The sequence below is a fragment of the Centroberyx gerrardi genome, chromosome 4 (genome assembly GCF_048128805.1).
Source record: "Centroberyx gerrardi isolate f3 chromosome 4, fCenGer3.hap1.cur.20231027, whole genome shotgun sequence".
Classification (NCBI taxonomy): Eukaryota; Metazoa; Chordata; class Actinopteri; order Beryciformes; family Berycidae; genus Centroberyx; species Centroberyx gerrardi.
The window spans coordinates 26200044-26454478 of NC_136000.1; the positions used below are offsets into that span (position 1 = coordinate 26200044).

At 41.4% G+C, this 254435-nt stretch overlaps 10 protein-coding genes, 2 long non-coding RNA genes and 1 pseudogene across 13 annotated transcripts; 6 read left to right on the plus strand and 7 right to left on the minus strand.

Moving 5' to 3' along the window:
* Window positions 1-3218: 3218 nt before the first annotated feature.
* On the minus strand, window positions 3219-29323 carry LOC139930256 (cytochrome P450 2F2-like). Its single transcript, XM_078282890.1, has 11 exons — window positions 29162-29323; window positions 16104-16266; window positions 15297-15449; window positions 15045-15205; window positions 9960-10028; window positions 8093-8197; window positions 7515-7653; window positions 6264-6349; window positions 5707-5808; window positions 5234-5375; window positions 3219-3406 (listed from the first exon to the last, which is right to left on the minus strand). Exons 1-11 carry the CDS (start codon window positions 29321-29323, stop codon window positions 3219-3221), a joined length of 1470 nt encoding a protein of 489 aa, XP_078139016.1.
* A 1070-nt stretch (window positions 29324-30393) lies between these two features.
* LOC139917514 (uncharacterized) lies at window positions 30394-37764 on the plus strand. The gene is made up of 4 exons (XR_011784920.1): window positions 30394-30456; window positions 37105-37159; window positions 37362-37480; window positions 37666-37764. It is a non-coding gene; the product is annotated as an uncharacterized LOC139917514 (long non-coding RNA).
* Window positions 37765-43861: 6097 nt separating this feature from the next.
* Window positions 43862-65015, minus strand: LOC139917515 (cytochrome P450 2F2-like). The gene is made up of 11 exons (XM_078283262.1): window positions 64854-65015; window positions 52777-52939; window positions 51970-52122; window positions 51718-51878; window positions 50903-50971; window positions 49222-49326; window positions 48727-48865; window positions 46744-46829; window positions 46040-46141; window positions 45567-45708; window positions 43862-44049 (listed from the first exon to the last, which is right to left on the minus strand). Exons 1-11 carry the CDS (start codon window positions 65013-65015, stop codon window positions 43862-43864), a joined length of 1470 nt encoding a protein of 489 aa, XP_078139388.1.
* Window positions 65016-70338: 5323 nt separating this feature from the next.
* On the plus strand, window positions 70339-80419 carry psme3ip1 (proteasome activator subunit 3 interacting protein 1). The gene is made up of 8 exons (XM_078283263.1): window positions 70339-70403; window positions 72036-72090; window positions 72319-72450; window positions 72602-72700; window positions 73712-73833; window positions 77529-77668; window positions 78415-78500; window positions 79627-80419. Exons 3-8 carry the CDS (start codon window positions 72324-72326, stop codon window positions 79902-79904), a joined length of 852 nt encoding a protein of 283 aa, XP_078139389.1. The 5' UTR covers window positions 70339-70403; window positions 72036-72090; window positions 72319-72323; the 3' UTR covers window positions 79905-80419.
* LOC139910540 (uncharacterized) lies at window positions 74679-77346 on the plus strand. Its single transcript, XR_011784576.1, has 3 exons — window positions 74679-74839; window positions 75828-75864; window positions 77280-77346. It is a non-coding gene; the product is annotated as an uncharacterized LOC139910540 (long non-coding RNA).
* Window positions 80420-84167: 3748 nt separating the features above from the next.
* Window positions 84168-141679, minus strand: cpne2 (copine II). Its single transcript, XM_071897863.2, has 16 exons — window positions 141537-141679; window positions 136796-136996; window positions 129116-129295; window positions 128176-128250; window positions 127718-127789; window positions 126956-127039; window positions 126731-126820; window positions 126020-126118; window positions 123587-123673; window positions 122288-122347; window positions 109998-110131; window positions 108400-108454; window positions 107312-107363; window positions 104660-104793; window positions 89409-89645; window positions 84168-85439 (listed from the first exon to the last, which is right to left on the minus strand). The coding sequence occupies exons 2-16, from the start codon at window positions 136970-136972 to the stop codon at window positions 85332-85334; spliced, it is 1644 nt and encodes a 547-aa protein (XP_071753964.1). The 5' UTR covers window positions 136973-136996; window positions 141537-141679; the 3' UTR covers window positions 84168-85331.
* A 1447-nt stretch (window positions 141680-143126) lies between these two features.
* Window positions 143127-179535, minus strand: nlrc5 (NLR family, CARD domain containing 5). 2 transcript variants are annotated; one of them, XM_078283044.1, is made up of 56 exons: window positions 179481-179535; window positions 177776-178125; window positions 177301-177372; window positions 175035-175124; window positions 173352-173537; window positions 172048-172202; window positions 171682-171813; window positions 171098-171419; window positions 170199-170619; window positions 169554-169716; window positions 169043-169173; window positions 168274-168505; window positions 167886-168124; window positions 167289-167372; window positions 166576-166659; window positions 166118-166201; window positions 165862-165951; window positions 165321-165371; window positions 165133-165162; window positions 164738-164821; window positions 164177-164260; window positions 163736-163825; window positions 163181-163261; window positions 162803-162886; window positions 161625-161708; window positions 160941-161030; window positions 160618-160665; window positions 160484-160513; window positions 160206-160289; window positions 160035-160118; window positions 158987-159076; window positions 158677-158736; window positions 157290-157373; window positions 157054-157137; window positions 156688-156777; window positions 156368-156433; window positions 154777-154860; window positions 153987-154067; window positions 153543-153629; window positions 153294-153353; window positions 152994-153041; window positions 152305-152388; window positions 151926-152009; window positions 151761-151844; window positions 151217-151300; window positions 150884-150967; window positions 150640-150723; window positions 149972-150070; window positions 149757-149840; window positions 148850-148933; window positions 148351-148434; window positions 148130-148213; window positions 147887-147964; window positions 146850-146933; window positions 146308-146391; window positions 143127-146126 (listed from the first exon to the last, which is right to left on the minus strand). In XM_078283044.1, the coding sequence occupies exons 2-56, from the start codon at window positions 178107-178109 to the stop codon at window positions 146045-146047; spliced, it is 5844 nt and encodes a 1947-aa protein (XP_078139170.1). In that variant the 5' UTR covers window positions 178110-178125; window positions 179481-179535; the 3' UTR covers window positions 143127-146044. The 2 variants fall into 2 exon arrangements, with proteins under 2 accessions (XP_078139170.1, XP_071753912.2); XM_071897811.2 differs by lacking the exon at window positions 177301-177372.
* Window positions 179536-185560: 6025 nt separating this feature from the next.
* Window positions 185561-191420, plus strand: LOC139910521 (myosin heavy chain, fast skeletal muscle-like; annotated as a pseudogene).
* Window positions 191421-197499: 6079 nt separating this feature from the next.
* Window positions 197500-199596, plus strand: LOC139910533 (nuclear factor 7, ovary-like). The gene has a single exon (XM_071897846.2). It carries the CDS (start codon window positions 197617-197619, stop codon window positions 199042-199044), a length of 1428 nt encoding a protein of 475 aa, XP_071753947.2. The 5' UTR covers window positions 197500-197616; the 3' UTR covers window positions 199045-199596.
* A 4276-nt stretch (window positions 199597-203872) lies between these two features.
* On the plus strand, window positions 203873-207369 carry LOC144538557 (nuclear factor 7, ovary-like). Its single transcript, XM_078283122.1, has one exon. The coding sequence runs from the start codon at window positions 203968-203970 to the stop codon at window positions 205393-205395; it is 1428 nt and encodes a 475-aa protein (XP_078139248.1). The 5' UTR covers window positions 203873-203967; the 3' UTR covers window positions 205396-207369.
* Window positions 207370-208168: 799 nt separating this feature from the next.
* Window positions 208169-217730, minus strand: syt19 (synaptotagmin XIX). The gene is made up of 9 exons (XM_071897847.2): window positions 217496-217730; window positions 215699-215919; window positions 215528-215601; window positions 214643-214762; window positions 213796-213981; window positions 213137-213286; window positions 212452-212571; window positions 211473-211584; window positions 208169-209889 (listed from the first exon to the last, which is right to left on the minus strand). Exons 2-9 carry the CDS (start codon window positions 215886-215888, stop codon window positions 209582-209584), a joined length of 1260 nt encoding a protein of 419 aa, XP_071753948.2. The 5' UTR covers window positions 215889-215919; window positions 217496-217730; the 3' UTR covers window positions 208169-209581.
* Window positions 217731-224186: 6456 nt separating this feature from the next.
* Window positions 224187-229653, minus strand: LOC139910553 (C-signal). Its single transcript, XM_071897866.2, has 6 exons — window positions 229451-229653; window positions 229136-229187; window positions 228451-228638; window positions 226963-227124; window positions 226518-226628; window positions 224187-225755 (listed from the first exon to the last, which is right to left on the minus strand). The coding sequence occupies exons 1-6, from the start codon at window positions 229601-229603 to the stop codon at window positions 225642-225644; spliced, it is 780 nt and encodes a 259-aa protein (XP_071753967.1). The 5' UTR covers window positions 229604-229653; the 3' UTR covers window positions 224187-225641.
* A 7192-nt stretch (window positions 229654-236845) lies between these two features.
* Window positions 236846-253302, minus strand: calb2a (calbindin 2a). The gene is made up of 11 exons (XM_071897828.2): window positions 253124-253302; window positions 247928-248004; window positions 247732-247821; window positions 247223-247303; window positions 244165-244221; window positions 242794-242871; window positions 241627-241682; window positions 241429-241468; window positions 241119-241172; window positions 238651-238722; window positions 236846-237708 (listed from the first exon to the last, which is right to left on the minus strand). The coding sequence occupies exons 1-11, from the start codon at window positions 253215-253217 to the stop codon at window positions 237592-237594; spliced, it is 816 nt and encodes a 271-aa protein (XP_071753929.1). The 5' UTR covers window positions 253218-253302; the 3' UTR covers window positions 236846-237591.
* Window positions 253303-254435: the final 1133 nt, after the last annotated feature.

The following is a 254435-nucleotide window of genomic DNA, read 5'->3' on the forward strand; positions in this document are numbered from 1 at the left end:
TCTGACACCGAAGCTCCGATGCTTGATTCAAACTCGAAAGTCCGTTCAACTGGACTATTGCTTCGGAGCTTGCTTTGTTAAGGAAAATGTCACATGAATGATGACGTCCAAAAGCTGCTTCATTCCCTCAGCGAATCACATGACTGCTCCGGTTTTTGACAGGTTTGAAATGTATGGCGGCGTTTCCTATATAATGAACTCTAAGAATGAACAAGTTGTGGGTTGTAGTAGTAGGTGCGTGCATAGTCGTCATTGTGGAGAGTGGATTAGATTGCGTTTATTTCTGTATTTACTGTAGATGGAGCCAGAAAAAAAGAGGAGTGTGGGAATTGATATCCCCTAACAAGGTTAGTCCTACATATTTCTGCCTACCAGCTGTTTACTGCCGCCGATACAAAAAAATACTGTGAATGATTAGCCTTACGGTAAAATATACTCTTAATAGATGTGAGATATCTACAATACATGTAATTACATATAGGACCTTGAGATTATTTATCTTCCTAATTTTTGCAGGTCCAGTGCTTGCTGTGGTCCCAGCAGTTGGCGTACAACAATAACACGTCTTCAATGCTGAGGCATTACAGAGCTAAGCATGAATGGATAACACCAACAGTCAAGGTAGGCCCTATACTTTATCATGGAATATATGGAATACTGAACTCATGGCCTACCTTAAGTGTACTTAAACCCACTATAGTGACAAGACATCAAACGTTATTGAACAGTTTGTTTGTAAAAATAGAGTTATGTGCTTTTTTATATGACTATATTATATGACTCATAGGCCTACTTTCTTTAATTTCAATTAAATCTAACATGATTTTATCTTTTGCCTAGTAAACCGAAAAAAAGAGCTGGATGAGGCATTTGTGGATATGATAGTGAAAGATTCCCAGCCTTTTTCTATTGTGGATGACCATGGATTCAGAGATTTTGTGGCAAAGCTTGACCCCACATACACTCTACCATCAAGGCAGGCTCTGAAGACCATGGTGGAGAAAAAATATGAAGAGCATTAAACGAAAGGCCAAGGCAGAAGTGCAGAGGGTGGAGGGTGTGAGCCTAACCTCGGATATGTGGATCTCCATTAATATGGATTGGTCATTGAAGTGGCCATTTCCCAAAGTCCACACAGCTGAGAATATTGATGAAACTAAGAGGTCCCTCATTGAGGAGTGGGGTATTGAAGGCAAGGTAAGATGCCTAGTTACACATGCAGAATCAAACATGATTGCTGCCAACAATTTAATACTTCAGCATGTTGTTTGCCTAGCACAAGCCCTTTAAAAAATCCACTTGTAAAAAAAATCCACTGATCTAACTTCTGGCCTTGAAGACATTAGAACAAAGGCAAGAAAGTTGGTTACCTATTTCAAGACCAGCACTACAGCAAAGGAAAGGCTGAGGCAAATGCAGGAGCAAAATAGACCACCCTGTAATGAAACTCATCCTGGAGGTTTGTATATTTATGATTCTGCAGTGCTTATATAAAGAGAGGCAGCCAGTGGGGGCAGCTCTCACTACATTCAGATGTGAACAGATGTGGCTCCTCTGACCTCTGAAAATTATGAAACCATTGCAGAGTGTTTAAGAGTGGTTGCTCCATTCCAAGTGGCCATTGAGGAACTTTCCAAGGAGAAGAGCGTCTCTGGTTCAAAGGTCATTCCTCTAATCAAAATGCTACACTACAAAGTAAATGAAATACTGCCACAGATCACCAACAACAGAGCAACACAGCTGGGGCAGAACCTGTCTAGAATCCTTAATGACAAATTTTCAGGTCTTGAGTCCATGAGTGTGTTGACACTTGCAATGTTGCTGGATCCAAGATTTAAAACTCTTGGCTTTCACAACCAAATACAGGCCCAAGCAGCAATCCGCTGACTAACATCAGAATGCACAGCACTGATCAGAGACACACCACAGGACACATCTACAGACATCTACAGACCATCCCTCCACATCTCAACAGACACCCAGCCAATCAGCTCGGCCTGACCCAGCATCAAAAAACCTTCAAACTGCATCCTCCACAGGTATTTGTTTGTTATAAATTGTTCATTCATGATATACAGCCCAAAGTGAGTAAAAGGAGGAAACAAATTTAAGTATTTATTTATATTTTTCCATTTATATTTCTATTCATTTTATTACATACATTTGTGATTATTGACACAGGAATCCCTCCATACTCTGTCTCCAGATTTCCTCACTTGGCGGTAGGGCTGCAAGATTCTGGATAAAATGAGAATCTCGATTTTCTTGCTTAGAATTGAGAAATCACGATTCTCTCTCACGATTTTTAAGCAAAACAATTTTTAATATAATTTTTTACTGCACTCTTTTGCCTGATACAGACAGAAACAACAAAAATTACACAGAAATTTAAATTTAATTAACGGAATAAACTTCTCCAATCTCCAGCTGGTTTATTCCGCCATACATTTCATTCTGCGCACACAGCAGCACAGTGCAGCATTAAGTATAGCCTTAGTTACAGGAGTCTTTGGGAAATTACCTGGCTTCCTGAATCTTTTTTTTTTTTTCGGGTTGTGGATCGGTTTCGGGTCGATGTTTTATGTGTATGAAAATGGATCAGGCGGGTTCGGATATGTGTATGTGTCGGATTGGGTGGTCGCGGGTTGAAAAAAACCTGACCAGCGCATCACTAATGTAAACAGTAACCTGATAACTCCTAATCTGCTGCCCTACAAACGTTAACGGTAGGTAGCATCATTACCTTGTGGTATTTAAGTAACGTTAGTGGAATTAGTTTAATTGATAATCGTGTGGGAATGCATTGAATTGAATTGAGCTCAACACACGCGCTGTCGGCCTGTCAAAGATATGAGCTTGTTTTTTAACAGACAAAACAGCTTAATTCAAACGCTTGATGAATCCAACACTTATAAAAACAATTAACTTACATCTCTCTTCTTCTTTTATTTAGAACACAACCTTTGAACAAGTGTTTTCCCGTGTGTGTCTACTGTTTTCCATTATGTCTCTCTCTGGAGTTGTTTTCCTTTCTGCCCGTTCTGCATTTGTGCGCATTTTGTCACGTGGTGAAACGGTGTTGTCACTTGTTAGGAGCGCTTCATTTGATGCAACAGATGTCCCTGATGAACATGCGACAGAATCGTTGTCATTTAGAAATGAGATCGCATAGAGGTATGAATCGAGATCGCGATTTTAATACGATTAATCGTGCAGCCCTACTTGGCGGCCCTGATTTGGACCTTCATGCGGTACGGTTTGGGGGTCAGAGTGACCCCAAAGACCGGAGTGTAGTCTGGCTGTCCTGCGTCCTCTGGCCAGGTGAACTGGAACCTCCTCAGCAGAGTCACCAAGATGAGGAAGAGCTCCATACGAGCCAGGCCCTCTCCAAGACACATACGGGGACCTGGGAAGTAAGACAAACAACAAATTTAACTACAACTATTTGGCTAGACCCTCCCCCAAACACCTAGATAACCAGAGAGTCCTTTTGTAGGAACACCTGGGGCATACAGGTAACCGGCAAGTCCAATATTGAAAATGTTGAAAATTTGAAACATGGTGGCAGTGTGGACCAGTGGTGAGAGAAACTGTCCTATAACTGAATTGTCACAGGTTACAGGCGCTGTGTCCATCAAATGTCTTGTCAAAGTGTCCTGGACCTAGAACTCAGGATCATTGGTCTAACAACAGATTTTTGGATGGCACATGCAGTACTGCCATATGACTATACACTCACCGAGCACTTTATTAGGAACACGGTGTTCCTAATAAAGTACTCAGTACTAATACTGGGTAGGTATCAGCTAGCAAAGTGACATGCGACTCCAGGTTGGACGTGTTGTGCATTCTGAGATGCTTTTCTGATCACCACAGTTGTAAAGAGGTTATCTGAGTTACTGAAGCCTTTCTGTCAGCTCCAACCAGTCTGGCCATTCTCCTCCTCTCATCAACAAGGTGTTTCCGTCCGCAGAACTGCCGCTCACTGGATGTTTTTTGTTTTTCGCACCATTCTGTGTAAACTCTAGAGACTGTTGTGCGTGAAAATCCCAGGAGATCAGCAGTTTCAGAAATACTCAAACCAGCCCGCCTGGCACCAACAACCATGCCACGGTCAAAGTCACTGAGATCACATTTTTTCCCCATTCTGATGTTTGATGTGAACATGAACTGAAGCTGCTGACCTGTATCTGCATGATCTTAAGCATTGCACTGCTGCCACATGATTGGCTGACTGGATAATTGCATGAGTAAGCAGGTGTACAGGTGTTCCTAATAAAGTGCTCCGTGAGCACTCACCGAGCACTTTATTAGGAACACCTGTACACCTGCTTACTCTGAGCACTTTATTAGGAACACCGTGCTCCTAATAAAGTGCTCAGTGAGTGTAGATGTCAACCACAGAAACTCACCTTACCTAACCTTTGGGGAATCTATCCCCTATTGACTGCAGTTCAGTAGCCTAGCAAGCTAATGATGAGGTGTAGCAAGAGGGGAAAAGTCCCTATGCTTTGAAATGACCTTGCTGAGGCGATCAGGCGTTAGTGGTAGTAATATCTTATCTCTGCAATGTTCCTACATTGTTCAAAGATAACTCCTAATAAAACATAACTCCTAATCCCTATACTCCTAATCTCTTGTAGGTACAGGCGTGGTGTACAGAGATAAAGGACTGGACCCAAATGACTTCCTGGCCATTCAGAGATCTTCAGAGATCACAGGCTAATGGTGTCTAGGCCTTCATCATCTGGTCCTAGGCTTTGAAAAACCCTGCCTGAGGAGCTTGGGCAGGCAAAATCTGTGTTATCTTAAAACGCACTCTTATTTGAAGTATTATTCAAATGTATTTGTACGTATTTTATTAAGCCGACGTGTTTAATTCTCATGTAATTGTATGCTGAAATTTATGTCTTGCATTTTTATTGTTTCTTATTGGCTTTTACTTATTATTGTTATATTGTTTGTAAAGCACTTTGTAATAGTCAAAATAATAATAGTATATAATATTTATCCTTAGTTATCATTACTGTATTACAATTCTTTGACAAGTCATCATGGTAGAGTGGGGAAAACTCTTTAAAATCTAGGGAGGGATTTAAAATAATACAGAAAATGTTGCTTGTAACCTCTATGTTTACATTCTCTTAGTGAGTTCTTTCTGAAAGAGCTGCTGTTTGCTGAACTGAAAACACAGCGGGAAACAGCTTTGTGCCTGAGGATCCTGCTCTCGTACCTGCAGAGAAAGGCATGAAGGCCTCTGGCTTCACAAATTCTCCCTGGTCGTTGAGGAAGTTTTCAGGGTTGAAGTCGTGGGGATACTTCCACTGTCCCTCCTCATACAGCACTGAGGTCAGGTTAGGGATGATCATTGTACCCTGAGGACAAAATGGGATGAACAAGGGAGGGACATAGAGGGAGGCAGAAACAATATTCAGAAATGGAGAACTATATAATCTTATTTTTACCTCACTTTCTTTGCAAATAAACTATTTTGCTACATCTGATACTAACTGACTAAACACATAAAATGCCTGTCATGAATGTGATGCATTATTGGATAGACAACTGTGTTTTACATCTTAACTTTCCCTTCCTTATGGCATTTACTTTTCCAAATGTAGCCGTACAGTAAGGTTTCTTCCCAAAACACACTACTGTATTGTATAATGCCAAAACGCTCTATAACACCAGTCAGTCACCCCTTACCCTGGGTATGGAGTATCCCATGAGCTCTGTGTCTTTAGTGGTGCAGTGGAAGACACTGAGAGGAACAGTGTTGGCTATCCTCTGGACCTCATGGATCATAGCCTGCATGGACAGAGATAGCCATTAGGCATCATGTTCTTATACTTTTTCAGCCTGGGACACAAAGTCGCTCACCCAGGAACCCAGACACATTAAAGCACACAGATAACAATTTTATGTTCCCAAGCTCTTCCTAAGTGCCTCTAATATAAAGTAGACTACATAAAATAATGTGACTCCAATGGGTTACTAGTCTAAAATGGGGTTGATTTGGTTCAATTAACGTACATACAGAAAAGTGTAATAGGATGTGCAGTATTTCCACATCTAGTGATAACCCTTTTTCATGAAAAGTAGGCTACCCTAAATAGAACCCCAGCATGGATTGATTCTCTCATATGCCATTTAATGGTTGTTTATAGTGTTTGTGTAATGCTCTACCCACTGTGCTACACAGAAGCACGTGCACATGAAATATCAAAATGAAACTATTCTGAGAAATCTATCTAATAATGTACCTGCATGTAGGGCATGTTGTGTCGGTCTTCAAAACTGGCCGGATCCTTCCCGTCCAACACCTGGTCTATCTCCTGCTGACAACGCTCTGAAAGAAGGAAAGAAAGAAAGAAAGAGAGAAAGAAAGGATGTTGATTTTTAACATCAGATGTTGCAGTCCACAAATAAGATTTTAAACTGTAACATGAAGAAGGCACTTGTTAGAGCCATTTCTAGCAAGCTCTTATAATTTCCTATTGTTTTCAATTATTTCCATGTAAATAGATTGGCGGCACCTAGTGGTAGTTTTTGTTGCTAAACCAAGCTTACGGCATCACCTGACCTCACATCTCAGGAGCCCCTTAATTAAGGCAGGTGTGCTGAAATTGGTGGACTGTGGAGGCCACGGAGATACAGTCTTCAACCGCCACGTGTTTTGGTTATTTTGTTTGGTTTAATCTTAGTTCTGTTTGGTGAATTCGTTTATTCCCCACTGGTTTTGATTTATTTAAAAAAGGCCTGTTTATTTTGGGGAACATTTGTTTGGGGTTTTGGTTTCGTTTATGACACGACAGTCAGCCAAAGCAGTTTATAGCCTAACCCAACAATTCTTAGTAGCCTACCCATTCAAACCCCTGGACCACCCGAACCATCGTGGATCATCAAACTGTGAGTAAACTAACAGTTAATCAAAATACAGCGCGTTGATCATGTCATGGCATCTGTGGGCGGCTAAACATGTTCCCATCTAGCGTAGAAGCCGCAATAGCACTGACAAGACAGGACAAGAGAAGTGAGAGTCGGTAAAAGCTAAACCCATATAGAGATGGAAAGATGATGGAATGACATGTCACACAATAGAACAATAGATAGAATCATAGAAAGATAGGTAGAACCATAGAATGATAGATAGCACAATAGATAAAATCCTAGAATAATACAGCGATAAATAGAACAGTTGAACAATATATATAACACCAGACAGAACAGGTAAAATTGTAGAATGATAGAATGAAAGACAAAATGACAGAACAATAGATAGTGAAAAAACAATGCAACAAATGATACAAAAAGGGATAAAACAAACAGAACAAATGATTTATAGAACAATAGAACAAATATTAGATAGTACAATAGATGAGATAGATAGATAGATAGAACTACTGAACAAATGACAGAATGAACCAACGACAGAACAATAGCACAATATATATTTATATATATAACGATAGATAGATACATACGTACATACATACGTATGTACACACACTTACCCTGTATGTGCGGGTGGGTCATAAGGTAGAGGAAGCCAGTGAGCAGGGTGTTGGAGGTGGTGTCGGTCCCAGCAAAGTGAAGATCCAGAACATACGTGATCAGTTGATCCTCGGAAAAGGAAGAGCCGTCGTCTCCTCTCTGGAAAGAGCAGAGAGATCTTCCTCTGTGTTTTTTATAGTTTATGGAATCTATAGAGTTTTCTATAAAGGCCTGGGAAATATGCTCTGTTTTTAAAGTGTATGTATCTAGTGCTGAAACGATGACTCGGTTAATCGATCAACAAGAGATTAAGAGATTATAATTTGGATAATCGATCAATCATTTTAGTCATTTATCCAGTAAAACTACCAAAATTTGCTAGTTACAGCTTGACAAATTTGCTTTTCTTCATTTCATATTGTTATAAAATGAATACTGGTCAGACTAAATAAGTAATTTGAATTGTGGGCTCTAGTAACTTGTGATGGGTATTTGTCATTTTTAGACTAAATGATTAATCAATTCATCAAAAAAAGAATCAATAGATTAATCGGTAATGAAAATAATCGTTAGTTGCAGCCCTAATTGTTTCACACACCTTATCCAGTTCGTCCAGATAGCAGTCTATGAAGTCTCGTGGTTTTCCAGGGACTCTGGTTTTCTTATGCTCACTTACCAGACGAGTCGAAAGTTTCTGGCAAACCTGAGAAAAAAATACGGTAAATACACAGTGTTCACAGTAGCAACACACCAATTATATATATTACAGAGATTTGTTTTTTCTTTTGACTTCAAATGCATATGTGTAGCGGGCTAAGTGTGTGAGGTCAGAGAGAAAAATTCCAATGTCCCTGCTTAAAATGGCCAAAAATTAATCTTAAAGGTTGACTTTTTGGGGCTTTTTCTTGGATACCACCAATATTGAATGTTTTCAACAGTTTATCCATTTTTTCCATGAACATTTACTACTTAATATTTCAAAAATGCAAACTGCATCCTCAAAAGGTGTACTATTTTTAAAGCTACACTAAGCGATTCTTTGACCACTAGAGGGTGACAGAAACCGCAGCACATTTTGTAAACACACACAGCAAAACTACTGGGCGAAGGAAGCCCTTAAAGAGTAACTAAACCCCACCAAAATCTGTGGTGAAGCCTGACACCTAATGGTGAAAAGTAGGGTACTGCACTGACCATCTGCTATTGGCTGGTGTTTGTGCCAGGTGATGTCACCTTCCATGCCATCACCTGGCACAAAGACCAGCCAATAGCAGATGGCCTGTTCAGTACCCTACTTTTCACCTTTAGCTGTCAGGCTTCACCAAAGATTTGGGTTTGAGGTTTAGTTACTCTTTAAGGACAAACCGTGCATAAAGGCTAATGGCTAAAATAAACGTACCTACAGAGAAATATCTCCGGTTACCAGTCTCGCTTTGCCAGATTTCTCTCCCGCTGAAGGTTACATGTCCCACGATGACACGTGAAGAGGTAGGTAGCAAGTTTACTAGTTGAACAAGTTTACTCGCTCGCAATTCTGCCATTACCAGAATTTTTTTCAGGAGTGGGAGGGGGAGAGCGCCGCTTTCAAACAGCAAGGGAGGAGACAAGCTAGTTTTAAAAAAAGGAAAAGCTACGACTCGGGCCGAACCTGACAACAAGCTTTAGAAAAGAGGTGAAAACAGCAACACAGCTGGCCCGCGTGTGTTTATTTGTTTAAATCATTACGTCTCACGGAAATCTCCACATAGCACACGTTCAATCAAATTCAGTAGCATTCCTTATGAATTTAATAATATTCCATAATTCGTTTTAAATTTATTTAAAGGCATACTGAGCAGGATTTTCCCCCTTGAAATAGCATAAACTCATGTAAAAATGATCCTACTCAATCATTACTTATGGCCCACTGGTAGTGTGTGACAGTGTGTGTGTCTGCAGAGACTCTGCCTTCTGCCTGGATTTTCTTATTTCTGAATGTTTGGGACGTTTCTGAGCGTCAGTCTTTTGGCAGTGGGTGTGTCCGGCTGCAACGAAAAACCATTGCTGAATCATTTTATATCTAAAAGCCACACTGGCTGCGGTAGCCGTCCAAACTCTAATATAGAGTAACTGGTCAGAGCTAGTGTGTGTCGTGAGCTGGCAGCTAGCTACCGTTGTTAGCGTAGCTTCGTTGTAGTAGAAAAGCTGATAGCTAAGCTAACCAGCACCTACCTGTCCAAAAGAAAACAGGCCAACTCCGCGTCGCTCTTCATCCCCATCCTCTCCTGCTTGGCGTTTCACCTTGCTGTAGTTTTTTTTTTTACCGTTTTTTACCGTTTTTTACCATACTGGCAACCGGGGGGATTTCAACACTTTGTGTTGAAATCCTACTCAGTATGCCTTTAAACAATCATTTTCCTGGGTCATTATATGTCCACAACTGGTAAAATTAAAGTCCTCACGTTCCCCAGGTCCAGTGAACATACCTCCACATTCTCAAAGGCCTTCATGAAGGGCAGCGGCAAGTGGCGGATCATGGGAATAGAGTCATACAGCTGTAGGGAAAGATAAACCATTATTTCAGTTTAACCCCACTTCCTGGCAGGAAAAACACTGAGCAGGCGAATTGGCCCCCAATTTATCACTTGAATGGGAAGAGGTGAGAGAGATGACTACTGCTAATTTCTGTCTTCAACAACTGAGGTTGATATGGGCCAGATTCTTCCCAAGTTGAAAGTGTTATTCATATTTTGAGCTAAAATTATGTTTTTTCATTAACAGTTTTTTTTAAGGTCTGTACAAGAGTTGCTGTTGCTTTGGAAACAGTTGGTGGTGTGGGGCAGGCTTGTCTGTCCTTTTCACACAGGATGTTTAACAACTCTTTTTTTTTTTTTTACAAATAGTCAACTATATTTGGATATACCATACTAATTTATCTTTGCTCTGCACTTGTTATAGGCTATAATTAGGGCTGTGCAAAAAAATCGATACAGCTGAGTATTGCAATATTTTTTTCCACGATACTGTATCAATTTTCCAGCCCCTCGTGTCGATACATTAAAAAAAAAAAATTCATGTTTTAAATGGTTTAAAATGTCCTTAAATTTCCCTCAAATCCCTTTGAATTAAATAGTTTTGACTCAATTTGTCCGCTGAGTTATCAATATAATGTGATGTACATATTAGACTACCCAGGTGCAGGGCAGGAATGAACGTATACCACGGCCAAACGGCCAGTGCCGTGGATGCCCCGGAGTGTGGCCGTAATGCCCCTTCTAAAATTAACTATCCACGCGGCCAGGTTGGCATGCCCTGTTTTGAACTGGCCGTTGTGCCCTTAAAACAGGGTTCCTACACATTTTCCATTTCAAAATTCCATACTTTTCCAGACTCAAATTTCCAGACTTTTCAGTAGATTTTTTTTAGACCATATTTGACATCTGAGTACAAATAGCTAGATGTTAATTATGTAAATAAATGGTTTTAAAATCCAACTGTTAACATGTATGTTACACAGTGTTTCCCACAGAATTTGAATGTATTTGTGGTGGTAGGTGGGTTGGCAACGGGGGGGGGGGGGGGGGGGGGGGGGGCTAATATCAATAAAGGATCCCATGGAGCCTGGATGGCTGAAAAATTATCTAATGTAGGCCTCCTCCATTTTAAATAGTTCCATTTGTCAAACAAATAACTAACCTGTAGATATCTAAAGTACTTTGTGTCAAAGATAACAGAACTTAAAAATATAAACAGTGCTACACTGTTCTGTTTGTTGTTGCTTTTGTCTACAAGGTGAAGAATAGAAATGAGACTCCTTTTACAGATAAATCTGCTTTTCTGCGCCTCTGCCCTGCTGCATCTCTCTGTGCTGTCAGTCTCTCCTGTATCTTTACATCGTTACATTACAGCCTTTGACATTATTGTAGCGATACCAGTGAGACATTTGCAGAAAGCCCACAACCTTTCTGTTGTCTTCTTGAATCAACACCAAATGGCCTATCACAACAAGTGGCCATAAAGGTGTCGAATGGACACAGTCCATGGCTCAAGGAGTTGAGTCTATGCCAGCCAGAGATGTCTCCACAGGACAGCTCAGGAAATTAACGTCAGGATACCAACCCGGTGAAGAGCTTTGAAACTCACACATTCCACAATTAACGACCTTTATCTTTCAGCCATCAGGAGGAGAAGGACTCAAGAACTCAGGAATACTAATGAACTATACAATCACACATCCATACTTCTCACACATCTGAATATAGGGAATCACCCTCCTTTCTTCATTTGGAGTACCAGACTGTTCTGGTTAATCAGAAGGGACAGTCACCATTGGGTGAGAACGGGAATACACACCGTGTCAATACGAAGGAACCAATGACTGCTGTTGACACTATCCAGAGTCTCATCACTACCCCCTCTCTAAATCAGGACAGTCATAAATCTCTTCCCTTTTCACATTCCTTTAAAACCTACTTTCAACTATATTTTCCCAATGTCTTTAATGGATCTATTTTGTAGTTTGAAGTATACTAGATGTGTTGACTATAGGCCCATATATATGGTGAAGATGTTCAATAGCTAAAGTTACATGCACAGACCATGATGCATTAAATGATTGAAGTGTATCAGATATTCATCCAGAGACACGCTCCTATTTTCATGGTCCTACACTGCCACCTTGTGGTCATTTATAGCGACGACAGGTCCGTATAAAATGTCAGTGCGTCCAAATGTCTTAAATGTTTAAATTGTCTTTCTCATATTGATCACGAAGTTAGAGACCCAAGTCACATATACGAGTTAACTTGATGAAGACTTTATAGCCACAGATTGTACCAGGAAGGTATTTGATGTCCTTATATTGATGTGCTAGCTATATAAGTCTGAATGTAAGTTGACAGGTTTTTATTATTTCAATCAATTGACAACAGTAATTGGTGGAGATGTAAAATACCGACATATTATTTTAAAAGGAATCTTTATTAAGATCACTTAGTAATAGATCCCAAAATAAAATAGACTAGAGGAATGATTCCTCTTGCATTCCTTTCCCCCCTCCCTCTCAGTTCGGGGTGAAATCTTCTCAAACAAATTAATTAGTAAACAGAAAAAGAGCGCGAAGCGTGATTTGCATGGCAAACCACGCCTGAGAATTCAAAGAGCTATAAAATGTTCTTATCTGGGTTTTCAGACAGTTCAACATTCCGCCCTCACCAAGAAACCTGCTGAAGCCAAGACCAACAATTTAGCTACAATTCGACCTTAGCTGAAACTTAAGAGTTTGAACCTGGAGTTAGAGACGTCTTCTCCAGATGAACTTAAGAATCGCGTACAAGAAGTTTGAACCTCGCCTCTAATAGTCAAGAAGTTATCAACGCTCGGCCAAGCGAAGATCATTTTCGAAGCTATTTAGGAACGAGATAATTTAGTTTTATAACAGTTAGAAGAGCTAGAAACGTCAACTCTTCCAAGACCAGCAGTCAAACACTGATGCAACGTCGCCGCAGTGTTCCACATCCAGAGAGGCCTGTTGTCTACAGCTGTGAAAAGCCGGTAGCGCTGCTTGCCTCGACGTGACGATAACACATCAGAGACCAGCTGTTCCACCAGCGTCTGCCGTTGCCAGGTAACCGGCCAAGCCGAGCCCGTCTCTCCGAGCTCAGCGGGACCAGACAACCCGACCGGCAGGACTTCTCAACTGAACAAAGTAGGCTCTGATTATCCACGTCTTTACTGCTGAGAGTTGATGCAACAGCTTAGATTCAAATTACTTAAATAGATCAGGAAAAGTTAGGCTTTTATAGTTTAGTCGCCCCGTAGCTTTCCGCCTCGTTTCTCTGGTTGATTGATCCATACATACCTCCATTTACTGCTGCCAATTCTTCTTCCCACATTTCATTATCATTTCCCTTTCATTCTTAATTTGTTTCATTGCATTTCATGTCTATTTTTAGTCTATAGTTTCCGTGCTTCATTCTGGTGATCAATATACGTGCATTATATTGCTTATCTCATTGAATTTGTTATGCTTGTATAGTTAAATAAATATTCCCATTTATTACAGAGAAGTTGTTATGTGTTTCCTTACTTGCAGAGTAAAGTAATCCCTGTATTGAAAAGATTTCACGATCTTTAGACTGATGACTGATTAGTATAAGTAAAGGTCCTTCATCTACGAAGGTGGTGCCCCCTACGAGTGTAAATTGATGTTTTTATCAAAGTTTCATATTTTCATGCCTTTACTAAATTCTAGATTTGATAATTGCGACTCTACACGCTACATTATTATCTACTCTGTTTTACTGCTCAGCAGCTCCTCTGGTCCAGACTGTCCTGCTCCTCCTCAGGACCAGTCCTTTTCCTTCTTTGAAAATATTTTTTAATATTAATCTGGATTGAGGGAGCAAACATTCAGAGTCAGAGTTAAAAAGTTAATATTAACGTTATCAGTCCACTCAGTGGATACTGACTAGCAGCTAGGCTATACAGCGTGCTAATCTCGGAAACTCAGCTGTATTCCGAGTAACGTTAACTGGTAGTTCTTCTTTTTGGGAATTCAGTCGGCCGTATTCTTGGCATGGAAAAAAAATATCCCTCATGCGTGTGCAGTGGGAGGCGAACAGACGGGTCCAGTGAGAGAGCGAATGAGCGCGCGAGAGAGAGAGACAGAGACCGAGCGACAGAGAGAGAGAGAGAGGGGGAGCAACAGAGAGAGCAAGAGAGAGAGAGAGCGAGAGACAGAGAAAGAGAGAGCGAGACAGAAAGAGAGAGAGCGAGAGACAGAGAAAGAGAGAGAGCGAGAGACAGAAAGAGAGAGAGAGAGAGTAATTAATTTTTCTATTAGGATATTTATTTTGTTGAGGAAAAAGAAATGAAAAAAGGATTTTAATAACCATTGGTTTTGGCCTTGGTGCCCTACATTTTGGCCGCGATGTCCCAATAAATTTGTATTTATCAAAGGCCAAAGTGGCCTTGCCATAAAAATGAAAAAAAAAAATTAATTCCAGGCCTGCAGGTGGTACACAGCAAGTTGTATTTTCAGCTCTATTTTTAAATTTTCAGTAAATTATGTAAGTATTGCAATGTATCGCAATATGTATCGTATCGCAATATATCGTGATACAGTCGTATCGTGACCCATGTATCGTGATACGTATCGTATCGTGAGGTCCTTGCCAATACCCAGCCTTAGCTATAATATAGGCTAATTGTTTTACTTCAAAAATATTGTTCAAAAATAATATGTTGTGATTGATAATGCTATACCTCCTGATTAATTCATATCATACTTTCACTTTGATGGTGCTTAAAAGTAAAGTCTTGCTGGTTTTGACCTTCAGCACATCATCTTTCCATATTGCTTGTTGATAAGAAAGACAAACATGCACAGGTATTAAGACTATTTAGGCAATATATTATAAAACGTGATCAATTTTAAACAGTGGCATTTGTCCCTTCATGTGTGAAGGGATGTGTACAGTACATTCATTCTTACTTACATTCACAACAGGAGCCATATTCTTGACATTTGTGAGCTAAAGTTATTCCTTTACGAACATGCTGTGACTCACCATAGCCCAGGGCCCATTGGCTATCTTGGCATTCTCTGTGAAGAGGTGAACTATCAGCTTGATGAACTCGTCATCGTAGTCGTAGCGCGTACCGAACAGAACCTGGCAGATGATGTTAGAGGCCGCGTTATGGAACAAAACCTGAGGACTCAAAGTTTTACCTGTAAAAGAGACACAACGCGGCACAACTCAACTCACTGCAGCAATGCAACAGAGAGGGCCCAGGAACGAGCAGACCCATAGGTGGCATACCAACACTCTTTTCCAGCGGTTCCATGATGTGTTGTATCTCTCCCAGAATCCTCTCCTCCATGGACTGCTTCCCCAGACCAAAGTTCCTCAGGGTCATCAGAGCAAAGCGACGGTGCTCCCTCCAGCCGGGGCCGTAGTCTGCCAGAATCACTCCTATAATCGGTGTGGTGACACAGAGAGTATATCAGCATATGGATTTGCCATCACTCCCAAATTGTTACCATCATCCAACATAGCGTTGTCTCTAAATATATCATTGTCAAATGGAGGATTTTCTTGTAAGTATTTAACCTGAGAAGAACCAAAGTGGATTCAATGAAAGCATTGAGCAGATCACTGAGACAGAAAGACAATTCAAGACATGATGATGAATTCCAGGTGAGCTTTGTTCAGTCATGGTCCAAATTATACACATAACCCTTCAAAAAGGAAAATCTGAAACTGAAAAAATACAAAACTAAAAATATTGTAATGTGTTAACAAAAGCATGGCCTTTTTCCTCCTTAACAGATGTACATTTGACAATATAGTGAATGTATATTGTCCTCCCCTGTTGTTAGGATGGTGAGCCTACACAGAACATCATTCTGGAATGTCTCTGTCCATACGTATACAGACGTCTTCTCTCTGTTTAGGAGGAAGATCAGACTGTGCTGCTGTTAACACATTACATTAAATTTAGTTTCTATAGGTAGAGATGCAGAGTTTTAGAATGTTTTTTTCCCAAATGAGCTAGTTTGGTCAGAACTTGTTCTTATCTCCATCTTCCATCCTCTGTCACCACAGAACACCACATCGCTGTCTCACCTTTCCCCTTGGTGACGTCATTGACCATGAGGTCTTGTGGTCGTCCGGCGAAGTCCGCAGCCTTGGTCAGCATAGCCTCCTTCATGGCCTGCAGCCCGTTGACGATGACCGCCGGTCTGGGACCGATGAACAGACTGTAGACGTTGCCATAGCAGTTCCTCAGCTGGGGAAGATCAAGATAAGAAGCCCTTCAAATTTGAAATCATAGTGCTGACCAAGACACAATAGCACAGCTTTCAGATTTTCTTAGAAAGTCAAATTTTGAAAATATTGAAAAACTATTTTAGAATGAACACTCTGTCATGAGCAAATCTGGATGCTGTTTGATTGAGTTGAAAGGGAATTGGCCTCAGCCCTCATCTACAGTGCTTGTCTATGGACGAAGGTGGAAATATGCTTTTTGGAACTTGCTGAGTTCATCATAACTCAAAATGCAGGTGTGCTTAATGCCACTCTTGTCAAACATTGCAGATGCAATTGTTTAAGGCTTTAAAGACAAATAAAATGAGCTCAGAATGACTTTTTTCATGCAAATAAATCACTGCATATACAAAGCCAGTAGTAAGGCAAGAGTTTTTCCAAAATTATTGCTTCTTTAAATAAGCCACACACTGACACACACACTGGCAGACTAGCCCCTCCTGAGACCTTTAAGCTTAAATAATCTCTCCTGGGGTGATTCTTCTTTACTGGTAGAGGTTTGGTTGTCGTGGGAGACCTGGGTGAGAGACTTTATATCAGGCTTGTCATACACACACAAGCACACACACGGCACACTCAAAATGGCAAAAAAAAAGTTGATGCTGAAGGCAGGCAACTTGAAAGTGAGAGGTGTTTTTTTTCCCTCGTATTATTTTCTCTCAGTTTTTCCTTCAAATTATTGAACAAAAACATTTGTACAAGCTTATCTAGAACCGTATATTTACCCATTTGAAAGTACTTAACCTACTGCTAAATACACATCAATTATCATATGCTTATGTTACAGGTACCAGCGTCGGCACCAGAATAACAGTTATAAAGCTGTAAAATAGTGGAAAGAAATAATGAGGCAGGAAGACGTGGCTTTACTTCACGGTACCCTCTGTTGTATTTATTAAACACAGCAAGTGCAATTTCGGTCTCTCACTTGTATCATTGTGTATCCAATGTCTCTTTTTTTCCTTTTCTTTGTATAGAAAAATATCATTTTTATATTCTTAAAAACATCTTCACAACAAAATATCAGGAATAACATAAAATACATCCTCAGGTCATGTAATTTAAACTCAGATTTAAGTGCATCAGAATGTCATTTTGTTACACAATGAAAACCTTCAATCTAAAATTATATTCAGTACATCCAAGTTACAAGTTACATTAATACTGTTCAGATTACAAGCTAACTTCCATTCCTTTACTTAACATTTACTTTCTTGTGGTAATAACACATCTAGAAAGACATTCACAACATTTGAGACAACTACTTCGTAGCAAAGCGGGAACAAACGGCTAACCGGTGCTAGCATGGGCTAGCTAAAGGTACCATACACTAAACATCCTAAAAGAACCTAACTACACATCTGTAAACACCAAAAAAAGAGTGTTGTGCCTACAGATCCGTCCAACAACAAGCACTTTAACTGCCCAGTCTACAAGCACTTTCACCCCCCCCCCCCCCCCCCCCGCCCTCCCATGCGCAATCCAGTAGTAGCATACTATCTGTTGGAAACACCTGTAGCTTATACAGGATTTACACTGACAGGCTACAGCCTATGATCACAACCTTAAGGACAATATCAACACCTGTAGATATCTTCTGTCATACAGGATTTACACCACATGATTGCAACAATACTTTCCTGGGCCAGCGGCAACAATATCAACGCCAACAATATCAATCATTAGCCTACAGTGTGTAGCTCAATGGCATACGCAAGCACATACTGCCCCACCTCCACCAATACAGTTATATGATTCAGATTCTTCCATCAATCACACACACACACACACACACACACACACACACACACACAGCGATCGATTCATACTGCTCTGCGTATAGACCTATAGCAAATAATAATATATGTAACCTGTACTTCCTATCATACAGGATTTTCACCATATCACACATCCGCATAGAATCTGGCATAGAAACACAATGATACAATAGCCTAATGTTTTCCAAAAACAACCAATGTCAACTACTTGTATAAACACAACACCTTGGAGACAAGAATATATACCTTAAATTAGGATAGTCCATAATGTGTGAATAATATGAGAGAAAGCCTACCTTATGCGATGGTCTTCTTTCTGGCCTTTCTCCTCGAAAACTCCTCCACCACATCATTAAAGTCCAGGTCTCTGATGAGTTCCGCCTCTACTGCCAGTATTGATAGAGAGTTCAAGCCTCGTTGACTCATCCTTGTTCTCAGTTCATTTTTAATCCTCGCCATGTGGGAAAATGAGCGCTCCCCTTCGCAGTTTGTCACCGGCAAAGTGAGAAACATCCTCAAGGCTACATACACGTTAGGGAATGCGGATTGCAGGCCAAGTTCCAACATGGTGTTCAGCATCTTTGATGGCGACTTGTCTTGTTCACACATGAATGATCTGAACTGTATAAACTCGTTGGCAAAGCCGCTGTTTAAGTCTGATGGATATGCACTGAGTAGTGCATTGGCATGTTTTGTGATCTCACTGTTGCTCGTTGTTTCTGGCATGAATAAAACCCCAAATATATCCGTCAAGTCCTTGTAGGCAGACAGGCGATGATCGAGACAGCTCACCAGTTTGTCTATGATTACATAAAACGTCTCAATTTGAAATTTCTTCCTCCCATCACGTAGGTTGCTCGAATCTTCTGTAGGCCTACTCCCTTCATCTGCAAAGGTTTTTCGTTTTCTGCTTCGTTGTAGGTCACACTTGTAGGTGTGGAACACACCTGTTACGTTCAGAGCTGCTTTTTCATATATCTCAAATTGGTCATGTTGTGTGGAAACAAAAGCACCCAAGGACTCGAGAAGACTCACCGCTGTTAAAATGTTGATGTCACTTTTTTGTAACATTGGGCTTGTGGCTTGAAATCTGTCAAGGATTGTATCCCAGAAATGGGCCATAAATGCAGTTTCTAGATACTCCAATTTAGCGCACAGCGCTCCTGCTTCATGTCTGGTGTCCCTTTTTTCATCATCTGAGCTGGCTATATTTGCAAGTGCCTCCTTTATCTTTGTGTAGTTTTTCCATAGAGCTTTGGTGGCATCTGCTCGACAGCTCCATTGTGTACCTGAGAGAGATTTCAGTGTCAAACTTATTCTGTCCGTTTTGCGGAAAACTTTCCCCCATCGGTTTGTAGAGGAGGAACAAAAGGTATACAGTGACGGTAACATGTCAAAGTAATTTCCAACCTCTGGGCTGCTGGCCTCTATGGTTTTGACTCCAACTAAATTCAGGGAGTGAGCTGCGCAGGGTACATAATGTATTAAGGGATTTCTCTTCTCGATGCGCTTGAAGTCCATTATACTTTCCAGACATATTACTGGCGTTGTCATATGACTGGCCTCTGCAATTTGACAGCTCCATGCCTAAGCTGTCAACCATGGCAACAACGCATTCTGCCAAACTTTCGCCCATGTGGCTTTCAATTGGCTCAAAAGCAAGAAAACGTTCAACAACTTTCCCTTCCTTGTTGACAAATGTGAAAATGAAAGTAAGTTGATCGACGTGGGACAAGTCTGGGGTTGAGTCGACAACTACAGAGAAGTATTTTGCTTCCCGAATTTCATCCGCAACAGTCTGCCTCTCCCATGACATCAATAAATTCTTCACAAGTTGTCGATGACAAATAAGACACATTGCCCCGGCCTTTCTGACCAAACTTTTCGATATGTCCAGCTTTGAATGCTGGTGTACATAAGTCTGGCCTAAGTCTTCTGTCAGAAAAACTGCGGCAATCCAAGAGTTCAGTCAACAATCTTTAATAATGTCCCACAGGAGTAAAGGCAGATGTGTACATTGAATCCTGTATCCAGTATGAATAAACAGCCACTTATCATTTGTGAAGTTGTGGTTATAGTTTCATTTACGCACAACTTATAAAAATCACCGACGACCTGTTTAGCACACATTCACTCTGCCTTTCTTAGGAACACCGGCTGAGCTTGCGCAGTGCGCATGTCGAGTGACGTAACAGTCCTGTGGGTCCATTTGATGATCATGCCTAGACTGCCCTAGGGCAAGTCAGAGCAGGTAAATTTGCACAGCCACCCCCAAATTCACCAAGTGAATTCGTAATAACACAAATGTCCCTGCTGCACAATGGGAGCGGCTTCTCAGTCCTCTGGCATTTTAGGAAGTGTGATGAGCTTGGCCACAGGACGAATATATGTAGTCCCTTTTATATTCACCTCAGCTGTGCGTATCTTGCCATCGTCACTGGGGATGACTTTGGTTACCCGTCCGACTGGCCAAAGCGCCCTCGGCAGCTGCGGGTCGACGATCATGACCACTTGGTCTGTGGTGAGGTCCGGGGTAGAGGTGTGCCATTTCCAACGAAGCTGAAGGTTAGGGAGGTAGTTCTGAGTAAACCGGACCCAGAAATGGTCAGTCATTACTTGGCTGTGTTTCCAGCGACGACGTCCTAGCAGGTCACTGGTGGCGTACACCGCTTGTGGCAAGGATGCATCCCGCCGTCCCATGAGCAGGAGATTTGGCGTAATAGGGTCGGGGTCAGCAATGTCAGACGTAACATAGCCGAGGGGCTTTGAGTTGAGGATCCCCTCAACTTCTACTAGCACTGTCATCAGAACCTCTTCTGGGACTGTTTGGTCTTTCAGGACCACTTGCAGGGAAGCTTTAACTGATTTTATCTCCCTTTCCCATGTACCACCGAAGTGTGGGGCGAGTGGTGGATTGAATTTGAAGTTGATGCTCTGTTCAGCAAGCTGTTCCTTCAAATATGGCTCGAGTGCAGCGAAGGCTTCTTGCAGCTCTCGTTCTCCTCCCCGGAAATTAGTGCCTCGGTCGCAAAGGATTTCATATGGTTTCCCTCTTCTCGCCACAAAGCGTCGCAGAGTGAGCAAAAAGGAATCTGTGTCCATGCTGCACAAAAGGTCCAAATGCACGCACCTGGTGGTGAGGCATTTAAATATTATGCCCCACCTTTTCTCATGTCGGCGGCCTATTTTTATAGTGTATGGGCCAAAGCAGTCCACTCCGGTGGACCAATATGGTGGTTGGTTGATGCGTAGCCATGCGGCTTGTAGGTCTGCCATCTGGGGAATGACTGGTTTGCTGCGCCATTTACGACACTCTACACAGTCATGTTGATGTTTTTTGACCACTTGCCGTCCACGAAGTATCCAATATGTCCTTCTTATCTCTGCAAATACACGGTCCGGACCTGCATGTAGCAGACGGTTATCGTAGTCCTGTACCAACAGCTTTGTGACTGGGTGGTCTGGTGCCAGAACTATGGGGTGTATTGCATCCTCCTTCAAATTTTCTGCCTTTCGGAGCCGGCCTCCAACCCTGATCAATCCTACAGCATTGTCATACACAGGGGAGAGTGACAGCAAATGACTTTTAAGGCTGAGAGGATTACCTGACTGTAGTGCGGCCACCTCTGCAGGGAAACTCTCCTGCTGTGATCTCTTCAGGAGGGCAACCTCTGTCTCTAGCCGGCTAGAGGCAGCCATGGGTGGAGCAGCCGCTCCGTGTAGGGACTGGTATGTGGCGTGTACCAGTTCAGGCCATGATTTAAACTGGGTTAGATCTGGAACCATGGGGCCAGTCACTGAGATGTTACGCAGAAGGTGGCGTTGCGGGTCTCCTCGGTTGGTATGGAACTCACTGCGGGGTTAGCTGGCCAGTCGGCTGGAGGCTGGTGAAGGAATGTTGGGCCACATGTCCAGCGGTTAGGCTTAGCTAGATCCAGTAAAGATTTCCCCCGGGTGATATCGTCGGCAGGGTTCTCTTCAGAGGGGACGTATCTCCAGAGCTCCTGAATCTCTGCTATTCGCGTCCCTACAAACACCTTGTACTGCTGGGATTCTGACTGGATCCAATGGAGGACAGTGGTTGAATCTTTCCACAGGATTGTTTGCCGTATTGGCAAGGTCAGTTCAGTTTGCAGGACCTTGGCTAACTGTGCTCCTGCTAGGGCAGCACACAGCTCTAGGCGGGGTATCGAGAGTTGTTTTTTCGGTGCTACATGAGACCTTGCCATCACAAATGACACTTGAATTCTGCCTTTGTCATCCTCAACCATCAAGTAGGCAACAGAGCCATAAGCTCTCTCTGAGGCGTCAGAGAAGATGTGTAGGTCGACAGGGGTGCTGGCCGGAACATCGGAAATGTAACACCGTGGTAGGATGATTTTCTGTAATTGTGGCAACTCCCTTTCCCATGCTTGCCACACGGGGAGGAGCTCGTCAGCAATTGGCTCATCCCATCCTCTCTCCTTTTTCCAGAGTGCTTGAACCAGGACCTTGGTTCGCGTTGTAAAGGGTATAATGTAGCCGAGTGGGTCGTATTGGCTCGCCAGTACTCAGTACACGTACCTCAAGGTGGGTTCAGTTGATGGAATGGCATGATGCTTGTATCCCAGTGTGTCGGGGCTGCAGCACCACAGGAGACCGAGTGTGGGTCTGTCTTGTTAGCTGTCAGCCATAACTCACGTCCTGCCGACTTGGCTTCTGTTGGTATGTGGGAGATAACCACAGGCACTTTGCTGGCCCACTGTCTTATTTCAAAGCCCCCACTGGCGAGGAGTGCTCTCATCTTGTCAATGAGATGACTGGCCTGATCCTGAGACTGCAGAGACTGGAGGCAGTTATCCACATAAAATGCTTGCTGCACAGAGGTAACTACCTCTTCGTTACCTTCGCTGTGGTCTTTTACATGGCGCTGCAGTGCGTATGTAGCGCAGCATGGGCTACAGGTGGTCCCGAAGGGCAGTACACGCCACTCATAGACATCTGGGCTGCGCTCTTTCTCCCCGTCACGCCACAGGAAGCGGAGCAGCGGCTGGTCCTCGGGGAGGAGGCACACCTGATGGCCACGGCATATTCCCTGAACCTCAGCAGCACTCCAAGCAGTGATGACCCCAGGGTAGGCCCAGGAAGCAGGTTGTTGTTAAGGGAAGCTTGCTGGTAGTTAAATGAGCAGTTGAAGACGATTCTGGCTTTACTGTTATGATATACAATGTGGTGGGGGATAAACCACGACTCCTTTGAGTTGCTCACCTCATTAGCGCTGATCTTCACCACATATCCAGCCTTCTCCAACTTGTGGATCTCCTCATTGTACACTGCAGATTGCTCGGGGTTGTTAGAGAGACGGCACTCCATAGCTCTGAGGACTGCCATCACAGCAGTGGGGGGTGCATGTAGAATGGGTGCATTCCGTTTATGCAGGAGCGGAGTGGCGTAGCGGGACACGCCGTCAACTGTGACACGGACAGTCTTTTGCTCCAGTTGTTCTATGGCTGCTTTGTCCTCACCAGAGCGGATCACCTCCTTGCTATTTCTGAAGGGTAGTGTATCGAGCTGCCAAAGTCTCTCGACGTGTTGATGCAGCTCTTCTGAGGGGGAGAGGAATGATGAATGAAGACAGTTGCTCTCACCTGATAAATGCTGGAGAAAGCTGGCTGGTCCCTGCATGGTCCATCCCAGTGCTGTGCACACAGCTACAGGGCCACAGATTGGACCGGTATGCACCAGGTGTGTAGGTATTATCAGGTGAGTGTTATCTGACCCGATGAGGAGCATGGGCTTGACTTTGTTAAAGGACTGCAGTGGGATGTCCCTCAGGTGTTTGTATCTTTGTTTCAGGTATTCAGCTGCACATGACTGCTCTGCCAGATTCAGTTCTGCTGCTGTAAAGGCATGATAGATGTCATGTTTCGGCCCTTTTTTTGTCATAGCCGACACTTTAAATGATACAGTAGCTCCCTTCAGCTGCACTATTTCTTGTCTAATTGTCCTCAGAGCTAGGACCTCTTCCTTCCCCACAAGGCCAAGGTAATGTACGGCAGCTTGTAGTATGATTGTTCTTTCAGAGCCGTCATCCAGAACAGCATACGTGTCCAGCGTCTTTTTCCCATTCTGAAGACGAACTGGGACAACCTTTAGCATTACTCTCCCTGAATGGCTAGCTTGGTCTATGAAAACCATGCTGGAGGAAGTACTTACTGTTAGGATGGCGAGTGGGTAGAAGAGGAAGGCACAGGCCGAGGCAGGCTTCAATATCACCACGTGGGATTTATTGTGGAGAAACCAGGAGTATTTACAAGATGAGTTGTAAAAAAAACACAAAAATGAAAAGGTAGGCCAATGCCGGTAGGCCTCCCAGTATGGCTGAAACACTGCAGTGAGACACAGACTGCAATGAAAATGCGAGAATCTAACAATCAAAACCAAAACACAGTAACACTTAACTAACATCTCTTAGTGGCGCCAAGATGTAATCTATGGTAAAGAAATGAAAGTTAATGCAGGTAATGTTTGGCGGTGTATGTTAATATAGGGCATCGGGCATCCCCGTGACACTTACAGTCAGGATTTTCTCTGTAAGGGCCACCTCATGCAGTATAAGCAGGTGTTGTTCCCCACAGGTAGCACAGGGCTTCTTTAAAGTGCAGTTCTCAGGCTGGTGTCCTCTCCCACACCTCCAGCATCTTTTCTTCTCCTTTATCCAGCTGGCCCTTGCATTGCTAGTGAGCTTAGCGAAGTCAGCACAGGCGCTGAGGTAATGCTCCTGATTGTTACAGTAAGGACAGAAGGGTTTAAAACAGTCACGCTTCTTCGGTTGTGATGGGGTGCTAGGGCCAGGTGATGGATTAGAGTGCTGGGCTCCCTGCTGGTTACCGAGTAAAATAGTAGCAGTTTTGACTCTTTGCTGTTTAACTGCTTTGCGCTCCTTACTGTCGGCATGTGCAGGTTCTGGTGGGCATGTCCCTGTTATCCGACGAGACACCTGTAGTGTCTGGACTTTCCTCTCAAGCCACTCAGCTAGATCTGGAAGAGTGTATGTCCTGTCACTGCCACTCTGGATGATTCCCCTGTTGAAGCAGTGTTCAGCGAATGCATCTCTGAAGTTAGCAGGTAGTTTGGTGAGTAATGTGTCAACATGGGACCCACACCTCAGCTCTGATGATGAGGGGCCATCCATCATATTTAACATGCCCACCAGAGTTCCAACTGATGCTGCAAAGTCCTCAAAACCTTGATAATCCCCAGCCTTCACTGCCGGAGCATTCAAAATGGCCTTGAGTTCTCCCTGCACCAGCTGTCTGGGCTGACCATATCTTTGAATGAGGGCTTGCATGGCACTTGTGTATGGAGTCAGACTGTTGACATACCGCTTAGCTACTTGAAGTGCAGAGGGGAATCTGAGATGGTCAAGGAGGACTTGATACTTGTAATCCTCAGTTAAATGTTTGTGAGGACCAAGCACACTGTCCAGGCCCTTCTTGAGCATAAGAAAGTCACTTTCTCTCCCTGAGCTGAATACGGTTAATTTAGGCTTGGGGATGCCAAATGATGCAGCAATTGCCATCTCCATCATACTGGGCATATTGGAGTTATCTGGAGGCCAGGCGGGTGCGGGAAGCTGCACAGGGTAGGAGTATTGTACAGGAGGTGGTGCAAGATATTGAACAGGTGGGTATGGCTGTGGAGCAGACTGCCAATACCTGGGAAATGCACTATATGGCTGTTCTGATTGGGCAGGCGCAGGCTGCGTCAGTGAAGCAGGAGCCGCAGAAGCCACAGGCTGTATCAGCGAAGCAGGAGGCGCAGGCTGTGTCGGTGAAGCAGGAGGCGCAGGCTGTGCTTGAGGGCGAGACACCGGATGAGCTAGTTGGAGTGACGCAAGCTGAGCTTGAAGATGAGAGGGGGGATCCCTTGCTCCCACGCTGGGGCTCGGACACTGGGTGGGGGAAACCAGTTCTAAATGAGGGAGGCCACTGTAATGAGGCTGATATGCAGCATATTGGTATGAGTGATATGAGGGGTGAGAAAAGGCACTTTGTGGATATGAAGTTAATCTGGCATTGTCCATTTCCACTTCAAGCTCTTTCATCTGCTGGCTTATTGTCCGCCAGCGTGCCTCCAGGCGCTGCCATCTATCATCTGGACTCTCAACTAGCTGATGAGTCTTTTGAGGACATCTCTCCAGTATTGTCTTGCTCCTTCCATTTGTTTTGGCAAAGATGAGTCAATGGTCGCGGTGCCCTTGCATCTCTGATGTAAAGATAGCATGCAGCTCCTATGCTCATCACTCCTCTCGTGATCCCCAATGCGTTCAGAGTGTTTCCAGTCGCTAAATCCTTGTACAAACTGATGATGCTTATTTGAGAAAAGCTTACATGGAAAACAATAGATATTTCCATTTGATGGAGAGTACATGACCCATTCTCTCGACACTGTCTGTCCATTTGGTAAACGACAAGAAAGCGAGTCAATGTTGAAGCAACTACTCTTACCGCCAATGGTCCTATCCCTGGCAGAGGCTGGATAGTTGGATCTGCGGTTTTGAAAAGCCGCTGCACCCCTTTCGATGAGGATAGATTTCACGATATCGCTGGTCGTGTCTCCCCATAAAGCTGGATCTGTAACATTGTTGAACCAGTTCTCCTGCATTGGTGATCCATGCTTAGGTCCTGGTTGCGGTTTGTCAGGTTCAAGTTGAGGTGGGGCTGCTAAACTGGTACCCGCCACCGGGTCTCTGCCATCCGCTTCGGTGTTGGGCTGGGCCTCCGTGTCGGTGTAGCAGGGCTGAAGTGGAGATTCGGGTGGGGCAGTTGAACAGGTGGCTGTTGCAGGGCTGTGGTTCTCTGCCTTAGTGTCATGCTGATGCTCAGGTCCTCTTGGATGCTGGTCTGGTTCAAGTTGAGGTGGGACAGCTGAATTAGTAGTGGCTGCAGGGTTACTGTCCTCCTCTTCGCTACCAATGTTAGCATCGTCCTCGCCAGGCTCTTTGCTAGCGAGCCGACTTTTGAAAAAAGTCGAGATAGTCGGTATGTTTTTCCGAAGTACAATGTCTCTGCTATCCTTTTCTTTTTTAGCCTTTCGCTTTGCTGCTCCACTGCTCCACCGTTTTTTATCCATGTTTGTTAGTTAGCAGCTAACTTTAACGTCGTCTGTTCTGTCTTAGCTAAGATTCCCACGGTCACGTTTCACCTCTCGTCATCGTCATCATGATACAGACACAGCCAGCAAACCAATCATAATATTTTTTTTTATTTGCAAATAAAGTAACTCTGCATTCATTGGTTCGTATTTCAACACACACACACTCAATTAATTTATTTGATTTGATTAAAAAAAAAACAAAGACAGGATGAGGCCACAGTTGGTGGGGTTTTGGAGGCCCCTAGAGGTCGGAGGCCCCCGGGCACCGGCCCAATGGGCCTGGTGGATAATCCGTGGCTGATTGGCATTGTTTTCACAACAAATGACATGTTTTCAAAGCACCAGAACGAAGCAGTTCATTAGACACAGTAGATTCATAGCTGCTCTTCGTCCTTTTGACCACCAGGTGCCACTAACGAGCACTGTGTTGAAAAGCTTCGAGTAGTGAACCCTTTTTCGATACAATTGAAAGGAAAGCCTCATTGCTTCAGAAAGCTTCGTTTTGCCATCACTGTACAAACAACCACAAAACTTGGTGCATAATATGCACCAAGTTTTGTGGTTGTTTGTACATTACTAACCTGTAAAATAGTAGAAAGAAACAATGAGGCAGGGAGACGTGGCTTTACTTCACGGTACCCTCTGTTGTATTGAGGGGAAGCCGTAGGCAGCGCGCACACACCAGTAACAGACAGTGGAACCACCATAGAGATATAACACCACAGTCTCGCTCTGCCCCCTACTGTTCGAAAGTTAGCATATCAAGTGTATTAACTCTGCAGATAATGAGAATATGCCTAAAGAATGTGACATACCTTCTAAATAGACAATTAAACAATTCAATATCAAATACCTCAATAGTGAGGAAAAAAAATACATTCACACATTTGTGACTACACATTAGTGGGTGTCACACTTAGAACGGTATATTTACCTATTCTAAAGTACTTAAAGAGTAACTAAACCCCACCTAAATCTGTGGTGAAGCCTGACACCTAATGGTGAAAACTAGGGTACTGAACAGGTGATCTGCTATTGGCTGGTCTCTGTGCCCTGTGATGTCACCCTCTATAGAGTACAACAGGTGGTGACATCACCTGGCACAAAGACCAGCCAATAGGATAAGGCCAGTTAAGTACCCTAGTTTTCACCATTAGGTGTCAGGCTTTACCAAAAAATTGGGTTTGGGGTTTAGTTACTCTTTAACTATTGCTAGATATACATCAATTATCATATAGGCTACTTACCTGTTATACGCACCTATGGTTAGGCTATATTCAGTTACTGCAATATATTTACCTGTGACCTCTACTTTGCGCAATATATTGATTTAATATGATATGCTACTGATTATAATACACTTGCCTGATCTACAGCTAATTACATTACATATATTGGATGTTGTATGGTCAGAAAAATAGTGTGTCTGTGTGTGTGTGTGTGTGTGTGCGTTTTGACAGCCATCACCCATAGCAGCCTATAGCTTGTACAGCCAAAGTTCATAACAGATCAACTCTATACAGACAGAGAGAAATCTGTAACATAATCACAGTCAAACAAACCTTAAGGCCTTGATAAACTTTCAGGGTGGGAAACTAACTTTCACAAGCCCATAGTCTATGTCAGACTATGAGTGCACTGCCACCAGAATACTAGGAACGACTATAGCACTCATTAATCATTAATTGCTTATTCTGTTGAAGTATTTCAACAGGTTTCAGTATCCTAGTCTCTACAACAGACTGGCAACATGCCAAATACCTACAACCTGTAGCCAATAGTACTGCAGTTAGCCTATAAAAAATAACCAATAGATCTCTTCAAAAGATTTCAGCACTAATAATAATAATAATTACTTCCATAGTATAACTATTTCTGCATTTTACTGACATTCCTGTTCAGAGCACATGCATTAAATGCAACAAGGAGAATTTTTCTTACCCTCTCAAAGTCCTTCAAGGGATTCCCTAGGCTGAGGCTGAACAGATTCCCAAATATGGGGAGGGGAGTGGGTCCGGGCGGGAAGTTCTTCGGCCTCTGGGTCTTGAGACGGAAGAAGAAGAAGCAAACACAGAGCCATAGCAGGATGAAGGAAGCTAACATGGTGGAGTGGACTAGCCTGGACCTTGGACCCTAGCTATCTGACTGGCAGTAAAGTGTTATGGAACTCTGCTCCCAAGCCTCATGGTGTTCTCTCCATCCATGCTCCACCCCCTTTCTCTGCTTTTTCAAAGACGAATCAGCAGTCCAGTCACCTTTAGGCGACTATTGTTCATGCAGACAGTTTGAAAGCGGAGTGGGAGTGAGATTCCGGGCGGCATAAGAGGGAAAGGGTGGTGGCCTTGACCACTTGCACCACTATTTGAGCACGCTAGGTCCGTGCGACGCTTATCAGTTCAATATTCATAAAAGTAAATACAACATTGTGTATTAGTCCGTGTTGCTGTCTGTGGGACAGAGGTATTGTGCAAAATCTTTTTCCAAATGATTTATAGGCTACTGGCCGATTGCGTCGATGGATTTACTCCAAACACCGACTTGACAGCGGACTGACTGACTGACATTGTTCTCTGAAGCAAGGGCAAGAGTCAAATGATAGTAGGACAGACTCGGTTAGGCTGACATGGTTGAGGTTAGGGTCAGCATGTTTTATTAAATTGCAAGACATACGCTAAAGAGAGACAAGCAGTTAAGTGAATTAGCCGAGTGGTTTTCTCTTTTCCTTTTAAAACTCTGTTAAGCCGACACGATAAGCAAGTGGTGCAGAAGAAGATTCTTACATTTTTCCATTCAATAGGCTCCAATGTAGGCTATATGCGGAAGAGGATTAGGGCCACGTGAAAAATGTATTTGAGTTCTGAGATTCATCTCAGAATACTGACGTTAATCTCAGAATTCTGAGATTAATCTCTGAACTCAAAATTTTCAGATGTGGTGAGAAGTGAAAATTCTGAGTTTAAAGTCAGAATTCTGAGTTTAAAGTCAGAATTCTGACTATTTTTTTCCTCAATAAATTTTTCACATATGGCCCTAATCCTCTTCTGTAGATATAAATGTTTTCAGCCGGTGGGTGACAGCGCTAAAGCTTCAGATCGTCTGCCGGAATTAAGAGAAGAAGAAGAAGCAGCAGGTCGGTTGGAACCAAGGAGGTTTTATAGGCGCTGACGAATTGCGGCAAACCGTATTTACAGTGACACGAAACTTCATTGGTTGGGATAACGAGCTAGCCGAGCTTGGTAAATTTCTCTTCAATTCTGATACTGAAATGATTCAAAATGATTTTAAATAGCCCTATGCTAAAAATCAAGTCTACTCACGTGCATAGTTAATTGTGCAGGACAACAGGACACGATATTCGGCAACTGACAGTGGTGACAATTTGTTAGCTTGGACGCTAAGCTAACATTAGCCGGTCAGTATAGCAACATAAGGCTGTGATGCGTCGTTTTACCGTTTGACCACCTAACGTTAACACACAGCAGTGGTGCTCGTAGCCATTTATTGATAAGCTGTTCTGTTGTCAGCTAGTGTATCCTCCATCTGCAGTGACTAATCTGCCGAAGGGTTTTCCGTAGTGATGGCAAAACGAAGCTTTCTGAAGCAATGAGGCTTTCCTTTCAATTGTAACGAAAAAGAGTTCACTACTCGAAGATTTTCAACACAGTGATTGTTACACCTGGTGGTCAAAAGGATGAAGAGCAGCTATGAATCTACTGTCTCTAATGAACTGCTTCGTTCTGGTGCTTTGAAAACATGTTATTTGTTGTGAAAACAATGCCAATACCTAGTAACGCTAATCATGCCGTTTGGGTGTATTACTTAACATAATAATAATAATCATAATAGATTAATAAATGAATAGCATCATCTTATAGGCTAATTCTACAATAGCCTACATCTGGTATTTGTAGTGAACCTGCTGACTGAAACAGGCTTATTCATATTTAGCCTTAATTGTCCTTTACCTATTATTTCATAGGCAAGGCTCATGTAGGCTTCATATATGAATTCTAAATCAAGAAATAAGTGCTTGGTAGTGCTTATGAATTGGTCAGTGAAAGTGCTTGTAGACTGGGCAGTTAAAGTGCTTGTGAACTGGGCAGTGAACATTTTATTAAATGGATGTGGAGTGGAGGTGCTTGTGCAACTGAACAGGGGTCATCACTGGAATTAAAGGTTTTTATTTAGGAAGAGGATTTGTTCCACAGTGCGAGGGCTGAGTTGATTTCTTTTTTTGCTGACAATTTCTCCTGCCTTTGAGAATATCCGTTCACATGGGACTGAGGAGGCAGGAGTCCTTAAGAACTCCAATGCAAGGCGATACAGATGGGGATAGACAGCCTTCTGCATTGACCAGAATCGCAGTGGATCCTCAGACAGTGGAATTATAGGATCACTCAGGTACCATTGAACCTCGACAGTGGCATCTGCGGTAACATTTTTGACCCGTCTGGTTTCCACAACATGGCTGTCCAACAGATCCAGAGTTTTCCATAAGCGCCAGCTGTCGGCCAGATGACCGGACATTAAAACATTTCCAGCTGACTACTTTCTTACTGTTTCAAGTCACGTCAACGTCACTTTTTAGATCTTGGTCGTTTTTAACTATATCTTTTAACCGGATGAAGAATTTTAGTCATCGGACGTCTGGATCTTAAGTTATCAGAGAAACAAGCTGAGCAATTCTTCTTGTTGCATTTAATGCATGTGCTCTGAACAGGAATGTCAGTAAAATGCAGAAATAGTTATACTATGGAAGTAATTATTATTATTATTAGTGCTGAAATCTTTTGAAGAGATCTATTGGTTATTTTTTATAGGCTAACTGCAGTACTATTGGCTACAGGTTGTAGGTATTTGGCATGTTGCCAGTCTGTTGTAGAGACTAGGATACTGAAACCTGTTGAAATACTTCAACAGAATAAGCAATTAATGATTAATGAGTGCTATAGTCGTTCCTAGTATTCTGGTGGCAGTGCACTCATAGTCTGACATAGACTATGGGCTTGTGAAAGTTAGTTTCCCACCCTGAAAGTTTATCAAGGCCTTAAGGTTTGTTTGACTGTGATTATGTTACAGATTTCTCTCTGTCTGTATAGAGTTGATCTGTTATGAACTTTGGCTGTACAAGCTATAGGCTGCTATGGGTGATGGCTGTCAAAACGCACACACACACACACACACACAGACACACTATTTTTCTGACCATACAACATCCAATATATGTAATGTAATTAGCTGTAGATCAGGCAAGTGTATTATAATCAGTAGCATATCATATTAAATCAATATATTGCGCAAAGTAGAGGTCACAGGTAAATATATTGCAGTAACTGAATATAGCCTAACCATAGGTGCGTATAACAGGTAAGTAGCCTATATGATAATTGATGTATATCTAGCAATAGTTAAAGAGTAACTAAACCCCAAACCCAATTTTTTGGTAAAGCCTGACACCTAATGGTGAAAACTAGGGTACTTAACTGGCCTTATCCTATTGGCTGGTCTTTGTGCCAGGTGATGTCACCACCTGTTGTACTCTATAGAGGGTGACATCACAGGGCACAGAGACCAGCCAATAGCAGATCACCTGTTCAGTACCCTAGTTTTCACCATTAGGTGTCAGGCTTCACCACAGATTTAGGTGGGGTTTAGTTACTCTTTAAGTACTTTAGAATAGGTAAATATACCGTTCTAAGTGTGACACCCACTAATGTGTAGTCACAAATGTGTGAATGTATTTTTTTTCCTCACTATTGAGGTATTTGATATTGAATTGTTTAATTGTCTATTTAGAAGGTATGTCACATTCTTTAGGCATATTCTCATTATCTGCAGAGTTAATACACTTGATATGCTAACTTTCGAACAGTAGGGGGCAGAGCGAGACTGTGGTGTTATATCTCTATGGTGGTTCCACTAAAAATAAAACGGCAATGGTGGTTATTTAACAATGAAGACAGCAACTCCCATGATCCCACGCTACTTCTCGACGTCATCAAACTCCGTCTTTTGTTATTGTTTTGATTGAGAGACCCCTAGCGGCAGAAAATTACATATTGTGCGTTGAAACCTCCAAAATCGGTAAAGCCCATGTATTTTTATTTCACCTGTCAGGCTCTCAGATATGTCCCGTTGCTTGTGAGATTATATTGACTGGAAAGTCCTCCTTTTTCTGAACGAAACGAGGTATAGCACTCCAAGGTTTAATATACATTTGACTGACAAAACAGGCGTTCTAATGCTTGTGAATGAATGAATGCTTGTGATTCAATAGCGCGGGAAAATCGCCTCGGACCATTTGGAAATACACTCGTAATTATCCATGCACTGTGTAGTCTATAATTTAGCCTAATCTATGAAAATGTCAAGGAAAGAAAACACCCCTCATTATATTGCTAAGTATCAGATCAACCAAGCCCTAAAAGATCTGGCTATGGATGATGATGATGATGATGATGATGATGATGATGATGATGATGATGATGATGATGATGAGGAAGTAGATGAGGAAGATGACTAAAGGCTGAAGAAAATTTAAAAGAAACAGATGCTTTTTTGAAACTTTATTTTCCATTTTATTGTATTTTTATGTTTATACAGCAGGCCATCTTGCTGTGAAATGTAAATGCAAGTTAGCAAAATGTAAATGCAATGCAGTTTGTTACCATCTTTACTTTAAATAAAAATAAAAAGAATACAGCCCTAAAAATGTGTGATAGACAACTTTAGCGCACGTTGTTCAGTAGCAGCAGCAGCAGCCCCCAGCAGTGGATGGGGTGTTTTGGGCTGTCTCTGACCTTATGATGGAGGCACATTCTGCTGTGAGCCGTTTCACAGCAGCCTGTGCATTAGACTGGCTGTAGAAGCCCACCGTTTTGTATCTTGGGTCAAGCAGTGTGGCCAGTGTCATTACACTCATCATCTCAATGGATGACAACCGCTCAGTGAGCAACCTCAAGAGGTTGCTGCACAACTGCAGTGCTTTGTCATCCTCAATTAGAGATTGCTTGCTGCTCACAGCATGTCTCAGCATGCGGATGAGAGGAATGACCTTTGACCCCGATACTCTCTTCTCCTCAGACAGTTCAGTGGTTGCTTCGTTGAAATGAGACAGCACTCCCAGACACTCATTAATGGAGTGGTACTCTTTGGAGGTCAAAGGTGTGAGGTCTGTCCTCAAAGTGACCAATGCAGCACCAACTGGCTCTCTTTGGTTAAATAACCGCTGCAGCATGGCATAGGTGCTGTTCCACCGGGTGTCCACCTCTTACATCGCTTTGAGAGTAGGTCTACCCATCTGTTGCTGCATTTGGGAAAACCCACTCCCAGTAATACAGTTGATAGTTCATCCTTTTCATTTATAAAATGACATGTCACTACTAAGTATGCATCCATATGTATGGATGTCCACATGTCGGATATAAGACTGACTGCTGTAGCCTTCTGCACTTCTTCCTTTGCCTTCTGTTTTGCCTCCTTGACTTTTTCTTCCACCATGCCTTTCAATGCTTTTCTAGATGGAAGAATGTAGGTTGGGTCTAAGATACCTACAAGCTCCTTAAATCCAGCATCATCCACAATGGTGAAGGGCTGTGAATCCTTCACAATCATGTTCACCAAGGCCTCATCAATCATTTGTTTTCTGGTCCCTTCAACACAAGAAAAGCATATGAATACAACACATAGCCTAATACAGACTAATACATATAATATAACATGTTTATACATACAGTTTAATTTGTTCCACTGTTTTTATGAAGATACTTTGATAATATCAAGAATGCTATCAGCTACACACCACCAAGAGAGAAAGAAAGAGAGATAAATAGGCAACTTGTAAACCAATGAATGAATGACAGTTGTACTACCTTGGCTGCTTGCGACTATAGGTCGACTTCCTGAAGGGACATTCTCATGCTTAGCACGAAAATGCCTCAGCATTGACAAGGTGTTGTTATTGTAAGCCAACTGCTGAGAGCAGACCAAGGGGGTCATCCCTATGTTCCCTCAGCCCTATGTGTTTAGGCAAGGAGCTTGTATGGTTGAGGTTAGGGGTTCCAGGGCAGATGAGGTGGTTGGGTTGAGGCATGAGGTCACTGAGGTTAAGGTTCGAGCAAGCTTGCGGTCAAGGCTGTCAGAAGGTAAATTGGGATAGGGTTGAGGGAACATAGGGCTGAGGGAACATAGACATGCTCCCAGACCAAGCACTCGACCTACAGGATAGGCAAATAGGATGTAGGTTAGGCTGGACTTTTACACATTATTAATATAATATTTTTTTCCATACACAACCTACCTTACTTGTTGATATCAACTGAAAATGTTCCCAAACTGCAGAACGCCCTCTTTTCCTTGCTGGTTCCATCTCTACCAAAAATCTCAATTATCAAACACTCTCTATCTCACAACAACCGACACCACAAACTCCTTCAACTACCCACGATGTCCACGCCGGAGATTCACTTCCTTTGAATCAGGTACCAAAGCGGTCACGTGGTTGTGTGCCGAATGAAGCTTTGGACGTCATTGACCACGTGTTTATGGCAAACGAATCAAGCCTCGATACACTGCTTCTAAGTACACTGCGTTGTTATTTTTGACACATGCGCCGGAGCTTCGGTATCAAGGGGAACATCACTAGTTTTCCGGCTAACGTTAGCTTTCAATGTGGATGCTTTGCTGACAGACAGGCCCGATGCAAATGAAGAGTTTAATATTACGGATGCACAGAGTGGTTCTCTGACTCGATTGTCATTACATTTTGGTTCAGTTGTGGTATTAAAACGATTTTCCTGAACTGTCGTTGATGACGGGAGGCTCGTTTAATACGGCGTACTGCAGTTTGTCAGTGCCTTGTGATAGTTTAACATGACCACAGGAGAGCCATAACCTTAGATATTAAGTTCATTTTTCTTCACCTTTTAAAACGAGCAGTGTTTAAAAAGACTGAAAAGCCTACTTAACAGAGCTTACTAAAGCCCCACAGAAGTGTCTCATCAGTTCAAGAAACCCTAAGGTATGGCGAAGTTACTTAACATCTTGTAAACAGCCGTGAATATAACAGATAAAAGGTAATGTAACAGATGATAACCAGCTTTTGGGCTCCTATCCCAACCATAATGGGCTTATAATAACAGTAGTAAGAAATAACAACTGAGGTGATGTAAACAAAGTTCATGAGACACTAGTGTGAAGCATAACATAACATTTGTCTATTGAAATGGAAATTTAAAGTGCCTATAAAGAAAAATACTGAAATACAACAATGTTAACTAGCCTACAGGATATATGAATGAAATAGTCAAGAGGCAAAATAATCTTTTTATTTAGGGAAGTATAAATAGACATATCAGGCCTATTTTGCCACAACCATATTCTACTGGACATATGTGTTGTAAAGGCCTACGTTGTAAATTGGAATGTGCCACAGGCTACCATCCAGCTATTTTCCAGTGGTTGTTGAAAATGTCTGTTTTGCACTGGTCACATCCCAGTTTTCACTTCTCTTCCTGCAAGAATCCAACAATCTATAGTTTTGATTCATTTTGTGATGAAATATCTATCCAATCTGACATACCAGCATCAATAATACGTTTTTTAACAAATCTGTCTGTAATTGTTTAGTGCTCTAATGGCGCTATTCTGACGTTTGATTGGTTAGAATAGGGCAGATGAACAGAGAGGGTTGTTCATTGCTGGCGCTTCAGCTGCACAAAGATAGATATTTGTGGTCACATCAGTGCTCCTACATTAAATTGCCTGACTGCATGTTGCACATTTAGGTTGCATTTGTGACTACAGAGGCTGCCCTTTAGTTCCCTGTCCATGACTTGTTGGCATGTTCATGTTTAAAGTTTGCTATCTGTGCATTTATTCAACAGATGCGTCGTCCATGAGTTGGAGTCTTAGGTGGTCTTGATTGGTAAACACACACAGGTAGGTATGGCTATGTATAAGTAGTCTATAGCAATGGTTTGTCAAAGTTTTGCTCTGCAACCCAGCTCATTAACACATATATTACTTCTCTTGTAATGTGGCGGCCCAGCAGAAAAAGGCTGTGACCAATCTTGAATAAAAAGCATAATTTTTTTTGACCGATCATCAGAAGGGTGTGTGTGTGTGTGTGTGTGTGTGCCAGTGGTGATGTCAGGGGGAGGGGCAGCGGGTGTGGACCTGAGCAGGAGGCAGAGCTTGATGAGAAGAGGAAGAAGAGACAGGAGGAATGGGAGAAAGTTAGGAAACCAGACGACCCGGAGGGTAAGAACACACACACACACACACACACACACACACACACACATCCAGAAGACAGGACACAATGCATGCTATGCACCAATCGTCTAATAAATATATATCTGTGTTGACATGTTGGTGTGTGTGTGTGTGTGTGTGTGTGTGTGTGTGTGTGTGTGTGTGTGTGTGTGTGTGTGCGTGCTCCTCAGAGGCCCCAGAGGAGGACTATGACCCTCGTTCTCTCTTTGAGCAACTGCAGGAGCAGAAAGACAAGAAACAGGAGGAGTATGAGGAGCAATTCAAATTCAGTGGGTCTCTCTCTGGTTTTTATGTCTCTGTGTGTTCGCAGCTCTCTTTCTTTCTCAGTCTTTGTCTTTTGAGATGACCATCTTTAGGATTTTATCCCCGCCAGTTGTGACCCCTCTCAAGTTCTTAACACTTCTGCTGTGCTGCCCTACCAAGGCAAAGAGCAGTCGCTTTGTTTTGTGTGTTATAAAAATACTGTGAATGATTAGCCTTACGGTAAAATGTACTGTTAATAGATGTGAGATATCTACAATACATGTACATATAGGACCTTGAGATTATTTAAATTCCTAATTTTTACAGGTCCAGTGCTTGCTGTGGTTCCAGCAGTTGGCGTACAACAATAACACGTCTTCAATGCTGAGGCATTACAGAGCTAAGCATGAATGGATAACACCAACAGTCAAGGTAGGCCCTATACTTTATCATGGAATATATGGAATACTGAACTCATGGCCTACCTTAACACTCAAACTACCAGAATTCTATAACTACTAGAATGGCCATAGCGGTCATTCTGACCGTTCATACATTATTTGCATATAATTTCAATAATCAATATACAATCTAAGAATAAGTGGATCTGTAATGTTAGGATAGGTAATAATAAACATCAGGACACAAAATTTAAATTCTATTGAATGTGAAAATGTATTAGTTAATCGACAACCACAGAACCTGCTATTGTAATAACAGATACAAATTCGAATTAGATCAATATTCTATTATTTTCTTTGTAAAATAAAAACAAGTTCATTCATCCTTGAAACAATAACTTATAAAAACATCACCAATATGCATTTCAATGCATAGTAAAAACCTTTATGGACACGTATGAAACGCATATACCCCAAAATGGCCAAAACAGTCAATCTGACGGTCACAGGAAAAGAATATGAAAATTCGCGAAACTGCGGGAAAATGAACTGATTTAGAAAGCAATATTTGTTTTAGTGAGTAAAAATATCATACTGTAAAATTATAATGAAAATATCATGCTGTAAAATCATAATGAAAGTATTAGTATCTAAGTGGGCTCACTTGAACAAGGCATCGGGTTGTTTTGGGAGCAAACACCGTGCATCAATTTCACTGACGCTTGTGGATCAATTACTCACAGTCAACACAGGTAATCTCCACCTTCCATGTGCAGCTCCCACACACTACCTTGTGACATTTGTCACAAGTGTCCTTTGTTTTGTTTTTCTTGCAGTTTCTCCGCACTTGGCACTGCCTTCTCCTCTCCATCTGCTGCTGCTCCTGCCTGGATCCTGGCTCTCGCACCATCAGGTGTGTGGCTTTTGCTCTCATGTGGTCGGAGCGAACTTCATTTGCGAGTTGCATTATGAAGTTCCTCCGTGACATCCTCTCATTGATGCATTTCTTGAACAGGATGGAAGCATTTATCGCAGCCAGGTCAAGGATATTAAAACACCGCCACTGGCCATCTACGTGTGGGTGCTTTCACTGAGTATTTCCTCGTCATTTGATCTAGCACATCTACTCCGACCTTGGTTCTGTTGTAGTATGTGATTGTCTCTGGTTTAGACTTTTGGCCACTTCTGATGGCAACAGCTGTGTGGACAGTGCTGAGAATGCAGATGTTTCTCCTTGCATTGCATTGATACACTGTTAAGCAGTGTCACTTTTCAGAACCTTTGTGGTGAACAGCGCCCTTTGCTCCTTTACGCATGGAGGGAGCTCTCATCTGCTCTTATTTACTGTGCCAACCAGGCTGGTTTTCTTGGCCTGTAGTGCCTTGGCCAGTTCGAGGGAAGTCAAAAAGTTGTCAGTGGTGATGTTCCTCCCCTTCCCCGGTAAGGCTCAACCATTTTCAACACCATGCTGTCTCCTAGTCGCTGACCTGGCCTCCGTGTCTTGTCTTTGCCCAGATATGGTGCACCGTTCACCATATATTTGGTATCGATGTCAGCAGCGAGCCAGAACTTTATACCGAATTTATTGGGTTTGCTTGCTATATACTGGATGAAGCTGCACCTTGCTTTTGTCGGGAAGAGCTGCTCATCAACAGTTATGTCGGCACCGGGCTTGTAGCAAGCGATGCTGTTCTGGACAAATTTCTCCCAAACCTCGGTCACCAGGGCAAACTCTTGTAGGCGTGTGCGTCTGGTCTCCCTTTTGTCGAAACGCAGGAATCGCATGATTTCCTGGAATCTGTTTCGGGACATGGTCTCCTTGAAAAATGCATAGCCCCAGTCGGCCGACCAAAAGCTCACCAAGTCCATGCTTTTTCCACCTTGCGTGCCACGAATGGAGATTAGAGCAATGAAGGCCTTTAGCTCACCGACTGTCATATCCCATGAGCTGTCCTCCTTGACTCTGTGTGCCTCAGCAACGGTGCAGTCCCTGATGTGCTGCAACATACCATCATCAACCAAACACAGAAAAGCAGTGAGGGCATCTTCAATGTTGCGCTTGACATGCGCTGTGGGGCCTGCAGCTTCTGTCATGCCATTTTGACTTTGTCGCCTTCCTCTATTTTCACCCCACTGTATAACCGTTTCATGCCTCTCTGCTGAAGGTGGATTTAGTGAGACAGCTCCTTCATCCAGTGGCGGGCTGAGTGCTCTTGTGGTTGGCACAGCAGGCACAGCTGATGATTTGGGATTTTGCACTGTCGCCAAAAAATTATAGCCTAATTAGTTTGTTTTATTTCATGAAATATCAATCTTATCAGGGCTAATATTAGCCTATGTATATGTATATGTATATGTATATGAATCAGCCTAACATACCTGGAACATTAGCAGATGGAATGACAGCAGATGCAGAATTGGAAGTGTCCAGCCGGCTTTTTTTTACAAGGGGGAATTATCTCTGAATCACTCTCAGAGCCAGTGTCAGATGAACTTTCAAGAGATCAGGAGACATCACTATCCGAACCTGCTCCGCCATCAGACTCACCCTCACCAAGGCTCTGAAGCAAGGCTAAAGCCTCTGTGGCATTCATTCTCCTTCTTGCTGACATTTCGTTCTGATATTCTATTTCTGTTCAATTTCATCTGATCCTAATTTACTCTATTCTGCCCTTTTCAGTGCTATTGTTTATTTGATTCAAACGTATTGTCTTCAATTATTTCAATTTGGTTTTAGGCTGGAAAGCTTTCTATCCTCCTTGGTTTTAGCTATGCAATAGTAAAAAAAACCAACTAGAATAAATAGTTGCTAGGCAACGGTGACGCAGATCTTCAAGAGCGGGAAAAAGTAGCAAACACTGAAATTATACACCGTCTATAATGCATACGGTCAATATGACCGTTATGGCCATTCAAGGTAGAAATACTCAGAACTCTTTTGTGTTTTGTAATTTTAATAAAATAACAATGTTAGAATAAAATATACACACATTTAGGAAAAGTCAGGGTCCTATAGTTACATGGGTTTTATTTCAACAAAGTTATTACATTGCAAAATTTTTAAACGGTCAAAATGACTGCCTTGGTAGTTCTAGTGTTAAGTGTACTTGAACCCACTATAGTGACAAGACATCAAAAGTTAGTGAACAGTTTGTTTATAAAAAATATAGTTATGTGTTTTTTTTTATATGACTATATTATATGACTCATAGGCCTACTTCATTTCAATGAAGTCTAAAATGAATTTACTATCTTTTTCCTAGTAAACCAGAAGAAAGAGCAGGATGAAGCACTTGTGGATATGATAGTGAAGGATTCCCAGCCTTTCTCTGTTGGCCGTGGTGACCATGGATTCAGAGATTTTGTGGCAAAGCTTGACCCCACATACACTCTACCATCAAGGCAGGCTCTGAAGACCATGGTGGAGAAAAAATATGAAGAGCATTAAACGAAAGGCCAAGGCAGAAATGCAGAGGGTGGAGGGTGTGAGCCTAACCTCGGATATGTGGATCTCCATTAATATGGATTGGTCATTGAAGTGGCCATTTCCCAAAGTCCACACAGCTGAGAATATCGATGAAACTAAGAGGTCCCTCATTGAGGAGTGGGGTATTGAAGGCAAGGTAAAACGCCTATTTACAGATGCAGAATCAAACATGATTGCTGCCAACAATTTAATACTTCAGCATGTTGTTTGCCTAGCACAAGTCCTTAAAAAAATCCACTTGTAAAAAAAATCCACTGATCTAACTTCTGGCCTTGAAGACATTAGAACAAAGGCAAGAAAGTTGGTTACCTATTTCAAGACCAGCACTACAGCAAAGGAAAGGCTGAGGCAAATGCAGGAGCAAAATAGACCACCCTGTAATGAAACTCATCCTGGAGGTTTGTATATTTATGATTCTGCAGTGCTTATATAAAGAGAGGCAGCCAGTGGGGGCAGCTCTCACTACACTCAGATGTGAACAGATGTGGCTCCTCTGACCTCTGAAAATTATGAAACCATTGCAGAGTGTTTAAGAGTGGTTGCTCCATTCCAAGTGGCCATTGAGGAACTTTCCAAGGAGAAGAGCGTCTCTGGTTCAAAGGTCATTCCTCTAATCAAAATGCTACGCTACAAAGTAAATGAAATACTGCCACAGATCACCAACAACAGAGCAACACAGCTGGGGCAGAACCTGTCTAGAATCCTTAATGACAAATTTTCAGGTCTTGAGTCCATGAGTGTGTTGACACTTGCAATGTTGCTGGATCCAAGATTTAAAACTCTTGGCTTTCACAACCAAATACAGGCCCAAGCAGCAATCTGCTGACTAACATCAGAGTGCACAGCACTGATCAGAGACACACCACAGGACACATCTACAGACATCTACAGACCATCCCTCCACATCTCAACAGACACCCAGCCAATCAGCTCGGCCTGACCCAGCATAAAAAAACCTTTAAACTGCATCCTCCACAGGTATTTGTTTGTTATAAATTGTTCATTCATGATATACAGCCCAAAGTGAGTAAAAGGAGGAAACAAATTTAAGTATTTATTTATCTTTTTCCATTTATATTTCTATTCATTTTATTACATACATTTGTGATTATTGACACAGGAATCCCTCCATACTCTGTCTCCAGATTTCCTCACTTGGCGGTAGGGCTGCAAGATTCTGGATAAAATGAGAATCTCGATTTTCTTGCTTAGAATTGAGATCATGATTCTCTCTCACGATTTTTAAGCAAAACAATTTTTAATATATTTTTTTACTGCACTCTTTTGCCTGATACAGACAGAAACAACAAAAAATATGATAATGCCTGTAATGGGACTGTCACATCAACTTTGCGGGTCAAATGGGCTTCAGACAGTACACACACACAATGTAATTATAGACTAAATTCCAATGAAATTTTAATTTAATTAACGATATAAACTTCTCCAATCTCCAGCTGGTTTATTCCGCCATACATTTCATTCTGCGCACACAGCAGCACAGTGCAGCATTAAGTATAGCCTTAGTTACAGGAGTCTTTGGGAAATTACCTGGCTTCCTGAATCCTGAATTTTTTTTTTCGGGTTGCAGATCGGTTTCGGGTCATTGTTTTATGTGTATGAAAATGGGTCGGGTGGGTTCGGATATGTGTATGTGTCGGATCGGGTGGTCGCGGGTTGAAAAAAACCTGACCGGCGCATCACTACTGTAAACAGTAACCTGATAATTCCTAATCTGCTGCCCTACAAACGTTAACGGTAGGTAGCATCATTACCTTGTGGTATTTAAGTAGTTTAATTGATAATCGTGTGGCAATGCATTGAATTGAATTGAGCTCAACACACGCGCTGTCGGCCTGTCAAAGATATGAGCTTGTTTTTTAACAGACAAAACAGCTTAATTCAAACGCTTGATGAATCCAACACTTATAAAAACAATTAACTTACATCTCTCTTCTTCTTTTATTTAGAACACAACCTTTGAACAAGTGTTTTCCCGTGTGTGTCTACTGTTTTCCATTATGTCTCTCTCTGGAGTTGTTTTCCTTTCTGCCCGTTCTGCATTTGTGCGCATTTTGTCACGTGGTGAAACGGTGTTGTCACTTGTTAGGAGCGCTTCATTTGATGCAACAGATGTCCCTGATGAACATGCGACAGAATCGTTGTCATTTAGAAATGAGATCGCATAGAGGTATGAATCGAGATCGCGATTTTAATACGATTAATCGTGCAGCCCTACTTGGCGGCCCTGATTTGGACCTTCATGCGGTAAGGTTTGGGGGTCAGAGTGACCCCAAAGACCGGAGTGTAGTCTGGCTGTCCTGCGTCCTCTGGCCAGGTGAACTGGAACCTCCTCAGCAGAGTCACCAAGATGAGGAAGAGCTCCATACGAGCCAGGCCCTCTCCAAGACACATACGGGGACCTGGGAAGTAAGACAAACAACAAATTTAACTACAACTATTTGGCTAGACCCTCCCCCAAACACCTAGATAACCAGAGAGTCCTTTGGTAGGAACACCTGGGGCATACAGGTAACTGGCAAGTCCAATATTGAAAATGTTGAAAATTTGAAACATGGTGGCAGTGTGGACCAGTGGTGAGAGAAACTGTCCCATAACTGAATTGTCACAGGTTACAGGCGCTGTGTCCATCAAATGTCTTGTCAAAGTGTCCTGGACCTAGAACTCAGGATCATTGGTCTAACAACAGATTTTTGGATGGCACATGCAGTACTGCCATATGACTATATATCTCTTTTGCATTCCTATGCTCTGGACTAATCTATGCCTCAGCTTGCACAATTTGTGATCTGCACATATTTCTGTACATTCTATGCATGAGTCAGTACATATGCTCAGTATGTTCTCCTGCTGTTATTTTGCAAATCCTGTATACATGCTGTTATTCATATATTTCATTCAGACTTTTCTTTCATAAATTTCTTAACACATTCTAGTGTTGTAATGATTGATTGTTTTACGTTTAATACCCCGCTGTATCCTTCTTTATATTCTATTTTTCTGTGTTGCCTCCTATTCCTGTTTGCTGGTGCAACAATCCCAACTTTCACAAGGGATCATATAGGTGTCAACCACAGAAACTCATCTTACCTAACCTTTGGGGAATCTATCCCCTATTGACTGCAGTTCAGTAGCCTAGCAAGCTAATGATGAGGTGTAGCAAGAGGGGAAAAGTGTCCATTAGGGCCCCTATGCTTTGAAATGACCTTCCTGAGGGGATCAGGTGTTAGTGGTGGTAATATCTTATCTCTGCAATGTTCCTACATTGTTCAAAGATAATCAAAGATAACTACATAACTTGTAATCCCTATACTCCTAATCTCTTGAAGGTACAGGCGTGGTGTACAGAGATAAAGGACTGGACCCAAATGACTTCCTGGCCATTCAGAGATCTTCAGAGATCACAGGCTAATGGTGTCTAGGCCTTCATCATCTGGTCCTAGGCTTTGAAAAACCCTGCCTGAGGAGCTTGGGCAGGCAAAATCTGTGTTATCTTAAAACGCACTCTTATTTGAAGTATTATTCAAATGTATTTGTACGTATTTTATTAAGCCGACGTGTTTAATTCTCATGTAATTGTATGCTGAAATTTATGTCTTGCATTTTTATTGTTTCTTATTGGCTTTTACTTATTATTGTTATATTGTTTGTAAAGCACTTTGTAATAGTCAAAATAATAATAGTATATAATATTTATCCTTAGTTATCATTACTGTATTACAATTCTTTGACAAGTCATCATGGTAGAGTGGGGAAAACTCTTTAAAATCTAGGGAGGGATTTAAAATAATACAGAAAATGTTGCTTGTAACCTCTATGTTTACATTCTCTTAGTGAGTTCTTTCTGAAAGAGCTGCTGTTTGCTGAACTGAAAACACAGCGGGAAACAGCTTTGTGCCTGAGGATCCTGCTCTCGTACCTGCAGAGAAAGGCATGAAGGCCTCTGGCTTCACAAATTCTCCCTGGTCGTTGAGGAAGTTTTCAGGGTTGAAGTCGTGGGGATACTTCCACTGTCCCTCCTCATACAGCACTGAGGTCAGGTTAGGGATGATCATTGTACCCTGAGGACAAAATGGGATGAACAAGGGAGGGACATAGAGGGAGGCAGAAACAATATTCAGAAATGGAGAACTATATAATCTTATTTTTACCTCACTTCCTTTGCAAATAAACTATTTTGCTACATCTGATACTAACTGACTAAACACATAAAATGGCTGTCATGAATGTGATGCATTATTGGATAGACAACTGTGTTTTACATCTTAACTTTCCCTTCCTTATGGCATTTACTTTTCCAAATGTAGCCGTACAGTAAGGTTTCTTCCCAAAACACACTACTGTATTGTATAATGCCAAAACGCTCTATAACACCAGTCAGTCACCCCTTACCCTGGGTATGGAGTATCCCATGAGCTCTGTGTCTTTAGTGGTGCAGTGGAAGACACTGAGAGGAACAGTGTTGGCTATCCTCTGGACCTCATGGATCATAGCCTGCATGGACAGAGATAGCCATTAGACATCATGTTCTTATGCTTTTTCAGCCTGGGACACAAAGTCGCTCACCCAGGAACCCAGACACATAAAAGCACACAGATATACTTGTTATATGGGAACCCACCAGCAATATGCTCACAACCAAAAGTGATTTCTTGAAAGTAGGCAAGAAAGACTGGTCACAAAGGTTTGGTCACCAGCAGTTACTACAATGAATCCCCAAATTAGAAAGTGGTATCAAACCTATTAGCAATTTTATGTTCCCAAGCTCTTCCTAAGTGCCTCTAATATAAAGTAGACTACATAAAATAATGTGACTCCAATGGGTTACTAGTCTAAAATGGGGTTGATTTGGTTCAATTAGTGTACATACAGAAAAGTGTAATAGGATGTGCAGTATTTCCACATCTAGTGATAACCCTTTTTCATGAAAAGTAGGCTACCCTAAATAGAACCCCAGCATGGATTGATTCTCTCATATGCCATTTAATGGTTGTTTATAGAGTTTGTGTAATGCTCTACCCATTGTGCTACACAGAAGCACGTGCACATGAAATATCAAAATGAAACTATTCTGAGAAATCTATCTAATAATGTACCTGCATGTAGGGCATGTTGTGTCGGTCTTCAAAACTGGGCTGATCCTTCCCGTCCAACACCTGGTCTATCTCCTGCTGACAACGCTCTGAAAGAAAGAAAGAAAGAAAGAAAGAGAGAAAGAGAGGATGTTGATTTTTAACATCAGATGTTGCAGTCCACAAATAAGATTTTAAACTAACATGAAGAAGGCACTGACAAGACAGGACAAGAGAAGTGAGAGTCTGTGAAAGCTAAACCCATATAGAGATGGAAAGATGATGGAATGACATGTCACACGATAGAACGATAGATAGAATCATAGAAAGATAGGTAGAGCCATAGAATGATAGATAGCACAACAGATAAAATCCTAGAACAATAGAGCAATAGATAGAACAGTTGAACAATATATATAACACCAGACAGAACAGGTAAAATTGTAGAATGATAGAATGAAAGACAAAATGACAGAACAATAGATAGTGAAAAAACAATGCAACAAATGATACAAAAATGGATAAAACAAACAGAACAAATGATTTATAGAACAATAGAACAAATATTAGATAGTACAATAGATGAGATAGATAGATAGATAGATAGATAGATAGAACTACTGAACAAATGACAGAATGAACCAACGACAGAACAACAGCACAATATATATATATATATATGTATATATACAGTATATATATTGTGCTATTGTTCTGTGCTATTGTATAGTTTGATTTCGACCTTCGAAATCACAAGCAAGTTCACGATTCTCAGAGTATTTTTTTTCTCTCCACCCCTGCCTACTTGCACGTGTCTGAAGAAAAAAAACAAAACACTTCAATGACGACACAGCGTAGCTGCTCGAGAGCGCCCGTTCTATATGTCACTACAGCGCCCAAGAGCGCCCATCATTTCTAAATCGTTTAAAATGTACCAAAAACTGAAAATCAAGTTATCAGCTTTGTTTTATATATACTTCAAGTTGTCATCGATGAACTGGAACTGGAAAATACTGTATATCTGGTGACACTGAGACGTTTGATTTTCCCCGGGTTTAGTCGTCCTCCACCGGTAACGTTAGATCTAAAAATGGCTTCGCTGGCTAAGCGTCACGCTTTTAAAACCTTCTGGAAGCTGTCAGATTGTGCTGTGAGACAGAACCTGACCCGCCGTATGTAGTGGAAAGTTACGAAGACATTGTGAGTTGAAGTCTTTTGATCGAAATCGCTTGTTCTTGCTTGATAAAACAAGACACAAGATCACCTTCACTAAACAGCGGGACCTACCTGCTCTCACCGCCGGAGACGGACACTGTTTTCCAGGAGGCAGTGCGCCGAAGAGTCGGTAGGAGGACTGGCCGGGTCGCAGCGACTTTTATCCATATAAGTTTGCCCACTTTTTCCATATTTGTTTGGCAACTATTATTGTCTGATCTTATTACTGTGTGGGCTGAAGTGCTGAAGGTTTTGTATGTATTTTGAAAGCTTATCGTTAGCCAAGATAGGAAGGATCTGTTTTGTTGTCATACTGTGAATGACACTGAAGTAAGGAGACGCCCTGAATCGCCTTGCCATGTATTTGGTACCAAGTTAAAGGGAAAGTTGTGTTTTTTTAAATGGAAAAACTTTGAAAAAGAATTGACCATATGGCCTTAGTGTGGTACATTCCAAAAAAAAAAAAATATGGCAGTTATATCACACTTTCAAACCATCTTTTTAAAGAAGAATTTGAAAATGTAAATGACAGTTGTCAGGGCATAAAACCAATGATCTGTTGATCTTTACAAATCAAGACTCAATAGTCTAACAATGGCATAGCCGTCAGTGCTGAAAAAAAAAAACTGTTTAAATCGAATCGAATCGTGACCTTAAAATCGAAAGTCAAATCAAATCGTGGATTTGGAGAATCGTGACACCCCTAATATATATATATATATATATATATATATATATATATATATAATGACAGATACATACGTACATACATACGAACGTACACACACTTACCCTGTATGTGCGGGTGGGTCATAAGGTAGAGGAAGCCAGTGAGCAGGGTGTTGGAGGTGGTGTCGGTCCCAGCAAAGTGAAGATCCAGAACATACGTGATCAGTTGATCCTCAGAAAAGGAAGAGCCGTCGTCTCCTCTCTGGAAAGAGCAGAGAGATCTTCCTCTGTGTTTTCTATAGTTTATGGAATCTATAGAGTTTTCTATAAAGGCCTGGGAAATATGCTCTGTTTTTAAAGTGTATGTATCTAGTGCTGAAACGATGACTCGGTTAATCGATCGACAAGAGATAAAGAGATTATAATTTGGATAATTTTTAACCATTTTTTTTATTTATCCAGTAAAACTACCAAAATTTGCTGGTTACAGCTTTGCTAAGATTTGCATGCTTTTCTTCATTTCATATTGTTATAAAATGAATACTGGTCAGACTAAATAAGTAATTTGAATTGAAAATGAAAATAATCGTTAGTTGCAGCCCTAATTGCTTCACACACCTTATCCAGTTCGTCCAGATAGCAGTCTATGAAGTCTCGTGGTTTTCCAGGGACTCTGGTTTTCTTATGCTCACTTACCAGACGAGTTGAAAGTTTCTGGCAAACCTGAGAAAAAAATACGGTAAATACACAGTGTTTACAGTAGCAACACACCAATTATATATATTACAGAGATTTGTTTTTTCTTTTGACTTCAAATGCATATGTGTAGCGGGCTAAGTGTGTGAGGTCAGAGAGAAAAATTCCAATGTCCCTGCTTAAAATGGCCAAAAATTAATCTTAAAGGTTGACTTTTTGGGGCTTTTTCTTGGATACCACCAATATTGAATGTTTTCAACAGTTTATCCATTTTTTCCATGAACATTTACTACTTAATATTTCAAAAATGCAAACTGCATCCTCAAAAGGTGTACTATTTTTAAAGCTACACTAAGCGATTCTTTGACCACTAGAGGGTGACAGAAACCGCAGCACATTTTGTAAACACACACAGCAAAACTACTGGGCGAAGGAAGCCCTTAAAGAGTAACTAAACCCCACCAAAATCTGTGGTGAAGCCTGACACCTAATGGTGAAAAGTAGGGTACTGCACTGACCATCTGCTATTGGCTGGTGTTTGTGCCAGGTGATGTCACCTTCCATGCCATCACCTGGCACAAAGACCAGCCAATAGCAGATGGCCTGTTCAGTACCCTACTTTTCACCTTTAGCTGTCAGGCTTCACCAAAGATTTGGGTTTGAGGTTTAGTTACTCTTTAAGGACAAACCGTGCATAAAGGCTAATGGCTAAAATAAACGTACCTACAGAGAAATATCTCCGGTTACCAGTCTCGCTTTGCCAGATTTCTCTCCCGCTGAAGGTTACATGTCCCACGATGACACGTGAAGAGGTAGGTAGCAAGTTTACTAGTTGAACAAGTTTACTCGCTCGCAATTCTGCCATTACCAGAATTTCTTTCAGGAGTGGGAGGGGGAGAGCGCCGCTTTCAAACAGCGAGGGAGGAGACAAGCTAGTTTTAAAAAAAGGAAAAGCTACGACTCGGGCCGAACCTGACAACAAGCTTTAGAAAAGAGGTGAAAACAGCAACACATCTGGCCCGCGTGTGTGGCTATTTGTTTATATCATTACGTCTCACGGAAATCTCCACATAGCACACGTTCAATCAAATTCAGTAGCATTCCTTATGAATTTAATAATATTCCATAATAATTCGTTTTAAATTCATTTAAAGGCATACTGAGCAGGATTTTCCCCCTTGAAATAGCATAAACTCATGTAAAAATGATCCTACTCAATCATTACTTATGGCCCACTGGTAGTGTGTGACAGTGTGTGTGTCTGCAGAGAGCCGGCCTTCTGCCTGGATTTTCTTATTTCTGAATGTTTGGGACGTTTCTGGGCATCAGTCTTTTGGCAGTGGGTGTGTCCGGCTGCAACGAAAAACCATTGCTGAATCATTTTATATCTAAAAGCCACACCGGCTGCGGTAGCCGTCCAAACTCTAATATAGAGTAACTGCTCAGAGCTATAAGCGGAGTAGGGGTCAACAAGTTGTGTTTACAAGCCACAACCAGCAAAATCCTACTCAGTATGTCTTTAAACAATCATTTTCCTGGGTCATTATATGTCCACACGTGGTAAAATTAAAGTCCTCACGTTCCCCAGGCCCAGTGAACATACCTCCACGTTCTTAAAGGCCTTCATGAAGGGCAGCGGCAAGTGACGGATCATGGGAATAGAGTCATACAGCTGTAGGGAAAGATAAACCATTATTTCAGAATTGGCCCCCAATTTATCACTTGAATGGAAAGAGGTGAGAGAGATGACTACTGCTAATTTCTGTCTTCAACAACTGAGGTTGATATGGGCCAGATTCTGCCCAAGCTGAAAGTGTTATTCATATTTTGAGCTAAAATTATGTTTTTTCATTAACAGTTTTTTTTAAGGTCTGTACAAGAGTTGCTGTTGCTTTGGAAACAGTTGGTGGTGTGGGGCAGGCTTGTCTGTCCTTTTCACACAGGATGTTTAACAACTCTTTTTTTTTTTTTTTACAAATAGTCAACTATATTTGGATATACCATACTAATTTATCTTTGCTCTGCACTGTTGTTATAGGCTATAATATAGGCTAATTGTTTTACTTCAGAAATATTGTTCAAAAATAATATGTTGTGATTGATAATGCTATACCTCCTGATTAATTCATATCATACTTTCACTTTGATAGTGCTTAAAAGTAAAGTCTTGCTGGTTTTGACCTTCAGCACATCATCTTTCCATACTGCTTGTTGATAAGAAAGACAAACATGCACAGGTATTAAGACTATTTAGGCAATATATTATAAAACGTGATCAATTTTAAACAGTGGCATTTGTCCCTTCATGTGTGAAGGGATGTGTACAGTACATTCATTCTTACTTACATTCACAACAGGAGCCATATTCTTGACATTTGTGAGCTAAAGTTATTCCTTTACGAACATGCTGTGACTCACCATAGCCCAGGGTCCATTGGCTATCTTGGCATTCTCTGTGAAGAGGTGAACTATCAGCTTGATGAACTCGTCATCGTAGTCGTAGCGCGTACCGAACAGAACCTGGCAGATGATGTTAGAGGCCGCGTTATGGAACAAAACCTGAGGACTCAAAGTTTTACCTGTAAAAGAGACACAACGCGGCACAACTCAACTCACTGCAGCAATGCAACAGAGAGGGCCCAGGAACGAGCAGACCCATAGGTGGCATACCAACACTCTTTTCCAGCGGTTCCATGATGTGTTGTATCTCTCCCAGAATCCTCTCCTCCATGGACTGCTTCCCCAGACCAAAGTTCCTCAGGGTCATCAGAGCAAAGCGACGGTGCTCCCTCCAGCCGGGGCCGTAGTCTGCCAGAATCACTCCTATAATCGGTGTGGTGACACAGAGGGCATATCGGCATATGGATTTGCCATCACTCCCAAATTGTTACCATCATCCAACATAGCGTTGTCTCTAAATATATCATTGTCAAATGGAGGATTTTCTTGTAAGTATTTAACCTGAGAAGAACCAAAGTGGATTCAATGAAAGCATTGAGCAGATCACTGAGACAGAAAGACAATTCAAGACATGATGATGAATTGCAGGTGAGCTTTGTTCAGTCATGGTCCAAATTATACACATAACCCTTCAAAAAGGAAAATCTGAAACTGAAAAAATACAAAACTAAAAATATTGTAATGTGTTAACAAAAGCATGGCCTTTTTCCTCCTTAACAGATGTACATTTGACAATATAGTGAATGTATATTGTCCTCCCCTGTTGTTAGGATGGTGAGCCTACACAGAACATCATTCTGGAATGTCTCTGTCCATACGTATACAGACGTCTTCTCTCTGTTTAGGAGGAAGATCAGACTGTGCTGCTGTTAACACATTACATTAAATTTAGTTTCTATAGGTAGAGATGCAGAGTTTTAGAATGTTTTTTTCCCAAATGAGCTAGTTTGGTCAGAACTTGTTCTTATCTCCATCTTCCATCCTCTGTCACCACAGAACACCACATCGCTGTCTCACCTTTCCCCTTGGTGATGTCATTGACCAAGAGCTCTTGTGGTCGTCCGGCGAAGTCCGCAGCCTTGGTCAGCATAGCCTCCTTCATGGCCTGCAGCCCGTTGACGATGACCGCCGGTCTTGGACCGATGAACAGACTGTAGACGTTGCCATAGCAGTTCCTCAGCTGGGGAAGATCAAGATAAGAAGCCCCTCAAATTTGAAATCATAGTGCTGACCAAGACACAATACCACAGCTTTCAGATTTTCTTAGAAAGTCAAATTTGGAAAATATTGAAAAACTATTTTAGAATGAACGCTCTGTCATGAGCAAATCTGGATGCTGTTTGATTGAGTTGAAAGGGAATTGGCCTCAGCCCTCTTCTACAGTGCTTGTCTATGGACGAAGGTGGAAATATGCTTTTTGGAACTTTCTGAGCTCATCATAACTCAAAATGCAGGTGCGCTTAATGCCACTCTTGTCAAACATTGCAGATGCAATTGTTTAAGGCTTTAAAGACAAATAAAATCAGCTCAGAATGACTTTTTTCATGCTAATATATCACTACATATACAAAGCCAGTAGTAAGGCAAGAGTTTTTCCAAGATTATTGCTTCTTTAAATAAGCCACACACTGACACACACACTGGCAGACTAGCCCCTCCTGAGACCTTTAAGCTTAAATAATCTCTCCTGGGGTGATTCTTCTTTACTGGTAGAGGTTTGGTTGTCGTGGGAGACCTGCATGAGAGACTTTATATCAGGCTTGTCATACACACACAAGCACACACATGGCACACTCAAAATGGCAAAAAAAAGTTGATGCTGAAGGCAGGCAACTTGAAGAGAGGTGGGAGTTTTTTTTTCCTCGTATTATTTTCTTCTCATTTTGTTTTGCGCAATTTTCTTTTCATTCATATGAACTTTTTTTCTGAGATCTCAGTTTTTCCTTCCAATTATTGATCCTTTTACATCTTGTGGGCCCAACTATAACAAAAACATTTGTACAAGCTTATCTAGAACCGTATATTTACCCATTTGAAAGTACTTAACCTACTGCTAAATACACATCAATTATCATATGCTTATGTTACAGGTACCAGCGTCGGCACCAGAATAACAGTTATAAAGCTGTAAAATAGTGGAAAGAAATAATGAGGCAGGAAGACGTGGCTTTACTTCACGGTACCCTCTGTTGTATTTATTAAACACAGCAAGTGCAATTTCGGTCTCTCACTTGTATCATTGTGTATTCAATGTCTCTTTTTTTCCTTTTCTTTGTATAGAAAAATATCATTTTTATATTCTTAAAAACATCTTCACAACAAAATATCAGGAATAACATAAAATACATCCTCAGGTCATGTAATTTAAACTCAGATTGCAATTTAAGTGCATCAGAATGTCATTTTGTTACACAATGAAAACCTTCAATCTAAAATTATATTCAGTACATCCTAAATTACATTAATACTGTTCAGATTACAAGCTAACTTCCATTTCTTTACTTAAGATTTACTTTCTTGTGGTAATAACACATCTAGAAAGACCTTCACAACATTTGAGACAACTACTTCGTAGCAAAGCGGGAACAAACGGCTAACCGGTGCTAGCATGGGCTAGCTAAAGGTACCATACACTAAACATCCTAAAAGAACCTAACTACACATCTGTAAACACCAAAAAAAGAGTGATGTGCCTACAGATCCGTCCAATAAATGTAGTATGAGCAGATACAGGGCCAGTTTAAACCAAAAACAAGATGTGGGGGGTTACGTTGTTAAGCTAGTCTTAGCAGCTAAACAAAATGGCAACGCCGTCACCTTTACACGGCAGCAGTGGATTTCTAAGATTATTCATAAAATCATATACTTCGGTCAGACCTACTATTTACACGAATCAAATAAACATTTATCGTCACCCAAATATATGCACTAGTGATGTTCCCCTTGATACCGAGGCTCCGGCGCATGTGTCAAAAATAACAACGTAGTGTACTTAGAAGCAGTGTATCGAGGCTTGATTCGTTTGCCATAAACACGTGATCAATGACGTCCAAAGCTTCATTCGGCACACAACCACGTGACCGCTTTGGTACCCGATTCAAAGGAAGTGAATCTCCGGCGTGGACATCGTGGGTAGTTGAAGGTGTTAAAAAGGCCGTCTGTTCCTTTAAGACTGTGGGGACTGAGTGCCTCCGTCTCGCACGAAGAACAACAAGGAAGTAGACCGGCTCACGAACAGTATGGGGAGTCGCGAGTCACCAAGAACTGTTAGTTAAATAGTTTAAATACCGCAGTTTAGCGTTCATTATCATTTAGTTACGGTGTGATTTGTGCGTCCATGAAAACCGTGAGTAGTTTCCTGTGTTTCCTTGGCGTTAACCGTGTAGTTCTGTAACTAAGCGTTAAGAGAATGTAATCTGTATGTTAGCCGGTTTACCGTTTGAAGTGGTAATTGTAAGATGGCATAAATATTGTTGCATTAGGCATATTCATATAAGATGTTTACACAGTCTATAGATCGCCTTTCTGTTAGAGAGCGGTGTATTACTGTAAGATAATTAAGCTGTGTATTAAGATGTGTAACGTTTATGTGGTTTGGGGAGATTGACCTACTTTTGCCACTGGCGCATGCGCACTAAAGCCCATGTGCCTTACACGTGAAGGTGCATGCTTTAGCCTCGTGGACAGTAACCGGACAGCATGCACCTAGGTAGAGAGTAGCCGGTATATCTGTAGGTTACCCTAAGACAGTACTAACCGTAGCCCAGCATATGTTCATGTTATTCTAGGTTTTATTCTAGGTTTATTATAGATAGTAGAGAGGATGTATATTTGATATTTAGCGTATTATCTGTATACTTAATGCTATATTTTGTATTCTGTTTATGTTTACAGAAACCACAAGTTTCACTACCACAGGTTTAACTACCATAAGTTAATTATCCTACAAGCATAAATAAAAAACCCTTTACTGCAAAAAGGCCTGGTTATTGGAACCCCTCTTCTACGACAATCCCAGAGTTCTAACCGGACTCTCCGCAGTGATTTGGACTGTCCCATCACCACAAAGTTCATTATTTTTCAGAAGGAGTTTGTGGTGTCGGTCGTTGTGAGATAGAGAGTGTTTGATCATTGAGATTTTTGGCAGAGATGGAACCAGCAAGGAAAAGAGGGCGTTCTGCAGTTCGGGAACATTTTCAGTTGATATCAACAAATAAGGTAGGTTGTGTATGGAGAAAATATTATATTAATAATGTGTAAAAGTCCAGCCTAACCTACATCCTATTTGCCTATCCTGTATTTGACTCCGGTTTTTCGTTGCTCTCAATGTACTTACACAGAATAAATATACAGCTAAAAATGAGGACAACAAGATGAACAGAGGTAAACCTAAACATTTAACTACTATGTACAAATATGCATATATATAAAAAAGTGTGTGTGTGTGTGTATATATATATATATATATATATATATATATATATATATACACACATTATGTAAACAACCCTAGGACAATGGTGCAGAGTGCAAAGATGCTGGAATAAATGTGGAGTTGTTGGTGTAACAGGTTACATTATATACATGAGTTATTACACATTACATACTTTATACACACATTATATACACAATCAGATATTGTACAGATGATGATGATGATGATGGGGTAGGAGGAGCAGGAGGAAATCCCTGGTCTGGGCCTTTCACTCCTGCTTTTTTTTTTTTTTTTGGGGGGGGGGGGGGTAATTATATACATGAGGTGGGTGTTACAGGTTTATTGCACAGGGATAGTTTCTGCCACTGTATGACTGATTTAAGTGTTCATCAGGGTGATGGCCTGTGGGAAGAAACTGTTCTTGTGTCTGGTTGTTTTGGCGTACAGTGTTCTGTAGCACCTACCAGAGGGGAGAAGTTGGAACAGGTTGTGTCCAGGGTGTGATGGTGTCTGCAGTGATCTTTCCTGCCCGTTTCCTGACTCCGGAGATGTATAAGTCCTGAATGGAGGGCAGGTTGGCACCAATGATTTTTTTCTGCAGTCCTGACTGTCCTTTGTAGTCTGTTCCTGTCCTTTTTGGTGGCCGATCCAAACCAGACTGATGGATGTGCAGAGAACAGACTGGATTATTGCAGAGTAGAACTGGATCAGCAGCTCCTGAGGCAGGTTGAACTTCCTGAGCTGGCGTAGGAAGTACATCCTCTGCTGGGCCTTTAGTGGGCCTATAGTCGCCTATTTCTCTCTCTTTCTTTCTCTCTTGGTGGTGTGTAGCTGATAGCATTCTTGATATTATCAAAAACAGTGGAACAAATTAAACTGTATGTATAAACATGTTATATGTATTAGTCTGTATTAGGCTATGTGTTGTATTCATATGCTTTTCTTGTGTTGAAGGGACCAGAAAACAAATGATTGATGAGGCCTTGGTGAACATGATTGTGAAGGATTCACAGCCCTTCACCATTGTGGATGATGCTGGATTTAAGGAGCTTGTAGGTATCTTAGACCCAACCTACATTCTTCCATCTAGAAAAGCACTGAAAAGCATGGTGGAAGAAAAAGTCAAGGAGGCAAAAGAGAAGGCAAAGGAACAAGTGCAGAAGGCTACAGCAGTCAGTCTTACATCCGACATGTGGACATCCATACATATGGATGCATACTTAGTAGTGACATGTCATTTTATAAATGAAAAGGATGAACTATCAACTGTATTACTGGGAGTTGGATAATTCTCCAAATCTCATTCTGCGGAAAACATAGCTGAAGTGAAGACAGCTCTGATGGAGGGATGGGGCATTCAAAACAAGGTAAGATGCCTTGTAACTGATGCGGCACCTAATATGATAGCATGTGCCAGCATCTTAAAAATGAGACACACAACCTGCATTGCACATGCACTGAATTTGGTTGTGAAGAAAGCAATAGATCAGACACCTGGGCTGGAGGATATTAGATCCAAGGCTAGAAAGATAGTTAGCTACTTGCGATCAAGTACAACTGCCAAGGAAAGGCTTTCCCAAATGCAGCAACAGATGGGTAGACCTACTCTCAAAGCGATGTAAGAGGTGGAGACCCGGTGGAACAGCACCTATGCCATGCTGCAGCGGTTATTTAACCAAAGAGAGCCAGTTGGTGCTGCATTGGTCACTTTGAGGACAGACCTCACACCTTTGACCTCCGAAGAGTACCACTCCATTAATGAGTGTCTGGGAGTGCTGTCTCATTTCAACGAAGCAACCACTGAACTGTCTGAGGAGAAGAGAGTATCGGGGTCAAAGGTCATTCCTCTCATCCGCATGGTGAGACATGCTGTGAGCAGCAAGCAATCTCTAATTGAGGATGACAAAGCACTGCAGTTGTGCAGCAACCTCTTGAGGTTGCTCACTGAGCGGTTGTCATCCATTGAGATGATGAGCGTAATGACACTGGCCACACTGCTTGACCCAAGATACAAAACGGTGGGCTTCTACAGCCAGTCTAATGCACAGGCTGCTGTGAAACGGCTCACAGCAGAATGTGCCTCCATCATAAGGTCAGAGACAGCCCAAAACACCCCATCCACTTCCTCTCACATCCACCCGCTACAGCCAGAGCCAGCAGGAACTTCAGCCGGTCCTGCAACTCACTCACGTATTGTTTATGTTTTGTTGTATGATCGTTTTGTTTGTATTGACTTAAATTTGACATGGAAAATGCTTGGCACATTCATTCAATGGCAGTTATTTAGTTTGGTCATTCTTTCAGGTGAGGGTCTTTGGGATCTGTTGGACAGCCATGTGGTGGAAACCAGACGGGTCAAAAATGTTACCGCAGATGCCACTGTCGAGGTTCAACGGTACCTGAGTGATCCTATAATTCCACGGTCTGAGGATCCACTGCGATTCTGGTCAATGCAGAAGGCTGTCTATCCCCATCTGTATCGCCTTGCATTGGAGTTCTTAAGCATTCCTGCCTCCTCAGTCCCGTGTGAGCGGATATTCTCAAAGGCAAGAGAAATTGTCAGCAAAAAAAGAAATCAACTCAGCCCTCGCGCTGTGGAACAAATCCTCTTCCTAAATAAAAACCTTTAATTCCAGTGATGACCCCTGTTCAGTTGCACAAGCACCTCCACTCCACATCCATTTAATAAAATGTTCACTGCCCAGTTCACAAGCACTTTAACTGCCCAGTCTACAAGCACTTTCACCCCCCCCCCCCCCCCCTCACACGCGCAATCCAGTAGTAGCGTACTATCTGTTGGAAACACCTGTAGCGTATACAGGATTTACAGTTACTGACAGGCTACAGCCTATGATCACAACCTTAAGGACAGTATCAACACCTGTAGATATCTTCTATCGTACAGGATTTACACCACATGATTGCAACAATACTTTCCTGGCCCAGCGGCAACAATATCAATCATTAGCCTACAGTGTGTAGCTCAATGGCATACGCAAGCACATACTGCCCCACCTCCACCAATACAGTTCTATGATTCAGATTCAGACACACACACACACAGCGATCAATTCATACTGCTCTGCGTATAGACCTATAGCAAATAATAATATATGTAACCTGTACTTCCTATCATACAGGATTTCCACCATATCACACATCCTGGCATAGAGACGCAATGATACAATAGCCTAATGTTTTCCAAAAACAACCAATGTCAACGACTTGTATAAACACAACACCTTGGAGACAAGAATATATACCTTAAATTAGGATAGTCCATAATGTGTGAATAATATGAGAGAAAGCCTACCTTATGCGATGGTCTTCTTTCTGGCCTTTCTCCTCGAAAACTCCTCCACCACATCATTAAAGTCCAGGTCTCTGACGAGTTCCGCCTCTACTGCCAGTATTGATAGAGAGTTCAAGCCTCGTTGACTCATCCTTGTTCTCAGTTCATTTTTAATCCTCGCCATGTGGGAAAACGAGCGCTCCCCTTCGCAGTTTGTCACCGGCAAAGTGAGAAACATCCTCAAGGCTACATACACGTTAGGGAATGCGGATTGCAGGCCAAGTTCCAACATGGTGTTCAGCATCTTTGATGGCGACTTGTCTTGTTCACACATGAATGATCTGAACTGTATAAACTCGTTGGCAAAGCCGCTGTTTAAGTCTGATGGATATGCACTGAGTAGTGCATTGGCATGTTTTGTGATCTCACTGTTGCTCGTTGTTTCTGGCATGAATAAAACCCCAAATATATCCGTCAAGTCCTTGTAGGCAGACAGGTGATGATCGAGACAGCCAGTTTGTCTATGATTACATAAACCGTTTCAATTTGAAATTTCTTCCTCCCATCACGTAGGTTGCTCAGATCTTCTGTAGGCCTACTCCCTTCATCTGCAAAGGTTTTTCGTTTTCTGCTTCGTTGTAGGTCACACTTGTAGGTGTGGAACACACCTGTTACGTTCAGAGCTGCTTTTTCATATATCTCAAATTGGTCATGTTGTGTGGAAACAAAAGCACCCAAGGACTCGAGAAGACTCACCGCTGTTAAAATGTTGATGTCACTTTTTTGTAACATTGGGCTTGTGGCTTGAAATCTGTCATTGTCATTGTATCCCAGAAATGGGCCATAAATGCAGTTTCTAGATACTCCAATTTAGCGCACAGCGCTCCTGCTTCATGTCTGGTGTCCCTTTTGTCATCATCTGAGCTGGCTATATTTGCAAGTGCCTCCTTTATCTTTGTGTAGTTTTTCCATAGAGCTTTGGTGGCATCTGCTCGACAGCTCCATCGTGTACCTGAGAGAGATTTCAGTGTCAAACTTATTCCGTCCGTTTTGCGGAAAACTTTCCCCCATCGGTTTGTAGAGGAGGAACAAAAGGTATACAGTGACGGTAACATGTCAAAGTAATTTCCAACCTCTGGGCTGCTGGCCTCTATGGTTTTGACTCCAACTAAATTCAGGGAGTGAGCTGTGCAGGGTACATAATGTATTAAGGGATTTCTCTTCTTCAGATGCGCTTGAAGTCCATTATACTTTCCAGACATATTACTGGCGTTGTCATATGACTGGCCTCTGCAATTTGACAGCTCCAAGCCTAAGCTGTCAACCATGGCAACAACGCATTCTGCCAAACTTTCGCCCATGTGGCTTTCAATTGGCTCAAAAGCAAGAAAACGTTCAACAACTTTCCCTTCCTTGTTGACAAATGTGAAAATGAAAGTAAGTTGATCGACATGGGACAGGTCTGGGGTTGAGTTGACAACTACAGAGAAGTATTTTGCTTCCCGAATTTCATCCGCAACAGTCTGCCTAGTTTTCTCTCCCATGACATCAATAAATTCTTCACAAGTTGTCGATAACAAATAAGACACATTGCCCCGGCCTTTCTGACCAAACTTTTCGATATGTCCAGCTGGGTCGAACTGAGCTATCAGTTCTATAATCCTGAGGAAATTTCCATTCAGAGGTGACCCCAGCAGTTCATTATCACCTCTAAAGGCGAGTCCTCTCTCCCAGAGAAACTTGATAATCGCCACGACTCTTTTGAGGACATCTCTCCAGTATTGTCTTGCTCCTTCCATTTGTTTTAGCAAAGATGAGTCAATGGTCGCGGTGCCCTTGCATCTCTGATGTAAAGATAGCATGCAGCTCCTATGCTCATCACTCCTCTCATGATCCCCAATGCGTTCCGAGTGTTTCCAGTTGCTAAATCCTTATACAAACTGATGATGCTTATTTGAGAAAAGCTTACATGGAAAACAATAGATATTTCTATTTGATGGAGAGTACATGACCCATTCTCTCGACACTGTCTGTCCATTTGGTAAACGACAAGGAAGCGAGTCAATGTTGAAGCAACTACTCTTACCGCCAATGGTCCTATCCCTGGCAGAGGTTGGATAGTTGGATCTGCGGTTTTGAAAAGCCGCTGCACCCCTTTCGATGAGGATAGATTTCACGATATTGCTGGTCGTGTCTCCCCATAAAGCTGGATCTGTAACATTGTTGAACCAGTCCTCCTGCATTGGTGATCCATGCTTAGGTCCTGGTTGCGGTTTGTCAGGTTCAAGTTGAGGTGGGGCTGCTAAACTGGTACCCGCCACCGGGTCTCTGCCATCCGCTTCGGTGTCGGGCTGGGCCTCCGCGTCGGTGTAGCAGGGCTGAAGTGGAGATGGGGGTGGGGCAGTTGAACAGGTGGCTGTTGCAGGGCTGTGGTTCTCTGCCTTAGTGTCATGCTGATGCTCAGGTCCTCTTGGATGCTGGTCTGGTTCAAGTTGAGGTGGGACAGCTGAATTAGTAGTGGCTGCAGGGTTACTGTCCTCCTCTTCGCTATCAATGTTAGCATCGTCCTCGCCAAGCTCTTTGCTAGCGAGCCCACTTTTGAAAAAAGTCGAGATAGTCGGTATGTTTTTCCGAAGTACAATGTCTCTGCTATCCTTTTCTTTTTTAGCCTTTCGCTTTGCTGCTCCACTGCTCCACCGTTTTTTATCCATGTTTGTTAGTTAGCAGCTAACTTTAACGTTGTCTATTCTGTCTTAGCTAAGATTCCCACGGTCACGTTTCACCTCTCGTCATCGTCATCATCATCATGATACAGACACAGCCAGCAAACCAATCATAATATTTTTTTTTATTTGCAAATAAAGTAACTCTGCATTCATTGGTTTGTATTTCAACACACACACACTCAATTAATTTATTTGATTTGATAAAAAAAAACTAAAAACAAAGACAGGATGAGGCCACAGTTGGTGGGGTTTTGGAGGCCCCTAGAGGTCGGAGGCCCCCGGGCACCGGCCCAATGGGCCCGGTGGATAATCCGTGGCTGATTGGCATTGTTTTCACAACAAATGACATGTTTTCAAAGCACCAGAACGAAGCAGTTCATTAGACACAGTAGATTCATAGCTGCTCTTCGTCCTTTTGACCACCAGGTGCCACTAACGAGCACTGTGTTGAAAAGCTTCGAGTAGTGAACCTTTTTTCGATACAATTGAAAGGAAAGCCTCATTGCTTCAGAAAGCTTCGTTTTGCCATCACTAATATGCACCAAGTTTTGTGGTTGTTTGTACATTACTAACCTGTAAAATAGTAGAAAGAAATAATGAGGCAGGGAGACGTGGCTTTACTTCACGGTACCCTCTGTTGTATTGAGGGGAAGCCGTAGGCAGCGCGCACACACCAGTAACAGACAGTGGAACCACCATAGAGATATAACACCACAGTCTCGCTCTGCCCCCTACTGTTCGAAAGTTAGCATAGCAAGTGTATTAACTGCAGATAATGAGAATATGCCTAAAGAATGTGACATACCTTCTAAATAGACAATTAAATAATTCAATATCAAATACCTCACTAGTGAGGAAAAAAATACATTCACACATTTGTGACTACACATTAGTGGGTGTCACACTTAGAACGGTATAATTACCTATTCTAAAGTACTTAACTATTGCTAGATACACATCAATTATCATATAGGCTACTTACCTGTTATACGCACCTATGGTTAGGCTATATGCAGTTACTGCAATATATTTACCTGTGACCTCTACTTTGCGCAATATATTGATTTAATATGATATGCTACTGATTATAATACACTTGCCTGATCTACAGCTAATTACATTGCATATATTGGATGTTGTATGGTCAGAAAAATAGTGTGCGTGTGTGTGTGTGTGTGTGTGTGTGTGTGTGTGCGTTTTGACAGCCATCACCCATAGCAGCCTATAGCTTGTACAGCCAAAGTTCATAACAGATCAACTCTACAGACGGAGAGAAATCTGTTACATAATCACAGTCAAACAAACCTTAAGGCCTTGATAAACTTTCAGGGTGGGAAACTAACTTTCACAAGCCCATAGTCTATGTCAGACTATGAGTGCACTGCCACCAGAATACTAGGAACGACTATAGCACTCATTAATCATTAATTGCTTAATCTATTAAAGTATTTCAACAGGTTTCTATGGTGGCCCTGAGGGTCAAAACACAACATTTCACAAAACACAACAATATTTCAGAAAACACAACGGCATTTCACAAAACAAATGAACATTTCACAAAACACAACATTTCACAAAACAAATGAACATTTCACAAAACACAACATTTCACAAAAAAAATTTACATTTCACAAAACACAACAACATTTCACAAAACAAATTAACATTTCACAAAACAAATAAACATTTCACAAAACACAACAACATTTCACAAAACACAACGGCAAAAGAGAAAACAATTCAACATTTCACAGAAAACGGAAAAGGTAGGTCCTTTCTTTGTTGTTACTGATTGGATGTATTCGTTGTCACTCAAGGTAACAGGAAGTGGGACCAGAGCAATGGCTCTGAGAGATGCCTTCCGCTGGTTCAAATGAACAGAAAATAACACTTCCGGTTTGGGCGTTTAGTCTTCAAAATAAAAGCGCGATATTTTAAACATGTATAAATACTGTTTTAAACCAATTACTTTGTATTTAATCATGAAATTCAATAAGTGAACACGCATATTAATGTTTGATGTCAAAATAATAATGAAAAATGCTATATGTGCCATTTTTAACTATAAATGCTGCATGTATTACATTTTTTGATATTTCTGACTGGACACTGTACAGTTTAGAGTAACTGCACAAGTTCTATGTCAAAACACTCCTGCAGACACCTGTACTTTCACTACACACCAACATTTAGGCCCAAGCTGTTAAAGAAAAGTCATGACAGGCCCTCAAAGCCAGCCATACTGTAATAATGTGACATTTATAGAATAAAGTGGACACTGTGTGTTTTGTGAAATGTTAATTTGTTAATTTGTTTTGTGAAATGTTGTGTTTTGTGAAATGTTCATTTGTTTTGTGAAATGTTCATTTGTTTTGTGAAATGTTGTTGTGTTTTGACCCTCAGGGCCACCGTAGATTTCAGTATCCTAGTCTCTACAACAGACTGGCAACATGCCAAATACCTACAACCTGTAGCCAATAGTACTGCAGTTAGCCTATAAAAAATAACCAATAGATCTCTTCAAAAGATTTCAGCACTAATAATAATAATAATTACTTCCATAGTATAACTATTTCTGCATTTTACTGACATTCCTGTTCAGAGCACATGCATTAAAAGCAACAAGGAGAATTTTTCTTACCCTCTCAAAGTCCTTCAAGGGATTCCCTAGGCTGAGGCTGAACAGATTCCCAAATATGGGGAGGGGAGCGGGTCCGGGCGGGAAGTTCTTTGGCCTCTGGGTCTTGAGACGGAAGAAGAAGAAGCAAACACAGAGCCATAGCAGGATGAAGGAAGCTAACATGGTGGAGTGGACTAGCCTGGACCAGGGACCCTAGCTATCTGACTGGCAGTAAAGTGTTATGGAACTCTGCTCCCAAGCCTCATGGTGTTCTCTCCAGCCATGCTCCACCCCCTCTCTCTGCTTTTTCAAAGACGAATCAGCAGTCCAGTCACCTATAGGTGACTATTGTTCATGCAGACAGTTTGAAAGCGGAGTGGGAGTGAGATTCCGGGCGGCATAAGAGGGAAAGGGTGGTGGCCTTGACCACTTGCACCACTATTTGAGCACGCTAGGTCCGTGCGACGCTTATCAGTTCAATATTCATAAAAGTAAATACAACATTGTGTATTAGTCCATGTTGCTCTCTGTGGGACAGAGGTATTGTGCAAAATCTTTTTCCAAATGATTTATAGGCTACTGGCCGATTGTGTCGATGGATTTACTCCAAACACCGACTTGACAGCGGACTGACTGACTGACATTGTTCTCTGAAGCAAGGGCAAGAGTCAAATGATAGTAGGACAGACTCGGTTAGGCTGACATGGTTGAGGTTAGGGTCAGCATGTTTTATTAAATTGCAAGAAATACGCTAAAGAGAGACAAGCAGTTAAGTGAATTAGCCGAGTGGTTTTCTCTTTTCCTTTTAAAACTCTGTTAAGCCGACATGATAAGCAAGTGGTGCAGAAGAAGATTCTTACTCTTATTCTTATTGAAGATTGAAGATTCTTATTCTTTTCCATTCAATAGGCTCCAATGTAGGCTATATGCGGAAGAGGATTAAATTTTGAGTTCTGAGATTAATCTCAGAATACTGACGTTAATCTCAGAATTCTGAGATTAATCTCTGTACTCAAAATTTTCAGATGTGGTGAGAAGTGAAAAATTCTGAGTTTAAAGTGAAAATTCTGAGTTTAAAGTCAGAATTCTGACAATTTTTTCCTCAATAAATTTTTCACATATGGCCCTAATCCTCTTCTGTAGATATAAATGATGTAACCCAAGGAGGTTCTATATTAACTGGAGGATGAACGGGAAAATGGCCGCCCATTCATTTGAACGTAAGCTGCTCACCCAGCGCATACGCCAAAAAAGTTTTTTTCTTCCTAGTTTACTTCCATGATGTCCCACGGTCCATGCGCAGAGGTGTCTGCTTACGTATTCCCGCCAGGAGTAGCACGCCCACGAGCGAGCTAGCGAGCCCAGTCGCGCTCTCGTCATCAAGTGAGCAGGTCGGGAGCGAGCAGCTGCAGCTGGGAGTGTGGAACGGATAGTTTGGTGGGGGAGGGGCGAGCAGAGCAGAGAGAAGGAATCTCCTAAAATTAAATCTAAAACTTTTTAGATGTCAACTTTTGATTACTCACCAGTCAATATTATAATATTAAATATTAGAATATTATAATATCAATACATATTTATTGTAAATGTATTATATAATTATATTATATTAATACATATTAGTAAGTATTCAGCCAATAGTTGCTAGAAGTCATTTGCTTGCAACTCTAATTTCCACGTCACTATTCCATTGTGAGAAGTTGTCTTAAGTTTGTATTAAAGATAAAGATGTCATCACTTTTGTTATTAGGCAGGTTTCCCCAAGCATATCTGCTCATTCAATCTTATAATGTTTACATTTCTCCCAAGCTTGACTGAAGCCGCACAGCATAGACCAACTTCATGAGTATGCATGTTGTGTTGCCTGATGTTCACACAGTCCTACCTGTAGCTGTCTGCTGGATACAGCCTGCAGAACCAATGGACTAAAGTACACAAGATCAAACCCATGTCATGCTTGATGAATTTGACTTTACATTCTGACATTTAAATGCAGCTTCAGTTCCTTGCTATTTCTATTTGAGTTACTTAGAAGAACCAGGTAATGAAAATCATGAGTTGGCCCTGTATCCTTGCCCTGTAGCATTTACAGCACTTTGCTGTGGTAGTTGACAAGATGTCATCATACAGTCAAGAGTTTATCAGTAGTCTGTCAAAGCTAAGTCAACCTGGCTCACTTCCCTACACAGCAGCCACACACTTCTGTTTAGAAACACAGTGCAACTCTGACTGGCAGCTAGACTCACAGTCACTACCATGCAGGCAGGTTAACCATACAGCACCATACAATACTGTCATGAAACTGAATTAGAAATCGCGTACAGGGCAAGTTATTTAAAATTGTTTATTTAAAAAAATTAAAAGAACATGAAGTTAATTCACAACGAAATACAAAAGTGATGAATAGCATGACTAGTTGAGTTCGCCAGACAGACCTGTGGAATACATGTGAAGTAGGCTAAAAACAAGGCTAATATAGTTAGCTTGCTGTCTACATCTCCATACGGTGGCCCTGAGGGTCAAAACACCACGACATTTCACAAAACACAACGACATTTCACAAAACACAACGACACTTCACAAAACACCACGACATTTCCCAAAACACAACGACATTTCACAAAACACAACGACACTTCACAAAACACCACGACATTTCACAAAACACAACGACATTTCACAAAACACAACGACATTTCACAAAACGCAACATTTCACAAAACACAACGACATTTCACAAAACGCAACATTTCACAAAACACGACATTTCACAAAACAAAACGACATTTCACAAAACAAATTAACATTTCACAAAACATAACATTTCACAAAACACAACAAAATTTCAGAAAGCACAACGACATTTCACAAAACAAATTAACATTTCACAAAACACAACATTTCACAAAACACAACGACATTTCCCAAAACACAACGACATTTCACAAAACACGACATTTCCCAAAACACAACATTTCACAAAACACAACGACATTTCCCAAAACACGACATTTCACAAAACACGACATTTCACAAAACACAACGACATTTCACAAAACGCAACATTTCACAAAACACAACATTTCACAAAACACAACATTTCACAAAACACAACATTTCACAAAACACAACAAAATTTCAGAAAACACAACGACATTTCACAAAACAAATTAACATTTCACAAAACACAACAACATTTCACAAAACACGACATTTCCCAAAACACGACATTTCACAAAACACAACATTTCACAAAACACAACATTTCACAAAACACAACATTTCACAAAACACAACATTTCACAAAACACAACGACATTTCCTAAAACACAACGACATTTCCCAAAACACAACGACATTTCCCAAAACACGACATTTCCCAAAACACAACGACATTTCCCAAAACACAACATTTCACAAAACACAACATTTCACAAAACACAACGACATTTCCCAAAACACAACGACATTTCACAAAACACGACATTTCACAAAACACAACGACATTTCACAAAACGCAACATTTCACAAAACACGACATTTCACAAAACACGACATTTCACAAAACACAACATTTCACAAAACACGACATTTCACAAAACACAACAAAATTTCAGAAAACACGACATTTCACAAAACAAATTAACATTTCACAAAACACAACATTTCACAAAACAAATTAACATTTCACAAAACACAACAACATTTCACAAAACAAATTAACATTTCACAAAACACAACAACATTTCACAAAACAAATTAACATTTCACAAAACACAACATTTCACAAAACACAACAACATTTCACACACATTTTCAATACAGTTTTCAATTTTACTGGTTTCAATGGCAGGTGTGACTGAAAAAAAGAAATGGGACAAATTAGATATATTATTACATAAATAATAAATACACAGCTTGGACCTAAATGATAGTGTGTAGAGAAAGTACAGGTCTACCGGAGTGTTTTGACATAGAACTTGTGCAGTTACAATGAAAGATAAACTGTACAGTGTCCAACTTAGTCAGAAAATGTCACAGTTTTACAGTATGGCTGACTTTGAGGGCCTGTCATGACTTTTCTAAAACAGCTTGGACCTAAATGATAGTGTGTAGAGAAAGTACAGGTCTGTTAGAATGTTTTGACATAGAACTTGTGCAGTTACAATGAAAGGTAAACTGTACAGTGTCCACTTTATTCTACAAATGTCACATTATTACAGTATGGCTGACTTTGAGGGCCTGTCATGACTTTTCTTTAACAGCTTGGGCCTAAATGTTGGTGTGTAGTGAAAGTACACATCTGCAGGAGTGTTTTGACATAGAACTTGTGCAGTTACTCTAAACTGTACAGTGTCCAGTCAGAAATATCAAAAAGTGTAATACATGCAGGCTAAACGCCGGAAGCGTTATTTTCTGTTAATTTGAACCAGCGGAAGGCATCTCTCAGAGCCATTGCTCTGGTCCCACTTCCTGTTACCTTGAGTGACAACGACTACATCCAATCAGTAACAACAAAGAAAGGACCTACCTTTTCCGTTTTCTGTAAAATGTTGAAATGTTTTCTCTTTTGCCGTTGTGTTTTGTGAAATGTTGTTGTGTTTTGTGAAATGTTAATTTGTTTTGTGAAATGTTAATTTGTTTTGTGAAATGTTGTGTTTTGTGAAATGTTGTTGTGTTTTGTGAAATGTTAATTTGTTTTGTGAAATGTTCATTTGTTTTGTGAAAGGTTGTGTTTTGTGAAATGTTGTTGTGTTTTGTGAAATGTTAATTTGTTTTGTGAAATGTTGTGTTTTGTGAAATGTTGTGGTGTTTTGACCCTCAGGGCCACCATAGAAAACACACCTAATCCCAAACTTCCGTTTTCGGTCATCAGTTCTTATCTGTACATATTAAATACCGGTGGGCTACTCATGTAAAAAATTTCATATTTTAATAAAAGCGAAGCTGGACTGTACGAACACAGCTGACAGACGGAGCAGCAGAGGAAGCAGGAGGCTCGTTCCCGATGCAGAGCTCAGAGGCGCGTGCTTTACTCGTACCCTGAGGTGACGTCACACACAAAAAACAGTGTTTTATACGGCTCTGAGTGATTTTTAAAAAAAATCGGCTTTCATGGTTAAAAAAAACATAATTGAAAGAATGTTTTAAGGTCTTGTGTGGTGTTGTAGGTATCTTCTTAACAGTTTTAGAGGGCTGTCTTTTACAATGGCCGTCTATGGGAAAAAAGCTTTTTGGGCCACAGGTGAATTTTAGGCTGCAGTACCACTGTTGGCCACCATGTCAAATTGGCAGCAAGGCTGAGACCTGACGCCTGGGGGCTGATGTAACCTAATCCATTTTTTTCAGCCGGTGGGTGACAGCGCTAAAATAAAGCTAATATAAAGCTTCAGATCGTCTAGTCTGCCGGAAATTAAAGAGAAGAAGAAGCAGCAGCAGGTCGGTCAGAACCAAGGACCGGTCGGAACCAAGGAGGTTTTATAGGCGGAACTGTTGTCGCTGACGAATTGCGGCGAACCGTATTTACAGTGACACGAAACTTCATTGGTTGGGATAACGAGCTAGCAGAGCTTGGTAAGTTTCTCTTCAATTCTGGCACTGAAATGATTCAAAATTATTTGAAATAGCCCTATGCTAAAAATCAAGTCTACTCGCATGCATAGTTAATTGTACACCTGAAAGTATGACTTTTACAACAGGACACGATATTCGGCAACTGACAGTGGTGACAATTTGTTAGCTTGGACGCTAAGCTAACATTAGCCGGTCAGTATAGCAACATAAGGCTGTGATGCGCCGTTTTACCGTTTGACCACCTAACGTTAACACACAGCAGTGGTGCTCGTATCTCGCAGTTGCAGAGGTGGCCATGTAGCCATTTATTGATAAGCTGTTCTGTTGTCAGCTAGTGTATCCTCCATCTGCAGTGACTAATCTGCCGAAGGGTTTTCCGGCTAACGTTAGCTATCAATGTGGATGCTTTGCTGACAGACAGGCCCGATGCAAATGAAGAGCTTAATATTACGGATGCACAGAGCGGTTCTCTGACTCGATTGTCATCACATTTCGGTTCAGTTGTGGTATTAAAACGATTTTCCTGAACTGTCGTTGATCACGGGAGGCTCGTTTAATACGGCGTACTGCAGTTTGTCAGTGCCTTGTTATAGTTTAACATGACCACAAGGGAGAGCCATAACCTTAGAGATTAAGTTCATTTTTCTTCACCTTTTAAAACGAGCAGTGTTTAAAAAGACTGAAAAGCCTACTTAACAGAGCTTACTAAAGCCCCACAGAAGTGTCTCATCAGTTCAAGAAACCCTGAGGTATGGCGAAGTTACTTAACATCTTGTAAACAGCCGTGAATATAACAGATAAAAGGTAATGTAACAGATGATAACCAGCTTTTGGGCTCCTATCCCAAACATAATGGGCTTATAATAACAGTAATAAGAAATAACAACTGAGGTGATGTAAACAAAGTGCATGAGACAATAGTGTGAAGCATAACATAACATTTGTCTATTGAAATTGAAATTTTAAATCACATTCTGAAAGTGCTTATAAAGGAAAATACTGAAATACAACAATGTTAACTAACCTACAGGCTATATGAATGAAATGGTCAAGAGGCAAAACAGTCTTTCTCTCCAGGGAAGCATAATAGACATATCAGGCTTCTTTTGCCACAACCATACCTTTTACCACTGGACATATGTGTAGTAAAGGCCTAAACTGTAAATTGGAATGTGCCACAGGCTACCATCCAGCTATTTTCCAGTGGTTGTTGAAAATGTCTGTTTTGCACTGGTCACATCCCAGTTTTCACTTCTCTTCCTGCAAGAATCCAACAATCTATAGTTTTGATTCATTTTGTGATGAAATATCTATCCAATCTGACATACCAGCATCAATAATACGTTTTTTAACAAATCTGTCTGTAATTGTTTAGTGCTCTAATGGCGCTATTCTGACGTTTGATTGGTTAGAATAGGGCAGATGAACAGAGAGGGTTGTTCATTGCTGGCGCTTCAGCTGCACAAAGATAGATATTTGTGGTCACATCAGTGCTCCTACATTAAATTGCCTGACTGCATGTTGCACATTTAGGTTGCATTTGTGACTACAGAGGCTGCCCTTTAGTTCCCTGTCCATGACTTGTTGGCATGTTCATGTTTAAAGTTTGCTATCTGTGCATTTATTCAACAGATGCGTCGTCCATGAGTTGGAGTCTTAGGTGGTCTTGATTGGTAAACACACACAGGTAGGTATGGCTATGTATAAGTAGTCTATAGCAATGGTTTGTCAAAGTTTTGCTCTGCAACCCAGCTCATTAACACATATATTACTTCTCTTGTAATGTGGCGGCCCAGCAGAAAAAGGCTGTGACCAATCTTGAATAAAAAGCATAATTTTTTTTGACCAATCATCAGAAGGGTGTGTGTGTGTGTGCGTGTGTGTGTGTGTGTGTGTGTGTGTGTGTGTGTGCCAGTGGTGATGTCAGGGGGAGGGGCAGCGGGTGTGGACCTGAGCAGGAAGTTTGTGTCGGAGGCAGAGCTTGATGAGAAGAGGAAGAAGAGACAGGAGGAATGGGAGAAAGTTAGGAAACCAGACGACCCGGAGGGTAAGAACACACACACACACACAAATCCAGAAGATAGGACACAGGACATGCATGCTATGCACCAGTCGTCTAATAAATATATATCTGTGTTGACATGTTGGTGTGTGTGTGTGTGTGTGTGTGTGTGTGTGTGTGTGTGTGTGCTCCTCAGAGGCCCCAGAGGAGGACTATGACCCTCGTTCTCTCTTTGAGCGACTGCAGGAGCAGAAAGACAAGAAACAGGAGGAGTATGAGGAGCAATTCAAATTCAGTGGGTCTCTCTCTGGTTTTTATGTCTCTGTGTGTTCGCAGCTCTCTTTCTTTCTCAGTCTTTGTCTTTTGAGATGACCATCTTTAGGATTTTATCCCCGCCAGTTGTGACCCCTCTCAAGTTCTTAACACTTCTGCTGTGCTGCCCTACCAAGGCAAAGAGCAGTCGCTTTGTTTTGTGTGTTATAAAGGTCGTTCATTTATATCAAATCCTCATCATGACCTTCATGATGAGGATTTGATATAAACAAAAGCAATGCCCATAAATGCCATTGAATAATGAATTATGAATGAATGAATTTCCTGAGTTATTCTCGGTTTCAGAACTCAAGCAGTTACCCCTCCTCGTCTTTGTAGGGTATCATGCATGACAAAACTTTCAAATCTGGTAACAGCTATATCCTAACGTTTTTGAGAATCAAACATTCTTTCCTATGATTGACTGTTCCATTGTATTTTGCAAGCCCATTGATTTCACACTCTGTGACTAATCACTTTAGATTTGTATTTGTTTTACAGATCATTTAGGAACATTCCTTTATTAACACATTCATTGCATTTGCATTCATCCCTGTACTACATTTACATCAACATAGTTAGTTTGGAGTATTTTGTTATCGCCTAATGTAACCTAATAGATAACATAAAAGAAAAGCCGAATGGAACCTAATAGAAAGCCAGCAAAAAGGATAATAAGTTGCAACCATCAATTCTATTCACACTGTACAAATGCTACATTTTAATTATCCAAAGAATATTATTTGATTGTTGTTGCTATGCATCCATAGGCTTTTATTTGTTTAGCCAGGCCCATAGCCGGCATGTTTCTGATTTCTTCTCTTCTCGTTTGGCAATGCTACTCATCCATGAATGTATACAACATTCATATTTTCTCTTTAGATGAAGGTCGCTCATGTAGGGATTTAAAACAGACTTTTATGGCTCGTTGTCTAAAGAATGCAATCAACTCTACTACCGTGTGTTGAGAGCATGTTTGTTTCCATGGCGACAGAGAACATGGTGAAAGGATTGGACGAGGATGAGTCCCACTTCCTGGATGAGGTCTCCCGGCAACAGAGCCTGGTGGAGAAGCAGCGCAGGGACGAGGAGAAGCAGGAACTGTTGGAATACAGAATATCCTTTATCCACGTGTTGTTTATATAAAAACGGACCTCCTCGTTTTGATTTGCCAGTGGTTCTGTAGCATGGCTTGCCAAAATCATCTTATAATCTTGCAGCTCCACTGTGCTGTCCAGGATGGCAGAAGATAACTAGTTTTGCAGAAAAAAAACAGAAGCACTCACAACTGATGGAAAAATGGAAGTTCACAAGTAACAAATTTTAACACAGATATAAACGAGGAAATGGTGTGCCATTTCACTGTGACTGCTAAAGCAATATTCACTAAAAAAACACTGTGTCATACTAAATACTGAAACACAAATACTGAAACTGCTCAATCTTTCCATTGCAGAACAATAAGTGGATCGAAGAGCTTATTTGTCAAAAAGACCATGCATATCCCATTAACGATAAACCCTAAAAAAATCTAACGTTAACCCGAAAACCTTGCCTAAACCTAATCCCTACATCCAATATTATCTTAATTCTAAATGAATCCATAAACTGGCCATAAGTCAGCTTTTTACTCCCCTGTAGCACAAAATTACCTTAATATACCTGCAAGGGGTTGATAGGGTTGTTGATCAATACCAATGATTCAAAAATGACTGGCGGCTAAGCCAGAGACCTGTCAATGTTGATGCAGTTTCTACTGGTCGCTGATAGTAGGTGATAGAGGTCAACAGACTACTTAATGCACCTCTAATATGTCAGGCGTCCTCGAAGGGAACCAGAATGATGTCCTTGCAAGATAGAGCATATATTTTTTTTTAAATTCATGTGGAAAGTGTAGATATTCCGTCAGTAGGTTTGGACCTGTCCAATAAGTGTGGGTCTGCTGGGTTATAATGGGATCAAAGAGCAGAGAGGATAGGACTGAAGTACTGCTCTCTTTACTTTACTCATTACCAAGCGACTTGTCTCCGTCTCTCCTTCTCAACTTTAGAAGAGGGTTATGATGGATTATCTGTGCATTTGTGCAAGAAGCCTAAGACTCCTTTTAGTCTAAGATTGGCAGGTAAGGAGAAACAGATGTAGCAGCACAGCGTGAACTGGATTTTGAACCTGTCCAGGTGTGAATACTTGTTAGACTTATTAGCAGAAAAAGTTCCATGATGCCCTTTTGTCAACATTTTACTAATGAATTTGGCCTTTCAGAAGAGTACGAATGCATAGAGTATTAGAATCATTAAAAATGCAGTATTCATTGCTGTAGTTTACACACTGTAAGAAGTTGCTATATTTATTTATCAAGAGTCCTTCTAAAGGAGGTATTGTGGTGCTGTGCAGAATCCCTGGCCTGCTATTAAAATGCCATTCAGTTCAAACAGAGCAAATTGTAAGCATTGACGTCCTTTTCCCCAAATGATATAATTATTAATTTACTGATATCTTTTCCAGTGTTTAAAAATGTTATTTTGAATGAACCATGTCCACACCCATTGCAATTCATATCACAATTGCAATTTGTGGCCATTAAATCACAATATGATGTATTGTTACAATTTTGCAGCAATATAGCGCAGTTTCACCGTAATTTTCCCAATAACCCCCTTGCTGCTTGGCTTAGCTTTTTCAGGTAATTTTGTGTACTTGATGCTAACTTCAATAGTTTAGGAACACACATGGGAATCTCTTAGTTCATGCTATGCTAATGTATGATAAGCAGCTTTATGTGTGTTGGCAGAGGCAGACACCTCTCCGCCTTAGTCAAGCTCCTGCTGGGACCGCACCATGCATACATTACACACACACACTGGGCGTCCTCTATATGTGCCCATCATTATGTACAATATACAACACTATGCTGGGCACAAATTGAACTTTCTATAAACATGAAAAGTAGCTCTCTCTAACTCCTGCATGCACATAAACTCAGTTAAAGATAATGTATGTTGTGCACCTTTAGATGATGTACAACAGCAAGTATGTGGTGTTTCTATCAAATTTTGCTCCATATTGGTTTTGTCCTTGTCAGTTGTGCCTCAAGCTCTGCTACATTACAGCACATGGTGACATGGTCAGCATAGCAGAGGAAAATAGGTATATGCATTCATACACACTCGTTAGCAAAAGTGAATGTACACACTGCATTTCTGTGTCTTTGTGGTCTCTTTTCCTCTGTCTGTCTTTCTGTGGCTTGCTCTATATACGCACCACTATACTCACTGTCTCCGTTTGAATATCTTTTTCTGTCTCTCTTCCTCTGCATTAGAGTTTCCAACTATCCCTTAGCTGTAATATGGAATTGTCCTGTAATGATAAGAAAAATGTTCCATTCCTTAATGTATTTGCTTTGGTAGATTGTTCTGTTGTTTTTCAATCTTACACACCGAAAGTACAAAATATTAGTTGCAGCACAATCCACATCTCAGTTGTCTCAAAGCTTATAAGCTTTATCTCCTCCTTTGTGATCAGCAGAGATTTAATAAGGGGAATCAATAAGGGATAATGTTTTTTTTCTGCATGCGCCTTATCAGTGTAGTAACATTTTGTATGTGCAGTTTTAAGAATTAAGAAGTCATGTTCTTCTTGCTGTCGGGTGAAAACCTTGTAACTCCAGTTTTGGTGATTTTTATGTTTTACTCCATTTGAAGATTGTATGCTCTTCTATATGTTGCGAAAATACAAATCTTGGGTTTATGAAAACCTTTCAAAACCTATTACATAAACTTAAAGTCATTGTGGTCAAGCGGAGAGCTGACATTTTGGTCACCTGACAGCAGCAACTCTCTCCCAAAGCCATCAGGAATATATACATATATGTATGAATTCTTAAAATTCTGTTATTCTACCTAAAGTGTAAGTGCTTGACCATATGAAATTCTTACCACCATTATGTCCACCATCTACACTATTAGTGTCTATTATTTTCCATTGTTGAAGTTCGCAGCCATCTGTTTAGTTTTTACTTGTGTCCCTCTCTATCTTTGTCTCTGCTGACAGACAGGTCTCTGTCAGACAGGTTCGTCTGCAGATGGAGGAGAGAATGGGTTGTCGTGGAAACTGTATCGTAGGCTGGTAGCTACGGCGACGGTTTGAAGCACTCATTTGCCGCTGTGAACATAAAGCACATGCACGCATACACACAGTCACACACCTTACTTATCGCAGTGAAAACTCAGGACGGATCGCCTTTACATCGGGTACATCGTCCTACCGCTCATCTGGCCTAGTTCATGTCTCCCGAGTCCTGATCTCTATCGCTGTCTCCTCACTTTATTTGCTCTGTCTTTTTTGTCTCTCCCTCTCTTAGTCCCTGCCTCTCTCACTCTCTCTACTACATCTCTGCCCTATTTCATGTCTCCTGAGCTCTTTCAAACTCTTGTCCTTGTTTTTGGGTCTCTCTATCTCTGTCACGGTCCTCTCTCTCTCTCTCTCTCTCTCTGTCCCTCTCTCTCTCAGTCTGTCTCTCTGGGGTTTTTCTTAGCTTTGTGGAACTGTGTCACTTTTTCCAGGACAGTGATGGAGCGAATTCGTAGCTCCCCCTGAAGGGAGTCGAGACTGTAAACTGTAGAATGGACCGAAGTTTCTCAAAGTCTGGTCCCCGGACCTTCACGGGATACTGATGGGCAAACCTCGGCTGATTTAGTTTTCTTTTACATGCGTTAGGTTTTATAAACTGTGTTTGTTGTCTACCTGCCCCCGAGCCTCCGTCTTTGTTGCCTCTCCATTATGTTTTACTCTCCTTAACCCTGTGCTGTCACAGCGCTCTAGTGAAGCGGGCAGCCACCGAGAGCCGCCGAGAGCCTGAAAAGAAGGCGGGGCCTAAACCACTAGGGGCGGAGCAACGGACCAGCCACCTGTCTCAGGCTCATCTACTGGCTGGAGCTGTCAAGAGACGCAGGTACGCACACATACACACAGCCTTGTAAGTAAATACTGTATTTGAACCCACTCATCAGATCTGTAAACAAAGGATTCAAGTAGTTTTTCCAGTGTCTGGAAACTTGTGTGTCCTTAAAACAAGTTAGCAGTGCCATGGTGCAATATCTAGCCTGCTCTTGTCTTTGGTAGGTCTGCTAATCCACACACACACACGCACACACACAGAGAGAGAGAACTTGTTTGGAAGTCTTGTGCTAGGCAAAATTGAAAGTACTTTGCCTGACATCGGAGATTTCTTTTTCATTTAGATGGCAGAGTTTCCCGTATATTGATTATACTTGGGAAGCCTATCCTTGTTTTATATTGTCTTTGGGTGCTGTGATGCACTAAGCTTGCATTCAAACCTGGTGTATCTCATTGGCATAGTTTAGAAAAAAACGAATTCTGTCAAGAAAAATCTGCAAAATCCTCTGTTGCACAGTAAGTGATGCGTTTTATGTTTATGGAAGCAACAACAGCAGTTTGTTTGGGATAAATATAAGAAAGTAGAAAAAATATAAGAAGTCGCTATCTGCATTAAGTGTGATTATTTATTACATTATGTTCCGTCAGTGCAATGACCGCTTATCACCCAAAGTTATCTCCCCCCTCTGTTCTCTCATCCAGTTCCTCCCAGCTGTCAGACAACGGCAAGAAGCAGAAGGTGGAGACTTAAAAACCTCTCAGTCGGCACACTAATGTAACCTCTGCGATTCTCTCCTGCAGCTTGTCCCAGTCGTCCGACAGCAGCAAAAAACAGAAGGTGGAGATGACGGCGACGACAGCGACAGGCAACGGAGACAGACACACAGGTGGGCTGCAGCCCGGGGCCTAGCGGGAGAAACACGTCCGACGCGGACAGAAATGTAGATGCGTCTTCCTGGAATCGGCGAGTGACAGACTTATCAGGCCAGAAAAAAGACAGACTCATAGCTCGCTGCTCAACTGAATGATGGATGGCCGGAACATGCGCTTTATTCCGCACTTTCTTCAGCACTCGAAGCTGGAATTGCCTTTTTAATAGGAAATGGTGACCCCCTTCTCAAAGTGAAAGTCTCTTTGATGTAGCTTCAGTGGAACAAAGCTTATTCACATTTAAGCAATTCTGTCTCAGTGTCTTTCGTTTTGATAAGTTGATAAAAGTGGCGGTTTTCAAAGTTTTTTTTTTTCTTGCTACACACATTTCTCGAAACGCACCGACTGATTTCGCCGACCCGGCTTTTGGGTAAAAGTGAAATTGACCCTGATTCAAGATTACTCATCTGCTAGTCTGCAGCATTTTATTCAGTCCACCTGCTGTGGCAACATAACAGGCCCTGTTAAGCCAGTGGTGGCAACCCATGTGCCATGCAGTGCCATGCAGCGCCAAGAGTCTGCAGGTTTCCTCTCCAACCAATCACTACACCAGCTGATTTCACTGATTAGTTCCTCCTCTCTGGTTGAAGGCCTGCTGGCCAGTGAAATCACCTGGGCCACGTTCAAACCTTGCACCGTAGCGTTTGCTCCCAACAGTGTGAGGTTCGTTTGATCCTATGTTGTCCTATATGGTTTGATCCAGTTCGGGATGATTCTGCATTTTCATTGGCTGCATACAAAGGCCTGTCACGTGGCTGTGCAATTGGCTTGGAGAATTATTCGAGAACAACCTATAACAAACGCTTCGCAACAGGACGTTCGACATTCTACATGTTTGGGCTATTGAACGCACCCCTGCTGTAGTCTTTGGTTCGGCCCTTCATCGCACATGGCTGCCCATGGCTGTGTTAAGCTTTTGTTGAAACTAGTCTGTTGAAGCCAATGGGACAACGATTATCTGCTCAAACCTGGCTGTACTCTCTCTCATTGTGTTTTGATGCCAACCTGCTCTTTTTAATTCCAGTTCTGAGAATATTCATGCTGCTGCCCACCGCCGCAGTAACCGTGTATTGTGCTGTTCAGAACAGGAGCGAGGAGCAGCAGCAGCAGGAGGAGGAGGAGGAGCGGGGGGAGCTGAAGAACAGCGAACGCTCTCCGGCCTGACGGCGAAGAGCCCCTCCGCTCCCCTGGGCGCCGGTCAGGGCGTGCTGCACCTCCCGTCCGCGGCGGTGTGCGTCGGCGTCCTACCGGGACTCGGGGCGTACTCCGGCAGCAGCGACTCCGAGAGCAGCTCGGACAGCGAAGGTAGCGTGGACGCAATCATCTCGCCGTACCCCCGGCACGGCAGGGCCTACAGATAGACACACACACACACACACATACACACACACACACACACACACAGGTACCCGAAGTATCTTGGCTGAGAAGGCTATACATCCACATAATTATATACAGATATATACACACACACACACACACACACACACACACACACACACACACGTGACAGAGACATACATGCAGGCCACACATACACAGTTCATATCATATTGTATTTTACAGATACATCAGTACTGACACATACACTGGCAGACACACACTCACCTCACACGCACACCTTTAGCAATCTTTACTGTATTCCTGTTGTTTTCACAGCTGTGAGTTTTACTGTTGCTCTTTGTCACTAGACAAAAATTCAGCCTAGAAATATATATATATATATATTCCTAATAAATAGTAAACATTTGAACCGATATCTACGACTAAATCCCGTCAGATGAACTAAAATCTGTGTATCTATTTGTGGTTTTGGTATTGTGGCACTCAAACATGACGCCTCCACCCTTCCTCCCCCCCCCCCCCCCCCCCCCCCCCCCCCCCTCCTCCAATCGCATCTCACACAGTTTAAGCCGAGCAACCAATCCCGCCCAGCCTCTACCCCGACGACATCCCGCCCCCCCTGCCCCCCCACAACCCAAGCCACAGCGACTGCACGCTGTGCTATTGGCTGAGGGAACAGTGATTGACAGCTGTGGAGCAAGGAAGGAGACTGCTTAGACTGTGTCACATGATTCACACCTTTAGCTATCAGCAGCAGAGGAGAGAAAGCCGGGGCAGGACGAGCCTCTCTCTTTTGGCTCAGACCAAGCGTCTGAGCGATTTGAGGGAAGAGTCATTGAGTGGTAAAAAAAAAAAAAAAAAATGTTTTTATTTGTGTTATGTCGTGTGTGTGTTTTTTTTTTTTCTTCTTTAGTGCTTTGTTTAAATGTCCCACAGATCGATGATCTGTGGAAAGAGTGCTGGACTGTTTTACAACAGACTGCTGCTGTCTCTACTACTGCTGGTGGTTTGAGCTGTCGCTTGTCGGTCAGATTCTGAGGAGAGATGAATAAAGAGCTTTCCCTTTTACCTGGGTCTGTTTACTCTGTGTGTGTGTGTGTGTGTGTGAGGGAGAGGGAGTTAGTGTATTTGAGTGACTGATGGTGTTTGTGGTCAGATGAACATTTACATTCGGGTGCTTTTCCTGATGAACAAAACATGAGATTAGATTTGTAAGCCTTTTGTAGCATAGTTCTGACTTTTGCATGTCCTAAATGGGGACCAGTCAGACCCTATGTGGTTTTCCTCATTTTAGACGGCCATGAGAAGACCACATCTGTACCACGAGTTAAAAATCACATTCACACACCGTGTCATCCAGCCCATGATGTTTGGTAATTTCGGCCGGTGAGGAATGATTTCTGTTTAGACAACCATAAAAAGATCTGATCTAACTAAAGTACAGGTACTGGCACTTTACCTGAGTATTTCCATGTTGTGAGACTTAATACTTTTACTGCACTACATTTCAGACGGAAATATTGTACTTTTTCCTCCACTAGATTTATCTGACGGCTGGAGTTACTAGTTACTTTGCAGAATAAGGTTTTACATGCAAAACATACGATAAGCTCATAAATTATGTTGCGTTGTGTGTTGAGTATAAACTCCCCAACAGTATATGGAGCAGTTAGACCGACAACATTAAAATACTTCTTACAGGTTAATGCTTCAATAATGTAATACTCTGAAAGGGACCGTTCAAAATGAGTACTTGTACTTTTGATACTTAAGTACATTTTACTGCTTACTGCTTTTAATACTTATATGGTTTTAGTAAAGTAAACTTTTGAATGCCAGACTTTTACTGTAAATTAAGTATTTTTCCATTATGGTATTGCTACTTTTACTGAAGTAAAGATTTTAGTACTTTTTCCACCACTGGTTAAAAATCAGATATTTTCTACCTGTGTAAACCTAGCCAATGTCACCCTTTGCTATGATCAATAGGTATACTAGGTACAAGTTACAAGCAATTGCTGAACTATATGCTCTAATCTATGTGTAATGTACAGTAATGATTAGAGATTTTTTTTTTTTTAATTTAGCTGTTATACTGAAGTCTGGGTCAGGTGTTTGGAGACAAAGTTTATCCCCATGTTGTGCCCAGGTCTGTCGGACTGATTTAAGTAGCTAGGTCTGTGACGTTTTTAAGTCAGGATAGCACCAGGCTCCCAAGGGTCCTCATTATGACTGAGATCTGCCACCGGCCTTGACTCACTGAGGCGGGGAACATTATCCTTCTTGGCAGCAGAACGATGATCTGCTGTGTGCTCATGGTCAAGGAGCGGCTGAACATGTGTTTGAACACTGGGGGGAGATGGCCAGAGTCAATCCATCAGTCAATTACTTTGTAGAAACAAAGGTCAGTAATGAGCTTCAGTGGGTTTACACTGCAGTTCATCTCTGCTAGAAGCAACCTGGAAAATTTGAAATATGCAAATGAACATTTTCAGTTATACTCTCTTTATTTTATGTGTGTTGCTTGCCCTCCACCACTTCAGTCAAATTAATCAAAAGCAGAATAGCACAGGGAAACAATAAAACAGTAAAAAAAACCATTATACAAATGTTTTAATAGGTGGTTTGAAAGATAATGTTGAATTGGGCTGTCCTCCAGTTTCTAAGGGGTTAAAAGATGTGAGATGTAGCGAGGAGCCAGACCTAGATGAGCCATAAATTTCAGCAGTAAAAATTGGGCTAAAACAAAACTAATTTAGGTAATTGGATCCTGGGATGTGTGTTCAGCCTCATCAATAACCTGGCGGGAGAACTGTGCGCCAGCCTGACTGGGACAGGAACACAGGAAAAATGTGTAAAAGTCTCTCAGCGTCATTAAACAACAGAAGCAGTCTCATTTTTGTAATGTTCCTAAATTGATAAAATGTCTCTGAAGCAGCAGTCAAAGAAATGCCTTTGTAGACGCAGGTGTGATGTTCACAGCAGAAGATAAAGAGTGTGGTGAGATGTGTTCAGGGTCGGTAACAAGGACCTCACTGTCTGAAGGCAGTTGAAGGAAATCTTAGTACATTTAGTCACTGACATCATACTGCCAGCTAACTGAGGTTTATTGGTTAAACTGACGGATACAGATGAATATCGTCGGTATGGCAGTCAGAGGAGTTGCTATGGCGACGGACAACAAGGCCAAGGGGGAACATGCATAAAGAAAATATCATCCCAAGATTCGAGCCCTGAGGCACACCACACATAATCAATGAATCGAAACAAACGATCGCTAGTAGAAGACAGAGTTTGAGAAAGGTGAGATGAACCAGTCTGGTGATTATAAAAACATGTTAAAGGTAAACAGTCGTGTCGAAGGCTGCTGTGGGTCAAACAGCAACAACACACAGCGCTTGTTAGAATCTGCATGCACTGATGGCTCATTCATAAACCTGAAACATGCTGCAGTACAGTAGTGTGATGTGGAAGAAAACTGGATGGAAATTTTTCACAAATTTTACTTCTCTGCCATTTGTAGGGGTTGCTTAGATACCATATTCTCCAAAATCTTTGAAATAGGTCTAGTTATTAAGGACTGATTTATCAAGGTAAAGTTTTTTTTTATTCAGGAGATTGTTAACATTATGTTTTTTTTTACTACTAGCTTCATCTTTGTTCTGATATGATTGGTCTTCTCAACAGAAAAGGTCAGAAAGGTCAGAAACAGCAATAGAAGAGAGAACACCACCAGCAGGGGAAGTCAGTAGTAAGTACATATGGATAATAAAGATATGGTAAATAAAGATATTTAATTTTGTGATTATAGGAAGTAACTGCTACAGCTGGAAGTAATGGACATGAAGCTGGGTGGTTTTCCACCTTCGTTAAGCTCTACATTTCCTTTTAAGGCTGAATGTTTTCATCTATGCCTATGATGAATATGGGTTTTATACAGAAAATCTGAAACCCCATGTAACCCAGATTATGTTCATATTTCCATTTAAAACCAATCAATAGAGGACACTGATGTACCTGCACCTCCAGTTTGAGTCCAGGTTCCAATTAGTTTTCTCTTTATTAATTTTAAAACCAGCCATGAAAAACAATCAGCGCTGGCTCACATAGGGTTAAAACATTTTTTTTGCTCTGTGTGTGTATGTCCCTCTCTCTCTCTCTCTCTCTCTCTCTCTCTCTCTCTCTCTCACACACACACACACACACACACACATACACACACATCACTACATTTTCCAGTTTATTAACCTGAGTATAGACATAGACACAACTTTAGAAAATTCATAGCAACATGTTTAATACAAAGATACACAACAATACACGTCGTAGTACAACTAAGTACACAATTTAGCACTGCATAAAAGGTACATTAAAAACATGTCATAAACATTGGCTTGTCAGAACATAAGTAACATCATATAAATATACATTCGATATATGCATGTCAGAAACTCCTCTTCCGATTCCGTTCCACTTTAGGAAACTCTTAACGCAACCACACATCAACACTTCTTTTCCAGTCCGCAGAATCTCATCGTTCCATATTTACAAAATCAGATAGATACATATGTGTGTATAAATAAATAAATACAAATCATGCATTTGTGATCGTCAGCATCATTTTGTAAACAGTGAGTAGATATTGGCGACATGCAGGGTGAACCGAGGTCTTAAGCAGAGTCACTGACATACAAGGATTTTGCAAAGCTACCAGAATCGGCCCCCGCACTTCGCAGCCGCTTCAATGGCGGAGTACGTATCCCACATCTATCCTGTGTTAGTGCTGGAGCTGCCACCGTTAGCCTATTGCTCCTCTGATTTTTCTCATCTAGAATCAAAACCTCTCAAGATGACTTGGAGATCAAAATCGTGGTTTTAAAATGAAACATTCCTCTTCCATCCTCTGAGAAAACACCCTTCATCTGATCCGGCGTCTTTAAAGGATCCGTATGACAAAGTGCATTTCGACCACTGATATATTTCAACTTAGGAGTGACTTTACACCGAGGAGTTGTATGTATCACATGGTATCAATCACATAACACACACATGCATGAAGCAAGAATTCTAGCTCCTGATAAATCAAGTTTTCATACTCTGGAAAAAAGGCTGATATTATTTTTTTTTTCCTGCATATTGATGAAATCATTTGGACACCTGCCATCGCTGTAGACATGCAAGGTCCTTTACATATTATTAGCATATTTCTCACCGAAGAAACGGATGGAATCACACTGGAGAGCGGACCAAACATTACTCATTTTCAAATATAATGCTGGGGACGTCTTCAACTTTTGGATTTTCTGTCCACGAATCATTTTTGTTCACATTTGTTCACAGCTGATGTAGACTCTCTCGTCGTGTATTGTTTGCCGTATATGAGAAGAGAGGTTTCGTTGGAGATATTGTACAGCATATGGGCTCCGGTGTGAGCGAGGGGCCTCTCACTCGGGTGCCGGCTTGTTGGGCGACAGATTCCGCTGTTTAAAGTACTGGGTGACCTGCTGAGGCAGCTCGGCCAGCACCGACTTGGCCAGGGTCTCCTTGGGTGCCTGGGCAAACACACACATGCAGAGAGAGAGAGAGAGAGAGAGAGAGGGAGCGAGAGAGAGAGAGGGGAGAAGAAGAAGAAGTAAGAGAGAGTTATTCTAGATTGGATAAGTTAAGGTAAGTAGAATATATGTTTCCTCTCAAACTTGCCTATCTATGTGGGAGAAAAGTCAGTGTGCTGCGTTAGCTGCAATTAATTGTTGTCATGCTTTAAGGGAACGAGGCAACACAGCTGGATGGAAAATATGAAGAATATGTATTAATGTATATTCCCAGAAAAGCTCTATTTTTAATGGCTAATATTATATTTTGCCGATTCACAGAAATACTTATAGTCGGTGGAGAGTGGACAGTAGGGGGTCTGAATACACTGAACACACACACACACACACACACACACACACACACACTGATACATGGGAGGGGTTGGGATTCATTATCTATGTTGGTTAATTGATGATTAAATTCTAGTTATATGCTTTGGCAATATTGTTTGTTTTTAAACTACCATGCCAATAAAGCAAATTGAACTGAATTGAATTGAATTGAACTGAACTGAAGTGAGAGAGGTATGAGTACACGTCTGTGAATACACTGTTCCACACATACACAGCTACACACACACACACACACAAAGACACTCTGGCATGATCACAGATGCAAAAAAAGGTATACTTTTAAACACAGTACATAGCCTACTAAACACGCAAAAAACTTTCAAACACACTCTTATATTGAGTTGCACCCCTTTTTGCACAGCGTATGGGTAAATTCCAAAAGAGCAGCAGCTCCATGTGCAACGCCCTTTGGAACCTAAATATGGCGAATTTTCCGGTGTTGATAAGTGTGGATTTTTCCAGTGGCAATTATTTTGAGCTGACAAGTGTTGATTGGAGAGCTGCTCGTCCACTTATAGAGCTGCTATGGCTCCGGGGCGGCTTTTCACAACCATCTAAAAGTGTGAACTCTGGGTGTGGACTTAAAGAAAACACTGGCACAGTGTTGATGTTTGTGCTCACAGAGCAACATGACAACATGAACAATGACTGCGTTTACATGCACACGGTTATGAGGCTTATCCCGGTTTTGATCATATTCGGGATATGGCGCTTACATGGAACACAGAGAAATCTGGTTATTCATATCCCCGTATACATGATAGATACTAGTATCCCGGTTACTGATTACTGCATGCTATTTGCGCAGGCGCCTGTGACGTTTACAACACAAACCGACAATTTTGAAATCGTTAATCTGATATTCCTCTGTAACTGTTAACCTTAAATTAATTTGACTGTTTTGTTTTGATGTTTGGCCATGTAGTAATGCTTCTTTAGTATTTTCCACTGATGCTGCTGCTGCTGTGGAGCTGGTAATTGTAACTGGGCACTCTGAAGTGTAGATGGCATGGTAACTTCAAATACTTTGTGCCCGAGATCTATGGGAGCTGATGAAAACTAGAAAAACCTCTAAATCCCCGTTTCCTCTTTTGCCAAAAATGTTGCCATGGCAGCCGGCAACCTAGGTTACATATGACGACAACAATGACAATAATAGACACCATCCATCCAGTAAAAATGAAGAGATTTGAACTAACACAGAAAACATGACTATGCTCATGCTTGAGCTTGATTGAAAATATCACACATTCACAATTTTACACACCAATCACTCCTTTTATAAACCAATATGTTTTCACTGGTGGTAATAATATGGTATGAAATCATGTAGTGTAGATTGGGCTTCAAATTTTGTTTAGTTTTGTTTGTTCTGAATGCCACACATTAATATTTCATTTTCTTTTTACCAGAGCAAAACATACTGGTGAAGCTTTTTTTTTTATTTTTTATGGCTGATATTAAACAGTGTTTTTTCCTTGTGGATGGGAGGCATGCATATACTTTGTTTTTGATTAGTAATTGATTTATTGGTCGGCTCTTGGAACAACGCCAAATTCCAGCATCATGTTTTCGCAGTAATGATAATTTTCACTCACTTGACCTTTAACCCTTCCAGCCTCCGTCATAAAGATTTCAATGAATCACCGTCTGTATTGATTCATCTTCTAACGCACTGCAACCCAAGTTACCTAAAGTTACGTAACAGGCTATTTTGAATGCGGCAACGTTTCTGAGTCACTGGAAATCACATATGCTATCAAACGACTTCATCGCTGGCAGAATGCAACAGCTGGTCTCCTCGTGAAAGTGGAAAAGAAGAAGAAGAAGAAGAAGAAGAAGAAGAAGAAGAAGAAGAAGAAAACAGTTAATGCATGTGTTGACTTTATCCACTACAGTGACTTCTACCGTACTGTCTGGTGTACAAGCGCACACTGGATTTCTCTTATGCAGGACTCTTTGCAGCCTAGAGAGCGCTGTGCATTGCAAAAAGCGTCAAACACAAACAAACCAACAAAAACATAGAGCCTAGATCTTCTAAAGGTGCTTCTAAAGGTGCAAAAATGACAATATCTTAGCCATATTTTCTCTCTATATATGTATGTATATGAGGCTATCATCTGAATGATTGAGATGTAATCCGATCATATTCCATATTCGTATACTGTATATCTCAAATATCTGTGGCCTTGAAAAAGACTTGACTCATTATGGTCATGGTCTTGGTCTCTATTTCCTTTGGTCTTGACTTGGACACCATAGCAAATCCAAGCTACAATCAATATAGATTATAACTTCTAATATAACTTAATTGATAGCTAATAACTTCTATTACAACAGTTCAAAGTTCAAATGAAGATAACTTGTGCTAGAAGTTAACCAGTGAACATAGCTCATCACTTTACCTCACTCTCATTATTCTGCTTTCTTCATTTCCCTCTCTTTTTCTCTGCGTCACTGTATGTCTCTCTCTTCATCTCTCTGTCTCTCTCTCTCTCTCTCTCTCCCTGGCAACCTTTATTTCTCCCTCTTTATGCCTTTATCTCTCTCTCTCTCTCTCTCTCTCTCTCTCTCTCTCTCTCTCTCTCTCTCTCTCCGTTGCTTTCTCTCACCCTCCCATCCAAAAACTGGAGCGAAGCCAGAAAACACTGTCTGTTCCTCCCACCGCTGAGGAAGTCAGCTCGCCCACTACCAGCCCACACACACACACACACACACACACACACACACACACACATACTACGAACCGAGCCCGCACATGCACAGCCTACAAATGTGCACACACACACACACTCAGCAGCCCATGCACACATATAGCGCACATGTGCGAACACACATGTAAATACTTTGTACATGTATGCTCACCTAACACGAGCAAAGACACACACACACACACACACACACACACACACACACATACAGCGCACCGTCTACATGGTGTTTACTCTGAGCCAGATAGATAGGCAGCATGCCTCATCTAGCCACGTCAAAATATGTGTATGTGTGTGTGCGTGTGTGTAGCTACAATCTGACTAGCAACAGGCTGCCATTTGGTAACACAGCCAGACATAGATGGGGTGACATCATATCATTAGGTAATGCCTCTATCACAGAACTAAAATGGAGTCAAACTGACATTGCTAATCACATCAGCGAGTCAAAACACCGGCTTAGCTGGCATCAGGGCAACTGGAGACTGAAAGACGTCAGACTGCACTCAACTTCAACAAAACGGTTGTTGGACTTCTGAAATGGTTCACTCTGATTTTGAGTTCAGTATTCATTAGTTCAGAGAGATCCTCTTCTATAATGCAAGACAAGTAAAACTATGTAAAGAGAAGTTCTGGTGAAAGAAGGCTGCATGTTGTTTTTGAATATTCATGTTCGAATGCAGTCCTGTTAATACTAGTGAATAGGCTTTGAAGAGAACTCTAGCCCCTTAAAAGGACAAAGGACTCTGTGTGTGTGTGTGTGTGTGTGTGTGTGACAGACCTGGGCCAAATAGTTTTAGCAAATACTTAGGCAGGTGCCACATAGGATGCTTTGCTACATAGGACAGTGTCCAACACTCACGTTGCGGAAGTCCCTGAACGGGACGAACTGCACAATGTCCCGCACGGCCTCCTCTCCCGTGTTGGACCTCAGAACGCTGGCGTCTCCGTCCAAGAACTCCATGGCGGCGAAGTCGGCGTTGCCCACGCCGATGATGATGATGGACATGGGCAGCTTCGCCGCCTGCACGATGGCGTGGCGCGTCTCGTCCATATCGCTGATGACGCCGTCTGTTATGATGAGGAGAGTGAAGTACTGCTGCGGAGGGGAAGAGACAGAGAGGGAGAAAAGGGGAAGAGGAGAGGGAGAAAAGGGGAAGAGAAAGAAGACAGAGAGAGAGAGATGAGGAGAAGGAGGGAAAGAAGACACAAAAGAAGATGATGACATTTAGTTGAGCTTTGCTACGTTGTGTCATTATCGAATTTCATCCCAACTGCGGATCACAAAAAAAAAAAAAAGGAATCTGCATCAGGAAAGATTTATGATAATGATGATGATGGAGATTATGTTGAATGTTGATGCTAACCGGCAGTAATGGTAAGTAGAGTGCCACATTGCTGTAGAGGGGGAGAAAAGGAGCACATGGACAAAGACAGAGAGAAGGTGGTAATGGAAAAAAGGCAATAAAGGAGAGAGAGTGAAGAGGGGATAGGAGATGAGGGCTAGAAAACAGCCAAGAGGGAGAGAAAGATATAAAACAGAATGAATTTGCCTTTTCTGCATTGCATCGTCGGGCCTCATTCATATGACAGATCACACCATCTGTCCCCGGAAACAAAAAAAACCCATAGAGGTACAGAGATGAACGAGAAGAGGAGAAGAAGAAGAGGGATGAATGAAGCATATGGGAGTAGAAGGGAGGAACAAACAGAAGTATTATAAGTATTTTACTTCTTCCTACTCCATTTCGGACATGTAATATTTATTTATTTATGTTGTTTAGTGAGAATTTGTTGTATACGTTTACTGTTAATTTTATTGGTTATTCTTGTTTTGTTTTCTTACGTATGTGTACATATATATATATATATATATATATATATAAATGTGTATATTTATTGTTTTTTTGTCTTTTTAACATGTTCGAAATAAATAAAAAAATAAAATAAAATAAAAAAAAAACAGAAAAGCAGAGGGGGAGAGATTAGGGCTTTGTAAAGTCGCATGATGTGAGGGAGAGTGGAATATCTGGCTGTAGCATGTTGCAATCGACACGCTTTCCTCGCATCTTTTTCTTCAACAACGTCTTCCAACATTTGTTTGCCACCTACAGAATATACATTAGGAGAGGCAGCACAGTCCTCTATGTGAGAGGAGGTCAAAGGTCAAGAGGCCCAAGTCCCTTCACTTCTGACCATGCACGGTAATATCTGTACCTTCTATACCTTCTATTTGTGTCTGTAAAAACAGGATAAAAGGGGATCGTTCCTCATGTAATAAAATGTAAACATCAGGCTATGCACACGTGACAAACAAGTCGTTTTTAGACCGTATCCTGTAGGCTAAGCACAGTCATAAAATCTTATTATAAATGCAATAAGAAGAGAGAGCGCTATTTTAGGAAGCTCTACTATATTGCAGTCTGAGATGGATAAAGAGAAAGAAGGACTGCAAGAAAGACTAAAGGAGAAAAGAGAGAGAGAAATGGACAGTTCATGAGAGAGGGCAAAGAAGAAGTATGGGGGACAAGGAAGGAAGGAAAGAGAAAGAGAAGGATAAAAGTTTGGGAATTATGTGGTAGATTGATTGTTATTATATTATTTGGAACTCTATTTAAAGTGGCAATCCTTGAGATCTTCATTTCTTGGTCCACTAAACAATATTTTCTAAAAAAATGTGATTCAAAAGAAAAATGATACATCAGAGAAATAGTAGTATAGATGATATTTCAAATTCAAAAGAACTACACCAAGAACAAATACATGAATACTGAATACATTTCAGCGTTTGTAAGCGGATTTCAGTCAGGTGCATCTCAATGGGTAGAGTCTGACACAAAACAATACCAGGGGGATCTGTTCCCTGTCTAACTCACTGGGTTGAGTGTTCCTGGATTAGGGTTTCCATTCCCACTGGTAATGAAACCGCTGTTAAAAATACACACGTCCGCCGCGCTGCGAGCAGATCCCTTTGTCCGACTCTGGCCCCGTACCGTTCCTGAGTGGGACGGAGTGTGGAACAGAGGAGTCAAGTGGTGCTCTCTCCTTCACCCCGCCGCCAGAGGCACTTCGATGAAAATGTCCACCGACTGAAATGTTGCATCGCACCTCGGTGTTAACAGAGGACATGCATCATAGGGAGGCAGAAAAGTATAGGGCTCTGGAATTGTGATAGGACAAAAATAATGCTTTTGGAAAGGCAACAACGCTATCTCTGTGTACACAGTGTGTGAGAGACGATGTACAGTGAGCCATTTACCAAAGACTTTCATCATATAACGCAGAATACCGATTTCAATTTATTATAAGCTAAAATAATGAACAAGCTTACCCCAAAAAAGTAGTTAATTTGATTAGAAATCATCAATATGGACCGGACTTCTTGGCTGCGGAGTGATATGACTAGATATGGAACAGACTCAGAAGGCCTTCATTGGCCAACCAGGATCCAGTAGTCAATGCAGCCATGTGATAGATATAGTTATAATGCAACAGATACAGTTTTATTCACTATCAATCTGAAAAAGCTCATATCGCTCAATACAACCAACACAAAATCAAAACAGCCTCCATACTTGCTTCTAAGCCTAAATTAGGTTCAGCACACACTGTGTGCATGCTATCTAGACTTGTGGTGTCTCACTGGACACACACACACACACACAGACACAGACACACACACACACACATAACGACTGTCTATGGTGCTGTACACCTGCTGTGAGACATTAAAGAACCTACAGGCAACAGTTCAGTATGTCATGTCTGTCCATGTAACCGAGCAGGAACATGGGCTACATACAGTACATGCACACACACACACACACACACACACACCTACACACACACACACACACACACACACACACGCACACACATTCAAAGAATATGCATCTATTATGCATCTTACAGTAAGGATGATTATCCTATGTAAAGAACAGACAAGGTGAATGTTCACCATCTACAAGACACACACACATACTTTCACATTACCATGCGCAAGTTCACACAGACACACACACAAACACACACACACACACACATACACAGGGGAGGCTCTGAAGCCTGTCTCTTTAATGTGCTAACAGCAGCGCTCATTAGAGAATCATTATCACACAGACAGACAGGGACGCTCACACACTGGGACACACACACACATGGACCGCAGGGCAGTGCAGGATATGTGTGTTAATACTAGGGCTGTGTTCACACAGTCACACAGGCATTCACAGGTTCGCTCATTATCTGAGGAACAGGAACGCCGAGGCAGTGCGGCAGCCGATTCGTGCCGGCTATCGTCCCCTTCCATGCCCAAAACCTTCCCATGCGCATAACCACCCACCCACTTATCCCACACACACACACACACACTGGCCTAACCACTACCCCAGTAGGTGGTCTGCACATGACGCTGTCACATCGCATTGCCTGTTACGCCTTCCTATGTTCAGCCCCTGTTTGAACTCACTGTAATATAAAACAAGAAAGAGACAGAAATCAATTTTCCCCTTTTTTTTCCGCCTTTTTTCTTTACAGTAACAAAAGGACCCCGCAACACAGTGGATTTCTTAGTGTATTTTCCTCATCCATTTGTTCTGTGCAGGGTGACAGGGTACAATTAGGGACAAAAAGCACCGTGGGAGCATAATGATACCCAGCTACCGCGCTCTCCTCGCATTTAGGCAGGAGAGACATGCCAGTGGTTACGCGCAGAAACACTGTGGGCTGTGTGCCGTTCGTTGGAAGTTTTATATCCGAAGCGGCCTAGAGTGCCGACGCGTTTTTTGGTACGGCTGACCCCGCTGGGAACAGATGCAGTGAGTGTTAGTGTCACGCTGAGTCCTGGGAGCTGCAGGAGGGAATGGACGCCCTGGAGCTGGCGGTGTTGGTGCCATGCTCTGCCCACTGGGCTGCACAGGTAATGGAAGCCCTAACCTGAGCCTGCAGTACAGATGGGAAGAGGGAGAATGTGTTCACAGAGATATGGACTTAATCTATACAACATGCTGGAGACCTCCATTTGTGTCCACATGGGTTCCATTTTAGTTGCATTTTAGTTGCATTGCATTGTGTAATCAAGCAGAAATACACAAACAGAAATTGAAATACATCATTGATATGGGTAAATAAGCCTATTTTGTCCGTTTTTCCAATATTGACAAATGTATTTATCAGCAGTGAATACTTAAATTTGAAATTGAAGGCACGGTTTTGAATGATGGAACAAGACAAACTTTCTCAGCACGCAACAAAATCAGCATTCATAAAAGAGATTTTTTTCTTTAGCTTAGGGAATCGCTATTTCAGTGTTTTTAAAAAATATATATATATTATTATTATTTATTATATATTATTAATATAGTTAGCTCTGTATAGGAAAAATGATAATGCAAAAGCTACAACAGGAATATAATTAAAAATGAAACTAGACATAAAAATATAAATAAGAATGTTCACTCATCGGTCCATGATGAATATGTATAATTGAAACCAAAAGGAATATGGAAAAGAAACTATTCTTCAGAAGGTGACCATGGAGAGATGGGATCATTCTCAGCTTTTGTCCGGAGTAGAAAGGGTAAGCTGTGTTTTTTGTGTGGCTTTGATGACATCATTTCTACCAAAAGCAGATACCTGATGATGAGTACAAAACAATGCCAGAGAGCCTGGAGGGTTTGAGAAATCACACTAGAAGCCCTGCAGTGGCTGGCTGGTTCCATTCTGTTCAAATGAATGACGTATCTCAATATTTCAAAAAACTTAAACAGCCAAATTACAAAAGTCGATGTTGATTTTATGATCCTCTCTATTTCTTTTATGAATTGCTTACAAGTGCTTATGTAAATCAGATTATGCAAAAATCAGTAAAACAGACAGTCTATCATGACGGTCTCTGTCAGTTATGCTCCGCTTCTGTATACGCTATAGTCTTTTCATTGTGCTTTCTTCATCTCTATAACCGCTTGTCACACAAATATAGTCAAGTAACACACCTCTACCACCAAACCCCTGTTTGACCCTGCCGCAGCTCAGCTTGATCCTTTAACTGTCAGTGAACTGAGCGACAGCAAGAACAGAGCACAGCAGGACAGCTAGTTAGTCACCGGCAGAAACAGCTTTCTCAGTTAGAGGTTTCTTTGTCGAATGTCAAAGAACAAGTAGTTCCAGCGAAAAGGGATTCCAACCATTATTTGCCAGACCGAGCCTTGCTTTATAGATTGGTTGCTATGCTAACGGTAACCAGGGAGCTAGTGAACCAGTGTCTGTCTCTTTCTCAAATATGATTAAATTGCATCAAAATAGACCAAATACATCACTCTCTGTGGTGGCAAAGACTGATACCTACAGATAGAAGAACAGAGAGAGAACAAACAGAGACATCTAAACAATTATACCAACAAGCTTAAGTGGGGGTACTCATCCCATTTTACCAATGTTTTGTACTACTTCCAAGTGTCAAACCATCCAAATATACTGTAAAAACCTGTTGAAATAGCACTGGTTTTCTATTCTGAAATGTTTCTCCCTTATTAGACAGCAACAAAGAGATAAGAATGTCTCTAGGAGCTTTGGTTCTTGTGGATATCCAGCTGACGCCAAGCGACTGTTCTCCAAATGTTGACGAAATTAAAAAGGGAGCTTTATGTTTTCCCATTTGCACTTTAATGCTACAGTACTTCTCCATCACTTGCCTTTAAACAGGTTGGATGGGCTTCACTTCCACTTCTACCAACAACAGGGAAAAGACACAACATTTGTACAGTGAATCACCTGCTAAATTTAACTCTAATTGAAAGGGGAATTTAAAGCCTTTCTATGGGAGTTGTTGGGCTAGAGAGTGAAAGAGAGAGAGAGAGAGAAGGAAGGGGGAGGGGGCATTAAAGAGATGGAGTGAGCAAGAAAGAAAGAGGGGGAGGGAGAGACGAAGAAAGAATGGATGAAAGTGATGAAGAGAGGTAAAGAGAAACAGCGTCTTGAGTATATGACTAATAAGGGAAGAAGGAGAGATGATCTTCAAACTACCACAGTAGACTTTGAACCATTGACGACAAAATAAATACACACACACACACACACACACACACACACACACACACACGCACACACACCCACACACACACACACACACACTTGTGTTACTATAATTGTGAGGACCTTCTTGTCCAAGTGCTGAGATTTCTGGCTTTCAAAACTCGCTTTCACTTTCACCCCCTACTCTCTGTTTTGTAACAGAATTTTTTAATTTAACAATTTTAGGTGAACAATTTTAGGTCTTTTTTAGGTTTACATTTTTATTTTTCATCAAAGAAAGAATCAAAGAATCAAAGAAGTCAAATTAGACATAAAATTATGAATGCTGAATTTTTCATGAAATTGTCTGTATGCGTAACTTAAGAAAAATTGATTGATCTGATTGTAGGCATGATTCATGAATTAGGCCCATTATTTTCCAGTCAATGCAAAGGGGATAGATGTGATCACGAGCAGTCGAACATGGATAGCTTCTATTCTCTAGCTAGCCTTCTCTACCTTGAAGGCACCACTCAAGTCTGTCACATTTAGCCCTCTTTCATCCCTTTCCAAATCTGTTTCGGGGTCCCTTCTTTTTGACTACCATTTCAATTATTTGGCCATTAATATCTCCTGTATTTTGCAGTTTTCATCAAATACACAGTCCCCAGCTAGCCAGGTATGTATTCAAGTCAGTTTTTTCTTCATATTTTAAAAGGTGTGGATGCATTTCAATCATTTCTTTCACAAAAGTTCATGCAGCAATGAAATATTTATGCAGTATGTCTAGGTGACTGTGGAAATGATCAGTTCTCTCTGTCACACATAAAGCCTCAGAGTAGGACTTAACTCAGGCCTGAAAAATAGTTGTCTAAAACCTGGGATTACAAACTGCAGTTGCTAAGAACCATATTTTTCATTAACCTGTGCATGACCCAAACCCAAGCAATTTTGTGAGAAAATTAGCCCCATCCACCCTGAGCCCATGGGGTCCAGTCGAACTCTATGAGGGTTCAAGCTCTGTCTCAGAGGTCTTGTTAACATGCCGCTCTGCAGTTGAGAACGGGAAGCTACAGTAATGAAGGTAAAGGTGTCTGAAGGTGTTTGGTTTAATGGGAGAGAGATACATATTACAGAAGTGTTTCTTGGGTCACATATAATTGAGTTGTGGGGCTGTTTCTGGTGGCTTCCCACATCACAATTTACAAGCTCATGTTTTAATGAGCCTGGGGCCCAAAGACAAATACATTTCTCATTTGAGTGCCAGGGTGACAAGTTTAGGAGCCCTGCCACTACAGTAGTGATTACACAATCAGCTGTGATTTGAATAGTCTCTAAGTAGCCAAGCCAAGTGGGTAAATATTTTGTTAATTTGAGACTTCTGCATAGCCAAGCTGAAAAATCCCCATTCTGACACAAATGGAAACAGAAATGTTTGGGGGAAACTGTGACAGATAGACAGGTTTCCTCTAGTGAAAACTAGGGTACTATTGCACAAACTATTCATTACATCAACTTTTCCAACAGTGACATATGTGTTTTATGAGGGGCCAAAGTGAGGCTATGTTTATCCGATTAGAGAATTGAGTATAATGTGTCTGTTTGAGTGTCTCACCTCAGTGAAACACTCAAACAGACACATTATACTAATATATTATATTAATTAACAGACACAAAAATGGCAACATTACTTGCATGATCACATAAACCATCCAGTCTGATTTTGTTTTCTGCTATGTGAAATGTGTTCTGCTATGCCTACATCCATGTTTTCTTGCCAAGCTTTACCTTGCTGTGCCATGCTTTTCTACTTGCCACCTGTCAAAAAAAACAAACACGTCATTAAGGAAACAGAATTTTCCTTTTGAGAGAGAGAGAGAGAGAGAGAGAGAGAGAGAGGCTGTGTTATCATATCCCATCTGTTGAGTCCATGTGCTGTCATGAGTACCAGGTTAAAACAGCAGGTGTATTTTAGTAATACTTACTTCAGAACTAGAGTTCTGAATGTGCTGAGTGAATGTGCTGAGTGTGTGTGTGTTTATATGTTGTGACACTATTAAGTGTGTTTACCATGGGGCAGCACAAAGAACACTTACCAGGAACCCGTAGGTTGGTTCATTGAAACCAAGACAGACCAAAACAGAATGAAAGAAATTAAATTAAAAGGCCAGAAGTGAGGCTAGGACAAGCCTGGATACCAGCGTCATGCTGGTCCAGTCCTTGGCTTCTCCTCTTAGCGACTTCTTAGCTGGGTCAGTTCCTGGAATGAGACTTGACGTTAGTCAAAGTGACTGGAGAAAGAACTCCCTCACTCTTCCATGGGGCCAAGGTTTTATGCAGTCTTTAATTAGGTCAATTTGTGGTGGCTGACAAACACAGGTGGTGCCATTTGGCCTGTCAACAGACTGCCCCGATTAGGCTCTGCGGGATGGTCCTGATGTCATGCAGTTTGTCATGCAGTTTGTTCCTCCACCTGCACCTTGTGGTGCAGGTGGAGGAACATAAGGCGGACGATGAGGCAGATGATGGGACAAGTGCTCAGGAAAAGGAGCAGGGGTTGGTTTGACAGGAGAAACCTTCTGGCACACCTCACAGGTTTGACAGAATTCCCTTACTGCCTTAGCAAGCCCTGGCCAGTGGAACCGGTCTGAAACCCAGTCTTGTGTTTTGTCCTGCCCCAGATAAGCTCCCAAGATATGGGTATGAGCAAGCTCAAGCACCATTGGAACATGGGTTGTGGGTACGACCAATAAGCTCCGTCTGGTGTGATAATAGAGTAAACCCCCCTGGACTACGAAATAGTCCTGTGGTAGAGGCAGATCCACTTGCTTCACACCTTCAACCACTTGCACCTGGCTCCAGGCATGGTCGGTCATCCTGAAGTTGTGCCGTACCAAACTGCCCTTTCTGCTGGACCTGGGACATACAGAGTCAGTTAGTAGGGGAGATTGCTTCAGCGTCAGCTTCCTCTGCTGGCTCATCAGGTTGGCGTTCTCCCAGCCAGGATTCATAAGGGGTAGTGGCCGTCTTTGTGGCCTGGGGTTGGCAGCAGTGTGATCTCCTCCTCTGACAATGGTCCTTCGAGGCTGTGGCTTGGTAGAGAAAATTCAAATCCTGGGATGTTTTGGCCGAGGAGTAGGGGCACAGATAGGTCAGTTACTACCCCAACTGTCACCTTGCAGTAGCCCTGGGTGGCCTGGAGGGGCATGTTGACTGTTGGGGCTTGGTGGACACAGGTAAGGGTCAAGCAGCTGTTCATTTTGCGTACTTCTGGCAGGATAATCAGAATCAGAATCAGAATCAGAATCAGGTTTATTGCCAAGTAAAGTTCACAATACAAGGAATTTGCCTTGGTATGTAGGTGCATACAATAAACATGGAGAAAAATAGGAAGTAGAAGTAAAAAAGCACAAGTACTGTAAGTCAAAGTCAAGAATATAAATATATAAAAAAAACCAAAAAGAGATATTTACAATACAGAATGTGAAGAAAAATATAATAAAAAGAAACATGTGCAATATATCTGCCATTGAAGTGACATGGAAAATGGGAAAGCTGTACAGTTAGTGCAGGGATGTGCAAAATATTGGCCAGAGGAATGTTTACTGTACAGAATGTATAAATTAACGCATTGAGTCAGATGTGGAGACTGTACGTTTCTGTAGCGTGTAGTGCCTATGGGGGGAGGGGGCAAGAGTCCATGTCAGTGGGGGTCCCGGGCCTTGTTGATGAGGCCAGCTGCAGACGGGAAGAAGCTGTTCTTATGGCGTGAGGTTTTGGTCCTGATGGACCGCAGCCTCCTGCCAGAGGGGAGTTTTTCAAAGAGTTTGTGTCCAGGGTGGGAGGGGTCGTCCACAATCTTTCCTGCTCGCCTCAGGGTCCTGGAGGCGTACAGGTCCTGGAGAGATGGCAGATTGCAGCCAATCACCTTCTCAGCGGAGCGAATGATACGCTGCAGTCTGCCCTTGTCCTTGGCCTTGGCAGTAGCAGCAGCGTACCAGATGGTGATGGAGGAGGTGAGGATGGACTCAACGATGGAGGTGTAGAAGTGCGCCATCATCGTCTTTGGCAGGTTGAACTTCCTCAGCTGCCGCAGGAAGTACATCCTCTGTTGGGCTTTCTTGGTGAGGGAGCTGATGTTCAGCTCCCACTTGAGGTCCTGGTTGATGATGGTGCCCAGGAAGCGGACGGACTCCACAGTGTCGACTGGGGAGTCTCTCAGGGTGATGGGGGTGAGTGGGGCCGGGTTCTTCCTGAAGTCCACAACCATCTCCACTGTCTTTACAGCGTTGAGCTCTAAGTTGTTCAGTCTGCACCAGGACACCAGGCAGTCGATCTCCCGCCTGTAGGCTGACTCATCCCCACCAGAGATGAGCCCAATGAGGGTGGTGTCGTCCGCGAACTTCAAGAGCTTGACAGACTGGTGACTGGAGGTGCAGCTGTTGGTGTACAGGGAGAAGAGTAGAGGGGAAAGAACGCAGCCTTGAGGGGAACCGGTGCTGATGGTCCGGGAGTCAGAGACGTGTTTTCCCAGCTTCACGTGCTGCTTCCTGTCCGACAGGAAGTCTGTGATCCACCTGCAGGTGGAGTCAGGCACACTCAGCTGGGAGAGCTTGTCCTGTAGCAGAGCCGGGATGATCGTGTTAAAGGCAGAGCTGAAGTCCACAAACAGGATCCTGGCGTAGGTTCCTGAGGAGTCCAGGTGCTGGCGGATGAAGTGGAGGGCCATGTTTACTGCATCGTCTACAGACCTGTGGGCTCTGTAGGCGAACTGCAGGGGGTCCAGGAGTGGGTCAGTGATGTTTTTGAGGTGTGACAGCACAAGGCGCTCAAATGACTTCATCACCACAGATGTCAGGGCGACGGGTCTGTAGTCATTAAGTCCTGTGGTCCTTGGCTTTTTGGGGACGGGGATGATGGTGGAGGTCTTGAAGCAGGCTGGTACGCGGCATGTCTCCAGTGAGGTGTTGAAAATGTCTGTGAACACCGGAGACAGCTGATCAGCACAATGCTTCAGGGTGGATGGAGAGACAGAGTCTGGCCCGGCTGCTTTGCGGGGGTTCTGTCTCTTGAAAAGCCTGTTAACGTCCCTCTCCAGGATGGAGAGAGTCGTCACTGTGGTAGGGGGGGAGGGGGGCTCTGAGGTGGGCAGCTGTGGAGAGGTGTCAGGACTGTCCCATTGTCTTTCAAAGCGACAGTAAAACTCATTCAGGTCGTTGGCCAGGCGCAAGTCGTTAGCAGAGTGGGGGGCTCTAGGTTTGTAGTTGGTGATCTGTCTGAGCCCTTTCCAGACAGAAGCAGAGTCGTTGGCTGAGAACTGGTGTTGAAGTTTCTCAGAGTACAGTCGTTTAGCTTCTCTCACCGCCTTGCTAAACCTGTACTTTGACTCTTTGAACCTGTCTCTGTCCCCACTCCTGAACGCTTCTTCCTTCTCTGACCTTAGCTGTCTGAGTTTGGCTGTGAACCAGGGTTTGTCGTTGTTGTACCTCACCGTGGTACGTGATGATACACAGCTGTCCTCACAGAAGCTGATGTATGACGTCACAGCCTCTGTGTACTCGTCCAGACTGTTGGTAGCAGTCCTGAAAACCTCCCAGTCAGTGCAGTCCAAGCACGCCTGAAGATCCTCCACAGCTTCACTGGTCCACTTTTTTGATGTCCTCACCACAGGTTTGCAGAGTTTTAATTTCTGCCTGTATGCAGGAATCAGGTGGATCATGACGTGGTCAGAGTGTCCCAATGCAGCGCGGGGGACGGCGTGATAGGCACTGCTTACTGTGGTGTAACAGTGATCCAGAATGTTCTCCTGTCTGGTCGGGCATTTTATAAACTGTCTGTATTTGGGGAGATCATGGGTGAGATTTCCTTTGTTAAAGTCACCGATGACAATAACTAAGGAATCCGGGTTTGTCCGCTCCACACACAGTATCTGGTCGGCGAGCGTGCGCTGTGCCTCCTGCACGTTGGCCTGCGGTGGAATGTAAACACCGACCAAAATGAATGAAACAAACTCACGAGGGGAGTAGAAGGGTTTACAGTTGATGAAAAATGATTCCAGATCAGGAGAACAGTGCTGTAGAATCACTGACACATCCTTACACCATCCGCTGTTTGTATAAAAACAGATACCTCCACCTTTCGTCTTGCCGGAAAGTTCCTTGTGGCGATCCGCTCTGAAGAGTTGGAATCCTGCCAGCTGTAGCGCAGAGTCCGGTATCGATCCACACAGCCACGTCTCCGTGAAGCACAGAACGGAAGATGAAGTCTCTGTTCTTTCCCAACAGTAGCTGAAGTTCGTCCAGTTTGTTTCCCAGTGAACGCACGTTAGAGAGAAATATTCCCGGTAACGGTGTGCGAAGTCCGCGTCGGCGGAGACGCACAAGCGCACCGGCGCGTTTTCCTCTCCTCCGGCGTTTCACTGTGTTCACAAAGGTGAGTGCACCTTTGACCAGAATGTCCAGTAATTCCACAGATGGGGCGATGAAAGTGGGAAATAAATCCTCAGAGGTTGAATCCCTGATGTTCATGAGCTCTTTTCTGGTGAAAGAGCTCCTGGTGCTGTAGCAAAACACTGAATTTACGAACAAAACAAGACAAAACAATGCGCACCAACACACCGAGGCAGCCATCCGCGGCGCCATCATAGTATCATCAAGATGTTGTGGTTGCACCAGGGTTACCGAACTACCAGAATCCATGATACTTGAGGAGGTAGCCCGGGGTCGGTAGGCATGGGCTCATCTGAGGACTACTTCCAACGGGACACTGGTCGGCTCCCTAGATCAAGTCCCATAAGCTGATCCTGTCAGGGTGGAGCCCAACTTTTCTTTTTTACCTGCCTAAGTAGCTTTGCTTGAGGCCCGCAAACATCTCTTGAGTTGAGTTGCGTGTGCATGTTGGCCCACCAGTTTCTTAACTTCATAGGGACAGGCTCTGAGGAAGCGATCCATTACCACCCTCTCATTGATTTGGAAACCTGAGAGCCAGCCAGGCTGCAACCACCAGGTCCCCAGCCTAACACGTTGGGCAACCTGATTACCTGCTGGTATCCCAGGCTGGTATGTCCAGGTGCTGAACTGTTGTACCACAGTGGTTACTGACAGCCCTACATGGACCAGGTTCTCTGGCTTTAGACGCTGGTAGTCATTCCCTTCAGCCGGAGGAAGGTCATAGTAGGCCTATTGGGCTTCCCCATGAGGAAGGGAACCATGATCAGTGCGGTGGCCTCCATCAGGGTGCGCACAATGAACTGAATACAAGGAGCTGAATACAGGCTTTTGACCTGCATACCCTAATTGCCACCAATGTGGCATGGACAAGGTACAGTGGAATCGCAAGAGCATGGAAGTAGCAATCAACATGTGTTTAAGGCTGTACTTTAGCACAGACAGAGAGAAAAGGACAGAGAGAAAGGAAGAGCAAAACAGAAGTTGTCACTCGAGTCTCTCACCCTCCCTGTGGCACTCTGGTCAAGATGCCAAGAGTCCAAATCAACAGATGCAAACACTTGTTTGTCCCGTCAGCCATCCAGCTGCTAAATACAGTAGATGAGTTTACACTGCTCTGCCACTCAGGCACTTTACTGTAGACTGCTGTTTTACTATGTTCTCATTGTGTGTAAATGTTATTGTTGATTATTATTTTGCACTTTATTCTGTGCTATGGTCTCTTATTTGCTGTGATTTGCCCTCTGGGATTAAAATATAGACGATCTAGACATGATGAATTCACCATGGCCTGGGTGGGGAAGTGCACTACAAGGTTAATGCTCAGTGAAAGGGGGAGAGAGATGGAAGGGGACAGGTAGAAAGTATATTTGAGAAAAGAGGAAGAGAGGGGTGGCTCAGATGATAATATAAAATGTTTTCCTGACGTGGGTTTGAATGTAGCTCATAACCTGCATCGATCATCACAATCCAGTTAGTCAATTCAGTTGGGAAGTCCAGCAAAAGGTCTAAAACCACAGTTCACAGTCTGTTAGTACCCCTGTAATTGAGGAGGCAGACATTACCAAGGAAACACAGGATCTGGAGGGCAGAGAGCAGGCAGAGGCAAAGGAAAGAGGGAAAGAAAGGAAAATACCAGTGGGCAGAAACCTCGAGTGAAATGGTCTAGGGCTATAGTGAAAAGTGGGCAATGGGAATATCTTAGCACTGATTTGGAAAATAGCACTAAATAGGCTAAAGGGAACAGTTGAGGATAAACTAGATAAAATGAGGTTTATTATCTATGACAACAGAGTAGAGAGGTCTCAGAACCAAAGAAATCTAGACAACAGCTTGAAACTGAATGTCTAGTGCAGGAGAGAAGGTAACTCAAAATGCAATGGAGAAAGGTATGACAAGATGACAGAGGGCATCAATGAAGGGATCAAGTAAACTAAGAACTGATTGATAGCACTGAGGAGGGCAGAGAATCCTAGGAAGAGATGAAAAAAGAGATAGCTAGGACATCATTATACAATCTTTGAATTGCCAAATCACTCTTCACTAAAGAGAAGAGCAATAGTCTGAAAGCAACAGAGCAGGAACAGAAACCCCCTCCGAAAACACACACAGATAAGGAAAGAAATGGCTATGAGACTTGAGAGGAGATGTCTTGGTTGTGTAGCACTGTATCTAACTAGTCTGACAGAGGAATTCAAATGCGCAAAAGAAAAACTGGAGTTGATGTTAACAAAGTCTAAAGACACAACAGTAACAAGTGTAGTACCTGCTACAGCAACTGGGCAGAAATGGACCCCTAAAGAAGCAGTTCAGCTAGCACAATCGCTACTTAGACATAGGAGGGATACTATAGGGCAAGTGCAACATGGCCATGGAGACCTTGGTCTTTAAACAAGTTAACCTGCATGGAACAAAGCAACTCCATTAGATAAGGGGAAGCTGGTAGTGGAGCGACATTGCCAGGAGGAACTGGAAAGGTGTGCCAAAGTAGTTTCTCAAGCTAAGCAGAGACATTGGCTAAACTAGGAATGTGTAGAATTAAATAATGGGTGTTGGAAAGAACTTTGAATGTACTATGTACAATCAATGTAAGATGAATTCTAAATAAAAAAAGGGAATGGCAGATAAGTAGATAAAAGCTGGTATTGTCACTGACCGCTGCTCTTTCTTGCTGCAGGGCCTGGGTAGCAAAGCGGGCTACATGGCTGATGATGGGAGAAAAGTTTGTAGGGCCGTAGAAACGGATGTGAGGCAGACAGGCTGAGTAGGCCTGGGCAATCCCCTCCACGCCTGGAGACAGAGAGAGACACACAAAGAGAGAGAGAATTCAAACTCTAAAACACCTTTATTGGTACAATACAAATTATCATTGACGATTGATAAAACAACCTCAAATTGAAAGATGGGTGAGACAAGGTGAGGGCAGGAGAGAGAGAGAAAGAGAGGAGGAAGGAAGAGAGGCACAAAAGATGGGTCACACATGAAAACACTTAAAACACCTAATACAGTGGCTATAAAACATATTAATCTCTGGACTCAAATGAGACATTTCCTGTTTGAGGGCCAGAGGCTGATTACCATTTTAGACTGTTAAATAACCAAAGTATGGTGTGTGTGCCCAGAGATGGTTCAGTGCCTCAACACTGCATGCTATTTTGTTTTTGTTTCTGATATACTGTATATTCATATCAAAACCTTCTCTTTTGTGTTCTGTCATCATTCCCATCCTGCTGATTTGATACACATTCTGAAAAAATGATTCCAGAGGTGAAAAGGTGCCACAATATGTTGGACACATTTCTAGGCATCTGCTATTGGAACAAAATTGGCTTCTGGTTTGAACTCCATTTGAATTAATGCTGTTGAGTCTTTATTCTACTGTCGAAATAATAGTTCAACATACCAATTGGTACTCATATGATGCCATATAATACTGTTTTAGGATGTTTCCATATTGCACCTTAAAATAGAGGTTCTATATAGCATCAATAGCAGTTACACTGTGACTACAATCCTCCAAATCACATGTTTCACTCTTAAGAACCTTTCTTTTTAGAGCATATACTGGATGCTGTACTGGCCTTTCTAAAAAAAGGATACACTGTAATGTTCTCAGTAGCAGGTTCATCTGCTCATCTCCAAAAGAGAGGTACATGTGGAGGCAGACGTTATGCTTAATACGTTCAAACTGTATATCTATTTAGAAGAAGCACCTAGAACATCACTTGGTGTTTTGGCACAGGTTTTCTTCAGGGGTGGGCTGAGTACAAATGCATTTATTAAGCATGACCTCCTCCTCACCTGTGCCTCTGTCAGCTAAAATATGTGTTACAAAATTTAATTCTTGGTCTCACGGTTGTGCTCTTACTGAAGTTGTTTGTCAATAAACACATTTGCATCCTACAGATTTCAAATGCTAACGATGCGTTAACAAATCCAATTTGTTCCACCATATGAAAAAGGGAACTTACGGTACGTTCCAATGGAACAAGGTGCAAAATATTAGAGATTACATACTTCCACTAACAAACCCTCTGACTAGCATGAACATTTAAAAAAACAAATTGTGGTCTGAGGAAGATTACTTTCTCGATTGTGGATTAGCAGGTTGTTTGCTAGCATGCTGAGCTAGTTAGCCTGATATTAGCTTGATGTTGTTTGGCTACAGTTGTAAACATTTGAAATGGGCTTCTCTGCTTCTCTTCCAAAGCCAAAATAATGCCTAAATGCTCAGAGGGGAGGACCCAATCGATAAGTAAACGCTGTTAGCACTCTAGCACTTGAACCTATCTGAGTTCATCAAAAGCGTCTGCTCACAGTGCCAATTTAGACACACATCCTAAGTAGAAAGTGTAGGTGAGGTGTGAAGGTGTTATTTACTCAGGCTCAGCAAGACACTCACAGAAGAGTGTGACACCTGCTGTTTGGAGATGATTTGGTGATGACATTTCTTTTTTTGACTGTGAGCCCTGCAACCATGTTAAATTGGAGAACACTCCACTGCTATTGCACTGGTGGTTTGGGGTAATTTTGGCTCCGCGTCCAGCCCTGTATCGCTCTTTAGCTTTGGAGAAAATGAGGCTATATCCGACTGATAGTTTTTCTGGTGGAAACTTTCTTTCTGTTGCAACAATCATTTTTATGTATCATTGCAGTCAAATGAATTAGTGTTTTATTTTCATGTGCCAAGAAACAGCCTTGTAACTCTTATCTGTTCATGCATCATGCTGGCAGGTGCAGAAGTTGTGGGTTCATGACTAGGAGGAGACTCATCTTGGGAGAAAGCTAGTCTTTTCTGCCATAATTAATACATGGACTAGATGTAGACACAGCACAGGTCAGCATGTTAGTGAAGCGTCTGGAGCAGGCATCAGTTCAACTGGTTCCTATATTAATTAGCAGATGGTGCTGCCTGTCCGATGGGCCAAATGGAGTTACGCTGACGTCTGATGTCTGATTCCGCAGTAAACCATTTGTGGGTTAGTGCATCTGCTTTGTAGCGTCTGAATCGGGCTTCTGTGCGATCGCTCGGCCCGGATTATGGCACAAGGGATTGTTACATCACATGCTGTGTATTGGTAAATGCTTCAGGCGGGCTGAGGCGTGACACGAAAATTTGCAAAGTATTCTTAGCAATTTCAACGGTTGCAGCAGGGTCATGAATGACATAAGCTCTGAGGAAGGCGCACAGCCGAAACAGCCTTGTGGTCGGTCCCAGGGAATCTCAGATCTGCAGCTAAAGAGCGCTGCTATTTTATTCTCTCTTCTCATGAAGCGTCCTGGGTAAGAAGTTGCTTAGTAACCTCACCTGAACAGAAGGGGTTGGTGGGGTTAAAGTTGATGGCAAATTCATGCGACACCTGAGGACACAAGGGACAAAGACAATAAACATGATACTCAACTTCCATCTAAGATAATGTTCAGCCCATCATCCACCTATATTTATTAACATATCCATTCAAATGTAACCATAATAGAAGTCCCATGATTTTACTGCCTGCATTCATTAGCTGCAGGTGGTGCTTAGACAACCATTCATACAAAAGACACAAGTTTTGTGCTATAACATGTCTATTTAGTTCTACTTTACAACATGAGAGAAGGAACAGTGTCTACAGTCCTAATGCAGGATGAACTTCAACAATGGCTAAGACTGTTTATCTCCGCCTGTCCATTCACTGACAGAGAATATTGGTCTAGGAGGAAATGATTGGGGCATTATGTGCTGGGAATATGCATCTCCTGTATGAAGAGATTAGACTCTGTGTGTGTGTGTGTGTGTGTGTGTGTGTGTGTGTATAAATAATTTTGTATTACTTTCTTTACACCTCTCCCTTCTTGTCACTTCTCCCACTTTATTTTCTTACCTTTTTCTCTCCCTTCCTTTTTTTTTCTTCCTTTTTTTCCACCACTGATGGGTTTCTCTCATAATCATACACCACCAAAAGAAATCCTGTCCATTTCTGCATTTCTCCCACTCTTTCTCTCTCTCCGTCCTTCCCTATCTCTCTCCATCTTTCTCTCTCCACTTTCTCTTTCTCTCTCTCGCTCTCTCCCTCTCTCTCCTTTGTCCTTTTCATCAGCTCAGTGCCATGGCAACACAGATGGGTTGACAGTTGCGTAATCATGTGAATATGCATGTATAATGCTTACAGTCTTTATCTGTGTGTCTGTGTGTGTGTGTGTGTGTGTGTGTGTAAAATGCATGTATAATCCAGGCTCTCTTCAACTGTGAGTTTGCATATGATACCCTCCTGTCTCTTTCTCTATCTCTCACACACACCCGTCTATCACACGCACGTCCGCCTCTCTATCTCTGACACACACACGCATACACACACACATATACACAAACACGTGCCTCTCATACACACACACATCTACATATACAAATACCTTCCAGTCTGGTGGGAGTTGGGCTCCAAATCCCAGAGCAGGAAACATTTTGTCGCTGCGGAGGAAACCATGACAACAGATTGGAAGGTTAGTTAAACCATTTTTTTTTTTTTTCACCCAAATTCAACAAGCTGGATTTAGACAGCAGAGGCAATCCTGTTACCTTTTTCACAAAGAGATGTGTTCAAAGACAATCACAGAGAAACAAGCAGAGAGCTGCCAAAAATTGAAGCAATCTTGTAAAATGGTTATACAGACAAAAAGAGCAGAGATTTATTCCTATCTGAAGGCCATGATACACGGGAGGCGTTGTAATGTTTCCTGACTGTTTTTGACCAACAGCATTTTTCATAACACTTTCATTCCTCATAACCAAATTATTTCAGCCAATTTACAAATCCCCATCCCTGCTGAAGGCAATATCGCCCATCAGCAGTGGAAATTTGCCCATCTTCAAAATGTTTCCCATGTGTAATTACAGAGTGAAACATATATTATACAAAAAAAAAGTTAGATGACAGATATTCCTTTGTTGGTTCATACCAGTCAGCCGCCAATATTGGTGTCTGGCTGTGAGCTTAGTCATGTTACTGACTCACTTTTGTTTTGTCTGAAAATCATACTTCTAACACATAACAAACACAAACAGGGCAACTGAGATGATGATATGGTGTTTTGTGTGTTGATTGCCGCCTTTTTTAATGAGGGTCTGATGGAGACTTTGACTTAAGGGTATTTGGGAATTGATAGGCCAGTTTATTCCTAAATTCTTAAAAGCCCACATTGACATATATGGGAATGACATCAAACAAGGGAACCACCTCTTTGCCACTGTGGGCTTTGCAAAACTGAAGTCCAATACTCACACTTGTCATGAAATTGATTTGAGCTGTTCATCTATCTTTCCACTATTAGCTGTCTGACTGATGAGTGCAAGCATGGCTTTTCTGAGTTTGGCTTTTCCAATTTTGGCCCAGTAAGCACGCACCTGCTTTCAATCTTATTTCCCCCAACGAGCTGCATGGATCTTCTTTGCCAACAACAGCAGGAGCGCCGCTGACATCTGCCGTCTTTATCTTTGTGTTGACTTGGATCTCCTTTTCTTTTTGTTTACTTTGCTTTTGTGCCTCACTGGCGCACACTTTCACCAACTCCATCAACTGACATGGTTGCCAAATAAAGTCAGTATGACCAATCAAAAGTGTATGTCAAGTGATAGACATGCAAATTGCAGAATATATTACAAGTTGTAGCCTAGTAAAAAAGTATTTTTTCCCCTGCCCTGGCCAATGAGATGGCCTTGATCGTGGCCAGTGGACATTTACGTGCTCGTGCTTCTAAGGGATCATCAAAGGAGACGACACCACCAGGCGCACAGAGGGAGCCGGGAAATCATTTAACCGACGCACAGCTCCATATATCCACATGGAAAGGGCCTTGATCACTGAGCTGTGCCAGAATTGAATGATGACTTGCAGAGCCAACATCCCTCCCATGTCACTCCAGGTAACATGCACTCTCTCCACCCTTGCATCAGGGGATGCTAGGATAGTAATGATGATTGCGTACAACCAAGATGGCTGCCATCAGGTACTCACGTATCATAGTCCTGTATGATTTGTCCTACAGCTAAGATGGCCGCCAGATACTCGTTGCTGCCCAGTGGGTTGATGTAGTGGAGGGAGGAGGGCTCTCGAGGATTCCCATTGGATGCTGTGAAGTCGATACCGACCTATGGGGACACAGAGAAGTGTCAGGTTAGAGGGGCGTCCTGAGCAGGCTGAGGTGCAGTGTATTTGCAATGGTGATCCTGCTCAACATAGTTGTTATATGTTGTTTTTCTTTCCTTACCTCTCCACACAGTATGATAAAGCAGCCCTAAAAATGGCAGATTTATGATAGCAGAAGACAAAAAGCACATCTGTGAAAGAATGAGCTGCAACGGCCAGTAATGCAGGATAGATGCAAGATGTGTGATTCTGTGATGGCTTCCATTGTTTCACTGTCATTTTTCCTCTTTCACTTAGCTGGGGCATGTGATGGCTTGGTAGGAATGGGTTTGCATCTCTATTTAAGCTGCAAAATTATGTTAAAATACTGCTGTCTTATCAGCCTAAATCACAAAGTGGGGCTGCAACAGAGAAGAGAGTCCCATGGATTTCTGGTGTCTGTATGGACACACCAAACTTCAGAGTGAAATCCAAAATTTCTCCTAAACAGCAGTGAGCAGTGAGTCCAGAGAAAGCTGGACTCACCAACATCACATCTTTCTCCTCTCTCATCTCTTTGGTATAAAGCATCACAGACCGGCCGGGTTGGTAAACATGAGCGCGCTGTGTGCAGTTTACTGATATTATGTTACGAGATTTCTGGGTATTGAAGTTCAAACAGTTTTCAAACAGTTATCTCTTGCCACCACTGTGCAAAAATGCCTAGTGCAGCTTTTCCTAGTCCGCAAGAAAACGGTTGAATGAAAAACAACAGAATGACATCAACATCACCACCACCATGATCACCAGTTGAAGTTATTATCATGTGATGAAGACACAAGTCTAGCTGAAAGCTCAAGAAAGATCTACTGAACCAGTATCCTATATCCAGTGACAAATTTTAAACAGTACACACTTTACAGTCCCAAAATTATGATTCCCAAAAACCAGTGATAGTACAGTGTGTGTGTGTGTGTGTGTGTGTGTGTGTGTGTGTGTGTGCGTGTACAGAGCTGCTCTTGAAAGAAACTGACATTACACATGTATTGCCTACAGTACAGTGTGTGATGAATAGCATACAATGAGACAGGCATATGATTAAAAATGACATTTGGCTCCAAATAACAGCGAGAAGCAAAGAGCGAAGAAAACCAAGAACAGACAGCCTTTCTTAATAGAAACAAGCATGAAACAACACTTAGTAGCCTATAGACCATATACACTAGAGTATAAGTTTGGTATTTATTTATTTGCCCTTATGAAAACACTCGAACATAAAGAAAACAAAGAACTCAAAGAAAAAAAAGGACATGACAAAAATATAACTGAATTGGATAACAGAAACTAAATGACAATGAAAACCAAACAAGGAGGGGAATGGCATGACAAAAAAAAAAAGCATAAATTAAGTGAGTGAAATTAAAAGGCAGTGAGTTCTTTTACAACACAATATGGTTTTTCAGACACTAAGGGCATCACACCAGAGTAACCAAACATGACGACTCAGAATGATGACTTAAAATAATAACCCTGTGACTCCAATTTTGGTGTTTTACTTGAAGTGTAAATGTACAAGGTCCTTAGCAACTTTCCTGACTCATCATCAAACATATTCAAAAACGACTGAATAATTTAAAAACTTAATGGTCACCAAGCAGGAAAATAACACACAAGATTTTATTTTAGAGCCGCAAAATAGCATTGCAAAGTCCACACACAGGAGCAATTGCCCTGAAACCATGCAGAGGTATATTTTTAAAACAGATGACCAAAGGAAAGGGTGACACTGCGATGACAGTATAAATACAAACAAGTGCATATATGTACACACACACACACACACACACACACACACACACACACATATTCAAAAGGGGTAGCAGTGTAGACACAAACACATGCACCCACAGTGCAAAGGCATCCAAGTACACACACACACACACACACAATGAGACACACACTCTAACATAATATGAGATTAAGACTGACATGCTTGTCCTCAGGCAGTGAGCAGAGGTTTGTGTGCTGACAAGAACCCAGCAACCCCGCCTCTCTGCTTTCTGCTTAAAGATAGTCTCAGTCACCTCTTTCTTTCTTTCCTTCTTTCCTTCCTTCTTTCTTTCTTTCTTAGGCCCCACTATGAGCTTTATAATAACAAAAGGTATCTGCTCCAGCCAGAGGGACGAGGATGGAGAACGGGAAAGCAGGGGGAGCGGAGAGAAGAGGGAGGAAAGGTGATACGGTGTGATTAGAAGAGGGAAAATTGGGTAAATGAGGCAGGGAACAGGAAGAGGGGGAAAGGAGAGAAAGAGGGAGTATGAAGAGAGAGAGCAGGAGTGACAGACGGAGGGATGTGAAGTGACAGAATTGGGGTGCTGTTGTGTGTTATTGTATGTGTGTGCGCAAGAGTGTTCGCCCTGGAACGGCATATGTCAAAAAAAAAAAGACAAACAGCACCACCCATGTACATTTCTGAACCTCCTTGTGTTAAAAAAAAATTGACATTGATTTTTTATAGTGTTTTACTGCTAAATTTATTTCTAGCCTTCACTCGAGCCATTACTCAAAAATTTTTGAGATGTAAAAAATAATATGTACTAATATACTGTATATATACTATATATGGAAATATATCAATAATGTGATTATTTAGTTAGAGAAAGGGGGTAGGACAAAATAAGTTTTTACTTCTTCCTACTCCTAATTCCTACTTTTCGAACATGTAATATTGACTACTTTTTTGTTGTCAAGAATTTACCATGTTTTCGGTTTTGTTGTTGTTTCTTTTTTTGCCTATTTGATGGATTTTCTTGTTTTGTTTCTTATTTATTTTTTTGTTGTTACATTTCAAATAAATCCACATAAACATAAATGTATTACCAGATACACAAAAAAGCTAATTTAGATTCCCCCCTAAACCAAGATACATAACAATGAACTGTTCCAACCCCAGTGTGTGTTTGTGTGTGTTTGTGTGTGTGTGTGTGTGTGTGTGTGTGTGTATGTGTGTGTATGCTCCTGAGTGCTGCTGCATATGAACTAACATACATGCATGAATGTACACATTGCTATAGGAGGAAAGTGTGGGATTTTTCCTCCTCTGCTGTTGAATGTTTTTGCTGTTGAATATTTTATAATATTTATAATATTTTATTTCCCTCTCTGGTATGCATTCATTCTGCCTTAGCATTGAATGACAGTGACGACATGCGTTCCCCAGCCTGACAGTCGATGGCACTGGATCATCCTCAAAAGCGTTACAGTGTTTTTCCTCCGTTCCCCTCCCCGGTGACAGGCATTATTAGTTTGATGACAGCGGATTCGATGACAGTCGGATGATGACACGATTCTATTTCCATGTTATTCCTTGCCCCGAGCTATTAGTAATTGCTACCAAATGCCACATACATTTCAAGCCTAAACACAACATGACAAACAGACAGTTTTCAACAAGCTAGCATGGTATTCTGAATAAAAATGAACAGAGCAGCATCGCATTATATTTCGCAGCACCGGTGTGGCAGGAAAAGTAGTATTCACTGAAACTAAGTTCACACTGCAGACCTTTGTGCACAATTCCAGTTTGCTTGTACCTGATTCTTTTGGATGACTCTTCATATCTAGGATGTAACCCATATCTAATACCAATATGAACTGACAGCGACAGTGTGCAGAAAACAGATCGATGTGGATCCTCGCCCCCGGGAGAGACTCCATGTTGACTCTGCCATTATCAAGGGGTATAAGACAGCAAATGGAAAAGACGGCAAAAAAGTCTGAATGACAAACGCAGCGAATATGGAGTGTCTGATTTTCATGTGAGTGTCTCGAAACATTCAAATTTGAGCGCACTGTGACATATAAGATGTCATTTTGAGAATATGAACATGAACTTTTAGGGTTATTAAAAAAACATGTTTTAAATTCTACGAGTTGAATTCTTTGGGGGAAAAAAAGAAAATAAAGGTAAAGGGTTTTCATCATACCTTCTTGTTTAAGATAAGATAATAAATTAATTTATTTCATAAATCATGCCTTATGCATGTGTGTGTGTTTGTGTGTTTGTGTGTCTCAATGTTCCCTGAAACCCCCTAGAAAGAGAAATGCAAGGAAATACTGTTTTTCTTTGCATTAATATATGTGGAAACCCTGTTAAATGAATTGTTAGAGTGCTGTATGTGGCTGCACAGCACATATTTGGTTGTTGATTAATTGATATATTGATATCCACAATGGGCTTTGCTCATTGTTATACAGTCTATTACCAGCCAATGCTGTGGCCAGGACTTCTGGGACTCATTTGCTTGTAAAGAGCCAGAGAAGACTTTTAGACTGTGAAGATCATTTTGTTATTTTCTTTAATCTACTATGTGAACACAACACTGACCAGGACCTTTAGGACTCATTTGCATTTAAAAGGCCAGACAGGAGTTTGTGTCAGAGATTGTGAACATCCATTTGAGTTATTCTCTTTCTCACTCTGTGGTGTATCCAGTGACAGCCAGGATGTGGGTGTCCACTGCTCGGGCTCTTCCAGTGGGAGAATCTGTTCATGAGAACTTTTCAATATTTATTTCAATATTCTGTATATTGTGTATTCTTGCGTCCTCCATGACAGGTTTGATGTAATGTCTAACGGCCGAAGTACGATTCCGAAACAAAAGAACGCGAGGATGGAGGACAGACCGAAGTTCATGTGCCAACCAAGGATGCATCGGACGGTGACTTGGCCGACAAGAACGAATGGGAAGCCCCAGGATTCAGTGCGAGAACGATGCATCACGTCAAAAAACAGCGCTACAGTCTACAGTACAGAGCCCATTGAAACAGATGGAAAAAATAGCCGTGTGTCTTAATCGATCTCACGCGCGACGTCAAACTGTGAAGACGCTTCTTTGCGCGCATTCTCCCCAAGAAAACTTGCGAGGAGCGTTCTCGGTATCGACTATTTCCATTTTCCACTGTGTTTATGAATGATACTGCTTATGTATCCGTTCCTCTACTGTACTCACACCTCAAGAAGCGCCCTCTTCCCCTGAGAAGTGTGGTGTGATAGGTTCTCTACTCTCTCACTACCCCTAAAATTGGTGCCTAAACCCTAAAAAGTCTTCTCTTTGCTCAGCGAAATCCCTTGGAAGCAGCTATGCTCGACATGGCTCTAACCTATATCTAACGTACGATAAGAATAATAACATAATTCTGTTGAAATGAGTCGTTCACAAACAGCCCATCAGCGGTAGCAGGCTGTCTCTTTGTGTTGGAGTGTGTATAACAGAGGACTGTTGCTCTCTCCTCTAGCTCCCACCGCCCCGAGGAAAGACTTTCCCTTCCTGGAGATTAGGATTAGAGCCATACTAAGTCTGATTGAACACCGCAGAACAGCTCTTTCTGTATGTGTGTGTGTGTGTGTATGTGTGTGTTTGTGTATGTGTGCGCTTCACTCTGGATGCATGTGTGTGTAAATCTGAGCGTATAAGCGGTAGGGTGTGAGAAGATGTCATCTGCGTTTGAGTGTCTGTGTGAGATTGTGTGCTTGTAAATCGCTCTGTGTGTGTAAGCAGGGGAAACTGCATGTGTGAAGATTTTGTGTGTGTGTGTGTGTGTGTGTGTGTGTGCCCCTATGTGTCTTGATCAGAGTGTATAAGTATGTGAGAGAGAGTGTCTGTATGAAGAAGATACCGTGTTTAGGTTTGTGCGTGTGTGTGTGTGTGTGTGTGTGTGTGTGTGTGTGTGTGTGTGTAAAAGAGATAGGGTGTGTGTCTGGGCATGTGGCTGTAAATTGGTCATAGTGTGTAAGTGTGAAAGCAGAAGAGAGAGTGTGAAGAGGATATTGTATGTGTGCGCTCACATGTGTGTATGTAAATGAGTATGTAAGCAGGAGGGTGGACGTGTCTGTGTGAAGACGGTATTATGTGTGTGTGTGTGTGCACATGTGTGTATGTGCGTGCAACACTGAAAGAGCTGTAGGTCTGTGACAAAAGGCAAAAGATTAGCTCAACATGAGGAGGGAGCGGCGAGGATTTAAGAGTTCCCATTCCGCCTTAAATTGCTCATCTCATCGCCGCCAGAACAGGCAAACGTTCCCATTCCACTGGAACTCTGCTCATTACAAAACAAGCAAAGCAGCGAGTAGGGAAACGATCAAATATTCATATCATTCTATCAGTCAATAACTACCGCCAGCCCATTTGCAAACGCTACAGGTGTGACGCATTTCCCTGACAAATTCTGGTGTTTCTATTTGAACAGCTGAGCACAACAACCTGATTCACACTCGGAGTCAAATACTTCTTGTACAACCCCCGGTCTTTTACCAAGGCACTCCAGCGGTGGCTGATGACAGAGGGGAGAGTGTTTCTCATTCACTGCCCTCATCCAGAGAGAGAGGGAGCAGGCTGGATGTAGAGTGCTCTAATGGCTGTAAACTCCTAAGCTCATCGCCACTGGTTCAGTCAGCCATTCCCACTCTGTCTTTAACTGGTCACCAAGGGCTGAGCGGGGCACAGAGAAGAGGAATTATCCAGTATTACACTCACTTTATCATTTAATAAACTGCTACGGCTTCGGCCCTTTCCCTGCACCTCAGTTTCAAACGCTGATTGGTGTTGCATTATGTATCGATGCCTCTCATAGAAACAGCCAACCGTTCTAAACCAGTAATTCAACACTCTATTAAGCCTGACCATCTACCCCATTCAGCTGTGCATTACAACTTGTTAACACAACCAACCCCCCTTTTAACTGTCTGTGTCACAGATTTGATCTCCTCTTGGCTGTCTAAAAAGGAAAACTTGCATGGAATCTGATTTCTCTCACTTCAGACAAGCCAAGAAAACATTTCATCTTTGCATCAAAGAGTAGAAAAAACACATTTCATCAACAGCTGTAAATACAGAACAGTATAAATGTGGTCTTACTGAAGGTAAACCTACTTTGAACTGAGAATACTGAGAAAACTGATCTTCTGACATAAAATGCCTACAGGTAAATGCTGTAAATAACATTCTGTTTTCTATCTTTCTCTCCCTCTCATTCATTGTGGCACAAACATTCTGCCATCAACAGCACAAAGCGTAACTATAGCAACACAAATATTCTATTTGCTTTAAAGCGTCATTTTTAACAATAAGATGAGCTGGAAATAATGGGCTGACATGGAGAGCATTGTGTATTTCTGTGTGTGTGTGTGTGTGTGTGTGTGTGTGTGCTCCTTAACAATGTACCAACCTTCATAGAGGATCTAGCAGCTATCTGCCCCCATAAGAGATACACATCTTCTGGCAGTGACAGCATCTCTGCAGAGCTAGTGATGTATCAAGGTTACCTCTGCACAAGAACTCTCCAGCAGTACTTGACCAAGGCCTGGAGCTGGGGGACACTCCCCACAATCAAGGGATACAAATGTCATTACCATCTACAAGAACAAGGGTTGCAAGATCATCTGTCACAACGGTGGGGTGATCTTTAGGGGTCCATGTACATAGTGCTGGAACCCTATGTCCTACAGCAACCATATTTGGCAGGTGGGCTCCTATGGTCCCCCACTACTCAGACAAGGCAGCCCACGCACATTGGCCAGATTGTGGCGCTATAACAAGCAACAAAATATATGGACCCACGTTTTTCTTTGTGTACCTGTACAAGCAAAATGGTCTCTCAGTGAAAAAACAGCCACATTTAGAATAAATATTGATTATATTGTTAATAATAGAGGTAAAGAAAATGTTAATGGCCAACATATATTTACTACTTCCATTACACTTTACACAACTTTACACAGGTTACCCATAACTGCAGGAATAAAGGTGTGTTTGAAATATGCAAAGACACTGTAACAGTAGTGTGCAAATAAATGTATTGAAATAAAATGATTCAGTTGTTCAAAGTGGATAGGAAGATGACAGGAGTTCAGAAGTGGACTGCAGGTGAGAGGGCAGTCAAGCAGGGCTTTGGCTCATCTGCTTCTGTCTGGCAGGTCTGTTGGAGCGGCGTCTCTGCTGTTGCAGCCATGTTGTCAGCAGATTTCTTGTTCTTCCTCCGGAATATGCGGGATAGCCAAGAAAAGAAGCCACGCTTCTTCTTCTTTGGTTTTGTTGACAGGCTGTCTTTTGCACTGGAACTCTGAGGTCCTGTAGGTTCGACCAGCTGGATGGGTGGAAGTGTGTTTTCCAGGGTCAGACCAGACAGATCCTTGGTGTCCTTGGTCTCATGGACTGCACTTGATACACTGATATCCTCCTGGTTCAGGATGGCTGCTGCCTTGTTTTCAGCCGCCTTCATAGTTTCAACCTCCTGGATCAGGCTTGGTGGAGCTTTGACCTCAACCTGGATGGCTGCTGTCTGGGACTCCTGAAGCAGGTTGGTTGATCCTTCCTGAAGCAGGTGAATCAGAGTGTATTCAACAAGAGAGACGGGGAGAACCTCCTCTGAGGTGGAGATATTATCAGGTCCAGCAGAGAGGACAGTGACTTTTGTTCCCTCACAACATTCAGGTTGATGCAGGACGGTGACAGAGCTTTCAGCAGCGGCCTCAGTCTGTGCAGAGCTGACCGTTTCCTCCTTTTCCAAGTCCTGGAGGAACAGCATCAGTTTAGAATCAGCTTTGACGATTGGCTCCCATTCATCAAGATGATCTTGAGTAGGGGCATGGTGTGCAGTGCAGGCAGCCATACTTGTAGAACTCGCTGATGAGGAAGCATTTATGTGCTTTTCACCAAGTTCCTCCTCCTCCCGGAGGACTGAGAGGAACTGCATCAGGTGAGAACCAATGCTGCTGACAACAGGTTCCCATTTGTCAAGCTGGTCCAGAGTCAGCCCATGCTGTGGGGAGCAGTCAACTGCAAATCTAGAGAGAGGTGATGAAGCGTAGAGGAGCACCTCACCAAATCCCTCCTTCTCCAAGTCAAAGTGGGACTTGACCAGTGGCTCCCACTCATCCAGGCAGCCCAGAGTGGATCCACAGGGTGAGCAGCAGTCAGCCACAAATCCAGATGTGTCACTTGGGGGAGCATAGAGGTATCTCTTTCCAACTGCCTCCAGGTGGTAGTCATCGTCAAAACCACTGGGGGAGTGCTGAAGCAGCCTCAATGTCTCAATGAGTTTGAAGTCATCAGTCACTGGAGCCTCAACAAGGCGGAGCAGGTTAGACTGAGCCTCAACATGCTGAGCTGGGTGGATGGATGCTCCAGCATTACCTACAGCTGTGACTTCGGTCATGAGAGGAGAATCTTTCTTTGTGGGAGGAAGGTCTCCTTTGTCCACATCCAAGAGAAGTTTGTATGCTGATGAAGCTGCGCTGACTATTGGTTCCCATATGTTAGGTGACAGGGCAGAGTCCAGCTCAGCAGTCACTCCAGAGAAACTAGAGGCTTCAGCGTAAAGATAATGCTCCTTATTCAGGACTTTCGCAAACATGCAGTTGATGTTTTCATGGTGATCGTCAGTAAGGGCATTGAGTCGAGCGACCATTTGCATGGATGCTGAAAGAAATGCAATGGCAACATCTTAATAATCAAATAACCATAAAGCCACCTGATGTAGCTTCATTCAAGGTCAACATGCTTCATCATTCATCTTATGCCTTTCATTATAGTTTTGTTTCAACAACAAATCTAACTGTTAATTTACAATGTAAATCAAACTTAGGAAGTACTAGACACAAATGTAAATCCTTCAACACAAACAACTATCTATATTGACTGTCTGTCTCTTGTTTGTCTGTTCAGCAAAATCCTCTGTACTAATCTTTTTATGCTAAATAATAATTAAAAATACATGTGGCTTACCAGGATGGAAATCTCTCTCCATGTTTGCCTTTCTGAACAGCGGATATTGTTGTTGATGTTTCTCCAAATAAATGCAATGTGAGTTTTCTTTCTCAATGTGCAGGTGAACACCGATCAGAGAGGACAACTGTGAGCCAGAGTGTGTGTTCAGGTCAAGCTGTCTTTATGACACTGACATTCTAAATTCTATCAACTCTGCTGCACTCTTTTTACATAATGGTCATAATGGTTTATAACCTAAACATGATTAAAAAACACATAATTGAATATTTGGAATTCGTATTTAGATACCCTATAGTGTATTAACTTGTGTATTGACGCATGGAAAGGTATTGTAAGCACAGAATATTACTGTGTAGGTACCTGATGAAAATCTCCCTGATACATAATGTACTTACAACAGTGTAACAACTCAGTGTAACTTCAAAGTGTACAAACATAATATACTAAACTAAATACTTACAAAAGAGTTCACCACCTTACACAAGTAGTGCTGAGTTATGTGACATTTTCCACTCTTTTTATTACTGAATTAATGTTATGTTGTGCCTCACTGAGCACTAAGGCGATATCTTATAATATATGATGTGATATTTGACTATTTGCCAACACAAAATTAAGTAAATTGGACCCAGTGCTTCTATTCAATTTTATTCTGGTATGTTCAAGTTGTGATAAAATTTTGGGCAGTAGCCAACTGGTTGCCGAAAATCTATTAATGGTTACATCACCAGATATCAGTTTTGAAACCAAGGTGATTCTTGAGTTTCAGTGGTGAAAGTTTACATTAGTTACCATCATCTGCCAGTTTCACAATGGTGAAACACCCACCCAAGAACTTGCATTTCTGAACCAAAGCTGCTGTCTATCCCAGCTGTCAGCATCGCCATACTCATCAATAACTGTAAAGCCTGGGTCACTTATGCCGGAGGGGGAGTGGTTTTGGATGTGACCATAACAGGGCAAAGTCCCATTTAGAAACAGATGTAATGCACCCAAGAGACACTGGAATCTTTATATCTGATGTGACTCAAAATGTTTCACATAGAAATATTGATTTTCACTTCTGTTCCAGTCAACACCTATTGGTTTTTTTCACCCAGCACCTGAAGATCGTATCTTACGCGATCACCCTCTCTGTCTCAGGGGTTCACACAAGACAATGGCCATTACCCGTGCCCTGGATTGTGATTGGTTGAAGAATGAAATAGCCAAGTCTGGCTATGAAGACTAGATTCATCAAAACCCTTCTTAGGTGTGGTCACTAAAAGTATCTGGTCGCTTTTATCACTAGACATCTCATTGCAAAATTCTTCATCAGAAAAACAACTGCCATATCCATTGAAGTGTCAGCAGAGGCCAAAGGCAATGATTTGTAAGGAGTAGTACTCTACAACAACTTGGTGCACAGGTGTCTAATCTCAGAGCGCACTTAAAGGGGAATTTCACCAAATCAGGGATGCAGCAAACTACCTCATTTACACCATGGAGCGTGGTTCTAGCTCACAAAGCTGGGAAATTGTAAGAGACAGATAGAGAGAGGAGGAAAAAGAGAGAGGCATTGTGTATGTGTGCATGCATAACGCAATATGCAGCATACAATTGTGTCTTGTGTGCATGTGTGTCTATGTGTGTGTGTGTGTGTATTACAGTAACAGTGTCTGAATGCTCTTGAGCTTTATCAGCAGGACAGTCATATTTCAGCTCTGTTGGACATAAATGCCCTGGCCAATAATGAAATAGCTCTGTGTGTGTGTGTGTGTGTGTGTGTGTGAGAGTGTGTGTGTCTGTCGATAATAAAACAGCACTCTCTCACTCGCTCAGTTACACACAAAGGTGTGACATCACCAGGGACACACAAGAGAGTTTTTCCCCATCAAGAGACCAAAATAGACTATGACGATTCCCTCTCTCCTATCTCCCTCCCTCTCTCAAATGCCCATCTCTTCCTCTCTGTATGACCATCTCTCTCTCTCCATCTCTCTCAAATTTACCTTTTTCGGTTTCTCTTTCTCACCCTCTCTCAATCTCTCACTCATTCTTGCTTTCTCTCTTTTTTCGCCATCTCAAAACACCCATCTCTTCCATTCACCTCTTCCATTTCTCTCTGTTCTCTCTCTTTCCCTCTGTCCTCCTCTTTTCTCAGTAAAATATCCACATTTCAAACTGTCCACTCCTCTCACTCTCCCCCTTTTTTCTCTCTCAATTCTCTCCCTCCCCCTCCCTCTTCCCCTTTCTGTATGTAAATGATCATGATCCAACTGTAACCCTGGGAGATGGAAATAGAAATCTGAATGTTTTCCATCCGTTTTAGAAAGCGAAGCATGTGGAAACGTGTATCTCATTATCTGATCATTGCAGAGGCAGAAAACGGCATGCTACTACCATACTCACTGTAAACATGAGCTGGCATCCTCCCAGTATATAGTCCAGGAAAGTGTAGTCCCTTGTAATCTGGAGAGACAAGAGTCACAGCACTGTAAAAAAGCCATCCAGGACAAAACAAGCAAACAGCTAAGTATAATAATCCGTAATATTTAAGTATAGCCACTAAAAGAAATGCAGAGTGGTGATTTTGTGAGACAAGAAAAGAGTCACAGCATGTCAATTTTTTGACCAACAGCAAAACACAATAAAACTGCATTTTTTTTTTTTTTATATTTAAGGTACCAAGTGAAAATGAGCTATTTTCCCAACATTAACCCTAAAATTTGGTTCAAAACATTCACAATTGGCGCAGTGAAAAAGCAGCCTATGTTTTCTGAATTGAGGTACCACCCATGAAGCACCAATTATTATGTTGTTTGAGCACAATTTCCTCTCCCATTACAATGCATCTTAGCATGGATTTTACTGTCATTAGTCTAATCCCCGCTGGCAGCCAGGAAATATAATTATTAGCAATTTGGTATATTGTGTGCATGTATGCATGTGTGTGAATGCGTGTGTGTGTGTGTGCATACAAAAGCTTGTTCCCGAGTGTGTGGATGGGGAAAAAAAGGAGGAAAAAAAAAGGAAAAGAATCAATTATGAAAGCTTGTCATCATATGCACAGGGCTTTAATGTCGTTCCAATAGGCATCTAAAGACTCAATGTTCCGGCTTAATGTGTCCGCTGTGGGGCTCAAAGCAGCCACACTAATTAGTTATTCAGAGGGAGTTATGAGCACACAGTTAGAACTGTTTCAGCTGATCAAAAACACAACGGTTTAATGAAATGTTTCACTGGGTCTAGTGTGAGACGGGTCATGTGAGGTGACAAGATGTGAGAAGACAGTGACTTTTATTTGTCTGAGAAGAAAGTGACCTATTTGAATTAGAATTTTAACTAGAAGGTATAACTGGACACAACTTTTTCATGTCAACATTTTGCTCATTTGCTGCATTCCCTTACAGTTTTACATCACTTGAGATCGTTTTCCAGTGCTATTTTTCCTGTGTCTTCTATCAAAATGTAAAAGTTTCTAGCCTGATATTAGCGTTCTGATGCAACTTTGCAAAACACAATTGTCCGCTTCTCATTCACAATGATGGATTGCCTTTACCGACTGAATTAGAAGTCGTTTAGAATTGAATGGAAGTGAATGAGGCCGAGAGGTATGGCAATTAAGATTGTGGGAAATGCTGCTGAAAATGGTGAGGCCCAAGTTTTGTCAGACTATCTTTCTGGATTATACCCTCCGTCCATCCTCACCTTGCATGACTTGAGAACGATAATCCCGGAGTTCTTGTAATTCTTCTTCTTCTTCTGTTTCTTGGGGTTGATGCACTCGAACTCCACCTGAAGAGAGAGACGAGGAGAAGAGAAAGATGAGGGAGAAGACAAGGAGAGAGGAGAGGGGAGAAGTGACGGACAAAGTGGCAGAAAGATAGACAGGTGGAGAGAAGAGAGAGAGGGGAATAGTATCAGAAAAGGGAAATAGAGAAAAAATAGAGTTAGAAAAGAGAAGAGTGGAAAGTGGGAGAGAAGTAGAGATGACAGCATAGTTGGAAAGAGGAGTGATGTGATGGGAAGAGATGATCATGACATGAACCTGTCTGCATTCCACTAGCGGTGCACAGTAACCTCAACTTGACAATCAAGTCTGGGTATATACTATCACTTCACTACATCTGACTATATCTATACAGTCTATCATTCTGAAACCGTTGTGAACACCATTACAGCTGTTTAAGTGTGTTGTGAGATCAATCAAGCATCATATATATATAAAAAAACAGATTCAAATAATATTTTGTAAATATAATATATATTGGCTGTATTAAAGTTTTTGGGAATCTCAAGAGACACATTTTAGGTTAACAAGGTGTGTTAACGTTGAATCAGCAGCAAAAAAATAATTATAGGAATCCAAATTTCCCTCTATTTATATACATATATGATCAAAGATGTTAAATGAAAACACTGTTAACATTTGAATTTGTTTGAGTGGTACAATTTTTAGTTATTGCATTTTCAAAAAACGCATCACAACTGGACTTGGCTCTGATTGGCTCCCCTCACTATTACTACTATACTATAACAAGGAATCAGATTATGTTAACCTGTAGATTTTCTAGGATCCATTTATTTTATTAGCCATTGTTTGTACTGATATTATTGCATTTTTTCTAAAGCAAATAAACACAACAAACACTACAAAACTGTTTATTAGAGGCGCTTTATAAATGAATTTGACGTGATAAATGTTGCGATGAAAAGAAAGGAAAATGGAGCTGGGGAGTGTCTGCAGTGAGTCACACATACATGAACACACACACACACACACACACACACACACACACACACACACAGAGTTGGCTTAAAGATCGGATAGCAATGTGTTTGATCAGAAGAGACATTTGAGACACACACACACTACACAAAGACACACATGCCTTAAGTCGGTTGGTGATTCATATGACAGGTAGCTCTAAATGCCTCGTCGTGTTACTAGGGCTCAGCTAAAGGCTGCTTTACATCTCAAAAGCACCTCTCTTTTTCTCATCCTTCTTTTCTCTCTCTCTTTCCATCCCCCATCTCGCCATCCTGCCTCTGTCTTTTTTTTTTTCTTGTTATTCTGTGTTTCCTCCACATCATTACTACACATGAACAGACTCAGTGGGAAAACGAGGCATGCTGCTGCTTTAGCACACGCGCACACAAATGTACACACACACACACACACACACACACACACGCATTTGCACACACACATACACGTCGTACATGCATGCACACACACACACACACACACACAAACTTCATTCTGTGGTGATGCAGCTACTAATGAATGCACTGCGTTCTGATCCCTGCATCTTTACATCTTCAGCAGACCAGAGATGCAAACCTGAGAATAATACATCTCCATAACATTTGTTCATTAGCAGCTCAACCGGCGCACTCAGCGGCCATAATGAGCGGAAAATGCAGCAATGCAAATATATCGTATTGATTATGTGTGATTATTCCAGTCTCCCTGTTGATATATGCAACTAAATGCATTTAAACTGCAAATTAGCCAGTACAGAGCAGAGCTGTGGCCAATTCACTTTGAGAACAGTCGACTCAAAATGCAAAGTAAAACTGCTCTCCGCTGGAATATGACGGAGCATTCGTTCTCTGTTATTTTGTTCAAGATCAGATGTATGCTTTTTCGATTTTTTTTTTTACAAAATCATATTTTATATAAGCTTTGGTCTGCTGTTTCAATATGTTTCAATATATTTCAAAACATTTGCCTCTATCCATTCTGTCGGGTTAAGGTGCACACCATGAACTTGATGATGTCATTGGCTCGAATCCAGGGCTTGACCTTTGACCTTTGCCATGCTCCTTCTTTATCTGTCTCGAAATTCCAATTTTTCATATCCTCTCCATGCGATTTGATGAAGCAGTAATACCGTAAAAAACAAAATAATTAATAGCGATAAATCAGGTTGCAGTTTATGTTCAGTGCATGCAGGATTCACTGCGGTGGACTGGAACAAATGCAATGTGTATCTCCACAGCCAGTCAGGTCTGAACTCTATCAAACACTAACTGACTGAAATAACAGACAGACAGACCAGAAAATGGACACAGACTGACTGACAGACAGAAGTTGCTGAACTGAAACACACTCATTTACTCTCATGGTTGTTTTACCTCCAGTGAGTTCTGGGCTTCGCTCATCTTGGTGACGGTGGTCTGAAACTCTCCTATGAAGTCATGGCCTCCATCGTTATCATAGTCATAACACAGGGCCTGCCATCATGCAGAACATTACATATAGTCATCATCTCATATAACACTATCATATGCCTAAAGAGTGCATGTGTTGTATAACCATACTTACTGTTCTTGAGCCTACGCATTTTTTTCCATCTAATGGTCAGCTTGTATAGTTTCCTTTTTGCATTAGAAGTAGTTATGTTTCTAGTATTTTGCTATTAGAACTCCTTTACCCTTCTACATACTCTTCACAGTTGTAAAAACAAAATGGAAATTAATTGTTGATTACATTTTATATGGACTGCAATGTGTTTAACACTTTAGAATGCATTTTCAACATTTTGGTTCGTTCCAGAGTTCATGAAACATTTTTTACATAAATGCATATTTGCAAGACAACAATATGAAGTCACGGCTTCAATAGCTATGGTCAGAACACAGGACCTGATGATAGAACATGCTAAAAATACTCAGAAAACCGATATTGTGAGTTTGAGTCTTGCTCATGACCTGTGACGCATAACATGCCGCCTCCTGTCCTTCCTTCCATTGTCAATCTACACTCAAATACCCAATAAACCAGAAAACTCCATACATTCACATAACAGTTTTGTAACAGTTGAACAGCAAGCCCTAAGCACTAACCTTGATGTTTCTGTCCACGTCTCCGTTGCAGAGAGAGATGAGAGGCACGGTGAATGGTTTCCACACTGGGTCCAAAGTGTTCTTTATGACCTACAGCAACACACACAGATATAGAATCATTAAATTATACAAGGTTACACAGTATGTATATGCAGCAGCAGACATCGTAGAAGTCTCTCATCCTGGATCTACCTTACATTAGTTCTACAGTTAGACAAGACTCACCTCTGTCCTGTGCACCAGCATCCATTTGCCGTCTTCTCCCTGCTTGTGGAACTCCAGATACGGGTCTGACTTGCCAAAGAAGTCCTGTAGGTGAAGACAACAATGGTGAGACAGTTTGGTTATGTTTGTTCAAGGATCATCTTCATCTGCTTCATTCATAAAAAATAAACTGTTGTTTAAGCTGATGATGCCTGAGCTACTTTTTGATGCAACAGAGATGGGCAATATCCCCTTTAGCTAGGATGGGAGATAAAATCAATATAGGCTATAAAAAACATGTATAATGAAGCCATGGAACAAGCATAATGAAAATGCTTGTGTTGGAAAGCCTTTATTTTTCTATTTAATAATGATTGTATCTAAATAGCATTTTAAAAAGAAGAAAGACGGTGCATAGCAAGCACACATCAGCATGGGTTCAAATCCCAACTCAAGCTGTGCCGTCGCTCTGAAAACTGTCATAAAAAACAAATAAAAAAAAACTGAACTCACTGTTGTCTACACTGTTGTTTTATAGTTTTACATTTCAAACTATCCATACACTTGATAGCACACTGGTGGTCAAAGGTGAAGAGTGCGAGTACATTACTGGAAATGTTATCCATTTACGTGTTATATGTGTGGGCTTGCTTGTGCGTCTTAAAGTAGCATGTGCTGTTCTAATGCACTGTGCATGCGTGCCTCTGTGTGTGTGTGCGTGTGTGTGTGTGTGTGTGCGTTCTCATCCTGAGTGTGTGTGTATGGGTCTAACCACCCACCTACCTTTTTATCCAGTTTGCGCCCACTCAGGGTCAGAGTGATGATTCTGTTGTCAGACAGCTCCTGAGCTGTTATCTAAAACAGTTAGAGCAACAACATTAACTGCAACAAAAATATTGGCAACATCATCATCATCATTACCGCTGTCAAGAACAACAGCTACAGCAACATCAGCAGGAACAACACTAACAATGTCATCATCAACAACAACAACAGCAGTAACCTCAATAACATCATCATCATCACTATCATCACCACCACCAACAACAGCAACCATGTCATTATAGTCAATAACAGCAACCACATGCACAACATGGTCATCGACATCAGCAACCATTATGATACTGTACTGTGTGTGTGTGTGTGTTGTGTAAATGGGAGAAGGGAGAGAGAGAGAGAGAGAGAGAGAGAGAGAGTACTATCCATTCTATCCATTTGAAAAAAAAAGCACTGATTCTCACCATAATGGTTCCCTTGCCAGCTGGCTTTCCATTGGCTAAGATCAGCGGCCTGTGAAGTTTCTTATTGGACACAATCTAGTGGACGAGGGAAGACACAAACAGGAAAACACAAGCAGGAAACATTAAGGAAGGCTTCAGACAAAATATAACAGTATCAGCTTATGGTGTTGTACCAGAGACTCTGAGTAGAAAATAACTGCCATAAAAGCAAAGAAGATCTCTTTTCTAGTCTACTCTACTCTTGTCAAGTTGAAGGCATACTGAGTAGGATTTTGCTGGTTGTGGCTTGTAAACACAACTTTCAAAGTTGGCCCCTCCTCCCTGCAGTTGCCAGAATGGTAAAAAACTGTAAAAAAGTACAGCGAGGCAAAACGCCAAGCAAACAATGTACACTCCAAAATGAGAGTGAATCTGTGGTTGGCTTTGAACTGTTGGCGAGTATTGAAGGAGAGGAGTTGGCCTGTTTTCTGTTGGACAGGTAGGTGCTGCTTAGCTTACAGCTTTACTACTACAGAAGAAGCTACGCTAACGGTAGCTAGCTGCCAGCTCGCGATACACACTAGCTCTGCCCAGACCCGCAGCCAGTGTGGCTTTTAGATATAAAAGGATTCAGCAGGGGTTTTGGTTGCAACACCCTGCTGCCAAATGTTGACGCCCAGAAATGTCCCGAACATTCAGAAATAACAATATCCAGGCAGAAGGCAGGCTCTCTGCAGACACACACACTGTCACACTACCAATGGGCCATAAGTAATGATTGAGTCAGATCATTTTTGGATGAGTTTATGCTATTTCAAGGGGGGAAATCCTCTTCAGTATGCCTTTAATATAGTCTTCATTATCTAATTGTCTATTATCTAATAGTCCAGTCCAGTCTGGTTTAGTGGTTTATTCTTGTCAAGTCTTTAAAAGACTTGAAAAGGACCAATCATTTCCATACCACTCCCAGTGTGCAGATGAACTCTCCGAGGAAGTCGTGCTCGTAGAGCTGCGTAGCGCACTTGTCTTCATCGAACATGGCAAAGCGGAGCTTCTGGATCTCCTCAAAGTGGTAGTCCACCTGAAACTTCACTCCAAACACTGGGTTCAGGTTGTTCACGGCTGTCTCTGTGCGGCCAATCTGGAAGACAAGAGACAATTTTTTTGTTCATTATTATTTGATTATTTATTTTCTGTATCTGTATCTCCAGTCTGGGAGATGGAGATAAGAGGAAATTCTACTAAAATGGGGTTGGATCACATGTACAGAGGTGTGGTGATCAATGAGGTCCCATTTTCTATTGCAGGTTTTCTCTTTTCATGTAGCAGAAGACTCAAGGAATGATTTTTATACCTGCTGTTTAGCATGAACTGTCACTATACACCCGTTTAGTTCAACTGTCTAGGATTGAAGAAAGAATAGGCTGCAGTGGTCAGCGTAGTACTAATGCAAGATAGATGCATGGGAAAATGCATCATTGTACAATATAAAAGACATACAACATACTTTTGATTTTGACATTTGATTGACTATATATTTCAGAACACTTGAACTATGCTGCACAAGCTGTATGGAGTAATTTTATGGCATTTTTTGCTCTTTTTGGAACTCTGAAGAACCGGTCCCCAGTGACTTCAGTTGTTTTGGAGGAGGCTGCTACGGAGTTGTGCTCGCAAGTTGTGTCCTGTGTGTTATGTGGACAAACAAACTTCATCAGAGTTTCAACTGGTAAGTAGATAATGACATCATTTTCATTTTTGAATGAACTATTCCTTCAACAACTTCCATTCTTAACCCTAAACTTCCCCTAAGTCAAATTTTTCTCACCCTAATTAACTTTTCCCTGCATTGTCCAGCATTGCATAATCATTAAAAATGTTCCCTTGTCTGTGTTTTCTGCTCTTGCAGGGACACGGCCCCCCAAAATATAGCACCGGCAGCACACAGACAGTTCAGAGTGTGTGGGTGTGTGTGTGAGAGCGTTGTGAGAGTCCTGTTATTTGCTCTGTGCGCTCTAAACCAGGTGGTTGGGTGACTAATACGCTCTCTGGCCGTGCTACTCTCCAGCCTGACTCACCCAGAACACATTGCGGAGTATGTTTATCCACCATTAGACGGGGTCAGCGTTACTTGTCTAGCCTGTCACCGCTGCTCTTGAATTAGAATAGACAGAATAGGTGTTTTTGAATGGCACATTGGACTGATACACCTGAGATGGCTACCATGAAATGATGAACAGTGTGGTCAGACAGCTACTATTTTAATTCTGTTCTATTCTATTCTATTCTTCTGGGACTCAATTATATCTGTCCCTCTCTCTCCATTCACATGCATTTGACAATGCACTTCACAAACTGACTCAATTATGTATTTTGAAATTCTGCATTGTTTGTTTTTTTGATATTTTATTACAGTGTGTGGTGATGTTTGTGGCTGTTTCAATGCTTAGAGATAAAAGTTAGTGAATTGTGAAGAGTGAACTGGGCTGATTTGAATTCCGTTCTGGCTCATACACAGAAGAAAGTGCACAGTGAGTTTAAATTTAAATAATTTTTTCTCATGACCCCAAACTGATTTTGGAAGCATTATGCGCCCTGTTTTTAGTCTGCTAATCTCCTAGCGCTAAGGCTTTTATTCATCCTAACTTACAGTGTGTTGAAGGGACCTCGGAGGGCTTTGGCAACATAATATAGCAGCTTTCCATTTCCTCAGAATAAATTTGGGACGCATTTTAATCTTCTTTTGACCTCCGGTTCATGACCCAGTCTTTGAAGACAGCAGTTTGCCCACAAACTGGGTGCAGTGCAGAGTGAGATTAGCCAATTAGGAGTTTGGTATCGCTGTTTACAACATAGCTGTTCTTCTCCTTCCCTTGTCCTCCTCGCTTTACATGCATCATCCTCTTTTTTCTTTTGTACAGCTTGGATGTTGAAATAAAAACAATTTGGGTGGTAGCGGTGGAGAAAAAACATAAAACCCGGTTCCAGTGCATTCATCCCAAAGTACCCGAGCTTCACCAGTGTTGCTTAACAACATTCATGTCATGTGTAGATCTTGAGTGCAGTGTAAGTTAGCTGTATATAACACCTATTTATATGCCATGTTATGGATGTTTTTTTTATCCAAAGCATCTCATAGTTCTCTGATTGCAGACATTTTTAGCATTTTAGCCCCAGTGGGAACTGAACCAGCCTGGCAGTGTACACTGGCAATGCTCTACCCTTTGAGATGTGTGGAACCATGAGGATTACAACAACACAACAATAGCTCAGTGTTGCATGCAGTGCAAAAATACAAAAATTCAAAAATTACAATTCAAAAAATACAAAAGTCTACACTCCTGTTTTGTCGCAGAACATAAGGAGAGTCACTACCATTAGATAACCAATGTCCTGCGCCTGTTATTTGACCCTCACAGCTCTATAGTACACTATAGGGCAGTGTGGGATTTGTTTAAATACAGATAAAGCCTTGGTTTCATCTACCATGACAATTCAGTTTTTTCTGCAAAAGGGGGATGCCATCTCTGGAAATCCATCCTCAAATTCCTCCCTGGTTAGGGGTGCTACTGTAGCTACGTACTACATATTGGCCCTGCTACACTGCCTAAAAACCTGATTTTTGTATCGTCCGGCATTTAAGGTGAGAGCATTATGAAGGTAAAGTTACTTAGTGTGGAGTTTTCTTGTGTTTATTTGTGTCTATTGTAGTAAGTTCTGATGATTAAAGAACAGAGAAGAGAGAGAGGAGAGGAGAGGACGCAGAGCTGCTTGAGAAGGAAAAGGGATTTAACTTCAACCTAGTTACAGCACTCGCTGCTTATCCATCTGTCTGACTCGCGGGAAGAGAGCCGAGGAGAGCGGCTGCACTCTGTGTCTTAAAAACATATGTTACTGGGGGCATCATGGAGGCTCAGCAGGCTAAAGTGCACATCTCCTATCTGTAATACTGTGGGTTTGAATCTGGCATCACCTCACTTTATCTTGTTTTTATCTGTCCCACTCTACTATCTAATAAACGAGACAAAAAGAAAATAGCAGCGGTTGTGGAACAGATTTTTCTTTTGAACCTATTTTAACACATAAACATGTGTAACAAACCTTCACACTGTGCTCACATGTCAACAAACTCAATATCATTTTAAATATGAACTAACCTTTAATAAAGTCTGATGAAACCCTCTCACTGTTCATGCATCCTGCACCTTGTGTGAGCACACGGCAAATCTTCCGTTGTTAACAAGTGTTCATTTTTCAGTATTTGGTGTTGACAAGTGTTGATTGGAGAGTTGTTTGTTCACAGAGCGGATGTGGCTCTGAGGCGGCTGTTCAAAACTATCTAAGAGTATCAAATTATCTCTGATGGGAGTGGACTTGTATAAACACTGGCATAGTTGTGCGTTTTATAATGCCAAGAGTTAAATTAACACGGATGGTTTTGCTGTGCGTATGAGGAGAAGCCATCCAATCCATAGTAACAGTTTGTGTGGCTTGGAACTAAGAGTGCAGTTGGGAATTCAAAAAGTGCGTAGGATCAGCATGAGTAAAATGAGAATGAGTAGAGTTTCTCTGATCTAGCTAGTAGATACAGTTGTAGCTGACACATAGAAACGTGAGAGAGAAGACAGAGACACTGGCCAATCTGCTCACTGCTAAAGGTTTAATCCACATGACAAGTCTTAGTGGTTTCAAAAGTGCAGCCGTCATAGAAGTTCTCCTGCTACAAGCTGCACTACCTCCTCTACAAGCTGCCTTTCACCGCTAAAAGGAATCATTTGGAAAAACACAAACAAAATCGGGGGGTTGAAAAAGTACCAAAATATCCTTCTCAAGTAGAAGTATTGTTACTTTGCTGAAGTTTAATTTAGGTAGAGGTAAAAATACTGGTGTAAAAATCTACTCAAGTAAAAGTAAAAAGTAGCTCATTTAAAATGTACTTTGTACAAAAGAGAACATTGTAAGATGTGATCTTTTCTAAAAGTCAGAGAGGAGAGTTCAAATTAGATTCTTTTAATTGAAATAAATAAATAAAAATTACAAAATAAAGTAAAGCATATAAAATTCATACTCTGTAATGGATGTGATTTAAAATGTAGCAAAGTATAATACATCAGTTAAAACATACTTAAGTAAAATGAAAATTACTGATTTAAAAAAATACAAAAATAAAATATTCAAAAAAGTAAGTAAATAAATACATAAATGGAAGGTAGTGGAAGATTTCTACAGTGTTTCAACTGCATGAGCCTAATAATCCCTGGTTGACCGAATCAGATGCAACCTAAAACAGACGGGGCATAATACATGTACTGGCATCAATGTTGGCTAAAGACCTTGTCATCCCTCTATCTTTCCTCTCACGCTCCACTGAATCCTGTCTAATAAAGCAGAAATGTCATAAAAAGCTTCAGCACCGCAAAAGCATCACGGGTCAGACAAATGTGATCCTTTGTGTCTGTGTAACCGCAGTTCAAGTCTATGTGAGGCCGCATCTACATAGCTAAAGGTTTCATTTTAAACCCTTTGTCGCACTGATGGTATCATCTTTGTAGAAATAGGAAGAAATCAGACTGTGTGTGCCACATACTCTGTGTCTGGAAAATGTGTAAATCAATAGTTGAACCTTGTAGTGAGATTTGGGTTTTGGAAAAAAAAAAACGAGGAAAACAATCCAAATAGGCAGACGGACAGCCTGCTAACGAGAAGCCACAACCCTCTGAGTTGCTAAGATCCGTATTTCTGTATCAGGTTATTTAAACTCTCTCCAACACCAGTGTGAGCTGCTATCACACCTTTCCATCCCGGTCTCCCTCATTCACTGCTTTCATTCAGCCTGCTCTTCTTCATTCTCCTTCCCTCTCTCTCTTGCACTTCTTTCTTGCTCGTTCTCCATCCCGCCTCTCTCTGTCTTTCCCCCTCTCTCTCTCTCCATCCTCTTTCCCCCTACCTTTTTCTCATCTCTCTCTCCCTCCTCGCCTTCCCTCTCACATCTCCTCTCCCTCTCTCGCACCTTCTTGCTCTCTCTCACACTCCAACCTTCCCTCTCTCACCCTCTCTCTCTCTCTCTCTCTCTCTCTCTCTCTCTCCCTCTTTCCCCAGATGGACCCGGCCGCTTCTCACTCCTCTTTCTCACACGAGAGAGCAAGACAAAGCTAAGAGAGATAGAGAGGAATAAAGTAAGACAGAGAGAGAGAGAGAGAGAGAGAGACTCACACCAAAAATGCGACAGACAATTAGGGAATGACAGAGAAAGAGAAAACAAGATAAAGAGAGGGGAACAGAGAAAGCGAGCAAGCAGGAGTGTGAGAGAAACGGCGAGATGCGGATGATATTTGAGAAAAGGTGCGAGCCTCGTTTCGCCTCCTCCATCTTTCCCTCGCTCCGGGAGCACTGGGCTTTTGTTTCCGTCCCCGTTGCCATAGTAACGGCTGGTAATTTCACATCGGAGCCGCATGCCCTGCTGACCGTCAGCTAGCTACAACCTGAGGCTCTCGCCTACACACACACACACACACACACAAATACAGAACATACATATACACACACACATACACACAAAAGCCAGCTTGCCCTGTTGACCAGCTGTTAGCTACAAAGCCTTGAGGCACCAGCCCACACACACAGCACGGCTCACCAAAACTTCATCAGCATCTCCATCTCGCTCATGTTCATCTCTTTCTGCTCCACCATGACGTCAACACAGCACCCGCTAATTCATTGTTTGTGGAACCAGGTATTTTTTTCATTAGGTTACCCAAACAGAAAACAGAACAGAACCACTGTACTCTACTCTACAGGTCCCATACAGCATGTCAGCCCACTGAGTCTTGCAGAGCTACTTAAAGGTGTGACGTGTAGCATTTTAACATCAATAAATCATCACCACATTCATTTTGAGACATTGGTATAATTACCGTAACCAAACGAGACCATCGCTGAGAAGACTGGATTTTGCGGAAAATCTGGTGGATTGCTTTACAGCACAAAGGGAGATTGCTTTAGGGCAGAAAAACAAACTTTTTAGCTCTGCGAGCAATACACAACTTTAATCCATCTCCACTATTCTAGCTGCATATTTTCAACCCCACTGCCTTCTTGACTTTCAACACATGCAGAGGGAGTGAAGCAGGGGAGGTGCAGAGGGGACAAGCAGCAGCATCCTCTTTGTGACAGGAAGCTTATGGTAAATGTGGTCTTCATTTTGAGAAACACAAAATGCTATACATAGCACCAGGTGCTGCAGAATTATGACAAATGATGTTTCGATTATTTGGCTAAATATTGTGATCACACCTATTTATCATGATTATTAGTCTCGGTTTCAGGAAACAAAATTATTTTATTGCACTTTTGTGCAATTTTTTTCAGTGCAGTATTTCTCATTTCTTCACTTTTGTCTTACTCTTATTGTGGTCCTTATTTACAAAATTCATAAAAAAACAACAAATATAGCTGCAAATAGACATGCATAGCATAGTGTACCACTGTAGTGTACCACTGTATCATACTACGAAATAAAAATAAAATAAATAAAATAAGAATAAAGTAAAAAGACACAACAAAAACAACAAGGCAAACTTCGCGCAGAATCTGTACCTGTTTGTCCTCCTCTGGATTAAAACCAAGTGTCTCCAAATGACGGATGATGATCAACTTTTAGGAACTAAAACAACATTTTCACGTTGGGCCGATCCGTTCTTTTACACTTCGCTCAATGCTACATATTTCCAAAGATGATCTATGTAATGTTTCTCTGCCTGCTTCTCCATCTGAACTGTTTTGGTCACACGGTGCACCCATGACTGGACAGACGTAATGGAAGTGCTTGATGTACAACACCAAGAAAAATATAGCAAATACTTCAATATCACAGAATTACATGATCAGTAATTGTGGAAACCTAAAATCATGATATAAAATGAGCTATGATTATTTGTGCAGCCCTAATAGCACCTTTAATCAGGTCTACAATACCCAGACTGCCTTGAGGGATTGGCATCGGACCGACACGCACAAATGTTGCGACATCCAAGTGAGCTCAGCAAGGCGAGGCACATGCCAGATGGTCTCGGCATCATGGGTTTGGATCTGGTCATATTATGTCATGTTATGTCTGCAAACTACGGTACAACAGGAAAACAAACCGACAAAACATCCTCAGGCCTTGAAAGCGTTTATTCACGTCTTCCCTCCTCCCTTCAATCTCCTTCTCCTTTTATCCCCTTCTCTCCACCGCATGGAAAAGTATAAGAAGTGGGTTTGACGTTTATTATCTCTTCAGCCCTTTCTCCTCAATCTGCCTTTTTTTTAAATCCTCCTTTCATTTATCTCCATCTTCACCTCCACCCATTTTTTATCTGCCTTACAGAGACAAAACACAGAGTGGTCAGACATGCCTCTCCTTCCATTCTGTCCCTCCCTGCCTTATCTATTCCTCCCCTCCCTACATCCCTGCATCCCTCTATCCAGCCGGTTCAACATCCACCTGTTCCTCCCTCCCTCCCTCCATGCCAACCTCCACTCCAGTTTCTACTTTATGGAGCTTTCCCTCCACCCCTCCCGAGTCCCTTCCATCCTTGCCTCCAACTGGGGTAGAAAGTGTGGTCAGACTCTCTCTAATATCTCCAAAAAACATCCTTACCTCCACCCAGTTTCCATCCACCTCATGGAAGAGCACGCAGAATGGGTCTGACTTGGAGGCTACGTCTCTGTCCAGCAGGCTGGTTCCAGTGACAGACAGCTCCACCCGGGTGATGCAGTGCTGCGGCCCGACACTTGGGGTCTGGCCGTCAGTGGCTGAGCCTAGAGTGTAGGCCATGGTCCGGGGTCAGAACGAAATGCCCTGGGGGGAAAAATAAATAAATAAATTATAGTGATCGTCCGCAAGATTCTCGTTTTTTTTGTGATTTTGGCGTGATTTTACCTTCTTATAGTTATTCTAAAAAATGCTGTTGCTGCTTCTGTAAACGTAAAACGCATCACTTTCTGTGCAGCAGAGGACTTTTCCCGGGAAAGAGGGCCTCCTCATAGGTGTTTAGAACAGCAAATGTAAAAGCTTTATGAGCTGGGTGTAGGATGAATCATTATTGTATGGTTTCAGTAGGCGATAGAGAGTAGCAAAACAGACATGTACGTGAAAAAGTTGCAGATTATTTCTATAAGAGAAATAAGTAAAATATAGTCCCATACACACCCACACACCAACCCACATTGGCTGTCTCTTGCCATTGGTGCTCTCTGAAAACTTAAAAAATATAAAGTACAGTTGAACATTTGGAAAGGTCAACTAAACTCTACACTGCATACAAATGCTGGAGGCCTGGCTGAACCTAGAGTACAGGCCAAGGCCTGGGGTTGGACAAAACTCACTAGAGAGAAAGACAGAGTATAGTGAACTAATAAAACAAGAACATGGCAAAAATATGTTTTTTACTGTGATCGTGGATGTATCCATCAGCAGCACCAATGTACCAAATCCACATCTACCAACACACAGCATCTGAAGTATCTACTAGGGTTTCAAAATTTTGCCAGAAATATATACAGTAAGTATTCAGTGTTTCAGAATTCAGAATTATATTCTTGACAGGGTGGAAAAGCCTCTGAAACAGCATTTAGACCATGTGACAATGAAATAAATATGAATGCAATTATTTTAGGTGGGTTAGCAGCTCTTTAAGGTATTGTGACCCACCACGCCTATTCAGTGGAGATATTACTGCCTTCCAATGAAGAATTCATTTACAAAAAAACATCATTGAACAATTAAGAGAATAAAGAAAATGTGTACAGAAAATAAAATCTCATTGCCAATTTTACTGACTTTTTATGCAGCTGTGATCAGGGAGGAACTTCCATCATTCCATTCGATATTTAATAAAAGGCCAAGATCTGCCTAAATACTAACCCTAGTATACCCCCTTGTGCTATTTACTGTAAAGTGAAAACTAGCTTGTATGTTAGGAAAAAGTTGGTCATTAGTGTTATGAAGTGGGTTCCTCCCATCGCAGACGCTTCACTGACTTTGCTCAACAGCAAATTCCCGCCTCATGCACTGATTTAACACTGATTAGATGCTCACCTACACTGACATTACACTTAGCCCACAACATCTCAAACAATAATTTTCACCCTCACCCTCACCCTCAATTTCAGCAACAACAAGCTAAATGGTCAACAGGTCAAACTATAACAGCAAACAACAGACTTGACAGTGAGGAACATCCTCCAGGTTATGAACACTGTTGATGACTGGGAGGCAGTGGGGTTATGTTATGGTGCAATATTGTCATGGGTGTCATTGGGTCTGACATGCATGTCAGCAACAAGTGACAATATTGCACCGTGGCCCACTGCCTCGAGGTCAGTGTTGCTTTTTTATTGGGAAAAGTGACCAGAGCCTGTCATTTTAAGATGAAAGTTTTACCTAAAAGACAATGAAATTCACTCTATAGCTTACGGTTAGCTTGTCCCTTTTCTAGTTGAGGGTCTTATGCAACACTCTAGTGCTTTTCAGGAACAAGTGTGTGCTATACACTGATAGCTTACACATTAATAAATTGCTGGAAAAAATAATTGCAGAGAGAGAATTAGACACTAGAAACAAATCGGCAAAGCAGAGTGAACACAATAACATTTGCCTCCTGAAATCATTGCTTCTGTAGTGTTATAACACACTATAGACACAGGTGGACAGATGTAGATATTCCAGGACAGGGTTATCATGAGATAATGTCATTGCAAAATTGCATCTTTGGGGAATATTGACACATATTTTCTGGGTTTTTTTTTTCCAATGTAGGATGTATAAGCAGGAGAAAGCTGCAAAGATGAGTAACTCACACAGTGGCTGAAAGTACCCACTGTGTGAGCATTACACACACACACACACACACACACAACTTGGGGCCTCGCCCTTGCAGGACGGGCCTGGTGTAGGTCATGGCTGCCCTCTGGAAACCCTGGATAAAAAAGAATATCCAGTATAATTAAACACTACACATACAGATTATCTCTCTCTCTCTCTCTCTCTCTCTCTCTCTCTCTCGCTCTCTCTCTCTCTCTCACACACACACACACACACACAGCCATGGTCTAGGGCTGGGGAACATCCTGGATGGAGAAACCGAGGGCATGGAGTGGAAAAGAAATAAAGAGAAACACACACTGAAACTAATGTAATGGAAACCAGGCATCTGAACATACCATGAACTACCATTTAAAATCAGATCTTGATACCTTGTCTCAGTAATAAAAAACACATTTGCTCGAGCCTATAGTAGAGACAAATAAACAGCACAGCACCATGTGTCCATAGAGGTGGTTTTGTTTCTCGCAGCAGCGTGCTGGAAGGACACTGTCTGTTGCTAAGATACTAATGTGTCATAACCAGCGAGCCCCTCCCACTCCGCTCATGTGATGTTATAGTGGTGATGGTGATGGTCTGAAAATACCACAACAATCATTCTCATTCATTTGCTCAGCCATTCATAGGTGCTGACAGTGATAAGAGCGCAATGAATGACCGTCTTTCACTTTTATTCATTTGCGCATTGTTTATCGAACCGCTCATTCAATCGTTCATTCATTTATTCAGCTGCTCATTCAATAACTCCTGTTAGTTACAAGTTTTTAACAATGCTGACCCATTCAGGAATAAGATACTGGTTTTTATGGAGTCCTGAGTAAACAGTGAGGTAAACTCAGCCTTCACCAGACACCTGTCACTCCCTCCAGTGTCTCTGAATTGGCTTGGATGAGAAAGGCTTTAATTTCTAACAAGCCATGATAAGGAAATTATTTTAAAAAAGGAAGGAAAATAACTGACTAGAATTCAAAATGATTGAATATCTGACTGTCTGAATGAATGACCGAATGAATGAGGAGGAGTTTGCCTTTTTGCTTAGGTAAGCACATAAAGCATTAAAGACACAAAGTGTCAATCAGAGACTCCAGTAACATCAACACACACTACAAACAGAATTCATACAGTAAATGTTATCAATCCGCCGAGGAGAACTTCAAAGCAGCAGATACTGTAAAATGTGTCTATACATAGGATGACTATCCACTGCTTAAGTGCACTGTGCCATATTTATGCTGGCAAAGTGCGATATATCTTTCCCTGGGGTGTTTTAATTTAGTGCACAGTTTAGTTTGGTTCAGATAGAAGGAAGCTGGTAAAGGGACCTACATACATGTGGTGGTGCTACCCCAGTTTCAAGAGTGCAGGCAGGGAAAGTACACAACCGCTCAGTCTGACAATGGAAAACCAAAGAGTGGTGATACCATACTATGCTGTTTGTATCATATCCATGCAGCTATGGAAACAGTCTACTAACCCCTATACAGAATGATCAATTAAAGATTTTCCTGCTCCACCAATATCATACTGTACGCATCACAGATCATAGACCTGGACTGAACTGGAGCAATCCATAATACAGAACCAAACCCACAGAGGCTCTGATGAAGTGGTCCACACCCAGACACACAGCACATCCACACTCACCACAGGAGTCAGACTCAGCAGCGATGGTCACATTCACCTGAATCACCTCTCTGCAGGATGACACCGTGGAAAGCCTAATGATGGTAAAGTGTGACAAACAAGCAAAACAGCATGGCCATGATGTAGGGAATGCACACACACACACACACACACACACACACACACACACACACACACACACACAAAGCAAACACAGCAAGAAGTGGAAAATGTCTCACACATGTTAATAGCAGAGTGAGCTTTGCATACATAGTCATTTAGTTAAGTCTAATGACCCGTCCAGTCTGCCAATGTGACCAATAGAAATTAAATAGTTATATGTAAACAGTAATCATTAAAAAAAATGTCAACGTAGAAATTCAACATAGAATGGATAAATAAAATAGTGGAATAACAGAACTTAACTCCAGTGTCTCATTCTCTCTCTCTCTCTAACACACACACACACACACACACACACACACACACACACACACACACACTGCATGTTCCCCTTTCATATTGAGCCTGGGAGCAAGGTGTTTGAGCAGCGAAATGTGGTCTTCTACCATAAACGCGCGACCACACACACACACACACACACACACACACACACACACACACACACACACACACACACACACATACACTAGATTCTCCCCTGTCACCAACCAGTGCCACATCCTGTGTTAATATGCCAAACCTCAGTATCTCCAACCACTCTGAATGGGAAACATTCAGATAGGTTTTTATTTAATGTTATTTGAACTTAACAGAGCAACTGGCTGTCAAAACATTATCTACTATACAAGCACACTGCACGCCACTGTTAGACCCCACAAACGAATTTTAAATAGAGAAGAAATTGTGAAAATGGATTTTTTATACTCACCACAGTAAATGACGTCCAACTTCTCACCCGCTTCTCAGTTGACAATTTCTCTAATTTTGGCGCACAGTGCGGAACAATCCCCTTCCAAAGCACTTTTCTTACAAAAGAGCGCAAATTGAAGTTGCTGTGGCCATTTTTTATCCCGAGTATCCTGGAAAGCGCAACAGCGACTGAGTGTAAATCATCCTAGTATCTTACACAGTCCTCTCTCTACCAAAAGCCAGTGATGGATGGAGCTGCGTCAAGTCCGCAGAGATTAACCAGCGCAAGACGGAAGGTATGGCGATTTCCCCTTCAAAATAAAAGCGTCAGTATTACTCGAACCTGTCGCAACACGTGATCGTAAATACGGGTTTTATTTTGAAAGGTCTGACCAGAAATTGTGTGTGGCTTGGCACGCTGGTCTTGGATGGAGAGACGCGAGAGGCTGCAGAGCTCAAAGGGAAACACACACACGCACGCACGCACGCACACGCACACGCACACACACACACACACACACACACACACACACACACTAACCCTATCCCTATCCTAAAATGTATTATAGAATTAATATCGTTTTTTCTCTCTTTCTATGGTTTGGTATGGTACGGTAAAGCGCACATACAGTCATTTTAATCTATTTGGGGAAAACATTTGACATTTGATTATTATTTAGGATGTGAATCTGGTAACCAGTCATTAGACATTTATCAAAAGCCATACCTGTCTCATTCAAATAAATACCAGCAAGTGTAGCTTAAGTGATAGACATGTGCCTTTCAGTGATGAATTGGTAAAATATGGCATTATGGTTCTCATTTATTTATGTTTATTGTTCACCTGGCACTCTCTTGTGGTTAATATTAGTAGCACAAGTGTATAACCAAGTTTGTTCTCGCCCCCTTTCCCCGTGTTGAGGATTCAAAGATGCATTTCCTTAGGTTTCACAAGACACATAATAATGTCCAAATCACCCATTTCTCATGTTTATATGGAGAAAACAAATACTGATGGATTTTAATAATGCTGCCCAGTATGTATTTCTGTCATAGGCAACGAGATAATGAGTAAAATAATGAATTCTAAAATGTTTGATTTTTACACATTTTTACACATCAGTACTAGTTTTTGTTTTCAATATTTTATTGTGTTTATTGCATTCTTGCAACTTGACCATACACTTGTACTACCGGTATTAACCACCACGGAGTGCCAGGTGAACGTAAATGGATGGAGTCATGAACCCACTCTGCCGAAATTCATCACTGAAAGGCAAATGATCTCTCAGCTACAGCTGTTCGTATTGAATGAGACATGTATGGCTTATGTTCAGTGCGCAGGGATTAGGCCTATATAAAAGCAGGTTTATCCATGGCAGAAACCCAAACTCATACTTACATGTCTTCTTATCTAAATAAATCATAGCTATAAGTATTAAAAAATTAGCTATAAGAATTTAAAAATTAAAATTTTTTGGAATATGAAAATGTGGAACATGAATGTTGGGAGTTTTTAGTTCACTTTGGGTAGTGAGCCAAAGAGGGGAAATAGCATGAGGTATTCTTAGCAGTTAATAGGTTGAAATAACTACATTAGAACAATGAATCAATATATAAAACGATTTTTCTTTTATATTGCCAGACAATAAAGGGCTTAGGCCGGACACAGGGCCTTGTCTGGGGCTTTGCTCCTCTCACCAGCACAAGTAGAGGAACTACACAAGGAGTCTATTAAAGACAAGGTAAGTGAACATTTAACGTGATGTTACATGTGTTAATTTTCTTTAATTTGTGTCCTGTGAACATATTTAACTGAAGCATATTATGTCTTATATCCTTGAGGCGTGAGAGACTTATACAATGAAACTGCATTGCCACTGCACTGTAAACAGGAATTAAGACAGCTTCAGTGGAAGGGTGTGAAAGAAAGAAAGAAAGAAAGAAAGAAAGAAAGAAAGAAAGAAAGAAAGAAAGAAAGAAAGAAAGAAAGAAAGATCAAGTGAGTGTGTAAAGAGTAAATGATGGCCTGCACTCAAGGTTAACCTCTTTATTGCTCAGTCAACATCTCAGTGCAAGTCAGAATGAATAACAGGTAAGAATAAAAGCAAATTATGTGAGAATGAACATAAGAGGAACACAAACCTTTTATTAGTATGTTATTTCTATGCCTTAGGGCAGCTTGGCCTGTTAATCCATATTACCAATGTATAGCTCTATAGAGTCTGAATTGGAATTGAATGAATATATATAGGTGTTACAAACTATGTATGAGTCATAATCCACACCAATATCAATAGTGAGACTCCAGGTTTTACACTAGTATGACACCACAGATAGAGTCTCACTCCTCCAGCTGCTAGATTTGGGAGAGAATTTACCAAATTCACACAAAAAAAGAGCAGATCCAAACTTCGACCCAAGGCTATAATAATAACACACTGTACAGCATGTGAACTCAAATGGAGTGGCATCCCCCCTTTCAGACGCGAGTGAGAAAAATACACAATACCTCTCTTACAATGCAATATCAAACTAGAAATAACTGCCTCGCGGTTGTATGCCTCCGCCAATAAACTTTGTTTTATCATTGCAAGGACAGTCTATTTATTGAACATATATAATTAATGTGATTATTAGGTCAACTTAAAGGATTTTGGTGTCTGCAAAAGTAAGTGACAGCACACATTATGATGTCACAGTGAAGTTGACCTTTGAACTTTTGGATATAAAATGTCATCACTTCATCATTTTATCCTATTAGACATTTGTGTGAAATTTTGTTATAATTAGCGTATGAATTCTTGAGTTATGGCCAAAAACGTCATTTGTGAGGTCACAGTGACCTTGACCTTTGACCACCAAATTCTAATCAGTTCATCCTTGAGTCCAAGTGGACGTTTGTGCCAAATTTGAAGAAATTCCCTCAAGGCGTTCCTGAGATATCGCGTTCATGAGAATGGGACGTACATACGTACGGACGGACCCGAAAACATAATGCCTCTGGCCACGGCTGTCGCCGGCGCGGAGGCATAAAAATATAACAGCTTCATTTACAAAAGTAAATTGCATCTCATTAGCTTCATTCAATTCAGTTATAAAAATAATTTAAACTCAGTTTAAATTACATCTAAATAAATATCAAACTTTTTTGAAGTCATACATAATTCCTTGATGTGTGATAAGAACAGAAATAAATACGCAAGTGGATAGAGACCACAACCTAAAATGACCAGGAAGGAGGATGACAGGGGTGGGCGTTCCCCCCTCCTAACTTTTGCTTCACTGTGAGTTTATGTGTTATTGATTGTTTTGTAAAGCGTGGCCTCTAATTGTAAACATAGTGAAGTGCAAAATGTCTCAGTGGACATCTGAGCCAATGTCCTTAAGTAGTTTCTCACGGGAGAGCTTATTGCAAACCACTCAAGTCAATGTTAAGCATTAGGATACAGCCTCAAAATAGCACTTAGCCACCTCTGTATGGTACTCAGCATTAAGCACAACAGTGGTTTTCAGCATTTTTTCTTGGTGTCAAAGTAATTCTGACAAGACATATTCAGCGTTTGTTTGCTCCTAACCTACAATATTTCATTCGTTACAGGAATATGGGAACGCAATGGTCTTGTGACAGCAAATGAGAATTGTCCAGTCAATATACTTTCAGTTGTTGAAGCACCAGCTTTTGGAGACAAACTTGAGAACCCATTTTAATCTTCCTAGTGGGACCCCGACACTGAGATAAAGGGGTTAGAGGTAAGGCCTACTGTTCAGTCCAGGAGGCAAACCAGTACATATAGCTGGCTCATGCTATACATTCAAGAGATTAGCTAACCTGCCCCATTGACTTATGGCCTCTTCAACTTTTTAATTATTTTTTGTATTGTTTTCCTTTCCTCCGACACTCAGCTCCTGTCTGCAGCCATTTGGTGCCAAACATTTTACTCCATTGATATGTGCATAATCATACTTTACACTTGAACAGTCTCCAAAGCGGATGCTTCCTTTTCAAGATAGCCCAATGTTTTGTTTTTTTCAAACAACTGAAAGGCATTCAACTATGATTTTCCTGTCATATTTAGTTTTAACATCTGTACTGATATGTACTTTGTAGTAACACTTAATTACATTGTTTCCCATAGCAGGTCTTGGGAGTCAGCTGGATGTGTAACCCAGCACACAACGTATTGGGCTGCAGTTCACAGTAGGTTGGCGACAAAACTTCACAAGAGTGAAGAGTGTTTTGGCACTAGAGGAGTGCCCAACTCACACTGTTTGACTTCTTTTGTGCCACTGAAATACAGCCATTTTATGCTGAATCATCACTGCCATAGCTTTGCACTTGCATTGAAAATGTACCTTAAACACCTCAAAAAAACATTTTATGACAATGCCAGGAGGTCTCACTTTGTATGAGAAGTCACTGAGAAGGACGGCAATACTGAACTGTAACACTAATTCACCTTATCATACAGCGATAAACTGGAATTCTACGATGGTTCCTTCAGAACGCTGCTGCCAGTCAGACGATCAGGTGGATGAGAAATTGATCCTCCTGTCCTTCAGACTGAGTCTCTGGGCTTCACTGCTAGAGATGTTGTTCCTCCACAGCCTAGACAGTACAATGAAGCACAATGTAATATTCTGCATGTTTATATACATTAAAAATCCAAACAAAGCTTGTTCGAAAAGTAAATCATACATTTATAGACATTATAAACTGCTCCATGCAACTATTCAATATACTATCAGCAGATAGGCAGATGGTAACTATAAAAGCGAGCCAAGTTTACCTGATGAGCTGTAGATCAGGACAGGACTGTAAGGCTCTAACCAGGGCTTCTGCTCCACAAACACTCACACTGTTGGACTCCAGACTGGGAGAAATAAACACATACATACCTTGTTATGCCAGTGTGTGTGTGTGTGTGTGTGTGTGTGTGTGTGTGTGTGTGTGTGTGTGCATAAAGGATATTACAGTTAACTGAAACTAAAACTAGGCATAAACAAGTAAACAAATCAAAATGAAAAGCCTAATGAAAAAACTGAAACAAACACATTCCATACAGGCATGACCACTGAAAAAATGAAAACTTTCACTCAAACTAAATTCAAACTAAACTAAAACTGTTACATTAAGTAAAAAACTAAGCTAAAACAATCACCATTTGAAAATGAACCAAAACTAAACTGAAATGGAAATAAAATTTCAAAATAAAACCACAATAAAAAAAACTGTTAGAAACTGTAAAACTACAATAACTATGGTATGCATGTGTGTGTGTGTGTGTGTAGGTGTGTGTAGGTGTGTGTGTGTGTATGCTCATAAACTCACTCTAATCTGGTCAGCTTCTGACAGAGCGGCAAAACTTTGGCCAACTCCACTGCCATGTTATCGCCACAACCATTCCATCCCAAACTAGAGAGAGAGCGAGACAGAATTACAAGGTGGCTTCTATACAAGTGGCTCCTAGCATTTAGACCAGGCCTGTAAAACTCAACATTTGAAATTAGAATCAGATCAAGGGCTAGACATTTATTTATGTATGAAGGTTTAACTGATCAATGCAAACTCAAGATCTTTGACCATGTGTATAGGCTGATAACATGTAGGCTGCTTAAAGCTGCATGAGGCAACTTGGCACGTTGGCGGCTCCAAATGGCAGCAAGAGGTAACTGTTTGAAAAATATGAACTTCAATACCCAGAAATCATGTGACTTGTTGACTGTTTATAAAGGCAACAATAGAAAAGCAAGTACAGGGTCCACGCCTAAGAATCAAAATAGAAAGTGAGAGTTGTTTTTCACACTGATGATAGCATAAGCCGGAATGCCTTGTCTTTAATTTCTTACAGATCAGTTTTTTGTATTGTTTGGCATGAAATAAATCGCCATCATTTAAATCTCAGCTCCCTCTCTTTATGCTGTCTCTCTCTCTATGAACAACAATGTGCAACATCCTCTTCTTCTCTTCGGTAAGTAGCGGTGGTGAGTGTGTTTGCCATTGACTGACATGTCAGAAAGTGAGCTTTCCTGTTGCTTATGGGTCCCCCAGAGTTTTGTTTTCACTGCGGCATTACCGTAATATCCCTGTTTGCATCACTGTAGCTTTATATTCAAGGTGTTGAGACGATCCATTATGTCCTACAGAAAAGCCACATAGCATGACCAACCTTGGTACAGGCTTACCCCTTGCCAGCAGTGAAACTGACAATTTCCTCACAAATCTCATAGAATCTGAGCAAGTCTCCAAACGAGAGACACAGGCTTCTCTTTACACTCACAAAGAGTAGTGTAGTTTATATAATGTAATTTTTTCAGCATAAACAAATGTTGCTTTATTTCATGATTCCATTTCCTTTTTCATCTTACCTCACATCCTGTATGAGGTGACAGTGGGCCAGACTGGCAGCTACGGCACACAGCTCTGAGGTCCCAATGGAGGTCAGACTGAAAGACCATGAAGTAGCATGAAACAAATTATTTAATATACACTTTACAAATTATGAATCAGTGCAGGTTTTGTTACAAAACCCTGATGCAACACATTGCAAATGAGTCTAATAATCCATCAGGGTTGTGTTTTCCAAAATGATTGTAGCTAAAGAGTCTTACTTAATCTTGGTGAGGTTCTTCATGTAGACGAGAGCTTTGGACAGACTCACAGACCCTTCATCACCTAGTTTGTTCTGTGATAGACTACAAAGGACACATACACACACACATATAGGACATAAACAAGAACCCTAAAACTCAGGTCAATTTACACAAAATAGAACACATATCAGCAAGAATGTATGAGTGTGTGTGTGTGTGTGTCTGTGTTTGTGACTTACTCTAGCACAGTGAGGTGTGTGAGTGAGGGCAGAACCAGAGCCATCCTGGCAGCAGTGAGATCACCGAGACTGTTACTGGACAGACTGGAAGACAGTGGAAATAGGTGTTTTAATGCTGGTTTGTGTTGTCCTCTGGGTACAGATATGCATGAGAAAGGATTTTTTAACTTGTACACTTCTCAACTAAAATAAATCAGATCAAATGAATAAAAAAAATAGAGCAGACGAGAAAAACATTACATAGAAACCTACACGTTTTTTTTTTTTTTTAGCAAAGAACATCTCTAATAGTAGTAGTGTTTACACATGGCTATAAAAAAGCAGGAAAAAGATTCATGTAGTTCCTGAGCCAAAATGTTAAATAACCTCTGCAGCCTCATGCATAAACGGTGCATATGTATATGAATCTGCAAAAAATATATACATGTAAACTCTGTATGAGGCACACAATTGATTTTCTATTAGGTATTTAAATGTACAATGTTCATCATGCCCTTACTGGAGCTCTTCCAGATGGTTACAGCTCCTCAAAGCCTCCAGCAGCTTCTCTCCTGACTGGTCACTGATGAGGTTATTTGACAGACTGGACACACACACACACACACACACACACACACACACACACACACACACACACACACACACACACACACAAAACCAGCATTATAAGCAGTCTGGCATACTTGACTGACAGCCTTGGTAGGGAGTGAGAGGGGTTTAGACAGATAACTGAAAAGTGGCCCATACACAAGAACATTAAAAAGAGCAACGAAGGAATGCTATACCATATTATACTAAATTATACTGTAATGAAAGTATTCATAAGTAGAAAAAAGACTGTACCATATTATACTAAATTATACTGTAATGAAAGTATTCATAGTAGAAAAAAGACAAAACAAATACAGCAATGAAGACATAATGAATAAATAAATACATACAGCGACAGCATCACCTAATACGGGCAACTCAGAATATACTGTACAGTACACTAGTACACTAGTATACAGTATATTCATACACAAATTATTTTAAAAAACTTGGAGTAACAGGAGCTCGCTGTTTCAAACAACAGCTGACTCAGGAGCCAATATTGTCTGCAGGTCCAAGTACTACAGGTATGTAAGAGACAAATTATATATATATATAGGTCCAAAATCGCTTAAATCCTTTAAGAAAATAAGATGTAGTGTAAGAATGACTTACACTAAATGACACTGAAATGACACTGAATGAATTACAGTCTGGACAGAATCTGCTATCACTGGGCAAACAGAAAAATGCAAGGAGGATGATAGCAGACCATGATGAATGGAGCAAGGAAAGTGGACTGGCACCTAAGAATATGTACAATACACTATAAGGAGAACTGGAAAAATGCAGGGGGCTACTGCCCGTCTCCCTACCGGATCTTCCTGAGGCCCGTCCAGGTAGGAAGGAGTCTGGTCAGCTGCTCCACCCCTCTATCAGCCATCCTCCAGCCCTCCAACCTGACACCACAAGAGAAAAAAACACATCTAACATGGTTGATGTCCACTTTTCTCTTGTGAGAGATCCAGATGGGAGGGTATGTGTGTCACATAAATGCGCAGCATCATTTCTGTGTGCGTGCAAAACTCACTCTATCTCCTCCATTTGTGTGAGTCCCTCCATAGCATCTAGAAGGTCCTGCACACCGTTCTCTTCTGATGGTCCCATCACCATGGTAACGTTATTCAGACTGGGACATGCACACACATACACACACACACACACACACACACACACAAATTCCAGATACACAGAGTCTCATTTCGGGTTCAAGCAAGCGATCAGGCCTTCATTTAAATTGTTATTGTTACAGTTCCATTGAGCAGACCAAACACATCTAAGTATCTAAGATCTAATAGAAACATCATATACATTCTATTACCAGGTTTTTAACAGTAATGATAAATAAGTGTTTCTGGTAATACAGTGAATGCTTGCAGTGTCTGGGCAATCTCTGCAATCAAAAACCTTCAGCTAATGAAATCACAAGTTTCTCAAAAATGATGCTGGAAAACAATTTCTCCAGAATAATCAGGAGTTACTTGCTATGCTATGTTGCCAAAATTGTTCCAAGTCTATTTAATGTAACATGAGCTGAATAAATACTGTAGGCCACATTTTGCTGGATTAGCCTTCAGAATCACTTGGGTTATGAGAACAATCACCAAAATGAAGTTCCCAGGGAGGAAAATTGAAACCTGGGTTGTGTACATACTATTCCTCTTGAACAGATACAGAGGACAAAGTTGTGTTACTCACTTGAGTCTGCGTATAGAGTTGGTCTTACGTAGTCCGTGGGCCAGATACACCATGCTGTCTTCATCCAGGGGCACCGAGTCCAGACTGGGGGAGCACACACACACACACACACACACACACACACACACACACACACCCTTACTTAGACCTTCAACGCAGTATAGGAGAGAAAATGTATATTTATGTGCATGTTTGTTCATTCATATGTATATACTGTATGTGTGCATGTGTGTGTGTGTGTTACCAAAGCCGTTCCAGATCGACACATTGTCCCAGTGCTTTGACCAGCTCCTGCCCTCCAGTCACTGTCCATCTACAGCGGGACAGACTAGAGGAGACAAGACAAACAGTAGCATTTTCTCACATTTATTTATATGAAACATGAATAAAACATAATCACTGGCCTTCATTATATAATCCCACATTCTGTGTGATATGTACTAATCATTTTTACATGGTGGCTGTTTCATATACATCTATAAAATAAATAAAAAACTATAAAAATAATGTATATGCCTATAGTTGCACTGTATATGCTGTATGTTACTGTATGTGATATGTAGGGCAGCATGCTTACTTGACTGATCTGAGATGGGGGAGCTTCAGAAACACTCTGGCCAGAAACTCAGCTTCTCTCTCACTGATCACATGACCTGACAGACTGAGGGAGAGAGAGCAAGATCTTTTCAGCCATTTCATTCAGAAAACACTGACTCTTCTATATGGGGGTGAAGTCTGGGGATGAAAAATGATATGATGAAACAAAGTGCCTTGGCTTGGTTTGATGGTGATTTTCAATGGATTTAGTTGCTGCTAATTTGAACTACTGTTGATTATATTCTGAAGTTCACTGCAGTGATTGTAAATATCACTAGAAATCTTTAGAAAAGTATAGTGAATTTGCAGACATTGTAACTAAGTGTGAAAGGGAGAGCGCTATTGGCTCGCTCTCGGAGTGAAGACAGTGATTTACTGAGAGAAAACAACCAAACAACTTTTTGTACTATATTCTGTTCAGCACAAATGAAAAGAGTCTAGACTGTTTTCAGATTCCTTCATTGTTTGTTTATGCCGAGTAAAACTGTGCCTTAGGAATAAAAGTTATTTGATGTGTTGCTCACTTTAAGCACTGGATGCCTGTCGATTGCAGCAAGGCCGCTGACAGCTGCACAACCGCATCTGCACAAGCCTCCTTGGAACCAACACTATAGCAGAAAACAGTGGATGAGTTTCATGCCGGGACTAAAATCAATCATTCATAATGGAAAAAGTGGCAAAACTGTTACCTGAGAGTGGTGAGATTTGGCAGCGAGGGCAGGACGGAGCAGAGGAACTCAGCTCCCTCTCTATCCAGGCTGTTGAGGGACAAACTATGGACAACAAGAACAATATTATCAGAGGAAAGTTTAGGAATATGTGTCACAAATAAAACTGGGGAGTGGGGATTGAGTGCAATGGGATGGCAAGCTGATAGTGGAGTGGCGCAAACACAAACTATTTTAACTGAGGACTTATATTATGCATGTATGTATGTATGTATATATGTATGTATTCTTTCTTTCTTTCCTTATTTAGGAATATATTTGATTAAAACTATAGTCAGTGACAGTGTGTAATCCATGGCTAGTCTTTTTATCTTTGTAGAGGGAAACAAATGGTACTAACTCCAGCTCTGTCAGTAGAGGACATCTCTGGACGATGCTGCTCATAGCTGCTAGGTGGCGCCCTTCTACTGCACAGTCCACAAGGCTAGAGGAGAGGAGAGGAGAGGAGAGGAGAGGAGAGGAGAGGAGAGGAGAGGAGAGGAGAGGAGAGGAGACTCAGTCACTTAGACAGAAAACCAAATAGGTTATTTTCTACTGCCAAAAATATTTTGGTCTCTGATGTTGAAACCTTGGCTCTATTTACAATGATTTTTAAAGGTGCTGCATGTAGCATTGTGTGTTTCTCAAGACCAGGTTTCCGATAAATCTTGTAACCCTTCCTGTTACAAAGAGGTCACAATGTTTTGAAGATCAAGAAGATGGATAAGAGCCGATAACAGCCCTTGATAACAGAAAATATGCCTTCTGATTAGCTAGACTAACATGAAGTTGAAACTATAATGGAATGGGAATAAAGTTGTATATTAGTTGTTAAAACGTAAAAAAAAATTTTTTAAAAAGTAAAAACGGTTCCTGTTTTGTGCTGTGAAGCAATCCAGCAGATTTCTCACAAAATCTGGCCCAGTAACACACAATATAAAATGCAGTGCAGAGGCCAGTATAAGCTGACAATCAATTATAGTAGTGTTGTTTATTTACAGTACATTAGCTGTACTAATGTCTCAAAATTGAGAAAGAAACGTTTTGTACCCTATTTTCTCAGTAGGCATTGATGAAGCTGGATCTGAGGAGTCATCACTGAAAACACAAACACGAAGACAGATGAACCAAGCTGCTGCTTTAATCGGGTTTTTCTTCAGTTCAGTACAGCCTTGAACATTTTAAAGTTTGATATCGTAAAAGAGACAGAAAAAGGCGAACTACCTGCAGAACACACCATCCTTGACTATAGATGTTGGTTTTGTATTATGTATTGATAGCGTATGTGTCTCCCAATCGCATACTAATTCATAGATAATCCAGTTAAATATGTAACATGAAAGTTGTTACCTGACTGAAGTGAGTTCAGCGGACTTCATCAAAGACAAATGTAGCGTGGTTTGCTGCACCCTGCAAGGTAAATGCATTTTTGATTATTCTCATTCAAACGGCCATTCTACAATGAAACATTTGTATATGTATCGGTGTCACTAGAGAGCAGGTGTAGTGTGTTGCAGATCTTTGAGGTGAGTATGGACCTGTGTGTCTGTGTGTGTGTGTGTGTGTGTGTGTGTGTGTGTATCCATCTGCATATCTCACCTGATAGTGTATATGTTGCTGTTGAGATCCAGACAGCGACACACCAAATTAACAGCTGCCTCTGATGTTATCCAACACTCCTCAATACTGAGAAGGAAGAGAGAGTGTGTGTGTAATACAGCACATTGTTTCTGCTATACAGTATTCAGTCAACAGCGGTGAGCAGCTACTGCTAGAAAGGTGTGGCTCAAGAACCAAAATGTGGACACATGGTTTACCGCGTACCGCCATCTTAGACCAGGCTAGCCAACCTCATTGACTGACTTCTTCTTCTTCTTCTACTTCTAATCACTTTTGTGTGGTAGAGCTGACTACTGGCTTATGACTCTCATACCCCAAATGCCACCAGTATGGAAGGACAGCAGAATGGCGGGAGTGACAGGAAATTGGCTTCAGGCTGCGTTTCAGGAACAGATAACAGAAGCTGTATCGATCTCTTCTCACCTGACATCACATTTTCTGTGACCACTGAGCAGTCTCACCAAGTCTTCAACCCACTGCGACTGAAGCCGATTGTTGTTGAGCCTGCAGACACCAACCACAAGATAATCACTACTAAATATCACATGATAGCGCTGTCACTGCATTGTACAAAGTCAGTCTCTTATTTACTATCAATGGAGCGGCTATAACATTTGTCCCTTGAGACTAGATTAACTTTTATTTGCTTGCTTCAGCTGCTGAATGGTATGAAACCACTAATTCTCTATGTGTGAGTGTGTGTGTGTGTGTGTGTGTCCATGCTTCCTCCACAGTGTGAAGTTATTAAGCTGAGGCCAGTTGTCCCATAAAGCCTGACAGTCGTCAGACCACAGGCTATTACTGGACAACTTTATACAATGAGATACACATAGCAATAATCAGTCAGGTCTAACTCATCAGCAGGTGCAGTTTGCACTCATATAAAATCTGTCAGGAAAACCTTGTGTCTCCCAAATGTCAGCTTTTTAGGAACTAGGCAAAATGTCTTTGTTATTCTTCAACAAAAGATAAAATATGAAAATCAGCAAAACTGGAGTTACACGGTTTTCACATGACAACAGCATTATGAATTGGAGGTTTCATGAACTTACAGGGCCAATGAAACATCACGAAGCAGATGTATCATTTTAAAACTACATGGGCATTCATTTGAATATGGGTCTGCTTTTCTAAATTCCTGAAATGTTGCAATTAGAGTGAAGTGACAGCAGCTCTAAAGTGGTCTGGACGAGGATGCCCCAGGTGTACTCACTGCAGTTTGGTCAGACTGGGGCAGTTAGACAGGATCTCTGCTAGTCTGATCAGATGATCAGGTTCCAAACGGCTCTCTCTGACACTGGAGAGAGAAGACAAGGGATGAAGAGAGAGAAAGAGAGAGAGAGAGAGAGAGAGAGAGAGAGAGAGAGAGAGAGAGAGAGAGAGAGAGAGAGAGAGAGAGCGAGAGAGAGTGGGAGGGGGTAGGAGGAAGATTTGAATGGGAGAAAAGAGTGAGATGGGAAGGGAGAGAGAAGAGAGAGGATAATTCAACCGAAGTGTGTATTCCTTAAGTGTGTACTACAAGGACCCCTAATTTAGTCCACATTAGGGCCACGGATCCCATTTAATGAGATTTTTTTCTCTCTGACCCAAATCTGAGAGAGATTTTATTGTTATTATAATTATTGTATATAATTTTGTCCAAAATTCCATGACTATCTGTATTGTAGCTAGAGAGATAACTGTCAAACTATGATCAAAATAGTCATTCCTCTACATTCTCTAACGTCTTAACTTCTTGTAAATGAAATAATGGTGAAGTTTAATACTTTGTCAATATGCCTGGGACCCCCTGGAACCCCCTCAAGGACCCCTGGTGGTCCCCGGACCCCACATTGAGAACCACTGTACTACATGACTTGTGAATGCAGGATCTTCTTCATATGTGATATCCGTCTTACTGGCATTACAACCCATAAAAATCAATGTGCACCGCTAGCTGTAAACGAACTTTTCAGCCTGCAGACGGCTGTACCTACTGCTCTCAGTGAAGAATAACACTGATGTTGCTATGACCCGCACCAACACTGAAAACCTATTTAGGCATAGCGCCAAACTGAAAGTTGAGACGATGTTTGTAGTTGTCCATAGCTGCTCCCTGCATTGTTATGTGAAATCAGGACCTAAATACCTTTCTGATATCAGTTCAAAACACAGTTTCCACAAGCTGTTTTAACCTGATTGGTTTCTGTGACAGTTTTGTGCTGGTTTGGGTTGACGTAGCTCAAGTACAAAAACCTGCACAAGGCACATCGCCTTGTGCAGAAATAAAGCTCAAACTAATCTATCTCTTATCTCTGTAACATCATCAAAGAGCACTCCATACAGTCACCCAGACTCTGTCTTAGTCTCACTGATGAGTTCTGTGAAACGTGTTATGAGATCAAAAACAGCCCACACACCTTGCTCCACACAACAAAGGGTCTTGGTGGTATTGTGGGGAGATGCACACACTTATCTGAAGGAAATGAATCAAACAGGAAGGCAGCCACTGCACAGTACCATGCTAGTTCTTTTGTCTTGAGGAGTGGTAAGCAGTCATATCGCCATCTTCAGTGACTACTTACAATGAAACCAATACCTTTTTATGTTAAACTAACACTAGAAAGTTCAGTTAGCTCATTAGCAATAAGAGAATTGCCCTACAGTGATTGATTAAAAATGACTATACACTAATAAATCTAATAAATCATTATTATTATTGCTTCAACCGTTCATTTGTGCAGACACAACAAAATCAACAACAGCTTCCCGTGTTTATGTGTCTTGTACATACTGTCGTTTCCTGTTATATGCTCTTGTCCTACCTTAGAGTTTTGTCACAACCTCCATCCCGTCCAAAACGGATGAGAGACCTCTGCTCTGCTCCCAAACTAACATCACACATCAGAGAGACAAACAGGTGAGAAGAAACACAGCCAGCCGGAGACAGACAGGCAGAGAGACAGGGATAAATATATTCTTGTTAATTCATTCTTTCAATTCTTCAAGCTCTTATAAATTCATTCTTTCTCCTTCATTCCTTTCTGGCAGTCTTCTTCCTTTCTCCCCCTCCCTCATTCCTTCTTTCCCTCATTTCTGTCTTTCCATTCTGGCCAGATGTGATCGCTACAGTGCAGAGACTCACCTGACTTCTACAGCAGAGACCTTGTCACAGGTGCACAGTGTACCGGCCACATCTAGCGCCCCCTGCTGGGTCAGGCTATTGCTGCTCAGACTGTGGATGGGAAAACAGTAAGTCCACAACACAAACATAGCAACAGGTCTGTAGCAGATATCATGGCTCTGTGCTAGAACTTACAACACAATAGAGAATCAAATTACGTTAATGTTAGTGGTGATCAGTTGAGTTTGCTGCCTTTTGCAGCTTTCGCAGAACTTTCAATGAATATGTATGTTTTACTATTTGTTTCCTTCTAAACAGTTACTAACTAGCATGGCCCTGCTAATGTTTAAACATCAATATTGTGCAACATGAACGCATGTATCTTACTTGACAGAGCTGGTGATTTGAAGCCTTGGTAGAGAATTCACAAAAGAATTCACTCCCTCATCTTCCAAAAGGTTACTTGATAAACTACAGTCAAAAGAAAGAAGAGGTTAGGATCCGTGCCAATACTGTGTGAGTGAGTGAGTGATGGAACGAGTGAGAGAGTGTATGTGTGAGACTGTGTTTGTGATCATGTACACGAGTGTGTGTGTGTGTGTGTGTGTGTGTGTGGCACATACTCCAGGTCAGATAGTTGCTGACATTGCTCTAGGATCCCAACCAGTCTCTCCAAGTTGTCTCTGCTCAGGTTAAAATGAGTTAACCTGTATGGACACATGGTTAGTCAGTTTGAAAGACAGACAGGCAGACCAGTAGCCAGGCAGAAAGTCAGATAGACGTTAGCGTGTGTTCACTATTCCGCTTTTTTGTAGAAAAAGTGCTGCCTCAACTGCATTTTGTGCTGATAAAGAAAAGCAGTATTTAGGTACAACTCTCAGACACTTAACCAGAAAATCCCACAGCACAGCCAACGTGCTCCATATTGACACTTCATAATCGAGTAACAACTTCTTCCAACTCTTCCTCTGGTACTTTCTCCATTTTCAATCTGGTTGTTGTTGTCGTAAACTGTCAGCTCCCTATGTAATATTCCGTTGTGTTTGGCAAGCTCACGAAAAAGTGGTCGACATCATGGGTGCAGCTCTAAAAAGTTGTACTTGAAATTAGACAGCGTTAGTCCATCTGCTTTGTGGCCATTCCCCTCTGACGTTAACATAAAAAGCCGGGGGCAGTTTGACAAAATTGGAATGGTGTGAACAAGGCCTGACAGACAGTGAATCAACAGTCTATCAGGTCTTATGTTGTGTACACACTGCAGCCTGAAGACAGCCGTACGGCCGGCTTCACCGGATGTCAGTCAAGTGCAACTGCAGTCTGCCTTCTAGTTGTCATGATGATTTTGACTATGTACACTGATGCAATAAAAACAGATCTGTTAAATCTGTTAAAAAAAATGTGTAATAGGTTATATTTTGCATGTGATTCCCACTGTAAATTAATGGGAATCTAAGCAGGGAATTTGAACAGCCCAGCAAAACCTACATTTGGCATCAGATGTTTTTTCTGCTGGACTCTCAAAATGAACAGTCAGAAGAAGAAAGTTCTTGCTTATTCACTATTTTATATTCATTGGAAGAGGCGACAAGAATAGGTGAACAAAGATGGACGTGCATCCATTTTACCATTGGACTTTTCAACATTCAGTTTGTCTTCTGTCCACCACAGCAGAAGGCAAGGTGGAAAAATTGTTCTTTGTCACCAAGTTCTGCCTGCAGGTGCGGTAGGCGGCACTTTCTGCCAGTGCTATCAGTTTACTGTCATTCTCATACTGAAAACAATGAACATCCAGTTTGCTGTCTACCGCATACCTCCAGTGTGAATGCAGCGTTACACAGACAATCAGAGAAAAAACTGAGCAGTAGCTAGATCTGATATGCAATGAGCACTTGGACAAGTGACAGAGTTCTCCACCACCCACCTTCCGGTATTTCAAGTTTTGTCAGTTATAGCAGCAGACAGTGAACTCAAAAACCAATGTCAATATCATTGCTGATCACAGACACTGACCTGCAGCTGGCTTGTTCTTCTTTCACTCTGTCAAACTGGATGAAAGATTCGCTTTGAGGCCTGAAATAGAGTTTAAAGCAACATTTTACTATTTCAAACATTAGCAATGACAGATATGAACAAATGAAAGGAAAATTTATAAAATTGTTTATATAACAGATTTATCATAATCTTCCCTATTATTTCTAGTCTCAAACTTGTTCAAACAGGTTGTTAATAAATTCACAAATGAATAGTAGGTATACATGGTGTTCCCTCAATACAGGAAAAATGTGGCATGTTCTTTTCTTGATGGATGCAACACAGGTACCTGAGCTCCACTGATTTGACTCGCTGGCTGTCACTCAAACAACTGACCAATGTCAGTGCTCCGTCTGTGGACATGTCGCTGTGGCTCACACTGTGTAAGAAGGGAGGAAAGGGTTGTTGAAATTTGGCTGCCAGAGGATTTTCTGAAAATTATCTTCTACAACTAAAAGAGGGATCTCTACTAGCCCAGGGGTCTGAACAAAATATCTTAGTGTAGCATTTGATGGGTGTGGATAGAGATTAAGATATAGCTGGAATACAGTACAGGATTATAAGGATTACAATTTAAGATGTGTAGTCAGTTTTATTATTTACAAAAAACTTCTGAGATCACAACTGGGAGCTGCGTTCGCCCAGAGGTGGTTTGAATTCCCACAACGGCTGGTAAAATGTGTGTGGGGAAAATGAATGAGTAACACTGTCCCCTATTGCTGCCCTTGAGCAAGGCACTGAACCTCCAGCTGCTCCAGAGGAGCTGCTCAGTGACCAGCAGTAGAAGACTGTGGTTGAACTGGGCAGCTCCCAGTGTGAATGTGTGGAATTGTATGAATGTGAACTGCTGGAAATGAACATGCATGCAAAGATAAATTTCCCTAGATAAATGAAGGTTAAAAAGTAATTTGACCAAATAGCAGTTTTCAGTAATTTTGTACCATGAGGGACATAAGATGAGAAGCATGTGATTCATGAACATGAATCTTAAAGGAATAGTTCACCCAAAAATTAAAATTCGGTCATTATCTACTCATTCTCATGCCAGTACAAACTCGGGTGAGTGTTTTTTCTTCATACAACTTACCTGCTATTCATTAAAGCATTTAGAATTCGTGAACCTAGTCTCTCCTGATTGAGCTGTCTCTATGCTCTGCTCTGGACTGTTTCTCTGTGTTCCCCTGCTCCGGTCTGTTCTGTACGTTTGCCCTGCTTGGCACAATTCATCGTCTCCATGCACATGACTCACACATACTGTATTCTTGCACGTATTGCTGTATATAAGCCAGTACATATTTCTGGACACACAATCATTCGGTGAGGTGAGGGTTTCTTACTTGAGCCTCTGCAGTGATGTCATCTTGGGCAGGACTTTCAGCAGATTCTTGATAGCCTCGTCTGTCAGCGAGCTGCGAGACAAACTGACAACACCACAACAGTAGGTACATTGTCTCTGCCCTCATTATCATAATCTGACAATGTATGGATATGCAATAGGTCCATCTTACTCTAGCTCCAAATGGGAGGGACACTGGATCAATCTCTGACATAGCTTGGTCATATCAGATGGCAGGATGCTGCTATGGAATACCCTACAGTATAAAAGAAGATGAGAGAGTTTAGACGTCACTGCAAAACCACAGCTTTGCTTCTGCTCTTTATTTTGTGATGAATTGTGGTAAAGTTGCCCAGGAAAGAATAACAAAGCTCACTTGAAAAGTGTGTTTTTAAATGGAAGCAGAAGGATGGCTTATAGACTTTCTCAAGTTAGTCCTCTAAAACTTACCTGAACTTCTTGATCTGCTGTTCTTCATCACTGAGAAATTGTCAGAGAAAGTGATTAGGTGATTAACTGACAGATGAAAATGCAGACAGCGGTATTCAGATGTGTGGAGGTTTTCACCAAAAAGGCTTTGCTACCTTTTGTTGGGGCAGAACTTCAGGATCACCTGCTCTCTGCCTCCATCACTGGAAAAACCAACAGGACAGCATTCATTAGAGAACTACACATTTTAGCATTCAATTGATAGATGGTAGGATTTAAAAGCAATCTTCTCAATTAATCAACCTCTATGCACTGTTCTTATGGAATTTATTTTCACAGAGAGACAGACAGACAGACGAAAAGACAGATAAATGAATTAAGCCAGCGTTTGACAGCTGTTGTACTTTTCATGGCTGCTTGCCATGTTGGTGAAGCCAGTGTTAATTCTGCTATTGCTCTTCTCATCAAAATGTAAAACCTGATGTGAACTTCGGTCAAGTTGCGACGATAGCAGAGAGCGCCAGCCAGCATCACCACTCCTTCCATGCTGATGTCATTCTTACTGGCACTGAGAAACACATACAGTACACACATGCATGCGCGTGCACACACACACACACACACACACAGAAAGAGAGGGAGAAACACACATTTTAGCTCTAAATGAGCCGTTTATAATGCAACACCCCAGGCTAAGTAAGTTAGTTGCTGGTGTGAGTATATTTCATTTGAAACCGGTTTGGTGAGGGGAAACCCAAAATAACAGACATTTTTATTTGTTTATTTAACCTTCATTTACCCAGGGCAGGTTGGCTGAGCACACATGCTCTTTTTCAGCAATCCTGCTCCACATTCACATGTTTTTGCCAATTTAGGAGCATCGCCGAGATTAGATCGGTTTTGTCCAACAACAACACTGAGAGTTATACACACTTTTATCTCATCCGTCCTTAAATACCCCATCCTCCTATCTGAATCAACAAGTCATGGCACAAAATTCTGCTGCCTGGTCACTAACAAGGATTACATTCACATCATAGTATCATATAGCCTTATTTTGCCTTCACTACACAGATTACCAGTGAGTTTCTTTTTATTTTACTGAACTTTTATAATGCATTTTTCATTTTCTTTGTCTTTTTACCCTTTATGTGAGCCTTACTTGATTTCCTGGATCTTGCTAAGACGAGGCAGGAGATCCAACAGTTTCCTCAGACCCTTATTGCCTAAAGAGTTGCTGGATAGACTGACACAGAATATGAGGGGTTACAAAATGTGAAAAGCAAGAGAGACACAGAGAGATATATAAATAAAAGCCAAAATAAAGCAAACACTTGAGTAAATGGGATATTCAAAGTATACTGAGAGCAGGTCCCTGAGATAATAAAGCAAATAGCATCCCATCATGCTTAGGGTCATGTATGAGATCACTAGGGAGATACAGATGCCCATAAATGCTGATGTTTCATGAGGAACAGAGGTTAAGGTGATATTGGCATGGAAATCTGAGGGAAAGACATCATCAGCTAGGGGCAACTGTGGACAGAAACGAATCATCTTTGACGATATTTGTTTGAGATGCTAGGAAAAACAGACAAGCAACTCTGAGTCTGTTGACTGCAAATGTGAGCAGGCAGTTTCATCAAGGAGAAGCTGTCAAAAACCTCAGAAATAGGGATATTATTGTCAGTTTACAGAAAATAAACCCTTTATTTCACCTAAAAATGCACTTTTGCGAGTGACGTGAAGAACACCAGTGGGCTCTACTGAGGAGTGATAAAAGTCACATGGTCAGATTACTTTTTCTTCACCCTCTTCTCAGTTAGCAATAAGTACATGCAACACCATGATTAATCTACAGCATGAATGCCTGTTTCCCACAGTGAACGGCTCTGGTGGCTCTGCTATGGTGCGAGGTGCATTTTCCTGGCATCAGACCCTTGATAGGGGAAGTTAAATGCTAGTGAAGCTATTCTGGGTGATTGCGTTCATCCTATTGTGAAGAGTTTCTATTCTGATGGGAGTGGGATCTTCCAGGAAGACAATGCCTACATCCACAGGACAACAGTGGTCACTTGATGATTTGATGAGCATGAAATCAAAGTAAACTATATACTGTGGTCATCCCAGTGACCCGATGTCAACCCAGTTGAGATTTTGGAATGACAAAACACCAAATTATGAAATTTCCTGTTTAAGAGATGGTGTCACAACCCTTCGTTAGAGTCCCAAACACTTTCAGTGATTCCTTTAGCTTGGCAGTTACCTGTACCTACAATGGTACATGCACGAATGTGTGTATGGTCGGTGTGTGTGTCCATGTCTGTGTTTGCATCTTACTCCAGCAGTGTGAGGTCAGAGGAGGCTCCCAAACTTCTCCACACACTGCCCAGGTCAACTGGCAGCAGACCACAGCAGCTGAGACTGACAAAGGCCACAGCATCATCATCATCTTCATCACATCATCTCTATCATCACCATGCTCAGTAATATCATATATATGTTATCACCATCATCATCATTATAATCCTCATCACCATCCTGAACATCATCACCATCATCATAGTTCTTCTCACCATGCATGATGGCCCTACTTTTGAGTGACGTATCACATAAGACACATGGAAACACTTACAAAGTTGGAGTGGATAGTACATTTAAAACTTCATGGATACAGTACATTGGGACACTTGTGTTTAAGGAGAGCTCAATACACACCACAGCTTCCTGGATGTTTCTTGTCTTGGTTGGTCTGTAGCTCCAGAGAACATTATAGACACATGGTCAGGACTCTCCAGTCTGATATACAGAAACACACAAACAGTTACATTAGCCGGTAATACTGTTATTTAAGAATTAAGTTATGTTATTCTTGTGTCTTATTATAGCCTTATCAGTATTTGTGAGCAACTCTCACAAAGCTAGATACCAAAGGAGCATGCTGTCAAATGAATGAAGAATGGCAGACTAACTTTTAACGTAATTAACAATTTAATTACGTGATTGTATTACACAGTTAGGATTGCTACATTAATTCATAGTCCAGGACCGAAACTCATCCTAGAAAAAACTTGATTTCAGTTGGGAATTCATGTGTACAAAACCACCCAAATAAAGACATGCTATTAAATGATGTCAAAAGAATGGCATCATGATCACACTTGATGTGCGTGGGATTACTCATTTGTTTGTATGTGTGAAAATGCACGCATCTATAGTGTGTGTATATGTATGTGCATGCATGCATGTGTGTATGTCTAGGTGTGTCTGTACCCGACATTAAGCTCCACCACAGCAGGACAGGTAGACAGTAGAGCAGTCAGAACCACCAAACCCTCCACTGATAAACAGCTGTCATTCACACTGAGAAGACATATCAAAAACAACAAACTGCTGTAGTTTGTGGTCCATTCTTGTGTATGCTGTACACTGTTTTCTCGCCTTGTCTTCATAACAATAAATGATATTGCATTGCAACAAAATACAAATTCTGATTGTTTACTCTTTTAAAATCACGTTAAAGACCAGAAACTTGACTATTTGACCACTAAAAATTAAATCTCCCACCATTCCCACCATTTTCAATTCCTTCTCTATGATACGTTCTGTAATATCTGCTCTAAAATACAGTATAGCAAAAGCATATATAAACATTGAAATTCACTGGTTTGGTATACAATGTGTAATAATATGAACGTTTGAATCCAGTCTTACATGATCTTTTCGGTGATGTTGAGCCTGGGTAAAAACTCAGCCAGTGACTTGAGAGTTTCCACCTCCCACTGGCCTCCAGACAGACTGAGCAGCACACGCACACACACACACACACACACGCACACACACACACACACACGCACACACAAACAGACACAGACACACACACACTTGATTTGTATAATTATCAGTGATAGTGATCTGTATCACATGGTCCAGGTCATTTGTTACATAAACCAAAAGAGTGACTCTGCTCAGACTAGCAACCCTAACACTGAACTACTGTAAATTTATCAATGTAAGCTAACTGATTGGCAGCAGCAGGGCCAACCTTGCCTTGGTGACAAAAGAGGAAGTGATGGCCCATGGAAACGACTTCTACCACTAGCTGCTTACAGTGTGAGCATATTTTTATTACATGTCGACTTACTCCAGGACAGAGAGGATGAGGCAACAGGTCAATAACTGACTAATTTATTTATTGCATTCAGTTCTGCTAAATTATGTTGTCTCACTGCTATGTGTCTTCCTGATTTTGAAGAGCTGGACTTGAGTACTTACTCCAGGACAGAGAGGGCAGGGCAGTGGGCCAGCGACTGGCTCAGTCTTTGCATCTTGGTTTTGTCCCATGACTGGTTCAACAACCTGGAGAAAAACGGTACTAAAAGAGCTCAGCACTCATTATAATGAAGGAATAATGAGAACAACAACAATAATAGGCAACAAACAAGGAGACACTGAGAACCAGACTCAGCTTGCCTGGGAGACTCACACCACCACCTGGTTTGAATCCAAGTGTCACAATCAAACATAATAAATGCCAAGGTAAATGTGCCTCAGCAGCAACCATTTTAATTCACAATAGGAGCAAAGTTCATCAAGGAACCTGGCTAGATTGGTTAGGATCTGGACAGTGGTCAAGATCTGACAACAGGGTTATTGTCTTCATGTCTTACCTGACTGCTGGTGCAGAGTTATTTTTATGGCTACAAGGAAGGATGGGGGATGGGGGGAAGATAAGAGAGAATTGATGGAGTGTAATATGTGCAATATTTACAGAATAACACTGTATGTTATTCATGAGTGAATTGCTTGCTTGATTATTTGTTTGCATTTATTGGGTTTATTTAACTATAAAACTCACCTGTTCACATCAGAGCTTTGGGAGAAGGTTATTTTAATGTCCTTCATTCCACTGCAACAAGAAAAAAAATATCATATGCTTATATAACATATCATAGCAGGCACATGAAAACTTACCCATCTAAGAACTCCTATTTTGGTCCATGTTTTATTTTTACTTGAACTGAAAGTTTGAATGGTGCATGGTGTTTTCTTTGCAGAATCAATTTAATTGTCTTGAGACCTATGAAACCTATTCAAAAGCCAATGAATATGTATACAGCAGCACAGTCATCAAATCTGAAAAGAAGTCTGTTTTTCATAATTCCTGAAAAAAAGAGAAGATACTGACTCTCACAGTCAGTAAAAAAGTTGATTCATAAATGTGAGAGTGAGTGAAAAATTACACAACACTTGAAATTGTAAAATATTTTAAAGGATAGCATGTGGGGAAAGTATGGCATCCATGTAAAACCATGTTAATAACAATGATGCCTGTAAAAAGACCAACTTTAGTTCACTTTATACTGTGTGTGTGTACATATGTGTGTGTGTGATCATACTCTGCGTGGATATGTTGGATGTTCACACATGAAGTCATTTTCTCTATGATATAGTTAACTCCCTCCAGAGAGTTGTTGTTTCGACCCAGCCTGCAGGGAATACACACACACACACACATAACTCAAGTAGGCTATATGCACAGAAACCTGGGTTAAAAAACTGCAAACCCTTGAGATACTTTGGATGTTAAAAATGATGTGAAGATTCTCTCAGCAGAGATGAAATGTGATAGTCCAGTCTGAAGTGTGTACTTACGTTACAGAGGCCAGGCCTGGTAGTTTGGTAAAGATGTCAGCTATGTGTCTGATCCCTTTGTCTTTCAGGCTGTTGTCACTGAGACTGTCACAGAAACACACAGGCACACAACATAATTAGCAGGGCTGCAGTAAATTCAATCTATTCCCACTTCAACCCTGATAATTAGAACCGCTGAAATGGAAATTTAACCAGGATATTAGTTAATACCCAGAACACTGTGTATGTAAATGCACTTCTACAAACTTGGGATTTGTACCTGTATACAAAATATTTCCCCAGTCAATCATCCAATCATGAGGTTATGCTAACAGTACTATATGGTACTATGGCACTAATGGTACTATACAAAGGCACTATGTGTATCTAACAGTATCACCACCGAACCAGTTATCCCAGGAAAGAACATCTTCTTGGGCTTTTGTGCCACAAATCTCAAAAAGAGAAGGATAGTATACTTGATCTCAGTGATGTTTGGACACTTCTGTAGAGCTGAGGCCAGGCTAGCTGCTCCCAGGTCAGTCAGACAGGCACCGCAAAACCTGGGGAAGATAAACACACAATCAGTCCATTAGTGATGTAGTGGTGTTTAGTTGGGCTTACTTCTACTACTTTCCTATTGTTAATGGTAATTAGGCTGATAGGTGAGTATATTCTCAATACCCAGAAAAGGAGGACGGTATACAGCATATACACTACAGCACTTCATCTGCAAGATATGAAGTAAAGAGAGACCAGAACAGAACTTATAATAAAATATTTAATAATTTACATATTAGCATGGACGTGACATTGAAATTAATTTTAGTGTTCAGTGGGGTGCGTCTTCCTGTCCCAGTCAGGAATATATGTTAGTACACAGGGCCAGTAAGTGACAACACTAAAACTGTCTGTTATGAAGATTAAGAGGCTATGCAAGTGTACCAGAACATTCCAATTACTACAGCAAAAACCAACAACAAAAACAATAAACAGGATAATTAAGATATGGCCTTATTCAAGTTATTGTGAACACAATATGACCAGCACATTAACAGAGGGATATTAATGAAATATTAGTAGTGTATATGTAATATTGCCATTTTAATACACAGGACCATAGTAGGTATAGTGCAAAGATGGGTAGGGTAGGGTAAGGGTAGGACAGGTAGAGCAAAAATTAGGAACTCACTCTAGTTTTCTCAAGGTTGTCACTTTGGGCAAAATGGAGGACAATTTCTCAGCAAACTTGTCATCATACTTGCGCCCACGAAAACTGAGGACACACAAACAGTGAGAAGATATGTATACATAATAGCATAATAGGGGTAAAACAGTTTGTTTTAACAAGGAAGTGCCCACTGAAGACAAGCTCCCACAGCCTCTTACAAGTTCAGTTTTCTCTCTTCAGTTACTGTCGTCGTTCTTTAGCTTTGCTCTTTAATCACATGCCAACCACTGTACCAACATGGAAACCAAAAGGTCAGTGATTCAGTGCAAGGCTGCCCCTTATATGGGGCATGCGTGGGCAGCTGTTGGAATATCAAACTGGGTGGACAGATAATCTTGATATACATATTTAATACTGTACTGCTGTATTCTGATGGAGACACCACCCCTTACGATGTGTAACGTATGATTTGTGCTTGTTAAATTTTACTTTTTTGGTTTTACATATTCAATAAAATTTCTAGAATTTCCTCTTCACTTCGATGAAATGGAGTAAACTGTGTAGGAGAAAACAAATCAATACATTTTGAAACATTTTTGAGTGTTTGTATGTACTTACCTGAGGTAATGAATATGACACCTGGGCAGGACATCCAAACACTCTGGCTCCATTGAGCATGCGCCGAAGTCCAAACCGACGCCCACATCACCAACTGAGCCAAACACAAAGGCCAATGCATCCATATCACTAGGCAGGAGCCGGATGTTGCGGAGCTCCAGGATGGGTCTTGTACCCACAACCTCCTTGGCCAGTTGGCAGTCCTGGGTCTCCTGGACACAGTGGCAAAGCTGTAACACCTGAGTGGATGTATGGACGGATGGATGGATGGATGGATAAGGAGAGAAATAGAGAGAGAGAGACAGAAAAACAGAGATAAATGCAAAAGGTCAAAATCAGTCCAATCAAATTATTCATCATCTCACCCTCATATTTCAGTCTGGTCTACCTTTGGTCCAGTCAGGGTGTTGTTGCCACACAGGTTTTTTAGCAGTTTCAGAACCAGGGCTTGTCGTGTTTGGACCAATTTCAGGGCTACTGGTCCACCAGAACCCCTGGCTAACTGAACCAGGGCCTCCCTGCAGCGGGGCGAAGCCAGACCACATACATACAGGTGCAGAGAGTCAGTAAAGACCGTCTTCCGGTCTGACTTGGTGGTCCAACGAGACTTCAGGTTGAATCTGAGGGAGCAATGGGGGAAGGAGGGGAAGGAGCAAGGTCAGTAGTTCTATATAATTAAGCTGAAAGTGCACAACCATTTTGCTGTGGAACTCTCCCTTCCAGTGGTGAGTTGTCGCAGAATGTGACAGAGTGGGAATAGTTCCTGGATTAGAGCATGACTTTTTATGGTCAAATCCTCCAGGACTCTTCTGGACCCTATATCATTGTCCAGGTAAAAAATACCTTTGAACAATACTGATTTTGGTGATATTTTTGGCCTTAGCTTGTGTAAAAAACTGCAATTTATTGAGCGTGGTTCAGAAATCTTTCAGGTTTGCTTTGTATCAGGTGAATTTTTAAGCCCAAGTTACATGTTTGCCTGGATCCTATTTTGAAAGGCCAGTTGATAAGCAGCTGCAAAGCGCATTTGAGTAACACAAAGGAACTCATGGCTTGCTCAGGCTCATGACTGCAATTGCCTTGGGAAAAAAAAATCACAATGTGTGTGCCCTATGCTTTTTCCTTTTGGATTGAATTGATAAACATGAATTCCTCACCTCTTCTTGAGTTGTGCCTCAGTAACATCTTCACTGGTCATGATTCTGAGTGCGGCCAGAAACTCCTGTATTGTCAGATGAATGAAGCAGTAGGCGGGCCCAAGCATCCCATCCTCATGTCTCAGCTCCACCTAACGACATATGGAGAGGGAAGTGCTCAGTACACAAAACACTAGAAACATGTTTTTGTTTATTTTTACCATGAAACAGATTGACCAGTTAAATCCAAATGAGAGCTATGATCTATTATTGATTTCATGTAGCTGAAAGGGAGCAAAAGGGTTAAAGAATGCAATGAGAGAAATTGAGACATGGATTGTGCAAAAGTGGGTGCAACTCATCAACAACATTAGCGTGATGTTCCTCATATTTTGTACACACGGTGTTATCTTCAGGACTGACTTAGCTATGAGAGCAGTCCAGCCCTGATGGAAAACCCAAGATGAAAAACACTGAGGAACTTCCTGGTTCATGACTAGAACACACATGCACACACACAACCAGGTTTTACCTGTGAGAACAGTCCTGTCCTAGTGGAGAACTGGAGAACATCCTGAGGAATTTCTTGTTCCTTGAAGAGAATCTTGCTTTCCTCTAAACCTCTCCAGGCCAGCTGACTCAGCGCACACACCACAGACCGATACCGACTCAGAGTAGTCAGTAAAGACACTGGACTGGATGCAGGCAGAAACAGAAATTGTAAATTCAACTTGCATTTGATCATCATTTAATGAATTGCAACATTTGCTACATTTAAGCCTTACATTATAAAGTTAATGTGAAAATTAAAATTCAATTGAAATTGAAAGCTAACTGATGCGTACAATTAAAAAACGTTTATGATTATGAGTATTTCTCAGGTGGGTTCATTAAATAAAAAGTGCACTTTGGAAATAATTTGTTTTGTGTTGTGTAAAACATTTTCATGTTGACCTACACTCACTTATATTGTACAAACCAGTAGCAATACTACCATGCTTATGTTGAGTTGTAGCCCCTATTGCACAATCTACTTCCCAATTGCCCCAAGGCTTAAAAGTCTTTCTTGAGGGTTTCTTGTATCTTCACTTGATCAGTCTATTTTGTGGAAAAAAAGTAGGTGTTCCTAATGTTTTGTACACACTTTGTGGCTGGTGTAAATTGGTATGGCCTCTACCTCTGTGGAGGAGCTGTGGTCTTCGGCCTATCATCTGTGGCTCTTCCTCCTCCTCTGTTCAGAAACGCCCCAAGAACAGTGAGGTAGACCTGGGTAAGGGAGGGGGGTATGTGGGGTGACGAAGACAGAGAGCCTCTGACATTTGTCCCATCCCTCGTTATGTCTTCATTTCCTCCTCCTCTTCCTTGTTCTCCCGTTCTTTCTTGAGTCCCTCCTCCACTGCCCTCTCCCCCTCTTCCTCCTCCTTCTCTTTCTCTAGATCGCTCTCCTCTCCCTCCTCCTCTCCCTTCCAGCAGTAAGTGTTCCAGATAGACGCAGCAGATGTTGCAGAGTGCAGGGAGGGAGGACATGGCGAGGAGGTGTCGGCTAGAAAGGAGGAGATCCACTGCCTGCTCCCCAAGAGCCTTGTTTGTCGTGTGACCTTTAAAGTTTAAATGTAGGTTAGTTCAGTGCTATTTCACTAAAAATAAATAGATTCTGGGGAAACAAAACTAATTTATGGCAATTATACATGCAAATTTAGTAACATTTGCCCTATTTAAATGGAACTCATCTACTACTCATCTGCCTGTGGTGTCTTAATAAGTTTATCTTTCCTTCAGGTACTTGGAAAGGCAACAATATAACAATACAGCCAGTGGCTTTTAGATATCAGTTTCTCTAGAACACAAACCAAGTTAATGAAGACAACAAGCAACCAACAAAACAGCACAACATGTAGTCTATTAATAGTCAAAATGCAGATTTTGATAAAGCTATTGTAAAAAAGAAAACTAGCCATTGAACTGCATTTACAGAAACTGCAGTGCACATTGCACCTGAAAATACTGTCTCTCTAAATTAAGTAGAATAAAATAACAAATACTACAAAATAAATATGAATAGATGCAAGTTTTCACCTTTTATCCCAAAGTAGCTCTCAACGTACTCCTTGATCTCATGTCGCTCCCACCTCAGCAGCTCCACCACATTATCTGCCATGCCTTCCAAATCCATGACATCGCGTAGACGGCAGGTGACCACCACAGTGCATCCTGGGAGAATCTGACGACTTAACAACCCTGAGATGAGCTCCGCAACGGGCAGCAGTATTTGTGGGTCTAACAATTCTCTGTTTCTCTGTGTCTCTATTCTGGTGATCTTACTATGAAACTCATCATAGCCATCCAGCACCCAACAGCTTTGCTCTGGGTTGGAAAGGAGGTAATCCAAAACGGCACTCTGTCCAAACACAGGATATAATGTGAGTAGAGTGTAAGAATGACAAAGACACTGTGGCAATAGACCTACTTGAATTAAAGATACAAAATAGTGGGTATAATATACTTGTTACAGGGGTTGTTGTATTCACCGTCATATTTAAAGCTGCAAAAAGGAGTTTTCTTTCAACGTAGCGTGACACAATTGCTACTTTCATGTTTAACATATCGGGAAAGTCCTGCTTTAGCAAGCTACTGTATCTTTCCTATCTCCGATTGCATACCTTCTCACTGTCGTCTGCCTGTGGAGGGAGGTAGTACTGGAATAGCAGCTCAGACAGAGAGAGAGGGCGGGACAGTAGGTTCAGCTGACGAAACTCTAGAAGGACGAAGAGGTAGGATGAAGGGATGGGGCCCTGGATGACAGGAGGGAGGGAGGGAGGGGGAGAGACAGAGAGGGAGATAAGGTGGGATGAAGGTAGGAAAGAGGAACATGAAGAGGAAAGAAGGAATCAAGGAGGGAAGGGTAAAAAATATGAAAACATTCTAATATATAATTCTAATATTTAATAAAAACTAGTAATTCAACCAAATTCTGTTGATGACACACTAAATAAAAGATGAGACATAAAAGAGAAATGCGGACTCACCAGGCCTTGTGCCCAGTGTTGTCCTAGACAGGACATCAGCAGAGTTTTCCCTGATCCAGCCTGGCCCAAGAGAACTGTAACCTGTCCTGCAGATCCCTGGAGGAAGGACTCCAATGTCACTCTGGACTCCATAGATCCATAATCTCCATCAGAGTCTGAATATTTATTTATATATATATTTTAGTCAGCAAAGTGTGAGCATTATACAGCAGACCTTAATAAAGCTTGTGCAGAAAACATTGAACATACAAAAAATGTATGGGCATCAATAAGACAAATGAACCAGTTTTTCCTTAGCTTCTGAAAAGGGTCAAAGGACTCAACAAAAGACTCCAATGAGCATGCCCCCATGTTGAGCACTTTTGTATATTGTGTTGTGAGCATTTTTGTGTAATTTTTTGTATATTCTCGTTAATAAGGATTTTATCTGTCAAGATTTATGAGCTCTAATGAGCTCCACTTTTGTATGATTACAGAATCTTAGCTGGGCTAAGATGATGCTTCTGCTCTCACTGAGGCGACACCGCCAAACATTTTTTCACTTTCACCAGCCTAGGCTTCAGCTCATAGTGGGGGCTAACAAATTTAGTTTTACAGGCTAGTTTCAAATGCTCTCTTTCTCTGTTGCTATTGGGATTCCAGGTCATCAAATGTACCTGTGATGTACCCCAGGGGTCTATTCTGGATCCAGTCCTTTTTCCCATGCTATCCTTGAGCCACATAATTTGCAAACAAAATATTAGAGTCCATTGTTACGCCGATGATACCGAGCTGTACCTCTCAATCATAGGTTTCACTCTCACCACTGTTGTCTCCTCCGCAGTACAGTATTAACAGTTAGAATTCAATGTTAAATTAACAACAAAAATCTTCAGCAATGTAGTGGGAAATTCATTGTATTAAAATTCTTGCTACATCTTTGGTGGTAAGCGCTTATTGCTGTGTCTTTGCACTGCATTTCCCAGAAATCACTTCAAATCAAACAGTGTTTCCAGTTCTGTGACGTCTTTTTCCTTGGGTTTTCTGTTTACGTCTGGTGGCGCTCTTTTCTTTGTCTGTTCAGTCATGGTGGCTATCACTACTCATGCTCACTACCCAGTTCTTCTTCTATTTATTCAAAACAAACACATCACTTCCTGTGTGCCAGAATCACTATAGTGTCACATCAATCGGCAATAGAGAGTAACAAAACGGACATTTATTTATATGAAAATGTCACAGATAAGACTTTTTGAGGACCTGCAAACATCCTGTCATTGGGGTCTTCACTCCACATGGTGGGAGTGCAAGGAAGCCATACTAACCTGGTGTTCTGTTCCCTCTGTCTCCTGGCCCAGGGGTTTGATCAGGCCTCTCCCGTCCTCTGTTCATGTGTCTTGGGCTGACCCATACATCCTCCAGCTGGACGTCCCTCACCAGGCGCTCTTTCAATCGCTTCCACCTCCTCAGCAGCAACCTCCTCACTGCAATGCTGCAGTGCTCCCAGTGGTCTGGGTGTGGGGTAGGGGGAGGGGACGGTCAGTAAACACTATCCACTGAGTTCAGTATATCACTAATAGCGTGCATGCTATTAGAATATTCTAAAATTACATGTGTATTTTTCTTTGTCAACAATTGAAGCACTGTGTTTATTTGAAGACAACTTAAAGGGATAGTTTTGTTGAGTTGTTGAGATTGAGCTGTTTTTCCTACCCACCCAGAGTCAGACAAACTTATGGATGCCTTTTTTATGTCTCTGCATGCAGTTTGAAGGAACAGTTAGCTTAGCTCAATTGCTGCAAGTCTACAGGATCGAGTAGCAGCTCATCTCAAAAGTAGGGAAATAGATCTGGTTAGTATATTCTGGCTCAAATAAACAGCACTGAAACATACTTGTATTCCTCACAGTCCGACATGATTAGACTATGGACATTTTCGATCACAAACATAGATGGCTATGTGGCTAGCTAGATAGCTCCCTACAGTTTTGAGTTTACAAAACTGTGCTTTCGCGAGAAGAGAGCGGAGAAACCTGATGGTACATTCAAGACAACTGGGAACTGGGAAACTTCACACTTAGAATTTCCTACTTCCTACCACAGAGCATTCAAATGGTTGAGGTGGGAACCATGGAAGTATTATATTGGTGGGAATCTGAGTTCAGAGAAGAGACCCAAGTTTCTGAGGTAGGAAGTTTCCCAGCTAGTCGAATTAGTCAAATTAACAATTTTATAAATACGGTAATTACAATGTATAGCTTTGTTAGACCAGCCATCCATCTTTGGAGAAGTTAAAAGGTCTACTCCCCTAATTTTGAGATGAGTTGCTACTTGATAGCCTAGACTTCCAGAAAATTAAGCTAAGCTAACCGTTCCTATTCCTTCAAAATGCACACAGAGACATAAAAAAGGCATCCATGGGTTTCTCTGACTCTAAGTAGGAAAAATAACCACATTTTCCAAAAAACAAACTATCATTTTAATAGAAAGGACTGTAGCTGAAGATATACTTGAAAAATTCTTTTGAATGTAGAAACATCAACATTGGTTTTGTAGCTTACAAAGATTTCAGTGGCTACCTTTACATGCACAGAAAATTCTGTTCTTAACCCAGTGACTCGAGTAGCCTTTCTTTGGTTCAACACATGTAAACATCATATCTGGGTTAGAATAACCTTGTTAAATTCATACTCTGATTATGAGAACCTGATTAAGATGCCTGGCTTACTCCCATAACAAACAGGTTACTGTAGCATGTAAATAACTTACTGCTTTCACTTTTGGTTTTCGCTGTCTGAGCAAACTCACAGTGTTATGGGTACATTTTGATATCAACACAAAACATTACTATTGGGATCATCATTTTTTTTTCCAGTGTACTGTATTAAAAGTAACCTACTATTGCTCAGTCAAAGAGGCACAGGTAGACAGGAATATTCTGTTAATTGTTCATTCTTGGATGTATGTGCATGTAAATGTAGCCACAGGGTAATAAAGTGCTGTGCCTACCAATGCGCAGGCGCTTGCTGGCTTCCTGCTCTGAGGGTGGCGAAGGAGATTTCTCAGCTGTTAGACTGGGGCTGCTGCTTTCAACACCATCTACAGTGCAGAAAAAAACATAGAAGGAAATACTGGGGAATACCAGAATATAACAAAAAGAGGAGTGCTGCATGAATCTTGCATATTTTTCCACTGGAATAACTACTATAGTTAGACTATCAATGTTGGCTTCAAAATCATCTGCAGAGACAGAAACAAATCATAAGGAAACACAGGGGAATCCCAGAGTGAAACAAAAGAAAAAATGTTATAAGACTGGATAAAACATGCTGATCATTGTTGGCCAATTTGTGTGGCAAGAACACTTCTGTCTTTCTCTTTCACTCTTTCACTTTAGTTTGTCACTGATGCATTTTGGACCTTTGACTCAAAACCAAATGTTGATAATAAAAAGGAAACATCTTTCACTAAAACTCAGATATATTTTCAGCTTGGAAAGTGCAGCACTTGAGAATTCTGTTGGAAAAACGTTTTAAGGTTTTTTATTACGCCCTTGCAAAAGCAACATCAGGGAAGTGGTGGTAGTTGTTGGAGACTATGTGGGATAAATGACGCCAATCACTTTTCTGGAATTGCCAGGTTATTGTGCCTTATTGGCAGGAAATTCATAAACATATTAATAATGTCTTTGGAGTCGACATTCCTTTTAGATGTGATACTGTATACATGGGTGACATCTCATTTGAAGGGTGGAATGTCAATGATAAAAAACTGGTACAAATACTTCAAATCAGAACTACCCACCATTGATGAATGGATAGAAATAATATATGAAATATATATTATGGAAAGGTTGTCATTTTCCCTCAAAGTCCAAAAAGGAATGTTTTTCCGGATTTGAACCAAGTGGACTGAGTACATTAAACCTATAAGGTCAGACTTTAGCTGACTTGATAGAATAAATGAGTGAGAATATAATGTGATTTATATTATTTCATTACATCTAACAGCTCGCTCTTTATTAATTTTCTCTTTTTTTCCCCCTTCAACCCTTCGTAGTATCTAAGGCAAAAGCTTCCCATGTTCAACTGTAAATAATCAAAGCTAATGTTATAAAAGAAAACCTCTGGAAGAGCTAGGCTGTAAAATGGTTATCAAACGTACTGCAACATTTTTTGTTTTAAATGTGCATAATGCTATGTGAATCTACTTGCAGTAATACTGATACTATGTAAAAAGATGAATGTGAAATGAATGCTTTTCCAAAATAAAAAATGTCAAAAAAGGAAGCACTTGCCTGTCACTAAGTATGTCAGCTCATGAGTTTCAGGCTTACTAATTAGGCTACTAGAGAGATGATATCGAAAAACAATAAGACTGAGGTAAAGAAATGTAGACCAAGGAACTTTACAGTTTTATGAGAAACAGTACACAAGCATAAAGGTCATGAATGAAAAAGGCATTATTTCAGTCACCAATCAGCAGGAACTGGTGATTGTGACTGAATCAGGATGGAGAACATTATGAAAAACAAAAGTATTATGGAATAGTGTCCTTGAAGCAAAATTAAAGTTGATTAATTTTTGGACTCACTACACCCGACTAGTAAGCTGAACATTTAGTGGCTATCGGGTTTATTTATAGGGTCATAACAAATAAGACATTGGTCACGGATTTTACGTTTTTTATAAAGCACACTTTTAAACCCAGCACCACCAACAAAAAACACCACTTCACCTCCAGAGCTCCGTACTATAATAAAGTATACTTTATGTACTGTTTCTGCTGAGATGGAACCATACCGTCACTTCCCTTATTCTGTGTTTAATTGTTGTGATGTCTTTCAACTGAGCCACATTTTGTGTTGGTAACAGGGAAATGCTATGCAAATACACCCAAAGCAGCACAAGCTCAACAACAGCTGGGTGCATGGTGGCAGGCAGCCTAAAGGTTAGCGAATTAGAGGAGGGTTGCTGGTTCAAATCCCTGGACTATCTAGTACAATTTGAGTCAGGGAATGTTGTGATATGACATTGCATCACTGTATGAATGCTAAGCAAGACAGTTCTGAGAAAGCATATGCATGCAAAATAAGGGTTAAAAAACAATATAAAGTCTATACAACACACTTGCAAATATATATGCATCTATTCTACGTATGCAAATGCAGGCATGCACACACAAATACATAATCCTTTTTACACACACACACTGGCACTCATATACTCTCATTGTCACACACACAGAGAGACACACACCATACACCATCAGCTACCTGTGTTTGTGAGAGAAGCTGGTTCTCTGGCTGGAGGATGCATGGCATCAACTGGACAGACAGATAGATGCGCTGTTAGCCAGGCGAGCAGACAGACAGACAGAGAGATAGACAGACGGGAATCTTTCTGACTTTTTGGCCTGTCTCTTTGAGAAGCATCAAAAATAATATCACTCTTCATTCATAATATGTTATTAAACAAATCAAAAAGTAATTGTTTCACTTCATGCAGTCTTGAAGTCAGGATGCAAAATGAAATCTGAGCCCGCAATTATTGAACTTAACACTAGACTTACAGATTTGTTAAGATGGATATTTTTGTAGTTTTGTATGTGCCTGACCACTTGAGAGAGAGAATGAGTCTTGGACCGTAGATGATTGGAGACGATATCACATGACACACAGTACAGACACTGCAAAAACTAGCTCATATCCTACTACTATACACCCATGTATAGCGTCATCTCATACTCACTGGTTGGATATCCAGCCACTGATATGAACTTGGACTCCAGGTGCATAGGGATGTTCTCGCACAACATACACATACTCTGCAGAAAGTTCCGGCAAACCGCAGCATTCGCCCTACTTAAGTACTCCAACATGGCTGCGATGCGTTCTGGCGCTGCTGTGGATGTGCCGGCGAGGGCCAGCTGGTCGACGCTCCTCCAAACATCGCCGGGCATCATGTCGCACAACCTCATGATGACTGCAGGTGACTGACGGCTGAGGATGCAGAAGAGTTCGGTGGATTCCTGAGCCAAAACGGAGCACACATCTTCCTCCTCAGGGCCGACCTCCTCCTCCATGGTCAGTCTCCATCAGCTGGGACACACACACACACAGAGAAGCAAGCATGCACCAAGCACAAGTACACACACACACACACACACACAGAGAAGCAAGCATGCACCAAGCACAAGTACACACACACACACATATACAGCTTTAACTAAGTAAATATTAGGCATACCTAATAAAACTACATGGGGTCAGCAGGGCAACAGTTTCATATGGTCTTCCACTTATAGTTACACTTATAGGGAACCACTGGATTTAAGAATTTATATAATTCCTGTCATTTAGGACAATAAGTATGTGAACATAAACACCTCTCTCCCAAAGCATCTTTCTCTATTTCTTTTGCCTAGTTTTTAAATGCAGCAGTTTGTAATGTAGCCAAAGTCACTGCTGGTCTCGCGCTCACCGATTTAAATTCTTTTTTGTAGTTTCTGCAGGTGAAAACTCCTGTCTTCAGTTGATTTGTACTGTGGTACTCTCACTTTTACAGCCTGCAGAATAAACCCTGGTTCATTGAGGAAGACAACATGTAGGCCTATCTCTTTATTATGGGACGATTAAGACAGTAGGCAACCCATATGCATGCCAACAAGCGTGTATTTATTATTTATGATGTCGAGGGCACGAGATATGCCACAATGCCCTTGTTTTGATCAACTCGAGTGCATAAGATACATATCGGATACATAGGCTACATAAGATACATATTTTTCTTTACGTTTTTTAAAGCGTGTTCTCCATTTACTCCTTCAGCAAGTAGCAAACAGATTACACCCGTGATGAGTTATCAAAGTGCTGACAACGCTGCCATGTAAGACGTTATTATTAACAAGAAACAACTGGCATATTGAGAGCTAGCAGGTTATACCATAACATAGTCGATATGCAGACTGAAGGGATGTTATGAAGTATCGGTCGACATCCCTCCAACACCACGTCTCTTGTAAGTGCGTTGGTGGGCTTGTACTGTACTTTTTATGTGTATTCGCGCACTTTTTATGCCACTCATACGCACGTTTTATATCAAGCGCACAAGTTAATAGGCTACTTCGTTACCACGAAATACAGCTTTTCCACACAAGACGGTCACTGCCGAACTCTGCAGGCTATTACACTGCAACTAAACTCATTGGCCCATATTGCCCTGGAATAACTGACTCTGTACAGTCAGACAGCGTATGTTATTCCGCCGACGTCCTTTTGTTAACCTCCTCCCTGCCCACCGGCGAGGAGATAACAAGCATCGCTTCAGCCGCAACGTCGCATGCGTCCCACATACACCGTTTTCATACTACGCTCATACTGTTTATGCGAGTATAACTCTGTCTAGCTCTTATTTAACGGTTAAAAGAGGCTAAGGAATATATAAGCCCACTCACCGTGTTGTCGTAGACTGCATCTCTTCTGCAGCCAGGGTGTCGATTTGTTAAAAAACGAAACCGTGGATAGAGGATAGTTTTAGTTTCGATTTGAGTTTGGCCGAGCATCTCCGCCGACGTTTTTGATCCGAATGTTGCGGGGAGACAGTTGTGTTCCTGTCCAGTGGTTTGACAGTGTTACAGTGGATAGATAGATAGATAGATAGATAGATAGATAGATAGATAGATAGATAGATAGATGTCACAAAAAGATAGGCTATTTAAATACCGTCATTTTTAATATATTTCACAGTATAGTAGGTCTGTTTACAGGTGTACAGAGTTGTGGGCTGACAGTGCAGCTCCCCCTCACAGGAGGAACATTATGCTGACATGACAATACACTTATCAGCAACTGTTGCTGTGGTGGCGGTGGTAGGAGGACGTTATTTTGAAACTCATTGGGTGTTGGTTACATCCTCACATGTGCACCCATAGACTCTGCCAGCGCTGACACACACACAGAGCCAAGCTTGTGTTGAGAATAAACCTCAAGCAAGGAATATTCTATCTACTTTATGTAAACTATGTGTAGCAAGCGTGGAGCACTCACTATTTCTATGCAGGACGTCCCAATCTGATATCCAGAATACAAGCTGACATCAAGGCCAATTCAGGATTTTTTTTTGTATTGTTGTGAATAACGATGAGTCTGATGATTAAAGTTTATTTGCATGAGTGCATTCAGGGAGAGACAGCACCAACAGGGTGAACACCATCTGTCTGCTCTTTCTTTCTAACCTTAGGCGAGGAACTCCCCTTTTATCCTGTTGTTACAGACACAAATAGAAAGTACAGATATTACCATGCATGGTCAGAATAGAAGGGATTTCGGAACGACCGTTTTTCAATAACAGTATGTTTGTCTCCCTCTGGTTGCCTACCTAGTCTACTAACAGGCCTTTAAATGACAGAAGCTTCTAAAACTGCCTTGGGCCCTTTCTCGGCCTCGACAGTGACTTCCTTCTCCCCTTTGTGGACTGTGTCACCTATTTTAATTTAAACATCCTGCAGATGGCACACCAAATGAGTGAAGCTACAGGAAAACATGCAAAGTAAGCAATTCAGCATACTTTAAGTTTTAACACATGGAAAAGTTACATTTGACCAGCTAATGAACCTGAAGCTAATGACCAGCTACTTATTTTCTACTTATTTTCTACTTTTCCCCCTATTTATTTAACAGTATTACTTTACCTATTGATTTGTTCATATTGTTTTGTTCTTTCTAAACCTTTTTTGGGTTTTATTACACTATATTGTAATGATGTATGATTGTTATTAAGGGAGACACTCCATAAGCCCCTTGGGGTTACTTTGGTCTTCCTTGCACATGCTGTTTATGATGTTGGTATACATTATGGATATTTTGTTTGAATTACTCTTTTGTGCTAAATAAAAATTAAAAAATATGACCCCACCCTTTTATTTTTTCTCTGTAGGAGGAGAAAAGACCGCTCGGGGTAGAGAAAATCAACTAAATTCAATAAAGACATCAAACAGAAATCAGTCACCACACAATTCAATTTCCAGTATTCATTTGTCAACATACTGTATGACAAGTCAAATCTGTACATGGATCAGGCTATTACTAATACTAAAAGCTGCTGTAGGCAGGTTTTATGAGACGACATTTTGCCACTGCCTGGGTGGGTAGTGGAGGGAGGGAGGGGAGGGGGACTAAGTGCACCTGTCTCCCTGTTTTCCTTAGGCCTATACTGTGGTTTTAAAGTCAAATTAATTATGGTCTTTAAACTTACGTCATTAATCGTCAAACTCATTAATTCAGTGTTTGATTGAGCACAGATTCTGACAACACACAGTATATAGTGAACTTTTCTCACACTTTCACCAGAACATCACATAATATTGGACATATTGGACATAATATAGTTGGGGGATCTGGGAGTATCTTCCTTAGAGAACGTTTTTTAAAATTTCAACAGCAAAATGCATCAGTCTGGTGCACTCTGATATGGACATATGCAGGTCACCAACTGAATAAAGCAGCATAGCAAACACTTTGAACAGCAGCCTAAACAGTCTAAACGTAGTTCTGTCTGTCTCTCTGATCTCTCCTCCCCCTCTGAATTCTTGTCTTGCGTCCTCTTATTTCTCTCCTCCCCTCATCTCTCTTTGTCTCTGCCCTCTTCTCCTCTCTCTTGTTCAGTTCAGGTTGAGCAAAAGATAAACAGAGAGACACAGATTAGTGAATGTATAAAACTTTAAAGTTACAATGAAATGGCATTTTGAGAGCATCTTGCTTCCTTAATTTGATATATTTCCTGTTGAAACAGGATATTGAATTGAATGTTTCAATTCAATGCTGTATATGAGCTATATATGCTATCATATCATATATAGCTATACAGTATATGATAGTAATATTACAGCCTAATAGTAAGCTACTTTTATTTGTTAGATATGGAAAGTTAACTTTAAGTATAACTTATTTTAAGAATAACATGGTTTCATCTCTCACCTATTTTTTATTTCTTAACAAAGTTACTGTGGCCCGGGTGAAAAGCCTAATCCATTCTGAATGGCATTAATATATAGAGGTACAAATTCAAAATCTCATTTTAAAAACATTTTCTCATTTTTAAGGGGAACAATGTGTCAAGCTGGAAAATAATATTGACGTTTCACATGGAGGGAAATAGTTTTTATGCATTTAATATTCAGCAGCCCAAACAAACAGAGCTGAATGGGAGGATGAACCTGATCAGACCGGACTTCAGTAACTAACAGGCAGACCAGAGACACAGACATTTTGTTTACAATGATCCAAAGTAGACTAATATTGACTTTAGCTGTAGCTTAATAAGCATCAAACCATGAAGCTATGAGTCAAGTGTCAGTCCAAGCTCTCCAGTGTCTCTCTGCTCCATCAGCCACTTTTCTTCACACATTGAGTAAATGAACGTAATTAGTTAATGCTAGCAGTTACATATATTCTGTTTCTGTTTCTGCTCACAGAAAAAAAGTTTACAGCAAAACACACCTGCTGAAGTGTTGAAAGGCTGGAGGCTAATATTAGCGTTAATGTTAGCAAACTGGGGGCAAGAACCAGGAATTTGACTTGACATCTCATAAACAGTCAAATGAAGTATGCAGGCATTGTAACGTGAACACATTGTAGCTGTTTAGCAGATATCAACACAGTGAGTGTAATGATGCTAGCAGACATTTTCACACACTGATTTCAATTCCTTTTCAATGAGTTCCTTTTCAATTTCACTCAGTTTTACTGGGGTTGCCAATTTGTAATATTGTATCCCACTATATAAGCAAGACTAACTGCCATTTAATGTCATGTACTCTGAGTGGTTATAACTTCTTGAAATATCACTTATCAATATAAGTTAAGGCTGTCACATTGTAGCCAGCAAGGTGTTTTTGCTGTAAATGTCCCATGTGCATGTTTTCTGTAATCATTTGGACATAAACACATGAAAAAAAAAAAAAATCTTCTTCAGATGCCACAACATGTAGTCTATATTTGGACAGGGAGGGCCGATGTTGTCTGGCTGGACGGTGAGTGGTGCGCCATTTGAATCTCTATTTCATTGATTCATCCATGTCTTTGACATTCGAAATCCACATAACCACGGTCCGACACAACAAAAACGGATATATTTTATGTTGATGGAACCTTATATTGGAAACCTAATATTGCAAATTGATGAATGCAGTGAAAGCAGTTAACAAAAACAGATGGATAAATAGTTCAAAGACTGTTGGATTTAGTGGCAATGGGAAGCAAGGAGTGGCTCCTGCTATTCCTGACCACTGCCATCCTTTCCAACACTGACTGTGTAGATGTATTATTAGCGCACTCTACTATTGTGTGTGCTCTCTCTCTCTCTCTCTCTGTCTCTCTGTCACACTCTTTCTATCTCATGCTCTCTCTTTATCTCTCTCTTGATTATCATGCCAAATAAATCATTTCTTCAAAATGTGAGAATGTTTTGTTCAGCAATGCACAAGATTTGTAGATTTGGAGGCAGGATAAAAGAACAGGTATTGCCTTTTGTCTATTGTTCATTTATTTTGGTGTCATTTTGAATGTTACCTCATGTTACTTTTATTAAGCTATTGGCTACTTTGCATTTGACTAGTTAGACCATGTTTACATGGATTCAATACATATAACATACCAATACCTTAAAAGACATTTTCTGACATTCAGCCAAACTTCAAAGCATCATAAAGGTCATCATAACAAATCACAGGTCGCCCGCTCTTGTTAACACCGCTCCACTGTTGCCACTTCTGTCACCACCACCCACCAGCTGGAGAAACTCCTACTGCTTCCAGTTATGCAGTTTCGCCCCACGCTTGAATGCTTGGAGATTCCTTCAGTTCTACTCAAATTACACGCCAGCCTTTGACAGGGACTCCCCCCTAGCAAATGCAACACAGAGACACATACCAGACAGACAGGCCAGCTCGATTTGTGTCCTGCTGTGTTCCTCGATGCACGCAAAGCCGGCTCACGTAAAGGGGCCGGCCCGCTCTGACCGCTAAATCGAACGTACCCCACACTGCATTGTAAATGTTTGTAGACAGCGCTCATAACGTGCCAGCGTGGGCGGTGACGTTAGAAATAGTGAAATTAGTATTTTGAGCCATTTGCAGTTAAAATGAAAACTGGTGAAGCAAATAGTTGTTTAGCATGGCGGGTAATGACTGGTGCGGGTCACCGAGGTGGAACACTTGCATCATGTCGCCTGTCATCACCCGTCTCTCTAGTCTTTCCTGTCTGTCTCTCCAGTGTCAACTGTCAAATAAAGACTATATTCCAGAAAAAAATCTGAAAACGAAGAAACATCTTGCGCGGACTTTTAAAAATTCTGTCCTCAACAATAGGAGAGGCTGGGTGTGAAGCCAAAAATGTGTGGTGTCAGTTACAAGTGTTTATAGCTTATGTGGCTCTTTATACCACAGAGGTATCTCTTGCAGTTAATTATTAGTAATGCTGAATTATTTTTCTATTATAATCCTTATATAGAATTTCCCCAAGGGGATTAATCAAGTGCTATCTTATCTTATGAAATTATTATGAAATATTTACTAGGCCTATTACTATGGAAAATATTTTTTAAAAATGTACTTCATATTCTTGTTAGGCCTACTTACTAAGAACAATTTACACAATTTGCAATTCAATTCTAATTAAATAAACAATCTAGAAAAATAATAAGAATGATTAGGGTAGGCCTTCTTAGTACTTTCAATAAAACTGCTAATATGAATGGACAATGTGTCAAAAGCCTCTGATAAAAGTTCTTTATTGTTATTTAAAGCAGCCATTATCCCAAATTCAGGTACTGGCTTTAATGCTTGAAACCCGAAACATAAGACGTATGTGCCGGCAACAAATGTTTCAACTGGTGGGTGACTCTACTGTGATCCTGGTCACATTTGGCATGTTACCCATATTTAACTTCTGCTTTGTCAGCAAAAAGAAATCCAATGTAAGGGGTCCAAGAGGAGCTTGAGCGTGCGTGGTAGAAGACCTGTGAAGCTCCTGCTTGTGGTGAGACTCTCTACCACTGTACTTTATACCATTAGGATTTACTCCTCATTTTTGAAATCAGTTTACAGCATAACACCTATAGGGGTAACAAAGGTTTTTTAAACAATGAATCTGTGCTTTTTTTCTACACTCATTAAAACATAACATGTTTTCAACAGGATTGTGGAATATACTGTACTTTTGAGAGGAGCAAGGGTCAGGTATGGACAACTTTTCACTTCACTTCAAAATTTTCATGTCAAAATATTTCTATGTTAATTCAGTGCTCGCAGTTGACTTTCATCCCATTTGGACAAAACTGAACTATAGGCTAGTTTTTAAAGTCATTCCCCAGCTCAGTCTAAATATAGCCACATATGATGATGCGTTTGTTGTGGAAGTACTTACTGATTAGATGAACTGTATTAGGTAATGAGCTGATGGTCAATCACATAAACTTGGGACACAAGTCTAACATGACACTTCATTTGGAATTACCACACAGAAGTAAGCCGCCACCATGAGTACAGACGCGGAGATGGCCGTTTACGGCAAGGCTGCCATTTACCTCCGTAAGCCAGAGAAGGAGAGGATTGAGGCTCAGAACAAACCCTTCGATACAAAGAGCGCCTGCTATGTGGCTGATGTCAAAGAGCTGTACCTGAAGGCTACGATCATCAAGAAAGACGGTGGCAAAGTCACCGTCAAGGTCAACAACACCCAGGAGGTCAGTATCTTAACCTTAGCAGGAGTCAGCTGGGAATTTAAAAACGATCGAATCTCATTGTGAGCACTGTGCTATTTCAGGAGAAGACACTTAAGGAGGATGACGTCATCCCGATGAACCCTCCCAAGTTCGACAAAATTGAGGACATGGCCATGATGACCCATCTCAATGAAGCCTCTGTGCTGTATAACCTCAAAGAGCGTTACGCAGCGTGGATGATCTACGTAAGATAATGTGCCTAATGAGTAAAGAGCAACAGTCCTCAAGGAGCCATAAGTAGCATAGAGTGAATTGTTGTATCTCTGATCCCTTTCAGACCTACTCTGGGCTGTTCTGTGCCACTGTGAACCCCTACAAGTGGCTCCCAGTGTACGATGCTGAGGTTGTAAGCGCCTACAGAGGCAAGAAGCGTATGGAGGCTCCATCCCACATCTTCTCTGTCTCTGACAACGCCTATCAATTCATGCTTACTGGTATGTCCTGGTCATAAAATCATAGAAATTGTCAGTATATGATGTTTCTGTTAAACAAAAAAAATATATTTTCTTTTATTTTCCTTTAACAGATAGGGAGAACCAGTCTGTCTTGATCATGTAAGTTTCACATCTGTTGAACTTCTTTAACATCAACATAATCAGATATCTTGGTCGAATTCTTCTAAGTCTATGTATCTATACCCAGTGGAGAATCCGGTGCTGGAAAGACTGTGAACACCAAGCGTGTCATCCAGTACTTTGCAACAATCTCAGTGGGCGGAGACAAGAAGAAGGACCAAACATCAGGAAAGATGCAGGTATATTATCATGAGTACATTTCTGAAAGTATGGAAAACATTTCTGAAAGAAAAAAGAAATGCTGATGTCAATCTAAAATTTGGACTGTAGGGGTCACTGGAGGATCAGATTATTGCAGCCAATCCCCTGCTGGAGGCCTATGGTAATGCAAAAACTGTGAGGAATGACAACTCCTCTCGCTTTGTGAGTATGGAAGGATTTCAACCTGTGAGAAAAGTCTTCTCTTATATATTACCTTTGTAGAGGGATGTTAAAACTTCTGTTGCTTCTTCTCCAAACATGGTAAATTCATCAGAATCCATTTCGGTGCAACTGGCAAACTGTCTAGTGCTGACATTGAGACATGTAAGTACCAAGTTCTCATAGTGAATAGAAATGACTGGAGTTATGAGTGGACCAGATTTTGAGTCATGAACTCTTACAGATCTGCTGGAGAAGTCCAGAGTGACATTCCAGCTTCCTGATGAGAGAGGCTACCACATCTTCTACCAGATGATGACCAACCACAAACCTGAGCTGATCGGTAAGCCGCATAACTGGTGATACAATGTTAAAACAACCAATGTTCGCATAGTCCACAACCACTAATCCCTTTAAACCTTTTTTTGATCTCCAGAAATGACGCTCATCACCACCAACCCCTATGACTTCCCCATGATCAGCCAGGGTCAGATCACTGTGGCCAGCATTGATGACAAAGAGGAGTTGGTTGCCACTGATGTAAGTGATCTTCACTTTCAACACATTTTCTTATCTATTTTGCATTAAATACACCATCAGTTGCTCTTTAAAATGTATTTTGTAATGTGATTTTTACTCGGTATCGACACTTCTTTTGAATACAGACTGCTATTGATATTCTGGGCTTCAGTGGTGAGGAGAAGATGAGCATCTACAAGATGACCGGTGCTGTGATCCACCATGGTAACATGAAGTTCAAGCAGAAGCAGCGTGAGGAGCAGGCTGAGCCAGACGGCACAGAGGGTGAGCGTTAACGTCATCCCGAAGTGGAACAGTATTAATAGCTTTGGAATTAAATTAGTAGATTCTTCATCACAGCAGTTGCATTTTTACAATCGTCGGCATATATCTATTAAAGGTATTGTGTTTGACTTTTTCAGATGCTGACAAAGTTGCTTACTTGCTGGGTCTGAACTCAGCCGACATGCTGAAGGCTCTGTGCTACCCCAGAGTGAAGGTCGGAAATGAGTTTGTAACCAAGGGACAGACTGTACCTCAGGTGAGTAAGATATATCATTCTCTTGTTTTATTAATTTACAGATCTTGTTTATATTACAGATTAGTCATGCTAGTAGAGCTAGAGCTTTTTATTAGCTGGATAATACTGTCTTCAATTATATTAATAAATACTCTTGCAAAATGCTAGATGATGTGCCAAATATCTGCCCTGTTAGCATCAGTACATCAAGTTTTGTTGTCCGCTTTGTACATTATTACCACAAATAACTGTATTTTGGACTAATCACATTTTGTTTCAGGTCCTGAACTCAGTGAGCACCCTGGCTAAAAAAAGAACGACTCCCCTGAACGACTCAGTCGTGCAGCTGTACCAGAAGTCCTCCGTTAAACTTCTGGCTTATCTGTATCCCCCTGTTGCTGCTGAAGGTGTGATATCACTTTGAGAAAATTTCAATTATTATTGTTTTGTTTTTTTTAAGATTGTAGAAATTGTTTATTTCTAATTTACCATGTGTTAAAAATAAACCTTAAGTCTCCTCCCTGTAACGCAAACTGTCCACTTAAAATTGAAAAACAGAGTCTGGCGGCGGCAAGAAGGGAGGCAAGAAGAAGGGTGGTTCCATGCAGACTGTGTCTTCACAGTTCAGGGTAAGGTTTAAGAACAACATCAAGTCGCAGTTTAGAGTTAAACTCACATTTATTGCTTTTCATGAAGAATATTTGTTTTCACCTTGTATCTACAGGAGAACTTGGGCAAGCTGATGACCAACTTGAGGAGCACCCGTCCTCACTTCGTGCGTTGCCTAATTCCCAATGAGTCAAAGACTCCAGGTACACACATCGCTAACATGATCTTAATAGTGTCTGTATTGGGTGGTTGAGACATTTAGTGAGACTTTGACATGGTGAATAATTATTTTGTCATAATTATCATTGAGAAATGTCTTCTTTACAGGTATGATGGAGAACTTCCTGGTCATCCACCAGCTGAGGTGTAATGGTGTGCTGGAGGGTATCAGAATCTGCAGAAAGGGCTTCCCCAGCAGAATCCTCTATGGTGACTTCAAGCAGAGGTATCAATGAACTGAATTTTATGAAACTTTTTGATGCGAACTATGAATAAAAATTGCTCACTCTGACCATAAACTCTCTTACAAAAGGTACAAGGTACTGAATGCCAGTGTCATCCCTGAGGGCCAGTTCATTGACAACAAGAAGGCTTCGGAGAAGCTGCTCGGGTCCATTGATGTTGATCATGATCAATACAGATTTGGACACACCAAGGTAAACACCTTGCTTACCTTATTTGACTTAATTATATATGATTTCATTATTACCTTTATGGATCAAAATCAATTAACAATTAAAGCATATTATTTCTACTCTATTCAGGTATTCTTCAAGGCAGGTCTGCTGGGAACCCTTGAGGAGATGAGAGATGAGAAGCTGGCTGCTCTGGTCACCATGACTCAGGCTCTCTGCCGTGGTTACCTCATGAGGAAGGAATTAGCAATTGCAGTTAGATTAGAATCAAAGCATATATATTAGTTTTAATTAACTATATCGCCTACATTTCAAGGCTTAACAATATTAAACACATGCATCCCTCTGCAGAGGAGATCTCAGATCTGGCTGAACAGATTGGAGAGACTGGAAAGAGCATCCATGAGCTGGAGAAGGCTAAGAAGAAGGTGGAGACAGAGAAGGCCGAGATCCAGACAGCGCTTGAAGAGGCTGAGGTAAAATTCTTTTTGGAGGGTTTGACATTACAATTGTCAATCTGTGTTTTTTGGTTCATACAAGAAATGTAAATAGGCCCCAAAACGATGGAAGAATACCCATGATAACATTCAAAAGGCAGGAATGACTCTGTTTTCATATTTGTCATTATCATTAGGGAACTCTGGAATACGAAGAGTCCAAGATCCTGCGTGTCCTGCTGGAGCTCAACCAGATTAAGGGTGAGGTTGACAGGAAGCTGGCAGAGAAGGACGAGGAGATGGAGCAGATCAAGAGGAACAGCCAGAGGGTGATCGACTCCATGCAGGGCACTCTGGACTCCGAGGTCAGGAGCAAGAACGACGCCCTGAGGATCAAGAAGAAGATGGAGGGAGACCTGAATGAGATGGAGATTCAGCTGAGCCACGCCAACAGGCAGGCTGCTGAGGCCCAGAAGCAGCTGAGGAATGTCCAGGCACAGTGGAAGGTACTCAGTGACACAAGGCAGTTGCACAGACCATAGATACATTCTGATATCTATCTGATTATTTTCCTGATATTTGTTTTTTGCACCAGGATGCACAATTGCACCTCGATGATGTTGTCAGAGCCCAGGATGACCTCAAGGAGCAGGCTGCTATGGTGGAGCGCAGGAACGGTCTGATGCTGGCTGAAATTGAGGAGCTGAGGGTCGCGCTGGAACAGACAGAGAGAGGCCGCAAACTGGCTGAGCAGGAGCTGGTGGACGCTAGTGAACGTGTCAGACTTCTGCACTCTCAGGTGAGCAAACAAAATGATTAATTCACTAATTTAAATGTGAGTAAAATTCACAAATCTGTAAATTTTTAACATAATTAGTGGGTATCATTGTAGTCATCACTAAGCTTTTTTTCTTTCTTTTAGAATACAAGCCTTCTGAACACAAAGAAGAAGCTTGAGGCTGACCTGGTCCAGGTCCAGAGCGAAGTGGACGACACTGTTCAGGAAGCAAGGAATGCAGAGAAGGCCAAGAAGGCCATCACTGATGTAGGTTAAAATTTCATTCGTTACTGTCTTCATTTGATTCCACGTAAAAACATAAATAAACATTTTATGCTTTCTCTTTATCTTTTCTAGGCTGCTATGGTGGCTGAGGCTGGCCATGAAGGGAGGCAAGAAGCAGCTCCAGAAACTGGAGTCTAGGGTAAGATAAATACGTTAAGATTGGCACTGTTGAACTGATGTGAGGCTGTTTCAGCAAATTTGGATTCTCAATCTCTGATTCTTCTCTGAAGGTGCGTGAGCTGGAAGCAGAGGTTGAGGGAGAGCAGAGACGTGGAGCAGATGCTGTGAAGGGGGTCCGCAAATATGAGTGGAGGGTGAAAGAACTCACCTACCAGGTACAGTCACACTGATAATAAATAAAAACAAATCAATCAAGCATACATAGTTATTACAGAAGACATTTACACTGGCATATTTACTTTCTATCGTAGATGGAAGAGGACAAGAAAAATATTACCAGGCTGCAGGATCTGGTAGACAAGCTGCAGCTCAAGGTGAAGGCCTACAAGAGGCAGGCTGAGGAAGCGGTGAGGACAAAACACTGATTTTTAATGGACTCAGAATTATCTCAAACAAACTACATCTACGGTCTTTTCAGATGTTTAAACACTAAACTATCTCTATGGTATTCTAGGAGGAGCAAGCCAACGTTCATCTGTCCAAGTGCAGGAAGATTCAGCATGAGCTGGAGGAGGCTGAGGAGCGGGCTGACATTGCAGAGTCCCAGGTCAACAAGATGAGAGCTAAGAGCCGGGACACTGGCAAGGTAAATGGGGATACAATTTAATGAAAAATAAATGAATGAAAATGCCTCATTTATATGTCAATGTGTCACTTAATTTAAAACTAACCCTTTGTCTTTTTTTATTTTGCAGGGAAAAGAGGCAGCTGAGTAACTCACCCCCCTTGCTGACAGGATGTTTCTAATCATATAATATGATGTGAAATCTTCTGTTACAATAAAAATTAACTAACTTTAAACTAACTAACTAACTAACTTTGGCACTTAAATCAATGTCATTTTCATGTCATTTTTTCATCTCAGAGTTTTAGTAAATGTGATATTTGGGATCAGTGTTGACACACAAACCACGTTTGTAGAAATAGTGAAATGCTACACAGCTAGCTAACTACGTAGCCTACAATACAAAATTCTACAATTGTGAATGTAATGGTTGGCTACAACATGAAGCAGGTAAACTGACTGTTGTCTTCAGTGATATATGAGCTGTTGGGTAACATCCTTAAAGCCCTCACCAGTGGACTCACTGACACATATGCATTACTGATTTTCAAGGAAAACAATGACCCAAAATAATACATATCTAATGTAACAGTCCTTAAGATTTGAGGTTGAGGTGGTTTGGGGAACTAGTAAAGATGCCCCGGGTGCACCTACCTTTGGAGGTGTAGCGGCCACAGCCAACTGGGAGGAGACACAAGGGCCGACCCAGACCACGCTGCAGGGACTACATTTTCCAGCATGCCTGGGAGCGCCTTCGGATCCCCCAGGAGGAGCTGGAGGGAATTGCTGGGAAAAGTGGCAAGAAAATGGATGAATGAATGGACTAATCTAAGATGAGCTCTCACATATAATAATAGAAGTTTTCTATTTGTGGCAGAGGCAAAAGTTGAGTGCAGGCATGACATTTCTCTCTGATGTTTAATTGAATAAGGCTCACATGACTTGTACATTCCACAATAATCCCTTGGCCCTGATCAGACAGCACCCAGCTACACTTACTCACAACATCAACACAAGTTGTCTATACATGTAAATATATATATAGTCCAGTAATAATGTAACTTGACCTCCCACAAATTGCAACAAAAACAAACTCAATGGATTTTGTGTCCTCAATATGTTCTGAATGAGAGAAAAAAAATCCTAAGGAATTGTATGAAGGGAAAGTTTTGAAAATCACCTAAATATGATCCTACCAAAAACGTCTTTTTATGTTTTGTACTTTTTGAGAAATCGCAGTTTTATACTTTTTTCAACCTTTATAATGGGATCCTACGGAGCCAGCCTACAGTGCGCCAAAAACGCCTTTTTAGCCATATGTCGGTGACCATACAAGCCTACATTGTTGTGCATGCTAGATTTGACCATGCTGTATTTTTTCCTTGAAGCAAAAAAAAGAAACACATACAGTATATCAGTGATGAGAATTTATTATGATCACATCACATCGATTCTCATCGTGAGCAATGGAGAGAAATAACTGGAGAGAAATAACTGATCAACTGCTGATCAAACGAGCCAATTAAAATCAAACTGCTGATCAAACTAACCAATTATCAACTCAGAGAAATACCTGATCAACTGCTGATCAAACGAACCAATATAATATAAATATAAAATATGTGCATGCAACACAACACTACACAATGTCATCTTCATTCTCGTACTAGAAAAGGTTAAATTTTCTGAAGAAAATTTGTGTGCTTGCTTCAGCAAGAGAAGGCTGAAGACAGTTGAATTTCAAGAGTTTAAATCTCTGTAAATTTTGAGTATTTTGATCTGGTGTTTGAAGTAGTAGCTGAAGTTATAGTTGTAGTAGTATCAGTAAAAAGAGTAAAAGAGTGAAAGCCAGTGCAAGTCTATAAAACAGCTAGAGTGGAGTAGAGAGACTGCTGAATGTAGTAGCTGCAGTAGTAGGAATAGTGCTACAGCACTAGAAGTTTCACTGTTTGAAGTAGTTAAAATGTGTAACTGAACAGTAGTAGGAACGCTACTACTAGGTAATACTACTACTACTACTACTACTACTAGTAGTAGTAGTAGTAGTAGTAGTAGTATTAGAAGTAGTACTAGTAGTAGCAGTATTAGAAGTAGTAGTGGTAGCAGTAGAAGTAGTAGTAGTAGAAGTAGCAGTATTAGAAATAGTAGAGGTAGCAGTAGTAGTAGCAGTATTAGAAGTAGTAGTTGTAGTAGCAGTAGTAGTAGTAGTAGTTGCAGTATTAGAAATAATAGAGGTAGCAGTAGTAGTAGCAGTGTTAGAAGTAGCAGTATTAGACGTAGTAGTAGTAGCAGTATTAGAAGTAGTAGTGGTAGTAGTAGTAGCAGTAGTAGCAGTATTAGAAGTAGTAATGGTAGCAGTAGTAGTAGAAGTAGTAGTAGTAGTAGCAGTATTAGAAGTAGTAGTGGTGGTAGTAGTAGCAGTATTAGAAGTAGTAATGGTAGCAGTAGTAGTAGAAGTAGTAGTAGTAGTAGCAGTATTAGAAGTAGTAGTGGTGGTAGTAGTAGCAGTAGTAGCAGTATTAGAAGTAGTAATGGTAGCAGTAGTAGTAGAAGTAGTAGTAGTAGTAGCAGTATTAGAAGTAGTAGTGGTAGCAGTAGAAGTAGTAGTAGTAGAAGTAGCAGTAGTAGTAGCAGTAGTAGTAGTAGCAGTATTAGAAGTAGTAGTAGTAGCAGTAGTAGTAGCTGCAGTAGTAGTAGTAGTACAGAAGTTATAATAATGGATCTTATTAAGTGTACATCAAGCTCTTTATCTAAAATAGTTTAGGTGTTGTCAATATAATGTAACATACAGAATGTTTCAAATTGTCAACCTGAACTGACATGTATATACGGAAATGGAAGTCATGCTGTATTTCAAAATAATTTATTTCTCAATTTATACAGGAATAAAAGAGAAATCATGGGTATTACATTAGAACATAGACTACTAGACAAACATTAAATGTGTCTTCAGATTCCTGATGAATCATAAATCTGGTATTGATAATGCTCTATAGTCTAAAATCTGATAAAGTACATATTAAAATATACTCTGTATTGGTATATATTTGATCAAATATATGTACATTTATAATAAATTGGTCTCAGTATTGACAATACATATTACACTGTGAGATGAGAATATAAAACAATCTAAAAAAAAACAACTATAAGGGCGATGGGGTAACCTATCAGGCCTTACAGTGTTTCACCCATAGAGATATAACAGAATGTTATATCTCTATGGTTTCACCTTCTTCAAGAGTGAATTGTGACATCACGCACTGTAGGCTGGCTCCATAGGATCCCATTATAAAGGTTGAAAAAAGTATAAAACTTAAACTGCGATTTCTCAAAAAGTACAAAAGGTATCAAAAATCTGAATAAGAGTAATAAAGTACTAAAAGTGGTGACCTGTTTAAAGTGTGAATGGAGTTTCTGGCTTAAAGTATGAAAGAGTAGTTAGAGTTCAAAGTGGGCATGGTTTGAACCGTCCTCCCATAGACTTGCATTGTAAAAAAAAAAGGCTAAAAAAGCGTTTTGGTAGGATCATATTTAGGTGATTTTCAAAACTTTCCCTTCATACAATTCCTTAGGACTTTTTTTCTCTCATTCAGAACATACTGAGTACACAAAATCCATTGAGTTTGTTTTTGTTGCAATTTGTGAGAGGTTGACCCACATATGTGGTCCAGCTCTGAAGCAGAAAACACCCTACACCCTAAAATCCCATTAAGATACATTGGTAAGACCCTCATGACCAACTTTTTAAAACCCTGCACTCATGATGTCATGCTGTGAAAAAAGAAATTACAGGGGTTCAATACCCAGACCGTACAACGACATGCATGAGAAACTCAGGCAAGCTGCATCTATTTATCTGTCTCTGCTGAAGACTAATTTCTATGGATTTTCTTTGACGTTATCTCTTAATCTGTCCTTTATTCTTTTTATTCATTCCTATCCTTTTTATCTCTTGTTTTCATGGGTTTTATTTATTTTTATTCCACATGAAACACTTTGTCACTCTGTTTTTATATCAGTTCTATATGAATAAAGTTTATTAATATTATAAATGGCGGTTATGTATTGCTGACAGTCTGATCTCTTCTTACATATGTTGCTCCCTGTGTTCCAGGCGACAGGACGGACCAGACATGGCTTATCTGTATAATAATGTATCTCAAAGTTTCATTGGTACATTGTAATCGACAAGGCCATTCTGGGTCTGCTTCCTTATTATTTGTGCTTGTATATCTACAGAAAACTTGGTGAAATTAAACTTGGTTAAATTACTGTCGAGGGTCACAGAAATTATTTTTGCTAACTGTCCATAATGTTGAACTATATTTGCCAAATGTCTTTTATGTACTTTTCTTCCTTTTCTTGAAACTCATTGCAAAAACATTCAAAACTAAATAACTGTTTTCACTTGAGTTAAAAGTGATTTTTGAAGGATCTTCATGTTTTGTTTAGCAAAGATTTATTAGAAGTGGTGACTACTGTCTTTGAGTGCTCATACAGCCAATTTTGACATTGAATTGATTGACTGCAATTGTAAATTTTGCTCATGCACTTTGCTCTGTGTCATTTTGTTTGAACTGTTATGATTGCCATGATGCTGCTTTCTTGGCAAAATTTATTTTGAAAAATAGATTTTGATTCTCAATGGGACTACGTAGTGAAATAAAAGTTAAAGGATGATGATGCTGCTAAATGATGAAACATCATTAAATCATCAGGTGACAGACTATTATTTGCCTGTTCTTTAGATTTAGATTTTTGGTCAGCATCTTGGTATCTAATTAGACAACAATATATATCAACAGAACAGGATAATTTGTACTGTTGATATTCGTTACAATAAATTGTGCATTGTTTTTGTTTCCATCATTAGTCATCAGTTTTATAGCTGTGATCCTCCTACCTAGGAGGATCACAGCAATAATCCATAACACCCGTACAGTACAGAGGCAGCGCTAATTGGTTTTAAATGAAAAAGTTAAGGTATTTCTTTATAAATCACAGGTAATCCTGCACCATTAGGTATATTAAAGCTGCTCTAGCCAAGATTTAAAACACAGTTGTTGCATCAGTCTACATCAGGAAGTGGGGTGCAACAGAGAAGAGCATCCCATCCCCCTAACTGACATGTCGTAGTTTGTTGCCTGTTTGCCTGCAGCAATAGCGTCACTATTGAGGAGGCAGGTGTTGTTGTGATTGGAGCATTTTCCTTCTGATTCATCTTGTCATTATTGAGAGAGAGTAGGTAAACAGGTGCGAACGTTACAGCTGATTCGATTTGTAAAAGTTTATGTAGACTGTGCGGGCAGAACTTTACGACATGTAAAAAATCTTTTTGAAAAGTAACAAAGAGCTTTCAAAACAAGCTCATGTTTACTGACGTCATGTTACATCAGTTACATATCAGGTCGCTGATGTGCGAAGTTGCCTAGTGCAGCTTTAAGTTAAGGGAAATCACAATTTTCAATGCACTTAAATTCACATTACAATTTCATTTCAATCAGCGTGCTTTCAATAAAACTGTAATGTGAAATGACTACACTACTTTTTTCGATCAGTTCTATATGAATAAAGTTTATTAATATTATAAATGACAGGTATGTGTTGCTGACAGTCTGATCTCTTCTTACATATGTTGCTCCCTGTGCTCCAGGTTTTGTCCAGAGTGGCTGGACAAGCCACTACTCCAGATACATCCAAGATACACTGTTGTATTTTATTCTTAGTCTTTCTTTCTTTGTGTGCATGCTTGTGTCTCTTTTGAGGGAAAATCTTTTATTAAGCCTCTTGGAGTTTTTTTTTTAATTTTTTTTTTAACTCACCTACAAAACCCTGATTTTTTTCTCCTGTGGTTTATCACTTTAGATGCACAAATACAGTTCACGTTCATTTTAACTCTTTGGAGAATGCATTGAATGTATTTCACACACATGAGATGTAAAACACATAGATGACTTTCTGGAATCCCGTTTGTATCTTTTACTCTTCTGTTTTTGTCTTCAAAGAAACGGGCCTTACCAGTGAATTTGTTAATATATAAACAAGGTTGATGGATAGAACATAGAGTAAAATGTTAAACTCTGTAAGGAAAGACAGAAACAGCACCATCTGCTGGTCACAAAATCAGATGGCAGCATTTCCCAACATTACAGTAATAGTTAACTCATGACAGAGGTTAAGTGAAATTGAAAGTAGATTTTGACATTGCTGAACAGAGCGGAGACGCCATTACAGGCTATGGGATTTCTACTGAAAAACACATTTGGAGGATTGTAAGCAGCAAGTTGGAGTGAGTGTGATTTGGTGAGTCTTGCTATTGAAAGATCATTCAGACACCAAAGCAAATGGCTGAGAAAACGGCTCTTTTTGAAAGCTACTTGAGTTGCCATGTGTGTTCAGAGACTTTCAGAGATCCTGTGTCTCTGAGCTGCGGCCACAGCTTCTGTTCCAGCTGCCTGAAACAATTCTGGGAACAAGCTAAAAACAAGAACTGTCCCATTTGTAAAAGAAAATCCTCAAAGGAAGAGCTACATGTGAACTTTACACTGAAGGATCTAGCTGACTCCTACGCTGGGAGACAGAAAGCTGGGTCATCTGAGACAGATAAAGGAGAGGAGAAAGTGGAGGTGGTGTGTAGTAAACATCCAGAACTGCCTAACCTGTTCTGTAAGGAGGAGCAGAAAGCTGTGTGTCCTGTCTGTGAGTTCGCTCTCCACCACGGTCACAAGGTGGTTCCTATAGAAGAAGCAGTCAGCGACCTGAAGGAGCAGCTGAGATCTGACTTAAGGTCTCTACAGGACAAAAGGAACAAATACACAGAGGTTGAGAAGACATACAACAAAGTGGTTCAACACTCCAAGAACCAGCTGGTGGCCACAGAGAGGCAGATCAGAGCAGAGTTCCACAAGCTCCACCAGTTCCTGAAAGAGGAAGAGGAGGCCAGACTGGCGGCTCTGAGGGAGGAAGAGGAGCAGAAGGGGAAGACTGTCGCCAGAGAGATGAAGATCATGCAGGAGAAGATCTCCTCTCTCTCAGGCAGTATCTCTGCTGTTGAAGAAGACCTGCAGAAACCCAACGTGCCGTTCCTCACCAGTTATAAACCCACTCAGACCAGCGCCAGAGCCCAGTGCTCACTGCCGGATCCACAGCTGGTCTCAGGAGCGCTGGTAGATGTGGCCAAACACCTGGGCAACCTGTCCTTCAGAGTCTGGGAGAAGATGAAGGGGAAGGTCAAGTTAAGTCCTGTCATTCTGGACCCAAACACTGCAAACCCCTGGCTCTCTCTGTCTGATGACCTGACCAGTGTGACACATGGAGACACAATGCAGCAGCTCCCTGACAACCCAGAGAGAAACAGTTACTCTGTCACTGTTCTGGGCTCTGAAGGCTTCAGCTCAGGGAAACACAGCTGGGAGGTGGAGGTGGGAGATCATCCTGTCTGGAATGTTGGTTTGGCTAAAGAGTCATATGACAGGAAGGGGAAGTTAGATGTCACACCAAAATATGGAATCTGGTGTTTACGGCATCGCAGTGGAATATACAGTAATGTGCTTGGTCAGGCTCTCACAGTGAAGAAGAGTCTCCAGAGGATCAGAGTCCAGCTGGACTATGACAGGGGGGAGCTGTCCTTCTACGACTCTGAGAACAAGACTCACATCTACACTCACAGAGACACTTTCACTGAGAAACTCTACCCATTTTTCAATGTTGGAAAGGCTGGCGATGCAGAGACCACTGATATCAAAGTCTGGCAAGCGGAGCCTTCACTGTGATGTTAAGGGACGTGTGTGTGTGTGTGTGTGTGTGTGTGTGTGTGTGGGTGTGTGAGTGTGTGTTAACTAAATAGCTGTTTTCACTTGTTGAGTTAAAAGTGATTTTTGAAGGATCTTCATACTTTGTTTAGCAAAGATTTATTAAAAGTGGTGACTACTGTCTTTGAGTGCTCATACAGTCAATTTTGACATTTTACAATTAATTGACTTCAATTGTAAATTTTGCTCATGCACTTTGCTCTGTGTCATTTTGTTTGGACTGTTATGATTGCCATGATGCTGCTTTCTTGGCAAAATTTATCTTGAAAACTAGATTTTGATTCTCAATGGGACTACATAGTGAAATAAAAGTTAAAAATTATGAAACATCATTAAATCATCAGGTGACAGACGATTATTTGCCTATTCTTTAGATTATACATATTAGCCTGGTCAGCTTCTTGGTATCTAATTAGACAACAATATAATATATATCAACAGAACAGAATAATTTGTGCTGTTGATATTCGGAACAATAAATTGTACAGAAAAATGATTTTTTATGTTTGTGGGTTTTTTTTGTTTCCATCATTAGTCATCAGTTTTAGTGTGTAATATTCCTGCATCTTGAGGTATTTCAGTTTTTGTTTATCAGATTGATGCTACTTACTATGATGTAATACACTAGGGATTTATATCAAAGATTGTTAAAAAGATAGTTCAACTGTATTCCACAAATAAAATGGTGAGTAAACTGACTTTAGGTGGTTTTATCCCATGTACATGTTCCTGTCTTTATAGACTGCGAAAAGAACATTTGAGGGGAAAAAAACAATTGTATTTTTATTTAGTGCAGAATCCTCCTTATCTTTTACTTTCATGTTGGTACTTTATTATGGAGCTCGTCTGGTGACATCTCACGTTAATAAATAATGCATTTTGGAATAGAAACAAGCAACACAACCAAATCAGTATCTGTGTATTTATTTCTAAAATACAAAACAAAGGCTGCCCTTTGTTGCACTCGTCTCTCTCCTTATGTCACAAGAATAAGCGTCCTCTCGATGTCATCACTTAAACTCTTAGTCCAAATGAAATTGTCCAAGAATAATGAAAGTTTTGGAAAATTTGTGAGATTAGGTGCATAAATTACATGTGCTCTTCAATGAAGTGCTTCCGTAAGTACATTCAAGATCAAATGATTCAATCATTTCCCTTTAGAAGAATTATGGAAGACTTTAAAAAATAACAATGTGATACTTTCTACTTTTGCTTCCTGGCCTCCAGGTCAGAACAGGATCAGCTTCAGACCAGCAGCAGCTGGCAGATCAAGGACAGTTCAGCAGGCCGGATGCTTGCTTCAGCTCAAGGGCTTGAACCCGGGATCCATTTAGCAGCTGACATTTTTTGTGTGTTTGACTAATGTGGGATGTTGGCAATTCAGAAAGCTGTTGGGGCAAATTACCGCACCTACCATAAGAGAAAACTACTGCATTAATCATCACTGTATGGATGTGTTATCAACAGTCACCTTTATTGACTAAGTACATTTCTAAGTGACATTCCCTGAGACATGACATGAGACAAATACACTTGGATCCCTGGAAGAGGTTAGAAGTTTTCACTAAGACAGTAGACCATGACGGCTTTGGGAACATCTGGATTCCAGTTTGTACTTCAGTTGGAGTGGAGCATGCCCAGTTCATCTCTGGTTCAACATAAAATCACAAATGAATGATGAATGAGAGGCTGCATGAAGCTGTCCAACCACCAACCCTACTATCCACTGAACCTGCACGCCCTCTAGTGCCTTTAAATGGCCTGACTTTACTTACATTTACACTGTAGGCATTTAGCTTACACTCTCTAAGCACATTAGTTTGAGTGTATTTAAAGGACAATTCCACTTATTTTCAACCAGGGCCTTATTTTCCTAGTTTGTGTGAGTGGGATTGTTAGTGTGAGTGTTACTGTGTTGAAAGGACGTGATTTAATCGCTTTTTGGAATCAACTGTTGGACAGTAGGCTACATTTGCTCTGTGGATGTGTGTTGCACAGCAGCACTCCAGGCTAACTGAAGCTACATCAAGCTCTACAGTGAAGTAAGTGATGACATTTTGAACACAATCAACCGTGATGATGGCAAAAACTAGGAAAATAAGGCCCAGGTTGATCCTTTAACATTCTGACTTGCTATACAACGACTGATTTACGCAGAATGTGCAGTTTTAAAAACAAACATGAAAAGAACAGCACAGTAAAAAGTGGAATAGGTCAACAATGTCACACAGTACAATTATTCACTGAGTGCAATGAGTGCAAAAGTACAATAAGCTTCAATTACGATATCGCAACAATTACAATCAACCAAAAAAAAGGAGTGCAAAGGTCAGGGCCTGATATTTATTACAGCCCTCTCTATATTCGAGTTGTCATGCAAGAGTGAGTGTTGGGGAAAGAAACAGAATGAGAGTTAAGGAGAGAGATAAAGGGGATTATTTTTTATTTTAAAGTAGAGTGAGTAGAGAGGAGAAGTCATTCAGTGGGAAGAGGACAACATGAGGCACTTCTTGAGATTTCAGCCTACAACAGAAGATGGGGAGTCATAAATCAGATGAACAGGCGATGCCACTTTGCTATTGGCTGTCGGACCGAGCGCATTATCAGGCTCCAGTGCCGGTCTTCAGAACTCCTCCCCTTCCCCACAGTCGACTGGCCAATCACGCGCTTGGACGACTTCCTAGTTGTGCGGGTCTCGTACACGGAGACCAGGATCTTACACTGTTCGAGAGGAAACTCCGGTAGGGAGAACATGAGGACCTGGTTGAAGACAGTCACCTGGGACCGGGCCACCGCTGAGGTCTTCTGGTGCCGTAGCTTGCACTGGTTGCACTGTACGCTGATCCGGGCATACAGCACTGCAACAGGGCATCAAACATGAATTATACATTATGTGTATGACAGCGGGCAACTCTGTTCATGTGTGTGTGTGTGTGTGTGTGTGTGTGTGTGTGTTGTTTACCGGTATCTGAGTGTGTCTCAGTAGGCAGCTCTGTTCATGTGTGTGTGTGTGTGTGTGTGTGTGTGTGTGTGTTGTTTACCGGTATCTGAGTGTGTCTCAGTAGGCAGCTCTGTTCATGTGTGTGTGTGTGTGTGTGTGTGTGTGTGTGTGTTCAAAGTTGCAAAGTGCAAAGTTGCCTAGTGCAGCTTTAAGTTAACAATCTTCAATGCACTCAATTCACATTCTAATTTCATTTCAATCAGCGTGCTTTCAATTAAACTGTAATGTGAAATGACTACACTACCCAACGCAGCTGAATTCTAATATCACATAGAAACCAGATTACCTCCTCATCCAAAAACTCCTCCACTTCCACTCCCTCTGATCCTGCCCACATCAGTCTCAGCCTGACAAAGGGCTGGAGGCTTTGGGTGTGGCTGCGCCCCTGCAGCCCCTCTGCCTGCAGCACGGTGACCACCAGGCGGGACTGCAGCCGGTCGAAGTACAGGGAGAAACGCAGCGATCCATGGACCTGGAGTGGGTGTGTGGACGGCTGTATTAACTCTGACTTTACTTTTTAGTAACAAGGACAATGCTGGAAAAGTGCCTCTTCTTTGTGGTTGGTGTCTTCTTTCAGTTTTCAAATGTACATGAATTATATACACATTTGCCAAATAAAAATAAAATCTCTGTTATGTTTTTTGGTTTGAGGAGAATTGCAGACTTTCCCTTCTCTTCAACTATGGCTTTTTAAATCTCTATTCCTGCCACCATTTGAAACCTTTTCTGTAGTTATGTGCTTTCACTAAAAACTATTATTATTTTATTTTAAATTTTTTTTGCTCAAATACCCCCAATACAAAAAATGTCCAATTTTGCTTAGAAAATGTACCGTAATGTGCTTAATTTTTTCATTAATTAGTCTCTGCACATGCTAATAAAAATAGATTTAGAGGGATAAAATCAGTATTAAAAGTACAACATACTGTATATGCCTTAAAAACCAAAATTGATACTGAACTGATATTGTTTCCGATGTTTCTAGAAATTATATTTTACATAATGTGACTGGAATAGGTTTCATAAGTTCAAGGGTCGTTTAGATTGTGTATAAGCCATTCAACTAAGAAAATTATAAAACAAAAAAAAAAAGTTACGAGATTTGACACCAGGAACATGAATGTCTCTTACCCTCTCCAGGTTGGCCTGCTCCCCCGGCTCCCCTTCTGCCTGGCTGGGTCCTGAGGAGGGGAACGAGCCCAGAGACAGACAGCGACTCAGCCTGCGGGCCTCCGTGCCCACATCCTCCACCTGGGGAGCACACACACACACACACACACACACACACATATCTATTTGTCTATCTCTGCTGAAGACTCATTTCTATAGATTTTCTTTGATGTTAGGTTATCTCTTAATCTGTCCTTTATTCTTTTTATTCATCCCTATCCTTTTGATCTCTTGGGTCATGGGTTTTATTTATTTTTATTCTATATGAAACATTTTGTCACTCTGTTTTTCGATCAGTTCTATATGAATAAAGTTTATTAATATTATAAATGGCGGATATGTATTGCTGACAGTCTGATCTCTTCTTACATATGTTGCTCCCTGTGCTCCAGGTTTTGTCCAGAGCGGCTGGACAAGCCACTACTCCATCCAAGATTCACTGTTATATTTTATTCTTAAAGACAGAAACAGCACCATCTGCTGGTCACAAAATCAGATGGCAGCATTTCCCAACATTACAGTAATAGTTAACTCATGACAGAGGTTAAGTGAAATTGAAAGTAGATTTTGACATTGCTGAACAGAGCGGAGACGCCATTACAGGCTGTGGGATTTCCTCTGAAAAACACATTTGGAGGATTGTAAGCAGCAAGTTGGAGTGAGTGTGATTTGGTGAGTCTTGCTATTGAAAGATCATTCAGACACCAAAGCAAATGGCTGAGAAAACATCTCTTTTTGAAAGCTACTTGAGTTGCCATGTGTGTTCAGAGACTTTCAGAGATCCTGTGTCTCTGAGCTGCGGCCACAGCTTCTGTTCCAGCTGCCTGAAAAAATTCTGGGAACAAGATAAAAACAAGAACTGTCCCATTTGTAAAAGAAAATCCTCAAAGGATCATCCACCTGTGACCTTTACACTGAAGGATCTAGCTGACTCCTACGCTGGGAGACAGAAAGCTGGGTCATCTGAGACAGATAAAGGAGAGGAGAAAGTGGAGGTGGTGTGTAGTAAACATCCAGAAGAGCCTAAATGGTTCTGTAAGGAGGAAGAGAAAGCTGTGTGTCATGTCTGTGAGTTCCCTCACCACCACGGTCACAAGGTGGTTCCTATAGAAGAAGCAGTCAGCGACCTGAAGGAGCAGCTGAGATCTGACTTAAGGTCTCTACAGGACAAAAGGAACAAATACACAGAGGTTGAGAAGACATACAACAAAGTGGTTCAACACTCCAAGAACCAGCTGGTGGCCACAGAGAGGCAGATCAGAGCAGAGTTCCACAAGCTCCACCAGTTCCTGAAAGAGGAAGAGGAGGCCAGACTGGCGGCTCTGAGGGAGGAAGAGGAGCAGAGGGGGAAGACTGTCGCCAGAGAGATGAAGATCATGCAGGAGAAGATGTCCTCTCTCTCAGGCAGTATCTCTGCTGTTGAAGAAGACCTGCAGAAACCCAACGTGCCGTTCCTCACCAGTTATAAACCCACTCAGACCAGCGCCAGAGCCCAGTGCTCACTGCCGGATCCACAGCTGGTCTCAGGAGCGCTGGTAGATGTGGCCAAACACCTGGGCAACCTGTCCTTCAGAGTCTGGGAGAAGATGAAGGGGAAGGTCAAGTTAAGTCCTGTCATTCTGGACCCAAACACTACACACCCCTGTCTCTCTCTGTCTGATGACCTGACCAGTGTGAGATATGGAGACACATGGCAGCAGCTCCCTGACAACCCAGAGAGAAACAAGAAGTATGCCACTGTTCTGGGCTCTGAGGGCTTCAGCTCAGGGAAACACAGCTGGGAGGTGGAGGTGGGAGATCATCCTGTCTGGAATGTGGGTTTGGCCAAAGAGTCAGCTGACAGGAAGGGGAAGTTAGATTTCACACCAAAATATGGAATCTGGTGTTTAGGGCATTGCAGTGGAAAATACAGTAATGTGCTTGGTCAGATCCTCACAGTGAAGAAGAGTCTCCAGAGGATCAGAGTCCAGCTGGACTATGACAGGGGGGAGCTGTCCTTCTACGACGCTGAGGACAAGACTCACATCTACACTCACAGAGACACTTTCACTGAGAAACTCTACCCATGTTTCAATGTTGGAAAGGGTGGCGATGCAGAGACCACTGATATCAAAGTCTGGCAAGCGGAGCCTTCTCTGTGATGTTAAGGGACGTGTGTGTGTGTGTGTGTGTGTGTGTGTGTGTGTGTGTGTGTGTGTGTATGCGTGTGCGTGCGTGTGTGTGTATGTGTGTGTGTTTGTGTGCGTGCGTGCATGCATGCTTGTGTGTGAGAGAGTTGTGCCTCTGAGTAAGATGATTTATTTTAAATCATAATAGCACAAACCATAAAAAGTGCCTAGTTTTACCCTGTTCTCCCTTACTGTAGAACATTTGCTCAGTTGAAATTGTCATTTTGCAAGTCTTAAAAATGATAGGTAAAAGATGAACTTCATGTAAACATGTGTTCATATTAAGTGCACTAAGCTTTTAATTTTTACAGATATTTTTTAAGTAACATGTCATGTGTTACTATGCAGGATGGACCAGACATGGCTTGTCAGTGTAATGATTTATCTACTTCCTGCATACCGCTGTCATGAAGCATTGAGGTTTATTACTAGTGAGTTGGCCTGTGATAGGCTTGGCCTTTACACTCAAAGTTTCATTGGTACACTGTAATCAACAAGACCATTCTGGGTCTGCTCCCTTATTATTTGTGCTTGTATATCTACAGAAAACTTGGTGGAAATTACTGTTAAAAGAGAGTTAAAAGTGTTTTTTCAAGGATCTTCATACTTTGTTTAGCAAAGATTTATTAAAAGTGGTGACTACTGTCTTTGAGTGCTCATACAGTCAATTTTGACATTTTACAATTAATTGACTGCAATTGTAAATTTTGCTCATTGCTTCTTTAGATTATACATATTAGCATGGTCAGCTTCTTGGTATCTAATTAGACAACAATATAATATATATCAACAGAACAGAATAATTTGTGCTGTTGATATTCGGAACAATAAATTGTACAGAAAAATGATTTTTTATGTTTGCGTTTTTTTTTTGTTTCCATCATTAGTCATCAGTTTTAGTGTGTAATATTCCTGCATCTTGAGGTATTTCAGTTTTGTGGGTCTGTTGGTTTACACTGTGGAACCAAATGATCTGATATGTTTTCTGATTCAGCCTTTTATTGTGTAACAACAAACAAAAATCAAGTCAAAAATCAATTACGTTTTCTTTTTTTCTCTTAGACTACATTTTAATATCATTTTTATCAGATTGATGCTACTTACTATGATGTAATACACTAGGGATTTATATCAAAGATTGTTAAAAAGATAGTTCAACTGTATTCCACAAATAAAATGGTGAGTAAACTGACTTTAGGTGGTTTTATCCCATGTACATGTTCCTGTCTTTATATACTGCGAAAAGAACATTTGAGGGGAACAATTGTATTTTCATTTAGTGCAGAATCCTCCTTATCCTTTACTTTCATGTTGGTACTTTATTATGGAGCTCGTCTGGTGATCTCATGTTAATAAATAATGCATTTTGGAATAGAAACAACCAACACAACCAAATCAGTATCTGTGTATTTATTTCTAAAATACAAAACAAAGGCTGCCCTTTGTTGCACTCGTCTCTCTCCTTATGTCACAAGAATAAGCGTCCTCTCGATGTCATCACTTAAACTCTTAGTCCAAATGAAATTGTCCAAGAATAATGAAAGTTTTGGAAAATTTGTGAGATTAGGTGCATAAATTACATGTGTTCTTCAATGAAGTGCTTCCATAAGTACATTCAAGATCAAATGATTCAATCATTTCCCTTTAGAAGAATTATGGAAGACTTTAAAAAATAACAATGTGATACTTTCTACTTTTGCTTCCTGGCCTCCAAGTCAGAACAGGATCAGCTTCAGACCAGCAGCAGCTGGCAGATCAAGAACAGTTCAGCAGGCCGGATGCTTGCTTCAACTCAAGGGCTTGAACCCGGGATCCATTTAACCGCTGACATTTTTTGTGTGTTTGACTAATGTGGGATGTTGGCAATTCAGAAAGCTGTTTGGGCAAATTACCGCACCTACCATAAGAGAAAACTACTGCATTAATCATCACTGTATGGATGTGTTACAGACATCCCACCTCTCCAGGAAGCTCCGGGAGTCTCCCGTATAGGACCATTGGCTCCCGACACCCGCGAGTGATGACAAATCTCCCGCAAATCCCCGACCCACAGACGACAAAAAAAAAAAAATCTACTCCAATGTGCTTCACGCAAAACCAGGTTGGTGCCTATTCATGTCAGTCTTGTTAGCTGACCTGTCATTTACACATCTGGACGGGCTTACCAACACGTGAAATGCGCTCGACTTCTCGAGTCTATCAAACTGCGCGCGCACTCCAAAATATCAACATGCCGAGCCTCCGAAAAAGTAAATATGAAGTAGAAGTATAAAATCCACTTCTCATCTGATTAGATGAAGGCGTACCTCTGCCTGAAGCCTGTTCAAAACAATTGGAGTTTTGCCCGGAGTTTGCCCCCAGATTTTTTCTGTTGCCCACGGTGGTTTGAATGATTGTAAACGACACGTTGAGGTGAGTCTATGTCTCATGTGCAGCATGGGCTAGAAAACGTGTTAAATATAGATATAGATGTCTATACAGTAAGTCTGGAGTGGTGAAGTGAAAACTGTTTTCTCTAATTTGATACAAGGAACCAAGTTAGATTCAATTGCTTTAACATGAAAGAAGGCCTAACATACCTGAAAAGATCAAAAAAATAAATTATTGTGTCAAGTGATATTATCCTAACTTATTCAGCTTTGTTGCCTATCAATTTTAAGTGGTTCATTATTAAAATGAAGTACAATCCTGTACCATTTACAGAGAGGAAGAACAGGGCAGACTTTATGAGAAGAGCAGAAAGAAATTAACCTAATGAAACATTTATTATTTATTGCAATGAAAAAAAATATGAAGAATTGAAGCACCTAAAGCATTTATCAGAGATAACAAGAGCAGCAGACTGTACAGAGCATAGAGATAAGAGCAAGAACTAGACAGACTAGAGAGGAAAGCCTGCCTCGAACCACTGACCCTTGCCTGGCGTCCAGCCCCCATGAATCGCATGGCATAGCAAAACGTACTAAAGACTGCGATTGATGGAGGCTGGACACCAGGCAACACTAACCCTGCACTCGTCGCATATTATCAGGTCAGTCACACACCTCCCTGAAATCAGCTTTTCTAGGGTGGGATGTCTGGTGTTATCGACAGTCACCTTTATTGACTAAGTACATTTCTAAGTGACATTCCCTGAGACATGACATGAGACAAAAACACTTGGATCCCTGGAAGAGGTTAGAAGTTTTCACTAAGACAGTAGACCATGACGGCCTTGGGAACATCTGGATTTCAGTTTGTACTTCAGTTGGAGTGGAGCATGCCCAGTTCATCTCTGGTTCAACATAAAATCACAAATGAATGATGAATGAGAGGCTGCATGAGGCTGTCCAACCACCAACCCTACTATCCACTGAACCTGCACGCCCTCTAGTGCCTTTAAATGGCCTGACTTTACTTACATTTACACTGTAGGCATTTAGCTTACACTCTCTAAGCACATTAGTTTGAGTGTATTTAAAGGACAATTCCACTTATTTTCAACCTGGGCCGTGAGTAGTATTGTTAGTGTGAGTGTTATTGTGTTGAAAGGACGTGATTTAATCGCTTTTTGGTTTCAACTGTTGGACAGTAGGATACATTTGCTCTGTGGATGTGTGTTGCACAGCAGCACTCCAGGCTAACTGAAGCTACATCAAGCTCTACAGTGAAGTAAGTGATGACATTTTGAACACAATCAACTGTGATGATGGCAAAAACTAGGAAAATAAGGCCCAGGTTGATCCTTTAACATTCTGACTTGCAATAAAACAACTGATTTATGCAGAATGTGCAGTTTTAAAAACAAACATGAAAAGAACAACACAGTAAAAAGTCAAATAGGCCAACAATATCAAACAGTACAATTATTCACTGAGTGCAATGAGTGCAAAAGTACAATAAGCTTCAATTACGATATCACAACAATTACAATCAAACAAAAAAAAGGAGTGCAAAGGTCAGGGCCTGATATTTATTACAGCCCTCTCTATATTCGAGTTGTCATGCAAGAGTGAGTGTTGGGGAAAGAAACAGAATGAGAGTTAAGGAGAGAGATAAAGGGGATTATTTTTTATTTTAAAGTAGAGTGAGTAGAGAGGAGAAGACATTCAGTGGGAAGAGGACAACATGAGGCACTTCTTGAGATTTCAGCCTACAACCGAAGATGGGGAGTCATAAATCAGATGAACAGGCGATGCCACTTTGCTATTGGCTGTCGGACCGAGCGCATCATCAGGCTCCAGTGCCGGTCTTCAGAACTCCTCCCCTTCCCCACAGTCGACTGGCCAATCACGCGCTTGGACGACTTCTTAGTTGTGCGGGTCTCGTACACGGAGACCAGGATCTTACACTGTTCGAGAGGAAACTCCGGTAGGGAGAACATGAGGACCTGGTTGAAGACAGTCACCTGGGACCGGGCCACCGCTGAGGTCTTCTGGTGCCGTAGCTTGCACTGGTTGCACTGTACGCTGATCCGGGCATACAGCACTGCAACAGGGCATCAAACATGAATTATACATTATGTGTATGACAGCGGGCAGCTCTGTTCGTGTGTGTGTGTGTGTGTGTGTGTGTGTGTGTGCGTGTGTGTTGTTTACCGGTATCTGAGTGTGTCTCAGTAGGCAGCTCTGTTCGTGTGTGTGTGTGTGTGTGTGTGTGTGTGTGTGTGTTGTTTACCGGTATCTGAGTGTGTCTCAGTAGGCAGCTCTGTTCGTGTGTGTGTGTGTGTGTGTGTGTGTGTGTGTTGTTTACCGGTATCTGAGTGTGTCTCAGTAGGCAGCTCTGTTCATGTGTGTGTGTGTGTGTGTGTGTGTGTGTTGTTTACCGGTATCTGAGTGTGTCTCAGTAGGCAGTTCTGTTCATGTGTGTGTGTGTGTGTGTGTGTGTGTGTTGTTTACCGGTATCTGAGTGTGTCTCAGTAGGCAGCTCTGTTCATGTGTGTGTGTGTGTGTGTGTGTGTTGTTTACCGGTATCTGAGTGTGTCTCAGTAGGCAGTTCTGTTCATGTGTGTGTGTGTGTGTGTGTGTGTGTGTGTTGTTTACCGGTATCTGAGTGTGTGTCAGTAGGCAGCTCTGTTCATGTGTGTGTGTGTGTGTGTGTGTTGTTTACCGGTATCTGAGTGTGTCTCAGTAGGCAGCTCTGTTCGTGTGTGTGTGTGTGTGTGTGTGTGTGTGTGTTGTTTACCGGTATCTGAGTGTGTCTCAGTAGGCAGCTCTGTTCGTGTGTGTGTGTGTGTGTGTGTGTGTGTGTGTTGTTTACCGGTATCTGAGTGTGTCTCAGTAGGCAGCTCTGTTCATGTGTGTGTGTGTGTGTGTGTGTGTGTGTTGTTTACCGGTATCTGAGTGTGTCTCAGTAGGCAGTTCTGTTCATGTGTGTGTGTGTGTGTGTGTGTGTGTGTTGTTTACCGGTATCTGAGTGTGTCTCAGTAGGCAGCTCTGTTCATGTGTGTGTGTGTGTGTGTGTGTGTGTGTGTTGTTTACCGGTATCTGAGTGTGTCTCAGTAGGCAGCTCTGTTCATGTGTGTGTGTGTGTGTGTGTGTGTTGTTTACCGGTATCTGAGTGTGTCTCAGTAGGCAGTTCTGTTCATGTGTGTGTGTGTGTGTGTGTGTGTGTGTGTTGTTTACCGGTATCTGAGTGTGTGTCAGTAGGCAGCTCTGTTCATGTGTGTGTGTGTGTGTGTGTGTTGTTTACCGGTATCTGAGTGTGTCTCAGTAGGCAGCTCTGTTCGTGTGTGTGTGTGTGTGTGTGTGTGTGTGTGTTGTTTACCGGTATCTGAGTGTGTCTCAGTGGGCAGCTCTGTGTGTGTGTGTGTGTGTGTGTGTTGTTTACCGGTATCTGAGTGTGTCTCAGTGGGCAGCTCTGTTTGTGTGTGTGTGTGTGTGTGTGTGTGTGTGTGTGTGTTGTTTACCGGTATCTGAGTGTGTCTCAGTGGGCAGCTCTGTTTGTGTGTGTGTGTGTGTGTGTGTGTGTGTGTTGTTTACCGGTATCTGAGTGTGTCTCAGTAGGCAGCTCTGTTCATGTGTGTGTGTGTGTGTGTGTGTGTGTGTGTGTGTGTGTGTGTGTGTGTTTACCGGTATCTGAGTGTGTCTCAGTGGGCAGCGTTCTGATCTTTAGCAGTCCGACCTCCAGCCTCTGAGACGTGGGAAGAAACTTCAGAGAGAGAAGCACCTTTCCCACCAGATCCTGTGCACAGAGAGACATTTTTTTTTCAATTAAAGAAATCTTTTAAATTCAATATAATATACATTCATAATACAATAAGAACATTACAAACAATAATAACATAAAAAATAAAAGATAAGATGAAACTTTATTGATCCCTGTGGAGAAATTAGGTTGTTGCAGTAGCAAAAGTGACAGGATTCAGCAGGGAAAAAAGACTAGAATATAAGCACAAAAATATAAAATAAGCAATAAAAACAGCAACAACTAGACGGCACTCGGAGAGCGCAAACCTCCGCTAACACTGAACATATTCTGCTGTCAGACAAACAGACAAACTAACTAACAGGGATGAAAACGTAACGTCCTTGGAGGAGGTAATAAAACAATAAAGCAATACAATTTTGGAGTTACATAAACATATGCTCCTGACAATTGCAACACATGTTGATATTGGTTACTTTTGTTATATGGACAAGCGTTGTTATTACAAGTTACTTACAGTTGGTACTAGCAGTCACAATTGCTAAAAACAAATGTGAAAACACCACCACTCAGATCTGCACTTATATCAATTTGAAAGACCTAAGGAATGTGAGGGTTTTGTCAACTTATTCTCATTTTTTTGTTTTATAATCATTTCAACAGACAGGCTCAGGTTTGTTAGTTTAAATCCAGTGTAAGAGGAACATTTCTTAAACCATTTCATCTGAGAGAGACAGAGAAACACAAAGACAAACATATAGTCCACATATCTGTTTGCATACCTGTGAGTGCATGTGTGTGCGCACGCACGTGTGTATGCGTGCAAGTACAAACACAACTGTATGTGTATGTTTACCTGTATGCGTGTGTGTGTGTGTGTGTGTGTGTGTGTGTGTGTCCCACCTTCTGAGGTGCCTGCAGATCCTCTTGTACTTCCAGAGGATAGGAGATCTTGAGCTGCCCCAGAGGAAGCCTCACCTCTCCTAACACCATGTGTCTGGAGAACTTATCAAAGTCCCTCACCTGACACACACACACACACACACACACACACACACACACACACACACACACACATACACACATGACAGGCAGTTTAGTTATAGAGTCCCACAATACTGAAAACCTTTCTTACTTCTCTCCTTAGCTCTTATTTCTTCACCTAGTGCTTCTCTATTATACATGATGGGACAGAGGAATGTTTGTTATATCTACTGTCAGGCTCTGGCCCTTGCAATCCTTACTGTTGCTTGTGTTGATGATGTAGGAATTTAAACTCATTCTACTGTTGCACTCATTGTAAATTGCTCTGGATAAGAGTGTCAGCTAAATCCCTAAAATGTGAAATATGTCACAAAATCTTTAGTGTATTTAGACTTGAATGATATTAGTATTCAGAAAATAGTTTTGACCATGCGGTTTGACACTATTTGGCAAAAGTGACACTATTAAATTGAAAAATGTAGAAGCTTGATTGCTTGTAAACTAGTTGAACTGTGAACTGTCTTTCATAGCTGTGAATGTAAAAATGTTTTTCTTTGATTTGAGAGATACTGAGTGTGACAGATGTGTTTCTCTACTGCAGCACCTCCATCCTGAGTGTGATGTGATGCAGCTCCTCCTCCTCTTGCAGGCTGCAGCTGAACTGGTCTCCAAACAAAGGGTTGCAGCTGTCTTTCACTATGCGTGTCCGCCACTCCTCCAGCACTGTGCAGAGAACATGAGCCGCCCCTTCACCCTAGGAGGATCACAGCAATAATCCATAACACCTGTACAGTACAGAGGCAGCGCTAATTGCTTTTAAATGAAAAAGTTAAGGTATGTCTTTATAAATCACAGGTAATCCTGCACCATTAGGTATATTAAAGCTGCTCTAGCCAAGATTTAAAACACAGTTGTTGCATCAGTCTACATCAGGAAGTGGGGTGCAACAGAGAAGAGCATCCCATCCCCCTAACTGACATGTTGTAGATGTGTTGCCTGTTTAGCGTCACTATTGAGGAGGCAGGTGTTGTTGTGATTGGAGCATTTTCTTTCTGATTCATCTTGTCATTATTGAGCATATATGCCATATCGGGTCGCTGATGTGCAAAGTTGCCTAGTGCAGCTTTAAGTTAACAATCTTCAATGCATTCAATTCACATTCTAATTTCATTTCAATCAGCGTGCTTTCAATTAAACTGTAATGTGAAATGCCTACACTACCCAACGCAGCTGAATTCTAATATCACATAGAAACCAGATTACCTCCTCATCCAAAAACTCCTCCACTTCCACTCCCTCTGATCCTGCCCACATCAGTCTCAGCCTGACAAAGGGCTGGAGGCTTTGGGTGTGGCTGCGCCCCTGCAGCCCCTCTGCCTGCAGCACGGTGACCACCAGGCGGGACTGCAGCCGGTCGAAGTACAGGGAGAAACGCAGCGATCCATGGACCTGGAGTGGGTGTGTGGACGGCTGTATTAACTCTGACTTTACTTTTTAGTAACAAGGACAATGCTGGAAAAGTGTCTCTTCTTTGTGGTTGGTGTCTTCTTTCAGTTTTCAAATGTACATGAATTATATACACATTTGCCAAATAAAAATAAAATCTCTGTTATGTTTTTTGGTTTGAGGAGAATTGCAGACTTTCCCTTCTCTTCAACTATGGCTTTTTAAATCTCTATTCCTGCCACCATTTGAAACCTTTTCTGTAGTTATGTGCTTTCACTAAAAACTATTATTATTTTATTTTAAATTTTTTTTGCTCAAATACCCCCAATACAAAAAATGTCCAATTTTGCTTAGAAAATGTACCGTAATGTGCTTAATTTTTTCATTAATTAGTCTCTGCACATGCTAATAAAAATAGATTTAGAGGGATAAAATCAGTATTAAAAGTACAACATACTGTATATGCCTTAAAAACCAAAATTGATACTGAACTGATATTGTTTCCGATGTTTCTAGAAATTATATTTTACATAATGTGACTGGAATAGGTTTCATAAGTTCAAGGGTCGTTTAGATTGTGTATAAGCCATTCAACTAAGAAAATTATAAAACACAAAAAAAAAAAGTTACGAGATTTGACACCAGGAACATGAATGTCTCTTACCCTCTCCAGGTTGGCCTGCTCCCCCGGCTCCCCTTCTGCCTGGCTGGGTCCTGAGGAGGGGAACGAGCCCAGAGACAGACAGCGACTCAGCCTGCGGGCCTCCGTGCCCACATCCTCCACCTGGGGAGCACACACATACACGCACACACACATCGTGTTTTCTAAGACAACTGCAGCACATGACACAGGCAGCAGTCCATTGGTTTTATTTGACTTGACTAGTGTCAACTCTCCCTTGTCTAAACAAATACCCACATTAATCCAGCGCTGCTCACATACAAGCAGCATACCAACATCCTACATCGGTCTCACACAGACACACACCTCGCCCAGTGTTTGGTTTGGTCTGTGTACAAAACCAGCCTGACTCCTAAGGTGCTCACACATAAACTACAATATACTGTATAACCATACAACCAAGCTAAATGCTGTCACATATTTCTAATGACAACCATAATCAAGGCTGATGGCAAAGCTCTCCTTTCTCATGCTCATATTGAACTGTTAAATGACTGAATTCAAAAATAAAATTTGTAATGCACAATTTGAAATTGAATGCAACAGCTTGAAACTGAATGCGATTATTATTGAATTTAACTATGACTTCAAAGTCAGTTTTCCAAATTCAGTTTTCTTAATTCAGATTCGGCTTCCTGAGACATTTCCCACTTCCCATTCTTCACTTAGCCAAACAAAACCACAAATGCCCCCAGATTTGCTCTGAAAAATTGGTCATCTGAATCAAGGATAATAACGTATAGGTGCTGCTGTGAATTTCGTTCCCATTAACCCATTAATCTTTTTAGGGTTTTTTTATGTTGAACATATTCATATTCTAATTCATCACCAGCTTTCCCCCCAGCAGTTTCCTGCTGCATGTCTCACCTTAGTACTTGGAGCTCCTGAGTAGTTTCCTGGTGTTGAGCACTTGTCATCAGAGTAGAGCAGGCCACTGTTTCCTGGAGTAAGATTCAGACACAAGCTTGTTGTTGATTACTTTCTTGGTCACACAGCCAACATCATATATTCTATCCTCTTCTCCTCCCTCGTACTCACCAGTATCTTGCGTGGTGTGTGTGGTGTGTGTGTGTGTGCAGCATCTGATGGCCTGCCACAGCAGGATGCCCAGGGCCAGCAGCAGGAGAGTCACGGAGACGCCCAGGATGCAGTACTTGACCGGGTCTGAGAAGGGCATCCGCAGCTCTGCAGCAGACAGAGAGGCTGGGTAGTCCATCAGTATCACCATGACTCTCTGCCTCCATGTGTCCTACATACCTCTGCAACACAGGAACACAGCCCATAAGGAGACTATGGAGGGCTTTCAGGTGACACAACAGAACCTCTGGCAGCCATATTGGAGGTCTATAACTCTTGGGAAACAGCTGTGAATAGCAAAATGCATTTCTAAAGCTTGGGCCCATGTTAACAGAACTGAAGAGACATGGTTCTGTGTTGTTGTTGACTGGGAACTTATAATTTCATCATTGCTCTATCAATCATGGCTCCAAATGGCTGTGAGAGGCAATTGTTTGAATAATTTCAATACCCAGAAATCATATGACTTGACATCAGGACGCTCATGTTTACCAGTGCTTTCTACCAAAGATACCAAAGGAACGAAAGAGGAAAAAGATCTAATGTCGGTGAGTCCAGCAGTCCCTGGACGGAGCACTGCTCACTGCTGGTTAGGAGACACTTTGGATTTTTTAATTTTTCACTTCCTGAGGGCAGAGAAGTGTACATATTTGACACCAGAATTTTAGCAAATAGGGTAAATCTATGGCATCTCAATTAGGATAGATGGGATGCTTTTCTTACTTACATCCCCACTGGCTGATAAGGACAGGTGTACAGGTGTATGTATAGGACAGTAACCTAAATGTGGAAACACATCTTCTTTATCAGACCAGTCACCTTTACTTATGTTAATAAGCTGACCTACACCCACACCACAGTCTCTTTCAGGTATCCCTCTTTTTCTAGCCTGGATTTAGACGTTATTTGTGTACAGCCAATTCTATGGACCTGCAATGTGTCTATACTGAAACTATGTCATAAATAGACACTACTTATCGACAGTACTTGTTACCTCCATAACATCTCAACTTGCTAATTGTCTATTCTTACAACAAAGCAACAATATAGATACCTCAATTAAATAACCTTTATGTTACATTTATGCATCCCCACCACAGAGCATAGAAACCCACAAATACAAAAATACTGTATGCATGAATTAACAAGTAAAAATGTACTTGCGCTGCTATCTCAAGAGTTAAGGTAAAGAAAATTGAGACGTCTGTGGCCTGGTCAGGAGGACATGCTTATCACCTATCAGGAACTGTCTAGTCAAATAGCACTTATCTTGCTGACATTTTATGCAAAACAAGTTGAACTTGGCAAGGAGAATCTACAAAGCAGCCAGTAGTAGCCTGTTCCTATTAAAATAAGAAAATGTTTAATGCAGAATTCTCATTTGTGGAATTACAAATGGGTATGAAGCAAAAAACATCAAACAGTGTCACTGCCCACTTATGTGGCTCACTGTATACTTACAAATTTTACTATACAACCCCCTTTAGTTTTGAATATTTTTTAACAATAGAATAAAATGGAAAAGAGTGAAGAAACAGTTATTGTTCTCAGCTCAGTCACAGTATATGTCATATACTGTACATGTGAAGTGGTTATAGTTATTGGTTATAGCTGTACATAATTCAGTCTACTTTATATGAACTTGTTTGCGGTGAAACATTTTTTTTGCAAATTTAAATTAGAGCATGCTGTTGCTGTTTTCCACTTGCATCACAAAATATTCCACACACAAATGAAGGAAATACATAAACAGTTTACCTCAAGTATTGAAAACTCCACTCTTTTTCTGCAGGAATGCAAACATCACCCTGTGCTATAAATCCATGCTTTGAAGTTAAAATTTCATCAGAGCAAAGCTGTCCAGCTGAGATGTTCAAATTAGCACCAACTGTTCCTCCTGTTTCTGTTAGCTGTGTTACTCTATCGTACACTCATCCTGTCTGTCTCTCAGACACACTCACTCTCTCTATTCTCTCTCTCTACACACACATACACACATACACACACACACACACGCAGCACCTGACTCCCGACACACCTTTCTGGGCAAACTGGTCTGATTAGATTTAAGTGACGTTTCAGAGAGCTTGACACGGTCCAGGTCCCCGGCTCTCTTCCTCCTACAGATTTCACTGCTGTTCCTCCTTGCCCAGCCTTCTGCCTTATTTACCATTGATTAAATGCCTAAATGCCTAAAATAAGAGGCATATGCTATCTGTCCTGTGTTTCTCCCTACATATGCACTTGTCATCATTCCTATTGCAATGAAAAAATGCTTGAAGTGAGGATGCACACTCCCCTTCGGAAAAAAATAAAAAAAAATAAAAGATACCTGCTAATTCCAGTCCATTAGCTGTTAAACATGTTTTGAATGAATTCATGGTACAGTTGATATATTATCTGTTTTTGTGTATATTTTATAAGCTGCAATTTCTTGTGTCTTCTGCAATGTCTTGTGCAATATCTTGTGATTTAGAAGCTGTTACATAGCAAGAATTCTGTGTTGAATTTCAGTATACAGTATATACATTTTAGGATGAGCAAGGCACTGAGGCGCTCCACCAGCCGGTTGTATTTGATAAGTCGGTGCCAGCTCTGTTTTATCATCCAGCTGTACCCAAATCAGCTGCACAGGCACCGTACACTGAGCACGATAAGACACACTAAACTCTCTTCAACTGTTCAAACCTTTTGTCCTGAATGATTTTCATTATCATCATTGGTTGTAAACTCATCAACTATTTGTTTGCTGGCCTGCAAGATGGAAGAGAATGACACTGTTAACTTAATTCCATTCATGACCCATTAAACTACAGGGCCATTGTGTTGGTTACATTGGGAAATAAGGAAATGTACTCAGCACTGGATAGCTAACAATGAGGACATACTGTCAGGTCACCTTGCTGAATGATAAGTAGGTAGAGTCATTATACAGCCCTAACTCATCATTCCAAGAATGAGGAAGAAACCCATTTTTAGACTAAACTTCCTGGTTCCTTGTGTGCGTTCAGCTCACAGGTGTGTGACGTGGTTCACAACAGCTTCACAAGGGGCCCGGGTGCAAGAATTGCTATGGGTCCCCTACGTCAGCAGGTTCCCCGTACCCCAACCACGTCACAAAATGAACTGAAAGTTGTGAGGATAACCTTAACATAAGCACAAAAAATACTTTACAAAAAAAGCATGCACCCCTTTATGTGCACAAACACAGAGATCTAGTTCACACACCTCTGCCTTAATAAAATGGCTACCATCTATTGATTCGGCTGAGCTTTTCAGATCTCTAATAAGGATGGGGCGCTTGGGTGACGCAGCTGAAAAGCGCTAGCTGCTTATATTGGCTGATAAGGACAGATGTGAATTTGTAGCCTATTCTTCTTCTTTTCTTTTTTTTTTAAATTATATTTTATAAATTTTTTACACAACCAAACAAAGAACCAGACAGCACCTCACCTGAAGAAAACCAAAAAAGTGGCTGTGTGGTATTCTGTATTTAGTCTGAAGTTGTGTGAATGACATGAAATTATCACTTTCAAACAAATCAGCGACAAATCTTAGTTCCTTTGAGTACCAGTCAGTGAAAATACTTTTCCCTACACCAGGAGGGAAGGCTTTACTTTGAGTTAAAGGTTGTAACGCTGATGAAAAACCTCTCCGGCCGACATGTTTAGTAATATCACGCCAAATCTTAAAGACGAGATGAAATGAAAAATGCCTTTTTAACCCTTTTAGATCACATCCCCGGTCATACTGTGCACCTATTTAACAATATATGCCAAAAAAAATACCAAAAATCAATTTCATTGTATTCTTACATCAAAATTCAATCATGTTTTCTTCCTGTAAAACAAAATATGCCGTGTGCTTACGTAAGCATGCCCGTAACTAATTTCAACCAATAATATCATGACATCCACCCATCAATCAATCTTCAACTTTTAGCGCACAGAGCTAAGAGGCTAAGATTCATTAGTTAGCTAGCTAGCAACAGCACGGTACTTCGGTGTGTCTTCGGGTGTTATGACACGCCCACTTTTCAACGTTCAAATCAAATTCCTCCCAACGTTATGTCCCGCCTGTCTTTCCTGTTTCACTCGGAAATACGTCACGATACGGAAGTTAGATACTCTCGAAATGCCGTTTCATCTCGACTTTAAGTGTGCTAGACATGATAGGATTGTTTTTGACCTCTGCGGGAAGTTCACCCATGTTCATCCACCATACATCCACGGGGGGCTCTCCTTGATGTAGAAAATGTTTGAGTCAGCCTGATATTATCCGCGCATGGCAAGCCCAGTTATAATACAGAAAGTTTGGAAGGGCTTGACCCCCCCTGTCTATTGGCAATTGTAAAGTCTTCATCTTTAATCTAGATTTCTTTCCATGCCAGATACATTTTGAGAGAAATCTTTCACTATCTAAAATGGCTGTTCTATTGATATTAAGTGGTAGCATTTGCAATGGGTATAATATCCTAGGGATCACATTCATCTTAATCAGGCTAATTCTACCCATCCACGACAGAGGGAGACCAAACCACCTGTTAAGGTCACTTTTAACTGATGTCAGAATTGGTGTGAAATTGAGTTCATACAACTCTGCAATGTTTGCCGATACTCTAATGCCCAAGTAAAGCCTGAAGTTGACCACCTGAAAGGGAAATTGACAAGAGCTGCCCAGTCCCCAAAGTCACCCAATGGCAGGGCCTCCGACTTGTCATAATTAATTCTGTACCCTGAAATCTGGCCAAACCTATTCTTCTTTTTTGACGCACTTATTGTCACTTCCATGTGACTCCACTGGTTGAAAAGGGCCAGAGCGTAAGCCTTCCTAGTGTTGGAGTGGACTATCACTCTGCAGAGGATCTTTGGAAGTTGCCACCATAGAAGAAGATCTAGGAGAAGCCGGAGAGACTCAACATAGAGGATTTTAGCCCTTCCCATAATGCTTTGCTTTACCAGTTCCGGTCAATACACTGCCTGCCGACTGCCGTTCAGTCGTACTGAAGAGAGTGTAATACTGTTGCTGTAACTTAATAAAGTGACTATAAACAACTAAATCAGTGTTAATATGACTTGCATCGGACATTTCCAACTCGTCAGTGGAACACCAAATACTGTTAATGAAGAAGATCAGCTGAGACAAGCTTATTTCGGATTACTTGAGCTATTTGGTCACAGTTAGCTAGGGAGCCAACGCTAGTTAGCTGCATTTTAATATAATTCATGCTACAGTGCATCTTATACTGATATGTCTGGCCGTACAAGTTCATAATTGACGGATTATCTTACATTATTGATTCTGATTTGACCCAAAGTTGTTAACGGACTAATACATCGGTTAATCGGAGCTGAGAAGAACTCTGTAGTTTGCCAGTTTTGCCAAGCTGACGGCCACTAAGTCTTTATACTGAGGGAAGACGGCAGTGACAGACAGTCTTCTTTGAGTGAATCATGAATTATAAAGTAATCTATTTACATTTTAAGTTATGTTTTGCAATTTCTAGTGGTCTGACATGATGTGTTTTATCTGTCGGACGTCTGTTGCAGTCTATTGGGAGAAGTATTGTGATACTGCAGCCTATGATTGACAGCGTTAACCACTTTATAGAACTTTTAACAAATAAATTAATACTAAATCACATGGGCCAGAAAACTGCTCTGCCCTCAAAAGAGTGGGAAATGTCACATAACTCAGCACTACTTGTGTAAGGTGGTGAACTCTTTTGTAAGTAATTAGTTTAGTATATTATGTTTGTACACTTTGAAGTTACACTGAGTTGTTACACTGTTGTAAGTAAGTACATTATGTATCAGGGAGATTTTCATCATGTACCTACAGTACACAGTAATATTCTGTGCTTACAATACCTTTCCATGGGTTAATACACAAGTTAATACACTATAGGGTATCTAAATATAAATTCCAAATATTCAATTATGTGTTTTTTAATCATGTTTAGGTTATAAACCATTATGACCATAAGTAAACAGAATGCTGCAGAGTTGATAGAATTTAGAATGTCAGTGTCATAAAGACAATTAGTAAATATATGTTAGCCATTAACATTTTCTTTACTCTATTACTAACAATATAATCAATATTTATTCTAAATGTGGCTGTTTTTTCACTGAGAGACTGATATTTGGCTATGAAGGACAAGTATGAAACAATAGTTTTCTCCCAAAAATTTTTGTTTTGGCTTTCCATAGGCCAGTGGAAATTAAGCATATAGACAAATATAAAAAATAATGAACTACAAATCCCAGAATGGACTACAAGCAAGAATCTTCTCCTATATAGCTGTCTAGTCACAAGGTAATCCCGACATCATCAAGGTTCCAGAAATGTTTTAGCTGTTGATTTGTAGCACCCAGATTTCAAAATTGCGGGATCCACATGGTTCCACTCATTCAATCAATCAGAGAATTTACAGTGCAAGAGTGGTGGAAAATAAAATTGGATTTGCGAAATGCAAGAACAAAATCATGGGTACAAGGCTGTGTACATAACAGTCTTAGCTCGGTAAAGGACTGCAATTTACTGCACAGTAGTAGGCATTATGGAAACATGCGTCTGATGATAAAGAAGCTGATCTTTCAACACAGAGGTTGAAACATTCACTATCACTGACGATAGCAACTACATAATGGAGGGGTGGGAGGTGGTGGGTAGGGTGTGTGTGTGTGTGTGTGTGTGTGCTCGTGTGGGCAATCAACTTTGTCTCTAACATTTGCAAAGACCGAATAAGTTTTGGCCTAATTTTGACCCTTTTACTCCTATTTAGTCTCCATACATTTAACCGGATCAGATGGATCCAAACATTATTACATTTTTTTCCTTTTTACATGTTCATTACAGTAATTGAGGCAAGCAGAGAGGGTACTCAACTGAAAGAATTATGGACTTTTCCAGTTTGTTAAAAAATTTAAACAGGTCAATTTGACCCGCAACAATACAGGGCATCTCATTACAAACGTTAAAAAAATGCAATCATGTTTATCTTAAGAGTCATGTTTCATTGCACTCATAAAGTATCAAAAATGTTTATTTTCATATTTCTGATGAAAGACTCGCTAAATTGTGTTAAATTGTAGATTTTGGCTCGGCCATTTGCAAAACAGAGTGAACGCTGAGTGTCACAGAGAAAAAGAAAGAAGAAAGAAAGAAGAAGAATTCCAGCAAATACAATAAAGCGCTATGTGCTTGGACCCCTAATAAGAATACATTATACTTTGAGCAGCATCAATTTATTCTAAAGAGAAAGGATAGAGTTCTACTGGGTTTGTGTCTGTGGAAACATTTGTGAGAACAATCATGCAGTTGTATTTGATCTATTTTATTTTTAAACGTGACCAAAATTTTCTGAAAGCTTTATTGTCTGAATACCCTACACAAAACATAACAGACACACACAAACAGACAAGTTGTAAAGATCAGACAGCACCATGTTTTTAACTATGTGCCTTTTTTGACAATCCAACAGGTATTTAACACAGTTAGTCATATTTTTACCAATCGATGTCAGTACAGTTCCTATGACTGGTAATAATTTATAGCCAATATGAACAGAAATCAACATTTTTTTGTCTTTTTTTTTGCCTGCATTGTTGAATAGGCGTACATTAAGTCCAGCAGCATCAGCAAAAAGGTAAAAAAAAAAAAAAAAGTTATTATTCATTTCATGGGTTCTTTAAAGGTAAAGCTATTCATATTGAGAATATTTACTGTATTTTTCTTCTCACTTTTACATTGAATGAAAGGAATAGCACCATCTGGTGGTTAGAACCTGGTATTATCACACTGAAAATTGACAACTTCAATGACTCAACAATCTGTACAGGGGAAATAACCATCACCATATTCACTGAGAATATATTTATAGCACACTGCACCCTTTTTTCACATGTAACACAGTGCTGTCCATCATTGTGTGTGCATGGAATTTCACATTATATGCCAGTTTGTCCCCAGTAACCGTTACTCGGTTTGGTGACAAGAAGTTTAGCTCATCCTGCTGTTGCACAATGTAAATGCATTTGTACTTACAGCAGAGTAATGTATCTTATCGTGGATTAGGCCTGTCCATCATTGGAGAACATGGAGCATGGAGCATGGGAAGGTGTTGCATCTCTGGTTTACACAGGAAAGAGGAATAGTACCAAATGGGAAATCAAGGCAGATCAAGCTAACTGTAGTCTGTTCTTGGCTGGTAATCTTCTGGTACTGGTAGCCAACCGTGATCTTACACATCATTTTAACAAGGTTACATTGGATAAATGAGTAGAGAAAATGATAACTGCTGATCTAAAGTGTTGTACATTTATTAATAAATGACATTTATTCAATGAAATATTGCAATTCAGTTTGATGATTAAAACACTCATGGATAATCAATATTTTAAACTTTTATTACTGCTTCAAGTTAGCAATAATGCTAATACTGGTGTTGTAATGTTTATTACAATAAAACCAAACACTCTAAAGAGCAATGATCTCAATAACAGATCAAACACATTTCTAAATGAATAGGCCCGAAGCTTAGCTTATAGCTTGCCCAGTAATACTGCAGTGTGCTCCAGCACAGTAATACAGTGTTTTATTTTTATGGAAAGTATTCTCTATTTGATTTTGTACTGTAAACCATAGAAAACACACAGTTCAGAATACACAGCATTTTACAAAGAACAGAGTAACTCAAAAACATCTTTAAGGGGAAAATGTGTTTAGATTGTGAAACTTTAAATTGAACTTGAACTTGAACTTTAGACCCTAATATGGTTTATTATGTGTAAAAGTGGTGACACAAATTCAAATTACAGTCTGTAAATCCTTACAAAAACACTTGAAATGAAAAGTCTATTGATTTGACAGGAACAGTAAGAGAAAGCAATCAGACTATCTTAGTGAGTTTGAGTATTCTAGTGGACTTAGAGGGCAATCAGTCATCTATAGTTTACATTTTCAAAAGTAACTAAGTAACTAAATGAGAATTGCTCTGAAATACAGGGGATAAATGGGAGAAATTAAATCACAATTGGAAAAATAAAGTAAGGGACAAACCAGAGAAAAATGGATGTTGGTATCCAGGGTGGTCATTTTGCTGTCATGTTGTCAGCTTGAGAACGGCAGGGGAAACCCTGGTTTCTACTATATTTTGACCAAAATGCTCATCCATCCACACAAATTTAAGACAATCAAGGTAAAACGTATAGTTTTGCATCAGGTTCTCTCTTAGACTTTCTCACAGCAGCCCAATCTTGACTATTAAATGTAAAGTTTTACATTGCTTCTATCCCAATACAAGGTGCAATGCAAATTCTAAATTATTCAACATTAACAGAATATGAGCAACATTTGAACATAGTTTAAACAAAATGGGTAACATTTCTTAAATACGTCACAGATATTCAGGGCTGCACTGGCCTGAGCATCATAACTACATTATGCAGCGTAATGCACTTTTTAAGCTATAAAGCCAACAAGGAACCAGAGAAAACCTCATTACTAGCCCATCTCATGAAAATGTCAGTGTCATCATTTCATAAGAAAATGAATGCTATTGCTCTCCTAATGAATGAATACTACTGAATGATATATAAAAGATTCAACTCAGAGTTAGTGTTGCACTCCCTGTGGCCTTACAATATAAGCTTTGATTTTTGAAGCTGTAAATTCATTATTTACATTTGGATTATTTTATAAGCACTCTTATAAACACTAAAATGAGACTGTATTTGAGTTATAGTGGAATCTGAAAGTCCTACTAAACATCCTAGATTAGACTTTAACATTGTGCACTGAGCAATCTACAATCATCTTTGCATAGTGTAAGTTTATCGTAACAGACTAAATACCCATTAAGCTCAGTTAGTCATCCTGCTCATCACCATGGTGATCAGGGTCACCAAGGCAGCGGCTCTCCTGTATAGTGCAGAAATGACCCATGATCCTTTTCAGTCAGTCCACCAATCACAGACAAGATGGAGGAGATGCTCTCCTCTGGACTCAGGGGAGCCTGGAAGGAAAACAATATTCCATACAGACGTGTTATGCTATATGTGAATACACTGATCTCATTAATACACATAGGACTCTAAAAAATGCAAAAGGTTTTCAATATTTGGACACTTATTGGTACGTAAAGCACCATTCTGACCACACAAGGTACCAACGACAGGTGAGGTGGAGCAATAAAACACCAACCCAACTTCAGACAAACACACATAATTTTCACATAATATTTCTTGCAAATGATGAGGTTTTGAATTACAGAAGGCTGAATGGAAAGGGAAAATTTGATCAAATCTCATCAAGATATCGCAAAAACGTTTTCACGCTCACCTGAGGCAGAAAAGTGTTTTGTTGATGAAGAAGCTACACAGTAAATAGCGACGTGAAATGCATTTGTCAAATAAATGATGGCCTAGGCTTGGTTCTGTCTCATTGCACATCAGTTGAAAAGTCTTCTTGCGGGTGTGTTTTTCTGACATAAACACATTCAGGAAGCCAATTTATTCGCTTTAACCCAGCTGATGCAAATGCACCTGATTAGCATTTTATTTGTTGGAACATTTCAAAAGCGCTTAACCGTTGGATAGAAACAGAGCGACAGACACACTGCCTAGGTTTCACGATTTTCATCACCCTGCTGCAGACAAACCACACTGACCTACAACTTCATTCAATCTGCATGCTCACACCTGGCTAAAAGCTTATACTACTATTCTCTCCTCAGTACAGTCAGGTGAGAAGAGGGACACTCAGGGGAAGCCCTCACCTCAGGCCCACCCATGTCGGTGCGGACCCAGCCCGGGTGCAGAGCCATGCACAGAATCCCATCAGGCTCCAGGTCCACCGCCATGCAGCGACTCACCATGTTGAGGGCAGACTGAGAAGGCGAGCACAGCAAGTCAACAAGTGGAACAATGGACGGATTAGTTGAAGTTTTCCCCTCACATTTTCCCTAAAATCCATTGTTATATATGTTGTGTGCCAGAAAGGGGGATGTGATTTCCTTTCATCCCCTTTCAACTCACAGATAACAACATCCAACCAATTATAATGCAGCACAAGGCAATAAAACACAGACAAAAACATAGAAATATCCAACACAGCATTGGGAAAGCCTGCCCCCTCCCCCCCCCTTTTGTAGCCATACTTCAGCACAGTGCTCAAATAAAAATAAGAGAGAGAGTGTTTTTGCCGCATGAGAACAAGAATACCTTGGATGTCCTGTACGGGTACCATTTGAAGTTGTCGGCCCTTTCCCCCCAGTTGAGCTCCACGGAGCCCAGCAGGGAGGTCATGTTGATGACGGCTGCCCTCTGGATGCCCATACCTGCTCCTCCTCTGGACGCCGCCTGCTGCAACAGCGGCAGGAACGCCTGGCAGGAGAGACAGAAAAGACTTGCAAGTTAATGCTAAATGCAATGCAACTAAAGGAAGTTGAAAATCAAAAATCAAAGATCTGCAAAAGGCAACAAGAGATGTGCAAAATTTGAGACAATAATGCTGGTGTGTAATTAAGTTTAAAACAAAATCTTGCAGTGTGCATTTACACTAAACACACACACGCACCCCTTTTAATACTGCAACATTTATTCAAGAGCTACACCAGGTTTTAATTCTTCTGTAAAGCCTGCAAAGTCAGGGCAAACTGCAGTGTCAGCGTGACCCTTGGTGACCCCACAGGTTAAAAGGTGATGGAGTTGTTTATAGAAAAGCAGCAGGGAGGCCTTGTAGTTTCGAGAGAGACCGTCCTTCAACTGGACGCTAACTAACTACTAATTAGCCTCGTGTCGTGACACGTTCCTGACCAACTCGCTGAATCCCTACCAGCTCCAGGCTGCTGTTCTGCAGCTGAGCCTGACCTCTGACCTCCCTGTGAAATGAGACGTTTTATTAATATTAATAACCCTGGGATAAGAGTGGGAAAAGAGTGCTGTAGGAGCGGAAGTGCTGCCTGAAGCCACTGAATATCTGTTTTTGTTTTGTTTTTTGCTCCTCTTTTTTTTTTAGTTTTCAGCTCTCAGAAAAAGGCGGTAGAAGAACTAGTCGTGGCTCCTGCTTTTGGCGACTATGAAAAACCTGATTGAAGTGTGGCATCTTGCTGCAGATTCACATATGTTTGAATTTCAGTATCTGGTGTGCTGAGAGCTCAACACATTTAACATGCTGTGCAAAATGAAAAGAAGGATGGGTGATTCCCATCTCTTGCACACTGACCCTCCAAACAGAGTCTTTTTTGTAGGGCTGCCCCCTAATAGTCGACCAAACGTTAGTCGATGAGAAGAGTCTTAGTCGACCAAGTTTTCATTGGTCAGATAGTCGCAGGGAAAAAAAAATAAATAAATAAAAACCCTCAAACTCCATTCGGGAGCTGCGCCTTGTCGTTAAAAAGTTATTAGACCAGGGTTGCACTTGGCGGGTGTATTGCTGGGGACCCAAGGACGTGCAGTGTCGGATGTGGTGCAATTTGGACACAATATTAATAAACTTTGAATAAACAAGCGAACAGCGCTCTGTGCAGCAGCGAATATTAAATGAATATCATAAACGTGCCACGACTAGTCGACTAATGGCTTGAACTAACGACTACTAGTCGACTAGGAAAATCTTTGGTCGGGGGCAGCCCTACTTTTTTGTCAGTCAATTACATTACGGAGCCACTCCAGCAATGCTAATGGATACTGGAATTTGGAAGCGGTTACCTTGGTGACCATGAGAGGGGCCACAGAGTTGGTGTGGAAGTTCTCGATCATCATCTCTGCGGTCACCGTCTGGAAGTTGGCCACCACGTTGATCCCTGCGTTGTTGATCAAGCAGTTGAGACCCTCGTCCTGCACCAGCTGTCCCACCTCTTCTGCTGCCTTCTCTATGCTCTGCTGGCTCACGACGTCTGGTGGAGAGACACCACACAGACACACATTCACTAAAAACCAAGCAAAGACTCATCAGAATGGAAGAAGACAGGCTGGACAATGTTTTGGGTGAAATAAAGTGAAGTAATGCTGATGTTTGGACTGTGGTTGGAAGTTCAGTGTCACTTGATGAATAATTAAATGTGTTTTTCTTCCACAGAGACACACAACAAACTGCAGCCCTTTTAAAGCTAGTTTTAATTTATGTATTAATTATGGTCTTTGCTTACACCGGTTATATGTAGGAACAAAAATGGCATTTCTAGAAAGTGTTATGGTTACAGGTTTGTGTTAGTGAACTAAATCGCATGGGGTGGTTTTTAAATGAGAGAGGAGGCATGTACCTTAAGAACAAGACAGGAGTGCATCTGTAGGGGATATAAATCTGCCTTCTATCATATTTACTGCATAATTCACAACATCAAAATATACCAGAAGTCAAAGCCTAGCCGCCGATCCATGCTCTCGGTCTTACCCAAGGTGATGATGTGGATGTTGGAATGTGTCTCTGCCAGTTCCTGAAGTTTCTGTGGGTCAAAAGCAGATTATTATTAATTCACAGATATTGAGGACAAGAACACAGCGCCCTCTAGTGTCGCCTGCTGCCGTTACTTCATGCACCTGCAGTGCCGCTATGTGGGACAGTGATGTAAAGTTTTCTGTCTGTAATAACGATGTATTGAACAGCGCCACACTTCGCAGCACCACGAGCTACATGAATAAAGGATACGCCTATGGATACAGTACTGTAGTTAATGTGGATAAAGTGTAACAGTTGTTAGTTGTTTACCTGTGCGCTCGCGGGGTTCCTGGTCGTGGCTATAATCTTGCCCGGTGAGAATCCTTCCGTCGCCAGGCTGTCGACAATCTGCAGGCCGAGCCCCCGACTGGCTCCCGTTACCAGCACAGAACCGCAGTTTTTGAAATTCATTGCACCACTCATCGTTAATGTTACCTGTACTGTTGGGTTTCGTTCTGTACGTTTACCGTGTTACTAACCGGGGCAGCGTACTTTCTATCCAGAGCTTTCCCTGCGTCTCGCGACTCCTCCGGTGTGTGAGTCATGCTCAGGAACGGCCAGTAGGTGTGAGGATTGCTCCACATGACGGAGCTGCCAAGCCGAGCCAGAACTTTTACACGAGAGAGATTGTTCAGCAGAGGAAATCAGCGTAACAACAGCGCAGTAATGCTCGAGATTAGGGTTAGACTGGAAGCAATTGTCGCAATTAAAATGTCAACGTTTGTTCGCAAATGCTGTATGCAACTTACCTAAAACTGTAATATAATAATGGACCCTGAAATTTCTGAGTAGCGTTCTCAAACGAGTGCACAAGTGAGGCGCGGCACCCCCATAATTCATTGCGCGAGAAAAGGTGTTACAGCTGTACTCGCAGTTTAGCCATCATCCTTTAAGGCTCTTTGGTAAAATGGTAGGCCAAATCCCCAAATCTGATGCTGTTTTCTAAACAAAAGTCTAAAGTTGATATCTTCAGTCACGTTTCATAATGAATTGTAGGCTACCTTTATGTCAGCATTATGTCAGATATCAATTTTATATATGTCGTTTTGGAATGTAACAAGTTACTAATCTATGCCAAGCATGCTGGGCCACAGAGCCTTCCGTGAGTTTTGTGTTTTTTATATACTTTACAGCAGGTTAGTTATAATACAAGCTAGTTTGAAACCCCTCAGCCGGACAGCTCATGGCAAACTTCGCCTGTGGCAACGAGAGCCAACACAGCCAGGTTAATTTAGATAGCAGCACATCACCAAAGTGGGTGCTAAATTTATTGTCTTTGCAGCCATATCGCAATAGCTGTAATCCTGTACTTGGGCCATTTGGAGGAAGAAGAACAGGAGGAATGTGACAACACTGACTGCTTGACAACACTACACTTGAAAATAGGCTGACTCTTGGGCGTGGAAGTTCATAATGGACGCAGGTTGCCTACTAAATAAATACAGATTGAGTGTTAGACTATAATTAATTATAATTATGTGGGTTCATGGGAGATTCATCTCTTCCAAAGCAAGGAGAGGAAAGGAGAAGCTTTTCCGCAAGGCAACAAAACCAGCCATGTGATATTTTAGACCAATCACAGATGGTCACACAGTGGGGGCTGGTGTGTGAAAAATTCAACTAGTTCGGCCAGATAGCCTGCGCACACTGCCCAAGTCCGAAGCCCGTGTGGTGCTTCGTTTTAGCCACACACACAAAATTGTTTCCACTGCAAGTCAGCCACCTTTACTGTTATTACTTTGGAAGTGAGATGACACTATGAGGTTAAAGTACAGAATGTTAACTTTAACATCGTACTGATAACATATGACAACACAGATTCTGGAAATATATAAATATATATATATATATATATATACAGTATATATATTTAATTTTTTTTTTTTTTTTTAAAGATCTGAACATTTCAGAAAGACCTACATTCTCTCAAGTGTCTTACCTTGAATAATGTCTCAGAAAAAAAACACATTTCATGTCACTAGTTAATGTTTTCTTTACATATATAAATGAATTGTCTGAATAATTTGCTTGTCTTTTACTTTGTCCTCACAGGGGAATGAAGGGGGTCCACTTGAGTGATATTTCCTCATGGGGATCGGTGTCAACTGTTTCAATGGTGAAATACCCAATATCTATCTGAGAGTGAGCCCACATTATTACTGGATCTTGAAGCGTAAGGCACTGAATCCTAACTCTTGTCTAAACAGTAACAAAGTAAATAATGTTGGGGGATACTTTGTAAACTAATTTTATTTGTCACGGTATTTTGGAATATAATCCTAACAGCTTGACAAATGACATCAGGAATATCATTCATGAATACAATTTTTTCTTAATGGAAAGTGGGGAATCCACTGCCCACTGTTTTCAATTCGTTTTTGAAATATCAAAGCGAGGATGGATAGAGATGAGGACGACAGCACAGAATTGGAAGCCATGCAGTCACAGCACACAGATGGTTTCCCTGGCAAGCTCCATAGTCCAGACTCTCTTTAAACCTCTTTAGTGCTTGGGACCAGGAACTATTTATGGTCTGTATTGCTCATATGTCAGTTCATTTGGAATTTGGCTCATTATTTACAGACATATTACACTGGCACATAGCACACAGCACACATGATGGGTTGGTAGCGGTACAGAGTGCCTCTGAAGCTGGTGGGGGTTAACTTAAACTAATTTTGATAGCATATTATTTATATATGTATTACGTTCTTCCTATACATTTCTTTGTATACCTTGTTTGGCAATGAGGCCAGTTTTGAGGGTCCAGTTTGCATAGTTACAGCAGCAGTAGCTACAGACAGGTTTGGCATGCAAACACAACGCTGGAGTTGCTTCTACGTTAACTCAGATGAAAATCATTTGGCTCATATTGCTACTCGACACTTTTATCATTTGCTTTCTCAGCAAAATCATTAGTGTTCATTTAACTTGGAGTGTAAAAATTAACACTATGCCAGTGTTTATATATGTCCACACCCATCAGAGTTAATTGATACTTTTAGATAGTTTTGAACAGCCGCTCCAGAGCCATATCAGCTCTATGAGTGAACAAACAACTCTCCATCAACACTTGTCAACTCCAAATATTTTAACTATTTCTGCGCCAATGTGCACAGTCGGACGTGACGAAAGAGGGCAGCTACAGTTTGACATGCAGTAAAGGTCAGTTGCTGGATTTGAACCCAAGATGTAATGTAGCAACACAAGGCAGAGGCCCAGCCAATCCAGGAGATTTGGCTGCAATTGAAAAAGGCAGTATTGATCATCTCATAGTTATTTCTTCCTATCCCTGAATCCCTTAAGGATCATCTTTCATAGGTTCTTCCTGAACCTTTCAGTCTTAGGTGGTTAGGAACAAACATAAGGCTATTAGGAAACTCTCAGGAGGACTATGTAAGGATGCAAAGATGACAGAGATCATTGAAAGTCTACAAGGACAAGGCGTTATTTTGTGCAACTGTCTCAGTGTTTTGGATACTGCCTCACATCGGCAGGCAAATGTGGCTCTGGGTCATCGTCATTTTATGTTGAAGGTGTTGTTATTCAGCGTAAAGTGTGGAGTCGTCATTTTTTCAACAATTACACAGCCATGACTTGAAATAGGCCTGTAATCGAGACTGTGAGTACAACTTTAATTTTAACAGAGGTGCAGTTTTTCAAATGAAAACCCCAACAGAAGTCAAAACCCCCCCAAAAAAACAGGAGTTTCAATGACTGAATCATGTCCGCTCAGCAGAGCACTAGTTGTTGTGCTGATGTGAGCAATGAGCTGGAAGAGACAATTCTTCCGGTGACATGTGGATGTTAATTCATCTGAGTAACCTGCTTTCCTATTGTACTGTAATATAGGAAACACTTTGAATCATTCACACTGAATGCTGGGAGGCTTTTGTTTTGAAATCTGCTGTTTTAATCATAGTGGAGCTGTGATTAATTCACTGTTATAGATCTATTATAGGTTTTCCTGTGGAGTTCTGATGAATCAAGTCATTAGAAAGTGTGTGTGTGCAGGTGTACTATGGTGCGTGTAATCATGTTTGTGCACGTGTGTGTGTGCGTATGCCTGTGTTGGCTGTGTGCGTCTGCCCGGGTGTGTGGGATACACAAGAATCTAGGTTGGAACATCCATTTTCAATCACTTATTTAATTCACATGAGCTATATTTAAAGAGATCATAAATAAAATACCAGGGTTCCTTTCATCAATGAATAAATCATGGCCGTTATCCTCTTATACTCTGCTGGTCTCTCTTTCTCTCCTGCATACAGTGTAGCCGGCTGCCTCTAGTCTTTATCACATCGGTCTTACAGTGGGTTAGATGTATGATAAAGTGTGTTTACGTGCGCACCGGTATCCTGTTATTATTCCGTCTGCTCAACTGTTCAGTTTACCTGGATACGTGCTTGTCCCCATCATGTGAAACCAAACAAGATGCAAGATTCAATACCGTTTAAGGTCCTGAGGAAAATTCAGTTTGCCACAGCAGTACAGAAATACAACACATTAAAGGAAAATCCCCCCTAAAACACTCTAACTCTGTTAAAAAAAATGCTATTGGCAATATACCTTTGCAGCTACAATGGAGTTGAATAGGAGAAAGAATTTCAATGATCTGAAATATCAAATGTAAATGGCACTATTTTGCACGCCTCAATAGACCATAATGCATTGCAGCCACAAGACAGGTTGCGTTTTGCGCTCTCTCGTTCTTTCTCGACTGGAAACTCGCTCCCTTGCTCTTATTGTCATGGTGTCTATCACTGTTGCTCTTTCCACTTACATGTAAAACGCAGTCCAGCCACATGAACGAAGTGTACAACGTACTCAGCAGCGGTCAGCACATAAAACAACATTCACAACTGTAACATGCCCAGTATTCTGTGCTCCTGGAGAGGCTGGCAAAGAGAATACGGTGCACATCATGCACATCAGTGAGCAGCATGGTAACCAACATTCACAGGTTTACATACCCTCAGATATTTATCAGTACAAAGCGAAGTGTGCAGACAGTTCCTATACAGTCTCCTGCAGAGGCTCCCACCAAACTCTGAGCTCTAGTTGATGCAGTTCCTTTTACTTCCTCAGTACGAAGGAGAACGTGAGAATGCTTCATATGTGAGGTGTAGTAGGAGGTAGGTATCCTAGGTCGTATGTTTACCTGCCTCAGTCAATGCAGAAGGTACATGTACAGGTGTCTTTTTTTTTTTTGGGATGATTGATCCATTATTGTTAAAGGAGAGAGCCGTATCAATGGTGGTGCCTTGGTATCTAGTAGTTATCCACACTCTCAACCACTTCAGCTTCAGCTAAATATGTTGAACTGGATCTGCCTCCTTTCTGAAATCTATCAGCAGCTGCTTTTAATGATGTTGTAAGAAATTATGCTCACACCAATGCACCCACTCCCTTAAGCGCTTTCTTTTTTTTTTTTTTTTTTCACTCTTCCCCATTTGAAAAGCTGACGACAAGAGCTGAGTCATCTCTATATTTCACTACCAGGCAGTAAGGATCTCAGGTTGTTTGGTGTCGACTGGAAAGGAGCGCGGGGAGAGGTGCCGCTGCACATATGGAGACGTTCAAGAGGGAGGGATGCGGGCCTGTTACTTTTCCATGTACCACCATCCTCCACTGAGCAAGACGTCCGTCAGGGATGCAGGGACCCACCTGTACGCTCGAGAGGTTTCTCACGACAGCTGCAGTGTGTATGCGAGTGCAGGCTGGGGGGAAAAGGATGTGGGAGAATGCTTTGAAATAGTTGTGTGCAAGTTTGCGGATGTCCCAACCGATTGGGACAAAACATGTAACAGCATTTCATCCAATACAAAGAGTGGTAGATTGTGTTACTGTGGTATCTAATGGGACGAAGACTCTGACTCTGTCATGTCTCCTAACATAAGAGTTTGAATACTATTTAATAGAACAATTCAATGTACAATGACTTGATACTCTATCACGCTTCATTACTCTTCTCTTAAATCTTCATTTTAAATTGTCCTATAGACAAATATTACACAGAAACCCTCAGCTAAATTCTTATTGCAATTTCGATGAAAAAGCACATATTTTTCTTGCGCAACTGCATGTCATATAAAGATTTAAATGCTTCTGATTAATTGATGGTGTGTTTGCACCAGCTCTACAGTGAGATGGGGGCCGGTGTGCTCGCTGTATTATTCAGTTGGCTTTAAAAGCATGTCAGCTCAATTAAAGGGATTTTACTAGAAATATCATGTCCTGTCCCACTATCTCAGGAGCAACATCTTATCTCAGGAGCTGGGAAAACCTCCACCACAGATAAAACCTAAAAAGAAAAACGCCCACCTCTGGAAATGCTGAAGACTCCTGGACTGCTGGAATTTCTTTTTTGATTGTTGTTTAAACACCCTGAGTCACATTTATTGTAAAATATCCAGTATAAATAAAGATTGGTTCTACATTCATGTTCTTGATTTTATATTCAGCATAACAGTCATTTTATATTTCTTAAAGGGGAAATAAACCTTTATGAATACAGTTAAAGCCATCAAAACCAAAATTGTCAGTATTTTTTCTAAATGTGTATTTATATGCTGTTTCTATTGACTTATTGAAGCTTTTTGTTTCAGTTATGTCAAGTCAGATCATCGCTCATTAAAATGCAATTCCACAACTCCAACATTTACTTCTAGGGTACAAAAATGTGGTTTCCATATTTCTATTCCATATTAATATAATTCTGAACGACTGCCCATATCTGGGTCTGTGGTTACTTTTTAAGCTTTTTAAACTTAGATGTTTCATCTTGTGTAAATTTCTCTTTTGGGTAAGCCTGGAGCTCCTCAACAGTGTTTTATTTCCCAAGAAACAACAAAATGACTGGAGCTATACTGTAAGAAAATAGAAATATAATTTGATTTTAAATTAATTTTTAACTGGAAACAGTTGTGGGTAAGCCTCTCTTTAGTCTGGTTGAAAACTTGTGTTGACGTGTGGATTTACAATATCGATGAAAGAGTCATTCATTAGGGAAACAACACTTTTATGTGTGTGTCACTTAGTTTGGGCCATCCTTTGCCTCCTTTTATTTCTAAAGATGCAGCAGTTCAGGTTCGGCATGCAACTCAAAGGGAGAGGAGAAGTGTGAGGTGATGTTATCCTGCCTCCTTTCATTTACACAAGGGTAAAAAAAAAAAAGGTTATGGCGCGCAGTGCAGAGATCAGCAATATCAGCCCATTTGTTTCTGGAATCATTATGCAAGCTGGCTGACTTGGTGTGGGGAGAATGACATTATGCTGCAAATGGAGCTGTCAGAGCGAGTACTACTCAAAACAAAGGTGGAGGGGAATATAATGAAACTGCATCTATTTGTATCATGTTCCAGATTGTCGGTGTAAACACTATCTATTCTAGTACTTCATGGTACAACGTATAATATTTCAAGCAACACATTTGCACGGCAAGCATGAGAGATTGTAGTTGCTGCTGTTAAGTTGCCTGCCATTGACAACCCAACATCAGTTGAGGCTAGTTTCAATTTTTCTTATAATAAAGGCCTAATGGCTTTGCATTATACAGGATCTTGCTATTTAAATTATTTTTATGTGCAGTTCAGTGGATGTTAAAGAGAGGAAACAAGTAATTCAAGTAATTCAACAAAAAGCATAGTCATACAATGTCAAAAATTAGAGCATCTTTATCTTAAGACATTTTATTAGTATTTTCAATTGACAGTATCAGCCAAAAACCAACATTGAAAATGAAATCATAACATGGCGATAGTACAGAAGAGAATGAATGGAACAAGATGGCTTCAGGAAAAGTAGAGGGGGCGAAAAATCTAATTGGTTCCATCACATACTATAAATGAGATAAAAGTTAAATTCAACACAGTTGTCTGCAGTTATGTTTTACTATATATTGTATTTAATGCAAAGTTGAAGAGCGAGGGAATGGAGGGGTCAGTATGCGGTTTGGGAAAGACGGGGTCGAGGTTCAGGGGTTATTATCGGGGTGAGAGGGTCATTTTTGTGGATTGGGAGCTGGAAGGGGTTTGGGGTTTTGGCCGGGGGGGTTGGGAATCAGGTAGAGCAGGGACTGGGATAAGGAGGTGGTGGTCTGGGTTGAGGGTCAGTTTAAAGGGCTTTCATCATGAGAGTGAAAAGCTAAGAGGTTTAGGGGTTAGGGCGGAGAACTCGAGTTTCAGAGATCGGAGGTTCGAGAAGGAAGAGCAGTTTTTGTGCTGACGGTGCACTTGTCATTCATTCTGAAGTTATAACATGAGGGGGGGGGGGGGGGGGGGGTCCGGCACATGCACCTGGTATCTGTCGCCAGGCAGCTGGAAGTGGGTGTGGTCTCGGGGAGAGCGGGCGGGGGCGGGGGCAGGGCGGGCAGAGAGAACGATGATTTCGCAACGAGAGGGGAGGAAAGGTCACCCCATGGGCTCCCTGCAGAGGACGATTTCCAGCTCGCTGCGGTAGAGCTTGCCTCCGTCGGACAGGGCCATGATGCTCTGCTTGTAGCCTGTCAGGTTCTTCAGGTCCACGTCCTGAACGAGAGAGAGAGGGGACGGGAACACAGAGGGAGGCGGGAAGAGACATAATTATAACTGGACAAGAATTAGCCTTCAATTCAAGCCAAGTACAAACAGCAACATGGGAATAACTTGCCTTGAAAATGGCTGTTAAGTAGAATGTCTTAGCCTAACCGCAACTTATGCTCCTGATGTCATCCCTGCTAGCAAGGACTATCCGCATCCTCTTGGGCTGAATCACTTCAAGTAATTAAAGTCCCAAGTCTTGTGCTTACCAGCAAGATAGATGTCTGAGCCGCTGATTGAGCCAAATCAAAAGTGTACACTTAATTTGGACAAATCATAACATTTTGTGCCAAAGGGATGGGTTTAACTGATCTCAACACAGCGCACAGTGCAAAATCAGCTCATCTTACGCTCGTGCCTTTGGTTTGACAACGGCGGTAAAGCCTGACGTCAGCCAAACCGTCTAATTAATTGTGTGTTTGGACCGGCCTCCGTATCCTGGACGGAGCTCCAAAAGACAGCTAATAGACTTTGAAATGTTCACTGGGCTCAATAAAGCTAAAAGTAGTAGTAAAACACATAGAGTTAAAGGCTTCTGATTTGAGCTTTTGCAGCACTGGGAACCAGAACAGTCAAAATCCCACTTCGCTAGTAGCTTGGCATGTTTTGTGCTTCTATCAGCACTATTACACAATGCACAATGCCTCCTAAAAGAGTGCTATGTTTCTTTCTTAGTATTATTTTTAAGGTATTTCTGTTTTATTATATATGGTAGTTATATATATGGTAAATAACAGAGCAGCAGGAGAGAGGGTATGACGTGCCAAAAGTCATAAGCAAGATCCAAACCCACAGAAAAAAACATAATACATGCATTAGCCCACTGAGTGGTGATATACACTGGTATATACTGTTCAGCTCCAGACACCTCTACTGAAGACATCGTCTCACCTTCTTGTTCTTTTGGTAAAGGTCTCGTAGCAGCGCATCCAACTCCTGCTCATCAATGTAGCCGTTCCCATCCTGAGAGAAGACAGCAACACACCACACATGTCACTTTACCCCCCAAACAGACAGAAAGGACCGAAAGGGAAGATGAGATCAGAGAACTACTGTGGAGGCAGTAGGCAGAATTCAAAACATAATACCGTTATACAACAACTTCATTACAGGCCAGCAATGTGCAGCTGCATGTCACACCCCTTCGACCTTTTTAAGTGTATATAGGAAAACATGAATTGATAGAAAGTGGTGATCTCCCTCTATAACTATGATAGGTGTCATAGAGGTTTGATTATGTTATGGAAATTAATCTTTTTTCATGTAGGATATGGGCAGTGCATGAGACTCAGTAAGTCAAAATGTTCATAATATCTACCAGTGCAATGTTTAGTGAAGTAAAGCCTTTACTGTTCCAACTTCTCAACTTTTTGATTTCCATGCACTGACTGTTCTTCTGCTCATCTCTATGAAAACATTATTCAAACATTTCATCGCAGCCATCTTGCACCCACCAGCCAAATGGCCATTTAAAATTAATTCTTATTCTGTGTCTAGCAGTTCTATGCAGATGATCGTCTGTGATGTCAAGACAATATGGAGCCGCTTCACTAGCTAATGAGCTGTATCCTACAGTAGCGTTACGAGTTTTGAGCCAGAAAATATGTCCAAATTGCAGGAAAATCTCCCCAGGCACCGGCACAAAACGATGTTGCATTCATCCAGGCCCAGTCTCATGATGACTTCAGAGATTTAGCGTCTTGCCAGTCTTATTTTTGTACCTTTGGGAGATAAAGTGCGAATTCTACTCATTTTCCCAGTATGGCTTAAAGTCGTGGGACTGTGCAGAGTTATGGGAAAGTGGAGCAGCGTCAGGTAGCAGCCCGGCTGTCTTCGTTGCGTGCCATCTTGCATTTCAGAAATTCTCAAAGCTTTGCACGGTTTTGGGCTCTGGCACTGTGAGCCATGTTAGTGTTCAGTTGACCTGCCACACTTTGCCGTCTGGCCGCTCCCTACTCACAATCCCTCAGCACCAGTGACAGCAGCTGCCTGTGTTTCAGCTGCAGGGGTTGAGCTCATAACAAAATGATGAAACTAATTACACACATAAATGCTAGTGCTCCATATGCAGAGTGTCTACATAAATGGACCGCTGCGGCTCATCTATAATTGAGTGTTCGACCCTGTCCTCAGTGCATGAGGTAGAGAGTGCGCAAGCCTCTAGTCCAGCCATCGACATGAACATGCACGCAAACCCCTGCTGCTGTGCAGGAGCGGGTCTACTCGGACTTCTTGCTCTTGTCCACAGTATTGGCAAGGTTAATATATCGAATAAGGTCAAGATGATGACTACCGATCAAAAACTATAATAACAGTCTTCTCCCCCTCACCTACTGGCATCTTCAACTGCTACAAGCGATGACCGCATATATTAGCTATGAAGGCTAAAAAGCCAAAAAAAGCAAATGACAAAGCAGTATTATATTTCCTGTATTTCGCATGATATTACCTCTTCACTAGACATTTCTGTTGGATCTCTGCTCTGATTAGCTAGCTTACTCGTCTCTGTTGTTAAAATGTGACTTTGTTTATGTCAATTACAGGCCACCGTACCTCAAAGGGACCGAAAGGGGTGAGAGGGATCGGGGACTGTGCGATGATTCCTACTGGTTGCTGATAGAAGTCAGAGATTGCCTAATGCTACACTGCCTAGATTATGGTTGGTCATCAGGCCCACAAAAACTGAAGCAGATATCATAAACAAGAAAAATGATTAAACAGACTCTGCTCTATTCTCTTCTTTCCTATACCATATTACTGCACTCTAGTCATCTGCTCACTACCAATCTACTCCTAATGTGGAAAATGTGGTTGAAACTGCCATTAACCGAACCACTGCTCAGCAACCCTCAGCTGCTTACAAAGGGACAGGTGCATCGAGCCCGACTCATTTCCCTAGGCAGTGGGGAGCACCGGCCGACATTTTGCATAGTCACGATTTTGACAAGAGGGAAACTCCAAAACAAATAGCGCTGAGTCACCCGGCAAACTCCACTCAAGAGCGTCCTTGAGCCTTTTCTCCTATCTCTGCTGTAACTATATGCCTACAGCCTACGACAGCAGAATTTTTTTTTTCTTTCCCCAAGTCATCTCACTGTGTTTTATTAGCTTTTCAGATAGTGGAAACAGAAGCAGATAAGAGAGGAGAGGAACGTCTGACAGTACAGTACAATGTGGACTCAAGCCCGTACTCTCCACCATCAGAACACCTTCTGTCTGGTTCTCAGCCTGGGGCTCAGGACACCCAAGGGGTCAGGTATTGCTCTGTTTTGGGGGGATCACGACCGAAAATGGATGACAATTATTGATCTATGTAATTAGCAACTGCACCTATTAGCCACTGATAAACTGTCTCTTACCTTGTCATAGTATGTGAAGATGGCATTGAACTGCTCAGTGGTCAACTTGACACCCTGTAAAAACATAACGTTTGATTTTCATTACCAGGCTACAAATGGCAGCGCACACAGTGAGCAAAAACTCTGTGAAAATGACAAAAAATGCTCACAATAAGCATTCAAAAATAGGGCAACGGCTACACCTCATTAAGTATGTACAGTGTCATCTGTTGTGTTATGCAAGATGCTCTTTTGTTTTGTATGATGATTTCTTTGTGGTTTAAATTCAGTTTAGCTGGGTATAAGCATCTGATTTTGCAGTGTTCCCTACCTGGAATTTGAGTAAGAAATTCTCCTGAACGGGGAGAAGCCTGTGGGAGAGGAAGTCAAACGTTGTTCAAGTCTGTTGATGTTTAACGGACATCAGAAGGCAATATGCCGAATGTTGAATAAGCATTAGCGAAGAATGCTTGGATGTTGTTAAAAAACGTTCACACGGTGAATGAAGACGAGGACAATTGCATATTACCTCGCCATCTCTGACAGGCCCAACTTCCCATCTCCATTCAGATCAAACATCCTGAGCTACAAAGTAGAAGGGGAACAGAGATAGGAAGGAACAGAGGAGAGATTAAAGGGAAGTTCTACTAAAATGGATTTGTTAGAGGTTATTATTGTGGAAATGTGGTCATTTTCGTGAAATTCCCCCGAGTTCTTTTGAGTTTTTTAAGTTATTAGCTGTCGTATGATCCCACGAAATGAAGAATTGCATCGGCTGAGATGGTTGAGAGAAATTTAATGGGCAGTCATGTTCCTTTCCCTCTATGAAATATCCATAATATATATTTTTTCATAGTTCTAGATAGATGTATAGATAATAGAGGTACGACAAAGTGGCTGTCCATAAAACTGCCCACTACACAGTGTTAGTGCAAGTAGATTGGGTATGAAACCATTAATCTAAAACAGCTATAAAACATATCATTACTTTTACTGCAAGTATAGAAGTGTGTGGAATGTTTTCTAAATGATTTTTCATGTCCTGCTGACTTGCACAAGGATTGCTAACAAATCCTTACAGTGGCTGGTGCCAGTTTCTCAGAGACCAAACACATTTTTAAATGTCTTACGAAGGTTCTTTATTAGTGATCTATAAGATTGGCTTCTAAAAGTCCTGAACCGTCCCTTGAAAGAAGTCTTGGTGTGAGCAAAAGATAGAGGGTGTTACTCCATTCATTCTGCTTCAGAAATAAAACTTGGCATATTCCTTTAATTATTACCGTCAATTATCTGTATCATCTGTGGCTCTGCGACTGTGTGATAGAGTTATAAAGAGAACAGCTTTATGTGCGAACACTTGGGAAGCCGCTTCGACGAATCAGGTCGGCTCAGGCTTCCAGGAAGAGGCAGATGTCGGCACATCTGGGCCCCGAACGCACAACCTGCGGGACACGATGGGTCGCGATCAGTCAGCCGCACCGCGCCGCCGCCACCGACACGATAGGCCCCTGCTGTCCTCTTGACCAGATTGACACTAGGCGCTATCTCTCTAGTGCCGATCTCACGCTCATTGCATATTGCAGTGTTTCTAATGTTTCTAACCTGAGAGGAAAAGTCTGGGATTCATTGTGTGTGTGAGAGAGAGACAGACATGTTTCTGTGTGTGTGGGTGTTTCTGAGTGAGAGGGAGTCTTACTATGGTCTGTGTGTACTCCTGGAGCTTCTGGTCATCGTAGTGTCTGTTGGCTTTTTCCAGCAGGTCTGACAAGAAGCCCTGCGGACAGAAACGGATGCAGAGAGAGAGAAGAATGTGAGCTCTGGGGCTGAGTAGAGGTTTCATTTACGATACAAACATGCAGGCCCCAAGTCCACTACTTCACTCATCTACTGCAGTTACTATAAATCTGAATTTAGGGTCTTATGTTTAGGGTCCTATGCACAAGAGCTCTCATTAGAGTCATTTTTTATGGTGTGGGCTGAAATAGGTGGATCGGGACTCGGTGCTACAGTCATGGTTGGTTATATTCCCTCTGAGTTATGCAGTATAAACCCAGTCTTTCCCTGAAAACAGTTCATAGTTTGGAGACTTACAGTATGTGGTGTCCTGTCATTATCTTTAAAACCACTGTGTAGTATGCTGAAATCATCCTGCTCACTGCTGCATGATAATCAACTTATAAAGTTTCCAGTTGCAAATCAAATACAAAACAGCAAGATTTTCTCTCTTAAACTTAAAAAAAAAGAAGTCATATGGCTTGACATATGTCTGTTTGCCTGAGATCTCATCTGCATTTTTACCCAAAGAAAAAAAAAACTGTTTTCAGAGTGGCACACCTGAGTGACTCATCTGCACCTGGTCAACTGGAATAAATGTGATCCCACAACAACCCAAACAGCCTAATCCGAACATGAGACATATGTAATCACTGACCCCATTAATGCACGACTCCCCGATGAGGCGCACTTCATAAACTCTGAAGCGGCGTTTCCAAAAAGGACTTGGACTAAAAGCAAAAAACGTTTGCGCTGTAAAGCGTTTTGCATCCGAATCCTCACATGAAAAACACTCATTCGGTCATTGGGGGATTTCTTGTACGGCAGCCACTTAGCTCCCCTCCGTCAAAGCTGCTGCCTGGCATTACTCGCCCATATGCTCATATTTCTCTCAGAAGGTGAAATAAGCTGCTGAACCCATAAACGTTCTCAGACATAGTCAAACGTTATCTAAAACGCTAATTATCTGGTAAAATCATGAACCGATAACATGTTTGATAGCCTTAACAGCAAATAGCAAATGATAATTCTCTTTAGTTGGTAGTTTCTTTGAAGTTAGATGTGAAAATACATCTTTTTTTAAGGTTGTTAAAAGGTCCTTTAGTCATAATGATTCAGAATCAGTATGCTTGGCCAGTCACTGATCATAACAGAATTATAATAGTAGGGCCATTTCCATAAAAAGTTGGTAAGTTAATGAGAAAGGACTTAAAAATTTTTAAGGTCTGGTTTTAATTGCAGAGTTTATAACAGGATGGAGGGGGACAATCACAATCTCAAATATGAAACATACCTTCAGTTCATTTGCTTCAATGTAGCCACTGCGGTCTGTATCGTATCGCCGCCATGCCTAAAAGAAAACACACCAAAGTCACAAGAACAAAAGAAACCAAGAGACAAAAAGCATTTCGAGGGCCACACACACACGTTTCGCAGATACTCTTATTTCTCCCTCCATATCAATCCTGTCTGATCCAACCCCAGCTTGCTCTTTCACTGTACTAATAGTTTGATTTTCTTGACTGCAGAACAGAGATCTGCTCCAGAGGGGAGGAACGACAAAAGCCTGAACCATCCACTGTAATCAAACAGTTTTCATTACGATCCACCTCACCCACATACAGAGCAGAGGGCAAGGAGAAGGAGAGAGAGAGAGAGAGAGAGTGAAGGAGGGAGAGGAGAGGAAAGTCATTTTAATGAATGTTTTAATCTAGCAGCTGTCCCTGTCCAAAGAAGGGCTCCTTATCAAAGATGGATGGCCTTCCCCCTTTTTCCTGCCCCTCTCCTCCTCCCCCTCTCCTCCCCTCTCCTCCTCTGGGTTCAGCAGAGAGGAGCTACAGCGGCGTTATCCATTATATATGACTCTGAAAATAGAAGGTTCTGCTTCCTCATTCTAACCCTTTAAAAACCTCTCTACCCGCTTCCTCCGCGCCGTGCAGCTCAACAAAGAGTGATTAGTCTTTCTCCCTCGTCTCTTGTTTTCTGGTCTCCAACTCCGTCTCTCAGGTTCCCATCGACGTTTCATTTATATCATCCTCTCTTTTCATCCTCTCTCTCTCTCTCTCTCTCTCACACACACACTACACCTTCTCTTTCATTCATTCTCCTACTCTCATTTCATTATTCGTACTCTTGACATGACACAGGAGACGAGGACCGCCTCTTCCTGTCGTATAATTGGTTCCTAATTGGTTCCAGTACTGTTCTTGCGGGGCAGCGGATCTAACACGCGGGCTGCCATTTTCTCTTCTTCTGGAAATATTTTTTAGAATAAATGGTTTCCAATTATGGCGCCTTTGAACGGCCATCTTCTGCACTGCTGAGGCCTTTTTGTTAGACTGCTATATGTCATTATTCATACCAGGATAGATAAACATGGGCCACTCAGGTACTTGCGGGGTACAGCTAACCCGTTCTTGGCTCTACTAGTCTCTCTTTATGACTGTTAGCATTAAAAAGTTATTCATTCTTACCATTTTAGAGGCTGTTTCTCCCGCTTAGCCCTCCTTCTCTGCGTTTATGTATAGAATCATGTATATAGCCTATCTCCAGAGTTTTGGTTCTATTGCAGGTTGCAGCACTAAAATTGTTCATACTTAGATATTTTCTTGTGATATAAAAGCTAATTTTAAACATGATTCCAATGCTCTCTGTTGGGAAATAAGGCTGAATTATCATGTTCGTTTGATTTTTTTTTATTGGTAATTAACTGCAGTGGCTGAGCACTGCTGAATGAATATAGAGGAAACACTGGAAGGTAGACTACTGAGTGACTCAATTTCAGTCAAATTAATATTCTAGTATGTTCAATATGTAACATGAAATAGAGTGTGAAATTCAAACTCATAAGGGATAGCAGAGTGTGGCTGCAAGTAACTCACATATTTACTATATTCTAAGACCAGCGGGCTTGCAGGTGACTTTGTACCCTCTGGCAGCCATTTTGGAAGTGAGCATCGGCCGACTGCATTTCTAAATGCAGAAGTTGGCCGTCTCAACAGAGCTGAATAGACATGGTTGTTTCCTGTGCTGTTTTTGCTGGTAACTCATCATTTTGCCACCGATATGTCTTTTTTGTTTCGATAATGTCAGCTTGTTGGCTAGCTAACCATAGTATCTGGTTAGCTAACCGTCTTGTAAACACATCGCATTTTCACATTAGCTGACGTATAGTAGAAGTGTTAGTCGTGGCCAGTGGTCATATGTTAAAATGAACATGAGTTGCTTTGCTAGTCTGGTGGCTAGTTACCTAGCTAATAACACAAAATAGCTGTTTGTTAAGGTTAACTGAGCTGACTGTTCAAGCTACAACTCAACAGTGTTTTGGACTAGAGACTAGAGCTAAAGACAAGACAGTTTACTGTGTCAGTCACCTAAAGGTGGAAACAAATCTACCGTACCTTATTATATTCACTTTTAACTATATCGGGTATCTCTTTTTCCTTGTCCGATTGTTATATATTTAGCTATTATTTGCGCACAGCCAATTCTCCAGTGAACCTCCATGATGGCGGCAGATGTGGCTGCTAAATTTGTGACGCAACTACAAAGCTTCTACAGCAGGGGAAGGCAAACATGTGCCAGAAACTTTCTCAATTTGCGTTCTTGTGCAATTTTGTGTCCTCCATGACACGTTTGACGTAATATCTGGTGGCACGATTCCAGAACAACACAAGGATGGATAAAATGTACTTGGCAACCGAGGATGTATCTGATGGTGACTTGAACGATGAGAACGAATGGGAAGCAGACAGCGTAACAGTCCTTCCTCCTTGATGGTTAATGAGCCACACCTGGCCTGCACTACCTGACACCAGGTGTGGCTCATTAACTATCAGGGAGGAACAAAAACCGGCAGGACACTGGACTTCAAGGACCAGAATTTAGTATAGGGTAGGGTTCTTCAATTCCAGCCGTCATGGGAAGGTGTCCACCAGGTGTGGTGACCAGGTGGCTCATTAACCACCATGTAGGACCAAAAGTCTGCAGGACACCGGCCCACAAGGACCAGAATTGAAGAACCCTGACCTATAGTGCAGAGCCGGTTGAACCACATCAAGTATACAGTCCAACTCAAACTGTAAGGATGCTTCTCTGTGTGCTTTCATGAGATGTTTGTTCTCTTCAAACCAACTGGGGAAGAATCCTATCCCTGCTCTACAGTATATAGTCACACATTACAATAGGTCTGTCCCTGACTAAAGGAATTTCTTGGTGAACAAATAGGGCAATTTTGTACAAACAGTCCAAAGGTATTACAAAGAGCTAATCAAATAAAAAAAATCAATCAAGAGGGGGCAGCAGCCCTAGATTAAAAAAATACACCCACTCATCCACACACAAACACGTACCGCCATAAACTCAGCACTGGAGCCAACAAACTGTCTGAAGCACAGCAAGAAGTTCTCTTCAGTTGGAAGAATCTGGGCCAGCTAGAGGAGTGAGAGAGAGAGAGAGAGAGAGAGAGACAGAGGGATGGGAGTGGTGAGAAACAAGATGATGGAGTTGATAGGCTAGGAGAGAGGAGATGGAGACAGAGGAGTTTTTGTCTACAAAGCCTCAAATGGGCATCTCAAACATAAATAATAGAGTGCCATAACCTCAGAAGCCGGACTATGCTCAAGTTAGAATCATAAAAAAAGAAATATCGTACTTGGATGTTCAAACGAAGTCTCTACACTGTACTGTCATAAGAACAACAGAACCCAAAAGTCGTTGGCAGATTTATGATATTGGTGGAGGTTTATTGATATTGCAGAAGTGGAGGGTTTTTTCTGTCACATATGCATCTAATGGAATGGTTTTCAATGAAATTCACTGATTTTTGGGCATAAGTTAAGGGAGCGTCTCCAGGTCTTACCTCTGACATCTCAATTCGTCCATCTTTGTTCTTGTCAAACTTCTGCATGAACTCCTTCATCTTTTCTCTGAATGTGGGGTTTGTAGGGTCCTATGAAATATACACACACATACACACAAACATGTTCTGAATACAACCAACATCTGAGTTGAAAATATGAGCGTCAATATGAGTCTTCCCCGGTCCCTGGACTCACCACCCCTGCTCCTCTCCGGGCGACCTCCAACTCCCTGAAGAAGTTCTCCAGCTCCTTCCCCTCGATGTAGCCATTACCTGGGAGACACACAGACCATAATGACACATATGGCACCAAATAGCACAGCAGTATCTTAAGATTGCTGAAATGCAAAAATCCCATCAGCATTATGCACAGATGTGGTCACAGTGTCAAACAGATCCCAGGATGACTCGGTTTTGCCCTGGTATTGATTCAAATATGAGCCTTTACCAATAACTCTCTTCCTTCCTCTCTGCCTCGATAGATTAGACTATTGACTAACACAATGCAAACTGATCACTCTTCTAAGATTGTGTGTGTGTGTGTGTGTGTGTGTGTGTGTGTGTGTGTGTGGGAGAGGAAAGAAGCTATAAATGGAAAACAGCTTTTTTTGAAGATCTTTGAAGGTGATGATCCACGGAACTTCTTTTAGTCAGTGGAAATCAATAGTGCCTTCAGCAGCGATGGAGTTTGGCAAATGGGTCAAATCAATATGGATAACAGTTTTGCTGTAATGAGTTCATTTCAGCATCCCTTTTTTCCTGAGATGATCAAGTCTGTGAAAGTGCTGTCACTTTGTCAATGAAGGACTCAAGCTACCTGCTATCCATCAGAAAGCACCTTAATCTGTTTTAACCGTGCGCTGTCAATCATTTTGTCAGAGTCGGTGTCGCTTCTTTCAAGTGACGCTGTTCGTCATAATTGTTTAGAATCTGTCACATTTCCTTCAGGACAATAAAATCTTATCTCATCTCAAAGTCATCATCCATATTGTTCCCGGTGTTTTGTCGCCCTGACAGTGTGTATTCGGGGGACACGGGTGGACTGGATGTGTCTGCCTCACCCAGGTACAGTGTGTAACCCACTGCCGATACTCTTATCAACCAGCAAGCTGAATGGCTGGACAGATGGCTCCAAACGATGTGACTGGCTGCTTCAATAAAAACCCTGGAAGGCAGAGCTGCCTCATTAACCACTAACAAAGATTATCATGCCATCCACTTTCTCTCTCCCTCTCTCCCTCTCTCTCTCTCTGCCATCATCTATCTATCCCCGGCTCTCTATCTAACTAACATCTTAGCTTCTTTGTTCTATCCACAGCTCACTCCCTCTGTGTGTGTGTGTGTGTGTGTGTGTGTGTGTGTGTGTGTGCGCGCCTAGTGATGTCAAAACTCATGAATGCGAGCCTTGCTGTCTCAATAAGTGGGGCAGCGAAATGCCTCGCTGCTGTATTGCTTCGCTCCTGTGGGTCTTATTGGCATTTACTCAAGAGTTCGCACTCGGGAGAGAGATCGCCTGCTTGATAATTAAACAAAGAGTAAGACGTGATGAACTGCGAGGTGAACAACATAAAATGATAATATAAATAGATTTATGGGTATTATATGAGAGGGGACTGTCATCTGTTCATTGGCTGCAGCAATAGATCCATCCAGCCTGTTATAAGTGTGCAAATGGGAGCATCTGTTTGTGATTGTGCTGTGCTTACTCAAATGTAGGCTAAGTACTTTCTGTTCCAAACAATGCCTTTAAGCGCAAACCATATGCTTAATGTACCCTATGGTTTTTTCCTATGAAATGCTACATGTACTGTGGCCTAATTAGTAATTACGTCCATGTTCCCATATTGCCCCAAACCGTCTCACACAGCCCCCAAAAGGCAAATTTAAAAGTGATCCGATTTCCAGTGACCACAAACGCACACAAACGTCTCCCCTGCTCGATTGCAGCAAATATCAAAGCTGCTATTTCTGCATGAGCTCTTGTGACTTAAGCTAACTCTAAAATATTAGTGGGCAGATGTAGCACATCATCGCCGGTGGGTATATATTTCATGGGTGACTTCAATTCACTTCCAGATCATTCAATTTAAATGTCAAAGAACTGCGTTTATATATGAAGAAAGCAAGGCGCTGCATATGAATCAACATGAGCCTTTCTTGCTGCGTTCATATACTGTAGTTTGGCCGTTCTGCACACTCCTGTGGCAGCATAAGCACTTAAAGCTTGCACAAACTGGCCAGATAAAAGGCTCCCAAAACCATTTTTGGCCCAAATACACACTCTCAGGGATACTGCGTCACTAGTCCCAGGAGAGACTGGTAAAGACCCTTTACTTTGTTTTCTAACTCTAAAATTCAACTCCAACACGGGAAAACTCTCAAAGTGGGCAGCTGTGCCAAGTGAGTGCATATTAGAAGTCTGTATACTTATTTGCCTTTCAAAAGAGAGTGCAGTCCACCCAGTTCAACTAGGTCAATTCAGGTAGATTTTGCCTTATATTCAGAATTCCTTTTTTCGCAAAAGGTTGTCATATCCAACCTAACTAGAAATAATTGACAACAAATATTTCTTTTTTTTCCAATTCTGAATTGATTGAATCGGAAAAGTGACTGAAATAGTAGGAAAGAGGAGAGGGACAGAGAGCGGAGGAGCTGCGAGAGACACAATCCAGATGAGACCTGATCCCAGGCCGGCAGGGGAATATGTGGTTTCATCATCTCTGGGTGCATCGCCTCCTGTGTATTTTTACCTGCAACCCGGAGATGTTTACTCCATCTGAACAAACAAATTAGCTCCCCTGTCTTTCTGCGCAGCCCGAAGACACTCCTGCTAATGACTGCAGAAATCAAACACTGTAGCCAAATCTTCTGATGCACTGCTTGGATTTGATTTGCAAAGTGGCTCGTTGTAAACCATGATATGTAAAATCTGTTGGCGGCTGGACTCAAAACACCTGGATGTGAAATGACTCGGGGCTGATATGCTCAGACTTTGGAACAGCCCAAAAAAAACATGGATGTGATAAGTCAGCTTTGCCTTCACAGTAGTTGATATAGAAGAGGAGCTTAGCTGCTCAGCCCCCCCACCCTGCTCCTCATTCCCCCTTGATTTCCCTTGGGAATACATTTGAGCATGAGCACAGGCCTAAAAACAGATCACGTTAACAAAGAATTCCCAAAGGGACGTAAAACGACTAGGTGCAATAAACTCGTCTCCTCTGCATTTCTCTTTTGGGCGTTTCTAGAAAGTTCTGGTTGGTTGCAGAACCATCTTGCTGGTTGCCAGGTACACAATGTGCAGTTCTAGCCAAGAACTCAGACCGATCAGATGCATGTCCCATTCTGACTCAGGACCTAATTATGCTTTATGAAAAATGGAGTTAGTTGCTTGTGCCAGCTAACTAGTGGTAAGCAGGGGACTAGTTAACACTGTCAATGTGGTGTTATCCACCAATTATCTGGCAACCCAAAGGGCCAATTGGCTGTATAGGAGCCTCCCTTAAGGATTAAGCCCCAGATATCTTGTGTATTATACCATGTTCAACAATTCACTGGAGAACAAGCGGGGAGTAAAATACAGAACTTGTTGCCATATGTCTAATGAAATTTCTTAATAAAAGAATTTGTGCCATTTTATGACACATACTGTGTGGACAGACAGATTGCAAGGCACACACGCACACACGCACGCACACACACACACACACACACACACAAATCTTTGCAGAGTGAGAAAGAAAGAGAGTGAAAAGCTGACAGATCTGTAGAGAGACTGACAGAGGATAGAGGGAGAAGAAAAGACGCAGACCTAGAGACTGAGAAAGACAGGGAAAGAGAGAGAGGGTGGGGGGGTGGGGATGTCTTTGAATAAATTAGTACATCTGCTGATATGGGCCATTTTTATGTTGACAGACATCACATAAATGTCACATAAATCCGCCTTTCTTTTTTCCTATTGGGCTATTTCCAGCCTCATTCTGTAAATGGCTCCGGGAGACTATAGAGTGCATTTATTGATTGAGCTTCAAATGAGTCCATTCTGGGCGAACTGTTCAATTAAATTAGAAACCCACATAAATGTGACAAGCACCTACTTGTGTAATCATCCAAAATGACAATGATTACCTATAGATTAGGTTACCTATATACGCTTTTAATCCACAGCAGGCATTGCTTAACTGACAAAATAGCCCCTAAACTGTATAAAGTAACACTTTACAACTCAAATGTGTTCATTATTAAACGGAATAAAAGGATAAATCTCGGGATAAAGCCGTTTGGGCAAGTTTGTCATTGGATGACTTTTCGGCCAAATGCGCGTCTCTCCTGGAGCGCACCGTGCGCAATTACGCACAAAAGCCTATGGGATACTGGAAGAACTAGGGATGCAGGGGAGGGTACACCCGCTTGAACTCAGTATATAGTGTACATCTATGAAGTTGATGTGAGTTATATGGGGATAGTGTCTTTTAATAGGGGAAAAATCATAAATTAATTTTTGCTTTAGTGGTGGTTATTTGCCTTATGGTGGTTTTATTTTACCACTATCACTAGGAATAATGTTATAGCCTAATGTAGGGGGGGGGGGGGGGGGGGGGGGGGGCATATAGACTGCCAAATCCATCTATCAACGAAAATGAACAAAAGAAACCTAGAAACAGGGAAAAGCTCTCATCATTTCGGCTGGCTCAGCATGGGCATAATGGAAAAGCCTAAAAAAAGAAATCACACCACGCTGTCCGTTTCGGGAGTGGTCCGCATCAATAATTGATTCGATGAAATGAAATGTCGAACTTTTCGAGCGGTCGCAGTAACAAAATACCACGAACTGTTATCAGCCGTTAAACAGCTTTAAATGTGAAAATGCCCTTTGTTGGGTTACCTGTCTTTTTTTAAAGCTTTCAGAACAGTAATTTCATCATGAATCAAGCAGGGAAACGATGAAGACAATGAATGAGCGCTTTAGATTAACTTGTCACCCAAACCAAAAGTCCCTATAATATTCCTGTAATATTCCTATAGGGACTATAATGTGTCTGTAGTACTCAATAGTGAGTTTATAGTGACCTTATTTTACATTATGGCATTTTTTTTAAATCTCCCACATTATCACTATAATACTCCTATAATATTCCTAAACGATATTCTAATATATAGTTTAGAGTTGTGCTGTGATATTGTATAGCATCATTCTAAAAATGTATCGAATTACTAGTTCTTTTTTAATAAAGGCACGTTTCTTTTTTTCTTTCACTGATTATTATTAACCTGCCTTTTATCCGAGACATTCTGCGTCGGCGATATTTCACTCACAGATTTCTCATGCATTTTCAGTTTGAGATAACTTTTGCCACAAAATAAAATAAAATAAATGAAAAAAAAAAAAACCTACCGTCGGAGTCGAAATGTTTCCAGATGTCGAGGAACTGGGATGCGGTGACCTCGGCCAGGTGGAGGTGAGGAGGCTGCTGTGCTTTGTTGGCCATGTTGCTCTCGACAGATGCAGTAGGATTGAACGCCAGAAAATCCGCCACTAACTTTTCTCTCTCTCCCTCTCTGTTCAAACACACCCCACACTGTGGCCCCGGTGCGCTGCCCGGCGCTTTTTAACCCTGGCGCGGGACCTGCAGTGCCGCCGCGCCGCCACTGGGGGCGCGCGGTCACCAACAACACCCATTGGAGTCGGTGCGTGTGTGTCTGTGTGTGTGTGTGTGTGTGTGTGTGTGTGTAGGTGTGTGTGCGTGCGCGCGCCATGGGTGTTTCAAAGCAAGATGCACTTGTGTGATAGGATGTCTTGGGCACTGCAGTGGTGGATGGAGCGTTTGTGTGTATGTGTGTGTGTGTGTGTGTCTGTGTGTGTGTGTGTGTGTGTGTGGGTGTGCGTGTGTGTGTGTGTGTGTCTGTGTGTGTGTGTAGCCTATGTGCTTGCGCATGTGCATTTGCATGTGAGTGTGAATGCATGTCTGTGTGCGCATGTCTGTGTGTGTGTGTGTGTGTGTGTGTGTGTGTGTGTGTGTGTGCGTGCGCACTACATCTGTGTGTGTATCTAAGCGTGCAGCTCCCCGAGCCTGACTGCCAGTGTGAGAGGCTTCACAGAGTTAATTAGAACTCACACACTAATCACATTTCCCACACAGCCTCCAGCCAGCAGTGATTAGCCCACATAATAAATGTAAATCATGAGAAAAAAAAGAAGCTTTTTCATTAATGGCCAGTCTGCTGTGCAGTAGGGCAAGCACAGCCTCATCCTATTAGGAGAATCGGGATTAGAAAATCTACGCATATATTTCTTCATCTCATTTACTGCAAGAGGTGATCATATTTAGGACAAAGTAATAATGAGCAGGAGGGCAAGTTTCCCCAAAAGCATTGCAAACCTTGTATCTCCAAAAAGTCAGCTTGTCACAGATGAAAATAAAATCCCATATGCTTTTGAAATCATAGAATGGGTTGTGAGTGTGTTAAGGGGTTTTTATAGCCTATAACCTCCTTTAGAGGTTTGAGATCATTGAGTTGCATCCTCTTAAAACAGGATAGTCTATATGTATGAGTTTGACTGAGCTCTTCTACTGGAGGTGGTATTCATGTCTCATCATACAACAACAGATATGAGATGAGTAAATGTTAGTAGTCATTCACTAGTAACACTGCTGGATGTTAACCATGATTCAGCACAGTATTCAGTGCTATAGATTCAGCCTGGC

What these genes read in the sequence shown, in the direction of transcription:
- cpne2 (XM_071897863.2), bottom strand. Translation starts at nt 136,972, where the DNA reads ATGGCCTACACTCTAGGCTCAGCCACTGACGGCCAGACCCCAAGTGTC. An exon ending in TGCTGGTGCACAGGACAGAG is followed by an intron (nt 126,821 to 126,955) that starts GTGAGTCTTGTC and finishes GTGTTGCTGTAG; the next exon opens with GTCATAAAGAACACTTTGGA. An exon ending in CACCAACCCCTTCTGTTCAG is followed by an intron (nt 104,794 to 107,311) that starts GTGAGGTTACTA and finishes CTCTGTCTCCAG; the next exon opens with GCGTGGAGGGGATTGCCCAG.
- LOC139910553 (XM_071897866.2), bottom strand. Translation starts at nt 229,603, where the DNA reads ATGAGTGGTGCAATGAATTTCAAAAACTGCGGTTCTGTGCTGGTAACG. An exon ending in CATCCACATCATCACCTTGG is followed by an intron (nt 228,639 to 229,135) that starts GTAAGACCGAGA and finishes TCTCTCCACCAG; the next exon opens with ACGTCGTGAGCCAGCAGAGC. An exon ending in ACCCGTACAGGACATCCAAG is followed by an intron (nt 226,629 to 226,962) that starts GTATTCTTGTTC and finishes TCGCCTTCTCAG; the next exon opens with TCTGCCCTCAACATGGTGAG.
- LOC144538557 (XM_078283122.1), top strand. Translation starts at nt 203,968, where the DNA reads ATGGCTGAGAAAACATCTCTTTTTGAAAGCTACTTGAGTTGCCATGTG.
- nlrc5 (XM_078283044.1), bottom strand. Translation starts at nt 178,109, where the DNA reads ATGGAGGAGGAGGTCGGCCCTGAGGAGGAAGATGTGTGCTCCGTTTTG. An exon ending in ACAACCTTGAGAAAACTAGA is followed by an intron (nt 166,660 to 167,288) that starts GTGAGTTCCTAA and finishes TATCTTCCCCAG; the next exon opens with GTTTTGCGGTGCCTGTCTGA. An exon ending in AACTCTGCACCAGCAGTCAG is followed by an intron (nt 164,822 to 165,132) that starts GTAAGACATGAA and finishes GTTTTTCTCCAG; the next exon opens with GTTGTTGAACCAGTCATGGG.
- LOC139930256 (XM_078282890.1), bottom strand. Translation starts at nt 29,323, where the DNA reads ATGTTAGCTTCCTTCATCCTGCTATGGCTCTGTGTTTGCTTCTTCTTC. An exon ending in TGACGTCACCAAGGGGAAAG is followed by an intron (nt 15,450 to 16,103) that starts GTGAGACAGCGA and finishes CACCGATTATAG; the next exon opens with GAGTGATTCTGGCAGACTAC. An exon ending in ATCTGGACGAACTGGATAAG is followed by an intron (nt 7,654 to 8,092) that starts GTGTGTGAAACA and finishes TGCTCTTTCCAG; the next exon opens with AGAGGAGACGACGGCTCTTC.
- syt19 (XM_071897847.2), bottom strand. Translation starts at nt 215,888, where the DNA reads ATGGTGATACTGATGGACTACCCAGCCTCTCTGTCTGCTGCAGAGCTG. An exon ending in AGCAGGCCAACCTGGAGAGG is followed by an intron (nt 213,982 to 214,642) that starts GTAAGAGACATT and finishes CACCCACTCCAG; the next exon opens with GTCCATGGATCGCTGCGTTT. An exon ending in AGGAGTTTTTGGATGAGGAG is followed by an intron (nt 213,287 to 213,795) that starts GTAATCTGGTTT and finishes TGATCCTCCTAG; the next exon opens with GGTGAAGGGGCGGCTCATGT.
- LOC139910533 (XM_071897846.2), top strand. Translation starts at nt 197,617, where the DNA reads ATGGCTGAGAAAACGGCTCTTTTTGAAAGCTACTTGAGTTGCCATGTG.
- calb2a (XM_071897828.2), bottom strand. Translation starts at nt 253,217, where the DNA reads ATGGCCAACAAAGCACAGCAGCCTCCTCACCTCCACCTGGCCGAGGTC. An exon ending in TTGAAGCAAATGAACTGAAG is followed by an intron (nt 242,872 to 244,164) that starts GTATGTTTCATA and finishes TTCTGTCCGCAG; the next exon opens with GGCTTCTTGTCAGACCTGCT. An exon ending in TTTACCAAAAGAACAAGAAG is followed by an intron (nt 237,709 to 238,650) that starts GTGAGACGATGT and finishes TCTCTCGTTCAG; the next exon opens with GACGTGGACCTGAAGAACCT.
- LOC139917515 (XM_078283262.1), bottom strand. Translation starts at nt 65,015, where the DNA reads ATGTTAGCTTCCTTCATCCTGCTATGGCTCTGTGTTTGCTTCTTCTTC. An exon ending in ATCTGGACGAACTGGATAAG is followed by an intron (nt 48,866 to 49,221) that starts GTGTGTGAAGCA and finishes TGCTCTTTCCAG; the next exon opens with AGAGGAGACGACGGCTCTTC. An exon ending in GACCCACCCGCACATACAGG is followed by an intron (nt 46,830 to 48,726) that starts GTAAGTGTGTGT and finishes TCTTTCTTTCAG; the next exon opens with AGCGTTGTCAGCAGGAGATA.
- psme3ip1 (XM_078283263.1), top strand. Translation starts at nt 72,324, where the DNA reads ATGTCAGGGGGAGGGGCAGCGGGTGTGGACCTGAGCAGGAAGTTTGTG. An exon ending in GAAACCAGACGACCCGGAGG is followed by an intron (nt 72,451 to 72,601) that starts GTAAGAACACAC and finishes TGTGCTCCTCAG; the next exon opens with AGGCCCCAGAGGAGGACTAT. An exon ending in CAACGGAGACAGACACACAG is followed by an intron (nt 78,501 to 79,626) that starts GTGGGCTGCAGC and finishes TGTGCTGTTCAG; the next exon opens with AACAGGAGCGAGGAGCAGCA.